Source organism: Diadema antillarum, unplaced genomic scaffold, assembly GCF_040938485.1.
Source record: "Diadema antillarum isolate AM-2024a unplaced genomic scaffold, OU_Dant_1.0 seq00000040_RagTag, whole genome shotgun sequence".
Lineage (NCBI taxonomy): Eukaryota > Metazoa > Echinodermata > Echinoidea > Diadematoida > Diadematidae > Diadema > Diadema antillarum.
Genome location: NW_027271152.1, coordinates 160,001 through 424,193, shown reverse-complemented (window position 1 = coordinate 424,193; position 264,193 = coordinate 160,001). Strand labels below are relative to the sequence as shown.

General features: G+C 38.4%; 6 protein-coding genes and 1 pseudogene across 6 annotated transcripts; 3 read left to right on the top strand and 4 right to left on the bottom strand.

Moving 5' to 3' along the window:
• Positions 1-20,454: 20,454 nt before the first annotated feature.
• LOC139725414 (uncharacterized) lies at positions 20,455-26,442 on the bottom strand. The gene is made up of 3 exons (XM_071636489.1): positions 25,655-26,442; positions 25,081-25,288; positions 20,455-24,576 (listed from the first exon to the last, which is right to left on the bottom strand). The coding sequence occupies exons 1-3, from the start codon at positions 26,440-26,442 to the stop codon at positions 21,382-21,384; spliced, it is 4,191 nt and encodes a 1,396-aa protein (XP_071492590.1). The 3' UTR covers positions 20,455-21,381.
• Positions 26,443-59,253: 32,811 nt separating this feature from the next.
• LOC139725407 (uncharacterized) lies at positions 59,254-63,711 on the bottom strand (annotated as a pseudogene).
• A 9,787-nt stretch (positions 63,712-73,498) lies between these two features.
• LOC139725409 (NADH-cytochrome b5 reductase 3-like) lies at positions 73,499-96,469 on the bottom strand. The gene is made up of 9 exons (XM_071636485.1): positions 96,413-96,469; positions 85,289-85,438; positions 84,501-84,573; positions 82,308-82,414; positions 80,692-80,821; positions 78,322-78,405; positions 76,933-77,018; positions 75,386-75,485; positions 73,499-74,026 (listed from the first exon to the last, which is right to left on the bottom strand). Exons 1-9 carry the CDS (start codon positions 96,431-96,433, stop codon positions 73,854-73,856), a joined length of 924 nt encoding a protein of 307 aa, XP_071492586.1. The 5' UTR covers positions 96,434-96,469; the 3' UTR covers positions 73,499-73,853.
• Positions 96,470-97,651: 1,182 nt separating this feature from the next.
• LOC139725413 (uncharacterized) lies at positions 97,652-114,467 on the top strand. Its single transcript, XM_071636488.1, has 8 exons — positions 97,652-97,684; positions 105,089-105,266; positions 106,338-106,437; positions 107,719-107,864; positions 109,872-109,982; positions 111,749-111,859; positions 112,599-112,881; positions 114,002-114,467. The coding sequence occupies exons 1-8, from the start codon at positions 97,652-97,654 to the stop codon at positions 114,465-114,467; spliced, it is 1,428 nt and encodes a 475-aa protein (XP_071492589.1).
• Positions 114,468-124,302: 9,835 nt separating this feature from the next.
• LOC139725408 (uncharacterized) lies at positions 124,303-138,759 on the top strand. Its single transcript, XM_071636484.1, has 6 exons — positions 124,303-124,360; positions 129,329-129,765; positions 131,941-132,093; positions 133,712-133,942; positions 134,693-134,767; positions 138,527-138,759. The coding sequence occupies exons 1-6, from the start codon at positions 124,350-124,352 to the stop codon at positions 138,703-138,705; spliced, it is 1,086 nt and encodes a 361-aa protein (XP_071492585.1). The 5' UTR covers positions 124,303-124,349; the 3' UTR covers positions 138,706-138,759.
• Positions 138,760-146,678: 7,919 nt separating this feature from the next.
• Positions 146,679-161,918, bottom strand: LOC139725411 (uncharacterized). The gene is made up of 6 exons (XM_071636487.1): positions 161,787-161,918; positions 154,316-154,439; positions 150,508-151,767; positions 149,716-149,887; positions 148,589-148,666; positions 146,679-147,971 (listed from the first exon to the last, which is right to left on the bottom strand). The coding sequence occupies exons 1-6, from the start codon at positions 161,844-161,846 to the stop codon at positions 147,881-147,883; spliced, it is 1,785 nt and encodes a 594-aa protein (XP_071492588.1). The 5' UTR covers positions 161,847-161,918; the 3' UTR covers positions 146,679-147,880.
• A 437-nt stretch (positions 161,919-162,355) lies between these two features.
• On the top strand, positions 162,356-199,948 carry LOC139725415 (protein lin-9 homolog). Its single transcript, XM_071636490.1, has 14 exons — positions 162,356-162,377; positions 164,632-164,747; positions 165,646-165,762; positions 172,172-172,401; positions 172,951-173,076; positions 174,248-174,411; positions 176,340-176,473; positions 176,907-176,989; positions 177,888-178,023; positions 179,112-179,192; positions 180,430-180,555; positions 196,169-196,348; positions 198,004-198,098; positions 199,409-199,948. The coding sequence occupies exons 1-14, from the start codon at positions 162,356-162,358 to the stop codon at positions 199,509-199,511; spliced, it is 1,713 nt and encodes a 570-aa protein (XP_071492591.1). The 3' UTR covers positions 199,512-199,948.
• The last annotated feature ends 64,245 nt before the right edge of the window (positions 199,949-264,193 follow it).

Sequence of the window (264,193 nt, the reverse complement as noted above, 5' to 3'; positions counted from 1 at the left end):
ATCCCCGTGTCGACGGGTTTTTCACGATTTTGTGAAAAAAGACACTCTTCTTTCACAGTGCGATCAAGGCGACAATAATGTTACTGCTTATAATTTGCAAACGCCCACGCTCACTCTACAATGTATTGGGCTTTCACGCACTATATAAGTCTCTATCGTTAGTTTTGTTGACAGCATCTATAGGGCTTAATAGGGTAGTCTCTCGGGGAAATTTACCTCCTGAACGATGCATATCAATCCATATTACTCAGTACTATAGCAAGCGACCAGTCCGCATCATAGAATGAGGCGTACCGTCCTTGTTAAAATGAATCATTAACTTACTAATAATGCACGATGTGCAAAGTTAACGGACATTTTCCTTACACTCACACCAAACACACTCACATTCGTATACACAGACACACAAGCACGCACACACACTGCTGACACACACACACACACACACACACACACATACACACACACACACACACACACACACCTATATATACAGGAAATCCAATGTGGGAAGCAGTGGATTATAAAAGTGTCATTCGTCATAATCTCGGGCATGTTATTGACTGCTGCCATATGAGATTCATAATGGTTTGAATCCCCGGGTGCTGTTCGTTATTTCGAAGGTTCGTTATTCCGAAGATTCGTTATTCCGAAGGTTCGTTAATCCGAAACACACAAATTCCCTATACCTAGAGGTTCGGTAATCCGAAAATGAGAAAGGGTTCGTTAATCCGAACATTTATGGCGTTATTCCGAAGGTTCGTTAATCCGAAAATGAAGTAGAGTTCGCTATTTCGAAGGCTCGTATATCCGAAAATGAAAAAGGGTCCGTACGAACCTTCGGAATAACGAGCTTTGTGTCACTTTCGTATTAACGAACCTTCGGAATAACGAATCTTCGGAATAATGAACTGCAACCGAATCCCCCTCCAACATTCTGTCAGTGACATTAGGAGTTAAAGGGGAACACGCAGTCCAAATACAAGTCAGTCTGGTAAGAGAGAGTAAAATATTACGAGTTCAACGGTATAAATTTGATTGAAATCGGATGAAGAATAAGGAAGTAATGACATTTTGAAGGTTCACTATTTTTGGGGAAACAGTTATTGAACAGTCAATATGAATATGCAAATGGCAGAGTGGGCATGTCTTATTATACCCTCACATATAATCTTATAGTTTGTACATAACATTTTGAAATATCAAATTTTTTATTCAAATGCAATTATGCCCGAGGCTCAAATCCTCATATTATATCCAACTGATCACTTTTCTGAGGTTATTCAAGCAGGAATAACGTCATGTTCCAGACTTCAATGACAGAAGCATTGAATTTTTCTTCATATTTTTTTTTTGTACACGATCAATGAAAAATTGTGAGGATATGACATGGTTAGCTCACTCATTTGCATATCCCTACCCATTCAGTGTACAAGAACTATTTTGGAAAAATTATCAAAGCTTTCAACTGTCATAACTTCCTTTTTTTCATCCGATTTCAGTCAAATATCTACCGTTGAACTTGTAAAATTTTACTCTCTTTTTTTTTTTTTTAAATCAGACTAACTTATATTTGGACTGGATTTCCTCTTAACCCTAACTAGGCTTGGCTATTTAGGTAGATTACAGAGCCGGGGGGCTCCCAGGCCCCCCCCCCCCCCCTCAGATCTCGGCCGTCGACCTCGCGATCGCGACAAAAATTGGCACACACATTGCCTATGACGTAATCTACAGTACCACGTTGTTAATTTTTTCAAAAATTATCATTTATGCTAAATTATGCTAATTTATGCATAATGATGCATGCAATCAGACAATTTGGTATAAATCACTAAATAAAGCTCAAAATGGGCACATTTTTTGTGTAAATACTCTTTTTAGTGTCCTGAGCAAATATAAGAGAAAACAATTGCGGCATCAGAAAAAAATTTCTCAAGTATTTTATTGTTTTTTGAAATTTTTATGTATTTCTTTGTTTTTTTCGACTTCATGTTTTTCATTGTTTTTCGACTTCATGTTTTTCATTGTTTTTTCGATGAAACTTGTCCGTGACATTGTTCCGAACAAGAAAATGTACTACTAATTGATTTTAAGCAATAAAACCCCCAAATAATCATGCTTTTACGAAATTTGGCTGAGAGCACAGTTGCATTGAAATTGTACACAAATTCACGATTTTGAGCAGTTTTTGGTCTGACATGCACGGACATATTTATGCGCAACTTCGAAACCGCGCGCCTGGGCATCGCAAATTTGGTGTCAAAAGATGCGGGAGACTCAAAAGAAAAAAGTCATGAAAAGCGATAGCTTTTTACGTTACGTCGAGGGGGGGGGGGGGGGGGGGGGGGCTCGGAGCCCCCCCCCCCCCCCCCCCCCCGGCCTAGTTAGGGTTAAAGGGAGTTCTCTTGAATTTATTTTTAGACTTCTGCATTTCAATACGGTAATAGAGGAAGACAGAGTGAGAGTGAGATAGAAAAATATAGTGGTTATTGTCAATTCGTAGTAATGTATATAGGCTTTCATGTATGATATCATTTTGATATGTGTCCCGAGTTCCTGCTGAATATCTATGTACATTAATGATCGAAGTTTGATTGGAAACATACAACGTCATTCATTCATCCTTCGCAAGCTACTCGTTTGTTTTACCTATATACATTTACTTCTCTGTGAAATAAAAACAGTAACAGCATCATACTTGGCGTTTACTTTGTTGCTTTGGTGGTGTTTAAAGCGTTTTTCGAGCTCCATATGAAAAACTTTACATCATGATGAATATGCAACATGAGAAAAGTTCATTGCCGGGCAACAGACTAACTGTAACATTTTGTATTTTTACCCCTCTTTCCTTCTTGACAAAAGAACCATCAGATTCAGAAAGTATACCAACTTCTCTGACATTACACCTTATTCCTTTCCGAGTCAGCGACTTGGGAGAGTGTGTACTCAAAGCACACAAACGGTTGAAAAGAAATAATTGACAAGGAAACATTTACGATCAAACCCAGCGAATGTCCTCTGGAAATGAAGAGTTTGTTCGCAAAACTCTTTGACCGCAACTTTTCAAGCGGCAAGTTCATCATGAAATAAAGCAAAATAAAAACCTCTCCACAGATGCTTTACTTCAAGGAATATTCTTGAAGTTCTGATCAATAAAACGACGTGAAATTGGTGTTAAACTTTTGATCTCGATACAAGATATTTACCTCCTGAATGTTCATCTGTTTTCACTAAAGCCTTCATCAGCGGAATGATCTGTCTTCGTCTTGAACACGTGACGGCCTATAAGGGGGTCACAGACTTTCGGAGGTTTGCAACTCCCCACCCCCACCCCGGCTTTATTGAGAGAAGATTGGTAGACGCTATAGCACTGACAGTTAGTGAAATTACCGCAGGAATAGGCCTCAACATTTTGCATTGAGATTAAAAGTGTAACACCAATTGCAGTTGAGTTCCGATGAAGATGAGCTGCTATACATGTACTCTAATAATACATGTTTGTGATGATTTCCTTCGTTTTTCCCCTACTGGTTGGAACACGGTCGCCAACAGCGTGTTCACAAAGTCAACTACAGTGTATGTGAAAATGTTCGAATTTGTGTGAAGATGATTTCACTCCATGGTGTGGTTTTTCAGTGTCCACATGTTGATATTCTGTTATACACTCTAAATGATTGAAAATGTGTTCACAATACTAAAAAAAAAAAAAAAACCGCTAACAATGTGATGAGGTTTCACAGTGTGTTCAAAATCTGTTCACACTGTGTTTCACATTATGTTTCAGATTGAGGGCCACTGGGTGTTCTCCAGCAGAGTTAGCAGCTAATATTGATTGCAAATACTGCTCAAATTAAAACGAATGGATTTTAAGCGTTTTACGTTAAAACCATATGCATTATGCATTCTTTTCTCTCAAACTTATGAAAGAAACAGTATAAAGTGAAAGAAGAATCGACAGCTTTCTATCTTTTCTCACTTTATACCATCAAGAAAAAAGCCGACGGCGAAAGGAAATTGACGACGTATTGAACAAAACAGCCTCCGTTACTTTGAATTTCGTGATCCATTTATACGGGTAAATGATTGATTTCCAGAGACACAAAATGTTAGCCATTTACTCAAAGAAAAAAAATAATTTCACTAAAACGTTTTGCGAATTACTGATGGATCTAAATTAATGGCTGTGTCATTTTTCAGCGTTTGAGCCATTATCCAAGGTTCAGAATTACCTACACAATACTTGACACGTATACTAGTTAAATATTTTCAGAGTTTAGGATAGAATGAATAGATATTAAACATGCAGCTTGAATAAAAAACAAAAGCAAAAACAAAACCTGGAAAACTTTGTTATGGAGGGTATTTTTCTTTTAAGTTAACGTCCATAAGCTTCAAGCATTACAACAAACTACCTAACAAAACGCCATTGCTGTTCACAGTGTGTCTTTTGAGTACGATACCATTTGCTGATGGAGACGGTTCTTTTAGCTATCGCGTCTGAAAGTTATAAGCTCACTACTCAAATTGACAATACAATGTCGTAAAAACTGTTATAAAATGGGTTCAAGAATGTAGCCAATTGGAAGCACTGAAATGAGTCACGTGTGCGTGTATAAATTTCTCACTAACATGCACGGCCTGACGTCACAATGTTTACACTAGCAGTGCGCACTCAATCAGTTGTTACAAGTGCGTCGCGCGTTACTATACGCGCTGTCAATCCTGTAAACAACTTCTAGTTCGGGCTGCCGGCCGGCCGGCCGGCCGGCCTTTCTTGTTTGCATAACATGTGTGGCGTACGTATACTCTTATACGTACAGTACTTATATGTGCGGGATTTCCGAGTGCGAAGTGCGTAAATGTTTGGGACGAACATCTTTGGACATCTTAACTCTTGAGCGAGTGCTTCATGTAGCTGACTGGTATTGACCCACAAAGGTACGTGAAAAATGCTGTTAGTTTTCGACCCATTTTATAAAACAAATGATGCACAGGATTATTTCGTGGCGTTAGTGGAGATGCAGCTCACTCTCGGGTATCTACAATGTAGTGCAACGTGCACTCGGCTTCGCCTCGTGCATGTTTAACAATTGTAAATACCCTCGAGTGCGCTACATCTCCACTAACGCACTCATATCCTGTGCATCATTTGAGTATATGAATATAAGAACGACCCAAGTCCAATTTTTGGCCAAATTTAGTTTGACATGGGAAATTGTAGCTTATGCATGGACTCATCTTGTGTGTAAATGATAAATCCTAATTAGCCCCGGAAGTGCCTGAAATGAATGAGTTAAATCTTATATTAATGTAAGAATGAAGGACTTGGGTCATTCTTACATTCATATAATAGCGCCCTCTCTCATCCTTCTCCCATCTCTATAGCAGAATATCATGTATATGAATCAAAGAACGACCCAAGTCCATATGAATCAAAGAACGACCCAAGTCCACCACACAAAATGGCCTCTCCACAATTAATGTAAATGTTAATTGTCATAATAATATATGTTCTAATTTGTATATACAATGTTGCCTTCCCATCACAGTTAAATAGAATATCATTGGACAAATAAAAAAGATATGAAGTTTTTTTTAGCTTACTCGAAATGATCTTCCATGGACTTGGGTCGTTCTTATATTCATATACTCATTTGTATAATGATTTGAGTGTGTGTGTGCGTGTGTGTGTGCGCGCGTGTGTGTGCGCGTGTGCGTGAGATGCGACACACTAGTACTAATCGCCACATCAGGAGATGAATTAGAGGTGCAAAATCTGTGCTCTTTTTTTTTCTAGTCTGCTTCTATAAAAGCTTTATAACGTTACCTTTGTCGTTTTCTGTCGAATCTTGATCACACCAGCGAGAGCTTTTGAAAGTGCCTAGATCTTTGTTAATCATGTCATGAGAACTCTTCCACTTCCGATCAGGAATATGGTGAACATTGTAGACAGTTTACATGCATCTATCAAGAGCGCTGCTGTTGTTTTTATTCCTTTTTGTTACCTGAAAGTTTGTGTTTTACTTGGTTAGATCGTATGGTTGCACATGCGTGCACCAGGGAATGTAGTCATGTGATTACGGATGCTTAGGGCCTAATACAAATTATAGTGGGCGCCATTGCAATGACAAGATAATTCCTCGTCTTTTCTGGAGTCACTTTGGAATTGCCTCGTTTTCGTAGTGGCACTTACCGTTACTTATAAGCTTCCGTATGCCATATTATACATCGTTATACAGTGTGTACTTGCTGACAATCATGACTATTGGAGAGATTGACAATCCCCCGCCATGCACCATTTATTATACGACTGGCATTTAATCTGTCGGGGTCGTTAAAACTCAAAATTTATCTTAAATAACAAAGGTTACTTGTTTGTTTGATTATCCGTTTGATTGTTTCTTTTATTTTTTCTAATCAAATGCTCGAAAGTGCTTTCATGGAAGTTGGAGAATACTAATAGTAAACAAATCCAAGTGTTTTCAGGTTTTCAACCGGTATCGAGTTTGACACAACTGAGTGCACGTCCGCATCGGATGCAGGACCACAATCATGGCAACATTTGAACCCTCCGTCTAATTAGTTTTGCAATCCTATTTCCATTACACGTTTTGTTTATTAAAGTGAAAACTAAGTTTCGGTAAGTGCTTGAGAACCCGTCTAGCACCATTTCATTTTTTCTTGCAATATATCCAAAGAGTCCACTAAGAAACTTACCTGGTTGACGCGGTTTGCCGGAATGATGAGTCGGTTTGGAGTATTTTGAGAAAAATAATGATAGTAGGAAAACCGACTTTTATTCCAGAAGGCTCCAGACTAACTCGGTCTCGGGAAAAATTCGACCCTACTTCAGACAATTCACACGCAGTTCGTGATCGCCACATTCTACTGGCCACTGCATAATACCAAATGAGGCCTAACTGAATGGACAGGAAAGTGCGTGCTAACGTAATCCTGTACAAAACCAAAATGACAGCGCGCGGTCCTCAGTTACTGAGACGCGCGGTCTTTGGAGTTTTTGTTGTTGTTTATCAAGCGCCTTTGATTGTTTTAGAGGTGCTTGATAGGCGCACACTAATTTTGCATGCGCGCAAAAGAGGTCTTTGATGGGCGCGTTGTAACAACTCGGACCATTACTGCAAGTAGCCAGAACACGAAGCGCTAGTTTATACAGGCCGCTCCCATAGGACAACACTGTGCAATCAGAGGGACAACCACTACAACTCATCCCGCCGTCAAAGCGAAGCCGAGTTATCCCCGAGTCCGAGTTTAGCCTGACCTCGTTCGGGTAAGTCCTGAGATTGAACCTTTTTGGTTAGTATTTCGCATTTTCGTCGTTACCCATCGAATATCTTGTTATAACATCGTTATCCTGCACATTTCCTAAGCATACGTTCACATTTGGGAGCGAAATTTGACAACTTTTGCAGGCGTACCAGAACTTTGTTTGGGCTTTAACCCTGTCTGTGCTAATGAGTTTAATATGCACAAATGTACACACACACACACACACACACACACACCTATATATACAGGAAATCCAATGTGGCTTGCAGTGGATTATAAAAGTGCCATTCGTCATAATCTCGGGCATGTTATTGACTGCTCCCATATGAGATTCATAATGGTTTGAATACCCGGGGGCTGTTCGTTATTCCGAAGGTTCTTAATCCGAAACACACAAATTCCAAATACCTAGAGGTTCGGTAATCCGAAAATGAAAAAGGGTTCGTTAATCCGAACATTTATGGCGTTATTCCGAAGGTTCGTTGATCCGAAAATGAAGTAGAGTTCGATATTCCGAAGACTCGTTTATCCGAAGATGAAATAGGGTCCGTAACTAAACTTCGGAATAACGAGCTTTGTGTTACTTTCAGATCAACGAACTTTCGGAATAACAAACCTTATTTCATTTTCGGATTAATGAACCTTCGGAATAACAAATCTTATCACATTTTCGGGTTAACGAACCTTCGGAATAACGAATCTTCGGAGTAATGAACCTTCGGAAAAACGAACCTTCGGAATAACGAATCTTCGGAATAATGAACTGCAACCGAACCCCCCTAAAACATTCTGTCAGTGACATTAGGAGCTAAAGGGGAAATTCAGTCCAATTTATAGTCTGGTAAGAGAGAGTAAAATATTACGAGTTCAACGGTATAAATTTGATTGAAATCGGATGAAGAATAAGGAAGTAATGACATTTTGAGGGTTCACTATTTTGGGGGAAACAGTTATTGAACAGTCAATATAAATATGCAAATGGCAGAGTGGGCATGTATTATAATACCCTAACAACTTACATTACAGTTTGTACATAAGATTTTGAAATATCAAATTTTTCATTCAAATGCAATTATGCCCGAGGCTCAAATCCTCATATATCTAACTGATCACTTTTCTGAGGTTATTCAAGCAGAAATAACGTCATGTTCCAGACTACAATGACAGAAGCATTGAATTTTCTTCATATTTTTTTTTTTTTTTTTTGTACACGATGAATGAAAAATTGTGAGGATATGACATGTTTGGCTCACTCATTTGCATATTCCTACCCATTCAATGTACAAGAACTATTTTGGAAAAATTATCAAAACTCAACTTTCATAACCTCACTTTTTTCATCCGATTTCAGTCAAATTTCTACCGTTGAACTCGTGAATTTTACTCTTTTTTATCAGACTAACTTATATTTGGACTGAATTTATTTAAAGACTTCTGCATTTTAATACGGTAATAGAGGAAGACAGAGTGAGATTGAGGTAGAAAAATATAGTGGTTATTGTCAATTCGTAGTAATGTATATAGGCTTTCATGTATGATATCATTTTGATATGTGTCCCGAGTTCCTGCTGAATATCTATGTACATTAATGATCGAAGTTTGATTGGAAACATACAACGTCATTCATTCATCCTTCGCAAGCTACTCGTTTGTTTTACCTATATACATGCACTTCTCTGTGAACAGCATCATACTTGGCGTTTACTTTGTTGCTTTGGTGGTGTTTAAAGCGTTTTTCGAGCTCCATATGAAAAACTTTACATCATGATGAATATGCAACATGAGAAAAATTCATTGCCGGGCAACAGACTAATGGTAACATTTTGGATTTTTACCCCTCTTTCCTTCTTGACAAAAGAACCATCAGATTCAGAAAGTACAGGTGTATACCAACTTCTCTGACATTACACCTTATTCCTTTCCGAGCCAGCGACTTGGGAGAGTGTGTACTCAAAGCACACAAACGTTTGAAAAGAAATAATTGACAAAGAAACATTTACAATCAAACCAGCGATTGGTAGACGCTGTAGCAGTGACAGCTAGTGAAATTACCGCAGGAATAGGCCTCAACATTTTGCATTGAGATCAAAAGTGTAACACCAATTTCAGTTGAGTTCCGATGAAGATGAGCTGCTGTACATGTACTCTATTAATACATGTTTGTAAACATTTCCTTCGTTTTTCCTCTATTGGTTCGAACACGGTCGCCAACAGCGTGTTCACAAAGTCAACTACAGTGTATGTGAAAACATTCGAATTTGTGTGAAGATGATTTCACTCCATGGTGTGGTTTTTCAGTGTCCACATGTTGATATTCTGTTTGACACTGTAAATGATTCAAAATCTGTTCACAATACTAAAAATGCTAACAGTGTGATGAGATTTCACAGTGTGTTCAAAATCTGTTCACACTGTGTTTCACATTATGTTTCAGACTGGGGGCCACTGTGTGCTCTCCAGCAGAGTTAGCAGCTAATATTGATTGCAAATACTACTCAAATTAAAACGAATGGATTTTAAACGTTTTACGTTAAAACTATATGCATTATGCGTTATTTTCTCTCAAACTTAATAAAGAAACCGTTTAAAGTGAAACAAGAATTGACAGTTCTCTATCTTTACTCACTTACCATCAAGAAAAAAGCCGACGGCGAAAGGAAATTGACGACATGTTGAACAAAACAGCCTCCGTTACTTTGAATTTCTTGATCCATTTATACGGGTAAATGATTGATTTCCTTAGACACGATTAAATTATGTTAGCCATTTACTCAAAGAAAAAAAAATTATTTCACTAAAACGTTTTGCGAATTACTGTTGGATCTAAATTAATGGGCTGTGTCATTTCTCAGCGTTTGAGCCATTATCCCAGGTCCAAAATTATACCTACACAATACTCGACACGTATTGACCGATTCGGGTTCGTTGAGGGCAGCAGACATTTCATGGCACTGGGCGCAGCCATAGTGGGTGTCTGAGCCGACCCCCCCCCCCCCCCCCTTCCTGCTCTCCCCCACCCCGGGCAACATGTTTATCACGCACTTGTAACAAAGGTTCGCGCACTAAGCAAGCATTCGCGCACTCAGTACGAGACGCCCATTGGTTAAAGCAGTTTTTCATTCTGCGCGCGTGCTAATGTAGGGAGAGGGGTGGGGAGTGGGAAGGAGGGGGGGGGGGGGGGGGGTCGGCTGAGACACCGAGTAATGGCGCTGCCCATGCCAAAAATACACATAGCGCGTCACAGAATCGGTCAATAGTTTAGGATAGAATGAATAGAAATTCAACATGCAGCTTGGATAAAAAACAAAAGCAAAAACAAAGCCTGGAAAACTTTGTTATGGAGGGTGTCTTTCTTTAAAGTTAATGTCCATAAGCTTCAAGCATTACAACAAACTACCAAACAAAACGCCATTGCTGTTCACAGTGTGTCTTTGGAGTACGATACAATTTGCTGGAGGAGACTGTTCTTTTACCTATCCCGTCTGAAAGTTAAAAGCTCACTACTCAAATTGACAATACAATGTAGTAAAAACTGATGATTGTGTGTGTGTGTGTGTGTGTGTGTGTGTGCGTGTGTGTGTGAGATGCGGCATACTAGTACATGTACTACTCGCCACATCAGGAGATGAATTAGAGGTGCAAAATCTGTGTTGTTTTTTTTTCTAGTCTGCTTCTACAAGCTTTATAACATTACTTTTGTCGTTTTCTGTCGAATCTTGATCACACCAGCGAGAGCTTTTGAAAGTGCCTAGATCTTTGTTAATGTATGTCATGAGAACTCTTACACTTCCGATCAGGAATATGGTGAACGTATAGACAGTTTACATGCATCTACCAAAATCGATTGTAATACATATTGTTCATATTTTGTAGATTTATCAATACTTTAATAAAATATACGGATTAACATTTTTACGTTGGTTGTTTCTATCCCTAACTTACATTTTACATGTTTTAGAGCTATTTTGAAGTCCTTGAAATGCTTTTTTTTCTCATTGGCAATTAGTATATATTGCAATCAAAGTATGCGTTATATAGCTCCAACTTTCTCACTTGAATTCTCCGTCAGGGAGCTGTCCGTACATACAATGTACCAATCAAGCGCATTCCGTTCACTTCTACGAATGCAATTTCCTAAAGAGGATTCCAGGCATGTGCAGGTTCAAGCACAAAAAAAAAAGAAAACAAATAATAAATAAAAAGACGAAATTTTGTAAAACAATATCAGCGTCCAGCAACTTAGTGACACAGAGCCACGAGAATCTATACTATCATACGGATAATATTGATTTATCCCGATGTCCGGAATCCTGAAGACTCCTGAAGCGCAGAAAGTTTGTTACAACTATCGAGAGTTATCAGACACCCATGCTGGATTACAATAATAATTCTCTTATTTCAAAGGGATATCAGACGAATGAAAAATAAATCGACAACTTGTATACCGCTTTGAATCATGTTCTCTTTTTCTTTTTTTTTTGTGATGGAAATAATTAAACTATTGATTTGAATTGAATTGAATAGAAAGGGATGGTTAAGTATATTGGTGGAGATGAGGATTGGGCTTTCAAGTTTTTGCGAGATACCAAGAAACCACATTTGAAATATCATTTCAGACCATACCATTCCATGAGGAATTAAAGTTTATTTGGAGAAAATCGGTTTTGGAATAGCTGAGACATCCAAAACAAAGTATATAAAACAAAGCGATAGTAATAAAAGGTGGGTCCCACCTTTTATAACAGTTGCACTGTTTCGGATATGTCTGCCATTTCAAAACCAATTTTCATCAAATAAACGTTGAATTCCTCTTGGAGTTACATGCTTTATGTTTTATATATGACAAGAGGAATTTTCATTATCTCAGCCAAAAATGATAGAAACCTGAAGTTAGGTCTCAGCCAAAACTATACGATACAGTGTACCTTTATTTACATAAAATATGGATATTTTGTCTTGGTCGAAGACTAGCCGTCATAAGATAACATTTAAAAAAATACAATGATAAGCTTCATGAAATGAAGCTACAGCACTTTTTATCTAGAAATGGTCGAATATCCCTTTAATGAAGGAGTTCACATTTCATTTCCGACACACACGAAGCAGAAATGATATGCTCTATAGCACTAATTGGCTTTTAGCATTAATGATGACACAGAGAAGACAATCGTGTTGCAAGCGAAAAGGAAAAGAACAAACTCGAAATTTCCGGAACAATTTGTGTAATAGACCAGAACGAAAGTGGAACGTTAGATGACCCGAATCCATGCGGCCTTTATAGTAACATAGGCACGACTGCCCGAAAGATTATCTTTAATACGATTTCCCCGATAGACGGTCATCACAGCTAACAAGACGAGAACCAGAGAAAAGTGTACATGTACTAGGTGTTTCAAAAAACATGTCCCACTTTTGATCATTAATAGTTCAAAAACTATTCATCCAATAAAACTGTCATTGATATGAGTAATAGCTGGATAGTGTACAATTTGGTTGAAGGTAATTTGGACGTGAAAGCATAAATCAGTTTCATTAAATCTAAGATTGATTTTGAAGTAAGTCAACTGGAGACTATCAGCGTCATCATTAACCCGGCTTACAACACTCTAATTGATTTTCTCTGCTTCCTGTCACCACGTTTATGATAGAACAGAAGGTATTCATTGTAATTTCGCGACTCAACGACAGTATCGACAGGCGTTTGACTTTACACAGATACGGCCAGAGGCTGAATAAAGACTAGTTGTGATAGTGGAATTTCTCATGAATAACTAATGAAGCATTCAAACCCTGGCCATTGTTCAGGACCATTGTCAGGGTGTAAGCACACACTCCCATACACACCCATTGACCCCTGTGCAAAGTGAAATTTTGTACAGAGGGTTGAAAATAGAGCAAAGTCTGGAACCTAACTGTGAAATTAATCACGGATTTCATGAAATTGATTTACGTTTTCATATTTAAACCACCTTTAACCAAATTGTACACTATTCAGCTATCACTCATATCAATGACCGTGTTATCTGATATATATTATTTGAATTATCAAGAATCAAAAGTGGGAAATGTTTTTTGAAACACCTTGTACCTGTCAAATTGCTTTGATGAGGCATTTTCCCCAATCATCACAATTGATTCAGAGGGAAATTTGATAAGCCATTAAAATGTTATCAAATACAACAATTTTGACTGTATTATTAATAAATCATTATATCCGTAGTTGGAGAGTTTAGTACTGTACATGTACAACCGTGTACGTATAGTAACCCCCAATGTCACGATGGTAAAGAAACTATAACAGTAAATTCCGTTTCCTTTTTTTTTCTGAGAGAACTACATGTCATAGCCTCTCGAGTTGATGCAGACATTTTAATGATGGGCTTGTTGTAATTTCCGCTAGATTCTAAGGGATTGAATAAAAATTAAGCAATGTTTCATTTATCCTGGAAAAATAACTCTCTTTCATCTGTTTTTCACATTTTTGCAGGCATATATACCGTTCAACTGTAAACTGACGAACTACACACTGGACATCAAAAGCAGTCTTCCAGTCCAGCGATGGTGCGCTGAATACACTGTATTGACAAATTACAATTTGTAATAACTTTTGAACACATTGTCCAAGACAAATGTATTCTTCGAACTTTTTCTCACACACAATCTACTGATATTGCTGCAATCTCTCAATCCACATAGCTACAGTATTAGTATGGTAGGTGTTCAACACACCGACCGTGTCTATATACTAATTAAACCGACCGCGCTCTATAAATGGCATTGCGCGTACAGAAAGAAAATGTACGCATGGGACAACGCGCAACGGTGTTCGATTCTTCACGGGGCTACGCTACCGAGTAAAATGAGGCGAAAACGAGTAAGTATTCCCTCTAAATTATCGAAATTTAGCAAAATCGAATAAGATCTATCGTGTATAACTACCTTTGCTGACTCGTTGTTAGATGTAGAGTATCCTTCCGTAATAAATTTGACGATTTTGACCGCAAAATTGTCATTGTGACGCTCTCTCAAACTCCGCCGCTTCGTGCACACACGTCCGTACACATTACGCTGCGACCGTATGCGTACGAGATGAAGCAGAAACGAGAAATGAATGTGAAAAAAACAAAAGACAGTTCAATTACCGACTCATCTAATTTAGCGTGTATTTCAATTACGATGAAAAAAAAAAGTTTCCTAATGAAAATCAATTCAATTTCATCAAACAGTCCTTCAAAAGTAATAACGAAGAATTCAAAATATATTCAAATATTATTGGGGAAAAATGACGGCTAGAAAAAAACAGCAGCTTGTCGAAAACGCATTTAAGTGCGCTTTATACGAATTGTCAAAAGAGGGCAGGGTGGTCGGTTTAAATGTAGGCCTATAGGGCAACTGAGTGCAGAAAAAATGACAACCCACGCGTTCGAAGCCGCCATCAGGAGCGCGTACCTCAGATCGCATTTTCAGTGCGCGCTTGTGAATCCGGAGTATTTTCTCCACACGTGAGTAAAATTTCAGGCAAATTGTGAGATTTTTCACGTTTCTATTGATAGAAAAACGTTAGGTGGTCGGTGTGATGAACACCAAACCATACTAAACTTGTCCTTCAAATTTAAATCTCAGAACTCTCAGGGAAGACACACTCAAGTATTTGTAGCTGAGATTTGCAAAGGAGTGTGTTGATTAATGCCCATCGCATTGTACAAGGTGGCGCTGTTGATACATTGTTAAAGATACATAATAAAATTATAAACTTTTGGTACCTCAAAAGTTTCCCTGAATTTCATTGTCTTAGTTTGTGCTTCAGGTTAAAGTACCTATCATATAACTAACACTGTGAGACTTACTCGCCCCAAAGCGCTCTCATGTCTTAGTAATCATGCAATTTAATTAACTGCGACCAGCAGCCCCATATACGCATATAACCAATAGCGTGAGCCAGGAGCCCCAATACGCATAGCGTAATGGGGCTGCGCATTGTAGCATTCAGGATCAAATATCGCGGGTAAATATCAACTTAACCCTAAAAACACTATGCTATTTTGGAGGCTTGAAAGACTGGGGGGGGGGAGGGGGGGGGCTAAAGCCCCCCCCCCCCCCCCCCCTCCTTAAGATCTCGGCCGTGGATCGCGCGATCGCCGCGGAAATTTGCACAATGCATTGATAGAGAAGGGCGTTGAGTGACCCAGTTTGCAGGCTTTGCTGTTATCTCGATCGGCAATTAGCAGGATAATTCTGTACGTGTGGACAAAAAACTCGAGATTCCGAGCGCGATCGCTATATCCCGCTAATATGGTACGTGTGAACGGTTGCCAAAAATCTCGAGATATGGAGCGCGATCGCCATCCCACTATTTTGTACGTGTGAACCCGGCTAATGTCACGGAAAGGAAACACAGTGGCGGATCCAGAGAGTGGGGGTGGGGGGCGGGGGTAGACACACTGGGCATGCGCCCCATTTTCATTAAAAAAGAATAATAATAATAAAATGAAAAAAAAGGGGGAGCGTGCGCACCCCTTCAAATTTGACGGAACTCCTGGATCCGCCCCTGAAACACCAACATCAATCTTGGTTGAGCGCACTTGGGAACTGCCCCCAAGGCCCTGCCCAAGCCCTCTTTTCATCCCGTAGGATCAGGCGAGGAGTTAGTTCCTGAATAACACTCTTATTTCTGTGGGTGAAATTTTGACACGTGGAAGTAATGATACGATCTGGGATCCTAGTAACTTGTTTTCCTCGTTAATTTGACTGATTTGAGTTAAATGTTTTTCCTTTTTTTTCACTCCACTTCACTTCAAATAAACAAGGTGAAAGCAAACGAAAGATCTGAATGCCAAGTGCAGCTGATGCCATTTCTAGAGAAAATTGTGACTCTGCCAAATTTGGATGGGCTGAAATAAGAGTGACGGAAACAACAATGTGATGCAAATACTGGATACAATTTACATTTGTAGTTGTTAACAGATATTTTTTTCCATTTTTCCATTTTTTTTTTACAATGTAATAATCATGCATAATGTACATCCATTCAATTTAAAGCACTACTACCATTTACAACATGAGTACTGCAGTACTTAGCAGACAATATCACAGGCCTACTGAAGGCATACAAGGTTAAGGTTGATCCTGATATGATTGCCATTAGAGGATTAAGGACTTCAAAACCACAATGTGAAGTTGAAGTTGAACTACATTGTGGGTCTATATTCACATGTGTACATGACAATACATAACAAAAGACAAATGCATGAAAACAGAACAAAAGGTATCAGAAACAGGCATGAATAGTAATCAAGTTCGATACAAAGGTTCTAAAAAAAGGCTAAATGAGTAAAGTGTACCGTGAATGGCTAGCTACAAACTATAGTTTGCAAATACAGTGTACATAAAACATGAACATATCATTTTACAACATAAAAGATTATAGTTGAAAATTTGACATGATAATACATCTCCTACTACATACATTGTATGTATATCGGTCTAAAATAATATAAAAAATAAGCAAGGAAAATAAAATCCATAAATTTGTATTTTGTACGTGTACATTAACAATGTATGATATTCAGCCGACGTGAAATTGGCAATAGCACACATATTAGCATGAGTCAACAACTTTTGATTTTTGAGATTTACAGAAAAAGTATGTTGAACTGCACTCCCATAATTATCAGCAGATCATTGCATATTAAAGTAAACACACTGTACACCACAAATGACAAAGAAAACTTTCTTAATTAGTCTTAATTTTCAAGGCAAATTCAAATTGTTTTTGGTAACACTTCGTGTCTTATTTATAAATGGGGTCCAAATGAACAATTATCTATATAGAAGATGAATGAGGCACATTTCTGTTCATAAGATTATCACAATAGGGAACAGACACACAGCTTACGTAATTGAAAAATATTGATATTTACGGACTCATAATAAACTTTTGACATATGTGGCAGTGATGATGTGATCTGGGATTCAAATATGCACATCTCTTGTTTTCCTCGTTATTTTGACTGAATACTTTTTTCTTTTTTTATCCCATCTCAATTCAAGTTATCATCGTGTAAACAAATTTTGGATTTGAATCGCTCCAACTTGAAATGCAGTTGACGCCATTTTTACAGAAAAATTATGACTCTGCCAAATTTGGATTGGGTGACATAAGTGTGATGGAAAGAACGAGGTGATCAATGCAAATGTACAATGTACATTTGTAGATGTACAATCGTGTATGCGAACATATTTTTTTCCATTTTTTTTTTCAATATTGAATAATCATGCATACATCCATTCAAATGTTTATGGCTTTTGAAGCAGTATACTGTACTTCAAAAAGATGAGTAATGCAACACTTGTTCACACAATATCACAGGCCTACTGAAGCTATGAGGTTAAGGATAATTGCCATTATATTAAGATTGAAGGATAGAGAACTTATATTGTAATAACATCATGTGAAGTTGTACAATGTTCATTGTTGAAGTTTATTGTTGAAGATTATCTATCATGTACGTACAGTGTACATCCCGTCATGATATAATTCACAACATAATACAAAAATGCATGAATACAGAATAATACTTTTAGAGGTGAAATGTATCAGGCATGAATGGTACTTAAGTTTATTATATATAGTTCACGTGTGTATATGTTAAAACATAACGTAAGACAAAGGTATGAATAGAGAATAAAAGGTGTCAGAAAATAGCATGAATGGTAATGAAGTCGGATACCAGCTGTCTGATACCAGGGAGGTGACCTCCCTGCTGATACTAAGGTTCTATACAAACAAAAGTAAAATTGTACAGTGAATAGCTCTACAAACTGTCATTCAAAAATAACGAAACATTAACATATTTACACCTATTTACAACATTTGAGTTGAAAACTTGACATGAAAATACATGCACATCTCCTATTTGTATTTATACCGTGTCTGACATAATGCAAAGTAATACGCAAGGACACGCACATTGTATGTACAATGCATTGTATTGATACATTGATATACTGTGTGAATTTAGCTGTGAAATTGGCGATAGCCTATAGGACACATTAAAACGTATTTTGGGGACTGGTATTACACAGCCCCAAAATGCGATTTTAGAGATCCACAGAAAAAGTATGTTTGGGTCCATACACATATAAATAGCTGAGGAACCCCACAAGTACACTGTAATAAGTCATCCAGAAGACATTACTATAGTATCCCATCATGACTATATACTCAAACAATGTCGGAGCCACAACAGAGTGTTGCTTCTGACACCATGGAAGATGAAAGTTAGAGTAAATCTCTCATCAAAATCTCAATGCCTGAAGAGAACTATGAAATCAACATCGGCCTTACATCATGTGCAGAGCTTTCAGCATGGCAAAAATACATGCAGTGTCAGAATGATGACGCAGACAATACAATAGGCATCGGGTACACCGTATCTGAATCATCAACCTACAATGCTTCTTTATAGTTAATCTTTCAATTAACAGTTCTTGTGGTTGTCAGAAAAGTTTAGATCGACCATCTCTAAGTTTCATGGAATTTCAATGAAAATTATGGAAGAAAAGTATACGATTAAACTTCATCGACAAAATTAGCTCATCATGGGTTTGTTTTCCGTCCAGAAGCTATATACTAAATTCCCGGACCTCTGACCATGAAAAAAACTTCTTTACTTTGTTCTTAGTATAGGGGCCCAGTACAGCGTGTCCCAGAAAAAACGAAACCGAGTTTCATTGCAATTCTTTGCGATCATAATCACATATTTGCTTTATGAGTTGTACATGGATTGAAAGATACACTTCTCTTCTTTCATTCTATGCACAACACGTTGTTCATAAAGAAACTCATGCATGACTGAGTTAAAACTACAGACAGTGGTGCTACTAAAATTTCATTTGCACGAGCAAATGGCAACTTTGAAGGAATTTTTCAGACTTTTTCAGCAATCTTTTGCAAAAGATAGAATCATAGCTTTAATATCCATTCTTTTTCCTTTCATATATCCCATGCGTAAAAAATGATCAACGCCTACTCGAGAAAACTTAATTTGAAAATATCCTTACATTTTACCCAGATAGATAGTAAAAAAGGAGCAGTCAGCTTTCCCGACTCCTGCCCGACTTGACAGATAACAATGGCCTTCATGCTTCAATGAATTTCCACAAACATGAAGGGTGTAAAAGGGAATGTTACCGACGATTCGGTTGTGAATAGGGTCCTACATTGGCACGTGATTATGAGCTTGCCTGACCATGGCTACAGAGCAAAGGGTGTTCATCAGCGGAATGTTTGGGAAGGTAGGGTGGGAGTAACGGACCGAAAAAAACCTTCCGAGCCCCCCCCCCCCCCCCCCAAAAAAAGACAACTTTCCGCCATGCAGTTGCACCTTTGAAATGTTAGAAGCGCAAGTTCAGTGATAAATAAAGTGATGTATACCTCTCTTTCTGCTTCTCCACCCCCTTCAAAAACTTTAAAACCCAGTCGGTGATGAAGGACTAAACACGCATGAGGGAAATGTAGGGAGGAATGAAAACAGTTAATACAAGTTTGAGGTATAAAATCATCAAAATGTGTATCATTGTTGTAATGTTGATTTCCCGTAGCCATTGGACTGCATGCAGCCTGAGAATACTCGCGATATTAGTCTTCAATTATTATAAATTTTATTCATATTTGACGCGTACGGTCTCATATGAAAGAAGAAAATATGAATATTTGGGTTATGATTGTAACTTTGTTTTTCGAAAACGTGACGTTATAAGTCTGAAAAATTCACTTAAAATCACCATTTGCGCGAGCAAATGAAAATTTGATAGCACTACTTTTCATTGTTCTCAGTCATGCATGAACAATGAACATTAAGTAGTACATTAAATGAAAGAAGAAGAGTTTATCTTTCCATAGAGAAAATGTATGATTTCGATAGTAAAAAGTTGCATGGAAACCCGGTTTCGTTTTTTCTGGGACATGGTGTATATAGCTCTGTTTACCAAATGCTGCCACTGTTCTGCCTTCAAGTACGATATAGTATGCCCCCCCCCCCCATAAGAAAAAAAAAAATCGCATCAAATGGTATCATCCAATATAAAATTTGTCTTACTGCTTTCTTGAGGGATGAAAATTAAACCATCTAACCTACAGTTGTATATTTTACAGAAAACCTCATATTGGTTAAGTATAGTCAAAGAGAAATGTGGATCCTTGTACAGCATGTCATGGGTCTGATTCTTCCAAGTTCAGCACTTGGATGCTCTTGGAACTGTATAATGTGTGAACACAATGGACAGAACTTGGAGGGAAGGGATTCCTGACATGCTCTACAAATATCTGCATTAACTCTTTGACCACTGAAACAAATCGAATGGGGATTTCTCCAAGATGTGGGTAATTTAGTAGTTTTATATCCTGAATGTATTTGGATTGATTTACTATTTTACAATGAGGAGGGTGCCATTGATGTTAAATAAATGTGTGTATATATATATATATATATATATATATATATTTTTTTTTTGGGGGGGGGGGGGGGCACATACATGGGACAATTCTGAAGGAGGTGACAGATATTTGTAATTTCTGGTTATACAGTCAATCTTGACTTAATCAAATCTATTTGAACTGAATAAATACCATAGACTTTGAGAAAATTTGACTTTATGCAATTATTATGAGGGATTAAAATCAATATTATAATTATAAAGAGAATTTGAGGACTTGAAAAGATCTTTGAATAGCCGATTATTCAACTTACCCGTTTGTATGCGAGGTCGACTGTATAGAAACATGGGATTGTTTCAGTAAACTCAATAAGAATCAGCTGAGCTATAAGGTGGTACAATGTAGATGCTACAAAACGTGAATACCAAAAAAAAAGCAAAAAAAAAAAAAAGACGGCTGGAAGAAAAGGCAACACCCCATCTGAAATTGAGAAGACATTGCGCAATGATCATTCATAACACAATTTGAATTTGTCACCTTATTATTTGCTTTATTAAACAAGAATGGCATAACTGTTACACAACTCTGTGTGCAAGATATAGTGCAGAAGGCAGCACCTAAACCAGATACGAGAAATCTTACCACTAAGCTACAGGTTACTCGGGTTGTAAGAATCTGACATCATTGTTTGCATACTCCTCTAACAGAGGCCCCTCCCATGAACTTTCGAGTTCGTTTTCATCATCGTCAACCTCCTCATATGTTACAAGACACTCCTGTCCTTCTGTTGCTGACGAAATGACTCCCTTACACCAAACTACATCATTGTCTACCTCAAATCTATGCATTATGTGCCTACCGATGATGTCTCCAATCCTAAGCTGAGTTAACTTTAAGTCCCCATTGCGCAGATCCTCTTCAATTTCTGCCCTCGTGTAATCGTACGTAGCCTCTGGTTCCCTGTCGTAGATGAATCTTAGACCTTTCCTACACCTGCTGATTACTGTTGCTCTGTACAATCCCTCATCTCCATTATCTAAAGTAGTTAAATGGTCAACAATTTTCCCAACCAAGTTCTCATACTTGATCTCGTTTGTGACATTACCCTTCGGTTGCTTCTTCTTTCCTGGACTCTGAGTTGTCTTCTGCCTTCGACTCTGAGTTGTCTTCTGAGGCGTCTTCTTTCTCTTCTCCTCCACCATACTCTTGTACTCTTCAATCTTATCATCCGAGGCACAAGCATGCGCATAGTCATCCTCCTCTTCATCCTCAACTCTCTTCCCCCTCTTGTTAGCCTCCTGTATGATTTGAAGTACACTCTCTTTCAGTTCTTTCACACCCTTCTTTCGGCCTTTTTCACTCAAGTTTAACCTGCCATTCACATTCTTCTCTTGGAACAAATGTCTCCTAGCTTCCAGTTGAGCTTGAAGCATTTCCACACACTCCTCCTCACACGCATCACGCATCTTTTCATGTACCTCGTGCTCCGACAACCAGATCCCTCCACACTTCGCCACGGCATCAGCGTACACCTTCTCACTTTTCACGCACTTTGTCACCACATGTTCTTTGGCCTTCTGCATACTTCTTCGCTTCTCGATTCTTTCTTCCCATAGATTCTTCGCTCGCTTCGCGTACTCCTCTTTCTGCGCCCTCACACTTCTTCGTGCATACTTCATCAACTCTTCCCTGTCAGTCACAGAGAGCCCTTTCCTCCATTCGCTTGTCTTATTTTTCACACCCATGATGATGCTCTCGTACACCAACATACTTGCAGAAGGCTTCAAATGAATCAACCTGTCCAACATGCCGAAATCGCGCTCGACACCAACATTTGTTCTCGGCACACTCTGAGTCGCCCTTACTTGCTCTTCTCCCATCTTGGCGTGCTTACCAGAACCCAGATGATCCTGCAACATGTTTTCGGTGACCTGGCAGAAAGTAAGGAAGACAAGTTCAAGGACCTGCTTCGTCATTTGATCGAGTTCTGCATTTGGGGTCACCAAAGACTTAAAGACTGGATCATCTGGGTTGTGTTTCCCTTCGAAGAGCACATCATCACCGCGCATAAACTGACTGGCATCATCAGCCCACCTAATGAAGCATGTGTGCAGGTCGGCATATTGTTGATTCATTTCGGCAATGTGGCTCGACTCGTTGATGACACGCCAAAGAGGAGCTGTCACAAGCTTGTCAATGAGACCAAGCGCTCGCGCAGCCGCCAGGTATTGGCTCACGCGCAGGTCAGCACCGACAGCTTTGAGATGATCTTCCACCTGCTCTTCACAGAACTCCTTCAATTCCGATCGAAGGAAGAAGACGCCACCACTATTGAGGAACAGGATATTAAACCTGTTCCCCTTGAATGGTGCAAGAGGAACATGTTCGATACCCTTTGACTTCAGGAAAGTCCTGAATTCCACAGGCTTTCCGGACCTCGCACATCCTCGATCCTGCACTGAGTTGCAAACGGTCCGCACCAACCGAACAGTCCCACACTCACCTCTCTCAACATGCATCCCACCCAGTGACTCGGCTCCAACTCTGTCATTACCAAAGATCATTTCCTCCCACGCCTTAATGGTCTTGCTTGCATAATCTCCCAATCCAACTAAATAATGCAACCCACAGAAGAAATTGTTCATAGATGAGAACTGTTCCTTTTCAGCATCGTTCATTTCCCCCCATCCATCTACTATCTCAGGTAGAAGGTCTTGTCTGTAGTCTTTGAGGAGTTTGTTGAACTTTTTTTCTGCTACATGACGATCACTCATTGTGTTCTTGATATTTGCAATTATCTTGTTTACGGTTTGAGTTGATCCTGGCATGTCAGTTATTTCATGCAAGAGTCCGAGAAGTGTGTCCAGCGTTGTTTGGGCAGTCCCACCTACACTCTCTCTCATCCCAATCATCATACTTGAGCTGCCCCCATCTGACTCCTTGTAAATATCAAATGCTGCATAATGTTGCCCAAATTTAGTTGTGCCATCGCTTGATAGTGTTGTATTGCCTTCCTCTTGTAAAGCCCTTGCTACTTGTATTTGGGTCATTTTTCGTCCTTCATAGAACATTGATTTTGCAGTAGTCTTCTTTGGGAGTTGAAGTTTCTTCATGTTTATGTCTGTCAGACCCCCTAACACAGTCCTAACGACTCCCTCGCAGTTTTGCGCACTCACTCCATGATTAGTCAACAAATCTTGGTAGACACCCCTCACATTACTGTTATATATTCCCTTCTGTTTGAATGAAACATGTACCTTTTCAGGATCAGGTCCAATGAAACTTTGTGCCTCTTTTAATTCCTCTCTCAATTTCTTGACTTCCGTCCGCAAAGAGACTACTTTAGCAGAATGTTCCTTCCTCTCTTGAGCCATCTTTTCTTTCATTTTTTCCTTGTTTTGTATCTTATATCTCTCACGCCTTTGACCTTGTTTTATTTTTTTCCGCAGTGTACTGATGATAGACGTAAGCTTTGCTCTTCCTTGCTCAAATTGCTTTGCTTCCTCTAACTTTTGCTCACATTTCTTTGCTTCCACAAACTTTGTTTTGATTTCATTCTTTAGCTCTTTCTTCGTACTTATTAATGTAATCCTAGCATCTTGCAACTCCCCTTTACACTTTTCTAATGCCTCCTTGTACTCGCACACACTCTCGGCATCACTGTCACTGGTATCGCCCGATGTTTCTCCCGTGGTGGTACTTGCCGGAATTGTCTTTTCATTTTTTTCAATTGTATTGTCACATTTTCTTAGTTTTTTCGTAAGTTCCTTAAGGTTTTGCTTGAGTACATCGACTTCCTTTTGTCTTATCGTGCTCCTCTGACGATATTTACGCACGTCCCTGTCAGATTTCTTACAATCAGCGATCAATTTGGCAGATAAATTCATTTGGAACTCCAACTTCCTCTCGACACTCTCTAGCAGTGTTTGCAAATTTCGGCACCTGCTAACTTTTGACTTATACTTTGATCTAACATTATCAAGTTCCCGTCTCAACCTTTGAATTGCCTGAGGAGCGCCCTCTAAGTCGTCTGGCAACCTTGGATTTTCAAACCGCACACCCTCTGGCTCCGATATGCTTGCCCCTCCTCCTCCTCCCTCCCTTCTAGTTCTTTTTCTATCTTCCTCTCTTCTCCCATCTTGCGATTGCCCCTCTCCTGTCCCCCTTTTTCTCTTTCCTCTCATTTTTGTTCTTCCTTCATCTCTGGTGTCCCTCCTCTCCTCCTCTCCTTCATTCTCTCCTTCTTCCTCTTCTCTTTCCATCCCTTCCAACTCTTCAGTTTCCCTTCCTTCCTGCTCCCCCTCTCCCTCTTCTCTTTCTTCATCTCTCACTCCCCTTTCACTTCTTCTATGTACTTTCCACTGAAAGGGGGTTTCCAAGAACACCCTCAACATCTCCACACCACTTGCTCTCTTGGTTTTACTCAACCTTCGATCCTCTACAACCAGCCTCCTGACTTTCATCCGAAGTCCTGGCATGTCTGTCTTATCAATCTCCACATCAAACAGCGCTGGAATGAGATCGCACGTCATGGTCACACGATATTTACGCGTTTTCACCCACCTGTACAACTCCAAAACAACACCATTTGTAAGATACACACCACTCAACTTGGTCCATTCCATCGGTGTGTTGTCTAGGATTACCGTCACTGCACGCTGCAGAACATCTATTCGTATTCCCAGCTTATCACACGTAGCCATAGAACACCCCGCCCGCGTTTTGTACATGTGGTGGTGCCTCGTAATAGGACCTTGCTCTGTACGGACCACGGGCTCAGCTTGCGCCGCGGCCACAGGCGCAGGCAAAGCCTCAGATGGTTCTCTCACCGTCACACTCGAAATCACACCCTCCACCGATATGCTTGCCCCTCCTCCTCCCTCCCTTCTAGTTCTTCTTTTTCTATCTTCCTCTCTTCTCCCATCTTGCGATTGCCCCTCTCTTGTCCCCCTTTTTCTCTTTCCTCTCATTTCTGTTCTTCCTTCATCTCTGGTGTCCCTTCTCTCCTCCTCCTGTCCTTCATTCTCTCCTTCTTCCTCTTCTCTTTCCATCACTTCCAACTCTTCAATTTCCCTTCCTTCCTGCTCCCCCTCTCCCTCTTCTCTTTCTTCATCTCTGACTTCCCTTTCACTTCTTCTACCTTTCCACTGAAAAGGGGTTTCCAAGAACACCCTCAACATCTCCACACCACTTGCTCTCTTATTTTTCTTCAACCTTCGATCCTCTTCAACCAGTCTCTCAACCTTCCTCCGAAGTCCTGGCATATCTGTCTCATGAATCTCCACATCAAACAGTGCTAGAATGAGATCACCCGTCATGGTCGCATGATAATAATACCACCGTTTCACCCACGTGCGCAACTCCAAAACAACACCATTTGTAAGATACACACCACTCAACTTGGTCCATACGATCGGTGTCTTGTCTAGGATTGCCGTCACTGCACGCTGCAGAACCTTTCTTCGTATTCCCAGCTTATCACACGTAGCCATAGAACACCCCGCCCGCGTTTTGTACATGTGGTGGTGCCTCGTAATAGGACCATGCTCTGTACGGACCACAGGCTCAGCTTGCGCCGCGGCCACAGGCGCAGGCAAAGCCTCAGATGGTTCTTTCACCGTCACACTCGAAATCACACCCTCCACCATTACCACACTTACCTCAACTTCCGATCTAGATGTGCTGTTCATATCTCCGCTTTTACCTTCTTGCGCCATCCTTCCAGCTTTCACTATGCATTACCTGGCTTCAAAGTGTCTTTAAAAGGAGAACAGTCAGTGTCCTTGAGTGAGTCATTAATAACGACGAGAAAGAAATAGTGAAAAAACAAAAAACAAATGTCTCCATGCAATCAGTTGGCTGCTAACCCGGGCCGAACGCTGAGCGGAGAGCGGACGCCCGACACACGCCACTTAGGGTGCCTGTGGTTTGAATCATAAAACTCGAGTACAGTACGTTTATCGGTGATTCAAATGATGCGCGGTCCCTCAATCCGGCCGTATGCAAACCACAGCTGCAGCTTGTTGATGTACACACTAAAGAGCGGAAACTCTTTGGTACACACACACAACACACACACGCACACACAGCAGAGATTTTTACACCGGTCGAGTGGGTCAAAAGTTAGTTTACAAGACATAACAAAAGCACCTGACCTATACACTGTATAAGCTGCACGAGTGTACGTGCGTGCATAGCAAAGAGTATAGAAGCGCACGCAGGGCAGTCTGATTTCCAGACCATGTGCATAGTCTGATTTCCAGACCATGTGCATAGTCTGATTTCCAGACCATGTGCATAGTCTGATTTCCAGACTATTTGCATAGTCTGGTCCCAAGGCCTGCATGGTTCCAGACCATTACCTAAATACATACAATTAGCCAGTTGTATAGTGACTTGTACTCCTTTCCGCCGCTCCGCGACCAATGCGACGAAGAAGTTGAAACCTTCGCAGAAGGCAGTATGCCAGGACCAACGAACTCGACTGAGCAGGACACTGAACTCTAATTGTATGCAAAAAAAGGGTCTAAAAAGTATCATTTGAATATGAGCTAAAATAGTCCATAGATGGTACCGCGCACTATTTTTGCATAATGACTTTTAAAAAAAAAGTGTGTGTGAGTGTGTGTTAGATACGGGTATTCAAGTAAACTGCACGAAGGTAACAAATTATTGAAACCCTTCCTTCCTACGGGAACAATTTCTAATTTAGCACATTCAGCTAATTACTGCAATGCAAACTGACCTTCCGAGCGTTCTATGTAGACCAGGGTTCCTGCCGAGTCATCATTTATTATGGAAATCTTTGAAGACTTTCCGTCCGTACGAGAGACTTTAAGAAATGGAGTTGAAAGAGTGAAAGTAAGTCCTATGTCGATCAGATCCCAAACTAAATAAATTATGAGCGACTCTGTATATCAATTCTGAGATTTATGTAAAGACTCATAGGCGACTAAGTGTATCATAAACTATAATTCAAGAAATGGAGACAACAGCTGAATCAATTTTTACAAATATCGATTACCGGTTCGTAAAACATCCTATAGGCATGATGGTGATTAGCATAATGTAGATCGAGAAAAGTCCAGAAGATGGTAAATACAATTTTGTACTAGCATTCAGTAGGCCTATAGGTTGTGTTGCATGGAGGTTTGAATTTGGCATATACTAGTAGTTTGCATGTACAAACCTTTATCTTCAAAATAATCCCCTTAATCGATAAAAAGCTACGACTATAATTTTTAAATGTTATTAAGGTTATAAAAATACCACGACCTTTGGAAATGAATGTTTCTAGGTGTACTGAGTTTGTACTTAGCTCTCTAAATTGTATCGTAATGTAGGGTAGCCATTTTGTGTCCATTTTTTTTTTTTTAGTTTGCGAGAGGAGTACACTGTGTAATTAGAAGTCGCATCAGTGGTCGCATCAGTGGACGCACCCATGCTGTGGAAACCTATATCCAGCCTACTGTAGTCTCCTCATCCAGTAGTTCCAACACGAAAACTTTAAAAATTCAAAACTTTTGCATCGATTGTTCAATTTTCCTGAAACTTTCACTGATATGTTCTAATGATGTTGCTGCTTTCAATCAATCAAAATTGGATTCAGTGACAACATGGTAAGCTGTGGATGTGGGTATTTTGTGTGCCATTCTCATGGTACGATGAAGATGCGATTGAATGATTAGCGTAAAAAGATACCACATGCTTTGGTAACTGAATCATCTAGATCATAATATTCTTGATGTTTTGCTGTTAGACTATCTAAAATGGGAAGGGGTGCCTTAAAGGAGACCTCTGGATGATTCTCAGATTTTTACAAATGAACAACTATAAATTACTTAAATACTAAAGACAGAGTTTTAGAATGGAATACGATAATTGGGATGAAGATAAGAATATTTTCAAAATTTAGAACAGACTGGAATGAACCATGATGACATGGCAGCCTCACCATAAGAATGAATGAGTTGGGAGCTCAAGGAAGCAGAACAAAAGGCATGCATAATATCACGGGTATATTCTACACAGGTGAACTCGCAGGCATTGTAATGGAATTACGCTGCTCTATTTCTGAAATATGTGTACCTCCTATACGTCATCAATCTTGTTCAGTGTAATTTAATTTTTAGACCAAATTCGCGGCGCCCGGGTACGCGGTTCTGCGCATTATTTTGTAAGTGCATGTCGGACCCGAAATTGCTCAAAAACGTGATTTCATGTACAAATCCAATGCAAATTCATTAGGAAAGGTTGTGTATAATAATAGGCACAGAACACGCGCGCGCGCACCCTGTGTTATAGCCTATGGAGACACACGAGCAAAACCCTACATACTCTCATTAATGGAGAAATATCAAAGTAAGTAATGTCCGTGAACTTGGGGCTAGCGGTTTTCTAGTCTTAGGACATTTTTCTATAGAATACTAAAATTAGAAAAGAAATTGACTTCTAATAACGTCGGACTGGCTGCTCAAATACAGCTTTGTGGTTTCACTTTACAGAATAACTGCCCCATAGGATTGTACACACTTCCTGAAGTATTCGCCGTGTGATGCAGTGTGCCTTCCTATTTGAAAGGCTGTATCTCCGCAACCGAATGGCATATGAAGCTGGGTCTTCTACCATATTACGCGCCGAAAAATTTTCTATCATATGATGTCAAACTCATTGTTATTGGATGGTATGTCTTGTCGGAATTGGCAAAAAACTGAGAAGGTCCCATCCTCAATCCAATCACAATCACCGACACAGAGGAGATCATTATCATATGAAACATAACGTCACTATTTATTCGTGGCTGCATTTGATGGACGAGTTATGATTTCATATACCGTGAGTTATAACGTAAATTGGATATGTATTTCTCATTTCTAGAAGTAAGCGGTGAACCCTTGTATTAACTGACCACCTACTGTACCAGTTATGACTTTATATGTTGCTGAGAAGATGTAGAAAACAGGAATTTTCTTCTTCGATGATGTTCGATAATCACATCTTTCTCCGCAAGCACATAAATATACGCAGAGTGCACCATTGTGTAATGGGGGTGAACGTGCCCCGGTAACCGCGAGTGGAGCATGAAGCACAGTGCAGCGCAGTGCCGCTAATGGAACTTGCAGTGGTCATCAACATTCCAGCATGATTGTGAATCTACATGCACTACATCAGCTTTCAGTTTCTATTTGTGCATCTTTTAGAGTATACTTAGGTTTTACTATTGATTTACTGTTCAAGTTGCCCCACAGATGAGAAAGCGACTGTTAGCAATATATTATTATGATACGATTGATACCTCAGTGTTTGCTTTAATGTGCGTGTGTGTGTGTGTGTTGGAGTATGTGGCCAGTTAGAAAGCAGATGACGTAAACATTGTTTAACAATTTCATGAAAAAGCATGTAATTCATGCTGTCAATATAGGTTTGACCCATATAGCGCTATGTTTATGACTGCCCTTATGTTTCTGCAGCATTTTACCCATATTCGACAATGGACCAGTCCGTATCATTGCTGTGGGCACTACGTGCGCGGCAGACCTTGTAGGCTCATGAATAATGCAAAGCGTGCGCCTTCGCGTTCTGTGTGTGCAGGCAGCGTGCTCTCTCAGCTGAGAATAACTATAGCAAACTTTTGCCCCAAAACCTTTCCTAATGTGTCTCTGATCAAAATTCATATATGTATCGATCATTGTTTTTACTCTTACTTATCAAAATCAATTAATTTCATGTTCTTTATGATCCAAATAATGTCATCGATGATTTCCATCGGGAAAAAACAATAAAAAGTCAAAAACATCGAAATACATGAGATATTTGAGAAAAACAATAAAATACATAAGAAAAACATTTTGATACCTCCATTTTTTCATTGTTCATTCAATAAGAATCCTACATAGAGTACCTAAACCAAACGTTAGCAGTTTTGGACCTTTGATTACAGATTTACAGCCATTTTTTAAATTCATGCATAAATTAGCATAATTAATTGTTCAAGAAATAAATTTTGATATTTGTGAAATAATTACCTATTCAGTTTTGTAGATTACCTTGCGGGTGACGCGCGTGCCAATTTTCCTTGCGATCGCGCGGTCAACGGCCAAGATCTTGGGGGGGGGGGGGGGCAATGAGGCCCCCCATCCAGTCCTACGAGGCATCAAAATAGCCCAGTCTTTTTAGGGTTTTTCAAAGTATTGTTTTTCTGCTCAAGAACCACGATAAATTCCATAAATCATTTTTATGGAGTTGTTGATTTTTGTACTTCATTATGTGGAATTATGAAAATCGTCTGGAATGCCCCCTAAAATGGTGTCATTTTACTAGCATTTTACTGACAAGCATTATGTAGACTGCTCTTCCAAAATGACAGGTATCAATTATTGTCACTACAGAGATAAGTTAGATTATAATGCACCTTCTCATCCGCCAACAACCTCAAAAACTAAGATTTTGCACTGAAATATCATACAATCACAATTCTGTAAATGGTAGCAGCATGACTCATGAGCAACATAACAATTGGACTGCATGACTTTTGGGCTGTATGACCTGAAGGTGTTGGGCTTGTGGCATGCCAACACCCGAATGTAACTCCTACTTTTGACTTCACTTCAAACAGGTGAATTTACTGAAAGTGTGTATACATGCTGAAAAATAAATAAATAAATAAATAAATAAATGAATAAATAAACCCTTTGGATATTCCCTTCGCTGCCTTGAATAAAGACTAAGCGCACCGCGTTTACAACAGAACACCTGTGGACATACAGAAGGCAGTGCTCTTCTTTGTATAGCGGTTTAGTTTCGATTCAGAAGTATAGGGATATAAAAACGAGACCAAATTGGTTAAAAATTCATTTATTATGACTAAGCTACTCATTTGGAAATGCTATCATAGCTTGATAAGCATATCTATGCCCGACAAACAAACTGACGCCAAAAAGGTTGTGCCACCTCAGATGGTACCAACAACCCATTTTTCGGGTCTTGGCCCATGGACTATAAGCGACGGAGACGAAGTCCGACCCTCACTGACCAATCAGAAACGAGGTAATCAACCGCTGCCAGTGCGTGCGTGTACGTGTACAGTACACAGCGTAATTATGAATATTCATGTGGTTTGGAAAGTCCGGGGCTAAGAAATACGAGTGTAAAAAGGTCAGTTTTCTCCTTAGCCCCGGACAAGAGATAGTACGGGACTAATTGGCGAGTGTAAAAAGCTGAAAAAATTGGTACGGGACTAACGATAGTCCTGGGTAAGAGAAAGTCCGGGGTTAAGAAACACAAGTGTAAAAAGCCCTTAAGATCTATTGCACTCTCTATGCACCTTTTACAAAACAATACTCATACTAGGTGTTTCAAAAAACATTTCCCACTTTCGATTCTTAATAATTCATAAACTATATATCAAATAACACTGTCTTGATATGAGTGATAGCTGAATAGTGTACAATTTGGTTGAAGGTGGTTTAAATATGAAAGCATAAATAAGTTTCATGAAATCCATGATTGATTTTATAGTCTGGTAGGAATGGGGGGTACCCATGCACCCCCCGAACACATTTTTTTAACTTACTTTTTTGTAACCCTTAGGGTGTCTAGTTAATGAATTTTTTTGTTCCCAAGAAAAAATCGTGTCCCATGGGGGTCATTGGCGGCCATCTTGGCAGCCATCTTGGATTTTCAGGGAAAATCATTATCTTCCATAACTTTTGAACTACACAGCATAGAACTATAAATAAAGCATTTCTGCAGGGCAAACATGACACGAAGAATCAATTGCAATGGTTATTTACATGATTAAAGCAAGTCTGAAACAAGAAAAGCCTAAAAACATGCAAATTTCGGTGTCATTTTCACCGAAAACTACCCAAATAGTTTAACTTTTGAATTACACAACATACAGGGACAAATAAAACAGTAATTCAGAGTTAATACGGCATGAGGAATCGTTTGAGAGAGTTATTTACATGATTAAAGCAAGTTACATACAAGAAAAGTCCAAACATGCGAGGAAAACCAGTGTCGTTTACTCTAGAAATATTCCCAAGTAGTCTATATACATATATACATGACAATCTCATACCTCCTAAGAGTAAACTTACCTCTTTTTCTTAACAGTCTGGTAGGAAAGGGGGGGGGGGGGTCCCGTGCACCCTCATTTTTGTATCCCTTAGGGTGTCTATTTTATTTTTTTTTTGTCTCCAAGTGAAAATCGTGTCACATGGGGGTCATTGGCAGCCATCTTGGATTTGCGAGGAAAATCATTAGTTTCTATAACTTTTGAAGTTTCCAACATACAAGGAAAAATAAAACATTTTTTCAGGGTATATGTGACATGAGAAATCGATTAAGATGGTTATTTACATGATTTTAAAATGCTTGATACAAGAAAAGTCCCAAATATGATAAATTCTGTATCGGTTACAATAAAAAGTACCCAAATAGTTCAACTTTTGAACTATACACAACATACAGGGACAAATAAAACATTTCTTCAGACGAAACACAGCATGAGGAATCAATTGAGATTGTCATTTACATAATGAAAGCAAATTTGACACAAGAAATGTCCCAAAACTGAAAAAATAAGTGCTGTTACTCTGGAAATGGCCCAAATATTTCATGCTACATACATGACAAATTGCATACCTCACAAAAGTGACTAACAACTCTGTCTTATAGATCATTGCCGAAATAGGCCTTTTTTGTTTTGTATCAAAAACATTAAATAGAATCTGAAGAGAAAATTAATTTCAAGCATTGTCACCCCTCACTTGGTGAAATAGAATAAGAATGTAAGCACTGTGGTAATTCATATGCAAATACCCTTAAAGGACAAGTCCACCTTCATAAACATAAGGATTGAGAGAATGTAGCAATATTAGTAGAACACATCATTGAAAGTTTGAGGAAAATCAGACAATCCGTTCAAAAGTTATGAATTTTTGAAGTTTTTGTGCAGTACCCGCTGGATGAGAAGACTACTGCAGTGTATGAATAACTTAGATGTCACATGCGTACAACAATATAAGGAAAACATAAAGAGAATTTCACAAAATTCCATCTTTTGAAAAAAGTACACATTCCCCTGACTTGTTACCGACAAATGTTATGGGTAATATTATTCCCCCTGCCTTTAGAAAGAGGCAAGTCAAGTGCTCTTTTATTATGCGAAAAAGTGAAAATATGTTGAATTTTCTTTTACATTTTCTTTATACTGTTGTACGCATATGACTCACAAGCTGTAGTAGTCTCCTCATCCAGCGGTTCCAACACAAAAATTTAAAAAATTCATAACTTCTGCATCGATTGTCCAATTTTCCTCAAACTTTTACTGATGTGTTCTACTAATATTGTTGCATTTTCTCAATCCTTATGTTTATGAAGGTGAACTTGTCCTTTAAAAAGAGGTGACACATGATAATAATGTTGATCACAACACTTAAAAGTGACTAATGGACAAAGATAAAACTTGAACTGAAATTTAACACTCTTTGTGCGCGTTTAATATCGTTTCATTTTATATTTAAAACGAGTTTGAGTTGGGATTTTTTTCAAGGAAACAATCACTGTGTCAAAATGTCGAGCCGATTTAAAAAATTTAGATGCCAAAATGGTTTCATTTATTCTCAAGTTAAAAAGAGCACTTCATTCAAATGTATTGGTTTAAAGTTTATTGTCCGAAAACAAAAAGAGAAAATTTCATTTGACAGCCGGAAATCTAGCCTGTGAATAGGGACTGTATATCAATGTGGACTGCTGCTACTTTAATTTAGAAATATTTGCATGTGAATCGCTTTTGTGGTTACATCCTGTATGCATTAAATTCAAGTTCACATTGCTTGGAATTAAGTTTCCTTTCGAATTCTGTTTAAAGTTGTCTGATATAAGACGCAATATTCAAGCTATTATCAAAAGACATAATGATATTTTGAAAGGGTTAGTCACATACCGATTAGTGATTGGCTGAACACAGTCACGTGATGGAAGTACATTCGTTATGTTGGCCCATGGGCGAACATTCTTGTAATGTTCTCCCATGGGAAAACATTTCCACGTGACAAATGACAGATTTAAGGCCTAGGACCGCAGCGCACTTATAATCTCCCTCAATAGCATTTCAAACCGTTCGGGTGGAACATTGGGTATGTTCCCTCCGCCGCCAGTCATCATCTATATATTTCAACGTTTGTGACATGTGTATATGCTTTTCATGAAGTATGGAATTAACGTATATTTAAAAAATATAAAGTAACACAATATGACTTCACTTTTCTTAAAAAATGTTCTGAATGCTCACCATGTGTAACTGTACAAACCACAGAAGCGGTTATGCGATATATCAGGTTTTCATTTCACACTTCTTTAATTTCTATACCGGTAGTCATCATCAAAACGATCATTGTAATCAATGTCTGGGTCCTCTTCTTCATCCTCCTTCATTTCCTCAGTAATTTTCTGAAGCAAGTCAATGAGGGAAGTCGGAAAGATAGGGCCACTTGACCACACTGGCTCCATCATAACAAAGGCTACCTTCTGCCATCCTTGTCCAGAATCAAAGGAGTCATATACAGAGCACCAGAAGATTGGTTGGTCAGCTCTCTTTAAGATGGCAAGGCGATGGGTCACACATTTAATGTGTGGGATAAGGTTGTCACTGCAAGGTGTATATGAGCATGAAGAAATCCACATTGGAGTTTGTCGTCATTTGTTCGCCCTCTCCCATCATCTGCTTTGGATGATGCTGCTGTAAATAGACTTCTCCACCTCGTATGGTCATACATTAGGCATGTGAATGCTCCAATGTCTTCTGTCACCTCTTATTGGCTCTACAGACCACCTATCTCCAAGGTTTAAGTGGGGGACAAAAAACATTGGCACATTTCAAAGTCATGTTGTAAGATTTCTGCAGTGTTCATTATAATGTAATATTGAACAATTTACCACATTTCAGTAAAATATTGCAGAGATTATAATGTCATACTACTCTCTCCTGAATGCTGTATGGTACATGGGGTGGCTTTGTAGCTTCTTTAGGGGTCCCACTTTGCCCCTACTCTTGAAGGCACTTGTTACATCTTCCCCTGTAAACACATGTCGTCCAAGTATTGTGGTACAGTAGCCCGCTCCCTTTGATTCAGTATGCCAGTTCAACGACATTCACAATCTGGCAATGCTCGACAGTCCATTTATCAAGGAGGATAGTGAGGGTGACGGAGTGAGCATGGTGCAAGAAGATCAAGAAAATGTCCGTGTCTGGTGTCCTTACCACAGCTGCTTTGTACCCAAGCTTAATAGTGGAGTACTCAAGGTAGAGCGCTACCCTGGTGTCCTTCTCCTGGTTAGACGGCAGCTCATGGATAGAGCTTATTGTCTCCTGGGATGAATAATTAGGTGAACAAAAAGAATGTAACAGGAATCACTTAAGCTTCAGAGAATGTGATTTCTGTTACATTCCTTTTGTTTACACAATGATATGTTCCAAGAGACAATGGCGCGATATCCATGAGTGACTGTCTAACCAGGTAAGAAGACGGACACCAGGGTCGTGCTCTACCTCAAGTGCGCTGCTAAACTTAGGTACAAGGTAGCTTTGGTGAGGGATCCAGACACACATTTCCTTGATCCCCTTGGTCCTTGCTTAATCCATTCTACAATGTAGTATCTTTCTTAATAAACGGACTGTCACGTATTGCCAGGTTGTCAATGTCAATTAACTTGCATTTATATAGAATCAACGGGAGCTCATATACTACATACCAAAATATCTCGACTATCGGGGAAGATGTAACAATTAAAGTGCCTTAATGGGTTGGGAAAAGTTGGACCCCTAAAGAATCAACAAAAGCCACCCCATATACCACATAGCATTCAGGTGAGAGTTGTTTGATTTCGTGATTTCAGAAGTATTTTACTGAAATCCAATAAGTTGCTCAGTATTATATCATAATAAACACTACTAAAATATTAGAATATGACTATACAATATGCCAAGTTGAGTGTTTTTTCCTCACAAATCTTGGTGATGGGTGGTCTGTGGAGCCAGAGGTGACAGATGACATTGAAGCATTCACATGCCTAAAATGTATAGCGAGGTCCGGGAGAAGTCTATCATAATGGCGTTCGCAGCATCATGCTGAAACAGATGGTGGGAGAGGGCGAGCAACTGATGACCAAATCCAAGGTGGATTTCTCCTTGCTCCCACCTGGCAGAGGCAACCTTATTTCACACTTTCAATGTGTGAACCATGGGTACCACCTTGCCATCTTCAAGCGATCTGACTAACCAATCTTCTGGTGCGCTACCGCTTTAATCCTGGACAAAGGTGGCATAAGACAGCCTTCGGTATCATGGATCCGGTGTGGTCAAGTGGCCCTATCCTTCCCACTTCCCTCATTGACTTGCTTCAGAAAGTTACTCCGTACACAGAGGAGGATGAAGAGGAGGAGCCAGACATTGATTACAATGATCGTTTTGATGATGACTGTAAATTACCAGAAGTGTAAAACCCAAAGCTAACATATTATCGCTTACCGAATCTGTGGTTTGTATAATTGCATAGGTTGAGAATTAAGAATATGTTAGACAAATTAAAGTCATAGAGAGAGAGTGGATTTCTGACTGCCAAGTGATTTTCATATGTTTATTTTCAGACAGGAAGGCTTTAAACAAATACGTTTGAATGAACCATTTTTAACTTAATCTTAAATAAGTTTAATGATAACAATCTGACACCTAAATTGGTGAAACCGACAGAGCATTTTGGTACAGTGATTTCCTTTATGAAAATACACTTACTCAAACTCTTCAAATACGAAATTATATGAAATAGAAGATGCACTCAAAAAGTGTTCAATTACATTTTAGGTTTGAATTTTGTCGATTAGTCACTTTCACATGTGGTCAAAATTTGTATGTTGACCTCTTTCGATCTGCTTTTTAGGGGTATCTGCATATCAATTGCCATCGTGCTTACATTTTTCATTTGATTTCAACAAGTGAGGCATCAAAATGCTTGGAGTTGCATGTTGCATATTTTTTATAAACAAAACACCATATTTGAGCTATGATCTAAAGACAAAGTGCCAAGTCACTTTTGTGAAGTAGTTTGTCATGTATGTATACGGATTTTGGGTACTCTACGGTGTAAATGACACCAAATTTTTCGTATTTTGGACTTTTTGTATCAAACTTGCTTTAATCATAAAAATAAACATCTCAGTCGATTCCTCATGACACAGTTACCCTGAAGGAAATGTTATATTTATCCCTGTATGTTGTGAAATTCAAAAGTTACAGAATTTACTGATTTCCCTCTCAAATCAAAAATGGCCGCCAATGACCCCCCCCCCCCCGACACGATTATTACTTGGAAACAAAAGAAAAAATCATCATCTAATAGACACCTTGAAGGGATACAAAAATTTAGGGTGCATGAGGATCCCCCATTCCTAGACTTTAGTGGTTAGTCAATCATATGAGGTATATAATTGTCATGTATGTATATGGACTATTTGGGCAGAGCAAACAACACTGTTTTTTTTTATTCGCATGTTTGGATTTTTCATGTATCATAATTGTTTTCATCATGTAAATAACAATGTCAATCGATTCCTCATGCCAAATTTACCCTGGAGAAATTATTTATTTGTCCTTGTATGTTGGAAACTTCAAAAGTTATAGAAATTAATGATTTTCCTCGCAAATCCAAGATGGCTGCCAATGACTCCCCATGTGACACGATTTTCACTTGGAGACAAAAAGAATCAAATAGACACCCTAAGGGATACAAAAAGGAGGGTGCATGGGACCCCCCACCCCCCATTCCTACCAGACTGTTAAGAAAAAGAGGTTAGTTTACTCTTAGGAGATATGAGATTGTCATGTATATATGTATATAGACTACTTGGGAACATTTCTAGAGTAAACGACACTGGTTTTCCTCACATGTTTGGACTTTTCTTGTATGTAACTTGCTTTAATCATGTAAATAACTCTCTCAAACGATTCCTCATGCCATATTAACTCTGAATTACTGTTTTATTTGTCCCTTTATGTTGTATGATTAAAAAGTTAAACTATTTAGGTATTTTTCGGTGAAAATGACACCGAAATTTGCATATTTTTAGGCTTTTCTTGTTTCAGACTTGCTTTAATCACGTAAATAACCATTGCAATCGATTCCTCGTGTCACGTTTACCCCGAAGAAATGCTTTATTTATAATTTTATGCTGTGTAGTTCAAAAGTTATGGAAGATAATGATTTTCCCTGAAAATCCAAGATGGCTGCCAAGATGGCCGCCAATGACCCCCATGGGACACGATTTTTTCTTGGGAACAAAAAAAATTGTTAACTAGACACCCTAAGGATTACAAAAAAGTAAGTTAAAAAAATGTGTTCGGGGGGTGCATGGGGACCTCCCATTCCTACCAGACTATTACAGTTAGGTTCCAGACTTTGCTCTATTTTCAACCCTCTGTACAAAATTTCACGTTGCACAGGGGTCAATGGGTGTGTATGGGAGTGTGTGGTTAACACCCTGACAATGGTCCTGAACAATGGCCAGAATTTGAATGCTTCATTATTCATTCATGAGAAATTCCACAGCTAGTCTTTATTCAGCCTCTGGCAGTATCTGTGCAAAGTCAAACGCCTGTCGATACTGTCGTTGAGTCGCATCAGTGCTCTCCCTACTTTTGAAAAACAAAATTACAATGAATACCTTCTATTCTATCGTAAACGTGGTGACAGGAAGTAAAGAAAATCCATTAGAGTATATATACACTTGTGTATATGGAGCCTTAAATAAATCTGCTCTGAAACAAATCGCCCCAATGATAAATGCTGCTGAACTCTTTACCAAAAATGATCTCTTTTTATCGAAAAAGCGAAAAATTTGTCAGACTATTTAATTAGTAGACAGTTGTATCAAAATGAGGAACTTTAGATCATTTATGCTTATCTATATCCCAAATTTAGTGATATGTGAAGCAAAATTTGAAAATGATTGCCAGCTGGAATGAAATGTGGTGTTTGCAAGCACTTTACCGTGCATGAATTCAGACTTGCAGTGCCCAGGGCAATCCACATGAATTATTGATTAAGCATTCATGTGACAGGGAGCGCCAGACTGACGCCTAGTCAACAGGTGGTTCAGGCATGTCCATTGTTCAGGGCCATTGTCAGCACACACTCACATACACATCATTGGTTCCTGTGCGAAGTTCAATTTTTGTACAGAGGGTTAAAATTTGACCAAAATCTGAAACCTTACTTCAAAATCAATCTTAGATTTAATGAAACTGATTTATGATTTCACGTGCAAATTACCTTCAGCCATATTGTACACTATCCAGCTATTACTCATATCAATGACAGTTTTATCGAATGAATATTTTTTGAAATATTTATGATCAAAAGTGGGAAATGTTTTTTGAAACACCTAGTACAAGGTATACACAATATCTTTTGTATCATTCAATGAAAACACAAAACCAAAGTTCAATACAAAACTTTAAATTATTGCTTGACACATAAAATTTCACAACCGAATTCAGTAGGACCTCAATTATTCGGACAATAGATGATTTTGCAGATGCTCGCCGTGGGGGCAGGTCCTACTTCAACATCCTGGTATGCCCCATGAAAATGCTGCAACAGTCAACATGAAATAACATACATGTATTTAAATCAATCTTCTGAAATACAACCAAGAGTGGCACACTTTGTGCACATCATGTTCAGTATCGGAGTGGTGGCGGGAGGGGGGGGGGGGGGGGGGGGGGGGGGGGTAAGGGGTAGCCGGACGCGTAATCTGGCAGAACTGCGTATCTCCTTTAACACATTACGCCAGAAATCGGGTTTAAAGATTTAAAGTTACACCTTTCTAAACTGGGATACGATGAGTTGCATTTTCCCTCTTTTCTTGGTCATGATTGGTCTAAAGAATTTATTTCCAGCAAAAAAAAAAAAAGACAATTTGATCTTTTCAAGTAGTAATAATTACCAATTTAAAAACCTACGCAGTTCTGCCAGATTAATCGTCGCCAAATTTTTGCGATCGGAATCTGGCAGAACTGCGTATCTCTGATCACGTGTCCGGGTTGACAGAAGTAAATACGAAATTCATTGACAATAGAATATATAAGAAATTAATTTTGATACCATTTTTTTTTTTTGATTTAGTACACTGTTAGGAATGCTACAAGGAATAATGTCACCCCAAATTAGGTTTATTTATTTTCTGAATTGGAACAAAATGTATGATTTTACGTATATGAATTGATGTAAAATATAAAAAATGAAAAATTCAATTTTGTCTTAAATAGTTTGGTAGACTTGGCCACAGGTAATGTATGTGCCAATTTTTAGGGCCATTGCGCGATCGACGGCCGAGATCTTGGGGGACTGAATCGACCCTTCCCCGGTCACAGAACACCCAAAATTGCCCGGCCTGGTGAGGGTTTACATTTAGTGTCCAGCAGCCTGAAATACAAACATTTAAACATTGGTGTGCTTCCTTCTATACATGTTTACTCCATCTACCAGTGAAAGTCAGGAAAGCTATACTATATAGGTATTCTCGGTATAGTTTTATGTGCCAGTACAACAGGAATTTACGTATAAGTCTTGTGCAATTTTGGTCACTCATGTTAATTGAGATGTGCATGTATTTCACTTGAGATATTTCTTTAACCTCACACTCTACATTTTGTGATATAACTCAGAGAGGATCAAAAGTACTTATGCGCCATATATTTGATGAGTATATATTCTTTTAGTGAGTCATAACTTCACAATATTTTTGTGAATGGCTGAATTTGAGATGGTGGAGTACGCTATCATATCATGCACCTATCTGTTGCATTCATGTTGGGATCAGAGCCATGTTTTCGTACAATCTTAAATTCCAGGAATAACACTTAATTTATGAAATGTGCAAAAATACAAAACCTTGATTACAGATATATGGTGTATACAGTATAGCACTCTGTCATGGAAATACGCAATATTTTTCAACAATCCTTTGAATGGCAGAGGGAGACCAACATAGGCAAAGATTTGATTCGTATTATCTTGACCATACCCAGGAGCAAAACAAGGTGAATAGAAGAATACATTCCAGTTTAAAGCTACATGTAGAGCTCACCTTTATAATCACTGCATGAGAAATTGAAAAGACAGAAGCTGTCTGTATAGCTCGCAGACCATGCTGCCTTATCTAGCAAAACAATATACCAACATCCTATTTATAGTAGATCAGTAATTCTACAATAAAAAACAAAACCAAACAAATCACTCTGAAGGTGAAAGGACGACATATTAGGCACTCAAAACTTTGAATTCATGAAAGTGTTCCTAATTATTTTGCTTACGCCTTGAAAAGTACAGAAGCAAGTTTTGACTCTTTAATCTAAAAATTCAACTCCACATTCAACTATTCTCTAAACTTTCAAGACCTGGTAGCGAAGAGAAACATGGGTCGTGTGACTGAATTGATCCCGTTTCCCATCGGGGCACAGTGCACTCTCGTTCTAACGAACACGGTTATAACGAAATACCAGTTACAACGAAGTAAAAATTCTGACCTGGCATTGTACGCTCTTTATTTTCTTATTTTTCGTTTGTTTGGTTATTTAACGAAATTCCGATATACCGAAAAAAAAACCTGCTTGTCTTGAGGACTTTGTTATAACAGGAGTCAACTGTACATAACAAAAAACACGAATAGCGCCCATCAGCAGATTATGTGTGTACATGCCCACACTCGTCAGTAAGAGTGAATATTCCAGTTGAGATTCCCCAGCTGTTTGCCTACACTAGAGAAATCTGTGATCTGTGAAGCTGTACACAATAATCTAAAGAGTTTTCTAATACATCTAAGCGAGTCCAGTCTCCCACTTCATGGCATCCAATGCTACTGAGTCTTCAAAGTTGTATATAGGAAAGAGAATGGAAGATCTCCCCCAAATAAGGATGTTGCCTGTCTAGTACCTCTCTCAAAATGAATATACCAAGGCAAGCTCAACTGTAAGGGAATTCTACGACATTAATGATATCAAACAGACCCCCTCGTGCCCTCCAGTGGATCTTCTACCACCATAGCAGCATGGGGCGGGGCGGGGCAGGGCTGCGAAGGGTGTGGTCAGGCACGCAATGAACAAGGCCTTATTAGTAGGCAAACCTCATCTCCTTGGAGTAAAGGGGGGGGGGGGGTGAAAGATTAGTACCTGCGCAGACAGAACTCTAAGGAGAATTTGCTCCCCTTGTATGCAGTGCATTTCTGTTACAACTAACACAGTTATAAGGCAATTAAATTTCAGATAGAAGGAAATAAAATTCAGGTCCAAAAATTACTGCCTAGCAAGACATGCTAGACATCTTTATATACTAAACAATCTCTATATACAAAAACAATGACTGCAATGACAGACATTTTCTAACAAAGGCTTTTGTCAAAAATAAAAAAGATAGTATAAGGGGACAAAACGCACCTCTCAATGTGCACTCACCTGTAAGCACTATGTGTACAATCGCTCCGGAATCAGACTGCGCGTGCCTCGCACCAGGGAGGTGAGACAAAACCTCACCTCCCTGCTCGCACCAATCGTCTACGTTTTCGCCAGTCATTCGTGCCAAATTCCATACACACAGTGGCGTATCTAGGGGGGGGGGGGGGGGCAAGGGGGGCACGTGCCCCGGGCGTCACTCCTTGGGGGCGCAAAAAACGGGAAAAAAAACGAAGAAGAAGAAGAAAAAAAAAAAAGAAAAGAAGAAGAAGAAGAAAGAAAGAAAAAAGTCGCCCGGAAAGGGGGGGGGGGGGGGGGGGGGGGGGAGGGAGAATGGTGAGGGGGGGGGGGGGGCAGAAAACCAAATCAAACAAGATAAAAACAAAACATGATGATGACGCGGACAAAATGACAATGTTTATTGTGTTCACACAAGAATTCCATGTTCTGGAAGCTGAAATACAAAAATTTTCGGCTCGCTCGCTGCGCTCGCTCGCCAAAATTTATATAAAAAAAGAAGGTAAGAACAAAACGTGATGATAACGTGGACAAAATGACAATGTCTATTGTGTTCATACATGTCATTTTATATTTAGCAGGCAAAATGTTTCACGGAGCAGCGGCTGCAATTTCTTTCGTTCTGAAGCGATAGCCAATTGGATCAAAAGAAGGCGCCAACGGTTTCGAACATAAGGGGGGGGGGGAAATAACAACAGATCAAACAAGATAATAACAAAACGTAATGACGATGTGGAAGTATACAAATTTCGGCTCACTCGCTATAGCGTACTAATCTAGAGTATTTTTAAGTCCTCAGTTTGTTGGTATAAATTGTCATCTATAAGGTCGTCACTATATCTTGATTAGACTTGTAAGATTTAATACGCAAAAAATGACAAGAGTTCCATGTTTTGTCAGCTGAAATACAAAAATTGTCGGCTCGCTCGCTACGCTCGCTCGCCAAAATTTATCAAAAAAAAAGAAAAAAGAGAAAGATAAGAACAAAACGTGACGATGACGCGGACAAAATGACAATGTCCATCGTGTTCACACATGTCATTTTATATTTAGCAGGAAAAATGTTACACGGAGCAGCGGCTGCAATTTCATTCGTTCTGAAGCGATCGCATCAAAAGAGGACGCCAACGGTTTCGAACATACGGGGGGGGGGGGGGCGCAAAAAAAACAAATAAAAAAGATAAGAACAAAACGTAATGATGACGCGGAAATATACAAATTTCGGCTCACTCGCTTGTACTAATTTAGAGTATTTTTTCAAGTCCTCAGTTTGTTGGTATAAATCGTTATCTATAAGCTCGTCACTATAGCTTGATTAGAATTGTAAGATTTGATAAGCAAAAAATGACAAGAATTCCAAGTTTTGTACGCTGAAATACAACATTTTTCAGCTCGCTCGCTGCGCTCGCTCGCCAAAATTTATCACAAAAAATAGAGATAATAACAAAACGTGATGATGACACAGAAATATACAAATTTCGGCTCACTCGCTCGTACTAATTTAGAGTATTTTTTCAAGTCCTCAGTTTGTTGGTATGAATCGTTATCTATAAGCTCGTCACTATAGCTTGATTAGAATTGTAAGATTTGATAAGCAAAAAATGACAAGAATTCCAAGTTTTGTACGCTGAAATACAACATTTTTCGGCTCGCTCGCTGCGCTCGCTCGCCAAAATTTATCAAAAAAAAAATAGAGATAATAACAAAACGTGATGATGACACAGAAATATACAAATTTCGGCTCACTCGCTCGTAGTAATTTAGAGTATTTTTTCAAGTCCTCAGTTTGTTGGTATAAATCGTTATCTATAAGCTCGTCACTATAGCTTGATTAGAATTGTAAGATTTGATAAGCAAAAAATGACAAGAATTCCATGTTTTGTAAGCTGAAATGCAAAAATTTTCGGCTCGCTCGCTGCGCTCGCTCGCCACGATTTATCAAAATTCATTACATTTAAATCACCCTCAAAAGACCCCTTTTAAGTGCTTGAAAAAGCATATCATGTGGACTTTGTTTAAAGCGTATTATATCGGGACCATGTGGAAGAACAGACATATTTTGAAAATATGGCTGAACAGGCAATCCCCCGTTTCTTCTGTACGTATAATGCAATGTATATGCAACTTGTAATGTGTGTATTTTTATATGAAGACGGAAATAAAAACAAACAAACAAACAAATAAAGTCCCTACCGGGATGGGGTTAGGGTTGAACACTTTTTCAGAAATTAGGGGCGCAATTTTCGCGCTTGCCCCGGGCGCCGTTTTCCCTAGATACGCCACTGCATACACACGCAGAGATACCAAGTCTCACGCATTCTGCGTGAGACTCAAGCATTTAGGGTCTGTTTCACGATCTCACGCATGGCACCCATTTTTCTCACGCATCTTGTGAAGTTTGCAATTTGGGCCAAATATAAGGAGCATAGCTCAAAGGATTAAACTGATAGTTCAACACACGCCATGCCATAAGGGAATTCTGTTCATGAATGAATATCCCAGGTTTGTTCGTTCGTTGTTCGTTCGTGGATTTAATAACTTTCATAGTATTTAAGCAATTAATTTCAAAATTGGTAGTTATGATGATCTACAGGTGTAGTTATGTAAGACACTCTTTGTATTCGTATTTGCCAAAGCGTTGCCATGGTAACTGCATGTTTGTTTGTTTTTGTTTGTTTGGGTTTTTTGTGAAACCTTGTGGAGTGAACAACTTCCACAGTTTTGAAGCAATTGAAATTAAATTTGGTAGGCATTGTGGCCTTGAGGTATAGATGTGGAACACATAATTTGCAGGGTGTTTGTCGGACAAAGCATTGCCATGGTAATCATAATTTTATTATAATTTTGTGGATTGAATGATTCCCATATAGTATTTAAGTAATCATTGAAATTGGTATCTATGATGATTTATAGGTGTAGTTATGCAAGACATTTTTGCTTTTTAAATCTAGTGGAGTGAATAACTTCCACAGTTTTGAAGCAACTGAAATCAAAATTGGTAGGTATTATGACCTTGAGGCATAATATATGTGAAAAACAATTGATTAGAAGTGAAAGATTTGTTGAAAGTTGAATTTTTGATAAAAAGTATAATGATTATAAAATTTATTTAAATGAATGAATTGAATGAGATATATATGTAATAATATGTATTAAGAATATAATGGTTATTATTTTATTTTTCTGCAACAAGTAATGCAAAACATTTTGTGTTTCATCTTATTTGTAATCTGTGACGCATATGTTCAATGAACAATTGTTATCCGTTTGTATATCTCATGTGTGTAACGCTGGTGGAAGGCGCATTTCCACTTTCGCATTGTGGACAATAAAGCAATCAATTCAATTCAATTCAATTCAATTCAACAATTAAAAGAAATCAGTAACATCTCCAGTAATATTCATGCGGGTTAGCCTTTAATCAATGTTCCATGCTGATACATTGTGTGGATTAATCCCAAACCAGACTTCTAGATGTATGTAGAGTTCTTCAGGATAATCATGTTTGACCACCTTTCCACAGGCTGAATATACACATACAAAAAACAAAACAAACAAAAACCAAAAGGAAACGAAAAACAATTTTTTAATATTGTTCATAATAATTATCATGTACAATATGAAATATTGTTTCATTGGCTTGAGTATAACCCTTTTCTCGTGCACGCTCTATATTGACTTATATAATCTTGTGTTTTATGTTCCCTCTTTGTTACCGTGTTTGAAACTTTGTGTTTTTTACTCAAAATGTATTTTGTATGTGATGCAGGGCCCCTTGGTAGAGCAGTTCCGAGTGAGCTGAAATGGCCACCCTATACTAAAAGGAAACTGAATAAAAATTTAATAAATATATAAATAAATAAATAGATAAATAAATGAATGAATAAATAAATACATAAATACATACATTGAGGAACCGGCAGTCCAAAATAGTACACAAAAAGGTGTAACCGCATGATCACATTCGGAGCACTTACTTGGCAGAGGCTTGCGTCTTTTACACTTACATTATTGATTTATTTTTAATGCAAAAAATAGATCGGTGGTACCGAACTGCCATATGGGCTATAATAGGAAAGATGATTCCCAGGGGAATACACAGGCAAAGGGAATGTATGGAAGTGATTGCATCCACTAAGGGTCGCGTGGCAATAAATCCTTTTGTTTTTGTTGTTGTTAGTTTCCAGTCTCTTGTTTAGGGCCTATACTACTCAAAAAGTTCTGAACAGCTTCATGTCAGAGAACAATCTGTATCCCTATCTTTATTGTTGGCTTACCACCGCAATAATCCAATAACAGCTTACATGATCGTCTTATGTATTCTTCCAATTTTGGTGAATAAATGAAGTGATATTTAATGCCCCACGTGGGTTCTTTTCATTCCTCCCCTTTTTCTTATATAGTTCACCGAGTCCCCCTGCATGTCAAAAAAGGAGACTTTATTGTTGTCCGTTTGTTGCATTTGAGGCGCGTCATTCAGATATGAATATTTGCGCCTTCACACATTTCGGTAATATAACTATTTTACATAATCAATTTCTTAAAAAAAACACACACACAACTTAATACTTCACAATTATCTTTTTAATGTTTTTATTGAGCAATAGATAACATTATGTACAAAAATGGGTATGAACACACTTGAAGCAACAGAACAAAGCACTGAAAAATAAGATATAAAAAAGTAATAAAAGAGAGAAAAAAGATAAGAAAAAAAATGCAGTCACAGTTAAAGGACAAGTCCACCTTCATATACATAAGGATTGAGAAAATGAAGCAATACTAGTGGAACACATCAATGAAAGTTTGAGGAAAATTGGACAATCCGTTCAAAAGTTACGAATATTTTATGTATCTGCGCAGTCACTGCTGGAAGAGAAGACTACTACAGTGTATGTCACATGCGTACAACTATATAAAGAAAATGAAAAGAGAATTTCACAAAACTTTACTTTTTAAATCAAGTGCACATTTCTTCGACTTGCTACTGACGTATATTAATGGTAATATTATTCCCCCTGCCTTCTGAAAGTGAGAAGTCGAGTGTTCTTCTGTCATGCGAGAAAAATGGAAATATGTTGAATTTTCTTTATGGCTTTCTATATATCGTTGTACTCATGTGACATCACAAGCTATCTAGTACATTAGTCTTTTCATCCAGCCGTGAATGAGCAGAAACTTCAAAAATTCATAACTTTTTAACGGATTGTCCGATTTTGCTCAAACTCTCACTGATGTGTTCTACCAATTTTGCTGCATTTACTCAACCCACATGTCTATGAAGGTGAACTTGTCCTTTAAATAAAGATTATGCTGACCCGCGGGTATCCACTATGATGTAAACTACCAGTATTCGGGCCTCCATCTTTATGCGCGCAATGTGTCTGCTGTCAGTAGCATGGTTAGGGCAGACAAGTATATACTAGTAGTTGTTCATGTTGTTATTCTTATTTTAATACGTGTAACATTTGAAGGCGTGTGTTCTGGCTGTTATCTAGTCTCGCTTCCAGACTCTCTGCTCGACTCTGACAGATTCTCTGCTCGGGTGACTATTTTGCTACTACTCAGAATATTGACGCCCTCACTGCCTCACCTTCAGAAACTGGAACAGGTTTAGGTGTATATAGGGCTCACACGGGTAAATACTTCCCCATAGTGACGTGTGTTAAAATTCAAATTTCAAAAAATTCTGCGAAATAAGCTTGGAGAAATGAGGTGTTTCATCTTCACTAACCTGGATAAGTGAGATATACCCTTTCATCCATTACATTTTCAAGGCAGGTTCTTTGGCTCAAACGTTCTTTGGCTCAAACTCTGTCCAAGCCAGACTTGAGTTCTTTTCACTCACTCAAAAAATCATCTATTTTCCGTACACGTACCCATCCAATGAATTGTCCCTTCAAATTCCATGAGAAAAGCTTTCATCTTCAAACCTAAATGCAGTTTTTTGAGGAAGTCATACTCCAATATCTGCAGTTATTCATGCCAAATTGCATAAATTATTTTTGATTAATTATTTTCTTCATTTATTTTGGTATGTTTGGTACGAATTTGTGAAGGGGTCTGGGACATTCCATTTTATTTACAGGTGTGTGCCCTTTAGCAAAGACGGCGATTTCGACGCCGCGGAAGGCGCGTTATCTTGTAAAAGGAATCCAATTGGCAAAGGGTCTATAAGAAACCAGACTATTATGTTATCAAGCCTTTGCACCTTTATCGAAAGCTTCCACCAGGGAGGTGGAAGAAAGAAATCAGTGGAAGAAAGATGGAGTGTGCTCTTTTGAGTTTCCTTTGAAGTCATGCGTGGCCCCGACAGCGTTTTTTTTTTCCCTCCCGTAATCCCATTACTCACGCTCGGCGCACTGCAAGTCGTAAATCTTGTGGCGGAAACTCACGACGCGAAATGCATTGTGGTCGGGGAATAAAATCAATGGCGTCCTACGGTGTGAGCACGGAACTCTAGAGTGTAAGCAGTGGTGTAAGCAGTGGTGGTGGTGGTTCTGGCGATCGTGATTTTGACGGAGACGAGTTTGTTGAGGAGGAATTGCTTCTTTAGCAAATTCAAAATCACATTGACACAGCAACTTAACTAAATTTGATTTACAATTGAAACTGAAACTCAGAAAGTTAGTTGGGCCTTGGCTTGGAAATTGGAGGCCAAGGCAAGGGCTTCAAAGCCCGATTTTTACGAGCTTGTGTTTATGGAAGGCCTGGAAAGGACATCATGTTGCGTCACTCTAGTGCGCCGGAGGGTGATGGGTGGACCGATAAGGCCAGATTTTGACATATTTATCACAGAATGAGGGTTGGATTTCAAGACGTTAATCGGTGTAAGACCACTTGATTTTTTCTCTGAGGGAAGCTCTCAGAGTGCCATCTCCATCTTTCTTCCACCTCCCTTCCTCCCTGCTTCCACAATACATTCCGCAATTGAGCTACCATGACCTCGAGGTCAAGTCTCAGCAGGGCAGCTTGACCTCACCTCCCAGCCTAGCCTTTTGCAAAGGCAGCTCGCTATTTTCATCACACGCACACACATACCACACAGTGCGTGACCGGTGAGCTGAGAGGGAGCTTACGCCTCCCGGCGTCCGATCACCGTGTGCGCGCGAGTCAAGAAATTGTCAATAAAAAAGTTGTTTTCAGTTGGGAGCTTAGAAGGATCTTTTTTTTTTTTTTTTCACTTGTCAGCTGATTGGGCACCATAATTAATATCAATATCTTTTTCTCTTGCTTGTGAGCTTATCGGGCACCACAAAATTGTAGCAAGAAATGGGAGGACAAGATTATAGTGGGCACCACGATACGAACGGGCACACAATTCTGAGGGCGAGGGCCTAATCCCAGACTCTAAGTCTAACTTCCAGGGGCGGATCCAGGAATTCTGTAAAGGGGGGCGTGACTTATATTTCTGGTGCCACTTCCGGGTTTCATTTCATTTTTTTTTCTTTTTATTTCTTTTGTTTTTAACGAAAAATAAAGAGGGGGCGTGCGCCGGTTGCGCCCCCCTCTGGATCCGCCACTGACTTCTGCTATTTTCTGAACAACTCGAAAGACAAGACCCTGCAGCAATGTTCATTCCCATTAAAGTTTAATCCCCACTTTGTACAGAGCTAATTATATTCGGGGTGTGCATGGGTATTCAATTCAGAACACTGCGGCGCCTGTGCACTTAAAATTTTGCACTCAGGTGAACTTTATCGTTCGCCCCCATTCACTCACCGCCATGCAGCAAGAGGTCTTGGCAAAAGGCTAATCCCAGACTCCCCGTCTGCCAAGAAAGCTATAACTCTTTCCACTCAACAGCTCGAAACAAAAGACCCTTCACAGTCAACGTTCAGACCCATTAAAAGTTAATCCCCACTTTGTCCAGAACTCTTTACATTCGAGGTGGCTATTTAGCTCAAAATAATGCAACCCCCAACCTAAGTACAGCTTACAAACTTTCTTGGCCATACACAAAAGAGCTGCTGTACTGTGTAAATCCCCCATGTTATTACAGGACCTATAAAAGAACTGTTTAATTCCTCTGGGAACACAACTTTATTGCCTACCCTGACAAATGCAAGAAAGGGTATAAAACTAGTAAACTACACCAACAATACATGCACTAAAGCTACTACACGTGCCATATCTTATTCGTGTATACAAAGCTTACCCACTCAGAAACCCAGGTAGACAACTTCAAAAACCTATACTGAGCACTGCCTTCCACAATTTTGTGTTTTAGCACCACCATAATCAAAAAGGAAAAAAAAAGTGCATTCATTAGAATGTAATTGTCCTATATGGAAGGGAAGGCATACAGTAGGCCTATATAAAGGCACAGCTTTTCCATCTCTCCACTCTCTCTTACACTAAAGGGGATGGCTAGTACCTGATCAGTGGGAATCAGTGGGAATTCTGGAGGATGATTGTTCCAAATCCAGTCCTTCTGTGATTCATTTAAGAGTACATTATATAATATTTATTGTTGTGTGAAAATCACTTGCTTCAGAATGGTCTCATATTCATGTAATGTGCAGTTAATTGTTTCCACGTTGGCATGCCTGTACAGTGACGGGGCGATCGTTAATGCAATATATCTAAAAAACAAGGAAAAGTAGAAATTACGCGGTGCGTAATATATGTCCCCGCCGGAAGTAGCATTTTGTAGCAAAATGTGCAATATAGGTAAAAAATCAAGGTCAAAGGTCAAAGAAGTCAAAGGTCAAAATTCTGTGTAAAAGTTTTGAAGCCCTCACCTAGTGCCATCACATAAAGCAAACGGAATCGAAATCGGGTTAGAAATGGCGAAGGAGTAGCATTTTATAGCCAATGTACAATACAGGTCAAAAATCAAGGTCAAAGGTCAAAGAGGGCAAAGGTCAAAATTCTGTGTAAAGTTTTGAAGCCCTCACCTAGTGCCATCACATAAAGCAAACGGAATCGAAATCGGGTTAGAAATGGCGAAGGAGTAGCATTTTGTAGCCAATGTACAATACAGGTCAAAAATCAAGGTCAAAGGTCAAAGAAGGCAAAGGTCAAAATTCTGTTTAGAAGTTTTGAAGCCCTCACCTAGTGCCATCACATAAAGCAAACGGAATCGAAATCGGGTTAGAAATGGCGAAGGAGTAGCATTTTGTAGCAAAATGTACAATATAGGTCAAAAATCAAGGTCAAAGGTCAAAGAAGGCAAACGTCAAAATTCTGTGTAGAAGTTTTGAAGCCCTCACCTAGTGCCATCCCATAAAGCAAACGGAATCGAAATCGGGTTAGAAATGGCGAAGGAGTAGCATTTTGTAGCAAAATGTACAATATAGGTCAAAAATCAAGGTCAAAGGTCAAAGAAGTCAAAGGTCAAAATTCTGTGTAGAAGTTTTGAAGCCCTCACCTAGTGCCATCATATAAAAGCAAACGGAATCGAAATCGGGTTAGAAATGGCGAAGGAGTAGCATTTTGTAGCAAAATGTACAATATAGGTCAAAGGTCAAGGTCAAAGGTCACGACTGAAATTCTGTGTAGAAGTTTCAAAGCTCCCATGTAGTGCTATCATATAAAGCAAACAGAATCAAAATTGGCTCATAAATGACAGAGAAGTAGCAAATTGAAGATTTTGATCACACACGGACGCACACACGGACACACGGACGGACGGACGGACACACGGACGGACGGACGGACAGACGGACACACGGACACACACACGTACGGAGCCCGTTTCATAGTCCCCTGCTCGAACTCGTTCGGCGGGGACAATAATGCACAGTAACGATCTGTAACATTCATTCACGCACAGTGATCGTTAATTTTGTAACGCGGAAAGATTAACGCAGTCCCGTTCGGCGCTTGCCTTACACGGAACTTAAGGCAAAGTTACTTAAAAAAAGGGGAAAACAATGCATTCACCAGAAATGTTAGGAAGGGAAGGCAAGGTATAAGCAGGGAGGTGACACCTCCCTGCACTAATAGAGGCACAAACTGACATCACAGTGACCGGGATGAGCAAGGTCATTGATGAAGTATGGTATAGTTTAAAGGGAAGGTAAGAGCAATGTGGATTGAGTGAAAGCAGCAACATTAGTAGAACACATCAGTGAAAGTTTGAGGAAAATCGGACAATCGATGCAAAAGTTATGAATTTTTAAAGTTTTGGGGTTGGAACCGCTGGATGAGGAGACTACTAGAGGATATGACATGAGTGGACAACAATACAAAGAAAATATACAGGAAATTCAACAAAAATTCGCTTTTCTAGAATTATGAAAGAGCAATGGACCAACCGCTTTCAGAAAGCAGGGGGAATAATTGCTACCCTTAACATATGTCAATATCAAGTTGATGGAATTTGTAATTTTCATGAAAAATGGATTTTTGTAGTATTTTCTTTATATTTTCTTGGTACTGTTGTCCGCTCATACGTCATAACCTCTAGTAGTCTCCTCATCCAGCGGTTCCAACACCAAAACTGTAAAAATTCATAACTTTTGCATCGATTGTCCGATTTCTTCAAACTTTCACTGATGTGTTCTACTAATGTTGCTGCTTTCACTCAATCAACATTGCTCTCGGGGTTTATCTTCCCTTTAAGGCAGAAAGATTCGTCTGTCTAGAGGAGTCTTTTATTTCATAATATTATTTTCATTATTTTTGACGTTATCGCTCTCCTCCGTGAAGCCAGACGCAGTCTCCCTGGAACATATTATCCCCGACGACCAGATACAGACCAATCTTTCGGTCAAGGTATAGCTAAAATGTGACGAATAAGACACATTGTGCTCTACAAATACTACTCACATAATCACATGATTTTTCCTTTTTTTCGGGGGGGGGGGGGAGGAAAATGTTTAAAGACACAGTATGTTTTTGTTGAGTCTTGATTTCAATTGTTTTCAAAACTATAATGTCTGTACAATTATATTATCAAAATGGATGAATAAACATCCAATAGTAGGATCATATAGAATCTTGAAAATATATACATTGTGCAGTATTTGTGGGAAAACTGTCAGAGTTTGTATGTTTGTTTGTTTTTATGAGTGAAAAATATCTCGAGCATTTATAAAAGGATTTCAATGGAACTGGCAGGAGATGTCGATAATGACACGGAAAGGACAGTGGCGGATCCAGAGAGTGGGGAGGGGGGGGGGCAGGCGCACTGGGCATGCGCCCCATCTTTATTTGTTTTAACAAAAAAAAAAATAAGAAGAAGAAAAAAAAAGGGGGCGTGCGCTTCCCTTGAAATTTGACGGAATTCCTGGATCCGCCCCTGAAACACCAACATCAATCTTGGTTGAGCGCACTTGGGAACTGCCCCCAAGGCCCTGCCCAAGCCCTCTTTTCATCCCGTAGGATCAGGCGAGGAGTTAGTTCCTGAATAACACTCTTATTTCTGTGGGTGAAATTTTGACACGTGGAAGTAATGATACGATCTGGGAATCTAGTAACTTGTTTTCCTCGTTAATTTGACTGATTTGCGTTAAATGTAATTCGTTTTTTCTTGTTTTTTTCACTAGACTTCACTTCAAATAAACAAGGTGAAAGCAAACGAAGGATCTGACTTCCAAGTGCAGCTGATCATAGTGATGCCATTTCTAGAGAAAATTACGAATCTGCCATATTTGGATGGGCTGAAATAAGAGTGACGGAAACAACAAGGTGATGCAAATACTGAATGCAATACAATACATATGTAGTTGTTAACAGGTATCTTTTTTTTCATTTTTCAATTTTTTTACAATGTAATAATCACGCATTATGTACATCCATTCAATTTAAAGCAACTACCATTCACAACATGAGCATACTGCAGTACATGGCATACAATATCACAGGCCTACTGAAGGCATACAAGGTTAAGGTTGATCCTGATAATTATGATTGTCATTATTAAGGGTAGAGGATTAAGGACTTCAAAAACAAAACAAGAAGTTGAAGTTGAACTACATTGTATATTCACATGTGTACATGACAATAACAAAAGACAAATGCATGAAAGCAGAATAAAAGGTATTAGAAAATAGCATAAATGGTAATCAAGTCCGATACAAAGGTTCTAAAACAAAAGCAAAACGAGTATAGCTAGCTACAAATCACACCTGTATACAGTGTGAAAATACATAAAACATGAACATATCTATTTACCACATAAAATATTCTAGTTGAAAATTTGACATGATTGATAATACATCCGGGTTTAAAATAATGTAAATGTGATAAGCAAGGAATATAAAATCCATAAATTTGTATTTTGTATACGTGTATGTACATTAATACTGTATGATATTCAGCCGTGAAATTGGCAATAGCACACATATTATAAGCTTGAGTCAACAAATGTGAATTTTTAGATTCACAGAAAAAGTATGTTGAACTGCACTCCCATACTTATATACATTGCAAAAAGTCCGGTGTTAAATAGTGAACACCGAGCTGGTGTTAAATTTTCGGTGCTCATTTATGGTCTTAAATTAACACCTCCGGGTGTTATTTCCAAATTTTAAACTGTTTTTTGAAGAGTTTCTTAGTAACTGCACTTCTTGTTGATTTTTGATTTAAACAAGATGATCAAGAATTTTATATTAAAATACTAGATTTTTGAAAAAATGTGAAAATAAATTTACACCAAAGAAACACCAGCTGCAGTATGGTGTGGTCTCTTATTGAAGCTGGACGGGTGTTAAACCATTGATATTAACACCAACAAATATCAAATCAACACCATGTGGTGTCATTTTTGAATTAACACCAGTACAGTGTCAAACTAACACCAGGTACAGTGTCAAATTAACACCACGAAGTGTCAGGTGAACACTTTTCAACACCATCACAGTGCATTTTTAACACCTGTGGGTGTGGTCCTTTATTGAAGTTTGATCGGTGTTAGATTTAACACCCGTGGTGTTAAATCCAACACCGATGTTTTTACAGTGTACATACCTGTGTTAGCAGCAAATCATTGCATAAAGTATACACTGTATACACCAACAACTGACAAAGAAAACTTTCTTGATTAGTCTTAATTTTCAAGGCAAATTCAAACTGTTTTGGTAACACTTCTTGTCTTATATATACAGTAAATGGGGTACAAATGAACAATTATATAAAAGATAAATGAGGCAGATTACTGTTCATAAGATTGTACAATGAACAGACAAGAAGCTTATGTAATTGAAAAATATTGATATTTACGGACTCATAATAAACTTTTGACATACACCGTATGTGGCAGTGATGATGTGATCTGGGATTCAAGTACACATCTCTTGTTTTCCTCGTTATTTTGACTGATTACTTTTTTCTTTTTTTATCCCATTTCATTTCAAGTTATCATGGTGTAAGCAAATTTTGGATCTGAATCGCTCCAACTTGGAATGCAGTTGACGCCACTTCTAGAGAAAATTATGACTGCCAAATTTGGATCGGCTGACATAAGTGTGATGGAAAGAACAACGTGATGTAAATATACAATGTAGATTTGTACACTTGTAGTTGTTTGCTAGTTAACATTTCCCCCTTTTTTATATTGAATAATCGTGCATATCCATTCAAATGTTTATGGCTTTTGAAGCAGTACTGTACTTAAAAAAACATGAGTACTGTGGAATACGTGATCATACAATATTACAGGCCCACTGAGAGCATATGAGGTTAAGGATGTGATTGTCATTATATCACGATTGAAGGATTAAGAACTTATATTGTAATATATAAATAACATGTGAAGTTGTACAATGTTCATTGTTGAAGTCTAGGATTATCTATAATTCACGTGTGTACATGACATAATATATACACAACATATGACAAATGCATGAATACAGAATAAAAAGTATCAGAAAATAGCATGAATGGTACTTAAGTTTATTACAACATGCAGTTCACGTGTGTACATGATATAAAACATAACATAAGACAAAGTTATGAATACAGAATAAAAGGTGTCAGAAAATAGCATGAATGGTAATGAAGTCGGATACAGCTGTCTGATACAAAGGTTCTACAAAGAAATGTAAAATCGTACAGTGAGTACCTGTACATATTGTCATTTGAAAATAATGAAACATGAACATATTTACACTTATTTACAACATAAAAGATTTGAGTTGAAAACTTGACATGAAAATACATGCACATCTCACATTTGTATTTATACTGTGTCTAACATAATGCAAAGTAATACGCAAGGACACGCACATTGTATGTACAATGCATTGTATTGATACATTGATATACTGTGTGAATTTAGCTGTGAAATTGGCGATAGCCTATAGGACACATTAAAACGTATTTTGGGGACTGGTATTACACAGCCCCAAAATGCGATTTTAGAGATCTACAGAAACAGTATGTTTGGGTCCATACACATATCCCTGAGGAACCCCACAAGTATATACACTGTAATAAGTCATCCAGAAGACATTACACTACAGTATCCCATCATGAGTATTGACATAGATATACTCAAACAATGTCGGAGCCATAACAGAGTTTTGCTTCTGACACCATGGAAGATGAAAGTTAGAGTAATTCTCTCATCAAAATCTCAACAATGCCTGAAGAGAACCATGAAATCAACATTGATCGGCCTTAATGTGCAGAGCTTGAGCATGGCAAAAATACATGCAGTGTCAGATATTGACACAAGACAATATACAGTAGGCATCGGGTACATCGTATCAGAATCCTCAACCTACAATGCTTCTTTATAGTTTAAATTTCAATAACAGTTCTTGTGGTTTGTCGGAAAAGTATAGATTTGACCATTCTCTAAGTTTCATGGAATTTCAATGAAAATTATGGAAGAAAAGTATATGATCTAAAACTTCAATGGACATAATTAGCTCATCATGGTTTGTTTTCACTCCAGAAGCCATGATGAGCGTAACTTTGTCGATGAAAGTTTAATCATCTCTCTAAAAAAAAAAGAGTGAAAATTTTCACTCTTGAGAGGAGTGAATACAAAAAGAGTGAATTTAGAGTGAAATTGGAGTGAATTTCGAGTGAAAATGTTCAATTTCACTCGTTTTAGAGTGACGTCAGGTATCTACTCGCCAAAATCTTCGAGTGATCCCTGAGGTCATTCTAAAATGAGTGAAAATGAACATTTCTTCATCATAATTCACTCCAATTTCACTCAAAATTCACTCTTTCTTTGTATTCACTCCTTTAAGAGTGAAAATTTTTCACTCGATTTTTTTAGAGAGGAGCCATCCTCCTGACACCACACCACACACAAAGCAAAGCCCCACGCCTTAAAAGCCCTTGAGAAAGCTGGTGAAACAGCCGAAAGCTTGGGGAATCAAGGCAAGACTGAACATCACTGCGACGTCTATACTGCGAAGTTTTCCTTCCGTCACATCATGTATACCAATGATGCAGTACCCACCACGTACGAGGCCAAAGCCCGCTTCATATATATATATATATTATTATTATTATTTTTTTTTTTGGGGGGGGGGACATACGGGACAATTCTGAAGGAGGTGACAGATATTTGTAATTTCTGGTTATACAGTCAACCTTGACTTAATCAAATCTATTTGAACTGAATAAAATACCTTAAAGTAGAGTTAGAGAAAGTTTGACTTTATGCAATAGAGGGGTTAAAGTCAAATTATAATTATAAAGAGAATTTGAGGACTTGAAAAGATCTTTGACTAGGCGATTATTCAACTTACGCGTTTGTATGTTGAGGTCGACTGTATAGAAACATGGGATTGTTTCAATAAAATCAATCAGAATCAGCTGAGCTATAAGGTGGTACAGAATGTGAATAATCCAAAAAAAAAAGGCAAAAAAAAAAGCAAAAAAAAAAAAAAGAAGACGGCTGGAAGAAAAAGGCAACACCCCATCTGAAATTGATAAGACATTGCGCAATGAACATTCATAACACAAATTTGGATTTGTCACCTTATTGTTTTATTAAACAAGAATGGCAAAACTGTTACACATTTCTATGTAAAAAGATATAGTGCAGAAGGTAGCACCTAAAACAGATGAGAGCCCACTAAGCTACAGGTTACTCGGGTTGTAAGAATCTGACATCATTGTTTGCATACTCCTCTAACAGAGGCCCCCTCCCATGAACTTTCGAGTTCGTTCTTCATCAATCGTCAACCTCCTCATATGTTACAAGACACTCCTGTCCTTCTGTTGCTGACGAAATGACTCCCTTACACCAAACTACATCATTCTCTACCTCAAATCTATGCATTATGTGCCTACCGATGATGTCTCCAATCACAAGCTGAGTTAACTTTAAGTCCCCATTGCGCAGATCCTCTTCAATTTCTGCTGCCTCGTGTAGTCGTACGTATCCTCTGGTTCCCTGTCGTAGATGAATCTTAGACCTTTCCTACACCTGCTGATTACTGTTGCTCTGTACAATCCCTCATTCTCCATTATCTAAAGTAGTTAAATGGTCAACAAATTTTCCCAACCAAGTTCTCATTACTTGATCTCGTTTTGTGACATTACCTTCGGTTGCTTCTTCTTTCCTGGACTCTGAGTTGTCTTCTTCCTTCGACTCTGAGTTGTCTTCTGAGGCGTCTTTTTTCTCTTCTCCTCCACCATACTCTTGTACTCTCCAATCTTATCATCCGAGGCACAAGCATACGCATAGTCATCCTCCTGTTCATCCTCAACTCTCTTCCCCCTCTTGTTAGCCTCCTGTATGATCTGAAGTACACTCTCTTTCAGTTCTTTCACACCCTTCTTTCGGCCTTTTTCACTCAAGGTTTAACCTGCCATTCACATTCTTCTCTTGAGAACAAAATGTCTCCTAGCTTCCAGTTGAGCTTGAAGCATTTCCACACACTCCTCCTCACGCTCTCACGCACTCATCTTCTCATGTACCTCGTGCTCCGACAACCAGATCCCTCCACACTTCGCCATGGCACTCAGCGTACACCTTCTCACTTTTCACGCATTTTGTCACCACATGTTCTTTGGCCTTCTGCATACTTCTTCGCTTCTCGATTCTTTCTTTCCATAGATGCCTTCGCTCGCTTCGCGTATCTCCTCTTTCTGCGCCGTCACACTTCTTCGTGCATACTCCATCAACTCTTCCCTGTCAGTCACAGAGAGCCCTTTCCTCCACTCGCTTGTCTTATTTTTCACACCCATAATGATGCTCTCGTACACCAACATACTTGCAGAAGGCTTCAAATGAATCAACCTGTCCAACATGCTGAAATCGCGCTCGACACCAACACTTTGTTCTCGGCACACTCTGAGTCGCCCTTACTTGCTCTTCTCCCATCTTGGCGTGCTCACCAGAACCCAGATGATCTTGCAACATGTTTTCGGTGACCTGGCAGAAAGTAAGGAAGACAAGTTCAAGGACCTGCTTCGTCATTTGATCGAGTTCTGCATTTGGGGTCACCAAAGACTTAAAGACTGGATCATCTGGGTTGTGTTTCCCTTCGAAGAGCACATCATCACCGCGCATAAACTGACTGGCATCATCAGCCCACCTAACGAAGCATGTGTGCAGGTTGGCATATTGTTGATTCATTTCGGCAATGTGGCTCGACTCGTTGATGACACGCCAAAGAGGAGCTGTCACAAGCTTGTCAATGAGACCAAGCGCTCGCGCAGCCGCCAGGTATTGGCTCACGCGCAGGTCAGCAGCACCGACAGCTTTGAGATGATCTTCCACCTGCTCTTCACAGAACTCCTTCAATTCCGATCGAAGGAAGAAGACGCCACCACCATTGAGGAACAGGATATTAAACCTGTTCCCCTTGAATGGTGCAAGAGGAACATGTTCGATACCCTTTGACTTCAGGAAAGTCCTGAATTCCACAGGCTTCCGGACCTCGCACATCTCGATCCTGCACTGACTTGCAAACGGTCCGCACCAACCGAACAGTCACCACACTCACCTCTCTCAACATGCATCCCACCCAGTGACTCGGCTCCAACTCTGTCATTACCAAAGATCATTTCCTCCCACGCCTTAATGGTCTTGCTTGCATAATCTGCCAATCCAACTAAATAATGCAACCCACAGAAGAAATTGTTCATAGACGTGAACTGTTCCTTTTCAGCATCGTTCATTTCCCCCCATCCATCTACTATTTCAGGTAGAAGGTCTTGTCTGTAGTCTTTGAGGAGTTTGTTGAACTTTTTTTCTGCCACATGACGATCACTCATTGTGTTCTTGATATTTGCAATTATCTTGTTTACGGTTTGAGTTGATCCTGGCATGTCAGTTATTTCATGCAAGAGTCCGAGGAGTGTGTCCAGCGTTGTTTGGGCAGTCCCACTTACACTCTCTCTCATCCCAATCATCATACTTGAGCTGCCCCCATCTGACTCCTTGTAAATATCAAATGCTGCATAATGGTGCCCAAATTTAGTTGTGCCATCGCTTGATAGTGTTGTATTGCCTTCCTCTTGTAAAGCCCTTGCTACTTGTATTTGGGTCATTTTTCGTCCTTCATAGAACATGCTGGCTGCAGTAGTCTTCTTTGGGAGTTGAACTTTCTTCATGTTTATGTCTGTCAGACCCCCTAACACAGTCCTAACGACTCCCTCGCAGTTTCTCGAACTCACTCCATGATTAGTCAACAAATCTTGGTAGACACCCCTCACATTACTGTTATATATACTCTGCTGTTTGAATGAAACATCTACCTTTTCAGGATCAGGTTCAATGAGACTTTGTGCCTCTTTTAATTCCTCTCTCAATTTCTTGACTTCTGTCCGCAAAGAGACAACTTTTGCAGAATGTTTCTTACTCTCTTGAGCCATCTTTTCTTTCATTTTGTCCTTGTTTTGTATCGTGTATCTCTCACGCCTTTGATAATTTTTTATTTTTTTCCGCAGTGTACTGATCTTCGACTCAAGCTTTGCTCTTGCTTGCTCAAATTTCTTTGCCTCCTCTAACTTTTGCTCACATTTCTTTGCTTCCACTAACTTTGTTTTGATTTCATCCTCTAGCTTTTTCTTCGTACTATCTAATGTCATCCTAGCATCTTGCAAATCCCCTTTACACTTTTCTAATGCCTCCTTGTACTCGCACACACTCTCGGCATCACTGTCACTGGTATCGTCCGATGTTTTTCTCGTGGTGGTACTTGCCAGCAATGTTTGCTCACATTTTCTTAGTTTTTTCTTAAGTTCCTTAAGGTTTTGCTTGAGTACATCGACTTCCTTTTGTCTTATCGTGCTCCTCTGACGATATTTACGCACGTCCCTGTCAGATTTCTTACAATCAGCGATCAATTTGGCAGATAAATTCATTTGGAACTGCAACTTCCTCTCGACACTCTCTTGCTGTGTTTGCAAATTTTGGCACCTGCCAACTTCTGACTTATACTTTGATCTAACATCATCAAGTTCCCGTCTCAACCTTTGAATTGCCAGAAGAGCGCCCTCTAAGTCGTCTGGCAACTGATTTTCAAACCGCACACCCTCTGGCTCCGATATGCTTGCCCCTCCTCCTCCTCCCTCCCTTCTAGTTCTTCTTTTTCTATCTTCCTCTCTTCTCCCATCTTGTGATTGCCCCTCTCTTGTCCCCCTTTTTCTCTTTCCTCTCATTTCTGTTCTTCCTTCATCTCTGGTGTCCCTTCTCTCCTCCTCCTGTCCTTCATTCTCTCCTTCTTCCTCTTCTATTTCCATCCCTTCCAACTCTTCAGTTTCCCTTCCTTCCTGCTCCCCCTCTCCCTCTTCTCTTTCTTCACCTCTCACTTCCCTTTCACTTCTTCTACCTTTCCACTGAAAAGGGGTTTCCAAGAACACCCTCAACATCTCCACACCACTTGCTCTCTTATTTTTTTTCAACCGTCGATCCTCTTCAACCAGTCTCTCAACCTTCCTCCGAAGCCCTGGCATATCTGTCTCATCAATCCCCACATCAAACAGTGCTAGAATGAGATCAGACGTCATGGTCGCATGATAATAATACCACCGTTTCACCCACGTGCGCAACTCCAAAACAACACCATTTGTAAGATATACATCACTCAACTTGGTCCATACGATCGGTGTCTTGTCTAGGATTGCCGTCACTGCACGCTGCAGAACATCCATTCGTATTCCCAGCTTATCACACGTAGCCATAGAACACCCCGCCCACGTTTTGTACATGTGGTAGTACCTCGTCATAGGACCTTGCTCTGTACGGACCACAGGCTCAGTTTGCGCCGCGGCCACAGGCGCAGGCAAAGCCTTAGATGGCTCTTTCACCGTCACACTCGAAATCACACCCTCCACCATTACCACACTTACCTCAACTTCCGATCTAGATGTGCTGTTCATATCTCCGCTTTTACCTTCTTGCGCCATCCTTCCACCTTTCACTATGCATTACCTGGCTTCAAAGTGTCTTTAAAAGGAGAACAGTCAGTGTCCTTGAGTGAATCAATGATAACGACGAGAAAGAAATAGTGAAAAAACAAAAGACAAATGTCTCCATGCAAACAGCTGGCTGCTAACCCGAACGCTGAGCGGAGAGCGGACGGCCGACACACGTCGATCCTCACGCCACTAGGCTTTTGAACCTGTACCTACTACCTGTGGTTCGAATCGTAAAATTGCATGCAACGTACAGTAGATTACGTATTATCGGTGATTCAAATGATGCGCGGTCCCTAAATCCGGCCGTACACGTGACTGCACGCCACAGCTGGTGGTTGATGTACACACGAAAACCCATTGGTACACACACACAGCAGAGATTTTACACGGGTCGGTTGGGTCAAAAGTTAGTTTACAAAACATAACAAAAGCACCTGACCCATTGTACTGCGCTGCACAAGTGCATGTGCGTGCATAGTCTGATTTCCAGACCATGTGCTTAGTCTGATTTGTTGTTGTTGTTCTTGTATTTGAGGCGCGTCATTCAAATATGAATATTTACGCCTTTATCTTTATAATATGATTATTCTACATATAATTGATAAAAAATTACTTTTTGCAATGATTTCTATGCGCGCTAGGCCTATGTGTCTGCTGTTACGGTTGGGGCAAATAAGCAGACCATTACCTAAATACAGTAGCCAGTTGTACTCCTTTCCGCCGCTCCTATCCGCGACGACGAAGTTGAAACCTTTGCCGAAGGCAGTATGCCAGGACCAACGAACTCTGAGCAGGACTATGAACTCTTTAGTTGTTAAGAGTTTTCGATTTTTATAATATGCAAAAAAAAAAAAAAAAAAATGTCTAAAAAGTATCATTTGAATATGATGTAAAAATAGTCCATAGATGGTACAGCGCACCATGAAGACCTGAATATAAGAACGACCCAGGTCCAATTTTTGGCCAATGTTAACGGGATTTTGTAGCTTATGCATGCATGGACTCATCTTTAAATGATAAATACTAATTACCCCCGGAAATGCCTGAAATGAATGAGTTAAATCTTATATGAATAATTATATGTAAGAATGAAGGACTTGGGTCATTTTTCATACATATTATAGCGCCCTCTCTCATCCTTCTCTTATCTCTATAGCAGAATATCATGTAAGAACGACCCAAATCCATGATTCAAAGAACGACCTAAGTCCATATATATGATTCAAAGAACGACCCAAGTCCTTCACACAAAATGGCCTCTCCACAATTAAAGTAAATGTTAATTGTCATAATGATATATGTTCTAATTTGTACATATATACAATGTTGCCTTGTTAAACAGAATATTATTGGGCAAATGAAAACGATATGAATTTTTTTTTTTTTGAAGTTTACTCGAAATGGTCTTCAATGGACTTGGGTCGTTCTTATATTCAGATTCTCATTTTGCATAATGACCTGAAAAAAAAAAATGTGTGTGAGTGTGTGTTAAATACGGGTACTCAAGTAAATTGTACGCTGGTTACTTGGCAATAATCCTTGCATCATCGTACGGGAACTATTTCTAATTTAGCTCATTCAGCTAATTACTGTGCACAATGCAAACTGGCCTTTTGAGTGTTCTATGTAGACCAGGGTTCTCGCTGAGTCATGGAAGTCTTTGAAAGACTTTTCGTCCGTACGAGCTAGAGACTTCAAGAAATGGATTTGAAAGTATGTCGATGAAATCCCGAAGTACATAGATTATGAGTGACTCTGGATATCAATTCTGAGATTTATGTAAAGACTCATATAGGGGAGACTGGGGTAATTGTGGCCCCGGGGTAATTATGGCCCCTCAACATATTAAAATGTATAATTAAACCATCTTCTATCTGTTGAAATAGCTTATAGCTGTGGTATGTGGAAGGTCACTTCTTACCACTATTATGCTCCAACATCCATTCATTTAACAATTAGCATCTTGATAGGATGACCTGTTTTGTCAGTGCATGTCAAAATCACTAAGTAAAAAGTGAACTCTTCACTTTATTAAATTAAGTGTCACATCTTCTATTCGTTTCCAAATTCTTTTTCATAATGTTATTTCATAGTGACGAACCTTGTCCAAAGTGATTATGAAGCAAATCATAAAATCTTTTATCTATTCTTGGAACAAAGGGCCATTGTTTCAGACATGCCCTTCGGGGTAATTGTGGCCCCCCATAGAAAAGCATTGTTTTGCTATGAACATTTATGGATATATGCAAGAAAATCAAAGATCTAGTTTAAAATCACAATTAACATGGTTCATTACTGGGATTTATCAAATGAGCATACTGTGTAATTATATTATCATTGCAGCTTTGATTTGGATATTTTCAGGTAAAGGACTCCATCTCTCAAGGTCATCTTGCCACAAAACCCAAGGCCAAATCTCAACAAATGATAGACTCTGACTTACACTTTTTATATTCAAATAATTACGATATGACAGATGCCATAATGCTTCAAAAGTGAAGAAAATGGGGCTGAAAAGCCTGTTAAGCCTTTGGAACCTTTAGAGTCATTGGTTTTGATAATCAGCCATATGTTGTGGAATTGACTTTCATATTTATTCATTGTTTATGTATCATGTTTAGATCACAATTTTCTGTTGTCCAGCATATCAGGACCAATTGTGAATTAGTTGAAGTTGGATGAACTTGACTATCTACATCAATTTAAATGGATAAATGAGGCCTGCTATGATTAGGAAATCATTCCTTTACATGCTCTCATGTAGTTCATAGTGTATTACTCTCACTCTATGAATTATTTTATTCATTATATCTTTATATAAAGAGGGGCCACAAATACCCCAACCCACGGGGAAAGTATGGCCCCACAAAGTCATTAACTTAATTGTAATTAATATGCAAACGGAAAGTTTCAGGTTTATACTTTCTTTTGGATATTATAGGTATATTCATTGACTGTATATTTGCTTAATTAGAATATTATTGAACTTTCTATTAAATTGTATTAAAAGAAAACATGAAAAAGGGGGCCAAATTACCCCAGTCTCCCCTAGGCTACTTTAGACTATTCAAGAAATGGAGTCAACAGGAATCTATTTTTACAAACACCGGTTCGTAAAACATCATAGGTATAATTAGGTGATTAGCATAATGTAGAGAAAAGTCCAGAAGATGGTAAATAAGTATAGGTTGTGTTGCTTGAAGTTCAAGTGGTTTGCAGGCACAAACCCTCGTTGGTCGTATGAGTCTGCGGTCCCAGCGGGTGAGTACATGTAGTCTTGGCGCAGACTCCTTTAGAACAACAAGGGTTTGTGTCTGCGAACTCGGGGTACAACCATGAGTCTAATGCCATCTCGTCTAAACCCACTTCGTCTACTACCAACTCGTCTACCAACCATTTTGTCTATATGCCAATTAGTCTAATTGTCATTTCGTCTACTAGCCATTTTATCTAATGTCCAATTTGTCTAAGTCACATTTCGTCTAACACCCATTATGTCTATTGACCATTTCGTCTATTAATCATAAGGTCTATGAATAAAATAGTCTACAGCTCATTTTGTCTAATAGCCAATTGGTCTACAACTCATTGTCTAATAGTCAATTAGTCTAATAACCAGTCAGTCTACTCCCAACTGGTCTACTGCCAACTGGTCTACTCCCAATTGGTCTAATCCCAACTAGTCTACACCCAATTGGTCTACTCCCAACTCGTCTACTCCCAATTGGTCTACTCCCAATTGGTCTACACCCAAGTGGTCTACTCCCAACTCGTCTACTCCCAACTAGTCTACACCAACTGGTCTACACCCAACTTGTCTACTGCCAACTCGTCTACTGCCAACTCGTCTACTCCCAACTGGTCTACTACTAGTTATAGTCTTTTATTGTTCATCCAGTTTCTTTTTTCCCAGTGAAATAGGTTTGAACGCTCTTGGTGCCCCCATTTGGTTTAAATTTTTATGTTCTAATTATGACATTTTTTAAGGAAAAAAAGATAATGTCACAGTGTGACAAACTTGCTGTGTTATTTTTGTGGTGGATGTGTAATTTATATCAGAAGCAATCATGCAGCATTTATATGTCCAAACTTCAACACTCCATCCATTCAACTTTGACAGTGATACACAATCATAAGTATGGTAAAAATGAAAAGGAACACATTAGAAGTACATTATCAGTATTCTTTGAGATTCTGTCTGCCACGTACTGATGTATGTAAACGGTTAAATGCAACACAGTACTAGTATACGCGAGCATCCGGTGTCAATCCATCCAACTACTAGTACACGCCCACATCGCGCGGATCGTTAGTACCTTCACTAGTGTACCAAACGAAATGAAAATCAAATTACACTCGTACTGGATAATTCCTCATTCGGGATCCGCCAAGATCGCTGCATGCATGCCCACGGAGGTACGGGTGGACTGGAGTGGTCGGTCGAAATGTAATTCTGTTTCGTATGACTGACAATTCGTTTGTGATGGAGTATTGTAACTGAGCTAGTTTATCATTATTTAGTTATTTTACGGCCAAAATGTAGACTGGATAGTCATGTCTCACCATTGATTAGTATGTCTTTATATTCAGCATGTACGGAATAATTAACAACTAGAATAGTCTAATATTGATTTTTGTGCTAATCAAGGGCAGGGTTTAATATGAATAGTTCATGACAGTGAGACGGACTGGACACTATACAAAGTGGTATATTCATTATTAGCATGACCAGATGGAAATGATCAGTTTGGGTAAATTGTTGAGAGTAAAACTATATCAGTTGGGAGTACACCAATTGGGTATCAAGACGAGTATAGACCAATTGGGAGTAGACAAGTTGGGAGTAGACCAATTGGGAGTAGACCAGTTGGGAGTAGACCAGTTGGGAGTAGACCAATTGGGAGTAGACCAGTTGGTAGTAGACCAGTTGGGAGTAGACCAATTGGGAGTAGACGAGTTGGGAGTAGACCAGATGGGTATAGACCATATTGGGTATGGACAAACTAAGGGTTGGACGATATGATAACTAGACAAAGTGAATGTAGACTAAATGACTTGTAGACGAGGTAGGAGTAGACTAACTAGTAGTAGACAAAATAGATATTAGACGACATGGCAAATAGACATTGTGAGTGTAGACGATTTCGCTGTTAGATCAATTGTTTTGTAGACGAAATGCTCCTTAGACGAGTTGGGTATTAGACAGTACGGGTAGTGGGCAAAGTGACTATTAGACAATATGGGTACTGGACAAAACGAGTTGTAGACCAAATGGGTATTAGACGAATCGGTAATAGACGATATGCCAGTAGACCAATTGGAAAATAGACATAGCGGCTGTAGACGAGGTCACTATAAACCCAACCATGTAGGGCCTACATGACGTACGTGGCCCCGATAGCAACTCGTGCTGCAGTTGGAACTTAATATTCTCATAGAACAGCCAATCAGGAGGCTGTTCCAGATTCTTGCCATCACCACGGCAACTGCCATTCCAATTAGCTATCATATCAACTTTTATGAAATTGGGTGCAAGAAAAGTAGACAATTTTTGTTTGCTTGTTGTTATTCATTTGTGTTTTAGATGAGAAATAAACCAGTATCGCAGAAAACTGGCTTTCTAGTTTGCCATCTATCAGAAAAAAAAAAAAGAGAAAAGGGAAGTACAAGTATCTTTATAAGAGGTCACTATTATTATTATTATTATTATCTACATCTTCCAGTCGAAGTAGTGATTTTTGTGATTTGCGAGAGTAGGCTATACTGTGTAGGCTAAATTAGAAGTTGCATCAGTGGACGCACCCATGCTGTAGAAACCTATCCTACAGTAGTTTCCTCATCCAGTGGTTCCAACAAGAAAACTTTAAAAATTCAAAACTTTTGCACCGATTGTCCAATTTTCCTAAAACTTTCACTGATATGTGCTAATAATGTTGCTGCTTTCATTAAATCCAAATTTGGTTCAGTGATGACAACATGGTAAGCTGTACGAGGCTGTCGTATCATTATTGTGTGAGTATTCGCATGGTATGATGAAGATGCGACTGAAGTAATGATTAGCGTAAAAAGATGCCACATGCTTTTGGTAACTGAATCATCTAGATCATAACATTCTTGATGTTTTGCTGTCAGACTATTCATCTCATCTGCCAACAACCTCAAAAATTAAGATTTTGCACTGAAATATCATACAGTCACAATTCTGTAAATGGTAGCAGTATGAGTCATGAGAGGCATACCAAGTGGGCTGCATGACTTGTGGCCTGTGTGATCTGAAGGTGTTGGGCTTGTGTCATGCCAGCACCTGGATGTACAGTAACTCCTACTTTTGACTTCATTTTAAAAAGGTAAATTTATGTGTATCAGTATTAAACGTGAATTTCTCCCCAGCTACTTCACATGCTGAAAAATAAATAATTACAATATAAACAAATAAGAAAATAATAATAATATCGTCTGTTGAGAATGAGAAGGGCGTTAAGTGGTCTTGAACAATATGGGTTTTGAGGCAACTGAACGCCCTTATCATTCTCAACCAACGATATTAATAATAATAATAATAACAATAATAATAATAATAATAATAGTAGTAGTCTCGAAGTCTTTGACGCCACAAGACAAAGCTAGGCAGAAAAACAAAGAAACAACAAAGACAACAACTTCCCATGTACCTTACTTTTATTACATGATCCCTCCATCTGAACTGTGATAATGAGTACAGAAATTCATCAACGATGAAAACAATATCAACCTTGAAATTTACTACGTCTACAGTAAACTTACAGCTTACATTAAATTTCATTCAACAAAACTACGGTTTAATGATGTTTGATGCATCAAAATTGTGAGCCCTGCACACGCACACGAAAGTTCTTTTCTACACTACATGCATTGAATGCCAGTGACAATTCGCAAAAATTTCATGCCGTGAATTTATCATGATTTGCATTATCCACATTCACTTTATATACGGTACCCTAGACAATTACAGACACATTTATGTAGAACATATCTATGTAGAAATTTGATTTCTAGAACAAGTTCTTTTTGTGAGGGCAAAGTTTGTAACACTCCCTCATGGATCATTTCTGGAAACTTGAAACCATATAAAAACTCAGTATCACGTGCAGGTGTTGTGATAAATTATTTTTCTAATTGGCTGATCAAAGACACAAATATTAAATAATCTGACTCAATACCTTGAAATCAATGTGGTTTTGTACAGCCTGATTGTAACTTCTTTGCTGTTTCAAATAAAATGATAATGATCAGATAATTATTTTATGCAGTTTTTCATCTCTCCAAAGAGTTGAAATTCACTGACATCCACTGTTTTAACACTATGAATTCTTTCAGAAAGTCACATCATTTGCACACCATTAACATATTTTCCATTTCTTCAGAATGACTGAAATCTTCATATGTGCCTGAATCCAAGACTACAGCATCTTTTTGTACTCTCTACGTGCACCTTTTACAAAACCAACTCATACTCATACTCATCTCTTTCGTATCATTTAGTGAAAACACAAAAACAAGGTTCAATACAAAACTTTAAATTATTGCTTGACACACAAAATTTCACAACCGGATACAGTAGGACCTCAATTATCCGGCCAAATCGATGATTTTGCAGATACCCGCCGTGGGTGGATAATCAATGTCCTACTGTAATGCATTTTACAAACAACATTGAGTCGACAAGAAAAAACATATTTAAATCATTTGTCTAAAATACAGCCAAGACTGGTACACTTTTTGCACATCCTGTTCAGTATAAGTGGTGGGGGTTAGTGGAGTATATTATTACATTCCTCTGTTAATACCGTGTTCCTTTCAATGATAGTACAATGGAGTCACTGAAAGGCCCCAAACTGCCTGTAGTAGGCCAACACTCCCTAAAACGGCTGAAACCACAAATCCTTGTTTAAAATTTAGGGTCCCGCAGCCTGAAATACAAACATTTTAAACATTGGTATGCTTCCTTCTACATGTTTACTCCATCTACCAGAGAAAGTCTGGAAAGCTATACTAGCTATTCTCCAAATTAATAGCTTTATATGACAGTACAACAGAGATTTATATAAGTTTTGTGCAATTTTGGTTACTCATGTTAATTGAGATGTGCATGTATTTCACTTGAGATATTTCCTCAACCTCACACTCTACATTTTGTGATATAACTCAGGGAGGATCAAAAGTACTTATACGCCATATATTTAAAGGGACTGTACAGTACTGGCTGAGGTGGGGATTCATGTCTTGAACATTCGTAAGTGAGCTAATGAGAAACCTCTTATGAAATATGAAAGAGCATGTAATTTTAAGAAGGATTCAACGTTTATTTGATGAAAATTGGTTTTCAAATGGCTGAGATATCCAAAAAAAGTGATAATAATAAAAGGCGACAGGCCACAACTTCATTAAGGTCTCTTTGTTTCATCTTGTTTTTGGATATCTCAGCCATTTCAAAACCGATTTTCATCAAATAAACTTTTGATACCTCATAGAATTGCATGATCTTTGACATCTCATAGAGTGGATTTTTAATATCTCGCAAAACGTTAAATGCTAAATCCTCACCTCGACCAGACCTGTACACACCCTTTAATGAATTTATTCTTTTAGTGAGTCATGACTTCACAACAATTTGCATTCATGCTGGGATCAGAGTTAATGTTTTCGTACAATCTTAAATTCCAGGAATAATACCCAACTTTTATGAAATTTGCAAAAATACAATCCTTCAAGATAAATGGTGCATACAGTATAGCAGTCTGTTGCTTAGATACACAACATTTTTCAACACTCCTATGAAATGCATAGGGAGGCCAATGTAGGAAAACTTTGATTCTTATCATCTTGATGGTACCCAGGAGCAAAACAAGGTGAATAGAAGAATACATTCCAGTTTAAAGCTACATGTAGAGCTCTTCTTTATAATCACTGCATGAGATATTGAAAAGACAGAAGCTTTCTGTAGCTCTGAGACCATGCTGCCTTATCTCGCAAACAATATACCAACATTTCACACATGTAGTAAGTCAGTAGTTCTACAATAAAAAACAAACAAAATGAAACAAATCACTCTGAAGGTGAAAGGACGAGGCACTCAAAACTTTGAATTCATGAAAGTGTTCTCAATCCTTTTTCTTATGGCATGAAAAGTACAGAAGTCTTGACTTTTTAATCTAAAAACTCAACTGCACTGTCAAATTGTCTGTTGAGAATGAGAAGGGTGCTTAGTGGTCATGAACACTATGGGTTTAGTGGCAACTTAACGCCCTTATCATTCTCAGCCGACGAAATATCCTCTAAACTTTTAAGACTTGGTAGCGAAAGGAAACGTGGGTGGTGTGACTGAATTGATCTTCATACGATTTCCCATCAGGGAACATTGGAAAACCATGAATAGAGCTCATCAGCGAATATGTGCATAAAGGACTACACTCATTTGTAATGGTCAACTCCAGTCAAGATTGTTTTTTGGCTGTGTGTTTGCTAACAGGGACATACCACATGTCCCAAAAAAATTACAACAGGACCCTCCGCAATGATAACTTTAAAAATAGTGAAACAATTCAATTAAAATTTCAGGGTATGAGACTATAACTTATTACCCATATCTTGCTGAAAACCCCATCCAATTTCTTCAGTGGTCAAAGAGAAATTAGGATCTATTTGATCAAGTCAGGAATCCCTTCCCTCCAAGCTCTGCCCTTTGTGTTCACACATTAATATGCAGTTCCAAAAGCATCAAAGTGCTAAACTTGGAAGAATCACATCCACAACACGCTTCACAGCGATTCACATTTCTCTGTGACCACTTAACCAAACTGAATGGGGTTTTCTGCAAAATATAGGTAACATGTTATATTTTTAGACCTTGATATAGCATTCAGACAGTTAAATCATATTTGAAGTTATCATGCAAAAAAACCAATAACAATCTTTTTTTTTTTTTTTTGGACATACTGTAGAAAAATCTGTGATAAAGCTAGATGCAATTCATAAAGGGAGTTCTCTATTATATCCGAGCTGGGCAAGTCTCCCACTCCATGGCATCCCAATGGTACCGGGTCTTTAAAGTTGTAGGGAAGAAGAACTCCTTCAGAACAGGATGTTGCCTGTCCAGTACCTCTCTCAAAATGAATATACCAAGGCAAACTCCACTGTAAAGGGAACTCTCCTATAATGATATAAAACAGACCCCTTGCCCTCCAGGGCATCTTCTACCACCATAGGAACATGGGCGGTGCAGGGCGGGGCAGGGTGGGGCAGGGTGTGGTCAGGCACGCAATGAACAAGGCCTTCTTAGTAGGCAAACCTCATCTCCTTGGTGTAGCCCAGCTTCTCCAGGTTGGGCATGCAGGCGTAGTCGATCATCGGAGGCGGGCCACACATGAGGATGAGCGTGTCGTCGCCGGGCGGCGGCATGTGGGCTTTCAGCATCTCCTCGTTGACAAACCCAGAGCTGTACTCCCAGCCTAAGTGTGATTGGACGAGAGTAAGGGGGGGGGGGGGGGGGGGAGATTAGCACCTGCACAGACAGAACTCTAAGAAGAATTTATTATAAAGTGCACTTCTGTTACAACGAACACAGTTATAACGCATTGTCAGATAGAAGGAAGTAAAAATTTATGTCCCAAAATTACATATGTGTACATCTCTTTCGCTATAACAAAATTTTCATAGAACAAAAGAAAGAAAGAAAAAAAGAAACTGCCAATCCGGAGAATGTCGTTGTAACAGGAGTTAAATCATCCATACTCAGGTTGATTTTGTTGATACAGAGTCATATGAAAGAAACAGAAAGAAGAAACTTTCACTAAAATCATACAAATTCTACATTGTATATGTTTTACAATATCAAAGTTTCAAACAAAGAAGAAAACACTTGTCATTTATCCCAAAGAGATGGAGCGATGTTGTCTTTTACCAGACAAGTTTTCTACTGGTTTACACTTTTAACAACCTACAAGAAACTATGCTGGTAATCAACAGCACACATGTCATTTCTTTGACACCTGAACAGTAGTAGGGTTGCATCATCACCGAATGTTTAGGAAGAATCGGAAAGCCAACTCCATTTCTCAAGTCTTATGTATGCAATCTCTTCTATTTACGTAGTTAAGTTCCCAACAACATGAGTTTCCCCGAACAAATTCGGGCATAAATCAATTTACCTCTTACATGGATACTCATGATGCAGGGAATAACTTTTCTACTAGAATTTAATTCACAGTTTTTAGCTAATGAACAACAATTTATATGGGATCCTGTACACTTCTATGGAAGGAAACTGCTACACAAAAGATAGCTTGTGTAGAAGTGGTGTAAAAATGCATAGCAAATTGCAATGCGATACTGTACGAGCTGAAATTGTCATGGTGGTTTTATTTTAGTTTTGCGAATTTCGCGAATCAGCTTTGAACCGTGAAAATAAGAACACGCGATAATAACAACGGGTGAATAACTAAGTTCAGTTAGACCATCGCAACCGCGAAATTAACAAACGCGAAGATGTCCTCCAAGTAGCAATTCACGAAAATATCTGTACGCGAAAATTTAAGCTCGTACAGCACCAGGAAAATCATTCCCTGTAATGCACTCATATCTTCCAATCGAAGACCCTCCTCATCCCCCCCCCCCCCCCCTCACCTTCCTGGGGCCGGTCCAGGGTATACCAGAGGTGGAAGCGGTCTGGCTGATCCTCCTTCACCTTATCATTATTATTATTATTATTCCCTCTGATGCACTCATATCTTCCAAACAAAAAATTAATGTGATCAGAACCAAGCTCCGCCCTCCTCATCCCCCCCCCCCCCCCCCCCCCCATTCCTCACCTTCCTGGGGCCGGTCCAGGGTGTACCAGAGGTGGAAGCGGTCTGGCTGATCCTCCTTTACCTCCTCCAGCTCCTTGCGCAGCAGGATGTCTTGCTCCGTCTGAGCATGAAAAGGACAGAAAGAGACAAATTGGACAGACAAAGAATGAGGACAATATTTCATTACGAAATGACTACATTTTGTTTGTAACGAAATGACATTTCACTGACGAAATGACAATATTTAATTGACGAAATCACATTTCATCGATAAAATGACTGATCCCATAATGAAATAGGCCATGCGACACTTGACGCCCTATAGTTTTGTCATCACGTCTGCTGACAACCAAAAGGGCTTTTTTGCAATTTGGGGGTATTGAGTTATTGGTATGATGTTGTAGAATTTGATCTCCTCTGCATAATTGTGTCTGATTAATAAATTATTTTCATTTTTTGTAAAATGATAAAAATCAAAGCCTAAGGGTGCTATTTATCCTGTATTTGGAGCAACACCTTTAAACTTCCCCATTTTTGATAATATAGACTCTTTCTTTAATTAAAAAAAAAAATTGTTTTTATTTTCACTCTAATCTTAAGGGCTTTTTACACTTGTGTTTCTTAACCCCGGACTTTCTCTGACCCAGGACTATCGTTAGTCCCGTACCAATTTTTTCAGCTTTTTACACTCGCCAATTAGTCCCGTACTATCTCTTGTCTGGGGCTAAGGAGAAAACTGACCTTTTTACACTCGTATTTCTTAGCCCCGGACTTTCCAAACCACATGAATATTCATAATTACGCTGTGTACTGTACACGTACACGCACGCACCGGCAGCACTTGATTACCTCGTTTCTAATTGGTCAGTGAGGGTCGGACTTCGTCTCCGTCGCTTAGCCCAGGATTATTTTTTCGTTCTGTTTACACTCACTTGCTTGGCACCGCAATTGCGGTGCTAACCCCTGCTATTTTGCAGGGCCAGATAGTACCGTACTATCGGTGGGGCTAGCCCACTTTGGCAAAAACGAGTGTAAACAGAAAGTGGGCTAAGGATAGTCCCGTACCAACGGTGGGGCTAAGGCCCCCCCTTAGCCCCACCGTTGGTCCGGGGCTAAGCAAAAATTTACAAGTGTAAAAAGCCCTTTAGAATGTGATAGTGCCCTTCTGGCTCTCAGGTTACCATCTCACTTCCATGAAAGAATGAAGACCAAGCGAATGCAAAGCATTGTTGTCAGTGAAGTTGGAATCTCGCAAATCTATCTATCTATCTATCTGACTGTCTGTCTATCTATTTATCTATCTTTCCATCTATCTATCTATCTATCTATATCTATCGATCTATCTATCTATCTATCTATCTATCTATCTATCTATCTATCTATCTATCTATCTATCTATCTATTTACCTATCAATCTATTAATATTCATATCTCAAGTAAAGTCTCTTTATTCCATCTATCTATCTATTTATCTATCAATCTATTCATATTCATATCTCAAGTAACATCTCTTTATTCCATCCAGAAGATGGACACACCCAAGCTCACCCATGAGTCTGATAACCCACCTGATTAGCAAAGAGGAGCCATAGGTTACTCTCATCGTCGCTGTCTTTGAAGACGTGGCGGATCAGCTGGAGCATGGGTGTAATTCCTGGTCAAAGGTCAGCAGAAAGGTCAAAGGTTAACAGCAAAAAGGTCAAAGGTCTACGGCACAAATTATATCCACACAGGTACTTAGTTTCACTATAAAACGGAAAGGTATTATTTACTGTAGAAAAACTCAGTTTGAATTTTTCCAAAATGTCTTTTTCATTCCAGTAGAATCTTTTACCAGATGTATAAATGATCCCCAAAGTAAGGCCTTTCTGCCTCTGACAAAGATACCGCTAGAAAGCTTAGGCCCCCTTCGACTCTATTTTACTCCACTAGTTCGCTACTAGTGCATTATAGGCAGTTTTTTTTTTTCTGACAGCTATTTATTTCTACTTTATTCTTTTGTTTTTGTTTGTGTATCATACATATTTGTGCTTATTATGTCCATTTATGCATGCCTATCTAAATTTACCTTTCTTTTCCCCTTGGATTCTGTGTCTCTCCCCCCCCCCCCCCCCCCCTTTCCCATATGTGCTTTAATTATTATCATTTTAATTTCTTTCATCAATATCATTATCATTATTAGTATTATTATTCTGTATTCATATTTTGATATGTTTGATTACTTGCATTTGTTTTTAGACTCTCACTTTCATTTAGTTGCCTCCTCTTGGTACACCTTATTAGGGCTCGCTGTTTGCTCAGGCCCCCCCCCCCCCTTCCCTTTGCTGTTGCCATTTCACTAGTTTCCTTTCTTAATCCCTCTGTTGTTCCTTATCTTGTTTGATGTTGCCTCCCTATTCATCATTTTCCTTCGATGGTCCCCCCCTCCAGGTCCTCAGGATCATTACTGACCCTCCTCTGCCTTTTGTCTGTCCACCCTCCTGCTCTAATCCCCTCACTCCCTGTTGGGCTCCTTGCCCATGACATCCTACCCTCTCCTTTTGTTTTCTTTGTTCTGTGTTCCTAGCCTGTCCCTGACTGTTTTTGTTGTGTGAAGTATCATGTGATTGCTTTCCCTGCCTGTTTGCCATTTTGCCTCAGACAAGAAGATTCTGCTAGGATCGAAAGCTCAGACCCCTTTTGACTCCATTCTACTTTATTCTTTCATACATAATTGAGGTGAGTTCCAAAGAAGGCATTTCAAGTTGGTTCATGGCTGCTAAAAAAAGAAAAGAAAAGAAAAGAAATTTGAATAAATAGTGCACAAAACAGTGTGCTGGCATGAAATATAATTCTCACTCATGCATGCATGAATGGCTTTATAGGAAAGATTTTGAATCAGTCGTCACTTGAATGTGATGGCCTCAGTAAATTGAGAAGCGACTCACAGATGATGCGTGTTTCACTGCTTTACATACCTGTTCCTCCGGCAATCATGCCAATATTCTTGGCAGTCTTCTTCACTGGGGGTGACTTCTTATCCGGTCTGATGCTGAATGTGCCTGGATGTGGCGGAAAAGGGAACAAAGAATTAGGAAACTATTCCTTCCTACATGGCCTCAACTCGAAGGCTAACTGTATACGCTATAATTTTCGCGTACATAAATTTTCGCGGATTGCCGCTGTCACACATTTTCGCGAGTGGTTAAATTCGCGATTGGGGGACCAGAGAAAATATGAAGTGGCAAAGAAAGTGTGAATTTTCAACTTACTAGCAAAGGAATGATACTAGTTATACACTGCATGAAAAAAACTTACCAAACTCTGCGAACTAGTAAGTTAGAATTCAACATTTTTGAAGTGCTTAAGTCCATCGCGCTATATTTCTGACGAGTGGTCTCCTTGCGATAATGGATTGGCTCTCTACAGTATTCGTAAGTAGACGTGGACGTGCGTATTCAAAACAAGCTTAGCCAGTATGGTCTGTTCGGTAAGCCGTGACATGGTATACTGTACTAGTACTGAAATGTTCGTATCATCAAGGCAAGGGATTCATTTTGGAAGGTAATATTTTCGCGTGTTGTTAATTTCGCGAAAAGCTCCCGACTCGCGAAATTCGCGAAAATTAAACCCCCGCGAAATATATAGCGTATACAGTAATTACATCTTCCTGTGTTTCCTTATTCCAGAAATTTCAACACTAATTCAATCCATTTCCTGGACCAGTTGCGAACCAACCATGTATTCTAACTACAAGTCCACTCCAAAATTGCTTCAATGCATATGGGTATAATCTATTTCATACATTATACAGGAGAAACTAGGTATAACGAACACTGCTGTAACAAGCTATTGCTTATAACAAGGAAACTTTCGAGGTCCCAAAGTTCCTTCCAAACATACTTCTTTAAGTCAAGAGATATCGGCTATAACAAGGAAAATTGCTTGGTCACAACTTCCTCGTTATATATCGGAGCACTGGAAGAAGCCTCGTCAAGAATGGACATTAAGTATAAGATTGTAAAACTGTTAGGTTTTAGGTATTTACCAAACAGCAATATCAACAGTCATGACAAACATACATATGATTTATGAACTGATGTACACACCCAAAGTCCCTAAACTTAATAAAATCTTCATCTAATTTTTGTTTTTGGTCAAGAAATCAAGAAGCGAAAGTTGTACCCTTTTCATTGAATTAAAGTGGTGTATTGGTTAACCAAATAAAGACCAAGGGATCACCAACCAAATCACCCAGTGTGATTTAATGTGAACAGATCTCTAAACAAAGTATAACTAATGGATCTCTAAAGAAAACTGAGCCCATGACGTATATCAAAAAGTTCTGGCTATCTTTGGTAGCTATCTTTGGTAGCTAGGCCTTACATAGCAGTGATCACAGAGGTACCTCCGGGAAGCCACCCTGGCCATGCGACCTATGTAGCTCGCATCACACTGTTATCATCCCACTGTTTTCTTTCTAAACACAATGTTATCCCTATCAACACTTCTCAAAATAAACATTTCCCTCATTACTCCAATATCGATGTCCTTAAGGAAAACACAGTCTCACAGCAGCTTTTGTTGAACTTCGGGAAATTGGAGTCTTTAAATATTTAAACTAAAAAAAAAAAAGAAATCTGTATCATTACCACTTTTCATTATTAGCATGCATTGGGATCTGCTATACATGGTACAACTATATTGCAGCACTAATAGAAAATACATGTACTCAGATAACATATTGTAACAATTGAGGACAATTTCCATGTTCCAAAATTGTCTTAAAAGTGCATTCTGAATTTGCAGATGTGACTGAAACCGAGTGGCATTATAGTCTAGAGTCGTAGGTGGCTAGGGTGAATGCAATCATTCAAATTTCATACCTGCCAACATTTCAAGATGAAATATCTTACTAGTAGATTGCAAAAATCTTATTTTATATGCAAACTGAAGTTAAAAATCTTACTTTCAGTCAAATCTTCAGAAAATACACATGAAAGGTATATCTAAATATTTTTTTTTTAATCTTTTCTCTGACAGAAAATCTTATTTTGCTATTTTTAATGTAAAAAATCTTACTGAATCTGATAAAATCTTATTAGTTGGCAAGTATGAAATTTGTATGGATCTCTTAATGTTATTCCACTGTTTCAACACCACTGAAAGGTCTTTTTCAAGAAAGATTATTTTGAATTTTGAATCCTTTAAATTTTTTTAGATCACAGAGACCACAAGATTCACCGAAACATCAGACAGCAATCGTTAAGACCCCGCAGATCATTGAGAGATCTGTCAATTTTCGTGGTCTTTCAGAAGTCTAGCCCGGCAGGGAATGGCCCCATTACCTCTGCCATCGTAGACCAGGAGACCGCTAGGACCACGGAAGTCGATGGCGTCCATGATGGGAAGAGCCTCCAAATATTGAGACATCTTGCCTCCCTCCGGAAACTTGGGGTGGACATTCTTGAAGTACACCTTGGATGAAAAAGATGATAATGGTGCTTTATATGTTGTATATTTTGCGAGTAAAGTGTGTGCAAATCTGGACATCCCAAAAGCTTTGCAAGTGTTTAGATTTGCAGTCATGAAGTAAAGCTGCGGACAGAGAAATGTGCATGTGCCAGTCTTATTCATGTTGGCACCTGATTTCCTAAATTTGCGAAAAATAAAGACCTGCAAAATGCATGGTGTATTCAACAGTATCTGAATCAAATCTTCAAATTACATGAACTGTACAACTCTAGTCGATTTTCCTTTTTACTTTGTACTGATTTCTTCATGTAAATATAAAGAGTCACTGAAATCTGCCATTAAACATGCTAAACAAGAGCAAAGATTTTAAAATTCCCTATAAACTTGTCAGACTATCTAGCTTGAGTTCTTCATTTTGAATACTATTGTTTGTTACGCATACAAGTTTCCACTTAGTTTAAAAATTTACTTTTGACTTTATTACTTTAAATAATCAAATCTCATTTAGGGTTCCACAAAGCTGAATGGGAAGGGGGACTGTGGGAAGGGGATACTTGTATGTTACCAAATTTAAATATATGCTATAATAATTTCAAGATCAGGAGAGGATTTTTTTTTTTTTTTTGTATAGCTGTAAAGATTTAATCAATTTTTCTGGGATCTTCTTGCAGAATCTGGGACATGTGGCAGCTCTGGTTTTGGTTTATTACAATCAAAGAAATTATGCTAACTGCATACGTAGGTACTGGTGTGCTTACTTGCAATTCGCCTTGTAAACTGCTCTGTGTGTACACTGAGCAAAGGCCTATTGCCCCTTGGCCTAATATCAGAAGGTCTACCTCCCAGTTCCCACTTCTCCATTTGGTCTACTATCAATTTTGTTGAATGCCCAGAAGGCCTATGGCTAATTATCATTCATCTAATGATCAGATGGTCTAACTGCAGTTTTGTCCCCTATTTCCCCCCCCCCCCCTATTTTGTGTAATAAAATGTGGGCATTAGACAAAATGGGCATAGCCCATCTGGAAGTAGACCAACAGGTACATGTAATGAGGCTAAGTGGCAATCAGACTATGGTGATTAGGTGAACTGTTGTAGATGAAACAGAATATACCAAGTGGGCTGAGATTAAATTGGTACTAGACGAAGTGAGTGCAGACCAAGTGATACATATGTATATCACTGAAGCCAATGAGGAGTCAAGGAGTATTGACTCGCATATAGTTCAAAAGTTCAAGTATGCCCTGTACAACTGTTCTGTGAGTGCTCGGAGAACATGAGAGCAGAGCAAAGTATAGTAATTACAAAAGACAGGCAACTTTAAGTTTTCTTGAGATCACAGACATTTACAGAGTCCGCCCTCTATAGGCAGTGAGTATAAAACAGTTTGATTGCAATCATCAATCTGATGCTGCCCCGTCATCTGATAGCCAATGCTTTATCATCTTGATTTGATGACCGATGACCAGTGCCATGACTTTATTCTTACCTTGATGACGAGATCGACGTAGCCCTTGTCGTCATCACTGCTGACCGGAGTGTAGGGCCTGACCACCAGCTTGCCGTCCACGCGGGTCGTCAGGTAGATGTGTTGACCTATAAGGAGTGGAATAGGAAGGGTTGATAGAGGGACGAGGCAAACATTACGTACCACTGAATATAGACACCATAGATGTTTGCTCCCAAATAGTAGCGAAATGGCGGTAGTAGTAGCACAAACAGTACTAGATGAAACAAGAGACCCGCGGGTCTAGCGCTAACCTGAGTATCGCAAGTTCACCTTTCACGCAGTCACTAATCTAAATTATTCACAGCTCTACCAAAATTTGACCAGGCATTCTCAAGTAGAAGATGAAAATGTACAATAAGGGCCCAATTTTTTTAAGATTCCTTAATTTGGGGGGATTGGGGGCCCCCTGGGGCCCTCTGGGTGGGGCATGGTGCCCATTTTGATAAATTGAGATCCTGACCCCCTAGGGATGCTACCTGCCAAGTTTGACAAAAATCCATCATGAGGTTTTCAGGAAGAAGATGAAAATGTACAATTCAGGCCCCCATTTGGACCCTTCCAACCACCACCCCCCCCCCCCCCCCCCTACCCAAGAGGGGCACCCCTGGATCTCCTATGAACAAACTTGAAACTACAGTCATTAATGTACTCACTCATAGTATTATCTCAGCTCTATATATAACTTCTGATTCTAGAGAAGATTTATAAAGATTCCTTCATTTGGGGGATTTGGGACCCCTGGGGGCCCCCTGGGTGGGGCATGGTGCCCATTTTAACAAATTGAGATCCTAACCCCCTAGGGATGCTACCTGCCAAGTTTGGTGAAAATAGGTCATGGGGTTCTCAAGAAGAAGATAAAAATGTACAATTTAGGCCCCATTAGGACCCCTCCTCACCCCCTCCCTCCCCTGGGTCCCAAGGGGGGCACCCCTGATTCTGCCATGAACAAACTTGAAACTACAGTTATCAATGTACTAACTCATAGTATTAACTTAGCTCTATCACTTCTGGTTCTAGAGAAGAAGATTTTTGCGGATATTCCTTAATTTTGGGGGGTTTGGGCCCCCTGGGGGCCCCCTGGGAGGGGCATGGTGCCCATTTTCACAAATTGATTTCCTAACCCCCTAGGGATGCTACCTGCCAAGTTTGGTGAAAATGGGTCATGGGGTTCTCAAGAAGACGATGAAAATGTACAATTTAGGCCCCATTAGAACCCTTCCCCACCCCCCTCCCCTGGGTCCCAAGGGGGGCACCCCTGATTCTGCCATGAACAAACTTGAAACTACAGTCATCAATGTACTAACTCATAGTATTAACTTAGCTCTATCACTTCTGGTTCTAGAGAAGAAGATTTTTACAGATTCCTTAATTTTGGGGGGTTTGGGCCCCCCTGGGGGCCCCCTGGGTGGGGCATGGTGCCCATTTTAACAAATTGAGTTCCTAACCCCCTAGGGATGCTACCTGCCAAGTTTGATGAAAATCGGTCTTGGGGTTTTCAAGAAGAAGATGAAAATGTAAAAAGTTTACGCACGACGCACGACGGACGACGGACGACGGACGACGGACGACGCACGACGCACGACGCACGACGGACGCCGGACGAAGGGCGATCGCAATAGCTCACTTGAGCCTTTGGCTCAGGTGAGCTAAAAACACTGTACAGCTCGTACGCTCGTAAGTATCATGATTTGACAGAGATGATGCATTTCCCTCTACCAGTAGTTTCAAAGTCAACATCATTAGCATCAAACCATAAATCCCCTTCATTTCCAATGATGTAGGGGGTCAACATTAAGATGAGTGCATTTATCTAAACCCTTATTAGAGGTCAAGACTGAATATAGCTGATGTCTCATTTCCAGTAGTTTTAAAGTTATTATCATTCCCCCACATAAATTCCTGATGAAGTGGGGCATATTACAGATAGGACTGTCCATCTTATTTAAAACGTAATCAAGCGTCAAGACGATTGACAAGTAATGTCTGTTTTTGACCAGTAATTTCTATATTTCAATACTTTGATCATTATCATTGCCAATCCATGAATTCTCTCTTAGGCAGAGGGAACGCTGGAAGGGGGATGGGGACGATGGGGGGAGGGGGTGGGGACTAGAAGAGGGGCAGGGACAATGGAAGGGGGGCGAGATGGAGTGCAAATTTAAGGTTCCTCACCTGTTGGAAGTCCTAGGATGTGGTCTTTGGTTGGCAGAGCAAACCGGAAGCGCCTTGTGTCAGGACTGATTTCCTGGATACACGCAACACACACAGGGAAAGTACAGGACATTACAAAAAGTAAAGATCATGATAAATCTGATGATGATCAATCAATCAAGACTTATTGCCCTGTTTAGTTACTTCAACTTTAGTGGGGTTTTATAGCAGAAGACAAACGCACTGGTTTAATCATCTCTTGGCTGACACCATACACCACTTAATAGAGACTTTTATATTAAATTGACATGTAAAAGCTCTTCTTGTATACTGACAGTAGTGACAGACATGTACTGTAAAAGCTGTCAGTTATATTCGCATACAGATATTTTTGCGAATGAGATAACAGACATTTTTGTGAGATGTTGCTTTCACCATCTGGCACCGAGGCTATCCTACATTGTAAAGTGCACTAAGGCCTGTCCATTCACTCTGTCATTTCACAGAAACCAAGATCACTATAAAACTCTCCACACTTGAGGTATGTTGATGAGAAGCATATCTTGCAGCTGTGGCCATGGTTTCGTCGCACTCAAAAGTGCCAAATGCCGCAAAATGAGCATGTTGATACTATCACGCCAAGTATACTAGTATAAGGGAAGATGATCAAGATCAGGTGGCAACATTTTTGAGTGTTGTTTATTCGCGGCCCAACAGTTATTTGCAAAATTCACAAATATCAAATCCTCTCAAGTATAAAGGGCTTGTATAATTAATGCAGATGAAGAATGCTAAGAAACATGTCTTACCTCCCGGTCAACAAGCTGAAGAGGAATCTTGGTGTCTGCGTCGATGAGGGTTTTGGGTGGCCCCTTTGGCTTCTTCTGGCCAAAGAAGTATCTTCCCACCACGATGGTTAGGATGATAGCACCGATGCCCACCACGACGGGCACACCAAACTGTACACAGAACACACAATAAACACCAAGGTGGTTACATGTACATGTACATGTACACTACACTGCACACTGGACTTTCCAACACTTCAAAGTCAAGGTGAAAATGTGAGCAAAACATCCTACACTGCACACACACAAAGCTGACACAAAACACTGAAAGTTGATTACACTACAAGAATTCATTTGACTTTCAAACACATCAGAAGGTGCATGCACTTCAGAATCAAAATGATATAAATTCCACAGTAATATGTTGGCACTATTTTCATCGGAGAAATACTACAGAAATAGACACGGCAGTAATTCACTTGGTACACTGTACAATTGTCATCCACGAAATATTGTGATATTTCTGAAAAGCACTGAGTATGCGCATGTATCTGAATTCTAAAAAGACACAAAGTGTGTCTGTCTAGTCGAGAATTGTACTGCTGTACGATCAGTGCTTTACTTTACAATGTACTTTGTGACATGATTCACATGTATGAAACAAGCATTCAGATGATAACACTCCACATGACAGCTGGCTTTTCCCAAATGTCAAAATCAACAAACAGTAAAAAACAATGAAACAAACAAACAAACAAACAAACAAAAAACAAACAAACAGGTGATTCAAGGATGTTTGGGTGTTAAAATCCAAGCAGGCAAATAAAGATTAAATAGCAAAACGCTGTCAGGATGGCCGTTTTGGTACCAATGACCTTTTTCTGCTCATGCGCAAAGCAGAATGTACGAACTGGCTTATTGTAGATCCATGCCTCACACACATAAAAAAAAATATGTATGTTCTTGAATGGCAAGATACATACACTGTACACGTAATTCACACAAAACAATCTATTACAGGCAGTTTGAAGAATAAACATTTTTTTTTTTCCTGAGTCATTTTAAATTGTACTGTATTTCCTTTTATAAAATTGAAGCACCCTCTGAAAAGTAATTTGTGTACATTATGTATTAAGTAACAAAATTTAGAAAACAAAAGGTTACACAATTGTATAAGAATATGACGTGTACAACTGTAGGGTATCTACCCTGTTTGGTGCATGGCAAACAACCAGCACTTTTTCTTCTGTGTTTTCATGCACCCAAAAACCTTACACCTATGGACGTACACGTATACTAAAGTCATCTATAATGTCACAGTAATGCATACGTCGCCAGAAACTGTCACTGGATCTTTTCAAGCCCTGTTTGGACTCATGACACCAATAATAACACCTCTTCCCACGACGGGGTCTGAACACTGATTGCTTGGAGGAATCAGTTTCCATGTTAACACCTACAATTGTTCACCTTTACATGTAGAAGCCATAAAATCTTAGAATTATCAAACATGCTGTATATCTCAGAGATACATCAAAAGCTGCAGCTTTTGAATCATCTCTACGAGTATTTTTTCTTTTTTGGAACATGTATGGCATATCATGTAATAGAGAAGCAAACAAAGTGATGGTTAGCATGAAAAGATGCCTGATGATCTACATATACAGAGAGTACAATGTAGTAAAAATCTGTAGGTGATCTTTTTAGAGTCTTCATTTATGCTATTTAAGAGCAATATGGTTACAGGGGATGGATGTATTGAATAGTGTGATTAAACTCGCGTTCAACTGGCAAACGTTTAGACTGCTCTGCCCACTATATGTAAGGACACAAAGACCGGCTTACATTGTATGTCACAATTTCACCTTCCAACACCCTCAAAATCTTAGATTTTGCACTGATAGTATACAGTCCCAATGATGTAAATGATGGCAAAATATATATCACATCGCGGCTATGATAGTAAAATGCAGTTATATGATGGGGAAAAGATGACAAATTTGCACACTCTGTGTAGGGCCCAGTACAAGTGTATGTTCTCCTACTGAGTAACACAGCAACCAATAGATGAGGTTCCGTGACGTAAAAAAAAAAAACAACCAAAAAAATGTGTTGCCTGGGGGCAAAAACAAATTGTGTGTGTATGATAATAGCAGAGGTCATAGTTCTACCTGCCTGTCTGACTGGCCCGATTAAATTGCACAGGATGTAGGGGCATAGGATTTGACGCTACAATGTAGTTGCAGATTTTGCCCTTTGCCAAGTTGAGCCAGGGCTTGATGACGTCATCGGAACCATGTCTATGATAGACCAAGGGTCTCTACTGTCTCAAGATCCTAACTGACATCCATGCAAATGTATTGGTAATGTGCACACACGTGGGCAAGCACTGCAAAACTAGCATTTGATTTGTGCAAGAAATAAATCTGACTGAATGCTGGTTGAATGCTGTCTTGTGGGACATAAGTGCTACAATGTACACGGCTGCAAAATCTGCTGAAACAAAAGATATCCCCCCCCCCCCCCCCCGGCATTTTTACATGCCATCACTTTGATATGAATATATCCTTGGCACTGGTTTGCCTCCACTGACCAACAGCCAAGGACATCCCAAAGCTTACCAGTACTACAAATCATTTCTGTGACATTATCTTTTCATACCTGGGCAAGGATGCTACATAATGTTGTGTACACACACAACTCTAGTATGATGGGGGGTTGTGTTTCCGGACACTTAACGTCTTAAGTTCGCGCGTGAAAACTTACCTATGCACCCTTCTTTACCTCAAGACTTACTCCTCATATACTAGACAACATACTGTACTCTGAAAACGGCGTGAGAATTCCTGGGTGCGTCATTTTCATTTCACAGACGCACTTACAATATGCGTCCGGTCCCAAAACCTGTCCGGTCCCACAACGCTTGGTCATACTAGCCTTTCCCTTTCAGTCCAGAAGGTCGGAATTCTTTTGTATTTTTTTATCTGTACAAATTATGCTGCCTTGATACAAATTGTACAACAACAATTGACACAATAATAACAATAAACCTTGGTGTCTAAATTCTCGTAACAGGGACAGCCCTCTTCAAAAACGCTTTCCAGTTGTTCAAAAAAGGTTATTCAAGTGTTATTTGGCATTTAAGTGATCAAATGTCAGAAACAGTTCAACGCTTGAGATCAAAGATCCTCTATGTTTGGTAAAAAGAAAGAAAAATACTTGTAGAACTGTATTAATCATCACAGCACTTTTCAATCAACTTCAATCAAACAAAATTCTCTTGTCAAAGCTAGGAGACAACATTTCAAGCTATAAGGAGTACAACCACTGGTACTATTTCTTCCCCTTCAGAAAATAACAATATTCCACTTTTAATCGCCAATGAGATTTGACAAATATCAAACCCTTTTCCTGTAAAAAGTCCTCTGCAAGAGTACCAGTGCCCTGAAGACACAACAGGATGAATTTGAAGAATTTCCTTTTCAGGTTCTTCCATTTATACCGACTCCATTTTATTGGAGAGCTCTGTAAATTTCAAAATGCTGGCTAAATCAGTGTATTAATAGGCATTTTGAGATTAAATGTGGAACCCGAACACTTTTTTAGCAAAGATTTAGCCAAAAAATTGGAAGACTTTCAAAGAGGGCATGAGTTTCAAAATGTTTTCACAAACATGCTACAGGATGTACATTTGAGTACCGGTAGTTCTTTTCAGGTTCTTCAACATAATGACTAGTTTATTGGAGCATGTACATGTACACTAAATCTGTGATAGCGCAGGTTAAATCCGCATGATTACAATTTGAGCTAAAATATGGAAATTGTGCCACATATAATTATGTGACAGATCTTTAGTCATAAATTTGGAAGGCTTTCAATATCAAAGAGGAACATCACTAATGAGTATTAAACAAATCAGAGTTTAGTGTGTTACAGTGTGTTACCTTCTATGTATTTACAGTGCAAGGAGCATGGGATGATCATTGTGCGGAGTGGGGATGAGGCGGGGCGGGAACCAGCGATTTGGACCAATAGGACGGCAGCATCATTAGACAAGGAGCCAAGGGGGCGGGGTTGAAAGGGAGGGGAATACAAAGAAAGAAAATGACAGAAGAAGTGAAGAACTGAAGTGAATTATTTTGAATTATTTTTTTTTTTTATGGTTGCCTCAGTTTCTATTAAAAAAAATAACAAAACAAAACAAAACATAACTTTCTACCAGAATGCTTGTGTAATACGTAGACTCTGTACAACATTCACTTCATTATCAAGGGGAAGTTTTCTCAAATACACAATATTAATATGTAGGGACCTACACACTGTACATAATGTACAATGTACACATACATGTGGATTGAGTGGATGCAACAATATCAGAATACAGTATCTGTAGAACATGACAGTGAAAGTTTGAGGAAAATAAAACAATCTGTTCAAAAGTTATGAATCTGTAAAGCTTTGGTGGTGCCAAAGCTGAATTAGAACAATGGAAGAGTTCTTGACGTCACTGCAGAACAATATAAAGACTAGAGAAGCACTCTGAGAGCTCAGACCTCCTCCAAGCATGCAGCCCATTTCCATCCGCACTGATCTTGTTCTTCAACAGAGATCAGTGATTTCCAAACATAAATTGTACGTACTGTACTGTGTGCTGAAAGCTGCCCGATTTCCCAATACTAGTATAGAAGCCTTTGTTACGTCATAAACCCTCAGCTGCACAGCGCGCCTCGCCCTAGCAGAAACTAGAGCACGCACCTTAGTGCGCGCATGCAAACCTCAAATACGCGCAGCCTGAACTCCCAAGTTCATTGACCCTACCTGCCAAAATATCAAAAATCGTTCATAAATTCCCCCAAAATTATCAGATCACTACATGTACCAAAAGTTAATCGTATCTTACTTGTGTCATTCTAAACCTTTCTTGCAAGTTTCATCCCAATCTGTTAACTACTTTTTGAGTTATTTTGCACACGAACAAATGAACTAACGAACAAACCAACGGTAATGAAAACATAACCTCCATCTTGGCGGAGGTAAAAATGTTATAAAGCAGCCTTCCACAAATTTTCAGGTTTTATGGAAAATAGACACTCTTGTGATTTGTTACAGACATAGGGGTAAATGATAAGGGTAAAATTATTCTCCCTGCTTTCTGAAAGAGGTACAATAAAGAGGTACAATTGAAGGTCAGCTGCTCTTTTGCCATGCTAGAAAAATGAAATGCTGCAGTAAAGTCCTTCATATTTTCTTGATAATGTTGTTTTGCAGCAACAACACAAACTGTTGCAGTATTCTCATCCAGTGATGGTACAAAATAGCACAGAAACAAAACAAAAAAAAAAAAAAAATCATAACTTTTGGACAGATGGTCAGAACTTCCTCAAAAATTCACTAACCTGTTAGGACTACTATAATATTGCTGCATTCACTCAATCAAATTGTATTTGGTTTGGGGAAACTTTTCCTTTCAGCATGCACGCACATGTACCTTCTAAAGACCATGGCAACAATAGGCAACAATAACAACTCATATTCAGAATGACATTTGTAATTGTTGATGAAATATTTAACATATGAATTAGCACACAAAACCTTCTGCAAATGTAGTCAAATATTTAAATGAATGAATGCAAACATAACTTTACATTGACAAAAAGCATAATGCACCAATGCATAATGCACTTTTTTTTTCTTGGAGATGGTAGACACAGCCAATTTTCATGTAGACAAGCACATAACATGAACTGAATTGCACAGTTCTACTTTTTTTCTCTCTCTAGTTAATGCAATTTACTATGAAAACAGGGGTGCCAAGTTAAAAAAAAAAGTTATGAGTGAGATTTTCATGACTCGGCATCTCGGCGCGCGAATGTGCGCGCTGAGCGAGGGTGTGGGAGGGGTTTTCCTCCCTGAAGCCTCCCACGGTTAGGGAGCCTTTTTAATTTCTAGCGGTTAGACCTCTTAATGATGCGATCAGGTGCATAATACTTAAGTGATTATTTCTTACTTATTTTGAAAGACAAAAAGGAAATATACCTTCAGTTGCAACTATCACTTTTATTTTTTGAGCTATGCTCATTATTACAGGCCCAAGTTGCAGACTTCGCCCGATGCATGAGAAAAATGGGTGCCATGCGTGAGATCGTGAGATGGCCCCTAATTGTAAATGCTTGAGTCTCACGCAGAATGCGTGAGACTTGGTAGCTCTGTGAAAAGAATCTATCATGCATACTGGTGTCTTACAAAAAAAAAGGAAAAAAAAAGAAAAAAGAGATCTAAAGAGAGATCAAAATAGTTCTCTGTTTGACAGACCTGAAAAATCATAGAATCAGTATCTGAAAACCTGCCAGGTGCTATAACAACACGAAGAAAGACAAGTCCAAAACAACATACCACAAGTAAGGCAAGAACAGACTGTCTGAAGGTCACCTTGTTTGGCAGCTGACCCAGTATAATCAATCCATTTCCTGAAAAGGCTTTTAAATATCTAGGACAATCAACTACAATACATGCATGTGTGTTTGTGTGTTCCAACTGGTCATCTCCTAGGAACATCGCCATGCACTATTCACACTACAGACAGGTGGTTTGGGCCAGAACTTAAAGGACAAGTTCACCTCATAAACATAAGGATTGAGAAAATGCAGCAATATTTAGTAGAACACATTTCAGTGAAAGTTTGAGGAAAATTGGACAATCGATGCAAAAGTTATGAATCTTTTAACTTTTTGTGTTGGAACTGCTGGACGAGGAGACTACCACAGCTTGTGATGTCATATGAGTACAACAGTATGAAGAAAATGTAAGTAAAATTCAACATATTTTAAATTTTTTCGCATAATAAAAGAGCATTTGACTTGCCTCTTGCTAAAGGTAGGGGGAATAATATTACCCATGACATATGTCGGTAACGAGTCAAGGGAATGTGTACTTTTTTCAAAAGATGAAATTTTGTGAAATTTTCTTTATATTTTCCTTATATTGTTGTACGCATGTGACATCGTGCACTGCAGTAGTCTTCTCATCCAGCGGTTACTGCACAAAAACTTCAAACATTCATAACTTTTGAACGGATTGTCCGATTTTCCTCAAACTTTCAATGATGTGTTCTACTAATATTGCTACATTTTCTTAATCCTTATGTTTATGAAGGTGAACTTGTCCTTTAATCTTATTGGCATAGATCTACAACTGTTGTGTACAGGTACAATGCTACTTGTATGCTTGTATGCATGTATGGAATTGAATTTAACTGAATTGAATGGAAGAATAATTGAATATTTCATCAGCTGTTGTATTTTGCAAACTTGTGAAGCCAATCTTGCCAGTCCTGTCTCCTTTCAGTGCACTGCACATTTTACAACCGTTCCAGTGAGAGCACCCAGTGGGCAATCCTAGAGTTTCAGGGCAGACAGAGACTCCAACCCAAAGCACCTTCTGATCTGGAGATTCTCCTGCCTGAACTCCCTAGCAAACGGGAGACTCCAAGTTGATGTGTGTGAAGCGCGAAGTTCCTAGGGTTCTAGATGCTCTCTGGTGCTATCTAAGGATTATTTTTTCAACATACAATAGCAATAAGTAAGAAATCCTTTCCATCGGGAGACACAGAGCCAGGGCGGGAGAAATTAAATCTCAAGCGGGAGAATGGGAGATTTTGCAAAAATTGGTTTTCGGCTGGAGATCTCCCCTCGAAAACGGGAGAGTTGGAGTCTCTGGGCAGATGGAAGTTTTATGAGTGACCCCCAAACTATACACTTTGATCATTCAAATGACGTACCAGGTAGTGGTAACATTGACAATCAGTATTTTTGCATGTTTCAGCTTCTCAGCGCCATCATTACAGCTCATTTTAGCAGTCAAAAAGGAATTCACAGCCATAATGCTGGGTGCACCCGAAAATATTATAGAGACTCGCTCTTCGATCGATCGCTAAAAGGGACTATACAATACTATTTGAGGTGGGGATTAATGTTTCGTACAATGTACATTCCTAAGTGAGATAATGAGAAACCTCTTATGACATATGAAAGAGCATGAATTTTAAGAAGGATTCCATGTTTATTTGATGAAAATTGGTTTTCAAACAGCTGAGATATCCAAAAAAGTGACAATAATACAAGGCCACAGGCCATGCCTTTTATTAGGATCTCTTTGTTTCACCTTGTTTTTGGATATATCTCAGGCATTTCAAACCCGATTTTCATCAAAATAGACTTTAGATACCCCTTGCATGTTCTCTTACATCTCATAGAGCTGTTTCTGAATATCTCCCAAAACTTTAAAAGCTAAATCCTCACCTCAACCAGAACTGTACACACCCTTTGAATAATAGCTAGTACAATCACAAAAAGCATTACAATTTGTACCATATAGCATCATCGTCATGCATGTATTCGCCTGGTAATATCACCCAGTGGTATACATGCACTCCCTACTGAATTTAGCGAGCTATTGCTAGCATCACCAGGGTATGGTGGCTTTGAATGGCCAAGAACCACTAACAGGACAGCATTAATTCAATAATTGTATTGGCGGCTGTTTTGCTCTTGGCTGGTCGACATGGTCATGACTCATGGTGAAACTGGAAATATATTATCTATGCAAATTATGCTAGTACCCTAGACCCTACTATCTAGTCGCCCCTGTAGTAAATTACTAGGAGTAGTAGGGGAAACCTGTGGATACTGTGAATTACCACCGAGACCCAAGGCTGAAGTGAAAATGTGAAAAATTGGGCTCCTTATTGGTCCCCTCCCCTGGCCCCTGACACTTGGCCTTGGGGTCACCCTGGGCCCCGAGCAGTAGTCTACTCTGACTGGCGGTTACGGTTAGGCACTTTCCAATTCAGAACCTGGCCTGGATGTAGACATCAAGGTAATTAACCATGACATCGTAAAAGTAGCTTGCTACTACTAGGCTAGCTACGCTCAGCTCTGACTGTCTCAGTCTGACCACTCTGTGCCGACGTTTTGAACAGTGTGCACTGAAAATCAAAGCAGGCGATAAAAACATGGGTAATCATGTAGAAATGCACACCATGCACACCTACCATTTCCTTCCTAAATTTGTCAATGAAAACTTCTTGTGGCTATCAGAAATGTCAAGATGGACCATATCTGACGGTTTCAAGAAATTTCATAGTCAATTACAGAAGAAAAGTAGCGAATTTTGACTCAAAAGTACGCCGATCGATGGCTCTGTCGTCAGCGTAGCATGATGGATGATCGATTATGTAGAAAAGCGATATAACGATGATAATCGATCGTTGTAGTCTGTGATACAGCCGCTAGTTTGGTGTTTAACCAAAATAATTACGTCGGCTCGACAGTAAAATGTGGAAGATAGAAAGTGATCTTGATGCGTCTGTTTGTTATTGTTTTAGTTCATTTTTTCCTGCGTGTGACTATAAATCTGTCAACATTTTTTGCTGACTAAATGATGGACGGATAATATGTGTACAAAGTAGTAAAAGATATATGAAAACATGGGAATTAAAATATCCATCATGAATATTGCAATAATATGTGTACAAAGTAGTAAAAGATATATGAAAACATGGGAATTAAAATATCCATCATGAATATTGCACAATAAAATGGATTTTTAATACATAACAAAACCAAATACTGGGGTTACAGTTTTTGCGATGTATACATAATTAAAAAAATGAAATGGAAAAATAAATACTATCATTAAAACATTTACTTTCTACTATAAGTCGAACTATCAATCAAAGGCATACGTATTATTACCATTTCAATTTTAATATTCTGTTTCTTTTTAGGTAAAATGAGCACTTTATGAGAAGTCCACAATATCAATACATGATTGTATAAAATACGCTTTTTGTAATACTATTCTCATTAATTTATTGAATTAGGCCTATAAATTATGTAGATTACTAGAAACAAATCTCCTTTAGAATTCAACTTCCTTCTCATTCTTTTCTCTCTCTTTCTCTCTCCCTCCTAATATAGCCTAACCTTTTTCTTTCACTTTTCCTTCAACCTCATTCTATTCCCTTCGTCACTATTGAAATTGAATGATTATTATCAACTTTTGTCATGATAAAATCAATACTTGCCACAATTTTTAAAGAAAGGATCGATGTCTTAATCCTGGTATGAATAATCATATAATTTGAATAGTGATAATCATGATAGTGGCAATGAAAACAAAGAACTATCACAAAAGCTCACTTGAGCCTTCGACTCAGGTGAGCTAACAATAAGGGAAAAAAATACGAAAAAAGAAAGTAGGGGCTACACGTATTGCACGAGTCAAGTTCGATATTGTAGTAAGTGGCTAATTAGAGACTACCAGAATCGATTATTATAATCGTTCTCTGCGAATTGGCGGTGCACTACTTTCTTACTTCCCGAGACCGACGTGCTTTTCAACTCCGATTTCTCATTTTTCTTACCTTTTCGGCTTTCTAATTCCACAAAACTTTCTGATATGGTTAAATTTAGCATCTCCAATAGCTGTACAAAATTTGATTGACAACGGCGAAGCGAACGGTAGGTGTGCATTTCTACATGATTACCAAAACGGGGACATTGCATAGGCCTATAAACCACCGAGTGGACTTCAACATGGTAGTGGTACGAGTAAGCATACTAGCTTGTTAGAGTCTAGTAGTAGTAACGTAATAAAAGGCGCCCATGTCCATACAATCAAAAAATTCCTGAGCCCGATTTACGAGCTGCTGTAAAATAAACTTGAAACTACAGTCACCAATATTAATAATGTACTGTATGACACTACTACCACTGCACAGGGGCTCCTATGGATTGTACCTACGCCCTACCCTCTTTTTGAGCAGGACATTACAAATGAAACCATGGGCCATATTATGGCAATATGGGCCATCGCATCAGCATAGCAGCATCTAGCATGCAGCATGGTTTTGTTACCCCGCGATGCGGGGATATTAAATGCAGCCGAGACTGAGAGGTCAGGTCTCTCACAGCAAGCAGTGAGATCGAACGAGCGACCTTGCACTGCACTGTTGACTGCAAAGTTATATGAGTAATTTATATCCCTCATCATGAGCTCTTTACCCACGTTGTATCTGTGACAGAAATTAACCAAACTGCAATTAACAATGAGGCGATTAGGTTTACGACAACGAAAGAAAATTACCATTGCTTCTTCCACGCCCATTTTTGGAGTTCGACACAGAGCACCACACAGCTGACTCTCAACAGCTAGCAAATAGCATGTGTACTTTCGCATGCGCATGCACGTTGTGTATGTATGTGTAACGTGCGTGAGAACACGACGACGACCCTGGCCTGCCTCGCCCCAAGAGTACCCTAGACACTGCCGCTAAACTGTACATGCTGCGCTGGCCGCATTGTGTCATTGCGATCAGTATGCGTACGTTAAGACGGCAACACAGCACCATCACCCTGTTGGTACTGCGCGCGTACAGGGTACAGGTATGCAGTGGATATAACACGTAAGTGCACGCCTGAGAAGCACCAAGATAAGTGCTTCGGAATCGTGTACCGCTCACAGAGCTGCCAGTTTGTTCACATACCACCAGCGATTTACGACCATTGAAGTGACGAATTTATACGCAAATTTTTCATTCCTGTACCACCTACCCGAAAATGAACACACCGATCTGGGAGGAACGTATATTTAGGGTAATTATGACATGTATTTTGTGTATGCTATTCCCCATTTTCATATACTAAGCCGTTTTTTCGGCCTTTTTTTTCTCTGTCTGTACCAAAGAGTTTCCGCAGTGACTGCTAGAGGGCGGAGTCATCATACGCCCTGTACTATTGTTATGTGAGCGCAATGAGCACTGGATGGCAACGGAGCGGTAGGCTCACCCCTCGTGCTAACACGCTAGCAAACAAACAACCGAGGAGCAGCCAAAATCAAGTGCGTACTCGCGTAAAAGTTTAGAAGTTCGCGTAATAAAGCGCTGTAGAAATGTAGTAGGTAGGTACCATTTTGCTTAGTACGCAAAGTCCGCCATTACTAAGTGGAACAATGGCGGCTCCCATGAAATCACTGACTCCATTGTAGAGTTCGCCCTCTAGTGATGGGGAGGAGAAAATCTCTTTGGTCTGTACGAGCTGAAATTTTCGCGGTGGTTGTATTTTCGCGAATTTCGCGAATCGCCTTTTTTTTTTTGAACCGCGAAAATACAACACGCGAAAATAACAACGCGTGAATAAATAAGACCCTCGCTACCGCGAAATTAACAACACGCGAAAATGTCCGCCAAGTAGCAATTCGCGAAAGTATCTGTACGCGAAAATTTCAGCGATCCGACACAGCTAGCTAGCTCAGTGCTTAGTGACGTTTTATTCATTGCTAAGGACATTTAGGTGATCGTTCTCCAACATTCACAATCAAATCACAATGGATGACTTCAAGTTGAATGCCAAGAAAATCGTAAGATGCTTGCTTTACTTTCTGTAAAACATTGAGATTTTATGTTCTGGAGAAGAATTTCTGCATACTAGTACTAGACTAGATGCCCGAATGAACCGACGTACGCGATGCCGATGGACTGGACGTGGACCGGGGAAAGAAATTGAGCTCAGTCCCAGGCTTTCAAAATTTTGTCAGCCATTGTTTTGAGTGCCTGTGCCATGCTGTTGTGTGTGTGTGTGTGTGTGTGTGTGTGTGTGTTGTGTGTGTGTGTGTGTGTGTGTGCGCGCGCACACGTGTGTGTGGGTGTGTGTGTGGGTGTGTTTATGTAGCCTGTACGTATGTAGGCCTATGTAGAAATCTAGATTAGCCGATAGAGCCTAGGTGAGTAGGATAAACACGATAAGAACGTTAAACATCCAGCGCGTAGGCCCTAACTTGTTAGGCTGCTACCACTCAATATGACAAGTCATCCGGCCTGCCTGTTCAAACTTTCAAACCTTCTTCACTTGTCTTCAGTAACTTGAGTAAGCTTCACTATGACTCATAGTCATGTCATGAGTATGGCCTCGCCTTCACGCCACACGGTACGTATTTGTCCGTATGGGGTCGCTGGTGATCCGAGTATCCTCTCGGATCACCTATTGTATCTGTACTGAATCTTTCTTCTTTGTAATATTTCTTTCTCCTCAAATGTTGTGCAGCGGTTAACTCAAAAAGTCATTCACCTATCTCTTTTAAACTTACACCATATATGTATCACGTCATAAGGACGACAGATCTAATGTATCATTGTGATCAGACAACCATGACGTCACTATGACGTCATTATCTGAAATCACGTTCACATTCGTATCTCATTAATGGAATGGAATTTCTCAATAAAATTTACATATCATATAGTTCAAGTCAAGTTCTATCGATATATCTCATAAAATATGATCACGATCCTGGTAAACGAGCGCGTACGCGCGCGTTGAAATTTTAACATGCTCCAATCGAGCTCAAAATTGTTTTGCACACGTTTCAGGTCATTTGGAGTATTTCATAAAAAATCGACAGACGCGTACGCGCGCGCGCGCATATACGCACGCAAAGCTCATAAATATGCGACAAAAATATCCCGTTTTTTCACACGGATCGGATGTCTGAAATGTCAAGGAATATTTCTACCAAGTTTCAAGTCAATCCGACTCAATATGACGTCATACGGGCCCGTCAAAGTTGAAATTCCGCGCGCGCGTCAATGGCGATATACAGTGCAACTATGTCAAAAAACCGCCAATTTTAAATCCGATTTTACTCGTCAGGATGGACGGTGACCCCCCATTTTCTTTACATGTTTTGAAAGCTGATGAGTTGTACATGTCATTTCATGGGGTGGCAATGCTGGCAAAATGATTAAAAGATATCAAATTTCTTAATAAAGTAAAAAAAGTAAATTTTCAAAATGACGTCATCAAATTTCAAGTTTAGTCAAGCGTATCTTATATAAATCCTTTATCAATTTTCACCCAGATTTCAGTATGTTGTAGTTTATTTAATGTTCTTTCAAACATTAAATTGCAAAACTTTGATTGGATATCAGCATCACCTCGTAAAAATGGATTGAAAGTAATCTTGTCAAATTTGACCAGTTTACGTGTTATCTCTATGGGAGTGCAGTTTTTCTGGAAATGAAAATTGACACGACTATCTTTCTCGAGCACTAGCTCACTTACCCTTCGGTGAATTTCTCCCAGATTTTAATATGTTCTAGCTGAGACTTTACGCTACCGTTAGTGTGCCCTTCATTTTTTCATACGATGTCGGGATCACGTCAAAAATTTGGGTTGAAATTCAAGCTTAATATTTTCGATGTATTGAGATATTTCTTTCTTTCTGCAACTTTCTTTGCAATAACTCAAGAAAAACAGGCCCTATCACCCCCATCTTTGGCACATGTTTAGTTCATGTCACGTACATTATTTCATAAAATAACAAAGTCTACTTGAGCAGACACCATCTTCGGTATGTAAATTAGGGTCAAAGGTCATAAATGTTTCATCCTGTATCTTGGTGAATACCTGTTCTATCTTTCCCATATTTTGCACACGCAAAGACCATATTACAAGGATCATTTCACAAAATAACCACTTTTTGCTCAGATGCCATCTTGTCTGTGCAAAGTGGGGGCAAAGGTCATATGTATGTACATCTTTCTGTATCTTCGCTATGACGTGTTATCTCTATGGGAGAGAATTTTTCTAGATGTGAAAATTGACGTGATTGTCTTTATCGAGCCCTAGCTCACTTAACCTTCAGTGAATTTCTCCCAGATTTTAATATGTCGTAGCTGAGACTTTGGGCTATCGAACGTGTGCCCTCCACTTTTTCATATGACGTCGGCATCACGTCAAAAAACTTGGTGAAATGAAAGCTTATCTTCGATGTATTTTCATATAAATTTCTTTCTTTCTGCAACTTTCTTTGCAATAACTCAAGAAAAAAACAGGCCCTATCACCCCCATCTTTGGCACATGTTTAGTTCATGTCACGTACATTATTTCATAAAATAACAACTACTTGATCTGACAACATCTTGGGTATGTAGATTAGGGTCAAAGGTCATAAATTTTTCATCTAGTATCTTGGTGAATACCTGTCCTATCTTTCCCATATTTTGCACACGTATAGACGATGTCGCAAGAATCATTTCACAAAATAACCACTTTTTCCTCAGATGCCATCTTGGGAGTGTAAAGGTGGGTCAAAGGTCATATGTATTTGTTGCTGTATCTTCGTTATCTAGTGTACACAGAATTTGGTACCAAAGATGGCAGACTTCCTTTTCTAAAGAGAATCCAAACATCACACGGCCAATGTCTCTAAACACAGATGAAACCTGTAATGATGGTCATCAGGATTCGAATCATTGATTAAAAAAAAATCGGATCACCTTAATTTGTCAGTAATGACAAATTACAATCTCTAGTTTATTTCATATTTTTGTCCCCGCCGAACGAGTTCGAGCAGGGGACTATGAAACGGGCTCCGTACGTGTGTGTGTCCGTGTGTCCGTCCGTCCGTCCGTCCGTCCGTGTGTCCGTCCGTGTGTGCGTCCGTGTGTGATCAAAATCTTCAATTTGCTACTTCTCTGTCATTTATGAGCCAATTTTGATTCTGTTTGCTTTATAAGATAGCGCTACATGGGAGCTTTGAAACTGCTACACAGAATTTCAGTCGTGACCTTTGACCTTGACCTTTGACCTGTATTGTACATTTTGCTACAAAATGCTACTCCTTCGCCATTTCTAACCCGATTTCGATTCTGTTTGCTCTATGTGATGGCACTAGGTGAGGGCTTCAAAACTTCTACACAGAATTTTGACCTTTGACTTCTTTGACCTTTGACCTTGATTTTTTGACCTATATTGTACATTTTGCTACAAAATGCTACTCCTTCGCCATTTCTAACCCGATTTTGATTCCGTTTGCTTTATGTGATGGCACTAGGTGAGGGCTTCAAAACTTCTACACAGAATTTTGACCTTTGACTTCTTTGACCTTTGACCTTGATTTTTGACCTATATTGTACATTTTGCTACAAAATGCTACTCCTTCGCCAGTTTTAACCCGATTTCGATTCCGTTTGCTTTATATGATGGCACTAGTTGAGGGCTTCAAAACTTCTACACAGAATTTTGACCTTTGACTTCTTTGACCTTTGACCTTGATTTTTGACCCATATTGTGCATTTTGCTACAAAATGCTACTCCTTCGCCATTTCTAACCCGATTTCGATTCCGTTTGCTTTATGTGATAGCACTAGGTGAGGGCTTCAAAACTTCTACACAGAATTTTGACCTTTGTCTTTTTTGACCTTTGACCTTGATTTTTGACCTATATTGTACATTGGCTACAAAATGCTACTCCTTCGCCATTTCTAACCCAATTTCGATTCCATTTGCTTTATGTGATGGCACTAGGTGAGGGCTTCAAAACTTCTACACAGAATTTTGACCTTTGACTTCTTTGACCTTTGACCTTGATTTTTTACCTTTATTGCACATTTTGTTACAAAATGCTACTTCCGGCGGGGACATATATTACGCACCGCGTAATTTCTACTTTTCCTTGTTAATTTAGATCTACCCATCCATGATCAGTGATGATGATGTACATTATTTGTACCAAATTGAATGGCCCAAATCGGCCAGGCCATGAGTAAAGCCTTTACTAAAGGTTGAATCATGGTAAAGTTTTTGTTGCAATAAGATTGTGTTGTTGAGTACAGATGTAGTTTGAATTTTTGTTTTTGTTTTTTTTTCATGGGTAGTAGTGTACAGATGTATTCCTTATGGTGAGGTAAAAACTTCCGCTTCGTACGGTAAATGGATGGTACAGCTTTGGTTGAGATGTGGTTTCAGGTTTGAAATTTTACTGATGAAATAGAACCTCTAATGAAAAACTTCTAATACAAAATCAATATGAGAGCCTACTAAAGATATCAGATGAATTCAAAGTTTATGTGATGAGAATTGGTTTTGAAATGGCTGAGATATAATTTAGAGCAAGCAATCAAAATAAAAGGTGGGACCTACCTTGTTTTATTAGGATTACTTTGTTAGATTTTCGATATCTCGGCCATTTAAAAACCAACAAGTTAACTTTGAATTTGCCTTGCAGTTTACTTATAATTATGCTCTGTTACCTACATAAACAGTCATTAATTCTCATAAAGTGGTTTTTAAGTATCTTGCAGAAAGTTTAAAGCTGAATTCTCACCTCAGCAAATACTATATACTGTCCCTTTTAGATCTACTTGCCAGTACTTACGTTACCTAAAGTTGCTTTTCCAGAACGATGGTGCACATGTATGTCGGAGCCTGTCAATCAGTCAAGATTATACTGCTCTTGATCCTTAAAGGACAAGTCCTGAAGGACAAGTCCACCTTCATACATGCGGATTGAGTGAATGCAATGTCAATATTAGTAGAACACATCAGTGAAAGTTTGGGGAAAATTGGACAATCCGTTTAAAAGTTATGAATTTTTAAAGTATCTGCGTAGTCACTGCTGGATGAGAAGACTACTATACATGTAGTGTATGATGTCATGATTATGTGTACAACCATATAAACAAAATAAAAAGAGATTTCACAAAAATTTACTTTTTGAATTAAGTGGACATTTCTTTGACTTGTTACTGACATTAAGGGTAATATTATTCCCCCTGCCTTCTGAAAGAGAGAAGTCAAGTGTTCTTTTGTTATGCGAGAAAAGTGAGAATATGTTGAATTTTCTTTATTCTCTTATATCATTGTACTCGTGTGACATCACAAGCTATCCTAGTCTTCTCATCCAGCCTTGAGTGAGCAGAAACTTCAAAAATTCATAACTCTTGAACAGATTGTCCGATTTTCCTCAAACTCTCAATGATGTGCTCTAATTGCACTGCATTCACTCAACCCACATGTCTAACTTGTCCCTTATACACTGACAATAACATAATATTCTCTCAATAAAACTTTTTTTTTATGCCTCCGCCACGAAGTGGTGCCGGAGGCAGTATGTTTTCGGGTTTTCCGTCCGTCCGTCCGTCCGTCCGTCCGTCCGTATGTCTGTATGTCCATCCGTCCGTACGTCCGTACGTCCGTCCGTCCGTCCGTCCACTTTCGTTTACGCGATAACTTGAGTGATATTTACTGGTATTTTGCCAAACTTGGTCCAAGTATGAAGTATGATGGGCAATTATTTGATTAGATTTTGGGTGAAATCGGCTGAAGGTCAAAGGTCAAAGGTCAAAGGTCAAGGTCAAATCATGAAATTGTATCCGTTTACGCGATAACTCAAGACTGGATAGAGCAAATTTCACCAAACTTTGTTGGAGGATGATGTATAATGGGACAATTACTTGATTAGTTTTTCAGTAAAATCGGACAGAGGTCAAAGGTCAAAGATCAAGGTCAAATCCTAAAATTTATCTGTTTACGTGATAACTCAAAACTGGATGAAGCAGCTTTCACCAAACTTGGTCCAAGGATGATGTATAATGGGACAATTAGTTGAGTCAATTTTAGTGACATTGGCAAGAGGTCAATGGTCAAAAGGTCAAGGTCAAATGCTACAAATGTTGCAATTTTCCCCATATCTATGCAATGCCCAAAGGTATTTTCTTGAAACTTGGTGTGGACATGTACTACTGCGTAAAGATTCTCCAGAGAGAGTTTCATGTCATAAGGTCAAAGGTCAAAAGGTCAAAGGTTAGGTGAAAATGTTGCAATATTGCTTTTCTCGCAAATGGTTCAATGTATCTTCGTGGAACTTGGTACATATGCATGTACTGACTGGCAGGGATTATCTAGGGAATTTAGGGGTCATGGGTCAAAGGTCACGGTCAACTCCTCAAAATTTTACTATTTCCCTCGTATACTAGTCTATGCAATGCTTGCATTATTAATTTCAAAACTTAATACATGCATTACCTAATGGAGATTCTCTGGGAAATTTCCAGCCAGAAGGTCAAAAGTCAAAGGTTAAGGGTCAAAGGCCAGGTTTCAATGCCCCCCCCCCCCCCCCCAAAAAAAAAAAAAAAAAAAAAAATCCATTTTGTACCGTCATTACACTCTTTCTTCATACCTTGGAAATCACTCAGATGCATAAACTTATAAAAATGTCTGTCAGAATTCAAGTAAAAATTCTCAATTCCCCAAATATGTGTACCTGCACTCTTAGAAAATTAAAGCAAACCCAGTTCAAGACATTTCTGACAAACCTGTCATTTCAATATTTTGCCAGTTATGTGAAACTGTCATTGGATCACACATTGTGAAGACATTGTACTATACGCCTATTGGGAGAATCTAATGCATTATGGCGGAGGCATCAGTCGCCATAGCGACATTTCTAGTTTCTTTCTTTTTTGCTTTAAAAACCCATAAAGGCTGATGAAACTCGTCAGGCCAATGCACAACCCCTTTTGCCTTCCCTCCTACTTGTAGGCCTGAACTGTATAAAATTCTATCACCAACTCAATACTACTAGACTAGTAAAATTTAGTACTAGTTAGATCATCTACAGTACATTGTGGTTAGGCCTACAATTTTAGTAAATAGTGGCCTACATTTCATCTATATAAGACCAAGGGTGTTTAAAAGACATTTAACAACAAACAAATATTGTGATTTATGAATGGCATTCACTGCATTGTGATATGAAATCCATCCACTCCACAAGCACGATATAATATTTTTTTCTTTTTTTCTTTTTTTTTAATAGATAGAGCAAGACAGGAATCTTGACTAATTTGTGATTTCAGATATTAGTCATAAAGGTAGTAAATGATTTACAAAATGAAGAAATAATATATTATTGTAATATGCCTTGGACTGTTGGACAAATGCTGTTATTGCTGTTTTTATCTTCATTTTTTTCTTGACTCAGATTGCTGCCCAAAAGGCCAAAGACCGACGAGCGCAGTCTCCCGAGACTGAGTCAAACTGGGACAGTTCAGAGCCAGAGGATGACGACACAGTCACCCAGATTAGCTCTGGAGAGGAGTTTAGTGTCAGGTCAACGCACTCGCAGAAATCTGCCAAGTCATCCAAGACAATCAAACAAGGTGGCCCATGCTGAGATGAAAAATAGATTTTTGTTATTGAAGCCGCTGTTGGAATGATTTATTTGTCAAATTAAATGATGAGAGTTATGAATGATGACGAAAATTAAATCTCAACTAGCAGAGTATTATTATGAACGTATGATGAAATCACATGTAAATGAAGATTTCTTGATAACTGCCATGTGAATGTGGAATGTGAATGTCATGTGAATGTTTACCTTCATTCTAAAGGTAAACATGCCTCTTACATTGACTTTGTTATTGGCTCTACAATTTTCAGTATCGTCAATATGATATACACTTGTATGATTGCTCGTAAAAACAGCTTTGAAATCAAATTTTATTTATTCATTTCCATTCATAGGGTGGATAGCCCTTTCAGCTCAAGACTGATTTCCAAAGGGGTCCACATACATGTAAAAATACAACGTATACAAAACAATGAACAAATACAAACGTATGATAACTCTATACATAACAGCAAACTGGGAAAAAAACAAGAAGTATAAGATTTTGTACAGTGGTCAAATGAAAACAAAAAAATTAACAAATAAATGAGACAAAATAAATGTAAAAATAAAGTCTGAAACATTAAATAAAGAAATGAATCATACAATAGTTTACCAATTGTTAATCAAATATGGTTCTAACAATCTAACGGATTTAAGAAATACAAAATTCTCACGTCCCTATTAAGATAAACCTAAGTTTAATCAGGAGGTTCCAAGTTGTGTGTGATGCAGTCTGCTGTGTACATTATTTGTCTAGAATTTGAATAAATTCTTTCAAAATTCTAATCAATTTTCACATTGGGTTAGAAAGAAGAGAATATTATTCTGTGTGTGCTAATCACTGCTATCTTGTCTTTTTGTCAACAGACAATAGTATATTTGAAATCCAAGGGTAATGACATAATGGATGTCTATGAATAATAACTCTCAATTACAGATTGTACCTCATGAGGGCTTGTTGTAGATCTGATATCTGCTTTTTGAAATAATTTTCACTGACAAAGTACAAAACTTACTTGACCTGATTCTTTTTTGTTTGTTCTTACTCTAACAGTCAAAGCTGAAAATCTCAAGAACAAAACGCCATCTAAGCCAGAAACAGGAAGCTCAAATAGAAAGACATCTAAAACCATCGTTGAAAGTGCATCTGCAGCTAAGAGGTGAGTTTGTATGTATTACATTGCTATGTATTGAATAAAAAACAGAAAGCAGAATTTCCAGCCAAAGTAGGTTCATGATTACAATGTGGAAAAATGTGACATATTAAGAATATGAAAATGTGACCAACAATAGTAACTTGTCTCTATCTACTGTCTTTTTAACACCATAAGTTTGCATGGGCCCTACAATTAGCCCCGGACTGCCTAAATCTGTATCTAAGTTTGTAGATAAGTATAGGGCCTTCTCAAAGTGGAAGTATGTGTTCAAAGAGCTACACTGTATACAGGAAAAACAGCAAGACTGAAGTCAAATGATGATAACAGGAGCCATGGAACGAAACATATCGTCGGCATCATCAAATACAGATGGGATCCATGTAATAGTGCTAATGTTTGTAGAACTTACAGAGAAGGTCAAAGAAGTTAAAAAAAAAATTGAAGTAAGGAAGAGATGAAAATGCTTCAAAATTGATGATGAGTGGTTGAGATTATGGATTCAAATTTTGACTTTGTGCAAGATCCCAATATAAGGTGGGTCCCTCATTTTTATTAGAACCTCTTTATTTTTTGATATCTCAGCCATGTCAAAACCAATTTTAATTAGATAAACCTTGAATTCCCTTAATATTGCATTTTCTTTTCATATTTCATAAGATGTTTATCATTATCACATAAGGAAACCTGAAGCTCCATCTCAATGAAAACTATACCATCCCTTTGATCCCAGAGTTTTTAATGATATGAAAAATGATACTGCTGTGAAATCACACATATGTGTAGACTAGTGCTTTGAAGTGGAATACTTTCAGATGCAAACATTCCGTCTTCTTCTACAGGGTCTGTCGATGTAATTCTTTGTTTTTGGAATCTTACATCTAATTAGAACTCCTATCACTTAAATGCTAAGTGCTAGCAATAGTGATGATGATAACATTCACATATTCCAGTACCAGCCCCATTATTTTCAAGAACTCTTTTTCATAATCTGGCATTTGAAAAACATGCACTTCATTTTCATGCTTCTCTTGTAGGAATAATCACCATTGTCATTGTCATCATCTTTTGTAGCATCATCATCATCATCATCACAATTAACTTTGTGAGCATGAACAATGTCATTCATATTTTTTCACATTATCCTTGTCATCATTATTCATTAGCATCAATCATCATTGTTTGCGTAGACAACCAAGTTAAATTTGTGTTGATAGTGGATGTTGTCTTCTTTTCTTCTCCTTTTATCATCACATGATCACCGCCATCCACCTGTGACTCTCTTAGTGCTGCAAGGTCAGGGGTCAATGTCTTTGTGGACCGTGGCATGTACGACTCTGAAGACGACTCTCAGAGATCGACGACCAGGAAAGCAAAGAAGAGGAAAGATGCTGATGGGAATCCACCGTATGACTTCCGGAATGCAATCAATGGTGAATACACCAAAAATCAGTGATATGCAATTCGAAATGTAGCTGTCACTTGCTTGGAACTTTTTGAAGTTGTTTTGATGACAACACCCCCCTCTTACTGTATTATTACAGCTCATCTCCAATTTCGATTACAGTGTAAGAAGGTGGGAAATGGTCATATTTGCATAAAAAAAAGCATCATTTAAAGAACCAGAATTGCTGGCAAATGAAATGGGAGTCAGCTTTTACCCTTTGAGGATGGGCTTATTTTGCCATAACATGCATTTCCCATCTAGACATCTGCCAGAGTATGCTGGGGACTAGTCTTCAGTGGGCTAATTGGAGAAAAAGATGGCATACATGTGTATTAAACTGAAATTACCAGTTTGTTTCAATTCAAATTTGCATCATAGGCAGCAATGCTGGTATTTACAGATGCCTTTGCGACTAACTGAACAATTATAGAGTGCCTTATTATTGTTAAACTGGAATACATGTTGCAGTCTTCTGAACTGTATTCAAGTTACTCACAACATCCCTCTAATGATAAGATGACATCATATAAATCAAATGTTTTTCTTTATACAGGTTTAACATGTTTAAAATCAAACATATTTAGATTATGATGCACTATTTTAATGATATGTGTCTGATTTGTCAATTCATTACCTATAAAAGATATTGATTGATTGATAAAATCTGAAAAAGAAAAGAAAAGAAAAGGTATTACAGAACAGAAAGAGTTTGCTCCTTGAGAAAATGTCAGTCATTGTGCATTTGTGATGAAAGGAAATGTTTTGAGGTGTCTTAGAAATAGAGCAGCAAGACCTTTTTGTACTTCTGTAAACAGTTAATCTTTGGATATTATGTTTGCAGGTTGTAGGACGATTTGTCCAGGGCCCTGTTTTATCAAGTGAGAATCATGAATTATCCTGAAATCAGTGTTATAACTCAGACCCACAACAGATTATAACTATTGATGAACAATACGTCTCCATTATCATTTATGAAGAAACTCACAGACTTATAGTTGATAGTAAAGTTCTGAATGATTTATGGAGTTATGATTGATGTGGGGAAGTTATACTTGATTTCTGGGACTTATAATCAATCATAATTTGTTAGTAGAATTTGACCATGCTTTTATCCACTCATCAATAATAGTTCTTTGCATCACAGTAACTGGGAAATACCCACATAATGTCATAGAGATGAAACGAATGGATTTATATTCGTGTCGTCTACGACGGTCCAAAGTCAAACAGAGAAATTTCCCACTACAGTTGGTGAATCAAAAGAACATTTAGTCAAATTCAAGCTTCTTTTTCAAGGATGAGTCATGATTTCCAAAGATAGATTGTTCTGGTTATCATATCATTGTCACATTTTGTTGTTGTTCAAAGATTCTGTAGAAAGAGTGCACAATATTTCACCTTGGTGTCACATTTACATTTTATAGAATGGGTAGCGAGAATCCTGCGATCTGATTGGTCGAGAGCTATGCGTTCATTTTTACTGGCCGCACGCTGAGTCACAGTGGTAAACATGTTATCGCGCACTCAGCAAGAGTACGCGTACTTGTAACAAAGGTTCGCGCACTAAAGCAAGCGTTCGCGCACCCAGCTTGGCCATGCATCCAGTAAAACTGATGCATGGCTGGCCATGCATCCAGTAAAAACGGTAAGTACGGGTATGCATGCCCGTTTACGGCAAGCCAAAAGGAAATGCATCCAGTAATTTTGTCATCGGGTAACACGATAGAAAAATGGGTTTTTGACAAGAAAATTACCCATTCTATAAATCAGATGACGCACATGTCTTTTCGTGCGTCAGTCAGAATATAGTGTGCATGCGGTAACTATGGAATTTAGCCTAAACCCACTCGGCTTTGCCTTGTGGGTTAAGCATTCCATAGTTACCTTATGCACACAATTCCGACTGACGCACTCAGACCTGTGCGTCATTTGTATACTATACCTTGCAAAGCCCTAATGTTGTGGTTGTTGTTTTTCATCTTATTTGCAACAGATGATGACCCCCCAAGTGAAAGGTCAAACCATCGGCCAGGACGCAGCCGAAAGGGTCAGTCCTATGACCCAGCTCCGCCAAAACCCAAACCACAAGCTCCTCCGCAGATAGGTAATTGTAAACAATGACTGTGAATTCACTGGTTCTTGCTGTGAAGAAAAACAAATGTGCTGACACAAGTGAAGTTCATCATTCTCAATTATCATCTGTATAGGACGTTTCAGCGGCGCATTGAAAACGCGTATTGTAGTGCGCTCAATTTTACCTTTCAATATCAGAGCATATCGAACGAAACACATAGGCCAACGTATTAATTCTCCACGGGCTACCGTTGTTGCTTGCTGTTCAAGATCACACCATATTCTGTCTTGTCTGTTGCACGAGCGCTTGCTGAGTGCGCAAAAGCTTGCTAATAGTGTGCGTCATTTTGTTACAAAACATGTACATCACAAGCGCGCAAATAATCTTGCTAGTTGCTTCATACACAGTTTTAGGGGCTTCCCCCTCTCGGCGCTGGAATGTGACTGCCGAGTCAACTTCAAAAACGAGCAGAAGCCCGGTATTTTTGTGCAGTTTGTGCTTGATGTACTTCATTGTACATGATAATAATTATATTGGATGGCATTAATTCATGGAATACCAGGGAATATTGCACTCGTTAGGGCCACTGTATTATATTGGATGGCTATGAATGGGATACCAGGGAATATTGGACAAGTTAGGGCCAATGTATTGCACGAATCGAAGATGAGTGCAATATTGACCCTAATGAGTGCAATATTCCCTGGTATTCCATGAATCAAGGCCATCCAATATAATTATTATCATCTATACAATCAAGTAGAGCAAGCATAAACTGCTCAAAAATTATCCCGCGTCTACTCGTCTTTGAAGTTGACTCGGCAGTCGCATCCCAGCGCTGAAGAGGGGAAGCCCCTAAAATTGCGTATGAAACAAGCAACAGCAAGATGTTTGCGCGCTTTTGAATTGTAACGAAATGACGCGCACTAGTAGCAAGCGTTTGTGCATTCAGTATTCAGCGCTCGCGCAATAGACGAGACAGAATTGAATATGGTGTGATCTTGAACGGCAAGTAACAACGATAGCCTATGGAGAATTAATACGTTGGCCTATGCGTTTCGTTCAATATGCTCTGATATTGAACGGTAAAAATTGAGCGGACAACAGTACACGTTTTTAATGCGCCGCTAAAACGTCCTATGCAGATGATAATCCCTGGTATTCCATTCACAGCCATCCAATACAATATAGATATTCTTCAATCCCTGCTTCTGATGTACTATTTTTTTTTTGTTTTTCTGTCTTTCTGTTTCTATTTGATTGTGTTACCCAGGTGGTGTGACCTACAATGTATATTATATAATTTGAGGACAATGAACGTTACATCGTCTGAATTGAGAATTAGATTATGTATGTCTGTGATGACTGTACAGACATTAAACATTTTTGGCTATGAGGTCAAATGTCTCAGGGTAAAGTAACTGATTTAGATTACTTATAATTCAAGAGAAATTCAAAGAAAAAAAAAGTGTAATCATTTTTTTTTTTCTGCATTGCAACCTTTTAAAATCAAACTTAGCATTGGAGACGATGAAGTATTTGCCAAATTGAATGTTTAGACATCATCGATTGTAATATGCAGAGATATGGGAAAGTCTGATTGGACCGTGAAACAAAATACTGCACTTAATCAAAGGTTTGTTTGTTTGTTTTTTTTTTGTTTTTTTTTTTGCTTTATATGATGTCACATTTTTTGAAATTTTTTATGAAGTGTAATATCCATGTAAACAACATAAGTACAGTATTCTCCAAGAAACTGTTTCCCCTTTCCACACGTACTTGACTTGCATTCATAGACACAGGATCATGGGACGACTCAGACGAGAATGAGAAAGCTCTGGCCGAAATGTTGAGAGAGAGAGATGGGGTATTGCAAAGCAACAACAACAAGGCATCAGAAGATACAGGTGAACACATTTACATATATCACTGGCTAGTATACAATAGAATCATGTACGAGAAGGTTTAATTAGACTTCTTTTGAGTTTGTTTGCTTTTTTTTTTTGGGGGGGGGGGGGTTGTTATAGTAATTGGCCTTGATATTTCTCCATATCTCATCAGGGAATGTGAACTTTTCTGAGAAGGGAAAAAAAAAAGTTGTGAAGGTTCATGATGTAAAGAATGGATATCTTCTGTCTCCTGATCTTCAAAAAGTGTAAAACACCCTTCTGGCATTGGTAAGTGTTAAGGTGATGATAATTATTATTAGTAGTAGTATCATTGTTACCATTATCAATTACATCAATGTCCTTAGTATCATTATTACGATAATTAAAGGGGATAACAATTGTGATACATAAGTTGATGTAGATGACCGTCACTATGTGTGGCTATACTGCTGTAGTGTGGCCAGTAAAAGCAAGGGACAAATCACAGACATCTGAGTTACATGTGTATGTGATGTGTATATCTATTCTAATTTTAAGTTGTCATGTTCTTCTTGATATAAAACTTTGAGCAGAAACACTCATCCTACTGAGAGATATCTGTAAGTGAACATTTTTTTACATTGCACTGATGTCAAGATGAGAAATAGATGCATTTTTTTTTTTCATGTGTGACAAAGAATGAATTCTTTTTTCATTTGCTTCCTTTCGCCGGAAATGATCTAAACCTATCTGGTATGATGATGTGTGTTTTCACTAGAAACGAAGCCCAGTGAAGACAGCCATGTCGCAGAAGAAAAGAAGAAGAAGAAAGGTTGGTCCGTCAGTCTGAAGAGCAAAACCAAAGAGACAAAGGAGAAGAAGAAGAAGGAAAAGAAGGAGGAGAAGGAGATTGCAAAAGTGGAAGAAACCAAGCAAGAGATGCCTGTTGCCATGGTAACTCCTCCACACCCTGCACTCAGGCACACAGAGGTTGAGATGGAGGAATTTCCAGTAGAGGAAATTAAAAGCGTTGTATCTGTGGAGACCGATAATAAAGCAAGGTATGAGTAACTGCCATGAATATTATTAATACTTTTTGAATTTTGTAAGATATGGATTCTTCTCTACTGCTCTGTTACCTGGAAATGCAATTTTTATTGACATAATATAATGTGGTGTGATGTTATTAAGCACTGTGATTATAAGTATGGACCTACTACTCAAATGGACTATGAACAGAGGTCTTTCTTTGATCCAATGATCACCACCGCCACCTGATTATGTGCATCTTAATGAGTACATTCAGACGTTTGGACAATGATGATTGTGTAATCGTGCATCATCACTGACAAAAGAACCGTTTCCAACATTTCGGTCCTATTTGGCTGAGGTGCCTTTTCAGACTCCTCTGCCTTTGAATAAACACCAATGATGGGGAGCAGCAAATGTCGAACAAGGACAAATTTTGGGTCACAAAGTTGGTAATTGCTGAAGCACACACTTGCCGCAACGCATGTAATGTCCGGCCCGAATGGCGAGACAAGTATTTTGTCTGCTGTTACTGTTCATGTTTACTCTGAAACAATGTGCAACAAAGGGGGAAAAATAGATTACAAATCACGATCAAACTGCAAATTGTTTGGTTTTTCTTGTAAAGTACTTGTATTTTGCAAATGAAATTTCTTTAGCGATGATTTTGTAATATACACTACTACTGCATATGCATTTTTCTTGATTTAAGAGAGTTATTATCTTTTGCGCATGTAGTTTTTAGATTTCTCAAAGTGCTCTCTTGTTTTTATCCAGGCTGGCTGTCAGTGGACAACACTGGATCAAAGCAGGAAAGCATGTTCAAAATGTTTTTGTGGCGCTTTTGACAGAAACAGGTGCGCGAATTAAATAACGAGCGATGAATGTCCATGTGTAGTAGGTCCATGTTATAACAAAGCACTCACACTCACAAGTACAATAACAAGTGTTAACTCCAGTGGTATATTTAAAACAAAAGAATGATACTTGTTTAAGAGTTCCATACTTGCACTTTTAACGCAGATCACAAACTGGTGTCACAAAATGCATGAAATTGGAAAATATGTGTTTACAAAAGTTTTGTAGATGTAGTTCTCTGCAATGTGATGCAGACTGTTTACTAAGTTGAGTATTTGCTTGGCATTTTTGCAGATATGTTTATATCTATCACCATGGTAACACATCATACTCCGACACAAGGCAAGTTCAGGAGGAAGTGTACATGACGGCCGTTGCAGACAAATCGGAACGAGCCGTCAGGAGGTGTGCACAGGAGATCTTTGCTACGCTGCGCATCCTCGTCGACTTAATCCTCATATTCCTCCTGGAGGGGCTGCGATTTTTCCTGTATAATGTCATCGGTGCCCTCTTGGTTGGACTGACGCTCGGCTTCGGGAACTATTTCCTCAGGCCATTTGCCGCGGCGCTCTTCAACGGCCTGTGTCAGCCAATCGCAATGTTTTTCTTCAACGTGGGCGTGGCCACAAGGACAGCCACTCAGCCATTCATCGAGGTTCTCCATAAGATGTTGTCAGTGGTTGCTATGGTGATTCGGGCATTTAGGCTGGTGGAGATCAACAGGACCACGGACCACCGGCCTCACATTCAGGAAGTCTGAAAGGAACTCGCATTCCTCATAGTATTACGGGTTATTCTTTTATAGCACTTGGGTAATCTCAAGTACACCTTGTATATTGATATTATATGCCAGTACAAATATAAAAACTATTGCATAGTATGGGCATTGAATAAAAGCACAGGAAGAAACTTGTTATACTGAGCTGCTAGGACAACTGAAATGTTCTGGTTATATTGAGTGTCTTATTACATTTATATGTCAGGGATAAAAACAAAAGAATACAAAAGGAATGGGACCTGTAAAATTACTTTGTTATTTCAGATATCTTGCTACAGTCAAACCTGTGTATAGCGGCCACTGTCTATGTTGGTCACCTACCGTATGCAACCACTAGACACAATTCGCCCACAAGAGAAAAGCCACATTGATGACTCTGTCTATAACAACCACCTGTCTACAATGGCCACATTTTTCGTCTCCCTTGGGGTGGCTGCAATAGACAGGTTTGACTGTATATCCGACCCTGTTATCATGAGGTTCCACTGTACTAGAAAGAGAGAAATCCAAAGGAACACCAGTATCTAATCGAACAAATTACTAGTAGTTGCAGAGAAATTTCTACCTTTACTTCAAGTTGTTACAAACGTACTTTCTTTTGGGCAATAAAACAGGCCAATAAAGATTAATCACAATCACTGTTGGACCCAATGGTGCTGTAATTACACTTGCTTGTAGACAAAAACAAAAACAAAAACAAGCGAGTTTAAAGTACAGTCACTCCACTGGGTAATTGTGATTTTTTTTTAATCTATTTATATTTTTGTACAATGCACATTACTCTTCTTGTGGAAGATGAAGAGCTTTACATGTACTTGTATCAACCATGCTGCCAGAGCTTTCAGTGGTGCTCTTTGATTGTATAAATAATAGTTTTATTTGGGCAAGTGACTCAAATTCATGCTCTTTGTGTTAAGAGAAAATGAACAAAGATTTTGTCGCATTGTCTGTGAATGTAAAGTAGGTAAATTTGATCATGAACATTATCAGTAAATCTAGTCAAGTGGACTAGATTTTTCACTCTTCTTTTGGATAGATTTACTGATAATAATTCATGATTTTGTAGCATTCTGAGTTCAGATTCAAATTTCTTTCAGATTTGAAATATTTCAAGCTTGTGTGTGCTATGTTTGTGTGACATTGACTGTATTTGGTAGTGCCATAGGTAACTGTTGGCTCCAGTCAAGATTAATTCTGCTGTGTGTGTGCTGCTTATTAAGGTGCACACAAGTTGTTTCAGGGATTTCTGCATACATATACATGCAGAGACTGTAACTTTCCTGTTTTCGACGGGAGATCTCCCGCCAAAAGCCCATTTTTGCAAAATCTCCCGTTCTCCCGCTTGAGATTTGATTTCTCCCGCCCTGGCTCTGTGTCTCCCGGTGGAAAGGATTTCTTACTTATTGCTATCGTATGTTGAAAAAATAAGCCTTAGATACTGTAGCACCAGAGAGCATCTAGAACTCTAGGAACTTTGCGCTTCGCACACATCAACTTGGAGTCTCCCGTTTGCTAGGGGTTTCGGGCGGGAGAATCTCCAGATCAGAAGGTGCTCTGGGTTGGAGTCTCTATACATGTATCTGAGTCCAGGACAGCCTTACTACTTCACAGTCTCCCAACGCTATTGGATCTTTAATTCAAAAGCCTGAAAAGATAGCATAATTTGTCGCTGGGGCGACAAGACCTCATATCTACAAAATGTTAAATGTTCGGGAGAGCCAAAAAACATGGCGTCCAAAGCACTGCAGCGAATGGGAGAGCCCTTCATTTGACATGCTGTGGTTGCTTCATTTTTTGGGTAAGACATCTGGGATTTGGACAGGACAGCACTTAACTTATTATTTGACCATTAATTTTTAAAAAAAGTCATTTTCACCAAATTTGCAGATACAAGGTCTTGTCACCCCAGCTGTGAATTGTTTTTGGAAATGCTATTTTGATGAGATCAGATGGTATATCAATTATAATTTATAAGTTCATAATTCTGGTGCCACTTCTGGGTTTCGTTTGCTGACAAGCAGAAAAAAAAAAGGACTTTCAGCACAACTTTCTAAGCCCTCTCATACAACGCAAAAGTTTAATCACAAATGCATATATTTCTTTTTATACCCCCACCGCACATAGTGTGAAGGGAGTATATAGGAATCACCGTGATGTTGGTCGGGCGGTCGGGTGGGCGGGCGGTCGGTCAGTTGGTCTGTTGCAAAATCTTGCGTCGCGAACTCCTCCTACAGTTTTGAAGCAATTTAAATGAAACTTAGCGTAAATGATGATATTGAGGTATAGATGTGCAAGACATGTTTTTTTGTGTTTGTTGGACAATGCGTTGCCATGGTAACCATAATTTTACCAAAACCTTGTGGATTGAATAACTTCTATTGTATTTAAGCAATAAATTAAAAAAATGGTATCTATGATGATCTATAGGTGTAGTTATGCAAGACACTCTTTGTGTTTGTACTTGACAAAGTGTTGCCATGGTAACCGCATGTTTTCTTTGAAATCTTGTGGAGTGAACAACGTCCACAGTTTTGAAGCGATTGAAATCAAGTTTGGTGGGCATTATGGCCTTGAGGCATAGATGTGGAACACATAATTTTTGTGTTTGTCGGACAAAGCATTGCCATGGTACCCATAATTTTACAAAAACCTTGTGGATTGAATAACTTCCACATCATTCAAGCAATTGAGGTCAATTTAGTATGTATGATGATCGGGAGGTGTAGTTATGCAAGATACCAATGTGTTGATATAAGAAAAATGTGTTGCCATGGTAGCCACTCTTTTTTGTATCAAATTGAACCATTTGATATATGAAGGTGAAATTTGTTGTGTATGATGCTCTTTAAGTGTAGTTTTACAAAATGTACTTTGTATTTGTATCGGACAATGCGTTGCCGTGGTAACCTTATTTTTTTTTTTAATCCTGTGGAGTGAACTTCTTCCACATTTTTCAAGCAATTGAAACCAAATTTGGTAGGCATTATGGCCCTGAGGTATAGATGTGGAACACATAATTTTTTGTGTTTGTCACACAAACCGTTGCCATGGTAACCACAATTTAACCAAAACCTTGCGGATCGAATAACTTTTCCATCATTCAAGCAATTAAAGTCAAATTTAGTATGTATCATGATCCAGAAGTGTAGTTTTGCAAGACACCAATGTGTTAGTTTAAGGAAAATGTGTTGCCATGGTAACCACTCGTTTTTTTATCAAAATAAACCATTCAAGCTATGAAGGTCAAATTTGGTGTGTATGATGGTCTTTAAGTGTAGTGATGCTGGGGGAAAGCATGTTTCCATTTGCTGTAAGTTTTATACTCAGTGTCAACTCTGTAATTGTACAGTAAACTAAAATTATTCTGTTTCCAATTCGACAAGTGCACAAACTTGGTATTAACGTAATTGCCCTCATGACATCACATACTATAAAGCAACACTAGGGGCGGGGGTATTAATCATTTTCAGTGATAATTCTAGTTTTTTCTGGTGCCACTTCCAGAGTAAAAAAACTTTGGGGCCCCAAGAGGTTGGACCCTATATGTTCCTATGTATTATAAAACAACCAAAACAAAATAAAGTGTGAGTGGGGGGGGGGGGGGAGTAGAAACCCCCCCCCCCCCCCCTCGGTTCACGTACCTGCCCTGTCTGTGTTATACTATTGATAGGCTAGCTCTGTCCGTCAATAAAATTCAGCAACAAGGTTTAGGTCCAAAGGAGTCTTTTCTTGAACTGAATTTCAAATACTGTAAAAGTGGAAATTTTCACGGTGTTCAAATTTTCGTGCAACCAGAAACTAGCGCGAAAATAAAAGCACGCAAATATTTTTGTTGCCATACGTTCATGTACCGTACATGATGTCTTGATTCCGCAGAATTAAAAACACGCGAAACTCTTCTGACCTGGCCAAGCGCGAAAAATTAGTCGCGTGAAAATATCCACTTTTACAGTACTCAGTAGCAAGAAACTGAAAAGCATTCAGTGCAGAGTGCTTGTATTACCATGCAAAAATGCATAGCACACAGAAACTGTATGGTTACATGACTTTTTAAATGTAAGCTCCTGCATGCCAGTTTCTCGCACTGTTACAGTGTAATCTTGATACTTTTTTTTTTTTAGTTTCATCCAATTGTCAGGGTTTGCAACCAATATGAACCGTCACTGGCCTGTTACATAGATGTAGTGCATTAGATGATGTATGTAACTTGGGAGATAATTCTTATCTACTTAACGTGAATCCAATGCTAATAATATCTCTCCTGAAATTATCTGTGCTCTGAGCAATACTATTTCTCACAGATGTGTTCCTTATTATGCAGTTTCTCGTTTTTAATAGAGATGTGATGTGATAAACTTTTCTATGCACCAAAATTGTAGTTTCCTAGAAAGTTTCTCCCCCCCCCAAAAAAAAAAAAAAAAAAATTTAATAGTACGTTAGCAGAATAAACAGCATTCTCATATAATTATTACCTTGTATAAATGCAAATGCAGTTTATGTTACCCCAAAAGTTGGGGGGGGGGGGGGGGGTTGCAGAGTTTGCTTCCTGATGAGGAAATGTTTCTTGTCATGTTGTTGCTGTGGTACTTTTAAAGATTTCTGACTTTAATCTGTGAAGACGAGTCCCGAGTATACTCGGGCAGGTGTCTATGGGAAATGTGTGTCGTAGCAACATCAGCCTGTGCTCAACGAGTTAAACATTGTCCTACAAGTCTGAATTAATCAAAAATTGTATATTAATGAAGAGTTTTAATGGTAAGATGAATATGTTATCCATATTTATGAACAATATAATAAAATAATTAAGATATAAGTGATAGTATTGATAATATCTTCAAAAGTATTTCTTGTTATATAAAGAGTGCATTATCATAATTATTGTAAAGATTTAATTTTGTCTATTTGGTAATGAACTTTGATAACTGTGTGTCTGTGTTTGCATTCAAATTCTTCATACATTGCATCACAGGACTAATGCAGTGAAGAAAGTGTCTTAAATGCCATTTTTATATCCTTTGGCAGAATAAGCAATTTAGAAATGAATTCTGAATAAGTGGTTATTTTTGAGAGGGTTTAATTTTTGCGAATTTCGCGAATCACTGTTGGATCGTGAATTTAACAACACGCGAAAATGGCGTCATGCACTAGGGTAACAATGCATGTAAGATGCGTTGGTGTCAATTCGCAAAAACGTCTCACGAAAATGTGAGTGACCCTCTAATTCGCGAAAATATCTGTATGCGAAAATAGCAGCTTATAGGCCTACAGTGTTACTGTGGTTTTGAATGACTGCCTTGGTTGGTTTTAAAACCATAAATGTCTCTTACAGTCGGTGAAGTATTTAGAGGAATTCATCAAAACTCCTGTTGAATTTATGCCTCTTGGAAGTAATGAAGAACTTGAACCACAAAATTCTTCAAATTTAGGAGACACTTTTCTTTCATGAACAACACCTTCACTGCATATGTTTATGAATGATACATGCATGTGCTTTATATTATTCATTGAAGTTGTTTGTAGGCTACAAATACTTTTGTTACTGTAAAAGAGTTATTCAATATTTATCAATATCCTATCCCATACTACCAAAATGCTGTTCTAGTGTTTGTTTTGGCTGGAAACCAAATATACCTGCTGCCAAAATGTTAGTGACTTATATACAAAAGAATTCCTCCATTCAGTATTTTATGTGCTTATGTATTTTCAATATATTATCTTACATATATGTACAGTTTTACCATATTTTATGAGTTGAGGCTGTTTTCATTCTGAAATGCCAAACAAACCTCAACAAGATTCTATACATGTACTGTGTTGTATTCACCACCTTGAAATCCACTGTGTATAGCAAATGTTTCAGTCGTGTGAATTGTATTTGTATACTTTTTGCAGGAAGAGACTATTATGTACATGTACTAGATAAATTCGTGTACAGGACATAATTTTATCAAAGAATATGTCTGGCCATGGCCTTCTTTGTCTTCTTATTCCAATCCTTTCTTTCTCTCCATGTTTGTCCGTATATATGTCTGTCAGTCTGTGTGTAACGTAAGTTTATGTCTCTCTCTCATTTCTCTCTCCCTCAAACTCTCTGTCTGTCTGTCTGTCTGTCTCCCTTCCTCTCATATATATACACATATACATTATATATATTTTTTATAAATATTCAGTTTCACAGATCCTATGTATAGGAAGTCATAACCTGCATCAAGTTTTTATGGGGGAGAGGGGGGTAAAGAAACGTGGTAACACCATATAGAAACACCTGGGCCCTGTTATATCAAAAGATATAATCAATTTTAAATTTCCTTAACACAGTGCCTACCATAGACTTATGATAGAAATCAACTTTATAATCAATTTTAAAGGGATCGTATAGTTTTGGTTAAGACCTAATTTCAGGTTTCTAACATTTTTTGGTGAGATAATGAGAAACCTCTTATGAAATATGAAAGAGCATGTAATTCCATGAGGAATTCAACGTTTATTTGATGAAAATTGGTTTTGAAATGGCTGAGATATCCAAAACAGAGTGATTCTAATAAGTGTGGGACCCACACTTTATTACGATCGCTTTGTTTTACTTTGTTTTTGGATGTTTCAGTCATTCCAAACCCGATTTTCATCAAATAAACTTTGAATTCCTCTTAAAATGGTGTGCTCTGTGCTATTTCATAAGTATTTTCTTGGTATCTCGCAAAAAGTTAAAAGCCCAATTCTCATATCCACCAATACTGTACTATCCCTTTAACTCTTCATAAAACAAGGCCCTAGACAGTTATTTTGTTTTGTTTGTTTGTTTGTTTTGCATGTTTAGTTTTGTCAGCACTGCGGCCATATATGTTGTCAACGTGAAAAGGGGTGCATTAATTTTACTGGTGTATGTAACCTCACTATTTTGTTGGGGGCGTTGTGGTATAGTAAATACACTTGTATATTATATCCAGGACACATAAACCACAACGCCCCCTGAGCAGCCTTATCAATTATTAGTGTTATTAAGAATGTTGCCTTTGAAAATCAGGCCCTGATTTTGATTCCTACTCAGTTATTGTTCATGTCCTTGGACAAGATGTTTTTACCTATGCAATGTTCCCCCACCCAGGTGTATAAATGGGTACCTGGCAACGCTGGGGTAATAATAATGGCATGGCCCTGAGGTAGGGCAGTGTGGCAACACTGAAGAGGCTGCCCTGGTTACAGTCGGCTCCATGACATTTTGCTCTTGCATCAATTGTTTTCATGAAATATACAAATGTAATTATGTACGCTATAAAGCCGAACGTAAATTTTAACATAACCCCAACCTAAATCGTATACCTCACATCAAACTAAACCTAAAACCCTACCACATTTCTAAGCTTTACCCTGTACTACAATCGAAATACATATCATAGTTCATCATGACAATGTTTCATGAATATGCCCGAGTAGTTTTCTTCAATGCAAACAGTGGTCTATATAGGCGCGTGATGATGTTTCTTTTGCTTGTTTCTACCCGCTTACTGCAGTATCTAGTGTTATATAGTAAGAGACAAGCTAGATTTCAACCCATCCCTTTGTTTGTGGCAAAGGGATCAGATACAATCTAGCTTGTTGCTCTGCAAATACCTTACCCAGATCCGCTGAAAGGTCACATATATGATTCTAAACGGGTTTTGACCCCCATTCTTAGAATAATAGATTAAGAAGAAGAAAAAGAAGAAAGAACAAGACACAATCAAGAACAAAACAGGAAACCATTTCCTGTACTTGATTGACCTAAACGATGACCCGGGCCAATCCAATCCCTTCCCTACATATCCTTCCTTCTCTTTTCCGATCCAACACAGTAGGGATGGAATAACGGTTCCATGACATTTGCTCCTGCCGCAATTGCTTCTATAAAATCTCTGCACGATAAACCCACAAACATAACCCTAACCTTAGCCTTCATCCTCACATCAAAGTAGATTTATACAACCCTATCACAACCCTAGTCCTTGGGGAAAATAAGACCATAAGAGCAATATTGTCACAAGAGCAAAATTTAATGTCGTGTCACCACACAAATCAGTTAATTGTATCTCACTTTAACATTTTTTGTTTTGGTAATTTATCTATATGTTTGCATTCTCCAATGTAGAATTAGAATACAAGTACAATTCCACATTTCGCTGAGCCACATTCTTCGTTAACTTTATCTACGCTATATAATACTATTGTTCCTATAATCTGAATATATTATAATCGGCATCGTAATGTTGAAATGTGCAGTTCATGTCGGCTACAATTAAAGCATTCCTGTGAAGAAAATGGAGGAGGAGAAGAAGAAGAAGAAGAAGAAGAAGAAGAAGAAGAAGAAGAAGAAGAAGAAGAAGAAACCTACGCAGAACTGGAATACCTACCAGAAAGACATCTTGTCAGCTCATTCGAACGGAAATGAGGGTTATTATTGTGACATAAATCAGGCATAATCTGACCTTTCTGTTCTCCTGCTTCCCTCTCTCCGCCCCTCTCTTTCTTTGTAAATCAATGCCTCTGGAGCTTTGTCATTGAAACTACATGTATTTTAAAGTGTCACCTTTTATATTTTTATATCTCGATGGATGCAAGCTTATTTTCTTATAAGGAAGTACAAATATAGTTTGCTTCTGCATCCGTGGGTGTTTCATAAAGCTGTTCGTAAACTTACGAACAACTTACGAGCGACTGGTGATCAGTTCTTGTGCTGAATTATGGAAATTCTGATAAGTATAGCACATCAGAACTTATCACCAGTCGCTCGTAGGTTGTTCGTAACTTTACGAACAGCTTTATGAAACACCCCCTGCTATATTATAGTACACCGTATTGATGATAAAGAAGAAAAACACATGTTCTGTGATTACAATAACTGGTCAATTTTTAACAACGATGTGTGATACATGTATCGGACATTTTTAGGACTGGATGTGACACACGTTTATGTATTGTTCATGTCACATGGTGCGGAGATGAGATGTCTATTCATGAGTGGAATCGCAATAAAAAAGAAAAGAAAAAAGTTTGAAACATTCCTTGTTCACATTGATTGGTTTTTTTCTAATCGTTGATTATTTGACAGGGTCGACCCACGATACCGACACCCACGAGTCATACAGCTCCAAACGAGTTCGACACTAGGAAAATACGGTCCATGAGTTCGACACTAGATAAAAACAGACCAAGATCTATACAAAACTGTATTACAACACGCGGCTTAATAATATGTCGGTTTCCGAGGCATTGTCTGCTTATCAACGAACGCACGGGCTGTATGACTCGTGGGCTCTATAACTCGTGGGCTGTATGACTCTTGGGCAAGACTGTCGGTCTCGTGAAGTAAGTGCACCCAATTTGACTTGGGTCTGTCTCATTTCTCTCGGTCCACAATGTTCTTGATTCATGTGCACACCGATTCTTCGTCTACTTTCGAAATGTTCTTTCGCATCTTGGTCTCTAGTACAAATACATCATCAGCGTGATCATAGTACAAATAACTCCATGGCCTCAGAAATTGAATTGTCACTGCAGACGAAACATTAAAGGTATACATTTTTGTTAACAATAGTATGAGCAAGAGCGTCCCAGGGTTTTGTGCTGGCAGCATTTTGATGAAAAAAAAAATAGAAGGAATACTAAAACAAACACAAAAACCTTGACTGCAGCCAACTGAAAAGGAAGTGGGTTTGGGATTACCTTCCCCTGATGTGGTCATTTCCTTCTCTTCTGTTCAATAGTCTGGGAGGGTGTCTGACAAAATATTTAAAACTTACCTTCCCTCGGCTTCTCAACACTGTACTGACAAGACTGTGGAGACAGACGTCTCCGTTTGACTTCCCGTCTCTGTGGAAACTGCTGCAGATGTCCAACAGGTAGGGATACTCGCATTCAGTCTTTTGTGTATACATGATACATATATTTTAAAAGGCTATTATTATTGTCAACAGGGCTCGACATTGACGGTGGCCCGGGCCACTAAAATTTGGTGTGACCCAATCGCAATCTGGCAACTGAGATTCAAAATTGGATAGAGATTTTTTTCTCTTTTACTTCGGGAAACCGAAATTTCAGATTTAAAGATTTTAGTGGCCCGACTGAGCTACCAGACAAACAAGTTGGTGTCGAACCCAGGTCTGCTATATTATAAAATATAGGGCCTATACGTATTTAAGTTTATGCGAAGCTATCCCCAAATCTCATCAGAGATTGTCCCGGGGAGATTATGCGTATGGTTCTCTTTTCTATGCGGCTATAAGGAATTGATACTCCTATAATGTCCTAGGATTATGCTGTTCATTATACTTAAGCATTGACTATTTTGATTAATGGGCATCTTTAACCATGATTATTTCTGATAACTTAAGGTTCATTTGCTTTGTTTTGCCTTATCATTTTGATTTGTGTTGAATTAATAAAGTCACAAAATCAGTGTAATGCTTTCTTATCACTTCTATCAAAACTATAACTGCCACGAAAACAGAAATCCCTGTAAATTAAAAAAGACCATTGGAGATACTCTGATATGACATGACACATTTATTTATCATGACTCTAAAGATATGGATTTCAAATTGCATCTTTTTCTTTCACAACACATTAAACTCTATGCTTTGGGTTGATAGGCCTACTTTATTCTCTCCAGATTGCTGCTTTAGTGTTTGATTCGTCCTGTTTTTGAAGATGCGCTATTAACGCGGTTACGGAACTAGTGTATTTGGTACCACATCTGAATATTGTTTCCGTTGAACACTTAATTATCCTCAGCAAGGACACATTGGCACTGATTTCATTAAAAAAAAAAAAACATTTCCAGCAAATACATGTTCACAGATGAATTCTTCAAGTTCAGTTTGTGCCGTTTGCAATGGAATTAATGCAAATCGATTCGCCAATTCTAATGTGACAAAAAGTTCCAAACTGGGCAAAATATGAATGTATAGCTTTCGGGAAAAAAAAAACTCCTCTGAAGTCGGACAAAAAAAAAAAGAACATACGAAATGGTATGAAATTAGTCAACCCCCAACCTCCCCCCCCCCGAAAAAAAAAATGCTTGAAAATGGCAATAGCTTTCTCTATCTGTAACAAATTATGGGTATATGCTACCTAGCCCTCACCCGAATCAGCGATGATTATTTGGGGGCATCCCACAAGACCGATTCTCACGAGTAATACAGCCCACGAGTCCTATAATATACAGCCCATGAGTTCGACATTGAGTACATAAAAGCCCATGTGACCGACACTTCATGAAAACAGCCAACGAGTTCGACAGATACAATACATACGGGGGTTTCCCTAACAAAAAAGTCCTGTGGTACTCCCTGTGGTACTTGTCGGTACCACACAATGTACTACACACTTGTAATGTTACCACAGGAACTGTGTGGTACTGTACCACAGGCTTGTAGGGTACTCCCTGTAGTACTCGTCAGTACCACACAATGTACCACATAAATAAATGTTACCACAGGAACTGTGTGGTACTGTTTTACAGGCTCATGTGATACTCCCTGTGGTACTGGTTGGTACCACACAATGTACCACACAAATATATGTTAACACAGGAACTGTGTGGTACTGTGTCACAGGCTCGTGTGGTACTCTGGGATGTACCACAGGGCAGTACCACAGGACATTACCACAGGAAAGTACCACAGGACAGTACCACAAGACAGTATACACACAAATTGTCCTGTGGTATTTTGGGACGTATACCACACGACAGTACCACAGGACAGTACCGCATGAATTGTCCTGTGGTATTTTGGGACGTGCCACAGGAGAGTACAACAGGAAAGTACCACAGGATAGTACCACAGGACAGTACCACACGACTTGTTCTGTGGTATTCTAGGACGAACCACAGGACAGTACCACAGGAAAGTACCACAGGAATTGTCCTGTGGTATTTTGGGACACACCACAGGACAGTACCACAGGATAGTACCACAGGACAGTACCTCACGACTTGTCCTGTGGTATTTTGGGACGTACCACAGGACAGTACCACAGGGCGGTACCACAGGACAGTACCACAGGAATTGTCCTGTGGTATTTTGGGACATACCACAAGACAGTACCACAGGATAGTACCACAGGACAGTACCTCACGACTTGTCCTGTGGTATTTTGAGACGTACCACGGGACAGTACCACATGACTTGTCCTGTGGTATTTTGGGACGTACCACAGGGCAGTACCACAGGACAGTACCACAGGATAGTACCACAGGACAGTACCACACGACTTGTCCTGTGGTATTTTGGGATGTACCACAGGACAGTACCACAGGGCAGTACCACAGGAAAATACCACAGGATAGTACCACAGGACAGTAGGCCTACCACACGACTTGTCCTGTGGTATTTTGGGACATACCACAGGACAGTACCACAGGAATTGTCCTGTGGTATTTTGGGACGTACCACAGGGCAGTACCACAGAAAAGTACCACAGGACAGTACCACACGACTTGTCCTGTGGTATTTTGGGACGTACCACAGGGCAGTACCACAGGAAAGTACCACAGGATAGTACCACAGGATAGTACCACACGACTTGTCCTGTGGTATTTTGGGACATACCACAGGACAGTACCACAGGATAGTACCACAGGACAGTACCACAGGAATTGTCCTGTGGTATTTTGGGACGTACCACAGGACAGTACCACAGGGTATTACCACAGGACAGTACCTCACGACTTGTCCTGTGGTATTTTGGGACGTACCACAGGACAGTACCACTGGATAGTACCACAGGACAGTACCACACGACTTGTTCTATGGTATTTTGGGACGTACCACAGGGCAGTACCACAGGATAGTACCACAGGACAGTACCACACGACTTGTCCTGTGGTATTTTGGGACATACCACAGGACAGTACCACAGGAATTGTCCTGTGGTATTTTGGGACGTACCACAGGACAGTACCACAGGGCAGTACCACAGGACAGTACCACAGGATAGTACCACAGGACAGTACCACAGGATAGTACCACAGGACAGTACCACACTACTTGTCCTGTGGTATTTTGGGACGTACCACAGGACAGTACCACAGGACAGTACCACAGGAAAGAACCACAGGATAGTACCACAGGACAGTACCACATGACTTGTCCTGTGGTATTTTGGGACGTACCACAGGACAGTACCACAAGAATTGTCCTGTGGAATTTTGGGACGTACCACAGGACAGTACGACAGGAATTCCTGTGGTAATTTTCGATGTATACCACAGGAGAGTACCACAGGAACTGTCCAAAATCCCACAGGAAAATCATAATATGGTGCTATTCCACACAGAAGTACCACACAGCAAATTAAATTCGTAAGTACCACAGGAAAATGCTACAGGATATTCTTTTTTTTTAAACATTTTATACCAGAGGACTATCACATCAGGAGAATATCAAACAGCAGTACCACACAGGAGTACCACACAGGAAAATTGTAAGGCAGAAACTACTGAAATTTATTATAAAAATACAAACAGAAAAGCACATATTAATATTCCTCAATTAATTGATAGATGAGTTATGCTGTGAATTATAGCAATTGATTTGCCATTACTTATCCTGTCCTATACTCCTACAGTATTACCTATTTAGTGAAAGTGCTGATGTAAAGTATGAGAAATTTCATAAGAACTTCTGTGGTACGGTACTCCTGTGGTACTCCTGTGGTACTCCTGTGGTACTCCTGTGGTACAAATTTTTACATAGCTCATGAATATTCATAAAAAGCACTCTAGATTCTAGAAAATACATATATGACTTAAAAAGTCAAAGTATTAATGATGGAACTTACTTTGAACTTTATGAAAGATTGTCTAATTATGTTATGTTATTCCCAATATCACAGATATTGTTATGAAAGTGTAATTTCATATCTTGATAATAAAGTATAATCGAGTTAGTAACCATGCCTTAATGCTTTACGGATAGACGGCCATATATATATGTACTGATACGGACGATGGCTACCTAGGAATAGAATATGACTATATAGATCTATTATAGGACTAGATTGGCACTTGGCCATTAGACTCTCGTTTGAGGTTATATGTTAGGAGTAGGACAGGTTATTAAGTAGGGCCATGTTTGTCCTGAAATCCATCACTCACCCATCAGGAATATTCCTTGATATGTGACTAAAATTCTCCCAGATTTTTTTTTTGATCTATCCTGTGTGGTACTCTCCTGTGGTACCATGGAAATGCTGTGTGGTACTGCCCTGTGGTAATGCTGTGTGGTAATGATCGACCTGTGGTACTGTCCCAAAATACCACAGGAGAGTTCCTGTGGTACTGTTCTGTGGTACTAGTCCTGTGGTACTGCCCTGTGGTACGTCCCAAAATACCACAGGATTTCCTGTGGTACTACCCTGTGGTACGTCCCAAAATACCACAGGAATTCCTGTGGTACTGTCCTGTGGTACTGTTCTGTGGTACCGGTCCTGTGGTACTTTCCTGTGGTACTGCCCTGTGGTACGTCCCAAAATACCACAGGAATTCCTGTGGTACTGTCCTGTGGTATGTCCCAAAATACCACAGGACAATTCCTGTGGTACTGTCCTGTGGTACTTTCCTGTGGTACTGTCCTGTGGTACTGTCCTGTGGTAATTACCACAGGAGTACCACAGGACTTTTTCGTAAGGGTTAATGTGTCGGTCTCGTGGGTCTTGTTTGCTTAGTGTCGAACTCATGGGCTGTATGACTCGGGGGCTGTATAACTCGTAGACTGTATGACTCGTGAGTGTCAGCTGCAGTCTCGTGACGTGCACCCAATTATTCTTTATGGTTGTGATTTACGCTCGAACACCTTTAATCGCAGCTATACCAGCATGTCGAGGATTCTGATCCCGTTCGTGATCGCACTGGTCCTGGCTGCGGTCTTCCACCATGCAGCGTCCGATCAGGACATCCCATCTCTAGTGGGCAAGGAAGTCGGGGGTGACCCGGTGGTCGATCCTCCAGTCAACACCACGTCGGGCCAGAGCGTTACCCCGCCAGAAAGACCCGCGGAGGAAACTCCATCAGACGTGTACGATCGCTATTACTATGGCGATACGCAGGGGAGGTGTAAGCCGATCGTCGTTCACGTGGCTGGTTCTCCGGGAAGCCCCGGACATCCGGGGCCCGGCGGACCCACGGGTCCACCGGGAATGCCCGGGAATCACGGCAACAACGGGAATAATGGTTTGCCGGGTTCTCCTGGTGTTCGCGGGGCTACTGGTCAGAAGGGAGAACAAGGATTCCCGGGTGTTCCAGGTACGTGGAAAGGAGACATCGATCCTTTTACCTATAGTTTTGTCAAAACTTATCTAACAACTTTAATCGATACTGAAAAGCGCGTTTTCAGTGTCGTATAGTGGTTATAAGGTTTCATACTATTTGTACGAATACACAAAAACTAAGCAAGAACAGAAGAAGCTAGAATTATCAAATTTCATCCACGAAAAACATCATTTTAACCATGAAGTTGAATAATTCTATCACAAATCAACCCAAACAACTTAATTGTTTTACAATGGATACATTATACTACATTATGTAGGAGTCTATGTATATGTATCTAACAGCATCAAATATAAAACTGAAACCAAGCTAATGCTGCTGTTACAATCACCAACATAATTATTTAGACACCCGAAGTTTCGAGCGATTCGCTCAAGAACACTTGAGAAATAGCGAATCGCTCGAAAGTTTGTGTGCCGAAACTGTTGGTGATTACAGCATGAACTTGGATTCAGTTTTTTTTTTATGTTATTATTACACCAACACATTGATAACTTCCTCAGCATAACAAAATACATTTTGTGTACCCCCTCCCCCTGCAGCTCCCTGTCTTTCACACAAACGCACACACAGAGACACACAAAAATGTACACGACATTCAACTGATCGAAGTGTAACATTTCAGGAGACCTGGTGATATCATGAGGCATTGTCATTTCTGCATGTTCTAACACGACTGTGAAAATGATAAAACGACATGCTTACTTTCCTAACCCGAACTATTGTCTCCTTTGAACATTTCCACTTACTGTCAAAACATTCCTTGCTCACTCTGACCACATTTGGAAACAGTCTAACCATAATATTTGGAAATAAGATGATTCATAACGAGAGAGAGAGAGAGAGAGAGAGAGAGAAAAAAAAAAAGAATGAGTCACTTCCGCCTTTTCTGTACAGTGTCAGACACTACTGTTGATATAGCAAGGTCAACAACTTAAAAAGAAGACGTCGAAATTTCGCTGGAGCGAAAAAAAGAAAAAGAAAGAAAGAAAAAAAAAAAAGAAAACTTCAGCTGTGAGGTTCAAAGTTTGAACACATCAGTTGAACAATGACAATAATTTCCTCGTTCTCTAATGTTGTGATGCCCAGCGACAGGGCACACGAGACACAAAAATGAATTGGTAATTACCGATAAAAAAAAAAGAATCTGCTTCTTCTTCAGATCCAGGAGTATTACAGCCGAGTGGTATGACATTCTAATACTCCAGTATTTAGGGACAATAATGATATCGTCTTCTCTATCTAATAAGGTGGCCTCGTCAGTCAGTCCCTGCTCGTAATATTGGCCGAGCATTATATACTTGGTGCTGCCAGATTCCGTATTCATACCCCTGATGGATCGAGAGGGACATGGCGGGAAAACAAACAAACAAACAAGCAAACAAACAAACAAACAAACAAACAAACAAACAAACAAACAAAAACATCCCAAAGGACGTATATACGCACTTAACGGGATTCGAACTCGGGACCTCCGATTGAAAGTCGAGCGTACATTACTACCACTTCGCCGCTGGTTGGCCCCAGGTATCAAACTGACCCTGTCATTCCCACTAGTAATTATTGTTAATCAGGGGCCTATATCATAAACAAATGATAAAGATTGAGCATAAGGTGAAATCAATGATAATTGCAAATTGCGTTTCATATAACAACTTTGAAATTGATTGCAAGCAACCCTCAGTTAACTGAAAGCTACGCTTGATTTTAATTGAAATCAAACATAAGTGTCTTTCTGAAAGAGAACTTGCGCTCAATATTCAACTTACGCTCAATCCAACGAGCTACGCTCAATAAATCGTGCGTAAGATCAATCGCAACTTTTACAGGCCCCAGATTTTGTATATATCATCCGTATTGGTCGGGACTGTTAATAGTCAATGAAAAGATACACAGGGTACCACCCGGGGTCCAGGCTTGGTGGCATTGGGCAGGGCTGATACGGAGGGCTAAAATACTTTATCTTATAGTTAAATAAAAGACAATAACATCAAACAGTTCTGTCCAATGTGCAAGATCGTTATGAACAAATATGGATGCGCGCATGTACATGATTATTTGAAGAAAAAATAAAGTGCATAATGTTAGCATGTGGATTGTGAACCTTCTCATCTGCCTTTGCTGTAAATTCGTACGTTTTGATTCCAGGAGCCCAGGGTATTCCGGGGATGCAAGGCCCAATTGGTCTGAGGGGCCCGAATGGCTTCGACGGGGCCTCGGGTCCCCCTGGGCCAACAGGGAAGCATGGGCTGCCGGGCATCGCTGGCCCACCAGGAGACCAAGGATATCCGGGGAGGGATGGTAGGTTGCTGTTGTTGTTGTTTTAGTTTTAGTGGCGTGCCAAAAAAAAGAAAGTAAACGCTTTTTCAAGTTTAGATTTCTCATAAAATGTTTGGCTGAAAGCTAATGTATTATATACCATACTGAAGGTAATTTGATTGGCTATCAACCTGGTAGGTCAGCATAAGGAAAATTTACGCATGAGTGGACACCATTGTTTTTCTCTTCCAAGACACAAAATTGCTAAACTGAAGAAGTTGTCATTAATGCGTATGTGCTCTTCCATAGAACAATATGAACAAACAACAAATTTCACTACACAAAAAGAAACATGAGTTAAGTTGAAAAACTAAACCTTTGATCTCTATGACATCTTTAAAGCCCAAAAATCAATGAAGGCTGTAAAATTATGGAGAAATATAAAGTATCTTATGTCAAATCAAAATTCAAATGAAATAAGAGAAGAAGTGATAATTAACAAAAATGGTACAAATTTGAGGGTTTTTTTTCAAATTAGGAAATTGTAAATAATGTTTGGTTCTTGAAATTGTCACATGGATTCTTAAATCACAAGAGTATAAAAGAAATAGGTAAAGAAATTCTCCTCATTATTATATTCATCTTCATGCTTATTATTCCCTATGTCATTTGAAGATTGACTTGACAGAAAATTCTTATTTTCCCCCTTTAGTTTTGCACTTTGTTTTTCTTAGAGGTCATAAAGAGATAAAGAGAACAAAAACTTATTTTTTTTTTGTTTCATTCATATCTCTCATTACTGGTCTTTTGTTGTCAATGTTATCGTGAAGGGCACTTGCAAATGAAAGAGAACATGTCAGTTTTTGCAATTTTTAATTTTTTGTGCCTTGCGAGGACAAAAACGAAAGTGCTCACTCATGCGTAGAGTTTTCTTTTTTATTAACCTATTAGCTTAATAGCCAATTAAATTTCCTTCAATATGGTATATAATACATTGATTTTCATAAAAATCTTCTATGAAATATATGACCTCGAAAAAGTGTTTCCTTTCTTTTTTTTTTTGCTGAGTGTATTTACGCCAGATTAGTAGTTAGTATGCACCGTAGCTTTTTGTCAAGGCCCTCTCGCTGTATTACGGCTATTCGCTCACTTTCATACAGCCTTGGCAGAAGGCAAGGGTGCCCCCGGGGCTTCCTAGCTAACATTCCAAACGTTAGAGTCGCATCGATGAAGCTTCCGTTTTGTGGAATCAGTTTTGATGAATCGTATGTGAAATAAATTGAAGCGAAATACATGGCGATGCCTTTAATTGTTATGTTCATAGAACTGAAATGACCATTGAGCCATGCCGAATCACATTCAATGCATTGAACTTCCTGTCAACTTCCCAATGCTTCATAATTTTCTATGTCGATGTTTATATTTTGTATCCGTTGCAGACATGTTCAGTTACTTTATACACACTTCGCGACATGAATTTGAAGGTAATGTATTTGTGTTACATGTTGTGTATTTCTCTGTTTGTTTGTATGGTTTTTGTGAAGAATTGAACAAATAAATCCAATCAAAATCAAACTGAATTGAACTGCACTGAAGTTGAACTGAATCGATTTGAATTGAATTGCTCTGAACTGAATGATTTGAAATCATCTGGTCTCAGGGCTTAAAGGTCAGAAGGGTGACGTAGGCATGCCAGGAGATCGAGGAGCCGAAGGTGTGTGTAACTGCGACCAACAGCGATTCAGCACCAGGACTTCGGCCTTTTCCGTCGCCCGAACGTCCGGCCTGACCGCTACGGCGGGTCCGATTACCATCACATTCCAGCACGTGATAACGAACGTCGGCGACGACTTCGACACGAACACGGGGAAATTCAACTGCTCCATTCCTGGTACGTGAAACTCGGGAATACAATGTCATAATCCATAACTACAATCATTCTATTTCGTCTATCACTACTCGGGATTTATAATTCCTGGTATAACAACGCAACTATAATACTTCACACGAGTTTGACAAGCCTTGAGCTTCAACAATTCTAGAGTATTATGTCGTGGTTGCGGGGCGTAATCATTAAATACATAGATATTGACTTAAAAAGCTATTACCGGTTAATAAATAACCTAAGAATAACTTAAAATGTTGATGCCCGCCTTTTTAGACTTCTGATAGCACACATGAAACTTGTTCTCAATATTTAACTGAAAATAACAGTTTAGAAAATTGACAAATACATTAATTCTGTTATTTTGAGAAAGACGATTATTTTACACCCTTCATCGCACGAATAAATCAAAGGAAAAACAAACTAAGCCACTGAAGCTAGTGATCAATCAAAGAGGTTATTCCAACGCAATTATTGACTTGAAGCGAAGGATATACATTTTCATCATGATATCATCTGCTTTCATGATTGCAACTTTCGCTATATACAGTTTCAGTAAACGCGCGACTTTTTATCGTCCAATTGATTTCTTCTTTGATGAGTGATGTTTATTGACTTTTTCTGCGTGTACTCTAAAATATGTCTTGGATAGACACCCGACAGAGTATAGAATAATTATTGTACACAACAGGCCACAATCCGATAATACACATCGTCTCAAAGTTTCAGAATACTCTTCGTTATTTCTCCGTATAGGTACTTACTTCTTCACCGTCAACATCTACAAGTCATCGACAACAAACTTTCCCCTTGTGCAAATCATGTTGAATAGTAAGTCAGAATTCTTTTTCGAATTGGATTTCTTCATTCCTCTTTTTTCCTTGAGCTCTTTCTCTCAACTTTCGCGTTTGACTTTATCTCCACCCGACACATTTTCTCAATCGTGTTATCACTATTTTCCTTTCTTGTCTTAGGGACCATTAGTTTCTGCTTTTAGCGAAATGTGTCATTTTTGTTTAAGCACCTCAAAAGAAATCATTGGAGCTCAGTTGTCACTCCTCGTTAAGTTAGAAAATACGAGAAAGGTTGTAAGTTGAAATCAAATGAACAATGCGATTTAAGAAAGTGTCAATAAATCTCGAGAAAATCATAAAGTCTTATACAAAAAAATTGAAGTTAAATTTCGACATAGCATTATTTTTATTATAGGTTTTCCCGGCCAATTTCGCACTTTTTTTCAGTCCAATTCCTAATTTGTGCATTCAATTTAGCAGAATTTAGCCTAGATGGCATGTTCGGTATCTCAATTTTATAATCTTTTCATTCAAATTCATTTTGGAGCATTCAAATTACATTTAACATCATTCGAATCAGTATTTTTTCAGTTCAAATTCGTAAGACAAGCACCAATTCGCAAATCGTTCATTCAATTTAGCATGATATAGTCACGTGATCACGTATACGCTGCGCTCGTTCATTCAAATTCATTCTTGGGCATCCAATTTCGCATTTACTGCAGTCAATTTAGCAGACACGTTAATGCATTTATTTCTTTTTTTTTTTTCCATTTTCATTCATCATAGGTAGTGTTTGGGAGCATCTTAACATTTCATTTTTCGTATTCATTCTTTATTCTGATATCACCTTTGCAACAGTACTTTCAAAATATGTGTGTGCGTTTAAAATGTTGGATAGCATTATTTCATTCACAGATAATTAATCTTGTTTTGTTTTGACAGTAATTGGGAGAAGGAGGTTTCTTACATCTTGATTATTTCTTTCATCTGCATGTTTCATTATTTTCATCTGGTGGGTGCTATATTGCGTTAATCATCATTAAGAATAAAGTTCTTGGATCAGCTCTAGCCATCAATTTGTCAAGGTTGTTACCCTCAAATGCTTCTATGATTCTTTCTCTGTCTTCTTGAGAGATACGCCTGTATCTAACTCGTACTGCCATGACATAAGAAAGTGAAGTGAATCTATGGTAGTTTTTGGTACTGGTGCATGTATACTTCTGATAACATGTATAAAAGAAGAGGGGCGTTACAGAACAACAAACTTGAATTATTTAGGGTCAAAGATACCTTTGCTGTACACCACTTAACAGTGTGTGGATGAAACAAAAATTAACCTTTAAATACGTATAGGCCAAAACCACGGTTCTCACCTTTTCAAAATAGAATTAACATTACGCCAATTTGAATGAACATGTTTGGAATTTGACTGCCCATACGCGAAATTGAATGACTGAAATACCACTTTCCGCCAGTGCTGGCGAATTTGAATGACTGAAGAGCACGTGCCAATTTGAATGCCCGTTTTACGAATTCGAAAGGCACATGGGCGAATTTCATTGATCGAAATGCTTATTGAACAATTTGTAATTTTGAATGACAGAATGTGCGGTGACGAGGATTTTCGCTAAATTGAATGAACCTTTTATCAAATACACTGACAAAAGTGCGAAATTGGCCGGGAAAACCTATGTTTCACTTGCAAAATCATGATGTCATTTTCTAACGAGTTAGGCCTAGTACTTCACCAGTCACCAATTAAAGGGATGGTACAGTTTTGGTGAAGATGAGAATTGGGCTTTTGATTTTTTTTTTTTTGAGATACCAAGTAAACACTTATGATATAGTACAGAACATACCATCTTAAGAGGAATTCAAAGTTTATTTGACGAAAATTGGGTTTGGAATGACTGAAACATCCAAAAACAAAGAAAAATAAAGCAATCTTAATAAAGTGTGGGTCCCACACTTTATTACAATCGCTCTTTTTTGATATCCCAGCCATTTCAAAACCAATTTTCATCAAATAAATGTTGAATTCCTCATAGAATTACATGCTCTTCCATATTTAGCTCACCTGAGCCAAAGGCTCAAGTGAGCTATTGCGATCGCCCTTCGTCCGGCGTCCGTCGTGCGTCGTGCGTCGTGCGTCGTCCGTCGTCCGTCGTCCGTCGTCCGTCGTCCGTCGTCCGTCGTGCGTCGTGCGTAAACTTTTTACATTTTCATCTTCTTCTTGAAAACCCCATGACCGATTTTCATCAAACTTGGCAGGTAGCATCCCTAGGGGGTTAGGAACTCAATTTGTTAAAATGGGCACCATGCCCCACCCAGGGGGCCCCCAGGGGGGCCCAAACCCCCCAAAATTAAGGAATCTGTAAAAATCTTCTTCTCTAGAACCAGAAGTGATAGAGCGAAGTTAATACTATGAGTTAGTACATTGATGACTGTAGTTTCAAGTTTGTTCATGGCGGAATCAGGGGTGCCCCCCTTGGGACCCAGGGGAAGGGGGTGGGGAAGGGTTCTAATGGGGCCTAAATTGTACATTTTCATCTTCTTCTTGAGAACTCCATGACCCATTTTCACCAAACTTGGCAGGTAGCATCCCTAGGGGGTTAGGAACTCCATTTATTAAAATGGGCACCATGACCCACCCAGGGGGCCCCCAGGGGGCCCAAACCCCCCAAAATTAAGGAATCCGCAAAAACCTTCTTCTCTAGAACCAGAAGTGATAGAGCAAGGTTAATACTATGAGTTAGCACATTGATGACTGTAGTTTCAAGTTTGTTCATGGCAGAATCAGGGGTGCCCCCCTTGGGACCCAGGGGGGGGGGGGGGTGGGGGTGAGGAGGGGTCCTAATGGGGCCTAAATTGTACATTTTTATCTTCTTCTTGAGAACCCCATGACCCATTTTCACCAAACTTGGCAGGTAGCATTCCTAGGGGGTTAGGATCTCAATTTGTTAAAATGGGCACCATGCCCCGCCCAGGGGGCCCCCAGGGGGCCCAAACCCCCCAAATGAAGGAATCTTTAAAAATCTTCTCTAGAATCAGAAGTTATAGAGCTGAGATAATACTATGAGTGAGTACATTAATGACTGTAGTTTCAAGTTTGTTCATAGGAGATCCAGGGGTGCCCCTCTTGGGGGTAGGGGGAGGGGGGTGGTTGGAAGGGTCCAAATGGGGGCCTGAATTGTACATTTTCATCTTCTTCCTGAAAACCTCATGATGGATTTTTGTCAAACTTGGCAGGTAGCATCCCTAGGTGGTCAGGATCTCAATTTATCAAACTGGGCACCATGCCCCACCCAGAGGGCCCCAGGGGGCCCCAATTCCCCCAAATTAAGGAATCTTGAAAAAATTGGGCCCTTATTGTACATTTTCATCTTCCACTTGAGAATGCCTCGTCAAATTTTGGTAGAGCTGTGAATAATTTAGATTAGTGACTGCATGAAAGGTGAACTTGCGATACTCAGGTGAGCGCTAGACCCGCGGGTCTCTTGTTTATAAGAGGTTTCTCATTATCTCACCAAAAAATGTTAGAAACCTGAAATTAGGTCTCAACCATAATTGTACGATCCCTTTAACCTTCACTTACGTAATCTCTATCTCAATGAAACTATTGTGGTGATAGTAATTGTTGCGAAATGAGTGCCACCACTTCTGTCCCTAAATTTTGCAAAAACAGTTACAATCCTGGCAAAGAGAACAATAATATAAATCATAACGTAAATTCTGATAAAAATAAGTGTAAGACATAATGAGTGGAGAGATTACAATCGTTCACTATCCACAGACGAACACGTCGCCACCGTGATCGATTACGGCAGCACGGACGCCGACGACTCGGCCTCGAACAGCGTCGTCCTCAGCCTCAACATCGGTGACATGGTCTGGCTCCAGCTGTACGATGGTCGCGAGCTGTACAGCAGTCATCATCGTTTCACCACCTTCTCTGGGTTCCGAATCGGCTAGCAGCCGATTGACTCGTCTGCCAACTCATATGGAAAGCAAGATTATAATGTCATATACCACAAACGCGCCTGCTCGTCACTCGGCAATAAGGATTATAGTCCGTTATTCATTTTGCAAGAGATGTTATAATCATGTCCGATAGATGAAACAGATTTCCCACATTTCTGCAATTCTTAGTGTGACTTCTAAGTGAAAATGCTGATATCATCCACACGTAATATTCCAGTCCCAAATTATTTTTCCTTTTCTTTTCGAGGAGTCTCTGGTGTAACGTGTATAAATATTTCGCCTGCGTCAGTCAAAGGGGATATCAGTGGTGACGTCTCAACTGAAGGTAGAACTTAACTTTGCTATTGTGGTATTGTGGATGAGGCGTAGGGGTCGGACTGACAAACTTTAGCTTTGGTACATATATATTTAATAATCTTGTGTATATTTTTCTAAGATTTATAATATCTGTTTTATGTTAAGTGCTGTCTGGGGCAAATTATTTGTATAGGGCCCCATTTTTCTCTCTCTTCTTTCTTTCTATAAAACAACAACAAAACTTTAGCTTGAGAATTCAAATCCTGCCCTATGCGCTCATCCATAAATGAGATGGTAACTCCACGAAGTTCTTCTTGATCCAAGTACATCAATTTATATCTTGCAATGAACCTGATGCCTGTTTCATAAAGACTTATGATTGATCTTGCATTCGATTTATTTTGCCTAACTCAGCAAATCGAGTGTAAGATTAACCATGATTGTAAGTCTGTTTCATAAAGATACTTACGTTTGATTTGAGGTGGAGATTATAGCAGACCGAGCGTAACGTTTTTTAATTCACATCAATCGTTAGATCAGTTTTACGATCAATCTTTATGAAACAGGCCTAGTAATAATACTATTGAGACGCCAAAGGTAAAACGACCTTATCAGATCAACATTCTTCCCGACGCTCCGAGTAACTGCTTACTCGACTCAAAACAGTTCGAATATTAAAGGACGTTCGTTAAAAATAGGGGAAAATAAATCGAACTCAGAGTAATGTGTTATGTGGTTACGGTTACAACCATAATACCAAGATAGGTTCGTGAAGTACAGGGTTTAAGACGTGCATGATGTAAACTTGCTGGGGCCCTTCTGCTTCTGCCAAACGAGTTAGCATAACGTAGAGGGCAGTGTCGTGACCTTATTTTAGTGAGAATGGGTCAGCTGAGACAGGTGTGTTATTCATCCTCTGGGTGCTGTGAGTGCTGATTGGCATCAGGGATTGGCATGCGCAGAAAACTACATTGCAACATACACATTGTCTAAAATCCCTGGCACAGAAAAGGTTAATCAAAAGGCCATACCCTTTGCCCTTTAAAGCATTAAATTGAAGTGTGATTGCATTCATGACGTGTGGTCGGATAAGACCCTTTATTCATCACATGTAACATTTCCTCAAATATGTATTAAATTCACATTTATACTGTCTTCCTGATCCAAAGTAAACATGACAATTTTGTTTTGTATCGATTTGTGTACTTGTCACATTTGTTGGTTGTTTCTTTAGATGAGTTCTTGAGACCTTTCCATACAATTCCATTTTCTACCCAGCAATGAACGCAGTCATACAGTCAAAATTAATTCACATTATACATAAATTATATATATATATATATATATATATATATATATATATATATACATGAAGAGTTTGTTCGCAAAAACCGATAAGTCCGTTTTTGAAGATTTTGAAGTACGGTCTCTGTCATAGAGTACAAAATAATACCTTTTAAATGATATATTGGTCACTACATATAAATGTACATTTTTGAAGTTATGGTCAAAAGAAGCAAACATCTTCTTATAATTCTCTTTATTTTTCTTGACTTTTAATTGCAAATATCTCCATTTGGCAAATATGGACTTATCGGGTTTTGCGAACAAACTCTTTATATATATATATTGTCATGAATATGCATTTGTATGAGGTGGGTGTGGCCTGTTCGGCCCGTGAAAAAAAAAAAAAAAAAAGGAAGATGGCTCAATTTCGAGCGAGGCTGGGACCATGCCGTCCGAGGAATTTAGAGGGAGGAATAAAGTTTTCATGAGTTTAAGTTTTGGAGTGATGGTGATTTGATTCCGTGTCACGAACTTCCCTCATTCCGTAATACACTGTAATAATAATATAATCATTATATATATATACATTGCATATTCATGCATATATTCATACAGTATACACACATACATACATACATACTCACACGTATAAAATATATTTGAAGAGTTTGAATACAAAGCAGATATATGCCATATCAAAAGTTTTTAAAGATCATCAAAGATTTAAAAATATATATTATCAATGATACTGCAACCATTTCAAAAAAAGAAAGATTTTTCAAGACATCATTAAAATTACCACATATGATTTTTTTTTCTAAATTCATTTACCAGCGGCTTCAATCTCTGATATTTCAAGTCAACAAAAATGGATATAATTGTTTATGTATTCAAACTCTTCGTTATTATACACAGACTTTAAATTTTCACAGAGTACCTAGGACCAAGTAGCAATCATTGTCATTTTGCTCCTCCCCCAAGTACACCACACCAACATAACTGAAACACCAACAAATCTTTGGAGTGTGTAATTTGATGTCTATATATTTATTTTGATATCCAGCATGGTAATTGCACAAAAGGAAAAAAAAAGTAAAGCTAAGTTCAAGAACTATTTGAATGCCACTTTAAGCTAGAATGAATGCTTCTGCATACTTGAGTCATGAGTTATCATACCAAAGTAAAATTACTGTAAGCCAAAGCATATGATCACACAATGATGTAAATGTAGGACATCCCTCTAGAGTAGTGACATCGTAGCCATCCATTGCCATGGAAACTAGCTGATTCGAAAAAACCGCCACTGCCCGAATACCTGTGAGCACAACGGTTGCTGGCAATGTTCATACCTGGTTCCATTCTCATTTCAACTTTAATGCAATGAGCAAAGATCTTGTTTGGGACCAGCACTGACCTATAACTACAAAAGACTATGACATCATCATTTTGGTATTTAATACTTGCTTCATTACACACATTTGTGCATCTTATATTTCATTGAAAGTACAACAAAGCTCAGACAGTAACTAAGTGATAAAATCATACACACTTTTTGTCCTTTTTGTCATGATTGTCATTATAAATCACAAATAGAATTTATCCTTTACACATCAGGGCTGCTGTACTACAGCCAATTAAAAGAAAATCACACAAACATGCATTCTCTAATTGATTGCAATTAAATAAATTGGATATTATTAAATATTATGGCAAAGAAACAATTGAAGCTCACAATGAAACAGCTAAAATCCATCTTGGTCCAAATGCAATCATAGTGTTTTCTGAGATTACAGAGGATTCTCTTGCCTTTACCTCTTACCATAATAGGAAGATTATTGTAAGCTAAACTTTGAATAAAACAAAAATATGGCACTTCAAAATATGACAATTGGCCACAGAAGTGATGTTCAATAAAATTGACAAATGCTCCAATTCATCAGCCTATGTCTTGTTTTGTACAACATATACCTTCCATTTAGCATCATCATCGGATTAAAAATCTTAACAGTTTGAGCGAATTCTTGGACATATTGAATTGTTGAGTGCTCAAATTGGTTATCCATCTCAAAATATCACCTTCAATCTATTTCAGTTTGAACTACAGATGAAGTGTATTTTAGTGCGAAAAAATACAACATTCCCTTCAAAAACCAGCAACACACATACATATTAGACAGTGTACCATAATCAGAATAATACTAATGCTTTGATTAGCAAAATTCAACTTTTGACCCTTGACAATGAGGACATATAGGCATTTGTCAATCCATACCTATCAGTCTTTAACTCAACCAGGAATGGAAAGGGATGAAGAGAGAATCTATACTACCTTTGGCAAGTTGGAACAGGTTCAGCTTTACTGCACTGGAATTGTCTTGGGCATTTCCCTGTATGTATAACAAAAAGCTTTTCATACATTGTGGCAGTAAATTGAATGATACCAAAGTCTTGGGAAAAAACTAAAACAAAACAACAATAGCACTTTAAAACTTGAAACTGAGGAAAGGCAAGACAGACAAAACTAAAGATTAAACAAACACAGACATTTTGTTATCATACTGTTTGCCCCATTCAACAGAGACATATATCTTTGAACTTCAAAATTGTACTTATCAACATAAAACTGCCAAGTCCTACAAAACGGAAAAAGAAAATTATATTCAATCAAATATCAATCTATCTAATTACATACATCTATCCACAAATAACTTTATACCTATTTTCTGATATAAAACCAATAAACTTCAAACTGACACACAAGCAAATCAGGGACAAAGCTTGACCAAAAGATCGGTCTGTATCTTGTCGTTGGGGATATGTTCCACGGAAACTACGCCTGGCTTAACACAATCTCCTCGAGGGCAGCCATACAAGCCTCCGGACAGACAGATTTTTATGTCTGGGAGAAAGCATGCATCTACACTGTACATGTAGATAGACTACATATCATACTTTTATCACAATTGGGCAGTCATATTTATTAGCAGGGGCATTAATGGTTATGTTGAGTTCAAGCACTCAAAAGTGAACTGAATTGGTCCAATCTAATGTGTATGGTACCATACCAGTGGTGGATCCAGAGGGGGACGTACTAGGCACATATCCCCTCTTCATTTTTTGTTAAAACAAAAGGAATTAAAAGAAAAAATGGGGAGGGGGGCAGGTGCGCCCCCCTTTCATTTTGTAAAGGATCCTCCCCTTCACGGAATTCCTGGATCCGCCCCTGCATACCATATTAGATTGGGAGTGTTTGAACGCTCTGTGCAGATAACGTACGTCTTTAGTTATTTTTGGACTCAAGTCAGAGGGGTCACACGTTTTGTAGCAACAGAGTCGTACAGCTGGCATGTTTACCTTACATGCAGGTGTCCCTGGCTATCAAAAGAGAAAATCAAATCTTACTATATACAGTGTATTATGACATAGTGTCTGCTTTGCTCATGTCTCATGACATCCTCTGGTAGGCTTATGGTATTGGTAGTGGTCCTTTTTAGGCTCAGTAAGGTGGGACACTTTAGGAGCACTTGAGCATTCCACTGGCGTGGGTATGGGACGGTACGGTACATTTTAGAAGAGCGCTCGAACGCAGCCTATCTAGTAATGCTTACATGTCTGAACAAAAATACCCACAGCTTTGACATGGAATCAAAGTATAGTGGTGACAAGAGGTGGTATCAATAATACGTCTCAAGAATCAAAACCTGCAAAAAGTATACAGCAAAATAGTGAAGCATAAGTGACAGGTTTCTGTAGAATTCATAAATATAAACTTTATAATATGTTAAGTTAAATTAAGTATTTCCTACATGTATACAAATATTCTTTCCATTCAATCCAGGTTAATTTTCCACAATACTTTTTTTTTTTAATAATAAAAAATGAATAATTGACTCTGATTAGCCTTAAAATAAAATGCATTCCAGTTAGCTCTTGTCATCTCTAATATGGGAATAAAGTGTAATATGAATCTATACATTCATGAGAAAATCAAAAATCATTGATCCATTCTTTTCTTCCTTCTATGCAAGACATATGAGAACTTCACACAAGCACATACATATACACTATGTCTTAATCCAGATTTTGGTGTATTTCTAACACCAAGGCCCCATTTCATAAGAGATGATACGTTAGCAAATCTTGCTTTAATGGCAACTTTCCGAAGCAACAACCAATCAGGGAGCTGGATTCCTGAGGTTACCATGACAACTGCCATTCTATCAAGAATTGCTATCATACACTCTTTTTTTTAATGAAATGGGGCCCAGAACAACATGCATCCATATTCAACATAGCTTTGAATTGACCATAACGATCCCTACACATTAAAAATGACATAGGAATCCACAACTTGCCAGAGTGACCACCTATTACAAGTAGCCATCTGGTCTAGAGGGTCACTTCACACCCCAGACCTCTGTTCAAAATCATCAAGAGCGCCACTGTTTGTCCAGCAATGGTCAATCAAGTTTGACCTACAACAGCGGCAGACTCCAGCCAGTGTATTTACTGTAGCAACATGTCTTTCTGCATGACACAATGAATTTCACATGGTGACCCAGACACAGCTAAACCATATATTCACTAAGGAAAGGAAAAATTAAAATGGGTATACATTTCTATATACCTCATAAGTGAGATTTGTATCACTGATTGGTCAAAAGTATATCACGTGACAAGGTGTAGTCCCGTCTATCTTGCCTTAGGGTTTTCATGTAAGTGATAGAAATGCAAAACCCTCGTGATAGAAAGGCAAAACCCTCGTGATAGAAAGGCAAAACCCTCGTGATAGAATTCGTAAACCCTCCGCGACTTTTGTACACATAATTAAGTACACAAGACTTCGCGCGCGGTGTCCGCAAAACCCCTCCACCCAAAGACGTTCACTACGCGCATCGTATAAACACATGCAAAATCATCACACAGCAGGCATGTTTCAACTTGGCATGGTGATCGAGCGCGTACTCTGTGATTTGAAGTGAGCTGGATCAAAGATCGTACACTTTGCAATCAGGATATCTTAGGATCCCGAAGCAGAGACAAATCTCAGCATGTTGGAAATATCAAATTAAAACACGAGTGACGGGAAACTGGATGTATACTGTAATCTACTGCCACGATTTTATGCAGGAGCTCGCCTAGCCTGACCAGACCGCTGTAGCGCTTCGCGACAGCGGCTGCGTGTAGTTAGAGCTCGCCGAAGGCCGTGTGAGTGAGTACAATGTACCGTACGTACTGGGTAGTCTACGAAATGCACGAAAACCATGCAAGCAAGCGCAGGCTGTGGCCTGATTTTAGGGCTAACGTTTAGGTCTAATTTACAACTACTTCATATTTGTCTAGCCCTAAATCTTGGTTAAGTCTTAAACGATGAGGTATATAAAACAAATATCAACTGCTCTGTATTCGGATGGTTGAGGAAATTATCACTCCCTCGGTGCTTTTCATACCGACCCTTCCATCACCCCTCGACTAACGCCTCGGGGTGATAGAAGGGTCGGTATGAAAAGCACCTCGGGAATGATAATTTCCACCATCATCCTCATGAGCAGTCAATATTTGTATACTATCTACTGAAATGACATTCACGCAAAATATTTGTGAATCTGTTCATTTTCTTTTCTGATGTGTATGATAGAAATGCAATTTAATCTAGTTGATCAGTCAACAACAACAAACAAAAGTTTGCCTTTTCTCGCTGGATATTCTAACGTTCAAACTTTGCACTCTTCAAGAGGCAATCTATTTCATATTTCCTTAAGATATTGCAATTGCTGCAGGCCCCTTTGGGCTACACTCTTCTAAACTGGGTCATTTGGGCCCTGTTCTATGAGCCCCTAAGGGGGCACCACCACCATTTGTACAAATTAGTTCTCGTAACTGATGATCCCTGCCACGTTTCGTTGAAATTCGGCCACCGGTTTTCACGAAGATGATGAGAATCTTAAAAATCAAGAAACTGTGCTAATTTTGCACATTTGGGCCCTCCCAAAAAAGGGCCCCCCTCGGGACAATACCATCATTTGTACAAAGATGAAGATGAAGATGAAAAGTGAACAAGATGACGAATGATGCATAATGGGTACCTGTCAACCCTGAGACTTGATAAATCTGAACAAAGAAATATTATTAAAAAATCTGAACTTTCATAAATTTCATATACTTTACTATACAGTATTACAGTTGATGTAAATTCTTCTCATTCATCCAGTCGAAGTACAAGATCAAAGATTAGTTGAATCAAGAAACTGGAAATAAACTCATCGGGAGCTTCATTCGCCCAAAAAGCCAATTGATAATTGGCGAAACGTCGCAACAGTGAGTTTATTTCCAGTTTCTTGATTCAACTAATCTTTGATCCAGTATTACAGTTATTTCCAAAAAAAAAAAAAAAAAAATCAGAACACACTGAAATTAATATGTTTTCTTTCAGTGAAAAATCTGAATATTCAGATTAAAACTGAACAGTTGGCAGGTATGATATTGGATGCTGGATGGTGAGCAATTATAATAACTGACTCAGGTGAGCTACAAACAAGCCAATGCAGTTTGAAAAAATAGAATTATGCACTAAAAGGGAAATTTCATCTAAATTGGTTTCATCAAAAAGAAAAGTCAAACAGAGCAGAGACAGTTTCATAAGAAACTTAAAAAAAAAAAAACAAACACATATAGTGATTGAACATTTAGGCCTGTTAGTACATTAACATACAAATGTTTATGGCTGCACTTGCCTTTCACATTATTTCAGGTCTCCATCATAAAGGAAAGAGTAAAAACTTCATATCAATAAACTTCAAAAGCTCATATCATCAGCAGTTCATTTACAATGTGTGTACCATCAACATACCCAAAACCTTACACATTTTTATCAACAACTACAGGTGACTCGGGATACCCCTAACTCAGAGAAAACAAATAAGTAAACTCTTTTTTTTGTTGTTGTACAACAACACTTGTGCAGATTTCACCCAATTCGATATGTGCCAACTGACACATGGTAAATGTATTTGATGTCGGCAATGATACAGTATAATAAAAGGTTTACTTCATTCCCTTGAATGTTTTCTCCGTAACACAGTGTGACAACTCTAGGCAATAGTCTATCTTTGACATCAACGAAAAACAAAATAATGGAATGGCAAGCTACTGTATTTCAAAATAACACAGAAATTAATTATCGCACCCTTCCACAGAACAAAATGATGAATACCATTTTGCTTTGATACTTTGCAGAGGTGTGGTATACTTTGAAAGGTGTACATTTGTATAGTGCAGTATTAAAGGCATAACATTCATACATACTTGTACATGGCTAAAAGTAAAGAAAAAAAGAGAGGCATGAAAACAAAACCAGCTGTCCCCCATGGAAAAAAAAAACAAAAAAACAAAACAAAAACAAAGATGATATACCACAGTGTACGATAAATAACCAATGTTATGCAATACCCTATAAATACAATATAGATTTAGGATTGTTGCTGTGTGTACAGAATCTACACCCACAACAATCCTGAGTATGTAGTAGCACCTGTCAATGAGTCCATCAATCAATCAATTAATCAATACTAGGCAGCCGGTATCACCTCTTCTTCTTCTTCATGCTCTTCCGCTTCAGTTCTTCCTTCTCTCTGCGTATGTCTTCCAAGTCCTCCAGCATGCCGAGACGAGTGCTGCATGGAGACAAGGAATCAAGGAGGAAAGTGTGACATTACTCAAGTTTGGTTGAAAAATCAGCATCCTTTGTCGACGAATATTTTTTTTGAAGTTCTAATGAAAAATATCTCATATTCAGGTCTAGGGCAATTATCCCCTGGTCAATAACCCCAGACCCTTCCCCTGAGACTAACCCTTATCCTAATCCTGAACCTAATCCTAACCCTAAACCTAACCCTAATCTTTCCTCTAACCTCATCCCTAACCATAATGTAGCCGGGGGTGGGTGGGTGGGAGGGAGGGGAGGACACTGTAAAATGAGGAATGTTCGCCGGCATTTTAATTTCACAAATTTCGGGAGAGGCAACATTTGCAAAATTAAAATGCACGTGAAAGTTCTCGCCTACACAATATTGCATTGGATGCCAGTAGCAAGTCGTGAAAATAATTTAAACAAAATTCCTCTATCCAAAAATCCCAAGTGATAATGATAACCTGACTTTACAGGAACATTCAGTGTCTTTCGCTAAGTCAAGTTTTTAATAAAAATACTGGAGCTGATTTTTTGGTCATTTCAACTTAAATATTGAACAAGCATCTTCTCTAAGACAGACGTCAGATATTCTCGTCTTACCTTCTTGCCTCTTCCTTCTGTACATCCCTGTAACTTGCATCCATATTGCGAAGAGCGTATTCACTCTCATAGCCGTATCTGTTCAAAACACAAACATAACAAGAAGATGCATAAAATAGGTATGAAAATCATTCCGATAAAACCAAAATTCTGTAACATTAGGCTCTAACAGAATAGCATGAGTGCTATCTTGTGTCTTGAGACAAATAAAGATAATGACGGTGAAAAAACAAAGAAGACAATCACTTAGATGGCAATAGGAGTACAGTGCAGCTGATGATGATCAAAACCATCATCAACACCATCATCATCACCAACATCATTATCACCATCACCATCATCATCATCATCATCATTATCACCATCATCATCATCACCATAACCATCATCATCACACTAGAATCATGAGCATGGTGTTCTTGGTAAGTGTTCTGAAAATCTTCGCCAGAAAGTAGTATCCAAGCAACAGTGAGAATTACTATCACCTTCCCACCCCATTATTCACTTATACCCATTTCCAATTGTCACCTCCCTCATAACCCCACTTCATACTTACCCACCCCCTCACTTCCCCATCCCCACTTCCCGCCCGTTTCCTGGGGCAGATCCAGGAATTCCGTAAAGGGGGGGGGGGGGGGGGGGGGGGGGCAAACAGTAATTCTGGTGCTACTTCTGGGTTTCATCTCATTTTTTCTTATTTCTTTTGTTTTAACAACAAATAACGAGGGGGTGCGCACCCCCGTGCGCCCCCCTATGGATCCGCCACTGGTTTCTCACCACCCCATCCCTACGACCCACATCTCCACTCCCACTTTTCACATCCCTGTCCTCATTTCTGACTCCCCATCCTCATCTTTTCTCACATCACTTTCCCTTCTCACTCCCCATACCACTTCCTTACCCCATCCCTCCTTCTACCTTCTCTGTCCCCACATTCCACCCCTTCTTCTACCTTCTCTGTCTCCACTTCCCACCCCTCTTTCTACCTTCCCTGTTCCCACTCCTGCTTCTCTCCTCCCCATCCCCACTCATTTCCCCATCCCAACTTATTACTTCCTCTCCTCCACTTCTCACTCTCCACACCCCCTCCCCATCCCTCCACCCTTCCCCATTTCTCGATGACTTACTTAGACTTGTCGTATCCAAAGATCTCCTTGATGTAGCTGGAGACATTGCTGCACTCCATCTCATCCATTGGGCTGTCGTCGATGAATCCGTCGCCGTCGTCGTAGTCGCTCTCCTCGCTGTCGCTGCTGAGAAGGCGTCCTCGCTTGAGCTTCATGTTCGGAGGTCTGGGTGCTGTGAGAATGAAAGGGTACACCTTCGTCAGAAACATGATCACTAAATTAAGCGTTTGATTGCAGAGTGCAAATTAAGTGTCATTTTTAAACATTTCAAAGTAAATCAAAGATCAATAGAGCAACGAAAAACATTTCTGATGAAAGCTCACTTGTTGCTTAACCCATTGAGGATGAGTCCCGGGTATACTCGGGCAAGTGTCTATGGGAAATTTGTGTTGTAGCAAAATTAAACCATCCTCAACAGGTTCAAATAAGGAATATTCTTTAAGAAAAGATAAAGATGATGTGCCAATCTATCCGGGCAATCCAATGTATTCATGCTTCCGTGTCTTACATCTCCTATAGACCACAAGATCATTGGCGCACAGCAGATTTGTGTAGAGGATTACTACAGAGTGTATCTCAGGCCTGAAAAAAATATAAAAACATACTTCTTATGACAAATAGAATGAGCCACTTTTCAAGTCACCATTTATTATAAGTTATCAAAATGATTCTTATTAATAAAGCTGCAAAATATGTGCCTATTGTTAAATTTTCTATTTGAAATTACCAAAGACTGATGATAATTTTACGTTGTAATCAAAATGGCTGAGTCCACAAGAAGTCTCTTCATACCTGGTCTTTTTCTCACAATATGTGCGCTCTGCGGGGGACCCATTTGTGAAGACCTGGCTCTCTCTTTGTCATGATCCTGTGGTCTTGGTCTAGGCCTCTCACTTGGTCCACTAACTGGTCTAGCAGCTGGTCTATTCATTGGTCTATTCTGGGACTTGTCCATGGGTTTACTCTGGGATCTATCACCTGGTCTTATCACTGGTCTGTCCCCGGATCTAGCTGGCTGTTTGACACTGGGTTTGTCTGGTCTATGTGTTGGCTGGCCCTGTGTTCTACCACTACTGGATGCAACCATTCTCCCATTCTCGGGGAAGAAACCACCACTCTTCAGTTTTCCATCACTCCCATGTGCACTGGTGCGTGGCATACTGCCCTTCTTCATCTCTGCACGCTGATCGGAGACTTTCCCTGCACTGCGATTTGGCATTCTGCTTTTTTCACCCTGCTTCATAGAGGACTTATCTTTGGTTACCTGGGGAGAGGGGCTTTTACCTTTGCTACTTCTTTGCACTGAATGTCCCTCTTGCACTTTCCGTCTGTCATCGGGCCTCACATTCCTGTAATCTTTGGGGTGGGGTGAGGAAACAGGTTTGTTGTGCCCTCTTTCTTGAGTGTGCGACTTGGGAACAGAATGTTTTGCAACTTGAGTTCTATCTTTGATATCGTTTCTGATATTGGGCCTCCCATGTCTGTTATCTTTTAACCTCGCATGGTTTTTGCTAGCGTGAATTCTGTCATTGTGCATTCTATCTTTCGACTTCCGGTGATCGTCATAATCATCATCCTCATCATAGTCATCCTCATCAGACTCCTCTTCGTCTTCCTCCTTCTCTGCTGCAGACTTCCTGTCATCCATCTTTGGCACGATGCCCTTCTTCTGTTGCTCTGCAAACTTTAGGAGTTCCTCGTAGCTCATGGGTTTCTTGGGGGCAGGCGCCGCTTTCTTACCGGGCTTCGGCTTGGCTGGCTTCCGCTCCTCCTCCCTTCTCTCTTTATTCCTGACCTTCTCTGCCTGCTTCTCCACTTTATGCATGAAGGCTTTGTGGACCTTCTCATGGTCTCTGTCCTTGTATCGTCCCCTTCCGTCTTTTGATTCTGACGACTCCTTTGGTTCTGTCTTCTCCTTCGGGCGTTGTTCAGCAGCTTTTGATCTCTGGGCGGGAGACTTGGCCGACTTGGAGGTTGATCTAATCTTCTTTTGCCTCTCAGCCTCCTCCAGTCTCTTCAAGGCTTCTTTCCTCTTACGCTCTTCTTCTACCTCTGAAAGACAGAAAAGAAAACAAGAAGAAGAAGAAAAAAAAAGATCAGTTGATATTTACTGTAGAAGTAGACAAATTTGCAGGGCTACAATATAGACTGCACCATCACCAACTGTCACAGCACTTCCCATTCCAGTTAAGCATGGAAAGAACTGCATCGTGGAGTATCTCATCAAGGTTCAGGGTTAAATTTGATTCTGTGTATTTTATGCAACATGAAGGTAGTGCAAAAATTAAAGTGCACAAATTTTCTGTTTGGTATACAGATAGATATATATTTCATGTGTTCATAAATGTATTTGAAGGAAGGTATATTGAAGGGCTATAACTGCTGTGTTGTTTGTACAAGTATTGTAGTTTGCTTTATAGAATGGAATTTATAGGTTTCTCCATTTTCACTAATACTGTCGTAGTATGAGTAGATTTAATCGTGTAATGCCGACTAATTCCCTTCTACCGATGCATGTGAGTTGTTTGAAGTGCCTGTTGATATTTAAGTATAGCCAATTATGCATCACGACCGAGCAGTGACAGAAATTTTGAGAATTTTGTTTCTCCTCAACATCCTTCATGATGTGCATATTATAACGGCATTTGTTTAAAATTCAATATACATGTAACCAGCAAGCCTTCAACTTGTCTTTTTGACAGAAAATATTTGCTCCCTATTTGAATTTTATCCTACTACAAATTTACAGTTGATATGTGACTTATAGATCAATATAGATTTAACTAGAAATGTCGCTACGGCAACTGGTGTATTCATGCCTCCGCCATACAATGTAATGCATGGTTCTCCTAATAGGTCTATAGTACAATGTGTGATGACAGTTACACACAATTGGCAAAATACTAAAATGACAGGTTTGCCACAAATGTGCTGAATGTTCACTTTCCTAGAACTAGGTTCAATTGGATGAATGATTAAAACGTCAGAGTGCAGGTACAATTTGGGGGAACTGATGATTTTTACTTGACTTTTGACCCTTTTATAAGTTTATGCGTTTAGTAATTTTTAAGGTATTGAGAAAAAGTATAATTTCAGTATCAAATGGTAAAATAGTATTATCTAAACCTGGCCTTTGACCTCTGACCGCACAGTTCCAAAGAGAATCACTGTTAGGTAGAACATGCATTTAATATAAGTTTCGTGATAATACCTTGAGTTACTTTTGACATATGGAGGAAGAAGTGCAATTTAGCACTTTCACTTGACCTTTGACCTTTTGGCAAGAAACTTCCCAAAGAATATGTATTGGGTTATACATGCATACATCAAGTTAAAAAAATCCTTCAGGCATTGCATAAATATAAGGAAAGTAGTGATATTTTGAGGAGTTGACCTTGACCTTTGACCCCCTGACCTTTGACCCATGGCCCCCAACTTCCCCAGATAATCACTGCCCATCGGTAATGCATATACTAAGTTCCATGAAGAAATCTTGAACCATTTGCGAGATATGGAGAAAAACATGAAATTTCAACCTTTTTTTCACAAAATTACCTGTGACCTTTGACCTTTGACCCCGTGACCCTAAAATCCAAACAAAGTATCATCCCCCCAGGATATACCCTCATACCAAGTTTGATGCAAAATCACCTCACGGTTCTTGAGATATCGACAAAAACAAAACGGGATGAACGTACGGACGGACGACCCGAAAACATAATGCCTCCGGCCACTTCATTGGCGGAGGCATAAAAATGCAAATTACTTGTATGAACATGGTATCACATTTGAATACTTATGAACAAATACAAATTATTCATATTATTTAGTACAGTGCAGCAAAACAGCATAAAGGAGCCCTTGTCATGCAGTAGAAAAACTGTACAATTTATGAATATAAATACAATGTAATTTCGGCCCTTAACAAATGATTTCATGATCTTTATCATTAGAGATCATACATAAAATAAATGCACACTGTACAGAACTGCCAACTTAAACTACTCAGACGCCAGACCTAGCCAAAATCTCTCCCAGGTACCACTCCCCAGCTACCCCTCCCCCACTCACCCCCTATCCCAGCCACTCCCTCCTCTAGCCACTCCTCCCACATCCCCTTCCCCAGCCATTCCCTCTCTCACTCACCCCTCTCCTAGACAACCTTCCCCCACTCAATCCCTTCCCCACTCACCCCCCCTCCCCCAGCTACAGTATCGCTTGAAAGAAAGTGGACACCCAATTGTTCCCCTCCCCAAATCACCCTCTCTCCCACCCCCTCCCAAAACCCATCCCAGCCACCCCCATTCTTCCCCTACCCCAGCCATCCCCTTCCTGACTCATCCTCCACCCAAGCCAACCCATCCCCCACTCATCACCCCCTACTCTCTCCCCCAATCACTCTCTCTCCCACCCCCCCCCCCCCCAAAAAAAAAAAAAAACATCTCAGGTGCTTTGACCCACCCCATATCCCAGCCACCCCCAATCCTCTGTACCCTAGCCAACCCCTCCCCACTCCTCCCCTACTCCCTCCCCCAATCACCCTCTCTCCCCCCCCCCCTCCCTCCCCCCACCCATCTCAAGAGCCCTGATCCACACCCACCTCGTTGCTGCTTCTCCCTCTCCTTCTGTTCCACTCTAGCACGGATGGCATTGGGGTCCACTTGGGGGCGGGGCTCCTTCTTGGCAGGGGGAACCTTGGTAGTGTATCGCTTCGTCACAGTCAGCTGTCAAGTAGAAATCAGATAATACAGACATACAAGCCTGTTGTTGGCATCCATCTGTCTCATGAGACAATGGTATATGGTCAGTTTCACGGTAAAGGGTGTAACTTTCAATTTTTAGCCTTTTGGCCCACCCTGAACACATAGATTTACAGATCTCAAAGATTTTTTCCCATGTGAGTCACCTTACGAGTAGCCACCTTGGGTAGCATAATCAGGTCCAGGTATTGATGCGTTTTGTTTTGACAGTCACATATGTACCCTAAAAATGACTATTTTGTTGCATTGAAATTTATATAACATTTTTGAAATGTTAATAATTTTCTACAGCAACTGCAGAGATCTAATTTTTTATGTTAAAAGCATAGTTGTATGGTCAATTGAAATGACCAAATTAGTTTGGTTTGCATCTGGCCCTTTATTTTAGAATGCTATGACTTCAAATTTGAGGTTTCGGAGGCTTCATTTTCCGTTAACAATTGTTTACAAACTTTGATGGACAGTAATGATCAGTGGGTGTGTTTTGGTTACTTTCTTTTATGCTGAAAATAGTAAGGTACATCTAAACTTTAGACTTACATCAAAGTTTACTTGATTCTAGGGCTATTTGAAATTTTGTGATAATTTGATTCCATCAAGTGAAATTTCCGTTAGCAGTTTTGAAGCCTCCGAAACAAAGTGTTTAGTCAAATAATATGAATATAGATAAGAGAAGAGACCCAACCTATATGTCAAAATGTAGGATATGGGGCCCTAACCTAATAGACCAAAAATAGTTAAGATCCGCCAAACTCTCTGGAAATAGGAGACAATACAAATTTTCCGTTAACACGTGAAGCCTCCGAGACGCATTGAAGCCTCCGAAACAGCAAAAACATCTAATTTGACATTTCTGATAAATTCTTTGAGTGTCTGCCCCAAATTATGCCATGAAATCATCAACAGACATGGACAGACAACAAAAATGATAAAAACATTATGATACTGCAATAATTTTTTGAGCCAATACACTTTATAGAGAAAAAGTGGTTTCGGAGGCTTCAAACGGATGTTAACACTGCTTTTTTGTGATTTTCTCTGGACAAAATCAAATTAGATTTATTGTTCACCCACCCAATGATTGCTTATGACATATCTAAAGATATTTAATCACATCCAGTTTTCTGGCTGCTTTGTTTACTCACCAATATAGATTTACTATACGATTTACCTATTTTTCTTAAACAGTGCAGACGTGTCACACATAACTCACCTTTTCATTCAGCAATAAAATATGAGCAGATGAGGATGTTGCCCTACAAATATGTTTAAACAGTGTATATCAACCAAAAAAGACACAATTTATCCATCACTTTCTACATAACATACATGATTTTCATAAAAACATAAGGCATACCAAATTAATTTTCCAGATGTTTCGGAGGCTTCATTTTATGTTAACAGCATGTAAATGGAATGTTTTGATTACAATTGTGTAATTCTAAGTCTATCAAATAACTGTTTGGACTGAATGAGACGTAATGACTCCTCAAGCAAGGTGTAGATAGTTGTTTAAATGTAGGAAAAGCATTTATTTTGTAGGTTTCCTTTTGAACCAATGGAACAGGCTAGATATTGTGAGAATGAAAGTGACTTCCAGCTTGCGTGCATGCCCACATCATGCAACAGTAGTGCAACAAAGCAAGTAGTTGTGGATACATCAATGTTCTTAAGTTGGATAACTCATTTTTACTCTTGAGAGAAGTTGAAGTGTTGTGACCATATTTGTATCACTCTTTTGACTGGTTACACTTTGATGATGAAGACCAAACAATTACTTGATTATTTAGTGTTAAATACACTTTTTTTTAAAGAACTGAACACTATTCCTGTCCTGAAGATTCAAGGACTTTAATAGATGGTTATTAAAGAGGGAAGCATACACTTAACTAAGAAATATATTACTTTTGAATTTAAGGTTCTATCTTTTATGCATGATCAAGAGCAAATGGTGGAAAATATTTTTTGGATTTTTACACTTTCGACTCACTATCATCTGAGTGTAATAGTTTCGAAACACAATCTTTTACATGTCCATTTATAACCCATTGACAAATCAATTCCATTGTTACTCACATGGCATTTGTTTTTGCCATACTAAAAGCTTGACTTTTTAGCTTTCCATTTCTTAACAAGTTCTTTGGCTTTCATTTCCAATACTTATTTGGAGGAAAGTAATTAATCAATAAATTTGTGAGTGGATTTGAAAATAGCTAACGTCTTGCAGATTATCATTTCTGTGGTGTGACTTGGATCACAGGGTACTGTTTTGGAATTTTGACATTTGATTCCTTCATTCAGACAGGTTTTCATGTCAGTCTGTATGTCAGATCTAATGCATGCTAGGTGCAACACAATCTTGATACTATACCCTATTTTCCATACTTTATCATGCTGGCATGGACCACTTGACTATTTTTGATTAAACAAACTGTAACTTGTGTTACGAAACATCTCTTTGCATACACATGTGAGACTCTATGACATGTTTGCGGATGTAGTTCTCAGTGCAGTAAATGGACAGTAATGGTTGGGATAGGATTGTTTATAAATGACATATAGACCTGTACTTATAAATAGCCTGTTGTCATGGGGTACATGTACATGTAGTTTACATGGGTTGGTGACTGGAGAAGTTATGTTCATGAAGAACAATATTGAAATGACTGAAATCTTTATAATCTGTTTAGTGCTGGCTTTTCTGGAAAAAGTTACAAGCCCCTAACTATTTTGAAATTCAAAGGGTTAAAACTGTAGTCTGTGGGTTTATATACTATTTAAAACAAACTTGTGGGTTTCTAACAAACTTAGATATTTAAACACATTTGCTGCTTTTTAATTTTTTGCTAAAAAGGTTGTCATTTTTAGAAACAGTAAAAGTTCTGTTAGCACTTTCTCAATGTGTACCTTCAAAAACAGGCCTCCTAGCTGTCACAGGAGTTACACAAATTGGAATTTTATAAAATAACTATAAAAAAAGAAGCCTTTGAAGAATTAGTAAATTAAAAATTAAATTATACGAAACAGGGGTGACTTGTATACCACATCAAAAGAAAGTAAAATTCTAACTATCATATATTATAGGGAACTATACATTTGGTCAACATTTTTTTTTTAATTCAAATTCATACACAGTCATGGGTAGGGTACATGTATGTACATTTATCTTTTCAACAGGCGATTCAAAAAGATGAATGGGATCTTGACCATTTCAATTTCTATTTAGCTCCATGATAATATCACCAATATATTGATTATTCCAACTCCATTTTGATGATGACAGTTTGATGATGACCCTTACATGGAATGGCTGATCGGTGTTTAAGATTGCTGTTCTATGACCATGATCACTGCATTTGATAGCTATAGTAGGGGATATCAGGCATGGTCTATGTGCAAAAGAATGTTTATAAGCCTTTTTTCCCCTTTCTATATTTTACAATGCTATGTTGTAATCTAACCGTCATGCCATCACATAGTCTATTTTCTATCCCTTTCTCATCAACAGTTGAAATTGATTTCACATAAAAACAATTATGATGGGTGGTTTATGTCAATATACATCCCACAAACTGCACTTATAAAGCAAGCAAGCATAATCTTTGCATTAAGTCTAGCTACAGTTCTAACTCATTGAAAGTAATTCTTACTGCATTATGATGAAAAGTTTGACAAATGCATACAGCTGTACGTGTGTAGCCTAATCATGTTCTGCATTGCCAACGTCATGCATATGCAAATACAGTTATGTATACAACTGAGCATAAAGATTTAGAATATTTTTCTTTGTCTCTTAATATATATGTTGGAAAGCCTTTTTTCTGCATACAAATAAATACTATTTCACATGTTACAACATTGTTAGTTGTGTATTTGGAAACAATCAGCTGCATTAATGTACTTCACATCACCTTAAAATGGACCATTTTTGCATGTTAACAGTTATGATGAAGCCTCCGAAACATGCATTGCTGCTAACTTTAAGCCGCAAAAAAAAAAAAAAAAAAATGTTCCTAATCAGTGTACTTTTATTGCTACTGTTGCAGTTCCCTTTAGAATCATATTGCCTCATGTAATGTCATAAATTTGAACTTAGCATTGCTCAAAGTGTACACAGTTTGTTATTCACTTTTGTGGAAGCCAATTTCCTTATAATAATAAGTATGAAGGGTAAACATTATGCACTGCCATAAAATGTACATCTGTATACTGTTATTCACATTTTATTGATGCCCTGTCGTTATTCTAGCATGTAGTGATAGTTGCTTACTGTAGTTTTATTATTTTAAGTGAATACAAGACTAGAACTTTGTGTTAGCAGTTTTGAAGCCTCCGAAACACACTAGTTTGTTAACTGAAGCCTCCGAAACTCACAAGTCTGAAAATTTCAACTTTGTCAAAAATAATCGAATTTCTTTGGGATTTTGGTTGATAAATGTTTGTTACCAACAGATAATTTAGGGCTATGTTTAGAGTGGCTCTTGCTTCTAGAACATTCTTTTAACTTAAAAATAGTTTGTCAGGTACCATTTTTACCTTGGAATTTGAAGTTTACATCCAAATAATTGCAAGAGCGAATATCTGATGGGGGAAAAGTGTTTTGATATTTCAAATACATGTTCACAGCAAATGAAAAGTTGCATTACATCCACCATTTATCTTCATTTGGTTGCTGTGGGTGACCAAAACATTCTTGTTGTTTTTACCTAAATTTATCTAAAATTCCATAATAGTCACTTCATTTTTCATATTTAGCCAAAGAATTAAGCTCTGGAATGACAAAATATTGAAAATATAGACATTCCTATATAAAATAAAGGCAAAGATAAAAATGGAAACACAACTTTAATTTTTGACCCTTGCCACATCAAAGTTACACCCTTTACTGTGAAACTGACCATATACCTTGCATATGACACTCAATTTATTTCTTGCTGGAGCATTTCCTACTATGGCTGAAAAGGCCAATTCTTGAATGGCAGTCTCTGCTACACTTGCTGCAAATAAAAGAGGTTGGATGTGGGGATGTTATGGGCATAGCTGCTGACCTCTGTTTGCGAGCTTTCCTGGATTCCAGTGTCTTTGCATTTCTCTGTGTTTCCCCATGTATGATACCATCACGTACGACAAGTCTCCAACTTGTACGATCTGCAGCAATGGTTTCCCAACTCTCCACTTTCAAACCATTTGCTTTCATGTCACGCTTAATGTACAAGCCTAATGACTGTTAATTATTATTACACAGAACACATGGCAAAACAGCTTGTGGGTTTTATGATTTTTGTGGCAAGAGTGTGTTAGGGCTAGCACACTCTTGGCACAAAGATGATAGGCTCCGACAAACAAGGGACTGATCACTCCTTAGAAGCCTGGCTGCAGGATGAACGTGGCAGGTCTCATTCAACATGTATTCTGCATTAAAAAAAACCCAAACAAACAAACAAACAAACAAACAAAAAACAAAACAAAAAAATTGAGCAACAGGAAAAAAAAAACCACACAGCTGCACAGTAATCAATATGAAAGTAGAATGCATACTGTTGCAGTCCTGGATAACTAAAAACAGAACTGTTTGTCAAAAGAATGTTTGTAAAACATGATGAAGAACTGATGCAAGGTGAAATCGTGGACAAGAATAATGAACAACTACATGTACCACTGGTGATAATACTCTGTGACTCAGTCACAGTCACACACTTGGCAGTCCTGTATCATTATTCATTATAACTCATCTACCTGCGTGTGGTCCATGTACTCGTGAGTCCTAGGACTAGGACTAGTGTTAGTCTTTATTGTGCCATCAAAGACAAAGTATGAGAATGCCAATGGATCGACTGGACCGCGGTCTACATGGCGTAAAAAAAAAACCAAGAACAACAACCCTCCAAAAAAACAACAACAACAAAACAACAAAACCCACTAGTAACAGTAACAACACATACAGTGTGTACATGTAGGGAGTTACATTTGTAGACTCTAAATCTACAAAAAACTTTGCTGATCCAGGGGTTGTGAGGACATGCATTGTTAGTGTTATGACCTGAAACGCAGCCCTGTCTGTCTGACTCCCACTGTCCCAGCGTTGTTTTGTATCATTATCTGACATGAATCACACTTTCTTCGTCAATTCCGCCGTCCGCTAAACTTTGGGCGCTTTTTCTGGAATCCCGCGACGAGACGTCACATCACATCACGCATCCCCATTAGCACATACAGACAGCGCACAAGCTGTGAGATTTTCAGAGCGACCTTGCGCACGCACCGAAGGATACTGCATCCCCCAGTGCGTGCGCAAGTTCGCTCTGAAAATCTCTCAGCTTGCGCACTGTCTGGATGTGCTGGATGCGCGATATGATGTGACATCGCACCGCGGGATGATTCCAGGAAAGCGCCAAAACTGGCAAAAATTAGCGGACGGCGCGGAATTGACGAAGGAAGTGAACTCATCATACCTACAAAGTGATTAGTTTGCTTACAAACTGGAGTACCCACCTACTCTATCAGTGTGGAATAGTAATTTGGAATATATGTACAAGATCAGGTTAGTACTGATTTCATTTTTCTCGTTACGAATTTGTGTGAAAAGATGTCAGACTTCAGCTTCACGAGGCTGATTCGCACGCGGAGATGTGCGAGCCGCAGAAAAAAGCACCGAAAATATTTAGACAGATCAGGCCGCTAGGTGCGGCAGTCTGGCATTGTGCGACAACGTTGGCGCCCATGTTTTGATGGGCGCTCTGCATCGGTTGATTAAAACACGATTTTTGAAGAAAAATACAGACAGGATTTTTTCTTCTTTTCATCATGGATAGTGGACATGTGTGTGTAACAAAAAATCACTGTGCAACGTTGCGACAATTTATACATCAGGTGTGAGATGAAAAAGAAGTGAATAGGGGTCCTCATGAGGACTTCCCCCCGGGGTCCTCATGAGGCGGGGCAGTCCTCTTACGGGGGAGCAGTCCTCAGTCATGAGCGGGTTTCCCGGACTGGCTAGGCTAGCCGCTTGGGGTAGCCCGACCAGACGCTATTGTTAGTAATAGTACGCTGTGTGAATCTGTCGCTACTTACACACAGCGACTGGGCTGTGTAACTGTTATAGATCTAGTTAGGCTTGGGGTGGCGAAAGGTGGTAGGCTACTGCCTGGTGGTGCATGGTGGGTGGTGGTAGTGGTAGACACCCTCGATCATACAATTCAAAATTCACAAACGTGGAAATCAACATATGGGACTGTTATGTTACTCGTGTCAGCATCAAATTTAAATCATCCTGTACACCTTTTCACTTAGTATCGTATTCTTTCAACGAACCTTCTTTTCTGCCACTTTCTGGTTCTTGGCAGCAAGTTGAAGAATATTCTGGAAGTCCATTTTCCGTGCCTCCTTTTGTAGACTTGGTCACTTGAGAACGTAACAGAAGATCATTCTGCCCACTCTCAGAACATTCCGGATCTAAAAATAATTACAAAATGCCATTGAGCGTCACATACACACTACGCACGCACACATAACACATACATGTACGCACGATGCTAAAGTGTGTGTACCAATTTTGTGTGTCGTGGAAGAATCGTCCGTCTTCGGGAAATTCCGGATTTGTTGTCTTTCCCACTCACCACAGCATGAAAAACAAATATTATTCCGTAGATTTATTCCAATTCATCGCACTAAAGATACAATCGATGTTTTCCTTAAATTCCATGCAAGTGGTAAAGGTATGTCTTTAGAGGAAATTTAGCTCTGTACTCCAGTTGTGTATGTCGCTTGTTCACGTTTCTTCTCGTGTTATCAAGTACATGTACAAATGTCGTCACACACACAGTCGTAAACTTTTCATATCCCACAATGCAGCTCGTTTCTTCAAAAAGAGGCGCGTCAAGATGGCGGACACTGCACTTGAAAGTACGTATGAAACTTCGGCAACTTTGTACAAGCTCGTGATTAAGATATATCTATTCAAAAGCCACTTTTGTTAAGTGTTTAGAATAAATTAATACAACTCTTCCTAATAAAAATATTGTTATCACAATTTTTGCCTTGATTATGCCAAATGTCAGTACAAAGTGACACGCATTTTTCCGACATTCCCCCGGTTGGTTAGTTTTCTGTTAGTCCCGTATGTGAGAAAATAAGTTGTGTGCAGCCAGTTTTCGTGTATGCCGAGTCTTTACACACACACGCAGCGTACCGTAGGTCTGAGGAGTAGGACAGGCACGTACGCCGTGCTGTTCTGCAGCTACGCTAGGCATCAACAGCAAGTGCCCTAAACTTGGTTTTATCATGTAGAGACATCTATTTTACTTTGTAAAGATCCTCATTTCTCTGTGGATCTTTACAAAGTAGTGGCATTATCTTGATCACATTCGATTCGTGACATTGTCATTGTCGATGTTGATGTAGACATCTAATGTCTGATGGTAGGTCAATCGTTCTGTCGAGTGTCACTTGAAATGAAGGTTTTGTTACAAAACAGGACAAGTCAAGTGGATCATGTGATTATGAGCTCTAAGTTAAAACATGAGCAACATGACTGATGGTCTGAGTGGAAACATATGGGACGAGGCTGTTACTTTTGTGTGGCCATGCAATGAAAAAGCAACTTCATCATTCATGCAAAGATGAAAGATTGCCCAGAAATTACAAAAAATTATAACGTTAGACATCGAATGACTTGCTGGATACCAAACAAAACCATCTTTGTTTGGCTTTGCTGAATCATCTGGTGTCTGTCCAGAGTACAGTATGTGTGTGTGTGTGTGTTTGTGTATGACTGTGTCAAGTAGTGTGTTTTATTTATTTATTTTTTTGTCAGTCATTCAATTCAGTGATCAAAAAGGGGTGCCTGAAAATACAATTATTGCAAAGTGTTTATTTTATGGTCTTTATGAACTTCTTCTCTTCTACTTGTAATAGTACTTACATTGTTAGTAGTACCAAGTATCCAGAAAAAAAGTAGCAAAATTAGAAAGATCATTTTATGACATGTCCTGCCTCGTAAAAAGAGATGTTCAGTTGTCACACACGCGCAGACATTTTTTTTTTATACCTCTGCCACCAAAGGGGTTCTACAATGTTTTGATCAGTATTGGTTTGTTTGTCTGTTTGCAAAATAAATCAAAAAGTTGTAATCGGATTTGAATGAAACTTAAAGGAAACGTTGATAATGACATAAAGAACAGATGATTAAAGTTTGGTAATGATCACAAAATTTGGGGGATATTTGAAGGATTCTTGATCTTTTGGCGTGTATGATGTTAGGTCAGTAAACTTTGGAGTCCAAGCTGCTCGTACTTTAGTGGGGATGTGCATATGTGCACGAAAGCTGCTCGAACGAGGCACTATGGGGCTTGAAGCTGGCGATGTATTTATCAAATGACCTCTAGATTGGGAAATTGCATGCATTTATGGGTGGAAATAAGCTCCTGGCTTGGCAGAGGTCTGTACTCTGTGAGTGCTTTTCTAGTTTTTCGTCTGTCTCTCTGTCCTCAGATTCAGACTCCAACCCAAGGCATCTGTAAATAATGCAAGTTCATTAGAGATTCACTTTTGTGAACTTCACTTGCAACTGAGGACTTTGATCCCACAGACATGCGCACAATATTGTGAACGTGAAGCGTAACATCCCTTGTGGCTATCTGGTGCTGATCATACAATATACAACCACCGTGTACCTTTATTATTGAACATATGACAAAGCTAAAGTTGGGCGGGATATACAATGTAGTTACCGGTACATTTGGATTGAGAGAAAATACTGCCAGTATACCTTTACACCATTGTAAGTGGGAAGCACACGGCTATAGTGGGAGAAATTCAAAATCAAGTGGGAGAGTGGGAGATTTTGCATAAAAGGCCTCTTTTTGAGAGATTTCCTGCAAAAAAGCTGTCAGAGAGTTTTATGTCTCTGCTTCCTGTCTCTTTCTCTTGGCGTATTGTAAGATGTAAGAAAGGGAAAGTTTGTTTATTGTTTTCAATGCTGCAGTTGTTTTAAAACATCCATATCTTAGTGTTTCACTGACATTTTTCTTTGTTTATCTCTTTATCTCTTTATCTCTCTTTGTTTTTATCTGCCTCCATCTCTTTCTATCTCTCTGTCTCTCTCACTATTTTCATCTCTCTCTTCTTATCTCTCTCTACTTGGTTTCCATGGTTACAGGTTCTGCAGAGGCGCTGATGAGCCTGAGGAGTGCGGGGAAGAAGATCCAGGGAACCCCGTCCCCCAGCAAGGCGTCTCCGTCCCGCACCACCCCCTCTGTTCCTCGCAGGGGTCATGTGAGTACACACTGGCACACCAGGACCGTGTCTCTAATTGGGACAATTTGATTCAGACAGTGCGCTCCTGTTTTGATGAACACGAGAATAACAAAATTCAGGTCACAGCGATGTAAAAATTCAAGCTCCAACATCATCCTCTCTATGTTTTTTGTTGTTTATTGTTTTGCTTAACGAAATTTTGATGTAGCGAAAGAAAACTGCCAATCCCAAAGATTTTGTTGTGACGGAAGTCGACTGTACAGTATGCATCTCATTCCAGTATTCTCAAGTGGTATTTTCTATCGTCTAGGATGAAACAATTCAGCATGTCTGCTTGCTGGCTTACCATTGAGTTCTAAGAATAATATCAGGCAAATCATGACATATGAATGGCTAAAGTATTTTAAATTTATAGGACCTCTCCCAAGTTTTCATATTAGGAAATTAGAAGAAATGTTTATTGTTAAAACCATGCAAGGTCGTACATCTGTCTGTTCCTCAATGTTTAAGCGTGTAACTGTAACAAAGGGGGTAATATGATGATGATGAATATAAACATGAAGTTGATGTATAGATTTAACAAATGTCAGAGTGTTTAGATACCATACATGTACATACATATAGTGCCACGATAATGCTTTAGAACTTTCTCTCTTCAAATGAACATACAATTTAAAACATGATTTTTCTTTTTTTCTATTTTTAGGCAGTCCCACTTATTGTTTGCAGAATAGTCAATCCCACATATAACTCAAAGTTGAAGTTATTGTACAGCCAACACAGAATGGAATTGCAGCTGAAGATATTCCAGGGGGTATATTCCAAACCAGTATGATTAAACTCAAAGGTAAATCATAGCTTTCCGTGGAGGAATTGATTTAAAAAAATATTTCTTTTACACATTATCTTGAGACAGCCGACACGTATCAGAAAGAAAAACAGAAGAATATTCAACGATGATGAGGATACATCAATGTCTCCCATTCGATCATCACCCAGTAAAAAGGCCAAGATGTCACCATCATCAAGAACTGTAAGTTCATATTTTTCTGCAAGGGGAAGTTTCCTCCAGTAAGATTGAGCGAACACGTTAAAGGGGATGGCTAGTAACTGATCAGTGGGAATCAGTGGGAATGCTGGAGGATGATTGTTCCAATCCTTATGGGATTCATTTAAGAGTACAATATAAATAAGTATCTATTGTTTTGTGAAAATGATTTGCTTCAGAATGGTCTCATATTCAAGTAATGTGCAGTTTAATGTTTCCAGGTTAGCGTGCCTGGTCAGTGACGGGGCATTAATCTGCACATTACTTGAATATGAGACCGTTCTGAAGCAAATAATTTTCACACAACAGTAGATATAATGTACTCTTGAATGAATCCCACAAGGATTGCAACAATCATCCCTCAGCATTCCCACTGATTCCCACTGATCGGTTACTAGCCATCCCCTCTAACAAAAAGTACACATTCATTTGACTTGTTACTAACTTATGCCAGGAGTATTATAATTCCCCCTGCTTTGTGAAAGGGGTAAGTCAGTTGCTCTTTCCTTATAAATACTACATATATGTAAAGTAAAATGTACAACATGATCAAATTTCAAAATCTTAGCCCTGAAGTTTATTCTCATGCCTGAATGTGTGAAAAATCGTTGTTGAAGAAGTTTTAACATGGAGACATATATGATTTGGTGCCTTCCATTAGCTAAGTTATCTCATATTGAGTATGAGATAGTTCTAAAAAGTATCCTTGTTTGTTTGTTTGTTTGTTTGTTTGGTTGGTTGGCTTGAAGGGGTGGGGGTTGATAAATGACCACTACAAAAAGAAATATGATGTATAATCTCTGTATTTTTCTAAGAAATGAGGCTCACAGCTCTGAGCTACATGTATGCAGTCAGTGAGTGATTTGTCCGTGAAGTCGTCATGGTAATGAGCAACATCATTGTATTGATTATGATTCTTTTCAATATCCCAATAACCTAATACAGTTATTCCATCAAAACAACTATGCTGGCTTGACATGTCACACAGAGAACTGTTTTGCAAGTTATCATGGCTATTTCCCCCATTTGTCTCATTTCTTTGATTTCCTTTATACTGTACACAGAGATGCCAGCTGTTGCTTCTTTTTGCAGTACTTTATTTGTTTTGCTTTGTTTTTTGCCAAAAATACTGCAGGTTTCATGAAAAATACCATTTTCCCCAAATTTTATTACTGTGCATGTCTATTGCAGGAAAAGTAAAAATTCTTTTCCAACAGAAAAGTGTCATTCCAACCCTCGGAGTACTGGCACATATATGGCCTTTTTTACGATCAGTGGTGTAACTTTTGTACTCAGAGGGTCAAAATTTCAAACAAGATATTTTTTCATTATTCTGTTTGATTCCTGTTGGAAAGTATTCAAATTTTTGAAAAAATAACGTTTCAGACCTTAAAGCTGAAGAGTTATTGGTGTAATTTAAGGAAAACCCTGGCACCTGAAGTAAATTTAAGCAAAATTTTGTTTTCATGAATTGCACCATAATGACAAAACTCTGTAGTCAAACTTCACCATGCAAAGTTTATATGGTTAACAACAATATATAGTTTGTGAATCAAAACTATTTGGGGGTTGAATATAAAGTGATTTAAAAAAAAAATACATGAGATTTATAAATTTTTGGTAAAAATACCAATTGACATGCAATTTTTAAGATTTTAACTATTTATTGGAGGGCAAGCCAGGTCAAACTCTATACTATAACAAGTCTTTAAGAAGGGCTACCTTCCTATGTAGGTTAAGTGAAATTCCAATCATTTCTTTAAATCTTGGATTTTTCACACATGGATGTTTCGGAGGTGACAGTTAACATAATAGAATGTTTCGGAGGTGACATTAATATTAACGCTCAGTTTTTTTGAGAATAAGTGACAATAACACAAAACTTCTTCTTTTTATCAATGCTTTTAATAATTATAACTCGAGAACAAGAAATTAACTCCTGTTTCAAGCAGATAAACCACACAGAACAAGTGTTTTTTTACACTTCATTAATTAGCATGGGTACCGGTAGTTTGCCTTCCATTTGGACGAAGGTTTTAAGCTAAATATTGTAATCTGAAGAAACATGGCATTCCATTTTCTACCTTAAATTGAGATGAGGGTGTGAGATCATTTTAGTAATGTTTCTTTGCTCTCAGAACGTTTTATTCCACAACACCAGGGAAGAATCACTTCGTTTCGGAGGTGACATTCAATGTTAACATTGTGTTGAAATATTCATTTACAGTAAGAATATGACGGACATAAGCTAGATATTGTAACCTGAAGAAACATGGCTTTCCATTTTCTACCTTAGATTGAAATGAGGGTGTAAGATCATTTTAGTAATGTTTCTTTGCTCTCAGAACATTTTATTCCACAACACCAGGGAAGAATAACTTTGTTTCAGAGGTGACATTCAATGTTAACATTGTGTTCAAGTATTCATATAGTGTATGCCCCCCCCCCCCCCCCCCCCCCCCAAATTTACAATTAGACTTTGGCATTGATAGCACCCAACATGATTAAATCAGCTAAAATCTACTTTGGGGTCTTAAATTATAACATCTAATAGCTCTATTTTGCAGAAAGCCCCAGTCAATTTGGTTAAGTGGTCTCAAAGAAATGTGGATTGTTATAAAGGATGTCAGGAGTCTGATTCTTCCAAGTTTAGCACTTGGATGCTCTTGGAACTGCATATTAATGTGTAAACACAATATACAGAACTTGGAGGGAAGGGATTCCTGACATGCTCTACAAAAATTCTCATTTCTCTTTGACCTCTGAAGCAAATTGAATGGGGTTTTCTGCAATGTGTGGGCAATGAGTTATATTTTCAATCCCTCAAATTGTATTTTAGATTGATTCACTATCTTTAAAGTTATCGTTGTGGAGGGTACCATTGTAATTTTTTGGTGGGGACATAGGTTATGAATGCCAACAGCAAAAATTCTTATTTGACTTGTATTATGTTTTTGTTTGCACATAGTATTATAAATAGATTAATTCAAGGATGTTCATGAATTCTTCATCATTCTTGATAGCCACCATACAAATGTTATAATACTGGTGAAAGGTGTTTTGTTCATCTGGGATAAATTTTCTATAATACCAGATGCATTTAAACTATTGACATTACTAAAATGTATTTTATGTATCTTTCTGAATTTCTTGAAAATTACCAGCAAATCATATATATTAGTCACTTTTGAGAGTAAAAAGTATAAGATAAGAAAAAATCATTTTATTGTTTTGGAGGTGACACAACACAGAGACAACCCAACTTCTCAGGTGTTAACTAATATATTGTGAACATTCATGTCTTTCCTCATGGCTTTAATTTTCAAATATAAGCTCTTTCTTTCAGTTCTTACTTGTTATTTTGTTTAGTTATTCTCTTTCATGATAGTGGATACCAGCTCATATTTTGTTTTAGATTGTAATTCATACTAATCTTTAGCAAGTTTTTACAGTTTGGTTAAGACAACAGTTTGTGTTTCCCAGCTGAAGAGAGCAGCATAATGCTTTTGTGTGAACTTATGGGGATTTTTTTTTTTTTTTTTGTTAAGTTATTTTACCCATCAACTTCTCAGAAGGTCCCGGACACAAACTGGTCTCAAATAACCCTATAAGGGACCGAAAAAGGACAAGTTCACCTCAATAGACACGAGGGTTGAGTAAATACAGCAATATTAAAAACACATCAGTGAGAGTTTGAGGAAAATAAGGCAATCTGTTCCAGAGTTATGAATTTTTGAAGTTTCTGCTCAGTCAAAGCTGAATGAGAAGACTTCTATAGCTTGTGATGTCACACGTGTATAAGGATATAGAGAAAGTATCAAGAAAATTCAACATATTTTCACTTTCTTGCATACATGTAACAAAAGAACACTTGACTTCCCTCTTTTGGAAGGCATTGTGAATAATATTGCCCTAACATACATCAGCAGCAAGTTGAAGAAATGTGCACTTTTTTTCAAAAAGTAAAGTTTTGTGAAATTCATTTATATTTTCTTTATATCGTTGTATGCATGTGACATCATACACTGTCGTAGTCGTCTCATCCAGCAGTGATTGCATAGATACTTAAAAAAACCATTACTTTTGAATGGATTGTCCAATTTCCCAAACTTTCAATGATGTGTTCTACTAATGTTGTTGCATTCACTCAATCCACATGTATATGAAGGTGGACTTGTCCTTTAAGAAACCATTTTCTTTTCCTTGAAATTCCAGTACTTAAAGCCAAATTCTAAGATAAAACATAATAACAAAACAAGGTAAACACGTCATCAAAATTATATTGAGATAGAACTACAAATCTTTTTTTTTTTTTTGGATCTTTCCCTTTCCATTCCTGGGGACTTGTTCCTCTGTTCACTTTAGTTGTCAGATAACTTCAATAATCTTAAAAAATACAATGTCATAAACAGTTGGTTCAACTTGGAAAATGTGATAATTATTGTCATATTTAAAAAAAAAAAAATCACATAATTTTGTTTATGATTACCACGTTGTACATGGAAAAACAACAACTAAGAATTCAAGAACAAGTTGTGCACCAGCTATAGGCATGTGGCCTTTTTGTGGAGTTTGATTATTTTATGATTTTTTAAAGATTGTGGACTAGGGCATGCATGAACTGCCACATGTATCACTTTGGTATCAAGGGAATTCTGGTGAGCTAGGTATATCTGCAAAAGTCACTTCTATTGTGATGATTTTGTAGATATTAAATGTATTTGAAAATGTTAATAGATAGTGAAAAGGAATTGAAGTCTTGCCTTTCACTATCACATAACAATATGGTGTTAACAAACAATGTCACCTCCGAAACACAAGAAAAAGCAACCATACATGGAAAGCTGTGATTGGTAAATCTTCACAACTAAATTGCTTAAATTGGAAATCAAGCTTCTAAGATGAAAGCATCTATATGTTTACTTAACTAAAGCAGGAGAATTGATCTTGATTACAATATTATATATACAACAGATGGGTGTATTTTGTGCACTCTCTTTGTTAAAAAAGTGAAAAAATGTAAATTTGCCCTAAAACTTACAGTATAGTAATAAAAATAAGAGTGAGAGTGTGTTAGTTGATTTCTCCACTTTGAGACATATGTTACTAAAATAAATGAAACCATTGGTGTACATGATATGGTTTCTCTTCAATAGAAATGAGCAAAAACTCTTGTTAACAGTGTTTTGTCACCTCCGAAACAGTAATTCTTAGTTTTTATTAGATCTTTTATTAATCTCTAGAAAATTCTCACTTCCTGTTGCCATATTACTATTTTCATCCAAAAGAGATTCCTGTCAATTGGACAGAATCAAACAAAATTGCTTTGTCTTCGAGAAATTATCAAATATAATACACTTGTTGTTTCGGAGGTGACGATTGTTTCGGAGGTGACAAGTGTTAACGGAAAATTGTAAATTGCTCCGAAATGAAAACAACAGGCTATATTTCTACTACCTTCCTTCAGAGATAATGTGAGGGGATATGTTACATTTTTGTAAATGTAATGTATAACTGATGTCAAGAATAAAAAAATCAAATACATAAATCTGTTGTCTCGGAGGTGACAGAAAAGTTAACGGAAAAGTTGCATAAATTTATAAACACTCACCAAAAAATAATAAGCTATTTGAATCAAATAATCTTTGGATTGAAGTTAAGTCAGATTGATTACTATTCTGTTTTGATGGAAATTAGCAAAGTTGAATTTTATAATTGTGAGCAAGAGCTAACTCAAAAGAGGGGTTAATTGTTAACGGAAAATGTCACCTCCGAAACATAAAGTTTGGACAATTTCAGTCTTTAAAGAAGACAAAGCAGAACCTGGTAAACATAATAGCTCTTAATGTTGGATACCTGTCTATCACCACAACAACAAAAATAATGAAAAGGAATAAACAATTTAATATGCTAGGTCTGACAAAAAAACCATGTCAGAGTGCGTACACCAAAAGTGTTGGATTTCAAGCATGTAAGTGCATGCCACATCTGAAAGAAAAAGAGAGGAAAGTTCATTAAGGTACCCAAGGTAGACATTGTGGGTGGTAAGTTTATGAGAAAAAATAATGCATATCTGTCAGTGTATAAGAAAGTTATACACCAATTAGTGCCAAAACCGTGTTTTACACCACTGATTGTAAAAATGGCCATATATGTTCTTTACAAGGTTGGCATTCCTGAAAATCTGTCCCCATGGTAACTATTTGTCCATTTTCCGCAGCCAACGAACCAAATTTTTTTACTATACATGTCTATTGCATGAAAGGAAAAAATACTTTTCCACCAAATATATGGCTTTCCAGCACTCAGAATACTGCAATGCTCTTTACAAGGTTGACATTCCTGTGTTTACTTTAAATCTGTCCCCATGGTAACCATTTTTGTCCATTCTCAGCCAACCAAGTTGAATATCTCCACATCCACCCTGGTGTCCTCCCCCCGGGCTAGTGGCTCCAAATCCACATCCTCCCACGCCTCACCCCACTCTTCCAAGTCGGGCTCCTCGTGGCCGACGCCCGTCAAGAAGTCGTCTCAGAAGCTCGGAGTCCGGCTCAAGAACCTCCTCAAACTACCCAAAGCCTACAAGTGGTGCACGTATGAGTGGTTTTACTCCAACATTGACAAGTACGTTTTCTGTAACTTTCTCTAAGAATTCATATTTCTACAATGTATAAGGAACACTTGACGTATTAGAATTCTGTCAAGAGTAGACATTGGAGAATAATTCAAGATTGCCTTGTAAGAAGTTCGCCTTTAATCAAATATCAGTCTAAAGCATCAGATTTACTTGTTAACCGTATAAGAACTGAGCTGCCATCTAATATGCATTGATAATATTTGGTATGTGTTTTTCTTCAACAAAATTTTGAAAAATATGTGTGTGTGTGTTTTTCTAAAGAAATTTGATTTAGGATGCATTGCTTGGGCAATTTGTCCATTTTCAAACCAGAATATGTTTTTTGCCTTGCAAACATGTTTTTTTTTTTTTTTTTTTTTTTTTTTTACTGTGTGTCAGTATGTATATTTATCTGCAAAGGTTGGGTTCTTTAAATATTACAAGTGGATTTGACTTGTTTACAATGTGGATCTTCTGTCCCTTATATGTGAGTCTATTTACTTGAAGCTTGCATGTATTCTGAAATGTAATCTTATGGCCATACTGTATTTCTGCAGAGCGTTATTTGAAGGCGAGAACGACTTCAACATATGTCTGCGGGAGTCGTTTCCCCAGCTCAAGCAGCGTCGCCTGACGAGGGTGGAATGGTGCATCATCCGGAGGCTGATGGGAAAACCCCGCAGGTTTGTTTTCCATGTGACATACTCTAAGACCAGAAATTTTGTGCTTGAAACTTTTGAGAATTTTGTGAGGAGCCAAGATGCATTAAAGTACAATGCTTGCAAAAGTTTGTGTCTCCACAATGCATTGAATGAAAGTGGCAATTCATGATAGTTTCATGCCATGAAAAAGGCTGTCGTTTCCAATTCATGAAAGTTTCATCCTGCACACGTTTCTGGTTTTACAGCAGATTTTGCCTCATTGTGCCTAGAATTTTGTAGAGTCAACTTTGATGCATGTACTTTTAAATTTCAGAGAGAATTCACACTGTAAGGGACCAGAGTTTTAAATATCTACATCCCAGTCTTTGGTCTAGGCACATGGACTTCACCCAGTGAAGACTAGTGCAAGTAGCTGCCTTCTCATAACTGGGAAATGCTAATTCTCACTGACCAGCTAAAATTATGCTTGTGTCCCTCCTGTTACGTGTGTACTTGGTATAGAACTACCAATGTCACTTTAAAAATGTGTAGTGTGACTCTGCAGAATGCTCCATGAAAAAAGATTGATATATCTGACTGTCCTGACAAGCAAATATAAAGACTAATTAGAGTTGCAAATTATTTTTGCCAATATGGATTTACGTTGTACACAACAGAGCTGCCAAGTCTCCCTGATTCTGCAGGAGTCTCCATGAAAATGTCAAAATCTCTTCATGTCTGAATTAGAGAATGTCAAAATCTCCCTGATTTTGGAATTATTTTTGCCCATTGAAATGCGTGTAACACACAGATATCTCCCTGACTGCTGTGTGTAATCTCCCTGATTTGGATGCGGGAATGTTGGCAGACCTGACACAAGTATTTTCTAGTTTGGTGTATTGCGCCTTCATTAATCTGTGAAATTAGCGTCCTGTTTAGCTACATTTATGTGGCAGATGAGCATGCTTCTTAGCAGTAGGCTCAAATCATTTTGATTAATGGTTCTTGTGTCAAGTTACTTCAGGTGCAACAGAGTGACACATTGCCTTTATCTGCTTTAAGCTGTTTTTGTTGCAAATGATTGACAAAATGCCCTTCATCTACAACTCGTACACTTTATAAGCAGTGCTTATTCATGCCAATGAACGGCAAATTTGTCAATCAATTTCCAGACTCAAAAAGCTCTTGTTTTGCCTCTTCTCTCCCGGGCCAGGTGTTCACCAGCGTTCTTTGAGGAGGAGCGGGCTGCGCTGGAGGACCGTCGGCAGAAGGTTCGGATGCTGCAGCACCGGAAGGGTCAAGAGCTGGACGAGAGTGAGGTCAAGGACCTGCCGGACGAGATTCCCATCCCGCTCTGTATTGGGACAAAGGTCACAGGTAAAACTTCCTCCCCCACACCTCCTCCTCAGTCACCAAAGAGCTATGATATATGATAACAATATGTGACCCTGCGTCACAAAACCAACAAAAAGTCGCCAGACAGGAATTTTTAGTTCAGGGCAGATTCTGTAAGAGCAGACTTTAAACTTTAAAATGATGTATAACTCCATTCAAATGGACTCTCCTAACCTACAATCTGTATCCTAATATTGGAGAGAAAGCACGCACTGTAAAGTATGAACTGAGAAAAGAGGCTCTGAAGTACGGAGTCTATTCAAGTGCTTTAATCTTTACCAAACTATGCTAGTTGTGTGATGAATGGAACAAAAAACAGGATGTTAACCACTGGAGCAACAACAATGAAGGGATTATCAGATTAACCCTAACTAGGCCGGGGGGGGGGGGGGGGGGGGGGCTACGAGGCCCCCCCCCCCTTGACGTTTCGTGCGATGTATCGCTAACTCGAAAAGCTATCGCCGCGACGTTTCATGACTTTTTTCTTTCGAGTCTCCCGCATCTTTTGACACCAAATTTGCGATGCCCGGGCGCGCGGTTCCGAAGTTGCGCATAAATATGTACGTGCATGTCAGACCAAAAATTGCTCAAAAACGTGAATTCGTGTACAATTTCAATGCATACTGTGCTTACAAGCAAATGTCATAAAAGTATGATTATTTGGGGGTTTTATTGATTAAAATCAATTAATAACATATTTTCCTGTTCAGAACAATGTCGCGGACAAGTTTCATCGAAAAAACAATGAAAAACATAAAGTCAAAAAATAAAGAAATACATACGAAATTTAAAAAAACAATAGAATACTTAAGAAATTTTTTCTGATGGCACAATTTTTTTCACTTATATTTGCTCAGGACACTAAAAAGAATATTTACACAAAAAATGTGCTCATTTTGAGTTTTATTTAGTGATTTATACCAAATTGTTTAATTTCATGCATCATTATGCATAAATTAGCATAACTTAACATAAATGATATTTTTTTTCAATTTAACTTCGTATTACTTTAGATTACATCATAGGCAATGTGTGTGCCAATTTTCGTCGCGATCGCGTGGTCGATGGCCGAGATCTGAAGGGGGGGCCTGGGAGGCCCCCCCCCCCCCCCCCGGCTCTATGATCTACCTAAATAGCCCAGCCTAGTTAGGGTTAAGCTGAAATTGAGCATACTTTATTAACACATTCTGTTGATACCAGTAGCACCATTCTTTCCAAAGTTATTAGAGTAGAAAGTGAAGAATATGGACAGCATGTTTAAGAAATGAAACAGGGACTCTAAAGACACACCTAATCATACTGTTCTACCAAAAAAGTGTTCAAGAAAAACTGCTAAAAGCACAATTTTCTGTTTGTTTCATGGTCCCAAACTTAGTATACTGTAGCAGAAGACTTGCTCTTTCAGCAAATATGAAGAACTCAAGATTGACTGGGTTGACCCATTTCACCTATTTTCAGTCCTCGCACAAAATCAGTGAATGCGACTTTTTGTTGGTTTTGTGATGCACGATCACATATAATAACATACGAGCAACCGAGGAGCGGTCAAATCCAAGAGGGCGTACTCTCGTATAAGCTCAAAAGTTCAAATACCCACTGAAAAAATGTCAGCCCACCATTACTGAGTGGGTAACTAAGCACAGAATGTTAAGGGGGAGGCGGGCCTCCGAGGGCTCCCCTCCCTCCGCCCTAGAATGGAGTTAATCTGTTTTACTTTATCAGCTATATAGCCATAGAACCTATTGACACCTGCTCGAGTATACTCGGGGCTAATCTTCAGCGGGTAAATGGCTTATGTTTTGAAGAATGTTATGAATGAAGAATTTGTTGGAGCTCTGATGTGCTGCATTTTTCATTTAAATTCAGAAAATATGAATGTTGATGGATGTATTTCATGGATTTATCAACAGCCCGAGTTCGAAGCCCCACTGACGGTCTGTTTACTGGTCAGATTGATGCTTTGGACCCTGTGGACGCATCCTATCGAGTGACCTTTGACCGGCAGCAGTTTGGCACAAAATCTGTCCCGGACACGGAAGTACTTGTGAGTATTCAGTTTAATTATGAAATGATTGGTCAAGAGAGCTATGTACTTATTTTTTTTTTCAGTGCTTGATGCAAATTCAACTTCAGTATTTAGAAAGAATGGGAGGTTTTGTATGATGGGATATTTTTCATGCTTTACCAATTTCAGTATTACAGCATCACTTGTTTATAGCTTTGCAGATAAGATATTGTTGTATATATTCTGATATATCCAGCAAACATTTGCCTGTTCTTACTTTCATGCTTGTCCGTTGGAGCACAAAATATGCAAAAATGTCTGTATTTGTAATATGTGATACATACAGAGTCAAAAATATATATTTTATAGAGACTTTGCGTTAACCATAATGAAGAAAAAACAAATATTTAAGATGCTGAGCAGTGTTATTACAATTCTCACTAATTTTTTTATTGTAATGATTTTCATACAGAGCACTGAAGTACAAGAGACAGTGCCACTATCGTCCTTCTTGCAGAAACACAGACCCAGACCCACATTCTTCACCCCTCGCAGGTGAGTTACTGCTTTTTGCCACCAAAATGAAAATGGTATTGTTACATCATTTAATCAGTGTTGCATTCGATGTCAGTATGTAAACATATGTAGCAATGACAGTATTGCTTCCTGTTGTATATTTACACATTCAATGTCTTGATTCGCAAAACAACTTTTCAAGAACATATTGCTCTAACATTTTGTTTCAAATTTTGAGAAATTGAATAGAAAAAAATGCAAGAGAAATCACATAAAAATAAAGTATTTTGTAATGTGTTAATGTACATTCTACACATGGAGTGACCTTTTGATAACAGCAAAAAAAGAAAAAAAAAAGATATAGATCACAACAGAATATGTATGAAGCAGATTTCCAAATGGACAATAGACACATTAGTTCAATAAAGTGGGATTCAGATCAATTCAGTTAATTGTAATTACAGGGACTGTACAGTACTGGTTGAAGTGAGGATTCAGGTTTATAACATTTGTTGGTGAGATAATGAGAAACCTCTTATGAATTATGAAAGAACATGTAATTTCAAGGAAGATTCTATGTTTATTTGGTGAAAATTAGCCTTGAAATGGCTGAGACATCCAAAGAGTGATCTTAATAAAATTGACAGGCCACGACTTTTATTAGGATCTCCTTGCTTTACCTTTTTTTTAGATATCTCAGTCATTTCAAAACCGATTGTCATCAAACTTTTGATTCCCCTTAGAATTGTATGCTCTTTAATATTTCATAGAGTGGTTTCTAAATATCTCGCAAGCCGTTACAAGCTGAATCCTCACCTCACCCAGTACTGTACAGTCCCTTTAAACTCATTTCATATCAATGAAAACAAGTCAGGGCAGACTCATCCACTATTTCAATCCTGAAGTCAGCAACCTGTGCCCCCTTCTCTCCTAACAGAACCGGTCCTGGCGGGATGCTGTCACCTGGCCTGGAGCACGACCCCATGTTGGGACTCTCCCCACTCAGGGGCAAACTTCAGGGTGGGGAGGAACAGACCCTGGGGGGATTCCCCGTCTCCTTCCTTATCCATGTGGTAAGTATCAATTATTTGTCATACTTCTTTCCTTTCCCCGGACCAAAAATTCTCCTCTTCCCCTTCCACCCTCCTTCTCCTCCCCATCTCCTCCCTTCTTCCTTCGTCCTCCTCCTCTTCTTCCCCCTCCTCTTTCTTCCTCCTCTTTCTCCTCTCCCCTCCTCCCCTCTGCCCCTTTCTTTCCCTCCCCCTTCTCCTCCTTCTCCTCCCCCACCTCCTCCTCCTCCCCTCCTCTTCCTCCTCCCCTCCTCCCCTTCTCCTTCATCTCCTCTCCCTCCTCCTCCCTTCCCTCCTTCCCCTTCCCTTCTCCTTCTTCTTCCTATCCTATGTATCTCCATCTTTACATTCCCATTCTCCTCTTCCTCCTCCCCTCCACTCCCTTTCTCTCTCATCTCCTCTTCCCTCCTGCCCTTCCCCTTCCCCTTTCCCCTTCTCCTTCTTCCTATCCCTTCTCTTCCTCCTCCTTTCAATTCCCCTTCTCCTCCTTCTCCTTCCCCTCCTCTTCCTCCTCTCCCCTCTCCCTTCTCCTTCATCTCCTCTCCCTCCTCCTCCCTTTCCCCTTCCCCTCCTCCCCCTTCCCTTCATCTTCCTTCTCTTCCTATCCCTTCTCTTCCTCCTCCTCCTCCTTTTCCCCTCCTTTAATACCCTTCTCCTTTTGCTCCTATCCCTCCTTTTCCTCGTGCCCTTCCCCTGCCTCACTTTTCTCCTCCCATTCCTCCTTCGCATCTTCCCCCTCTTCCTCCCCTCCTCCTCCTCCTTCCCTTCGTCCCCCTTCTCCCCCTCCATCTCTTACCCCGATCAGTGATACTACTTGAAGAGTAGAGCTTGTTTTCTCGACACCAGAATATCCTGCAAAGTACAGCGTTGTGTGAGTGGTAGAACAAGTAGTGTCAGTGTCAGTGTCAATATCATTGTCAGTTAAGGATCATGGCAAGGATGAGGGTGACTGTTAGTGTTACAATGAGTGTTTGTGTAAATCTCAGAACAGATGTCACTTTATGTGGAAGCATCAACTATAGATTGCAAGACTTCATAGCAAGTATGTCATTCATAATTTTTTTTTGCTTTTTGCTTTTCCTTTGTTGCAGACAAAGTTGTCTAAAATCCTCGGCTACAAGAAAGACTTGATTCAACAACTGAAGGAGATGAACACAGAAGCAGAAAGAATGGTAAGCAAACCAGCAATCAGTTGACCTTGATGTATTTTATTCTAAATATTGAAGCATCCCTCTTTTCTATACATTCATCAAAAGATTCGCTACATCTAATGTGAGGTTATAATTATACGACATTGATTGTCATTTTATTGGTACTTTCCCCTAAACTTGCATCAATGGGAAGAGTTGGCCATGATCAAAGCTGGCAATTCTCCCTGATTTGCCAGGAGGTATCCTGCACTGAATTCTTTACATGTCCTGGAAAGAGAATATGAAATCCTCCCTGATAAGGAATTTATTACCTCCGCCAAGGGGGGAGGTTATGTTTTCGTTATCGTTGGTTTGTTTGTTAATTAGTTGGTTGGTTCGTTCATTCGTTTGTTTGTCCGTGTGCAAAATAACTAAAAAAGTAGTGAACGGATTGTGATGAAACTTGCAGGAAAGGTTTAGAATGACACAAGTAACAAACGATTAACTTTTGGTAGTGATCTGAGAATTTTTAGGGAATTTATGAAGGATTTTTGATATTTTGGCTGTTAGGGTCAATGAAAGAGGGAGTTCCGGCTGCGCGTATTTGAGGTTTGCTTGCACGCACTAAAGTGCATGCTCTAGTTTCTGCTAGGGTGAGGCGCGCTGTGCAGCTGAGGGTTTATGACGTAACAAAGGCTTCTATATTGGGAAATCAGGCGGCTTTCAGCACACAATGCAGTACGTATGGGTGGAAATCACTGATCTCAAACAAGATCAGTGCGGTTGGAAATGAGCTGCATGCTTGGCGGAGGTCTGCGCTCTCAGAGTGCTTTTCTAGTTTCTTCCTGTTGTGATGCATGTAAGTCGCAGGTAATATCGACTTCGCATATCTAAAAGTCAAGTTGCACAAGTTGAAAAATTGGCTAAGTCAGAGAAAAGTACCAACCAAGATGGATATAACTATGTGTGTAATAATTCCATTGTGTAATTTGATATTCGTGGAAGTTGGAAGGATTTATTTTCTGTGATCCCGGATGCGATGTAGGTGAGGTTTATTTTATCACCTATATTATCTTTTTGAATCTACATGATTTTGATGTCTTTGTGTTGACAACCCTGTAATTGTGTCATCGCGATTCCATGTAAATATGCACTTGTTACTATGTGCAACCTGATCAGAAACATGATGTACAGTTCATTGCTGAATTAAAAGTTGAGTTTTGGTATGCAAATAAGTATGTCTATTATATCTGCGATTGATGCTTACTTTGTGCTGTAGAAATCGATAGGACAGCCGTTCACAGAAGATTTCCAGCAGAGATACGCCGTCATCGTCTTACAGGTCGACCGCCTCAACAAGGATTTGAACAAATATCTGCAGGGAGTCCAGAAATACTGTCAAGAGGTAATGTATGGATGGAAAAAATTATTTTACTCTTTGTGTGCCGTGGCTTAAACTCTTTATGAGGCACATTGGGTGATTTCACGATCGGTGCTAGTGCTAGTGCTATCTCAGCACTAGCACTGGCGATAAAACTGAATTTGAAATCACGTGGGTGTTGAGAGTTATCCTCAAAATTATGACGTATTTCCGGTAGTTGGTGCTGGGCTAGGTGTTGAATTTCGTCTGCTGAACCGAGCTCAGCCGTCTGTGTTAGCGATTTACGTGTTTTTCCCTATTGACTAACACTAGCCCTAGGGATTATCATTTTCGTCATTTCAAGTTCGGTGCTGGTGTTAGCGTAGCTTTGCGAGACCCATATTTACGTCCGTAAGTAGATGCTCGTTTTACATGCAAAGTCTATGCTAATTCAGTGGTCGCCCACGTAAATGTAAACAAACACTCTAGACATGGCTAATGGAGCAAAATTATGATAGTTGTATTTTGAGGAATGGATGAAATTAGCGACATTTTAATCCGTCTTTCTCATTACGTGTCTTAAACTAAGCAGTTTTGGCTACATCATTTAATATTTGACTGTAATCACGCGCCATCATTTTTTTGTCACCCTATTCCCGCGGACTTAACGGTGGTGCAATTCCAACACCTTACGTGTTGGTGATCAATAATTTTGATCGGTATCGCCTCGTTAATCTGACCGTCGGTGTTGGAGCTCAATTTAACGCTGTTATTTGAGGGCTAGCACTAGCACGGAATTTGAAATCACCCATTGTGCAAATGATGCACAGGTCTGAGTGCTTTAGATGGAATTGTGTGCATAAGATGACCATTGAATCGTTTTACTCACATTGCAAAACTGAAGGATTTAGACAAGATTCCACAGTTGCCACATGCACACTATATCTCATCATTCATGGAAAGACATGTGCATCATCTGGTAGTAGAACAATGGACAAATTTTAGACAGAAATCTATCTATAATCATATGTCCGATAGCACCAACTGATGCATGTCAAATTTAATGGATGAATTTCATTTTTGCTTGCCACAGGTGCATGGCTAGTTGTGCCTTGCATCCAGGAATTCCAGCCATGCATGCGATATGTACTGGAATCCAGTATGCACGCTTTGCTGGCCAATAAGCATCTCTGGCCAATAAGCAACTCTATACTGAATGTGCAAATGCTGTAAGTGCATAGTAACACGTTTGCAAAGGCTATTGTCAATGAGCAGGCTTTTAAGTGGCCCTACTTTTCCTACTTTTTCCTACTTTTTTACTGCTGTCCCTACTTTTCCTACTTTTTTGCTCAAAATCCTACTTTTTCCTACTTTTTTGGTGAAAAACCCCGCAAAAAAAAAAAAAAGAATGTGCAAGGCTACTTGAATAGCTGATATTCAGAAATGCTGAGTAGACTCTAGTTGCAGATTCTTACTGGTGGGGAGAGCCTCTTCAGCATGAAAGAGGGATAACACACACCAATCAACCACAAGACTGCTGCCAGCCTCAGCTTTTGCTCCTGTGCAGATGTGATTGATCCCACTGATATTGCAGCCTAGGACTTGGAGCAGTGCTCAACCAGCTCTCATCATTGCTCAAAATTACCAGGCTCTCCAAAGGAGCAAAAGTGAGGCTGAGGCAGCAGGGTTGTGAGTACAAATTAAGATTTACATGTAGCATCAAGAGTTCTGGTGAGTATCAACGAAAACTACTCCAAAAAGCCTGCACGTGTCCTGATTTATTCCTACTTTTTTTTCTTTAATGCCCTGGTTTTTCACTCTCATGTCCTACTTTTTCCTACTTTTTTAGAGATTTTGTTCCTACTGTATTCCTACTTTTTTACATTATCCCGCTTGAAAGCCTGTAATGAGGCAATGTGTGGCCAGTACACAATAAAAAAGAACACATGCACACACACACACACACACACAGAGCTTTTAACCAATGAGATTGAAGAACTTTCTCTCTCCTTTCAGTAATATTCTGAGACCACTGCCCTTGAATATTTTTGGAAAACGCTCTATTTTTTAAAGCCATGTAACTGTTTATAGAAGTTTTAATGCTAGAAAGGCCAAAATGCAAAGTTGTAGAGAAAATTGCAAGTAGCTTTTCTGTGATGTAAATGCTATTAGGTGTCAGGGATATAATGGCCCACCACACTTTCAGTGTAATATATATGTGGCCTAAAATGTGACGTATTTGTCGGTCTGTTCATAATTGTGCATTTGAGCATAATGCACGAACATGGCAAACCGTGAGCGGAGGCAGATGTTCAAATATGGCACACAAAGAGGTAGACATGCTAGAAATTAAATTTGTCAAATGACGGGATAACATATTAAATTCATTACCAGACAATACATACACAAAGTAAACGTATACTTTAATACACACACTGCTCCCATTGTGAGAGATTGTGCTTAGGTGTACTAATATATCGCAAACATAGCCATACTTCCACATACAAATGTCTCAAAATACTCACTGCATGGACAAATTCTGCAACTACATATAATACTATATTTTAAAATATATGTTGATGTTATATCAACATTTATTTTACAATTTCAGATTTATTTATACAATTTTGCAATTGGTTGAATTTATGATTGAGAATGACAATGGAAGAATTAGAATAAAAAATCTTTTTTAAGAAGCGAAGTCACTGATTTGCTCAGCCAAGAGACGTTACTCTGCAAGATGGGGAGGAATTGTTAAAGGGGGTTTCTCACTGAGCGGTGAATGTTTGCGAACGTAGCATATTCTAGGGAATTTTAGGTTTCACCAGGGTTTATAAACAATTTTTCTCGTCGCAAAGAAATTTTGAACATGTTCAAAATTGCTTTACGATGAGAAGAACTGTTTGCAACAATGAAAACTGTTTGTGAATGTAATTGCTATTGCTTGCAAATTGAATTGCAACCGTTAATGAACCTTAAAATTCCCTAGAATTCGCTACGCTCATAAACATTCGCAGCTCAGTGAGATACCCTCTTATGGACTTCACTAATTTTGAAAACATCACTGGTCTCACTACAGATTGTAGGTGGCAAGCATAAAACCTCTGCAAAATATTTCAGCGTACAGTAGCCAGGGCTCCACACTAACTTTTATTTTCGGTGGCCCAAAGGAAAACATCCGACCTTTTTTGGTGGCCCGATCAGGCCACCAAATACTTCATTTCTGAAATTTTGGTGGCATTTTGGTTGCATTTTTGGTGGCCCCGGGCCACCGGGCCACCGTTAGTGTCGAGCCCTGGTAGCTATAGGAGGTGACATACGGCACTGTTTACTTGTGAGACATTTAATGAATATCAATCTTTCTGTGCCAGGGACTTTAATATAAAAGAGAGTTTGTACAATGCTATGTTGTTTCTGTGCTAAATGGCACTCAAAGCATACAAAAGGGTTAACAGCTGCTTAGGGAGGAGAAATATATATCACAGATGTCAAGTGGAATATCGCGTCATGAACAGCTTTTAGCTTGAAGAGAGTGAATCGATGCATTCATGAAATTAATAAATTATAATAATTATGCAAATAATGCAGAAGAGAAAGTACATTTATAATGAAGATGCAGCACACTCCAGGGTATTTTGGTGCAATGTACACAACATTGTGAATACTCAATACCCGATATTGGAATGTGTCTTATCTAACATCACGACCTTAAACATGTGCATTATTTGTTTTATAAAATGGGTCTGTGCACTATGGCATCAGCTTGTAAAACTTTGCATTTTGATGCAATGGGGCTGCTCTGTGATAGGCCGTGCAGACAACTGTGAATCAAGGTGATTTTGCAGGTTCTTATCGTAAGCACGGCCTTTTGCCTGGAGCAGTCAGTAATCTGCCGTAGGATAATAGGCAAAGCAGTTTTGGATTTTTCCTGCACATTTTTTTGCACTCCCCTGCATTAGTGAAAAAACATAAATTGAGCACACATGATTCACTTTAGCACTTCTAATTGGCTACATGTTTTAAAACCCATATTACAATCAACACATAAACAAAGTATGTTCAGAGGTAAGATATTGATGTGCTTACGAGATGAGTGCGTACAGGTGTGGTCAAAGGAAATATACCAGTAGGCTAACAAACCTTACACATGATGGGAATGTGCTGCTGTACAGGTAAGATTTAACATACATTTGTACTATCTATCATCATGTTTGTTTGTTTGCGTGTGAATGTGGGTGTGTGTACATGTACACATATTTGATTTTTTTTTTCTGTGAAATGCTTCAGAAATGATTTTGTTTTACTTGACTGCTGATGAAGCCTTGAATGTTTTTTAATATATGAAAGCAAGTACCCACGGTGACTGATGGCGTTAAGTCTCCTAGGCAATGAGGATAAAGTAGCTAGAAGACTTGAACCTGGAACCTCATAATTAACAGTTCAGTCTTATCCACTGAGCCACAAGGACTCCTTGTGTTTGCATTTTCCAGTGAAAAAGGTCAAGTTGATGATTTTTACCAGCCATCACAGGGGTCGCACTTAACTTTTTTTTTAACTAGCCAGGCGGACTACTTAGAATCAATTTTGACACTGAAGCAATATTTTGGCTAGCCAGACGGACTAGTAACTTCAGAATTTTATGATTTTTAGCTAGTCCGATGTGATTTCGGGTGGCCAATGGCCAGCGGACCATCGCCAATTTCGAACCATGCATCACTTCAAGGGACATTCCAGACGATTTTCATAATTTCACATCATGTAGTACATAAATCGACAACTCCATGTACAGATTTGTGGAATTTATTGTTGTTCTTTAGCAGAGAAACAATACTTTGAAGAACCTTAAACAAATTACGCTGAACAAGGGTGATGACATAGGAAGTTCACATAATTATTTCAGAAATGTAGCAGTGTAATTCCATTACAATACCGCTTGCTTGCCAGTTCACCTGTGCATAATCTATGCATGCCTTCTTCTTTTGTTCTGTTTCCTTGAGCGCCAACTCATGCATTCTTATGGTGACTCTGCCATGTCATCATCCTTGTTCATTGCAATTCTAAATTTTGAAAATATTCTTATTCTTCATCCAAATTATCACAAATTCTGAAAGTCTATCCTCAGTATAACTAATTTATAGTTGTTCAAATGAAAAAATCTGAGAATCATCCGGTGGTCTCCTTTAAATACTGATTGTATGTAGTGTTGTAATAACCAGAAATTATGATATGGAGGCAAACAATATCAAAACATTGCAATAGATTAGAGTAGTAATAAGAAGAAAAGTTATACAAAATTGACACTGTAACAAGGACAATATACTTTTTGCAGCAAACAAGACCCAAATATAAATGTGGATTGAGTGAAAGCAGCAACATTACTGTAAAAGCTGTTAGTTGAACCTCTCGTATCCGGACAAGTCGGGACCGGGGCTCATTCGGATAAGGGATTTGGCGGGATACGGGAGACTCAATGCTTTATACATGTACATAAAGTACTGATGTAGCCCATTGTAGTACCACATGTAGTAATGTGTATACTGCAACCTTTTCATTGTTACATTTGGGGATGTTTGGGGATGTTAAAATGTCTGAAGGTAAGCAATTTGGAAGGAAATTTGATGTAATGTATGTTAATCATGTTGGAAGTAATATGTAATTCCTGTGTGTTTGGAGTTCTCAAGGAGTTGGGAATCCCCCTTTCCTCCCGTAATTATTACAACAACAAAAAATCACGGCGAGATTGTGTCCGTATAATAGAGAGATCCGGGTAAAGGGAGGCCGGATAAGAGAGGTTCAACTGTATTGGCAAATGAGGTGGTTAAAGACATTGTTTGTTTGGACACCAAGGCTATCCTAAGTGCACTAATGCCTGTTTGCTCTTGATGAAAGTTTGTGTGAATTCTTCAAATGTTTGGTCCAGTAGTGATTTGTGAAATTTACAGAAATTAAACCACACAAAGATTAACAGCTTTGAGAGTAGTAGAACACATCAGTGAAAGTTTGAGGAAAATTAGACAATTGAGTCAAAAGTTTTAATGCCATCATGATCATTTGTGGATAGGGAGACAACTACCCTTCATGTCATTATATGGACAACAATTTGGAAAAAAAGTATAAAGAAAATTCAACATATTCTCACATTATTAGCATAATGAAACAATACTTGACTTAAATACTTCTTTCAGAAAGCAGGAGGAATGATAACACTCTAAACTTATTACAGTAACAAGTCAGTGGAATGTGTACTTTCATGAAAAATTAAAATTTGTTGAATTCCCATCATATACAGTGTACAACTGTATATATTATTTTTTTTTTACATTTATTTTCTATGATGACATCAAGAACTGTATTAGTCTCCTTTATCTTGCTATGACGGCCCTGAAATTCTAAAAATTTATAACCTTTGAATCTATTAACAGATTTTCCTCAAATTTTCGCTGATTTGTTTTACTTATTGCTGCTTTGACTCAGTCCACATTTATGTATAGTTGGATTTTGGTTTCCTCAAATCTGAAATAAACATGTCACTCACACTTATCATATGCATTGAAAGATCTAGAAATGCGTCTCCTGCTTTAGACCATTTTTACAAAATCTCCTGCTCTACTGGTATGCTTCGTGTAGCTTTGTATGTCTCCCGCTCAAGATGCATTCTCTCTGGCGTAACATTTAGTTTTTTCTTCATATAACTTTAGTTTTGTCATATATGTTAAAAAATGAGGCTATTAGGTAGCAAAAGAGAGCATCGTAAACCATACAGCTGGATCACGGAAGCAAGGACAATGGATTACTAGACCCCTGTGGTCAGAGTCTCCAGATCTCGACAAGAAATCCTCCAGTTTAAGAGATTCTTGGGGTTGGAGTCTCTTTTAGAACCAGCAAGCAGCACCGAACTGCACTCAGTCTGTCTAAGGACAGAGATATGTGTTGGATCTAAAGGTCTGCAAAATAAAGAACATTGAACGACGGTGAAGAATCAAGGGGGAAATGTGTGAAAAAAAAATAAGGAAGGCATGGCTCTTTAGAAATCTATATTTCAAGATACTGTGGGTTGTGGTGATGATGTTGAAAGTAAAGTAGAGGCGAGTGAGATTCATCCATGGAATTCGTGCCCCTCCAGTTTTAGCATAGCCAGAAAAGCCCGGCCTGATGAGGGTTAAACTACTATGAGGTTTTTTCATTTCAATAGCTACTGTGAAACCACAAATGTTTGCATTCATGAGCAAAACTTACAAATTTTGCGAGAAGCCAAGACTTGTGAAAGTATGAAAGTATGAGTGTATTGATTGCCAAAGGTAATTCATGAAAGTTTCATTTCATGATTGTTTCTGATTTTACAGTATCATCCAACTATGTGTAGTCATATTATTCTGTATCATGTACTGTGTGAGTGCTTGGACACCACTGACTACATCTAAGAATTGACAATGTCCAGGGGCATTTCTTGAATGATGCACTCTCTGTTCTATTGCTGTACTCCACATTCACTGAATTGACTACTTGCGAGAATGTCAGGAGGTCGTGTTCACACAACATGCACACACACACACATACACACACACACACACACACACACACACACACACACAAATATACTCTCTGTAAAGTAGTGTATACAGTATTTCATATCAAATTTCTTTTCTTTGTAGGGAAAGTAAATCATTGACCTCTAGCATATTTGCTTCTTCTCTCTGTTTTATAAAATGGCTGAGTGGCCTGGAACACAATATCAGATTGTTTTGTTGTTTAGTTTGTTTGTTGCCTTATCTTTTAATTTAAATTTGTGTGCTTAGTAGTAGTCATTTTTTAACATTTATAAAATACACTTTTATTACTTCAAAGAGGATAAAGAAATAACTCCATAAATTGTTCATGCTGTGCACCAAGTTATTTTAATTCACAATTCCTTTTTTTTTCACAGACTGAAATATAAATAGTTATATAATCTGTTTACATGACAGATACCAATTTATTTTAATTTCTTCTTAAATTATTTGTCTATTAAATGTGCTCCAGCTTGCAACATATTACCTAGTTTGAAATGCATGGGGTTTGGAGTTGTGAGTGTAGTTTGTGTGTAGAAAACTGGTAGTTCCTCAAGGCTTCGACCACCCTCGTTTGGTGCAAGAACGTAAACAATGAATAAGAGTTCGTTCATTTTAATAGAAAGGTGCTAGGTAACTTTTTATTTTTATTTTTTTTTACCACTTGACTGGTCAGGCAAGCAGACTTTTAGATGGTTGCAGAGCACTCGCCCAAACATGAATTTTAATTGCCCGAAAAAAAGTTCACAAAATACAAGAAAATTATGTAAATCACTTATAAGTCAAGGACTGAATAGAATACAATCATATGAAAAAACAACACACTTTGATTTGCCTGCTTAAATACAATGGAGGAACAGATTTGGTTCAGTCAGCTAGCTATTGGTGTTACATTGCATTGGGGCTTTTTCACATTCAAGTGTTGGAAAGTTGGTGATGTGAAATTAGAGTGTGTTGCATCACTATTCAAACAGTCATTGTCTTTGGGCTTCTGTATGGTTGACTTTGTGGATTTGAAGGGGGGGGGGGGATGGAAAAAAAAAGTGGCTCCAAAACTTTGTACTTGCCCAATTCCAGCAAGCAGTTTTTTCTTGTTCCAAAATGCTTGCCTGACTTTGTTTTTCACTAGCCTTGGGCAATTTGGCAAGTGTTTTTGTAGCACCTAGCACTTGCGCAGTTTGAGACAGTTTATTCCAGACCTTGGAGCGGATCCTATTCATTAAACGGGTGCTGTTCGTTATTCTGAAACCTTATTTCATTTTTGAATTAACAAACCTTCGGAATAAAGATTCTTTTGGAATAACAGACCTTTAGAATAACAGACCTTCAGAATAATGAACTGTAACCTCATCTGTAAAACACTCTGTCTTTATTCAGGCATGAGCAGACCAATGGATGGTCATGTCCACGTGTGATGGTTTTATGCTTTCCCAAGTAATCATTGCTGCTATGTGATCGAAATTGAAATCTTGTTCTGAGTTCAAGCTCCCTTGTTTAGATGGGAAGTAAAACAAAAAAACAGTAAAAGTTTAATTTAGGTCAGATAAAACATATTGAGAATAATGTGTTTTTTTAGAAACCAGTGAGACAATTTATATAGAGGTTCCATTCTTATTTAATCTATAACATTCTAACTCAATCTAATTTGCATACTGCATGTGCTCAACAATGTGACTGTTCTTCGATAATGCAAAAATGTTTAAAGATGCCATAATTGTGAGCATTTGTGTTTGATGTCGTTTATACTCTCACTGTTTTGCTATGTACAAGAATATGACAGTCAAAGTGAAATAGAGTGAACTTGCATTTGAGTAAATGATGATAAAGATGAACTTCTTTGCAAAATGATAAAATATGGGCACTTGACAAGCACAAGTACGATACTGTAAAAGTGGAAATTTTCGCGGTGTTCAAATTTTCGCACATTTGGCGCAACCAGAAACTAGCGCAAAAATAAAAGCAAGCAAATATTTTTGCTTGCCATAGAAGTATGTGCCTGTGCGTGATGTCTTGATTCCGCGGAATTAAAAACACGCGAAACTCTTCCGACCCGGCTAAACGCGAAATATTAGTCACACGAAAATATCCACTTTTACAGTAATACATCAACGGCGGTCTGTACTTTACTGGAAGAAAAAGAATGTATGTTGGTGAGGAGATCAACTGGACTGTTGTGAAAAAAAATATAGCACACAAATATTTTGGGAAATGATATTTTTTCTTTTGATGAAAAACACCATCTACAAAACTGATAATGGGGAAAGTAAGAATGAAATATATATCCGAGGCCTATTTTTGTATGTTCTTATGTTTGCGTTTGTGTGTATGTGTATTTTATGTAGGCACTTTAGGTTTTTATTTCCATGTTGTGTTTATTATTGGGGGGGGGGGGGGGAGGAAGATAGGAAAAGCAACATGAGGGATTGAGTGCATCATAGAGTCCCACGAACCAGACTATGGTATGCGCATTGTGCTGATAATGGAAACTTTTAAATAGTAATTATTTTCTAAAACACATTCTCCAAATATGATGCCGTTCATAGAGTAGGCTCTAATTTCTTTGTTTCAGCTTTTTATTTTTGATTACCTGCAGGTACCAAGTATAAAGTATTCTATTAGTTGTTTTGACAAAGGAACATAGTCGTTGGTTTTATTTTTTCCTCCTTGAAAGTTGAATGTTTAATACTTCCTCACTCTTTGAATTGTGTGCTGTTTTATGTGCAAGCTCTGTGGGATTATATCGTTCAGGATGCATGCAGTGAATTAGAATACTAGCCATTATTCGCCGTACATGTACATACACAGTACGAGGTAAGTAAGTAATACGGAAAGAATATAATTGAAAGTGAGTAATGATCGAATGTATTTTTTTCCCCAACACGTACATGCTTTGGTCGGTATAAGTGCTTTTTGAATAACGCGCTTACAGTCGACGATAAGACATCGTTCAAGTCCCGCCCCCTGTTCCGTCAGATCGATGAAAATTGGCTTTGTGTTTTGCTAGCTGGCGTTTGTGTTTGCCGTATGTAGTGGTGGGCCGTCGTGCGAGAGTCCACCGCATCGTCTGCGACTCGTACGTAATATGATGACCGTTTCGTGTTTTGAGCTTCAATTTGGCGGGAGATAATGACCATGTCTGTGGATATATTATGGAAGCTGAGTTCCAGTTTCATTCCGAGGTAGCGAATGTTTCAGCTGAGTGCGAAAACGGAGGCAAATCGTGGCAGTCGACGAGCATATCGCGCGACGATTGTCGTGGATATGCCATGGGCCAAGCAGTGAAGAAGCGTTCGCGGAAATCCTCTCGTAAGGACTACCGGCCCGTGAAAATCTCGCGAGCTGAACTCGAGATCGACGAAAATGGCTTCGAATCCGATCAAAGTGACGACTATTCCATTAATGTGGTAATTATCTGATGAAAACGCTCAATTCCGTACGGAAATTTCATATCAGTTGTTCCGTAATTCTCTTTGTATCACAGATTAGCTTGTGCAAATCAACACAAAGCCCGCATGTCGTTGCTGTTCGAGTCGGTCAAGCGTAGTCCCATGTGTTATATTTCATGTTTGTGTGTGTGAACCGAACTCTGATAGTTGAAAGAAATAATGTTATTGTTGGATAATTTTCTATTTGAAAATATATTTGAAATGTATTTTCACACCAGTTGAATAATTGACCCCGTCTAATGGGATTTCCTGTTCTTTACTGCACTAACGACACATTTTTTTTTTTTTTTTTTCTGCCGCTGTCGGACATTAACTGTGCACAGTGCAGTTTATCTTGTGCCGAACAATGCACTGTACTAACGCCTTCGAAATAAACCGGAAACCTGGACGGCGATTTTACGAGCTAAATACCAAATTTCAATATAGGCTTTTCCCTCGATTTACATCGTTCGCTTCCAATGTGTCGAGAAGGATTGTCGTCGACTGCGAAGGATCAGAAGATTCCTTCGAATTTTTTGCGTCGGGTTTTGGATCGAATGTTTTATGCAAATGGCCCTTTAAATTCAAAACGTGGCACCACTGCAAAGGCGCGGTCGACTTCCGCGCGATCCTTTGTGTCGGGAATTATGCCGAGAAATGCTAATTAGGCGCTAGCATCATTCTCGGCCGGCCCTGAAGTAGCCCAATCATAATTTTCCATGTCAAAATTGTAGCTGTTGTTGGTCATGTGATTTTGGATTGGACCAATCAGAATCAAACAAGCTCGCTGCTCGTTCGCGTATTGTCAAATCAGAATCGGATGCATAATTAGTTTCCCTTTGCTACCTGCGCTGCCCTCAACCCCTTCAGCCAATCAGGAAACAGATTCACAATTTGTGCATTTGGGTGATAGCCAATCAAAATTGGTCATGCTCTCCAAATGTGATTGACTCATGAAATAATAATCTCTTCATTCGTGCGTGGACAGCCAACTTTGCATATTTTTTTTTTTCCTTTATGTAGTGGAATGTAGTTTCTTTCGTTCGTTTGGAAAATAGCCAAGAAACCTGTTCTTGCGTCATAATGGATTATGATATGAAATTGGATGAATCACTTAGTAACAGGCATGTTGTAGATGATTTTTTTTCTTTCAAATTTGCACAATTCAAGGTCTGTTTGGGGAAATGAGCGCATATCTTTCAAATTATTATTTTTTTCTCCTGCTTTTTGGCGTGCCTGTCAGGTTATGTGTAATATCTCTGCTGCACAGTGTGTCTGTAAATGCATTGTACTGTTAGCCTAATATTGACAGCTTTGTTGTCATTGTTTTCTTTTTTTTTCATAAAGGCTGATACAGTTGCACCTATTGTTGTAACTTGACTTAACGTACATTATCAGTAACTATATATTTTTTTATTTACTATTTTTTCAATAGTCTACACATTTTCAATTTACTCTTACTGCCCTTCTTCCCCCCCCCAAAAAAAAAAAAAAAACAACAACACCAAAACACACACAAAAAAACAACAAATAAACAAACCAAAAAAAGACCAGTGGAAAAAAAATGGTAAAACAAATAATAGAAATCATTACACACCATAGTTGACTTTTTTCTTTTAATTTTTTATAAACTTGTTAATGATAATGATGGTACATTTTTTTTTTTTGGCATAGTTTCTGTAGAAATATACCCTATAATAAAATAAAGAAGACACAAACTGATTTAACATTCAGCACATTTGAACTAGAAATATGGCATTATGGTGGGAATAATATGAATAAAATTGTAAAAGGAAGTATACTGGAAAACATACTAGACTGTGACTAAGTATAATGCATTTATTTATTATCTGATCGAATATTTTAGGATTGCCTCAACAGCTGTCATGTTCAGGCAATCACTAAATGTAATGGGCTCTGTAGTTTGTAGCTTTGAAATAATGGACTGACTGACTTTTTTTTTTTTGGGGGGGGGGGGGGAGAGACTAGTGGGTAATGTGGCTAAACTCTTTTAAAGCAAGTGGATGAATAAAATCATAGCAGCCTCCATACCAGCAAGGTGCTACATTACTTCTTTTACCACTTGCCCAGTTGGGCAAGCAGATTTTCAAATAGCTGTAGAAAACCTGCCTGAATTTTAATCTAACTTGCCGGAAGAAAGATTCCAAAAATATTTTACAAATTTATAAATCCTAGATAGAAAATTTGCTTGAATGTCAAGGGCTTGATTGAATGCATTCATTAGAATAAGCAGCACACTTTATGCAAGTGATACACATGCTTAAACACACGGGAGTAACAAACTTGGTGTGATTGAATGTTAGTGTTGTATTGCATTAAGGCATCTTTATGTAAGTGTTGGGAAATTGCTGAGGGAAAATAACTGATTTCAAATGTGTTGCATCACTGCGCAGTCATTATCTTTGGGCCTCTGTATGGTTAACTTCGTGAGTTTGAAGGCGGGACAAGTGAAAAACAGAGTGACTTCAAATCTTTGATTGCTTAGGGCAGGTATTTTTGCTCATTGTTACAAATATTTGCTCGGCTTGGAATTCACTTTCCCCAGGCAATCGGGCAAACACTTTTTGCAGCACAATTCTGGCAGGATTAAAGCTGGATATGCAATGCTGTAAGAAAAACCAAAATTCCAAATTTGCATGAATCCACCCGATTTCTCTCAAAAGGCGTTTTCACATCAGCCCGATGTTTCGAAATAGCGTGCTATTTTTCTGACTTGGGAAATTAAAAAATATCTCAAGCTTGGATTTTTATCGGGCTGATGTGAAAACGCCTAAAGAGACTTTCTTTACTTTGTAGACAAAATCTTGTTCTTCACACTTTAAGTGCGCAGCATTCCTGGTCAATCCACAACACTAAGCAGTGGGAACATATTCTGAGGATTGCATGCACACATGCTCGACAAGTATTTTAAGGATTTGTAAACATTGCTTGATAGCCTGGTAAATATCAAATCAAGCCAAGCGGAAAAAGATTCCTTTGAATCATATTCAGGTGGTTGACGTGGGTTAATGTATTTGAATTCATATCCAGCCATAGATTTGTATGGGTCGAAAGTAGCCATGAACATGTAAGTTTAGGTGACTGTAGTTTTTTATGTAGCATCCTGGCCTAAATCCAAGGTACAGTACAGCCAAAGTGTGACGCCAAACCATAAATCATGTCACAAACGTTGAGAGTACAGATACAAGTGCTGCATAATTGTTTAAATGACAGTAGTGCTACATGCATTTTCGAAGCTTGCTTTTGAAAAGTGTCCTAAAGACAACGTGCCTCGGGAATATTGTCCATTATTTTTGTCTTTGATTGCTCAGCAAGAGCTTCAGCATCGTCTTTAGTTACAAATTTAGTACCACATGGTGCTTGTGTAGAAGTATTCACATGCCGGTCTTAGTATTTGTTTATATATCTTCTTATTTGTCCTATTCTGTTTCAATGTTTTAAATAATTTCTTTCCCCTTTTGTTGTCTTCCTGAGATTTCTCTTTGCCTCTCTTATGATGGTAACTCATTTGAAAAAAGATGAACTGCAAATTTTTTTTCTCTTTTTTTTAATTTAAAGTTTGAAGAGGTGTGATGTATACTGTCTAATTCAAATACTGGTTGTATCACTTGGCAATAAAAGCAACTGCGATTGTTCAGTTGAGCTCCAACAATGGCAAACAGCTTCAGTGGAATTTCACATGTGATTGGATGAATGCTGTGCTGCCTTATCATTGCCACGCCTGGTGATAAAAGGGTACATTTAATTGTATTTTAATAGAGACTGCTTCAGAAGTGTATGTTATGGATGGTTGAATAGACATTACTTTTTGAAATTGTTGTCAAGACTGACATTTCATTCATTGGCCACCCTGGGCAAACAAATCTGCTATTGTTCCAATCATTTGTACTCCCTAAGATCTTGACATTAACGTTTAAAACTGTGTGGGAGTGGGACAATGTTTACCACCTTTAGTTGCAAAAAAAGGAATAACGTGTCTGGAACGGGGTTGACAATTTTGGTTAGAAGCGTCTTTGAGCTTCACTGTCAAATGTGTTGAGAGATGTACACAAGTGTGAAAAAAACTAAAATATCATAGGAGAAAGGAAGAGTTTCAAAGATTCTGTCCATATTTTCAAAGAAGTACCTGTATCCATTGGGTTGTTGTTTTAGTGTCTGTCATTTTTTGTTCACGAGGCATCTGCAATCCATAGTTGATGCCTGTAAGTTTAAAGTTGTTTCCCTTATAAACATTTAACAATTTCTTCAAATCAGTCACTATCTCGGATGTCTTATCTAGAATATCAGTAGCCTTGTTATTCTTTTTCCATATTGCAGTCATTGCTGTAAAACCAAACATTCTTGGCTTGAAAATTTTGAAAATTTGAGCCAAGGGCAACTTTTTCGAGCAATGAAAATTTTACTGATATGCCACTGGCTTTCAAGACAAAAACTTCCACATGCATTAATATGTTTATCTTGGCTCCTCGCAAAATACAAAAGTTTCATGCAAGCAAGAATTTATAATTTTACAGAACTAGATGTGTTCAAGCCAGTTCTTGTCCCATTTTATGTTGTATTTAAAGTCAACCCAGCTCGGTACATTGAGCAGGCTTTGCATCAAGTTGTTTAGTAAGGACTAGTCTTCATTCCAGGCTGTCTCTGGTCTTGTTCTCCCCTGTCCAGATTGCCCCTGAACAGGGCCTGCCTCCACTTACCCAGCCCTCGGAGGAGAGGATGCGATGCGAGCAGGAGGCCAGTCAGATGGTGCACGATGCCAACCTTGTTCTGGGAGACCGGTCCATCAAGAGCCCAAGACTGAACGACCTCATCGCTAGCCTTACCTCACTCATGCTGCAAATCAAGGTATGGTTTTTTAACCCGATGAAGACTAGTCCCAAGTATACTTGGGCAGGTGTCTATGGGCAACGTGTGTTTGAGCAAAATCAGCTCATCCTCCATGGGTTAAAGGGGAATTGGACACCAGTCTTTGAGGGAAATTCTCAACCAGTGTAAACTTAGTCTGAAAAGAAAGAGTACCATTTTGCAAGCATAATACTGTAAAAGTGGAAATTTTAGGGGTGTTGAAATTTTTTGCGCATTACGAGCAACCCAAAACTAGCGCAAAAATAAAAGCACGAAATTGTTTTTGCTCGCCATATGTTCCAGAAGTTGATGTCTTCATTCCGTGGAATTAAAAACCCAAAACCTTCTTACCCTGCTGAGCGCAGAAAATTAGGCGCGCAAAATATCCACTTATACGGTACTCCAATTCCACTGTCAGAGAGTTTTTTTTATTGGTCACTCGTCGAGAGCAAAGTTTTTGCTTCTGGCCATTCATCAAATGATAGCCAAAACAGTCTGATGAATCGGACTCACTTGTGTTAACTAACCTGTTAGGCAGTGTCAGACTTGACGGGCATGTTTTGATGAAAGTTACTGTAAAACGAGGAATGTTCGCGTGCATTTTAATTTCGCGAGCGCCAAGATTCGTGAAATGAAAATGCACGCAAAAGTTCTTGTCTACACTACATGCATTGAATGCTGGTGGCAGTTCGCGAAAATTTCATGCCGCAAAAAAGGCCATCAGCACCAATTCGTGAAAAATTCATGCCGCGAATATATCATGTTTTACAGTATAAAGTTTTGAAGTTTTTCTAATTAAAAAAAAAATAATGCTTGAAGCATCAATATGAATACTAGTACATGAATACTGAGTAAAAGGATATCTCATCACCCTCACAATATCTCTTTGATTGTGTTGATGAACACCGAGTGCACGATGACCTACACATCCCAGTGATGCAATTTTCTTTTTACTCTTCCAAACCCTGACAGATATTCTTTCTCTTACTAATGTTGAGGTCTCTTAGATAGTACAAAATTTATTATCCTGCAAGAGTCATATTTTTCATAACTGCAACCATGCATTCAGTGCATTCTAGCAAATTTATTTCAAGAAAGATATTTTTAAATAATAAAACTGATGACGTTGGTGTTTGTGAAATCTTTAATATTATATCTGGAGGTCCTGTTATCATTTGAGTTCGGTTTTGGCTGAATTATAATAGCTTGATACAGTGCACTCCTGTTATCTCAAACACAGGTTAACAAAATTCTGGTCACAACGAAGTGAAAATTCAGCCCACAACATTATCCACTCTTTGTATTTTTATTGTTTATTTGTTTCGGTTATGAAAAAAAAAAATCGATGTAACGAAAGATAACCGCTGGTTTCGAGGACTTCGTTATAATGGGAGTCCACTGTATTTATGCAACTATCAGACTTTTTTTTTTTAAATGCTCCAACTTCATGAACGTCTGTAGGCTTTTCAAAAGATTCAAATATAGAGGGGGAGGAAAAGAAAGACAAACAGACATTTCAAAGCCAGCAAACCAACCAGAAACCATCACACATGTTTGTCTTCTCTCCGCCATGAACTTTGCTTGTTTTGGTCCATTGCTCAAGGAGAACGGCATTTAAAGGTTTTCCCTCTTTGTCGTCTTCTTTTGTCTTGCAGTCTCTGGCCAAAGGTGACATGAATTCCGTCGGCTACAGCTCCCTGAACGAATCCATCGCTGATCTGAAGAGGAAGATTCATCCTTCAAACCTCAAGTGAGTGGTTGCTGTTCAGTCATTCATGCTCAGCATGATATGCAGTTTATTTTTTCTGATGATAGTAAAGTGTATTCATTTGTTATGTTTATAACAAAAGGACATTTAATTTGTGCAGCAACTGTTAAAATACAAGCATAACAAAATTCCTGTCATAACATTATTCAAACTCAGTAGTGTTCTTGATTAAAAATGTGAGTTTTGTTTTTAAACTGGTCCTAAACTCATTAAATTCAAGTACCGGTAGCTGCTTGGCTTACGAACAGAGGAGGATTATTTTACACTTCAGGAATAAAATCGGGTTGGTACGTATAACCAGCAGTGTTAGTAAAAGGGCCTGAGACATTGTCAAACTTTTTTTGGTTGTTCGATTTATTCAAACAAAAACAAACAAAATAGAAATTGAACTTTGCAGATTGACTGGCATTACGATGTGTAAATTTATGCATTATCAGAATGCTATCATATGATCCTTGAGAATTGAGCCGTTTACTCCCAAGGGATATATTAACAAATATCATGCTAATAAAGTGCTTGTGGAGTAGTTTAATTCTGGCACTGTTGTTAATGGGGGGGGGGGGGGGGGAATGAGTGTGGCAAATATGGTCACTAAAATGCATTTCATTATTCATTTCCAACCCTAGTTTCATCAAAGGTTCATAGTTATTCAGTATCAGAGACTTTCCCGGCATACATACATGTACAGTGCACTCCCGTTACAACGAACACGGTTATAACGAAATTTCGTTATAACGAAGTAAATCTTCTGGTCCCAAAATTATCACCATTAAAGTCTATGGTACAAAATTCGCTTATAACGAACAGGGTTATAGCGAAATTTCCGAGCGCCACAGACAAAGAAAAACAAAAGAAATGTGCTCCGTTATAACAAAATGCGAATTGCTTTCGAAAATACGTAGCAGAACAAGGATAGCGTCTCTGCATGAGTGAACGCTTCTCACCACTGTGTGTTCGCTCCTTGTGTCACGCACAGTTTCTGAGGGGAACTTGCGTGTATTATTGTAATACAGTTATCCCATCACATTTCACATAGCTTTCCAGTGTATGAGTATTCAGCAAACAGAATATGATATATATACGTGGTTTCCTTGTTTTCGTTATATATTGTATTTGTTCGGTTATAACGAAATTTCATTATAACGAAAGAAAACTGCCGGCCCCGAGCATTTCGTTATAACGGGAGTGCACTGTACAACTTCAATCCCTCGGCTCAAATTTTCCAGACTGGGTAGATTGTGAAACAGTACCTTTAATAAAATATTATCTGCTGGATCCTCTTCTTACTACAGGTGCTTTCAGAACAACGTGGAGGTACACATCGCCCACATACAGAGTGGTATGAGCCAGATGGGTAACCTACATGCTTTCTCAGAGCGCCACGTACCGTACTGAACGCTGTATTGAAGGTACACAGACTGCCTGGGATTGGAGCAGAGATGGGATTATTCACCAATCTGGTTATTGGATGCTGCACTCCATCTGTAATGTAAATGATGGCTTAATAAATCACGGCTGTCCGGCAAAGTACCTACATGGTACAAACTGGGAAGGCAAGGGAATTAGGTGGTTTGTCTCCTTTGAGGCACAACTAGCCTCAATGAACCCTTTGCATGCTCTGATTGCCAATTGACTGAGAAAACCCCATAGCCCAGGAAACACCATTCAAAGCCCGTGGCACAGAAAGGGTTTAAGGTGGTGTGCCCTCGTCAGCAACATGACGGCCAGGAATGGTAGTCTTCAGAGCAGACCCTGAGGAATTCACAGTGATGGAGGAGAGTTGCTGTTACATCATAAAGACCAGGGGGGTGTTTCATAAAGCTGTTCTTAAAGTTACGCACGACTTAAGAATGACTGGTAATCAGTTCTTGTGCTGAATTATTGAAATTTCTGATAAGTATAGTACGCATCAGAACTGATTATTAGTCGTTCGTATGTTGTTCGTAACTTTAAGAACAGCTTTTTGATTTGATCTTCTCCTCTTTTTTCTTTTGTCGAAGTGAGAATACAAAACTGTTGGTTCGATTACACACACCTTCTTAGTAAGATTATTTGTTGACAGGAAGGAAGGGTGATACGATTATTAAATGTCCTGAACATGAGTTATGTGTAGAGTTACACAACAAATGTTCAAAGGTGATCGGTACAAATATTTTGTACTATAGAGGGCGTCCTTTTCTGCTTAGAGAGGATTGACAACTGCCAAAAACCCAACTGAAACAAAAACAATGAAAACCTATAAAAAAAATATAGATGAAATTTAAAAATAAAAAATATAAAACTAGATAAATTTTTTCTTGACACTTTGAAAATGCAGATATTCATATTCATTCACTTTCATTTGGTTTACTTTGCATTTTGATAGAGGCCATAACAATAGCTTGAACAATCATTTTGTTGTTGTTGTTGTTGTTATGTCGGGTATCTTGTAATATTAGGGATTGGTAAAAAAGAAAAGAATGAATGGGACCTTTAGAATTCCGTGTTACATCAGGGCTGTCTGCTGTATCCGACCTCCTCATAACGAGGTGCACCTGTGTTACTCAAACTGATGATCTCACATAGTAATGTTTCGCACAGTCAACCTTGCTGAAGTCGACCTTCCACAAATCTAATAATTGAAGTCGAAGGTCTCTTTAAGTCCTGTTCTGTTTAATTCTTTTGATTTTAATCCCTCATGAGTCGGATTTTCTTTAAGTTGAAGCTATTTGTACAATCCAGACAGATTTGACTTGCGTAGGGTTGACTATTTATGGGCCCCTCAGGGATGGCCTTTAGGGTCAGACAAAAGTGGGCTGTCAAAAATAAATATATGAAAATTCATTGTTACATGATTTGTCATTCAGCCAGTCAGAATTCTGCTATAGATTTTTATTCACCCTTGCTACCCCTGCATTTGAATGTAAGCTGGTATGCAAGAGGTTTCAGCAATGTTTATTTTGCAAGTTGACTGTAATTTATGCTTTGTCATAGTTTTATGTATGCCCTCAGCATATTATAGTCATTTGGATTTATTTACACAAGAATAATGTTATGTTGTTAGGTTTCAGACTAGATAAGTGTGACTTCTGACCCCCATTTTATAAAATGGCAACTTCTTGTCACAACATCCAATTGAGAGCATAATTTTTTTGTCATTACCACGACACTTACCTTTCCTGCGGAGTAAGAGCTAGCTGTTATTATTATATGGAAACAACTTTATATGAAATAGGGAACAGGTATCTTACCAACTTCCTTGAGTCCTCCAATGTTATATCTAGACAGGTAGATTGGCCCTGCTCTGGAGGGAACAAAGTTGACGCAACTATCAAGAAAGAGAGAGAGAGAGGGAAAAAGCAAAAAAGAGAGTCTATATATAGATATACATATACATAATATTTATTATACTTATTCAGGAAGATATGTTACATAGAGTAATGACTGTACAATTTCTATTGTTGGATTTGATTCAGTTATAAATGATGTATTAGATACTTTTTTTTTTTTTTAAGTTCATCTTCTGCCATATTATTGAAAGAAGGAAATACATCATATTTACAAGATTACTAGCAAGATTGTGAATTAGTAAAGGTGCAGAAAAAAATGACGAAAGGAGCAAACTTAATACTCAGTAGAAGCTGGCCAATGCCTTTGGGAATAAACCACAGTGTGATGCCATTCTGTGCTATTCCATTCCAACCTGCTGCAATTTGCTATGTGTGGGGCTAATGGTAAATCTGTGATGTCCTGAGTCATACACACCTTAACCCACTGAAGACAAGTCATGAGTGTACTCGGACAAACAGTGTCTATGGGAAATGTGTGTTATACCAAAATTAGCTTGTCCCCAATATCAGTTTACTGTAACTTTAGACACGGAAAGAATTTAAGCCTGTCATATTGTTTGGAAAGCTCATTTCACTGATAGTTACCCATAGGTCAGTAGATGCTTTGGCTAGCAAAACTGACAGGTTAATGCCCCCCCCCCCCCCCCCCCCCCCCAAAAAAAAAAAAAAAAAAAAAAAAAAGAACAAAAATAAATTTTATATTCTTTGGTTTTATCAAGCACTGATGAAGAATATGAGATTATCTCATGTTATAATACCTTGTGTTAGGAAAAAATAGGTTAGGATGTTGGGAATAATTTGTATTAGTCTAATTGGTGAACTGATTCAGGAAAAAGGATCCACTTGCACAAAATTTATGAACTTGTCAATCTTTATTTGTATTGTAGTTACGGACTTATGCTACAAAGATATATTCAGAACTTCTAAATAGAAGTCACCTGCAGTGATTTAAATATGCTACCATGGATGTCTTTAAAGGAGATGGCTGGTAACTGATCAGTGGGAATCAATTGGAATGCTGGGGATGATTGTTCCAATCCTTGTGGGATTCATTTAAGAGTACATTACAGTATATATCTATTGTTGTGTGAAAATTACTTGCTTCAGAATGCTCTCATATTCAAGTAATGTGCAGTTTAATGTTAACAATCGCCCCGTCACTGTACAGGCATGCTAACCTGGAAACATTAAACTGCACATTCCAAGTACTTGAATATTAGACCATTTTGAAGCAAATAATTTTCACACAACAATAGATATATAATGTACTCTTATATGAATCCCACAAGGATTGTAACAATCATCCTCCAGCATTTCCACTGATTCCCACTGATCAGTTACTAGCCATCCTCTTTAATCCCATTTTGTGTATTGTATTTGTAGTAACAATTGCTCAGATATACACAAAAGACCCAGGAGTTTAGACTTTTAGAAAGAGCCAGGAAATAAAGGACCAGAACCAAGTCAGGACAGTTAGTAGAACATGAAGTTTCATTTTCAAGTAGGCTTTTAGTCCTTTCATTCCGACAATTAATTAATTTTGAAAGGGATACACTGTACTTGGATTTGAAGTTCTCAGTCCGCTAGTCATTTGCTAGTCCGTTTGGAGTTTATGTAAAATTGCTGTCGCAGGTTGACACTCTGTACCTGGATGATATCTGTCTAATGAAATATTTTTGTATGTTTCTCCCCATTTTTCCCCATTTTTGAGTCACTCTTGTTGATCTATATTATACCTCAGTTTATAGCTTGTGAAAGTTGTCTGAAATTTGTACAGCCTTTTGTGAATGGTTGATACGATTATTTTATTATTAGCAGCCTCTGAGGGATTATTATTCAATCTTTACAGTTACACACATACTGCTAATCCAGCGAATTACATATGGCTGTAAAAAGAAAATGATGCTGCATACATTGTATCACCTTATTTCTGCAGGTGTTCAAAAAATTTGAGAAGTGAAGAAACTTCATTAACTGTAATTTACTAACTGCCTACAATGTCCTAATTCTTTACTAGAACACAGTTACAATCCGCATGTGGATTTACTTAACAGTGTGCATGTTGCAGTTGTCACCATGCTGTACCCTCAACAAGAATTTCATTGTTTCAGTTTTGTGCAGAAAACCAATGGAGGCAAACTTTGATGCAATAGGGTGAATATTGCATGACAGGTCAATATTAGTTTGTGTCTGCTGGGGGATATTTAGTATGTCACACCTTCTGTTAAGTAATATAGATATTTAGTGCAAAATGTCTTGGGGTGCAGATATTGAGGGATCAAACACTGAATGTGGGATTGTGCCATTTTGTGCTATCTGTCAAGCTTATTTTGATTATGAATTGCTAATTGCATACATATCTTTGGTAACTTTTCTTCATCTATTTTGTTGTTGTTGAAATGAATGTCATGCTTTTATTGCTTTGAATGGTCATGAGTGACATATTATGTTGAATGTTTGTATATTTGATGTAAACTTGTACATAGTGTAAGATGATTCATGGAGTTTCTTACAAAAATAAATCCACTATTTCTGAAAAATTCCAGAAACACGCATTCCTCATGGATTATTTGCAATGTTGGGTGGCTACATTTAGTAAGTCACATCTAACATGAAAAACCCAAGTGTGATTTGATTGATATATGGGGTTGTTTCATAAATCTGTTCTTAAAGTTACAAATGGCTTAAGAACGACTGGCGATCAGTTCTGATGTGCTATACTTATCAGAATGTCCATAATTCAGCACATGAACTGATCACCAGTCGTTCTTAAGTCATTCCCAACACTAAGAACAGCTTTATGAAGCACCCCCAAGGTTGCTTGTTTTCTGCAGTGACAAAGTGAGTGGAAGCGACATGATGCAGGTTGAAGTTTTAGCTGTACATGTATTACGCTGTAGTTGTAAAAGTGATCATGAAGGTTTGTTCAAACATTGATGTCAACTGTACACCAAATTTCAGGAGGCAAAAAAACCTTTCCATGTCAGAAACAATGAGTTTCTTGTCGTGTATAAAAGTAGCGGGTATATGTACTTGGAAATTAGTTGATTGTACGCGGGAGAGAGAGAGAGAGAGAGAGAGAGAGAGAGAGAGAGAGAGAGAGTTGATAAACATAATGAAATATATTCTGTTAAAACGATGATAGATGGCTGTCATCAAAATCAAATACGAAGTACATAATATTATATACTAGAAAGTTACTGAGCGATGGAAGCCTTTTGATATGTCAATAAAAAAAACTTTTACCCTCCCCCTCCCCAAATTAAAAAAACAAACAAACAAACAGACAAACCCAACAACTGATATCAAGAGCAACGATATTATGCAGAGGCCCTCCACCCCCCCCCCCCCCCACCACCACACACACACGTTCGTTTCGGGGGGGGGGGGACCTCTTGGAAAAATGAGAAACGAGAGAAAGGAATCATAGGAATCATGTAGGCCCTACAAATCTGACACTTCGGGGGAGCAGTTAAAATCTAAAGCAGTGAGCAGCAGCCTGCAGGGATTTGGTTAACATGTACTGTAGTCGTTAGCGAATGCTTACGTCGACAGCCGCAGCCTATAATATTATTAACAATCAGGCTAACTCACGTCTGTGCCTACGTCGAGGATTCAGTACCCCGACTCTAGAGGGCGCTGCATCGTGGGCATGTTGAGTGGGGTGCCGCAAGGGGTCTGGACATGTTGGCCATCAACATTGCGGGGCATTGCACGGTCTTGTTTACCAGCCTTTACTTAAGTGGTTTGGAGGGGAAAACGCAAAATAAAGAGAAAAAAATAAATAAAAAGAAGAATACAAGGTAGGGCCTTTAGGTTAATATCATTATTATTTCGTGTGTGGTGAAATATGACGTGTTTTACCTCAAGTCAACGTTGAATATAATCCCTACAAATACGTGTTCATTGATTGGTAGAGAGCGTTGGAAGTGACCTACTTCAACCATGAAAATCCTTATCCCGTCGGAGTTCTTCACTTCGGAAACAGCAACAAAAAAATCAAAAACGAAATTATAGAAAGAAAGAAAATAAAATCATTATACAATAGTCATGTATAGATATATCCCGCTGGCGATGATTGTTAATGGTACTAATCGCTTCTAATTTTGTACCGAAATCTACTATTACAGGCGAACACAATCATTAGTTTATTAGTGACTACAATGGCACTTTTCTATTTGCACAGTCACCTATTCAGAGGGTTAATGTGATAGAAACAAAATGTTCTTTCCTGATCAAAAATTGTCCAAATTCTTCACCCACTGTGCACCAGATCGTTGAAATTCAACTGTATAGATCCAGAAGCTTCATCGTGTGGGATTGATTGGTTGATTTAATTTTATTTCCACTTTGTGTTCATGAAAGCATGAAACAAACATAACTGAGTTACAATAATGATTAAAATTATTACTGTGCAATGATATTTTGTCTATTTTTATGTACAAAAATAACAGAAACAATAATACTAATAAGATCACTTCCAACAAATGGATGTAGTCCAAAGAACCCGACGTGGGAGATCCTAAATCAAAGACATATTATATAGCTTGTACTTAGGCCCCGAAAGAGAGAAAGAGAGAGAGAGAGAGAGAGAGAAAAGAAAAACACATCACATCATAATGGGACACATATAATTATAAACAAAATGTACTGAAGAGGTATAAAGAACCACAACGATACCTAAAACCGAAGTTCCGCATCATGAGAGGCATGCAGAGGGAGAGACTGGATTAGAAGAGATGATACGAAAGAGAGGGAAAAGATGAGATAAGCTGAGATGACGGGAGGGGGGAGGGAGATATGGAGAGAGTAGTTGCCTTTGTAGGTGGAAGATGCAGCTGTTGTTTTAAGTGCAACGCTAAAGTCTGATGCATGAGGCGAGTATTGTCTTTTTGCAAAGCGATGACGCGTGATGATGCAGCCTCTGCGAGATTACGAAGAGTGGACGTTTTGCGCCGCGGCAGCGAATCCTTTGTTCGTAGTCTCGCCGCATCATTTTGAATAGCAAAAACGATAGTTTCACCGCATCAGGCGTCTTGCGTACAGCAAAGACAACTTCTGCATCCTCCGCCTAGATTAAGGCTAAGAGAGGAAATGATATAGGAGGACATTGTGGCTTATACAAAATCCCAATACCATCCTCTCGCTCAGTTTACGTACATAAAGACATGCAGATATTGGAAGACACACATTGCTGATTAAGCGGTGACAGATTTTTTTCCTGTCTCATTCATGTTTCGTAATTTTTGTGACAGGAAAAAAATAACAACAAAAACAAACTTCCACCAGGAGCGTGCACCAGGTTAATGAATTTCACTGTGTTACTTTAAATGAATTAATGATGTGTTGTTATTTTCTGTAGTTCATTCTGAAATGTGCGTTTTATATATGTGTATCTATGTACATTGAATGCCACTTGAATCACAGAAATTTTCCATTTTATAGACAATAAATTAATGAAATGAAATGAAACGAAATAAGAATGCAAATTACGCTCCCTTGTGTGGCAGGGGAGGGGGGGGGGGGGTCCTGGCTTGAGTGTTCACCTTTCCCCTGAATTGCAATCACACAATCTGCCGAACGATCCCGATGTGGAGAGGCCCCTCCCACTCTTGACCTTCGCTCTGTCCACTTCCAGAGACTTCTACAAGTAAAAAGACGACCACGCGGGTCAAGGTTAATGACAGATACACGTTTCAGACACTCACAGTGTCCTATTCATTTTTCTTTCATTTTGTGACTGAAAAATTTCCAAAAACTTCCATCGAAAATGTGCGCCAGATCGCTTAACTTGTAAGTATGCTATGCAAATGCCAGCTCTTGTTAAGGCGGAGGAGCGGCTTCTTCGTTTGCGTGTCCCCGCCTCCTCCCCCATTCCCCTCTTGAACGCCATCACTCTTGCAACCAGAATATTCCTGCGTATACCAGTATGATTCTTATCTTCCGGCGCTTTCCGCGACGGTATAATTACTAGTACACGTGTACATTTAATTCGCTCTCAGTGTTCACGCTCCTCCCCCCCCCCCCCCCCCACCGTGCTACAACATTAATGCAGCATACGTTGTAATATGTATCACCATGGAGATTGGGTGTATGCATTGAGGAGCATGTCATTATGTTAATAATTATTCAACGGGAGAGAGGCGGCAGCGATTGACGAGTCTATATCTACAACAGATGCCGTTCACAAAAGCTGTACTGAAAGCAGCGGCGCAGTAGCGCATTTGCCGAATGCATGTTAGTCAGAAGTGGATGATACGCCGTTTTAGGATACAGGTGAGTCATTCATACTTTCAATAGAGCATTTTCTATATATCATGTTGTGCTATTCAATGATGATATTCATATGTAACATACTTTTCCTATTCTCATTGCAACGTATGAATTAATATAATTAATTCGATTTCTATTTTCCACTGTGGAACACCCTCCTCAGCCAAAGGCTGGTTTTCATAGGGGTCCACACATACAAGTTAAGAATACAAACATTGCACATACAATATTAAAAGCATACATACCATTCAGGGCCGGCGTAGTGTTTTCAAAAGTGTGAGGGCCCACTTCCGGGTTTCATGAGCTAACAAGCAAAAAAAAATCAAGAAAAAAAGAAAAAGAAAAAGGCCCATCTCTTCTCCCCGTCCACTTCCGGGTGTCTTCAGCTGACAGGCGAAAAAAAAAGGTCTTCACAGAAAAAACATAACCTTACCGCCGTCATACTTCAAGATCCCTATCTATTTCTATTTTAGTGCCACTTACGTACTTCCAGGTTTAAAAAAAAGTGTAGGGGCCCAAGGTGATGACACCTTATGTATTCCTTTGTATGGTGCACAAAAAGTGTGGGGGCCCGAGCCTCCACGGCCCCCACGGCCCCCACGGCCCCCACGGCTGGGCTGGTCATGCCATTGATTATTCAATGAGCATGGGAAAAGGTATACGAACCGTGATAAGCTTGTTTTAGACACAAAAGAAGAAACTGAATAACAGCAAGTCCTCAAATTACGACATGAAAAAAAGGCATGTTAGGATGAATCTCAAATACGGAAGAGAATCGGTATTTAATACTACTGATATATTTTGACTGTGGATTAATGAGTGAAAAAATGAGTAGTATACTCTATCCGTTTAGGCATCATACAGTCAACATTATGCTATATAATCATATTCATGTGCATATCGTACACAGCATATTAACAAACTGACAAGGCCTTATTATGTTGTCCAAACTTTGATTGGAACCCAGGGCAGGTATAAGCAGCACTCGGGCCAGAATTTCATGGTGATGAATGGCTATGACATCACACATTGATACTCTATGAATAGCACGTCATATTGGTAATCTATTATAAAGATGTATACATACGAGGTACATGGATACACAAGATAATTACGTTACATGAAGAGTTCGGTTTCAAAAGGTACTATATCCATAATTTCAAGTTTTGTGAAAATCTTGATTTTTTTTTTTGTTATCATATTTAGCAACCTCAGATTGGAATTATAATTTTCCATGTTATACTGCAATATACAACACTAAAACCACTCTCTAAGCAAATCAAGGTTCATACACTTATTTCATGATTTTTTGATAATGTTTATATTTTCGTGGATGTATATAGTACCTTTTAAAACCGAAATTTCACATGCCGGAGATAGATTCCATTAATGTCATGAGATGTTTCTCGGATTTATTTGTTTCAAGCAATGGTGTTGATGGGGATGTGATGTGAGGTCAAGGGGGCTTATGTTATTGACAATGCCCTGCCCTATTAAGCAGCCAGACACAAACCAATGTGCACAGCTAACGTCCACTTCTCCCTTGCTGACCAATATTTTGAATGAATGATTGTCATTGGACATAAGCATTCAAACAAATTTCGCATGCTTCAATGCTCTGTATATCCATCGAGCATGGGGGGGGGGGGGGGGGGGGGATCCATTATGCATAAAATGTTATGGTAGGGGAGGGGTCACAGAGATACAGCACAAAATTACCCAACCAGGCACAGGGACAGTTAATACATATACCTTTTATACCCATTATGTATCCCTAGCCCATTTTCTTTCCGACAGGCTTTGCTTCTCGTTTCCTTTCTACACAACCCCTTTTATTTTCTGTTTCCTTCATTTCTTTTATGTTTCTTTTATTCTCACTAGGTGTTTTCTCTGTTCTATTTTCTCCTTTTTTGTTCTCTCATAGGCTTTATCTCGTTATTTCTTTCGCTTTTCCTTCTCTGTATTTTCTGGGTCATTATTTCTCTCTGTGAGTTCTGAATTTATGTGTGTCAAATACTCTGTATTCATTCTTGTTGTAATTCTTTTTTTTAACTGAACTTCAAAGGAAAAAAAGTGGAAAAGCAGCATCTGAACGGGATGTATTTTCTCAATAATGTGATTAAATTTTTTAGATGAATTTCATTCTGGTAAGATAAAATCTGTTGATCTAAAAGCTGATAAAATCACGACGGTCGATGAGTATATAGGAGTATACTAAGCACACATTTGGTATTACCTTTGTGACATTGTCAAAGTAAAATATGTAAATCGAAGAATAAATATGAATCTAGTGTCCCACAACTTTCCTGCCCTGCAGTATACTTTACATTATGCACGTATAGAATAGGACAGCAAATCCATAGGTCCTAATCTATGAGGCCTACTGCAGATACCGTTCACCTTAACGGCAGATGCCGTTCACCCGCTGAAAGCAGCGGCTTGCCAAATTTATATTAGTCAGGAGTGGATGAAACGCCATTTCAGAACGGTACAGATAAGTCATTAGTACATATACCTTCATTTTGACATTTGTGGTCGATTTTGAAATAAGTTGGCTCTATATCCCCCACCCCCTCCGTGCCACAAAATCAATGCATTATCACATTGTAATAATGTACAGTGTGTTACCGTGGAGACTGGCTCTATGCATTAAAAAACACGTTCTGTCATTATGTTAATACTTCAGCAGGAGAGAGGTGGGAGCGACCTGTGTGTCTACGTCTACTGCAGATCCCGTTCACTAGCGCAGTATAGGCTGTACTGAAAGCAGCGGCTTGCCAAATTAATTAGTCAGGAGTGGATGATGTTTTGAACGATACAGGTAGTTAATAGTATACCATCAATATAAAGTTTTCTATTATCATGTTGCGCTATTCAATGATGAATTCATAAGTGACATAAATACTAGTAGGCCTACCGGGATATAATCTTATAGCAACGTATAGAGGCGTATATCTTACAGACCCTATCAAAGTGATAATGCCATATTACGTTGTCAAATCTTTTGTTGGAACCAAGGGCAGGCACAAGGTGCACTCGGGCCAGAATTCCATGGTGATGAATGGCTATGACATCACACAATGATACTCTATAAATAGTATACAAATATACTTGGCCTTGAGAGGTTCTTGTTAAAACTATGGGCAGAGGTGACTCCAAACTAGTACTATTCACTGAGGGGCGCAGCCCCGAAGTGAATAGTACTAGTTTGGAGTCACCGAGGCCCATAGTTTTAACAAGAAACTCGAAACTAGGCAAAGTATATTTGTTTTATATTTTGGATCAAAAATTTGAATAAAAAGTGAAAATCATTATAGGCTTAGCCTAACCCCGGGACGCTCCGTGTACACAGTTACACTGCAACACTGCGTGTTGGGGTTGGTCGCAGTTAGGCTTAGCCGCACTGCGGCGGCAGCGCAGCGCCTGCAATAAGCAACAGTGCGAGAGACCGGAAATTGAAAAACGTAGCAGCCGTGGCACCGCCAGAGTTGACCGTCGCATGTATGCAAGCGCTCGTATGGCCGCTGCAAACCTGAACACTAGAATTCGGGACCGGACGTGGACGGACCACGTACACTTGATTGTAAAGAAGGGTGATTGTGACATCATTTTGCAAATAGTATATACTATTTACAAAATGTCGTCATAAAAGTGACGTCATTTTGCAAATAGTACTTCATGGAGTGTCAAACACACCAACACTCTAAAATAGTTCAAAATACCTATAATCTTGTGAAGCTCTTTTAACCAATCAATGGAAGACAAATTTTTGATCCAAAATATAATGCGTAATATTGGTAATCTCATACGAGGTACATGGACACACAAGATACTAAGGTTATATGAATAATAGTGTACGACTTATTACCAGCACCCCCTCCTTAAGATGGTATATATTATAGCGACAGTTTTATTCAAAGCAGATTCGAAAATATGCAGTGGAATATAACGAAGGGGCTTTGTTATTCTGAACTCACAGGGATACCCAGAGTGTTGGCATCATGGCGCAGAAGGCGTATAGCAGTAAGCCTAGTTTGAATGTCATATTACGTTATATCATTTTTATATAATATCATATAATGTATTGTTTGTATCAAATTTATGTGTTTGCATGTGTGTTCAATTACTCCCTGATGTGCTTCCTTAAAGGGGATGGCTAGTAACTGATCAGTGGGAATCAGTGGGAATGCTAGGGGATGATTGTTCCAATCCTTGTGGGATCATTTAAGAGTATATTATATATCTATTGTTGTGTGAAAATGATTTGCTTCAGAATGGTCTCATATTCAAGTAATATGCACTTCAATATTTCCAGGTTAGCATGCCTGTACAGTGTCGGGGCAATCGTTGACGGTAATATGCAGTTCAAGTTCAAGTTCAAGTTCAAGTTCGAATTTATTCGTTTTTCCACAATAAAATCATACAGACATAAATCTCACTTTCTTGAGTGACAGATACAATGTATGTAAATTCGTACAAAGAAACCAACAATAATGAGAAAAACTAATAGTATCAATACATTGCAATTGTTGCAGAAGTAACGAAAATGAAAGAATTGTCAATATGCACTGTGTGAAAAAACGGAGGGACCCACTAAAAAGACAATGCTTGTAGAGTGTGGGCCCCTCTTGTATTAAAAACTCGATGCAAAATTTGACTAAATATAGCAACAAAGCAGCACGAAAAGTTTGGCATAAAAAGTTTAGCAGCCCACTAAGAGACAGACGGACAAACAGTTACACACAAAACAATAACAAACGAAATAATGAGCATGAGACCAGACTGGGACAGCAACAAGACTACTTATAGGGAAGAAAACTGACTCGACGACACGACAGGAAACAAGACTACAGCGCGACGAAGAGGTAACAAAATAGACAGGAGTAAGCAACAGAGACAACGATCATCGGAGGTTAGAGGAAGAAAGAGAAGAAGAAGAAAAGAAGAATATACAACAAACCCTTCAACTGCAAGGTATAAGTTAAAGAAGATCTTATCATAATCAAAGCTAAGGCAAAGGTAACAATAATGAAAAAAAAACGGCAATAAAGATTTTGCGGACGGGAAACAAAATAAGCCTATGAACTAATCTGATTCAGGGGGTCGTCATTATAGGATTGCAAAAGAAAAAACTTCAATCTCCTTTTAAAGGAGTAGATAGAGGGAGCAGATTTTATATCGTGGTTCAGGGTTCAGTTCGATGTTTCCAGGTTAGTATGCCTGTACAGTGTCGGGGCGATCGTTAACGGGCCGTTAACGATCGCCCCAGCACTGTACAGACATGCTAACCTGGAAACATTGAATTGCACATTACTTGAATATGAGACCATTTTGAAGCAAATCATTTTCACACAACAATAGATATATAATATACTCTTAAATGATCCCACAAGGATTGGAACAATCATCCCCTAGCATTCCCACTGATTCCCACTGATCAGTTACTAGCCATTCCCTTTCTAAGTAAAAGTTGGCTGGAGAGGCCCAAGGGTCTTTTTGATTTTGATTGCTTTTTTCCCCAACCCAGCAACTCACGAGGGAAAGCCTGAAATTTTGTATTCTTGTATTTTGCTTGTTTGGTTTGTTTATCTGTTTTAACTTGTGATGTCTTGGAAATGCCGAAAAAATAATAATAGTAATAATGATAATAATAATGATGATAATAGTAATTATATTGATGATAATGATAATGATAATAATGATGATAATAATAATAATAATAATAATAATAATAATAATTAGAAGAAGAAGAAGAAGCAGAAGAAGAATAAAAAAAATAATATCATGTCATGCATTGATCATTCCATAGACTGTTTCAGATGATATGCTTCCCAGGAAAAGAGAAAAAAAAATCTTAGGTAGCAGAAATACGGTGGAATAGTGAAAGAGATTCATGCAGCAAAGCACTAAGACGAAACAGAGAAATAGGTAGACGCATTGAATCAGCAAAAGCCTGTCTGATTTACCCTCGTATAAGACAGATATCGTCATGCATAAAATCAATCACTTTAAACTCCCACTTGCTTTCACTAATTATTTCAAATGTCACAATGACCATTCACTCTAAGAGAACTAAAAACATCCAACAATAACTGAATAATAATGTTTGCTATCTTGTTTCCCAGCATTTATATAACATTATAGTCTTATATTTGCAACCATTTACTGTGATGGAATACCTGAAAATCGGAAGAAGCTGCCTCTATACACAGTTTCGAGTAAAATTTTTGTATCTTCTTCCTTTTTCTTTGTCGTAGCTTATTTGTCAAATTCCATTTTATTATTATGTCCTTAATAATATGTGTTTCAATTGGCAATGCTATATTTCAAACTGTTAACACCTGTATACGTAGCTTGGTTTGATACCTCGTTCATCGTTTTGGGGTTCTTCGACTTGTTTTTGTGCTTACTTTGGTACTCTGTGTTTTATTTTTTCGTGTGCCTTTGATATTAATGGCAACTTTATATATGATGGGTTCGTACCTGTTTCAGCATGTTTCATTCTCTCTGTATTCCTTTCATTATACTGTCGATATCCTTTATCGTTTTATATTGTAATGCATGTTATGCATGAATTGCAGTATCATGTGTATGATGTGATAATGTACACTTAATAAACAGATATCTTTATACATTTGTATTGACGATGATGTCAAATTATTCAGAAATAAAGCGAAACAATAACAACCCGCAAATACCTCAAGCTCCATTTTAATTTCCTTTAAAATGAATGCACTGATGAGACTTTACATTTGTATTAATTATAAAGTCTCATAAGGGCATGGTTGCCTTTCCGCGAGTGTAAATGACCTATAAGAATTGCTTTTTGGTTTGAGATGAATTTGAATGCTTTTTATTGATGGATTAGATAGTGCAATTAAGTGGTTGTGTTTAGAAGCGTATTAAAACTGACTAAAATGCTGCTAGCGTGAAATGCGTGAAATTGAATGCTCGGAATATGAACTTGAATGACAAAATCATGAGTCTGACCAGAGAACACCTCTATTAGGACAGAATTCATAGCACCAATCAGACAGTGATGTCAAATTTATTTCTTTCGTATTTCATAACAGTGTACATGAATGGTCAGTATGAGCTTTCCAAAATCAAGCAAATCAAGCTTATGGTGATTAAGACACCTAAAGATTTATTAATGCAACTTCGAAGTTATAGTTATACTATACGTTGGCCATCGTTGTCTCCGTATAGTGTGTGTACGTTGAGACAACGTCAGAAATATAACGTTGGCACAACGTCCTTTTAAAAAAGCGTTTAAACAGTGTTTATTGAAAACTACACCTTTCTTACTCGTTTTGACCTTGCCCCAAAGTTAGATAAACGTTCTAGTAATCAGTGGTAATCACTTTTCAACCTTGTTACGATGTTATGCCAACGTTAGATAAACGTTATAACAACTTTTCAACCATGTTAAATGATATTATCCCAGCGTTAGACCAATGTTTTAACAAAATATTGTCCTCCCTGTTATCAAGTTTTAAAAAGTAATTACGAATATTTCTTCTTTTGTTATGTTTGTTTTTATAAATTCAGTGAGCTGTCACAAACTGCTACATTTGCCAAACACAACGAAGCAGCTTACCGAAAGGATATACAATGTCTCCCGTCAACAAGGTCCGCCTGATTCTTTTGACGTTGATGGTTTTGAGTTGCCATCCATCAGCTGTCATCCACGTTTACCACTTCTGTTTGGAAACAGACTATGAAATCATTTTCCGCTTCGCATTTCGAAATGATTCAGAGTATGATTATGAAATGTACTCTGGGCATCTTGACTGCTTATTCTATAGAAATGGAGAAACGACTGAGGAACATTGTTTGAAACCTGGACAGTTGGATCGTTTCACAGTGAAAGCTAAGAAAACCGAGGGCGAGTTGATTGTGACCTTAACTGTCAGAGATGTGCACAAAGAAGACGAAGGACTCTACATACTTCTTATCTCAGAAGCCAGAGACGGCAAAAGAAATAATGACGTCATAGAGGCTTATACCGACGTCATCGCTCCACCTGGGCCCGCTGAGTGTGAGAATGTGACATCATTATATTTCCAAGACTGGATCGAGGTACGCTGTTCTGCGCCTCTGGGAATGAATTCAGATCCACAGGGGTCTATCGCCTGCTTCCAAAATGGCAAAAAGGCGCCATTTCTCAGTCAACCTCAACCTTCGGTCGATCACATTGAAGCTGTGTACTGGATGGACGTTGAGTCTCCGATCAACTGCTGTTCATTTGCTCCGCAGTGTGAGAAACCGCCTGAAACATGTCTCGACTTCACATATTCCATAGAGATATCTACTGATCATGAGAATGACCCTCAGACGAGGGAAGAGACAACTTTGCAGCAGTCTACAACCAGTCCGCAAACAATGACATACACAGAAGGCCTTTCGAATAATGGAAAACATTTAAATGTAACTATTTCGGCATTGATATGCGGTACTGTCTCCTTTATAATCTTTTTTATTTTCTTGGTTTGAATTTTCGTGAAGAGATTCACCTGTGTCTCTGAGGGTCAGGAAAAATTCTGTGTCATAGAACAGAGAGGTGCAGAATTTAAGTTAGGAAGAAAAGTCAACACACGCGTAAATTTAAGTGACATTGATAAATCAACAGAGTTCGTCAATGGTCAAAAGATGATCAGTACGGTATAAAAATCTTCATTATTTTCCCATTAATAGCAGCGAGAGCGTATCTGCTGAACACATGTGTAAGGTACATTATGAATATTACAATATGATTGTTCATAATATTTTTTTTTCCGTAGCAGGTACACTAACATATTCTTTTCTTGTAATGTTCTCTGTCTGAATATGCTATATGTACAGTGTCATGCATAATATGCTGTTCTTTAAATAATTTCTCTTTGTAACATAGCTTGTATGCAACGCAGCTGGTGGATTACACATTTCCAAAGTCTTGTTTGGGCACAATAACATCATGTCAATTCAATTCAGATAATTTAAAACATCAAACATTTTCAAGTGACAGCTATTTTTAAGAAATACTGTACAATGGTTAACGATATCGCCCGAAACATCACGTTGAGTTTCAGCAAATCATTGCAGTGCTAACGTGAAAGCTCAACTGTATTCCTATTTCTTCAAAGATAATATTAATGATCTGATTACATGAAAGTTTATGATCTTCATACGTCATGGCAGCACTACAGCATCGGGAACCTTTTCCCCCCGTTTTTACTGTCATGCAATTCGCAACTACAATTATACTGTAATCTCGCACACACATGTACACGTAATGCACTACGCAATCACGTCTCGGTGTCTCGCCTGGTGGGCTGTATTGCACTCAATCTTAACCGGGCATTGTGTTTTAAAGTCCACATAATTCATAACAGGAATCTTCAATATTCAGCATCTAGTCAAAGACAATGAAAGCCAAGATTGAAAGTAAAAACAAACAAAAAAAAAACCAACAACAACAACAACAGCAACAAAAAAAACGGTCGCATATTCCACACATGCACGAAAGGTGTACAGGCACAGCAGCATCACGCCACAAGACGTGACACCCGGAATCGAAAAGTTTTCTAGCAGCGGGTCGACGTAGGGAGGTGACATTCAACCATAAGGGGCCTTTTAGGGACAATGTCTGTTCACTAAGCAGGTTAAAAGTTCATATCAAATTTATCCGTTTCTTTTCCATGTGCAGAGATACCGGTGTAGGTGCCTAATGTATGCTCTTATGAATATCTGAAGGGAATGTGAGAAAGATTTTTTTTTTCTATTTCAGTTTTAGCTTGTAGGGCTATAAGACCATGCGTTTTCAGAGACCATGTGAGTGTGTATTTTTAAAGGGCATGATGAATTTGTAACGTATGTATAATCATGTTGCCATCAGGTGTCTTGAAAATGATTGACAAAAATTATTTTAAACCGCATCTCTCTTCAATCGTCTTCCAGCGTAACCTTCCAAGCACCACGTCTGCAAGGTTGGCACTATTCACCATTAATCTCATAGTGGCACAACAGTATACTCGACATTCTATGTGAGCAAACAAATCATATATCATCCTGGAAAATGTTGGATAGAATGCAGCGAGTAGGTTTATAATTGTATTTACATGTTTGTGACTCTATGTTGAGATTTCGTACAAAGTGCATCTTTATCACTGTTAATTTTCCAGACCATGAGACAGCAGCAGTATGTAGGGCCTACACGTAAGTGTCTTCCACCTTGTGACAATAATCATAGTAATGTGAGATTGTTGAGGGTAAGCTGTGCAGGAAAGCATGTAATAAAACCTTGAGTTCTCTCATAGTGAGACTGGTGATCTCTTGCAATGATGGCTTTCAGTTCATCATATCTGATACGTAATTTGGTGTGTAGCTGGTTGTACTGTACCTATTTTCATAAAGCAGCGTTACATGAATTAAACTCTCTATAGCGATTTGTCAACGATGGTTACAGAACGTGTATTTATACTTCTTAAGACGTATTTGAAACCTAACATGTTTTTGTACAACGTAAGTGTGTATTGACATTGCATAATATGTGTATAATGACTTTTAGTGCAAAATAATGATTTGGTTTGCTGGTTCAACCATTCAATTATATCTGCATTCAAGCTTCCATCAATGAGAGATTTATACAGAATGATTATATGACATGTAGTTATTCTCTTTACCTACAGCTCTGTGAAATCTAAACTCTTGTGTACTTTACGTATAAGTGTGACTTACGTTGCATGATGATGTGACGCCTTTCAATGCAATAATCTGAATTGCTGGGTGTACTTTTCCATTTGTATGATCATATACATAAAATTTTCCAAACTTAACTTCCCCGGTGATTTATCAAGAATAATTAAATGATTTTTTTCACGTAAAGAATATGTTTAACATTCATCTTTAGTTTCATCTCATATTTTTTTTCTGCCATAACGCTTGATTAGTTTTATGCAAATCCTTTTGGTTTTTAGTTTGACTGTATAATTATATTTCAGGCTCTGTGTCTCGTTAAATACAAAGTCTTTAATGTATTTGTTGTTGAAGAGTTTTGTTGTTATAAGCTCAATGTTTATAAAATAGCGATATGTTTTTGGTAAATATTATACTGATTGTGCTTTCACTTTAAAAACGAATGGTAGCTTTATGGTATAGAAATATGAATGGTGACAGTTAATGAGTACTTGAATATTGTGGGGAATAGGATGAGGGGTTTAAAGATGAGAAGTGGCAAATAATTTCTGATACTAAGGAGAGGGAAAAAAGAAGAAGAAGAGAAAGAAGTTGAATTTGAAGGGAGTTTTTAAGTATATGCGAGTACGTGTGTGAATATGAATACAGTGGTAGTTGAAAAAATTAGATAATGTATATTGCAACTAAAATTGAAATATCTGTTTGCAATTGATAAGTGAAATTTAACGTGAAAATAATTTCATTTATGATGTTGGAAATCACTTTTTTTTAAATTCAAGATGAATATTTTTGATACATTTTTACTACATGTGTCTTTGACTGTTTTGTTCACATGGATTCATGTAAATATTTGTAGGATATTCGTCGTGTTTGTAATATGGATGCCATGGATGTCTGAAATTCCTTTGCAAGTAGACCTCTTCGAAACCTAAAATGTTTTGAACTTAACGTAAGTGTGTACTGGCATCACATAGTATATAACATGTCCGGGGCTACGTTTTTAAAAGTGTGTGTATGGGGGGGGGGGGGCACTTTATTCTTTTGTTGCAACGTCCGGGTTTCATCAGCAAAAAAAAAAAAAAAAGAAGGCCTTTGATTACTAGATCAAATAAAACAAAATAAAATAAAAAAATGAACTACAAAAAGGTCTTCAGGCGCAAAAAGAAAGACATTACCGTGCTTATATACACTACAAGGTTAGATTTTTTTTATTTTTCTAGTGCCTCTTCCGAGGTTAAAGATAAAAAACAATATTGGGGTTGGGGCCAAATTGGTGACATCCTATACATTCCTATATGTGGTGCAAAAAAAAAAGTGTTGGGGCGAGCACCTCCACACCTCCCCCCACCCCCACCCCCCCCCCCCCCCCCCCCCCCCAGTTCCGCCGGCCTTGTATAATGATGGCTTCCAGTGCAATAATTTATTATAATTTGATTGCTGTTGAGCTTCTTTGATTTGTGTTTGCATTCAACGTACCAAAAATAAACTCTTGTTTGATTTATCGAGAATGATGTATGTGGCTATTCTCATTATACCATGCATTGTAGATTTATCTGAAAACAAAAATATTTAGTGCTTTAAGTATGTACTGTATCTCATTGCATGATACATGTTGTATAATCAAAGCAGAACTCTATACATCGCATACGCACACACCCACATAGACACATACACACACATTTACGATAGGAGCACAGTTATGTAATATTGTAGCAAGGTTTCTTTTCCATTAATAGAATCTATTTACTTAACTTAATATATAACAAATACAAACATCATTGTTCGATTTATTGGTACATTCAAACATGCATGTTAAATAATGATAAAAACATATCAGTATATGTACGTGAATGATGATTTAGAGCTATTACACAGGATAGCGGAATTAACGGTGATCTCACTCAATTATGGTAGAACGTATACATGAATTGGAATGCAAAAGGATTGAGAGACTCTTAAAGTACAAGATGTTACTCAGTACAATAAAATTTGGTCGAAAAAAAGATAGACTACAGAATATACCACACATGCATCATACTTCAGCATGAAAAGGTTCTCTTATTACCACTATTATTTTGTGTCGACATTCACATAAAAAGTATTGAAAATGATATCATAAGCATGATGTATACTTGTAGACTTACAATTTGGGATGTTATTTATTGGATGAGACGAGGATTCAGCTTTGAACCTCCTATGAAACACTCTATGTCATGTTAAGTGGCATACAATTTCAACAGCAATTCAAAGTTAAGATGTTTTGAACAGGCTGAGATATCCAAAAACAAAGTATTCCTAACATAAAGTGGGTCCCACCTTTTATTAGCGTCACATTGTTTAGGATATCTTAACAACCTGACAACGAATTTTCATATAATTCCTCTTGGAAAGATAATAATTATGTTCTTTTATATTTCATAAAATATTTCTCATTATCTCAAAAAGTCATCTAAAAATGTTGAAAACCTGAGGTAAAATGTACCTCAAACCCTAATTTGTGGTATGGATAAGAATGCATTGTCATAATCTGATTTAATACCTTCATTGCGTAAGTATATCCTTATCCCCAAATTATGTATACATTACTGTACGTATAAATATACAATAGAGAGAGAGAGAGAGAGAGAGAGAGAGAGAGAGAGAAGGGGTTCAAACCCTGTACAGCACCAGTGTAGCTCGTTCACCATTTATATTCGATGCGAGAAGAAGAGCATCCGTGGACGTAGCTAGTGATCAACGTAAAGTATGTGTTTATTATACCGAGCTCTCGGTCTTGTTAAGACATATATATATATATATATATATATATATATATATATATGAAGACCTCAATATAAGAACGACCCAAGTCCAATTTTGGGCCAAATTCAATTAATTGACATGGGAAATTGTAGCTTATGCATGGACTCATCTTGTGTATAAATGATAAATCCTAATTACCCCCGGAAGTGCCAGAAATGAACGAGTTAAATATTATATTAATGTAAGAATAAAGGACTTGGGTCATTCTTACATTCATATTATAGCGCCCTCTCTCATCCTTCTCTCATCTCAATAGCAGAATATCATGTATATGAATCAAAGAACGACCCAAGTCCATTACACAAAATGGCCTCTCCACAATTAATGTAAATGTTAATTGTCATAATAATCTGTTCTAATTTGTATATACAATGTTGCCTTTCCGTCACAGTTAAATAGAATATTATTGGACAAATAAAAAAGATATGAAGTTTTTTAAAGTTTACTCGAAATGGTCTTCCATGGCATTGGGTCGTTCTTATATTCAGATACCCATATATATATATTATATATATACACACAATATATACATATATATTATATATATATATATATATATATATATATATATATATATATAAGTATACATGTGTGTGTATATGAGTGTGTGTGTGTGTGAAATCATTTCACTTCATTTAAAGCCCTTGTCATACTTTTTCCGGATAAGGGAAGCGCATGAGATATTTAGGTAGATTTTAGGCATCCGTTGATATTCCTTAAAATATCCTCGCGCCCATTTTTTGTATTCAGGTGGGCCTTTCCGGCAAAGTGTGACAGGGGCATAATCATTTTCATTTTGAACAGAAATCCTTACACACACAACACATCATTCTAATGAAAAAGAATCGTCTGATATCTATAAAAAATATGTTGAAATTGAGCTTAAGGTAAAAACTAGGGCTTGTAACATGTATTCCCTCATATCAATGATTATTGATAAGAATGACTGAACAAGAAAAATGTTGTCCACAAAGATCCGTTTAACAACAAAATAAAACATCCACGGACATCGACATCGACAACGAAACTCTAACAAAGCCTTATAAATGGGTTAGTCAAATACAGGTTAATGATTGGCTGAACACAGTCACGTGATGGAGGAACATTGGTTTGTTTGATAGATACCTTATTTTCTGCAAATCAATATATACATAAATTGAATAATCGTGAACATGGGAAACATACAAAGTATATTTGAAACAGAGTCTTTTGACTTGCATAAACAACGATATAAAGGGAAATTAATGATATTACAGTATGCATGTCTATGCAGCTGGGATTACAATAACAATATTGTATTTAAGAAATGATAATGCAGAGGGCCGCCATTGTAAGCATTGCTTGAAAAGATGGCCGGCCCGAGGAAAAGGTAGGTAGGTAAATTGGTAAACAATACAAATTCTGCTGCGAAGATAGCAGGGGAAAATAAACTCTGATGTGTGATGGTGCTGAATGCGCGTGCGAGTGCTTGAGAGTGCACAGGGGCAGATAGGCTGGGATTTGGAATGATAAAATTGGTTTGCTGGAAGAGGGAATGACTTACGATGTTGCTACTATCGGGAGACCAACATAAGTCATATAAATCATTCGTGCTTAATTCGTATTTGAAGTATACTGTGATAAAATATGCTTCTTTATATTGGTTACGTTCGCCCATGGGAGAACATTCTTGTAAATGTTCTCCCATGGGAAAACATTTTCACATAACAAATGACAGAAGAACTAAAATGTCTTGCGCACAGTTAATTGGGCTCTGATCGGGCGATCGAGTGCGTTGGACTGGTGGTTGACGTTGAAGTATTTGACTAACCAATATAACAGATGATGACATGCACCAAACGGTCCAACCTCAGGGTTTGAAATGCTATTTCATGAGGCTATAAATCCCTCGACTTCGTCTCGGGACTTATAACCTCCCTCAATAGCATTTGAAACCCTTCGAGTGGAACATTTGGTATGTTCCCCCCCCCCCCGCCTGTCATCATCTATATCAGTATATAATAGGCACCTACGTGGTAGCCATGGAAGTGGGGGCAGAAAAGAGTAATTTGTTGGATCTAAAACGGAACATTATGGATTTTAAAGAAATTGTTGGTGAAAAGAATCCAAAACCCATATAAAAAAATCAAACTTAGAAGAATACACACAGTGGATAGCGTCAGAATTCGGTTAAATGAATCGTGTATGAATAGATATCAAAATTTTCGCATCTTTTTTTTTTTCGACAATAGCTCGTGGTTTTGTTTTGATAAAAAGGATGTCACCATTTAGTGATCATATGAAAAAATAAATTGTGGGCCATGGGAGCAAAAGACAAGGGTAAACGGTCAAGTAAAATGTTAAAATTACCCTACACTTCCTCTCTTAAACATATTTATCCAATCGCTATCTAAATGAAACCCATTTCAAAGAAAACACTCAACACATTTGTGACCAGTGGTTCCATGACTTGGTTCCCGCATATTATTGCTCCCATGAAATATCTTAACGCTAATCCGAACGTTAATTACTAAGAAACATAAAACTATAATCCTCATATCAAACTCATCGTAGAACTATATCCCAAAACCTAGATAGGTCATTTGAGAAAATATGACCGGTGCAACTGTCGCAGGAACATGAAATCGTAACAAACAAGTAATTTCTTCTTTTTTTTTAACAGTTAAGTGAAACTGTGGTGTCACATTGTCTCACGTACCTAAGATCTATTTGGGAGAATCTGAGTGATGTTTTTAATTCAGTTCTGTTAGATTTTTTTCGACGGGATTTGCATCTGCAAACCTGTTTACAAGGTGAATGAGATGGAAATACACTCCTTTTCTATATTATAATTTTCCAAATATGCCACCAAAAGTGTGCACCAGATCCTTGAGTTTAAATTCTACACAACAAAAGCTTCCTGTCACACCCTCCCTTCGTGAACAATAAATAATTAGTGGACGTACCCTCTTTCGAGGGTGCTGAATCCAAACCTTGAAGATTGAACTCTTGCATTCTTTAGGGTTTTGAGATAGGGTACCTATTCAAGATTGCCGCCAAAAACGGCCGCCAAAATAGTCGCCAAAAACTAGGCCCCCTATTCTGTTCTCTATATGGCGAAAAATTTCATAAGAATCGTTTTCACCCGATTTCGAAGGTGCTGAATCCGAATCTGCTTGATGTAACTCTTGCATTCTTTAGGCTTTTGAGATTTTCAAAATGACCGCCAAAATAGTTGTCAGAAATCTAAATTCCATTATGAATGTTCTTTCTTTATGGTAAAATTTTAAAATGAATTGCCAGCCTTCGCTCGTTTCACGGGTGCTGAAGGTCTTTTAAAGTTTTTAAATGTCTATAAATATCCTGAATAAACGGAAACTCGTTTATATATTCCCATATAACGTTAAATATTGTGCTCGAAAATGAAGCGGGGATTGAACCCATGGTGGAAAGTAATAATGCTAATTTTTAGATACAATTCAGTTGAGTGAATTTGTCAAATTAATTAGAAAATAAATGACATCCAAAATGACTGTCACAATGGTACTATAATAATGCATATTCCGATATGTCTCATATGTAATTTTACGCATGTTACCAAGATTGATAGTGACATCATCCTGAAACTTATGAACACATAGATATGACTGAAAACTTAATTTTGCGAAAAAGAGCTTAAAAATGCTTTACAAAGGCTGTACAATATAAAACGAAGGATATTAAATTACTCCATTTTGGCTGTTAATAGCTTACATTGTATATAGCCTGCTGGTATTTTGTGTAGAAACTTGTCTTGTATTTTAATCAATCTGGCCTCGTATTCTTATGAATGTCGAAGTAAGAGGACAAAACCCTTAGTTTGATTACACATACCTTCTGAGCAAGATTATTTGTTGATGGGAAGGAAGGGGGATAAGATTGTTAAATGTCCTCAACATAGTTACACAAATTAATGTTCAAAGATTGGGATGAATATTTCGTACTATAGAGGGCTTTTCTGCTTTGTAGAAGAGGATTACCAACTGCCAAAAAATAACCAACTGTATATAACAAAAACAAGAAAAACCTAAAAGAAATAAATCATCAAGCAAATTTTGAAGCCTAAGCGTAGAATTCAGTGCATTGTCATTTTTTTAATGACACTTTGAAAAAATGTTCATTCACTTTTCAATTGGGTTACTTCACATTTTGATAGAGGCCATAACAATAGCTTGAAAAAATAATTTTGTTGTTATATCGAGTATGTATTTTGTTGTTATATCGAGTATATAAAAATGTAGGTGTTATGTATAAGTTAAAACAGTTTTTTCCTAAACATGTTCTGCATTCATTGTATTTTACTCTATTTTTGCCTTATATAGGTTATGGAATCCTGGCATGGGGAAACTGCTGTACAACTAGACTTAATTCTTTATTATTGATACAGAAAAGAGCTATACGGATAATTAACTTCGCCACATTTTTCGAACACACTAATGTCTTATTCTTTTCCAGTAGATCACTTAAGATCCAGGATTTATATCATTTTAATATCGGGTCATTTATGTATCAATTAAACTCAGGTGGTCTCCCTGATGTGTTTTCTTCGATGTTTGTCAAAAATACTGAAGTTCATTCTTACCCTACTAGACAAAAAGATTCTTTTCATCTTTCTCCTGTACGAACCGTATCTGCTTTAAAAACAATAACCACTACAGGACCTAAATTTTGGAATGAGTTGGATAGAGAAATAATCCAATCTCAGTCTCTTTATTCATTTAAACATAAACTGAAACTAGTTTTTCTGAATTCATATCTATAGCTATTCTTCAATCCTCCTCGATATTCTCTGTTCATACTTCACATTACTGACATTATCGATTATGTAACATGTGCCTCGCTCGTGATTTCTGTATTATCTCCTGAACTTCCTTTGTACACATTTGGTATCTCTGCTATTGTACACTGCATCTGACTTGTACCTCGCTCGGGTGATCACGCAACACTCAAGAAGTCTGTGCCGCGGACATTGTTTTCATTGTTTTCTTTTCTCTTTTTCTTTTTACTTTTTGGCGTTTTATTTCTCCAATTCAGAAATTGTCATTCCTTTAATTACATACCCAAGTAAGAAATAATCTCACATCCGCATCTGGGAATCTACACCCTACAAGCAATGCTTCTATGTAGATTCCTCATATTTCACATGTTTTATTGTCTTACAAGCTGTACGTGACAATTTATCCAGGCTTTTGTATTGTGATGTTTATGTTTTATGTATTTGTTGAAATGTGGAATATGGAACAATAAAAAACAAACAAAAAAACAAACAAGTATCTGGTCATATGTATAAATGTACTTTTTTTTCTCTATGTTTTGTTCAATGTTGTACCCGTGCTCCCCATCTTAATCTTTAACTCGATTTTAACTGGGACCTACGCTCAACAAGCTCGCTTTTAAGTAGGTTCCTTCATATTTCTTTAGCATCCATTCACAGATTCAAAACGTCATAGATCGACCACTATATGTTTTATATATTTGCAATATTTTATGTATGTCTCCAGCTTGATATCATGTACTTCATTTGATTTTGTTATATTTGATGTATTATTTCATCGAGAAATATGAAAATAAATCGAAATCGAAATCGAAATCGAAATATTAGGGATAGGAGCAAAAGAATAGAAAAGGGAATGGGATCTTCAGAATTTACCTTGTTAAATCAGCTGTATGCGACCCCATTATAACAATGTGCAACTGTATTACTTAAACTGAAGATCTCGCATAGTAATGTTTAGCACAGCAGACTTTGCTGAAGTCGACCTTGCGTAAATCAAATAATTGAAGTCGAAGGTCTTTTTAAGTCCTCTTCTGCTTTATTCTTTTGATCTTAATCCCTCATGAGTCGAATTTTCTTTAAGTTGAAGGTATTTGTACAATCCAGACAGATTTGACTTGCGTAAGGTTGACAATTTATGTACCCTTCAGGGATAGCTTGTAGTGTCAGATGAAAATGGGCTCATCAAAAGTAAATATGTGAAAATTCATTGTGACATGATTTATCATTCAGCCAGTCAGAATTCTGCTTTAGATCTTTATTTGCAATTGCTACACTTGCATTTGAGTATAACCTGGTATGCAAGAGGTCTCAGCAATGTTTATTTTGGGAGTTGACCATGATAATTCTGCTCTGTCCCAGTTTCATATATTTACAGCATATTGTAGTCATTTGGGTTTATTTGTACAAGATTGTGCTGTTAGGTTTCTGACTAGATACATTGTAAGTGTGACTTCTGCCCCCGTTTTATAAAATAGCAACTTCTCGTCACAGCAACCAATCTAGAGCAGAATTTTTGTCATTACCATGACACTTACCTTTGCTGCAGAGTAAGAGCTAGCTATTTAAATAAATAATAACTTTTCATGAAATAGGTAACACTAACAGGTATCTTTACCAACTCTCTTGAGTCCTCCCATGTTATGGCTAAACTGGTAGATTGGCCCTGCTTTGGTAGGAATAAAGTTGACACAACTGTCAAGAAAACGAAAGAGAGGGAAAATGAGAGAAAGAGAAACTACATATAGACATATATATATACATAATATTTATTATACTTATTCAGGAAGATACGAAGAGTTTGTTCGCAAAAACCGATAAGTCCATATTTGCCAAATGGAGATATTTGCGATTAAATGTCAAAAAAGAATAAAGAGAATGATAAGAAAATTTTTGCTTCTTTTGACCATAACTTCAAAAATGTACCTTTATATGTAGTGACCAATATATCATTTAAAAGTTATTATTTTGTACTTTATGACAGAGACCGTACTTCAAAATCTTAAAAAAGTGGACTTATCGGTTTTTGCGAACAAACTCTTCATACGTTACATAGAGTAATGACTGTACAATTTCTATTATTGGATTTGATTCAGTTATATGATGTATTAGGTACCGTTTTTAAAGTTCATCTTCTGCCATATTATCGAAAGAAGGAAATACATCACATTTGCAAGATTGCAAGCAAGATTGTGAATTAGTAAAGGTGCAGAAAAAAATGACAAAAGGAGCAAAATTAATACTCAGTAGAAGCTGGCCATTGCCTTCAGGAATAGACCACAGTGTGATGCCCTTCTGTGTTATTCAATTCCAACCTGCTGCAATTTGCTATGTGTGGGGCTAATGGTAAATCTGTGATGATCTGAGTCATGCACTCATTAACTCCTTGAAGACTAGTCCTGAGTATACTTGGGCAAATTGTGTCTACGGGAAATATGTGTTAAGCAAAATTGGCTCGTCCCCATTAGGTTAAATCACATTCCTTCAGTTCAGTTTAACTTTAGGTATGACAAATAAAAAAAAAATAGAATAAAGCCTGTCATATTGTTTGAAAAGCTCATCTTGCTGATATCCATAGGTTAGTAGATGTTTTGGCGAGCAAAACTGACAGGTAAATGTCAAAAAGAATAAAAATGAATTTTATATTCTTTGGTTATATCAAGCACTGACTAAGAATATGAGATACTGTCAAGTATGTTATAATACCTTGTGTTTGGAAAAATTAGGCGGAAAAAATAGGCTAGGATGTTGAGAGTCATTTTTTTAAGTCTGATTGGTGAACTGATGCAGGAGCAAGGATCCACTTGCATAGAATTGGTAAATTGATCAGTCTTTACTAGTACAAGTTGTATTGTTAGTATGGACTCACTTGTATGCCACACAGATATATTTAGAAGTCACCTGCAGGGATTTAAATATGCTACCATCGATGTCTTTAATCTCCTATTATGTATTATATTCTTAATAACAATTGCTCAGATATACACAAAAGACCCAGGAGTTTAGACTTTTAGAAAGAGCCAGGAAATAAAAGGACCAGAACCAAGTCAGGACAGTTAGTAGAACATGAAGTTCCATTTTCAAGTAGGCTTTTAGTCCTTTCATTCCGACAATTAATTAATTTTGAAAGGGATACACTGTACTTGCATTTGAAGTTCTCAGTCTGCTAGTCATATGCTAGTTAATTTGTTTTCAGTTTATGTAAAATTGCTGTAGCAGGGTGACACTCTGTACCTGGATGATATCCGTCTAATGAGATATTTTTGTATGTTTCTCCCCATTTCCCCCCATTTTTGAGTCACTCTTGTTGATCGATATTATACCTCAGTTTGAAGCTTGTGAAAGTTGTCTGAAATTTACACACATATCAGGTACATTTGCACACATACATGTACTGCTAATCAAGCGAAATACATATGGCTGTAAAAAAAAAAGAAAATGGCGCTGCATGCATTGTATCACCTTATTTCTGCAGGTGATAAAAAGTTTAGAAGTGAAGAAACTTCATGATCTGCAATTACCAACTGTTTGCAATGTCCTAATACTTTACTAGCACACAGAGTTACAGTCTGCATGTGAATATACTCAACAGTGTGCAAGATGCAGTTGTCACCATGCTGTACCCTCAACAAGAATTTCATTGTTTCAGTTTTGTGCAGAAAACCAATGGAGGCAAACTTTGATGCAATAGGGTGAATATTGCATGACAGGTCAATATTGCATGACAGGTCAATATTAGTTTGTGTCTGTTGGGGGATATTTAGTATGTCACCTTATAAGGAAAAGTTGACATCAGACCATAAAAACAACTTCCGAATCGAATTCCTTGACCCATAAAGCCGCTAAAGCTGACTTTTCAAATCATTGTAACACTTTAAAGGTTTTTTGTTATGGACTGGCCTTTAAACGTAGGTGGCAGCCATATTGGATTTTGCAAATATGCCGTCCCGGAGGGCGCCCTTCACAAGAAATACGCCTTTTTTCAGCCGTCGACAACTGCAATTCTACTACTAAGGCTGGCATTCCTGGAATATTGACCATGGGCAAGCCATTTTTTCAATAAATTTAACTGTTATGAATACAATGGCTTGACCCCTAAATGACCTTAAGGGGACCTTATAAGGAAAAATTGACTTCAGACCATACAAACAACTTCAGATTCGAATTCCTTGACCCAGAAAACCTCATAACCTGACTTTTTAAATGATTGTAACACTTTTATGTTTTCAAATGCAAGTGACCTTTAAACCTATATGGCGGCCATATTGGATTTTGCCAATATGGCCGCCCCAGACGGCGCCCTTCTTGGCGCCCTTCTTGGCGCCCTTCAAAAATCGAAATAGTATGGTTTGGGCTACATGTGTGCCAAATTTTGGTGCTTTTGGAAAATTTTTAACCAAAAATCCCTTGCGCCCCCCACTATATCAACATAATTGCATCGGGGCGTTGCATTTGTCTACCGTCTTTTACTTTAGTGGGTTGGAGGGGAAAACGCAAAATGAATGAATGAATAAATAAATAGATAAATGAATAAATAAATAAATGAATAAATAAATAAATACATAAATAGATAAATAAATAAATAAATAAAAATACCGAATAGTAATAGGTAAGGCCTAATATCATTATTCATGTGTGGTAAAATACATATTTTTCCTAAATTCAACGTTGAATATAACCCCTAAAAATAGTTTTGTGTCCATCGATTAGTAGAGAGCGTTGGAAATGACTTACTTCAATCATGCAAAAAATCCTTATCCCATCGGAGTTCAACTATTTCACTTCAAAAACTAAAACAACAAAAACAACAAAATGATAGCAAGAAAGAAAATGATATCATTATACAGGTACACAATAGTCATGTATACGTAATATCCCGCTGGTGAAGTTTGTTAAATGACAAATTATGCACTGAAATATTACAAGCGGACACATTAGTGTATTAAAGACTTCAATAACACTATTTTATCTGCACACCTATTCTGAAGGTTAATGTGATAGAAACAATGTTCTTTGAGCAAATATTTTTAAAGTACTTCTCCCAAAGCCTACATAAGATTGTTGAATTAATGTAACTCTACAGATCCAGAAGCTTCAATGTGTGGGATTGATTGGTTGATTTGAATCTATTTGCACTATGTATTCACTAAAGTATGGAAAAACAAAATTTTGTAAATTCTTATGTAAAAAAAAAATCGAAAAATGACAATAATAACATCAATTAAAACAAAATATGGTAGTAGTCATAACAACAAAAATGGGAGAGCGTAGATCACTCGCATAGCTTGTATTACTCGAGGGGTCGTCTCATTACTTGTACCTTTTTACTTATGCCCCGAAAGCGAAAAAAATAGTCAAATCATATCATACAACAATCAAATTAATAGAATTATGCTGGGGTGGTGTAAAGAAACAGTGAAGAACCACAACAATAACTAAAATCGATGCTCCGCATTATAAGAGGGATAAGGAGAGACAGGCAAGAAGAAATTATACGAAAGTGAGAGAATAGATGAGCTTAGCTGAGGTGAGAGGAAAAGAAGAGATGGAGAGAGCAGTTAATATTGTATCCTAAAATCCAGGATGCAGCTATTGTATTTGCTGCAACGCTAGTAATGTCTGGTGCATTGTGGCAAGACTATTATTAGCGATGCGTCTGATGCGGAACAGCCGACCGACGCAGTAGGCTTCGCGCGGCAGCGAATCCACTGTTTGCAGTCTTGCCGAATCAGACGTATCCCTTTTCAATAGCAAAAATGCAGTATCATTGACACCGCATCAGACGTCTTGCGTAACAGCAAAGACAATAGCTGCATCCTCCGCCCAGATTAAGGCTAAGAGAGAAGATGATCGGATGGTATATAGGAGGGCATATAATGGCCAACAAAACCCCCATACAGCCCCTTGCTCAGTCCACCTACATAAACACATAAAATAGGAAGACGCACATTGCGGATCAAGCGGTGATAGATACCAATTTTTCAGCCATTTCCTGTCTCATTCATGTTTCGTAATATTTATGTTGTCCCCCGCCTCCTCCTCCCCCTGAATTGCAATTACACAATGTGCCGAACGTTTCCGATGTGAGAATACCCCTCCTACGCCCGACCTTCGCTCTGTCCACTTCCAGAGACTTCTACAAGTACAAAGACGACCACACGGGTCAAGAAATGACAGATGCACGTTTCAGCCGCTCAGTGTCCTATTCATTTTCTTTCATTTTGCGATTGAATAATTTCCAAAAACTTCCGTAGAAAATGTACATCAGATCGTTCAATTTCACTTGTAAGTATGCAAATGCCACCTCGTGTTCTCGTTTGCGTGTCCCCTCCTCCCCCCCCCCCCATTCCCCTCTTATTGAGTATATTGATTACCATCATTCTTGCAATCAGAATAGTCCTGCGTATCCCCATAATATTATGCACATCTATTGTTTCTTCGGCCGCTTTCCGCGACGGCATAATTACTAGTACATTAATTAGCTCTCGGTGTTCACGCTCCTCCACCCAGCACTCTCTCCCCCGCCGTGCCATGCATCATACATTGTAATAATGTATTACCATGGAGACTGAGTGATGCATGGAGGAACACATTCTGTCGTTAGAGTCTGAGGTTGGAGCAATCGATGTGTCTACATCTACTGCAGACGCCGTTCACTCTAACGCTGTAGGCTATAACTGAAAGCAGCAGTGCAGTAGCGCATTTGCCGAATGCTTATTAGCCAGGAGTGGATGATACGCCATTTTTAGAACAATGCAGGTAAGCAATTAGTTACTGTACATGTACCTTTTGTAAAGCATAATCATGTTCCGCTATACAATAATGATTTTCTTACGTAACATAGATACTGGCACGACCGGGATACAATCCAACAGCAACGTATAGAGGTATATATTTTACAGAGTATGAAAGTGATAATGTCATAACATTTATAAAAAACCTTGGTTGAAATCCATGGTGGGTATATTAAGCACCCTTACCAGTTCCCAAGGCGATGACTTGCTTTGAATGACATCATACTATATAAATAGCGCCTAATGATGGTAATCTCTTTAACGAGTAACATACGCGGTACATGGAAACAGTAAAGAAACTAATGTTGATATTGTGTGTAGTTCCATGTAAAACTAATTACCAGGCCCTACTTAGGATAATATTAGTAGTCTTGTTTAACAACAGTTTTTATGAAAGGTGGATTCTTGAAATATTCAGTGGAACATAAAGAAGGGGGCTTTATTGTGAATTGATAGGGAGTTCCACAGTGTTGTTACAGTGGGACGCTAGGCGTATAATACGCCTAGATTGAATATAGTATGATGCATTGATCACAACATTAATCAATCAAGGGACTACCATTTATAATATGCTTCCTATGAAAAGAAAGAAATGTTCCGATGCAGCGGTAACGCCTCGATGGAATAGTGAAAAAAAAAGTCTCATGCAGCGAAGCACAATACAAGACCCATGAGAGGGAAACAAATAGACGCCTTGAATCAGCAAGAGCCTGTCGGATTTACTTTTGTATTAGACAGATATCGTCATGCATAAAGTCGATCACTGTGCACTTTCACTTGCTTTCAATAACTAATCTAATGTCACAATGACATTAACTCTAAGAAAACTAAGAACACTAGGTACATCAATTCAATATGTTTTCCACGGGTCTAGGAACACTACCCCCTGGAAAACCACCCTCCAGATAACTACCACCCGGATAATTACCCCCCAGGAAAATTCCCCCCTAGGGCAACTACCCCCGGACAACTACCATCCAAGGGCAATTACCCTCCAGGGTAATTATCCCCTAGGACAACTACCCCCCGGACAACTACCCTCCTAGGGCAATCACCCCCCAGGGCAATATCCCCTTAGGAAAACTACCCCCTGGATAACTACCCCTCGGATAACTACCCCTGGATAACTACCCCCTCGGATAACTACCCCCTGGATAACTACCCCCCGGAGAACTACCCCCTGGGTAACTACCCCCCCCCCCCCCGGAGAACTACCCTCTGGATAACTACCCCCCGGAGTACTACCCCCTGGGTAACTACCCCCCGGAGAACCACCCCCTGGGTAACTACCCCCCGGATAACTACCCCCTGGATAATTACCCCCCGGATAATTACCCCCCGGATAACTACCCCCGGATGATTACCACCAGGATAATTATCCCCAGGTTAACTACCTCCTCCTCCGATAACTAGACCCCACATAACTTCCACCCGATAACTACCCACTCCGATAACTTCCCATGGATGATTACCCCGGATAAGTAGGCCTACAACTCCCCCTCCCCTATATAACTATCAAAAGGAAAATTACCCCCAGGACAGTGCACCACGTCAATTACCCCAACGTCAATTACTACCTCCCGGGTCATTGTTCCCCCCCCCCCAACTCTTACTTTTAATAAAAAGAACATTATTACTACAGGAAACTAAGTTCTTTGTATCATTTGCCAGGAATCATGGAGATGCCATACTGATACTTCATCTTATGAAAACAACATCTTAAGGATTTACGATTTGTATCGTTTGCATTTAGGAAGATTTATGTACAAGCTTAATCTCTCCCTTTTGTATTTTGACTCTATGTTCTTAAAAAACGAAATTGTCCCTGCATATCCTACCCGGCAATCCAGTAAATGTCAATGTCTTTAACCAAAACTATTTTCGCTAAATCTGTATTTTCTTTTCCTGTTCCGAAATTTCGGATTTCTCTTTATAGTAGTATAAAAGAAGTTTTAAGTTTGAATGCCTTTACCATTGAACTAAAGACATTTTGAAGAAATGTTACACTTCACTTTTTGCAATATTTTTTTTTTAACCACAATCGTCTATCGTTTACCACAACTCCATGTAACATTTCTTTATTTTGAGGAGCTTATATCTCATGCCTCACGTGCCCTGGTTTTGACCCATCATCTTCCTCTTCCCTCTCGCTTTTCTCTGTCCATGTACCGTGAAGGTAGTCTATTCCTGTCATTCATTACTCACCTTTCCTCTTTCTCTCATTACAAGGGATTTATCTCGTGTGTGTTCATGTGCAGTGCACTCCCGTTAGGACGAAATGCCCAGGTCCGGCAGTTGTTTTTTTTTTTCGTTTTAATGAAATTTCGTTATAACCGAACAAATGTGACCCTGCACCTCAAAACAAACAAAAAGTCGCCAGACATGAATTTTTAGTTAAGACCATATTCTGAAAGAGCAGACTTTAAGCTTTAAAATGATGTATAACTCAAATCAAATGGACTCACCTAACCTATCTAAATATTGGAAAGAAAGCACAAACTCAGGAAAAGTGTGAACTGAGAAAAGAGGCTCTGAAGTACAGTGTCTATTCAAGTGCTTAATCTTTACCAAACCGTGCTGGCTGTGCGATGAATGGGACAAAAAACAGGAAGTAAACCACCAGAGTAACAACAATGAAGGGATTATCAGATTAAACTGAAATTAGGCCTGCCTCATTAACACATTCTGTCCATGATTAATGCCAACTTTCAAAGCAGTATCACTATTCTTTCAAAAGTTATTAGAGTTGAAAGTGAAGAGTGTGGACAAGGTTTTTCAGAAATGAAAAAGGGATTCTAAAGACACACCTAATCACAGTATATTCTACCAAAAAAGTTCGAGATAAACTGCTAAAAAACACACTTTCCTGCCCATTTTATGATACCAAATCTTAGCATAATGTAAAAGAAGACCCGCTCTTTCAGAAAATATGCAAAAGTCAAGTTCGGCTAGGTTGACCCATTTCACTTATTTTCAGTCCTCACGCAAAATCAGTGTGTGCGACTTTATGTTCGTTTTGAGGTGCATGGTCACAAATATAATATGCAATGTTTAACGAAAAGAAGGAAACCACGCATAAAAATAAATTTCTGTTTGTTGAATCCTCATCATACGCTGGAAAGCTATGTGAAATGGGAGAGTACCTTTTTAATTTCGTTTAAATATTACATTTTAAAAAGAGCATAAAGTTGTTTGTGTTGTTACACTTGTCATGTGTAGAAAATGACGGTGTAGGATTTGGTTACAGTTCGCTATTCCAAAGGTTCTTTTCTTACTTAAGTACGTTACTCCGAAGGCTCCTTATTCCGAAGTTTCACCATTCCCGGGATTCCGATGGTTTGTTTATCTGAAGGATCGCATTTCCGAAGAATCATTATTCCGAAAGTTCATAATTTAGATTAGAATAATATATTGTTCATTTTCCGAAGGTTCGTTGATCTGAAAATGAAATGAGGTTCGTCATTCTGAAGGTTAATTATAAATCAAAAAAAAATGAGAAAGGTTCACTATACAGAAAGTCCGTTGTTCCGAAGGCTTTTTCATCCAAAAATGAAATAAGATTCGTTATTCCGAAGAAAGTTTGTTAATGAAAATAAAAAATGAGAAAGGTTAGTTATTTCGAAGATTTATTTATCTTAAGACGATTATAAGGATTGCAATTCTTAAGTTTTGTTAGTGTACTCACCTTTTTCCAACATGGATTAACGATTCTTTTTGTAATGTTCCGATTAACGAACGTTTTGAATTCCTATCATTTTCGGACTAACGAGCCGTATAAGAATAAGAATAAGAACCATATTTTATTATCGGATTAACGAACCTTTGGAATAACGCCAAAATGTGCTTAATATTTCATTTCCGAACTATTACGGACGTTTAGTTGTATCAGAATCTGTGTGTTTTGTATTAAAGGACTTCGGAACAATGAAACAAACCTTATCTGAATTCAGATTATTGTATTACAATAACGCAAGTTCCCCTAGGAAATTGTGCGTGATACACGGAGTGAACATACAATGATGTGAAGCGTTCGCTCATGCATGCAGAGACGCTATAAAAATGCTTGTTCCGCTACGCATTTTCGAATGTGATCCGCATTTCGTTGTAACGGAGCACATTTCTTTTGTTTTTCTTTGTCAGTGGCGCTCAGAAAAGACTTCGTGGTAACGAAAATTTTGTTATAACCGTCTTCGTTATAAGCGAATTTTGTACCATAGACTTTAATGGCGATAATTTTGGGACCAGAAGTTTTGCTTCGTTATAACGAAATTTCGTTATAACCGTGTTCGTTGTAACGGGAGTACACTGTATCTTTATTTGTGTACTTCGTCTCTGTCTTAATTTGCTTTCTTTGCATTGTTTCATCAATTATGTAACTGTTTTACTATTATACCGTTAACGCTCATTTCAGAATTGCCCTACTGCATCATTGGGCGTTAACTACTAGTATATCAAGGATGCGGGAAGAGATTGTCACATCCTTGGTATGATCACCGCAGAGCATTACCTCCCTTGACAATTACTCCTTATTAAAATTAGCTCCAAACAATCACTCCTCTTGCAATAACTCCCCCCCCCCCCCAGAAAATTACGTCTCTCACTGTCATTTTCGAACAACGTTTGCTATTTGAATTGAAAAAAAAATAACAACATTTTTTTCATATCGTCTGGTTTTGGTCGAGATCTAACTTCAGGTTTTTAACATCTTTTGGGTGAGATAATTAGAAACCCCTTACGAAATATTAAAGAGCATGTTATTTCAAGAATGATTCAAGTTTTTGTGAAAAAAAAAATAGTCTTAAAATGGCCGGGATAAAACAGAGCAGCCCTAATGTAAAAAGGATTCTGTCAACTACAACTCTCTAGATCTATTCAAAGAGAGGGTGCAGGACATAAGACTTCGTTAACAACTAGGGGTGTTTTGTAAAAAAAAAAAAGAAAAAAAGAAAAAAGAAATACCGTTAAACTCGTAATATTTTACTCTTTCTAATCAGACTAGCTTATATTTGAACTGGATTTCCCCTTAAAGTGTCGACAACATTTGATTTGAAAACTAGCACAATTCTACTTGTATGTAAAATAAGCTGTAATTTTACTCAAATGACATATTAGGGCACCGTTTGATAAAAGTTGCCAGTTATGACATGTTGTTAGTCTCTAATAATTTCAATAAAACCATGGGTTCTGCTTGATTGATAAGCTCGAGTCACTGACTTGTTACCATGGACCTGCTTCGATCGACGTACAACGATTGGTAATTGTGTGGAACTGACAGCTTGTCAGGACTGGTAACTTTCATAAAACCGTGCCCGGATCCTATCAGAAACTATGGCTTTATATTGAAGGGTCCCTCGCTAATGTTTAGGGAATATGAATTGCAGTGAAATCAACTCTCCTTTTCTTATGTTTATCGTCTAATGTGTTATAATGGTAGAAAATGACACGCCAAAAGAGGAAATGATGATATTGTAAGAGAAAGGTGCATTAATGTAGGGCCTCCATGAGCTTAGTCTTCTGATATGGTGTTATGAACTTATGGAAAAATTACAACGGGTGTATGGTAACTTGGGGGGAGGGGAGGGAGGGTTGTCCAGTGGGTAAGTATCAGGAGGGGCGGGGGGAGGGTTCGGGGTATGGTTATGGGGGAGTATCTCGGGGTGGTAATTCGGGTGGTAGTTATCCTGGGGATAGTTATCCGGGGGGTAGTTATCCTGGGGTAGTTATCCGGGGGGTAGTTACCCAGGGGTAGTTATCCGTGGGGTAGTTATCCAGGGGGTAGTTATCCGGGGGTAGTTAAATGGGGGGTAGTTATCCGGGGGGTAGTTATCCAGGGGGTAGTTATCCGGGTGGTAGTTATCTGGGGGGTAGTTATCCGGGGGGGGGGGGGGGTAGTCATCCAGGGGGTAATTACCCAGGGGGTAGTTATCCGGGGGGTAGATGTCTTAGGGGTAATTGCCCTGGGGGCAGTTGCCCTAGGAGGGTAGATGACCGGGTGGTAGTTGTCCTAGGGGGTAATGGCCCTGGAGGGTGATTGCTCTAGGAGGGTAGTTGTCCGGGTGGTAGTTGCCCTAGGGGGGAATAGACCTGGGGGGTGATTATCCGGTTGGTAGTTATCCGGAGGGTAGTTGCCCAGGGGGTAAGTGCCCGGATACGGTTTTCCACCTTGTAATATTTTCCACCTTGTTTCCTAGCAGTTCGACCGGAAACACAGTTTATAAAGTTTCAAAGGTCTAATATTTGTAACTGGTAGAATACCTGAAAATCTGAAGAAGCTACCTGTATGCAGTTTAGAGTAAAATTTGATATCTTCACCCTTTTTCTTTATCTTAATTTATCTGTCAAATTCATATTGAATTATTTTCTTATTGCGTCCTTCACATGTGCTTCAACTGGCAAGCTATATCTTCAACTTTAAACACGTGAATTTGTAGCTTCGTTTGATACCTATAGTAGAGCGGTTAAGCTCTCAAAATCACAAGAATTGTGCAAAATTTGACTAAAGCATGACATTTTCACCTGTGTTAGTACATGCCATAAGATTTATTTAAAGATCGGGAGGTAAGTCTGATTTGACCTCTGATGACCTCCAGAGGTCAATGAACTTTAGATATCAGAATATTGATGTTTGGAGACATTTGTGAATGATAGATGTGGTTATGTTGCACTAAACATTTATATTACAGAGAAATCATTTTCTGATTCAACAGAGCATTGACATGTTTTTACCTTTGACTTCTGATGACCTCCAGAGGTCAATGAACTTTAAATACCAGAATATCGATGTTTTGAGACATTTGTGAATTATATATGTGGTTATGATGCACTAAACATGCATCTATACTTCAGGGAATCCATTTTCTGACTCCACAGAGCATGGACAGGTTTGAACCTTTGACCTCTGATGACCTTTAGAGGTCAGTGACCTCAAAATATCGTAATATTGATCTGTGATGTCATTGGTTAATGGTAAACATTGTTAAGATGTACAAAACAAGCTTATATCTTTCTTACAATGAAATTGTCTTCATATTCTAAAGAGCAGACAGGTTTCTTCCTTTGACCTCTGATGACCTTGAGAGGTCAATGACCTCAGAATATCAGAATATTGAACGTTAGGGCTTTTTACACTTGTAAATTTTTGCTTAGCCCCGGACCAACGGTACGGGACTATCCTTAGCCCACTTTCTGTTTACACTCATTTTTGCCAAAGTGGGCTAGCCCCACCGATAGTACGGTACTATCTGGCCCTGCAAAATAGCAGGGGTTAGCACCGCAATTGCGGTGCCAAGCAAGTGAGTGTAAAACAGAACGAAAAAATAATCCTGGGCTAAGCGACGGAGACGAAGTCCGACCCTCACTGACCAATCAGAAACGAGGTAATCAAGTGCTGCCGGTGCGTGCGTGTACGTGTACAGTACACAGCGTAATTATGAATATTCATGTGGTTTGGAAAGTCCGGGGCTAAGAAATACGAGTGTAAAAAGGTCAGTTTTCTCCTTAGCCCCGGACAAGAGATAGTACGGGACTAATTGGCGAGTGTAAAAAGCTGAAACAAATTGGTACGGGACTAACGATAGTCCTGGGTCAGAGAAAGTCCGGGGTTAAGAAACACAAGTGTAAAAAGCCCTTATGACATCATTGGTTGGTGATAAACATGGTAAAGATGTACAAAACAAGCGTATTTGTTTTACACTGACATTGTCTTCATATTCCAAGGCACACCGACGAGTTTCAGGATATCAGAATAGTTTGGCATCATTGATTAATGGTAAACATGATGATGTTCTAGAGAGCATTCGTAGGCCCTGTTTATTAACGAGCCATTACCTTTCACCTATGAAAATCGCACAAGGGCAAAGACCTCAAATGAAATCTGAGGGTATTGATATTGATATTGCGATAGTTAATAATTAATTGTTTATAATGTAGGGCTTACAAACCATGCGTTTCTATGACCAAAAAAAAAAAATGACTGCTCATTCCGCATAACTTTTCAGGTAATTATCTACATCGGGTGTGTGCACAGAGCAGGGGTGTCGATCTGTTTTCAGGTGGGGGGGGGGGGGGTACTTGAAAAATATGTGTAAACATAAGTCCATGGCGCAAAGGAGTGGAGCGGAGGGAGAGGGTATGGGTCGGGGATTGGATTTTTGCAGTTTTAGACCTGAAATCAGTGATTTTGTGCAGCTCTTGTTTGACGTGTGTGTCGTCACTTATATGTCACTTAATGGGGTGTTGGCGCATCTCACCCCCCCCCCCCCCCCCCCCCGACCAAAATTTTCAATTTTCGAATCTGATGTATACGTTTTGTGGAACATTTGGAAAATCATGGATCGCCAAATTGTACCAAGTCTATATGGGTGGGGACCCAGCAAGAGCAGCGTTGGAGAAGGTAGGGTATTCCACTCCCATTCGAAAGAGCTCTTGTCTTTTGAGAAATGAGATTCAACGATCTGGCACACATGCACTTTTGAAGAAATATCTCGAAATTTGTATCAGAGAGGTGTCGTAAGTCAGCCATCGATGGAGGGAGACGATTCGAGGGAAGGGTGTGGGTGGAGGTATCCCCCTCCCACATTATGGAGCTTTTGCATTGTTTTGTTTTCAATTTAATGATCTTGTGCAACTCTGGGTTGAACTACCCTTTTGAAAAAAAAAAATGTCCATCCCAAAATGTGTAGCCATAATCAATGCATGGAGGGGAGGTTGATATAGCGAGAGGAGGGTATGAAAGGGGCTGTCCCCAACCCTTCCCATGCGAGGGAACCTTTGAAATATAGAAATTAAAAAAAAATCTTGTGTACACATTTATGATGGAATATATAGGAAATTTTCAGTAAAAGTAGTGTACTGAATCAAAGGGTAGAAACCGGGGCATAGTTTTCTGTCTAAAAAGCAAAAACAAAAACAAAACAAAACAAACCGAAGTCCACATCTCAGAGTTTTTTTGGGGTGGGGGTCAACTATCCCTGCCACCACCCCACCCCTCCTCCAAACTGATGTCCCGGTATGTGCATGTGTTTTATTACACCTGTTGAAAAGAAGAGAGAATAAGAAAAAATATTGTTCAGTGGTCGCTATCCCAGTCAAGTATTAAATTTGTTTATCAATAATTTGGTTTCCTTCACCTGTTTACCTTAAGATGATGTAGACCTGGTATTTGCCTTGCACATTATTACATTTATTTCTTTTTTAGTATTCTCGTTTATATTTTGATGGGAAAGTTGTTCACTTTGACATGATTTTATTTGTACATGTCGAAAAAATAATACAAGACTGAAAATGAAATTGACACATTACTTAATGACTGACATGATGCACATAATATGTATTTCTATAGCAATAAAAGTGAGCAACTCAAAGGGCGTGTACTCCTTTTACATGAACATTAGCGATTATCCTCTGAACTCTGGATGATATTGAAAGATATGCATCGAAATGTAAGAATATTGATGTCTGGTCTCATTGGGTTGTAATGGCCAGCTGTTTATGAAATAATATACCGGAAAAAATGCATTTTATGTGTGTGTGTGTGTGTGTGTGTGTGTGTCCAAAATTGTGTGTAGAGCATTCCACACACTGTTCAATTTTGACTTCCATCTAGGACAATGAGAGGTTATTTTTTCTTTTCTCAACTACACTGTAATATCAAAGTCTATTGAAAAAAAAAAAAAACATGGTGGTGGCTGGGTCTAACACATTATCATTCTTATGTGGAGGAGATCCATGCCCGATGGTCAAAACAAACATAAAAAAACCCAGATATCTCAGACCTAATTGTTATAACAATGCATAATATCATCATAGACCCAACCCAACCCTCTACGCCCAGATAATGTAAACCACCCCAAGGACTTGGAGCTTTAGAATATCCTTTGCCAACAGAAACATCCCAACCTTTGTAGTGCCGACTAAGATCTACCATGGAACTGATTGATATTAGCTCTGCATCATTGACAGCAGATCTATTTTCCTCTTCTTTTTCTTCTTCTTCTTTTTCTTCACTATACTGATTAAAAAAACAAAAAGAAACGAAAAAAAAACGTCTTTGGGAGAAAGCCTACTTTGTGTTCTTGCAAATGACATTTCTGGTCATTGGCCCTTTTTGAGGAATGCAGCAATGGAGCAACAACTTCCTGCGGAGTGGATATTGTCGAGTTCTTCATGCAGAACATCATCGCTGAATTTGCCTGTACTGTACTGTTTTACAGGGATTGCCATTGTATTTTTTTCTTCTTTTTTAAAAAGTTTTTTTAAAGCTTGTTTTGCATGTGATGGTCATTGCAGCTGAAGAGTGCATATCTTCTCTGGATCATTCCAAACGATGTTTGCTTGGGTGAATGGATCCCAGATGATTCATGCATATTCCAGGACAGTCCTGAGCAGTGTGGAGTAGCAATTTAAGCACCTGAACTTTATGATATCTTCGTCTGGAAAGAGTCTTTGGTTGAAGTATAGCCTTTTTAACCCTATTCTAACTGGGGAAGGGGGTGCCCCCCCCCCCCTCGACATTTCGCGCCACGATTCCGCAACGCGCAAAGATTTTGCCGCGTCATTTCATGACTTTTTTTTATTAAAGTCTCTCGCTTATTTTGAGACCAAATTCGCGACGTCCAGGTACACCGTTCTGAAATTATGCACTGTTTTGCATATGCATGTCAACCCGAAAACAGCTCAAATTCATGATTTCGTGTGCAAATCCAATGCAAATTGTGGTGTTTTTTTTTTGTTTAATTGATATGAATTAGATTATTTAAACTTTTGAACATTAAGATTAATCAATTCCAATGTAGATAAGCTTGAAATAGTGCCTGCAACAAATTTTGGCCAAAAAACAATGGAAAACAATAGGTCAAAAAACAATAAAATACATAAGAAATTAACAAAACAATGAAAAACAAAAGAAACTGATTTTGATTGCGCTATCTTTTTACAAGAAAAATGTTTGATGTGTCTTGAGGAACTCTGACACAAAAATTTAGCAATCCTTCATTCTTTTTGATGGAGTTATAGGTGAAAATATGATTTCATGCGTAAATTTGCATAATTAATTTATTAAAAAATATGAAATAACCATTTTCTACTGTATGACTATGTAATCTTTTAGTTGACATTCGGCTCTATGTTCAGGCAAAATTTTGCGGCGATCGCGCGATCGGCGGCCGAGATCTGAAGGGGGGTCAGATTGATCCCCCCCCCCAAGTAAAAACTTGGTCTCAAATAGCCCAGTTAGAATATGGTTAAACTGCTGTGGCGATGTGATTCCAGATGAGCCCCCTATATTTTGCACAATCCGCTTTCTCCATTGTTTGCCATAAATATTAATCTATTCCCTGGTTAGGTCTCCGATGGCAATAGCTAGTTGCAAAACACAGGATTGCTTCATGTGGAATGCATGTCTTGGGCCTCACAGTATGTCGAAGTTTTCAAAATAATCCAATGTCAAGGCGTGATTTGTACATGATTAAGCATTTACGAAACCAATGAAGCCAAACATCAATGTAGGTAAGCCAACACAAATTCTGATATTCTAAAAGGTCAGTGACCTCTCGTTGTCCTGAGAGGTCAAAGTTGGATATAATACACAGGGTAATGACCAATGTTCCAAGGAATGACAAGATTTTTTATTATAGCATAAATGTTAACAGCATAATACATGATTGTACATCGCAGTGGCTGATCCAGAGGGGGCGCAAGAGGCGCACGCCCCTTTCATTTATCGTTAAAAACAAAAGAAATAAAAAAGGGGAAAATGAAGTGAAACCCGGAAGTGGCACCAGAAATATTAGGTGCGCCCCCCCCCCCTTTACAGAATTCCTGGATCCGCCCCTGCATCGGGTATAAGTTCACCTTGACTATACATGAAATATCAATATATTGATATTTTGAGGTCATTGAAATGTCACAGTCCTCAGGGGTCAAAGGTTGAGACAAGTGAGTAATTCTCTTGCTCTGTGGAATAGGAAAACAATTCAATGGTAATATAAATGAATATGACATCTTAATCATGTTTATCATCAACCAATTGCACCAAATATCAATGTTCTGATATTTCAAGGTCATTGACCTCATCATAGGTCATCTGAGGTCATCAGAGGTCAAAGATAGAAACCTGGCTACAAAGACTCTGTCGAACATTGAGGCAATTCCACTTACAAAACTGAGTTGTTTAGTACATAATTACCATGTAGCAGTAACAAGTGACGCTTTAAAATTTCAATTTTCTGACATTTTGAGGTCATTGACCTCTGGAGGTCATCAGAGGTCAAAGGTAGAAACCTGTCAAGGCAGTAACAAAAATTAATTTTGATACACCATTACGGTGTTAATCATTAACCAATGACGCAAAAATATCAATTTTCTAACATTTTGAGGTCATTGACCTCTCGAGGCCTTCAGAGGTCAACGGTAGAAACCTGTCAAGGTTCTGTTGAACATGAAGACAATTTCACCGTGCCAAAAATTAAGTTTTAGTACATTATTACTGTGTATATCATTAACGAATGATGCAAAATATCAATTTTCTTACATTTTAAGGTCATTGACCTCTGGAGGTCATCAGATTTCAATTCAGACTTACCTCCCGATCTTAAAATTAATCTTTTAGCATGTACTACCAATGGTGAAAGTTTCATGCTTTAGTCAAATTTTGCACAATTCTTCGGCTTATCCGCTCTACTACTAGTTTTGTGCTTGTTTTGTTACGCTTTCTCTATGTTCCTCTGATATTATTGGCAACTTTATAACTGTTGGCTTTGTAACTGTTTGAACATGTTTTATTCTCTCTGTGTCCCTTTCATCCAGTCGATTGGTATTGTAATGCATAGATTGCAATTATACTATGTGTATGATTTTATATTTGAACACTTAATACATGTACTAATGAACAGATATCCTCATGACTTTGTATTGACGATGGAGTCAAATTATTAGAAATAAAGCGAAACAACAACAACCAGCAAATACCTCAAGCTCCTTTTGTATTCCTTTTTAAAATGAATGCACTGGTAGGCTATATATTTGAAATATATGCATTGATGAGCATGAATCCTCGGAATATGAACGTGAATGACAAAATAATTATTTTGACCGGATAAAACCTCTATCAGGGCAGATAACAAAGTGTCACTCAAACAGCATGAACAGTGACATCAAATTTGTTTCTCGAGTATCTCATAACAAGAGTTCAGATGAATGGTCAGTATGAGTCTTTCAAATGAAGCAAATCAAGCTTATGGCGATTTAGACACCTATTGATTTATTAATGCAACTTCTCAGTTATACAGTTATAATACGTGAAGGTTGGCCCAATGTTGTCTCAATATAATGCGTGCACGTTAACCCAACGTCAGAAATATGACGTTGACACACCGTCCTTTTAGCCATCGGCCTTACGTTGGATCAATGGTGAAAGACTGACGTTGGGCAGACTTTTAAACAATGTTTACAACCAACTATACTTTTCTCGTGTTGACGTTGCCCGAACATGAAAGCAACGTTTTACAGGCCTCTTTTACGCCTTGTTATGACGTTATCCCAACGTGAAATAAACGTTTAACAACCACTTTCCAACTTGTTAACCTACATCAGAATAATGTTTTAACCACTTTGTTATCAAATTTAAAAAGTAATCATGTTTTTTATGTTTGTTTATTTGTTTAATTTCAGTGACCTGTCACAGACGGCTAAAATTGCCAGACACAACAAAACAGCTTACCGAAAGCCTGGAAAGGATACACAATGTCTCCCGTCAACAAGGTCGGCCTACTCCTTTTGACGCTGATGGTTTTAAGTGACCATCCATCAGCTGCTATCCAGGTTTACAACTTTTGTATTGAAACAGACAATGAAATCATTTTTCACTTTTCATTTCAAAACGATTCAGAGTGTGATTACGAAATGTACTCTGGGCATCTTGTCTGCTCATTCTATAGAAATGGAGAAACGACTGAGGAACATTGTTTGAAACCTGGACAGTTGGATCGGTTCACAGTGCAAGCCAAGAAAACCGAGGATGAGTTGACGGTGATCCTAACTGGCAGAGATGTGCAGAAAGAAGACGAAGGACCCTACATACTGCTTGTTACAGAAGCCAGAGACGGTAAAAGGCATAATGACGTTATAGATGCGTACATCAACGTCATCGCTCCACCTGGACATGCCCAGTGTGAGAATGTGATGTCATCATATTCCCAAGACTGGATCGAGGTACACTGCTCTGCTCCGCTAGGAATGAATTCAGATCCTCAAGGATCTATCGCCTGTGTCCAAAATGGCAAAAAGGCGCCATTTCTTAGCCTACCTGAGCACTCGGCGGATCACATTGAAGCTGTGTACTGGATGGACGTAGAGTCTTCTATCAACTGCTGTTCATTTACACCACAGTGTGAGAAACCTCCTGAAACATGTTTCGACTACATATATTTGCGAGCGACTGCATCAATGTCTTCTAAAGAGAATGACCCTCAGACGGGAGTAGAAACAACTATAGAGCACTCTGCAACCAGTCCGCAGACAATGATATTCACTAAAAGCAATGGAAACGAAGGAGAACATTCTCATGCAGCTGTTTTGGCACCAGTATGCTCTGTAGCCCTTGCGATCTTTGTTGTCACGATATTTGTATGTGTGCAGAGATCCTCCATTGCTTGTAAGGGTCAACTCTACAACATAGTACGGAGAGAACTAAAATAAGAGAAGTATAAACTTAGGGGAGAAATCAACAGGTTTGTCAGTACTCCTATTGATTTGCATAATATAAAAAGTTGTTCAAGTTAAAGCTCAAGTTGTCTTATTTTATTGCCAACAAAATTAATTTGGAATACAATAAAATTTCGGTATTTTAGCATTATCTACAAAGGTCTCATAAAGGTATGAAATTTCGCTTGAAGCTATCCACTATCAAAAGTATTTGACAACTGAGTTCTGTAATTCATTTCTATGAACCTGTTATAGCATGGATAGATTTCTGGAATTTCTCAGTGCCATCGAAGCATTTCAGACAATTTGTATGTCCAAAAATGCACAAACTATGATATTAATACATGCTCGTAAAAACGCACGTGCACTTTGTGTTCGACTGTGGACCAAGAAATAGGCATGTCATCCCGTGAAACACTTTTCAGGCAAATATTTCTTCGTATTTGTACACATTGTATTGAATGTTTATTTTTTAATAACATGTTTAAAATGATTTTTTTTCCCCAGGTTGACTTTTAGTTTGTAGGATTACAAGACCATTATATTATTGCGTTTTGCGTACCATTTGATTTTGAATTTGCACAAAAAGATTAGTGACTGGTAAAGAAACATATTGCCATGATCTGTCTTACATGAAAATGAAACCCAACTGTATGATATGGTTCGAGTGACTGCAGCAATACGCTACACAACAACTACACTGAATTGACGGTCAGCGCATGCGCACACATCACATGCGCACAAATTTCAAATCCATGAACGGATAAGATGTCTGTGTGCGCATGCGCTGGCCGTCGATTCAGTGTAGCTCTCCCATAGAGATGTATACTAATAATATACGGTGTTCTTAGTATACATCTCTATGAGCTCTCCCAAGGTCCTCTCGATCGAGTCACATTCAGTCATCAATTCGAACAGAAAGGGACTATTGGCAGAACCAAACGTTGCCCGAAGCCTGTTTTCAATACTTCAACTTAACTGGTAAGTCTTCAAACTGAAGAAATTTTTGGATTTTAAGTTGATATTTACTCGCGATACTAGTCTGTCATGATCCTGAATGCTACAATGCGCAGCCCCATTTAGTTATGAGTATGGGGCTGCTGGTCGCAGTTATCATGCTACATGCAGTAATGGTTTCGTACAATACGTGTACTGGGGTCTAGGGCAATTACCCCCTGGGCAATTACCCCGGACCCTTCCCCTGGCCCTAATCCTAATCCTAATCCTGAACCTAATCCTAACCCTCACCCAAACTCCTAACCCTAAACCTAACCCTAACCCTAATCTTTACTCTAAACTTACCACTAACCAGTATTTAGCCGGGGGGTAATTGCCCTCTGGGGGTAATTGCCCGGATACGCGTGTACTGTATATTGATTCTCTCACGGTACCGAGGTACAGCGACGGCTCTGGTACGAAACCATTTTTGCATGATTACTAAGACATGAGAGCACTTTGGGGCGAGTAAGTCTCACAGTGTTAGTTATATGAAAGGTACTTTAACCTGAAACACAAAGTAAGACAAGGAAATTCAGGGAAACTTTTGAGGTACCAAAACTTTATATTATCTTTAACGTAACTTCATCTACATTATATCAAATAACTACAAACAATTGAATTAATGTTGAATGGCTGCTTACAGTTGATATAGCGCCCCTATTTTTTTTTTCTCGTTATACCATGTTAAATAGAGTTTATAGTTAATATGCACTGTAGTATATCAATGTATATCACAACGATAAAGAACATGTACCAGCAAAATTGTTTAAGTCAACGTTACTGGGACCTAACAGTTTCATCGAAATTTTACTTTAGAAAATAACAAGTGGCATGAAAGAGAGAGCCTTTTGTTTACCCCAGTGTTACGTAATGTTTCAACGTTTGCAAGGTTCACCGTGTATGGAACAAAGGTGTTTGTCAACAATCTATGCATTTTTATTGCTTTGAATTAACAAACACAATTTTTATTGTTTGGAAGTTTTGTGTTGGCTCTTAGATATAATTTCTCTGACAGCAGGCATAAAACTTTCCATAATCCAAGTGCCTTAGTATTTTCAGAGATCATGAGACTCGTAAAAGAGTTCATTGTTAAGGCCTATACAGATTATGTTTGATATGTCACTTACGAACGCCTGAACAGTGAAATGCATATTTTTAAGTCAAATGTAACGAGATTTGTATTGTTTAAACGAATCTTAAAGTACTTTCTATTTCATTTTGTATTAGTGGCATGAATAATTATGAATCACATCCAATATTTCATCAAAATTGAAGAAGACAGTGAGTTATATTGCAAATAATAGCATAGAAAAATAAAATTTAGATCTGTATCTAATAAAAAAAGCTCTCTCAAACAGGTAGAATGGGTGAATCTTAAAGATGTCATGGTCTTTGACGGAGAGAAAGTGGGCGAGAGGAAAAACTGTTTGACTGTATATGATTAATGTTAGATCAGTATTATGACAAGTTGCAAACTTCAGTCATAAATGAAGAAATCGGGTTACTTTGCTGTCGGGCGAAAACTCGGTGGTCTATAGTGGAGATGACGCCTGTTCGGAGATCAGGAGGTCGTAAGTTCGAACCCTGATTGAGTATGTATGTCCATGATTTTTTATCATGGCTACTACTAAAACACTAATCAATTCAGTGCTTACTTACGTCGATGAAGGGCAATTTGTCGATCAGTTGCAATAAAAAGCATATATCACTAGCCCATGAAATAAATTTTAAATTGACTCGAGGGGGGGGGGGGGCAATACATTTGGTGTCAATTTTTTTGGTCTTTAGGGTGTGGTTGCTGCGCTTCTTGAGGGATTCCACTACAATTATTCTATGGCTTTAATATGTTTGTATATATATTAGTGAGTTGTTATATTACATGTCTTAACTTGCCTTTTCAGGGGTCTTATTATACAAGCTTGTTTTTCTAAGACCCCTCCACTTTACATCTATAATGCATCCACATGCATTGTCAATTTATATTGAAATATTCTGCAAATTGTTTTAATCGCATATATTCAAGAATGTATTCCTCGTTCTATATTACTGTTCTTATGTAATTTTTGTATTGTGGAAACTTTGAATAAACTTGAACTTGAACTTGAACTTGAAAAAAAAACCATCTCGACCGAAGACTTTCATGAATTTGAATAAGAGAATAAGTGCTGATACGGAGCATTTTGAGCAAGTCAATGTTAACATTTTGACAACAATCGACAACAATAAAACACATTCCTAACATTATTGGTAATAATTTGTCATTGATGACAAATTTTATGAAACAGGGCACTGTACGATTTTGTTCATGAATACATTTTTTTTTTTCAATAATGAAACATGACCTAAATGAACATGATTATGGCAGTGTGGGGGCTCCTCGCTTTCTCAATGTACGCTTTAAAAAAAACAAAAACCCGAAAGTGAACACTTTTTCGAGTTCACGTTTTTCCGTAGAAGATTTTGATGAAAATCATAGAATTATAAATACCCCTTTAAAGATTATTCAATTGGCTATCAACCTGGCAGGTCAATATATTAAAAGGGAAACTGCACACATGAGTGAACACATTCTTTTTGTCCTCCAAGGCACAAAAGTGAACATTGACACGTTGTCTTTCATTTGGAAATACCCTTCAAGATAACAATGGTAACAAAAACCAGTTTAAACAATTAAAAAACGTGAATGAAATAACCCCAAAAAAATTCGTTTTCTTTATTTCTTTATAACCTCAAACAAAATCAAAGTGGGAAACTAAAGGGGAAAATAAGATTTTTTTTTTTTTTGGGTCAGCTAAAACATCAAATGACAGAGAGGGTAAGGGCACAAAGATGATTTAATGAAGAAAATATCTTTATATCACTCTCTTAAGTGTTTCATGAGACAAATCAAAGAAACACATATTACAGTTTTCCTGACTTGATAAATCAATTCAAATTCCTGCGATTTTTCTTATATCTTTTTCCTTTCATTTGAATTTGGATTTGACAGAAGATTTTTTATTTTCCTCCATTATAGCCTTTATTGATCTTTTGGGTTTCAAAGAGATCCTACACTTATTTTTGCAACTCAGTTAAAGTTATTTGTTGTCCTGAATTGGTACTTTGTTTTTATTGTTACATAAAAGCGCACTTACGCATTAATTGCGATCTTTACTTCTGTGCCTTTGAGAAGAAAAACAAAGGTATTCACTTATGCATACAAGCTTCCTTTTTTATTGACATACCAGGTTGATAGCAAGTGGATTTACATTTCATATGTTACATAATACATTCACTTTTAGCCAGAAATCCTATGAGAAATGTAAACTTTAAAAAGTGTTTTCTTTCTTCTTCTTTTTTTGCAAAGTGTATACACGAGTTGGACAATGCTTGTGAGATCAGAGTGAAGTTATATCACGCGAGTGCTTAATATGCGTACTTTTTGGATTTATTCAACTCCTGTTTATATATATGATTATGTTTGTAGACATAAACAGGGATTCTTATTCTCTGTCTAATTATTTGATCTGCCTTTAAAAAAAAGCCTTTTCGAGAATCAAACTTGTTTTTTTCAAGTGGAAAGAGCAAAACAGATGAAAAAGGATTTAAGCATTTATCGAGTTCTGTGCTACTGCTGCCAGCTCTCATGAAATTGGCAAAGACAAGACCTTTAGAAAAATTTGACTGATCAAAATGTACTTTGAGTTTTTTATTGTAACAAAGCAATCATGAAAATAAGATATCGGCATCTCTCCTTTCTTCAAACAAATGACTTTTTGGACACATACCCTCTAGCAGGGCTAGTTCAGTGCTGTTGATATGAAGGAGCCCTGCGCCATTGTGCGGGTAAAAAGTGCTCGGGGACACAGTTCATGATATTATATTTGTCTGTGTGTTTGTGGGAGTGTTTGCGTGCACGTGTGTGACTGTGTATGTGTGTATGTTTGTCTGCGTCTGAGTGTGTGCGTTTTTGTATAAAAGAAAGAGACAGTTTGTGTGAAAGAAAGAGACTTTCAACGCGTATGCGAGTGACCTGCTGGCGCGTTTACGTTTTTCAACCTAGCATGGTTATTCTTAGAGAAATTGCAATAAACCTGCTTGTTTCAGTGTATATCAAATAATTGTGACTTCGCACTGAGCGAATGAGGCGCGTGTCGTGCACACTGATTTCTGGAGATCAGTGTTCGTGCATGCATCCGTCGACGCCAATGATACATCCAGTGCAGGCGGGCAAAATACTATTGGCAAAATTACCCGTGATGGGTTTAAAACGCGCACCCCTTCACATGGAATCGCTGCCGCGGCCGCTGTCATGACATGCACCGGGCCACAACATTACATTGTTTGTAGGGCCAATCACCATGGAGTTATACACAGCCATGCGAGGCATACATTATGTTAAGCAGGCAGTTCATCTGTCACGCGACCGCACTTGGCGAAGGGTCTACTAAGTACATGATGTCATCTACTGTAGATGGTGATGTAGAAGATGTCGTAGATAGAGGGCAGCAGAGGATGATCCGCCATTTCTGGAAGATATACGATATCGTGAAAGTCCTAGTAGAAAACCACATTTCATATTTCACTTTAAATAAGCACCTTTACTAAGGCGCCTTGGCAGATTACATTGTGCAGGAAAACAGCGGCGCCGCCGTTCAGCGGTCCTTTGAGCGGCGCTTTGAAAAGCCCGATAATACGCCGGGGTACTCAAGCGTATTCCCGCAGTGGCCCGCTCTCCAGCTTTTCCTTTCAAAACGCCGCTAGGGTTTTGCAAACCCTTTTATGAATAACAAACTCCTTGTTGTGACGAACAACTTTTTTAGAACAACGCCCTCTCGTGGCAGCGTCTAATAGTGTCTTTGAACAGTATGCTGGAGCACAGAACTCTACACACTGTGTGATAGTAGTGAAGTTTAGAGTTCTGAACCCTGTAGGTAGCACAAAACAGAAAATGATAAAACGCTGTCACCTCATAGGTTCGTCTCACCTCTGCAATTTGCATACTGAATGCAGGTTCAAATGGCCCATATCAGGAAGATGAAACATGCATGTGATTTAACAATATGCTTTCAATGTTTGTACAGTGTATCTTATCTTCTAAATAATAACGATGTATATTTTCGATCTTTATTTCCACAAACATGGAATATATTTCAATCAGGGCTTTTTATAATGGTTTTACAGTCGAAATTTTAATCAATTTGTCGTAACATGTGTGTATGTGTGTGTGTGCGTGCGCACGCGCGCACGCGTGTGTTTGTGTGTTGGTTTGTTACTTTATTTTTATTTTTATTCCTTTTGCTGTTATCAGTGATTTATGTATTACAACACATGCAACCAGTAGTGACAGTAATGACGCATAGAAGTCAGGGAGTTTGGGCCAGCACGGGTAAGAGTGTTTTGGTTGTTGTTGTTGTTGTTGTTGTTGTGTGGTTTGTTTGTTTGTTTGTTTGTTTTTTTTGCTATTAGGCACATTCATGGTGTACAATAACACGTCAATTAATGAAACTGAAGTTTCCAAACTACACGAATGTCTATTTTCCATGTTTATTAAATCTGTTTAAAATGTATTAAATACAGATTTTGATTTGTTTCAAAATAATTATAATTTTGTTACTGGACCCCATCGATATAAGCCCTGCTTTACACGTGTCCATGACCTTTCATTGCTATACTTTTTTCGATATAATTGCGTGCATATTTTTGTTTGCATGTCTAAACGGACGTTTCTTTTTTGATGAACGGATGCATACAATTGAATTGAATGTGCATTGCAAATGCATGCAGGCCTGTGGATATGTTGTGTGTGTATTGCGTTCACTTGTCTGTCATTTTTTTGCTATTAAAGACAAATCAGTTGAACGTCCTTCTATAATTGTTCTCCAGCATAGCGATACTGAGGAGGCTCGGCAGTTGATGTGCATACTGCTATCTTGATGACATCCAGCTGTTTTGTGTGTGTGTGTGTATTTACTCGCGGTTTGTCTCTCATTAGGTATGCCGGCATTGTTGCCCTGTGTATAGTTTTGTATGATCTTAGATTCCACGATTTATTTTTTTCCTCCATGATCGCGCTATGACTTTTTATAATCAGTATCTCTCGAAATCCTCCCAATCTGTCTAACTCCTTTTTTTTTCACCATCGTAATTCTATTATCCTAAACTCTCAAGACTCCAAACTACAAGTATCATATCGCGGAAATTATTTCAATCAATATTTCCTTTGAACAATAAAAACGTCAATCTTGTGCTGTTAAAACACCCAGTGTCAGAAGATAATTTCAAATCCATACCAGCTGTCGAACTATCATTCGACTTTGAATATCAACACGGCAGTTTAATATTAAACATCCATAGATCCTCGTCACGCACGTGTGTATGGATACACACTATAGAATGGCGTTACCAGTCGTTTTCTTTTTATCGTTTTTATGGTAAAGCGGTTGTATTTTGTGTACGTAATGTATGTACGAAACTATTACAAGAGGATAAAAATATACTGCGGATGTAGAAAATGAACAACAACATCAAACATACCTGCACTGGACGTGACGGATGCAGGCACTAATTTCGCCTTGCAAACATTTAGACATTTAAACCAGCATGTCTCAGCGAAGTCATAATAACGGTATACAGTTTGTACATTTTATGCTGCATGCTTAGCATCTACCGACATTTGAATCCGACTCTCTCGGTCAGCTAACGAACAGATGTATATAGCGTGACTTTTATAGAATGTTAAAATGTACATGTCAAGTATCTGTCAATTCATGAATCTATGTGCTTATTTATTTATTTGTTTGTTTATCTATTTGTTCATCTATTTATTTATCTATTTATCTATTCATTTAGTTATTCATTCAAACGCTAATCCAGGAAGAAAGAAAATATTAGCAGTTGCTTTCATCGAAGTCCTATGTGAACATGATATTTCGGGCAGTCAGAGGCTGCAGCCAATAGATAGTGATAGAGAAGGCTGCAACTAAACGATTGGGAAAGCGTGATCTAAAGAGAGCAAAGGGCTGCTGCAAAATGATCAAAAGGGCTGCGAGATTATGACTGAAAAGGCCGCAGCCAAACCCACCAAAGGGCCGCGGGAAGAGCGTAATAGGATATAGAATGTAATGCCAACCAAATGCCTATAGAATTCGGCATATACAAAATAGGTGGTACAGGTACAATAGATTTCAGACACCCCGACCTGTCCATAGTGAGATCTCCGATCCCATTGTTATGTCCGGAGAAGATGGACACTTCCGCGATGGGCACCGTGAGTCGATCATTGCTCATTGTCTTTCCAAAAACAAACTTTTGTTGTGATAGCAACGGAGGCTGAAACTGCGTGATTGATGGTCAGCTCCGTGTTGCATTTCCAGCAATATGCAGATTAGTTCACAACCTCTATAGAGAAGTAAGTTCAATAAATGAGTTAAAGTTTCATACCCTGATATTGTATTTGGATCGATTCCCTGTTTTTTATCGTTGCGGAAGGTGACGTTGTATTTTTTGTTTGGGGGAGGGGCTTCGGTTTGTAATCTATTTTTGATACTGCCGCCATCCAAACGACTGAAAGAATTAACGCTGGATGAGCTTTAATAGGTTGCCTTTAAATAGTATCATACTGTACTTGTTATTAACATAACATAACATAACATAACATAACATGTTTTTCATTATAACTGTGTGTGTGTGTGTGTTTGGGGCACATGGGGCAATATCCCTGAAAACCTCACACAAAATAATGAAACCAAAAAGATTTATCAATTTGCAGTTACCCAAGCGCGCGGGCACACACACAAACACACACACACACACACACACACACACACACACACACATACACGTCTAAAGTAATAAAGTATCTTGTTGTAAAGTATCTAGAGTGCAAAAGTCTAACCGGATACTTTATCAGTCGACACAATCGCAATTCCTTCAGTCTTCAATAGATTACCACGCCCTCTACACAAGAGTGTCTTTAACTATTATTAAACTAATACAACACTAACATTCTTCCGGTGAAAACGCAGAGTCATCTCACTGATGACTTCATCCCCCTTCCAAGCCGGCCACACATCCCACAAAAGGCCGAAGCAATTCATTGCTCTCCTCTACACCCTCTCCAGCTCGTCCAGAACAAAGGCAAAAACGCAATTATTTTCGTATCCCAATAGCCGATTCTAATTTGTTGTCCTAGATCTCGAGAGATTTGTAGCTTTCTTTATAACTGTCCTGAATAACTCAACGAAATAGAAATGTGACCACCTCAAACTGGTAGAAAAGCAGACAAGTAATGTTAATTCTTATACTCTAAACACAAAATGACGTTCTGTAAATTCATGTTGCTGCCTTCAATCCAGTCATAAATATCCAACTTCATCCATTCTGCAGCTGTTGTTTTGGTGACCTGCTAAATTGCATTAAATTTTTGTTTCTTATATGGTCCCATGGAATGTCAATCCGTCAGTTCATTCCAGCCGTTCCTCCAAAATTTGTACTCCAGCTATTACAGACACCATGGTTACCTATGACTGCAGTGACTGCAGAAAAGCAGACCATTTTTAAAGCTTGAGAAAAAGCGAACAATTCGTTCAAAAGTTATCCATTTTCAACAGAAAATAATGGTTTACATAAAGATAAATGTGCTGATCAAGAATATTGTTTTGACTCAATTGGGGAAAGATGTCACGAACACGAAAAGGCAGAGGATTGAGGGAACGTCACTATTTGTTACTCTGCTAACAAAACGAAAAAGAGCATATGCACTCACACACACACGCACACACGCACAAACAAACACACACACGCAAACAAACAAACATAAGCAAACAAGAAATAGAATCGCCTCTTCCTGGAAAGAGGTCGACACAACGTAGGTCAGTTACAAAGGAATGGATGAATGAATATTTTGAAGAAAAACATTGGAATCTTGTAAATTACACTTTTATCATAATTCCCTTCCCCAGGCCAAATACAACCTCGTCTGCCCTTGTCAGATTGTGTGATTATTTGGGGTGTATTTAAGTGACCAGATAATCGTTAAGACGTGTTTATTGCTTGTGATTCTTTGATATATCGTTACACTCTCGAAGTATAATTTGTTTCATGTTTACTTGCATTCGTTAAAGTTTCTGTATTGTCCTGACATTCCTTCATTTCATTTTTTTTTTATCCTGTGAATACTTAGGATAAATTTTGCTACAAATCCACATTGACTTGTACATTGTACTTTCTTTGTGACATATTTCTCAACGGTTAAAAAGTGATGACGCATTAGAAAATACTGCCCATGGTATAATGCATATTATTTTTCATTTGTTTTGAACTCAACTGAAAACCAACCATTATATTGACATCCAGCTTTCGTAATTTCTCTTGTTTGGCGAAGTTGTGTAGTTCATTATGGGCACGTCGTTGATCTCAGAGAAACATGTCCACAATACAGACAATTTTTTCCTTGAAGCCCTTTCTCCTGGCTTTGAAAATGGCGTACCCTTCAAGTTCATTATCTGCTACTGATTTCAAACTATGCTATTAAACTTTGCGAAGATACGTGCCGCCTATTCAACAGGGAGTTTTCGCAAGCGCGACGCGGCCGGGATTTGAGCACACCATGTGCAAATTTGCATCTGCGCATGATCAAATCCGAGAAACGTCCCGTGGGGAACACTGGTGCGCGAGATTCAGCCAAAATAGCGTTCGGTCCCGACGCTGGGCATGAGTGAGCCAGTCAGCCAGCCAGCCAATCAGCGATCTTGTCCCCACGCCTCGTCCTGTACAGGAAAGCGAAACTGCTATGGTGACGGGAGTCCGAGTACGGGTACTTTCACAGTTGATTGCTTCCGCGTACTCTCGGTCTGTCCTTCGTGTAGCGAAAACTTGATCAACGCCTTTCAAATCAGCAACAACACGTAATCTTCCATCAATACCTTTTGTCTCGATACGGAACAATACGCCATGGCAAGCAATTGGGTACAAAAGTGTCAATGTATTGAAAGCACCAAGATTACCACTCACGCAACCTTTTGGTAGACCTCGTCATTACATCATTACAGTGACGAGAGGGAGAGAAAAAAAAAATCGATTTTGGTAGAACTGAATATATCACATCTCGTCATTTAGATCCATGGTGGTGGAAATTAGCGTAACAATTAAGGTGATAAAATGCTACTTTCAATCTGTTTTCAATATAAAACAGCAGAGAAGGCGTTCACGCATGATGGCGTGAACAAAACGGCTTAGGAACAGCATGTCACACTGCACGGCTTCTAATACAATCTTTTCATACTAATTTTAATAGCTGTACGTCGTGCCAATCATGACTTCGTGAAAATGAATTATGGCTATTACAAATGAAGACAGTATGTAATCATACGGTGCTTCAGCAATTCAGGAGAAGTAACAATTAAGCTGAAAGATTGTAATACCTTTATATGTAATACATAATACCACTCGAATGCCTACTTCAATTTGTACCATCATTTACAAGTGCTACCTCTACATGCATGTTTTAGTACTTATCGTCTTTCAGTGTACAGAACAAGGCAGATTTTTCTTTTGTTTTCAATTACAGGCAGGATTTTGTCTCTGTGTGTGTTCTCGTCAGTGTATGTTTGTTTGTTTGTTTGTTTGGACGAGGTTAGAGTGGACATCATCAGCTTATTCGACCCCTGTTGAGTCTCGCATAAACTATAGTTAGCTATTCTTTCTCAATTAAAATTCATGCGCATTGGTGGGAACTATAATTGTATGCATGTAATTCTTACTTTCAAAGAAAATCAATGGAAAGGAACCGCGTAAACGATATTCCTCATAGCTGCGATTCACCTTTCTCTGTGTCATTTACACCTACAAATTGCAATACATGTTCTCATCCCTTCTTCACGACTACTTTGTACTTTAAGTTTCCTGGTGTATCCTGTCGCTGCTACGCAGATGACACACATATGTATTTGTCGTTCACACCTGACGCACATGCTCAGCAGCAAAGCGTCACTCACATGGAAATATGTGTCAATTATGTACGTGAATGGATGCTGCTAAACAAACTCATGCTAAATGACAGTAAGACTGAACTGTCATTGATTGGCACATCAAAGCAAATATCCAAACTTTCTTTTGATGGGATATGGGTTAGAAGTTCTGTCATAAAGTCATCTTCCATTGTTAGGAATCTTGGAGTGTGTTTTGACACGCATCTGAACAGGGAAGCACACATCACAAATGTGTGTAAATCATCATACCATATGATTTATAACCTTAGACGTATCAGGAAATATTTTGATGAGAACAGTATGAAAATGATTGTCCAAGCATGTATTGTTAGTAAAATGGATTATTGTAATGGGTTATTATAATGGACTCCCTGATTCTCAAGTTGGGAGCCTGCAGCGAGTCCAAAACTCCTGTGCAAGGCTTATCTGTGACAAACCTAGGTTTTCAAGGATTACTCCTCTTCTGAAAGATTTACACTGGATTCCGATTCGTAAACGAATATTGTTTAAGATCTTGTTGATTGTGTATAAGCCACTTATCGGTCAAGCCCCCAGTTACATATCTGAATTATTAGTGTTTAAATCTCATCGACATACTCATGATTTGCGCAGTTCTAAGGACACTCTCCTTTTACAGATTCCAACATGTAAAACAAAAGTAACATTGGGAGACAGAGCATTTGCCTGTGCAGCTCCCAAACTCTGGAATGATCTACCATTAGAAGTCCGGAAATCCCCAACAGTAGCAGTCTTTAAATCACGACTCAAAACACATCTTTTCATTTAACTGCTCGTTATTATCAAGCACATCAGAAGCTTTTGCAGCGCAGAAGAATATATGTCTATAGGTTTTGCGCTTTCTAAATTGATATATTATTATTATTTTTATTATTATTATCATCATTATTATGCAACACATACTGCTTTGGCCTATACTGTTACAACAACTACTACCACTATCTATCACTACTTTTTTTTTATTACTATCTTTTCCATACCGTAATTGCTATGTATGAAATAACAAATAACAAACGTCTCGTGAATGAGTAAACAAAGTAAGACCGATTGATAAATTGATATATTATAGTTATATAGAAAGTAGAGACATAGCTAGACAGCTTGATATATATACATGATGACCACAGTTTTTAGAGATGAGATCGCTGAAAGGGATTAATGTTGATCATCGAAGTGGATCTTAAGAGCCTTTGATACCAACAAAGTGATATGAGTATTCGTAATCAGAATTTAATGAATATACATTGAACTCAGATGCAGAATACATACAGTGCACCCTTGTATACCATTTCTCACTCTCTCTCACTATTAAGACTCTGTTATCTTTTTTATGTGATGTGCTGTTTGTTTTAGTATGTGCTGTTTTTTAGTTGCGTGTTGCATGTTTACATACTATGTACTATATGTATATACACATACATATGGAATCAATATATGTTTTTGCGTGGGGGTGCGTCTATATATACATAACATGTGTGAGAGCGTTCTATGTGCATTCTATTTGCACTTGTTACATATAGGACTATTATTCTTTCTTGATCATATGATGGCTCTGAAAAGAGCCGTTTGGGTTCGATAGAGAAGGGCGAATTCACGCCCTTGAAATCCTCCTCTTTCGACGGATTTTACGACATTTGCCGTTCACCGCGTCTCGCAAAATGCGGATTTCGCGAGGACTGTCATATCTGGGATATGACTTTGCCACTTGGCTGCTGATAGCCTTGAAACGCTGGTCATCGATGAGGGCAGAAAGCGGTGGGTCAACAGTGCGATCACCGTTGAAGCTGAAACCGGCCAACTCATCGCCTTCGTAGACCAAGCTCATTGTCTTCAACAGAAGAGATTGACCGCACTTTACTCTTGCAAGCACAATGCAGGAATCTCTTTCTGTTGACCACAATGCCGTGCTCATCATCACCGATCCTCACGCTCGTGTTGTTGCCCTGCAATTCTTCTACGACGTTTCTCTGCGCCGTTCGGGACTTTGCGATGACTACAGCGTGAAGTTCTTTGAGGAGTCGTTGCTGTGAGTCCACTTGTTGACGGAGTGCTTTGATTTCAGCAGCCAGGGAAGACACCGTCGCTCGATGACCATCTTCTTCGTCTTCAACTTGATTTCGGCTTCGATCTTCTGTAAAACTGTCAGCATCACTGGAAAGGTCTTCTTCTGCACAGAATCCAGAGTCATGCCGTTCCCGACCTTGAACGAGTCCCGACTGCTCGTCATCCGATGATGCTTCAGAATCGCTGAGATGCAGATGAAAACTATCGCTGTCGCTTGAAGTGTTGCTATCCATGATGATATGTTAAACTACAGAGGAGAAGAAACTTTTTCGGGTATTTATTGAGCTTTAATACTTCTAAATAGAGGTTGTGAACTAATCTGCATGTTGCTGGAAATGCACCACGGAGCTGACCAATCACGCAGTGCTTCAGCCTCCGTTGCTATCACAACAAAGGTTTGTTTTGAGAAAGACAATGGCTAATGATCGATTCACGGTGCCCATCGCGGAAGTGTCCATCTACTCCGGACATAACAATGGGATCGGAGATCTCACTATGGACAGGTCGGGGTGTCTGAAATCTATTGTACCTGTACCACCTATTTTGCATATGCCGAATTCTATAGGCATTTGGTTGGCATTACATTCTATACCCCATTGCGCTCTTCCCGTGGCCTTTTGGTGGGTTTGGCTGCGGCCTTTTCAGTCATAATCTCGCAGCCCTTTTGATCATTTTGCAGCAGCCCTTTCCACTCTTTGATCGAGCTTTCCCAATCGTTTGGCTCTAGCCTTCTCGATCACTATCTATTGGCTGCAGTCTCGGACTGTCCAAAATTCATACAGAACTTCGATGAAAACAGCTGCTAATATATTCGTTCTTCCTGGATTTAAAGAAAACACAGATTGAAATCATTTCCGCGACATTACACATGTAGTTTGGAAACCTGGGAGTTTATCACATCGAAGCATGACGGTGAATAAAAAACTTAGACAGTGGGAAAGATTTCGAGAGATACTAATTATAAAAAATCATAGAGCGATCATGGAGGAGAAAAAAATAATCACGGAATCTTAGATCATACAAAACTATACACGGGGCTACAATGCATACCTAATGAGAGACAAACCGCCAGTAAACACACACACACACACACACACACACACATGATATATGTATACATATATATATATATATATATATATATATATATATATATATATATATATATTATATATTTAACAAAAACAGCTTGATGTCATTGAGATAGCAGTATGCATATCAATATCAATACATATGGACGTTCAACTAATTACTTTTTAATAGTATAAATGACAAACAAGTCAGCTCTTACACAAACACACACACACACACACACACAAACAAACACACACATGCCACATATCCACAGACCTGTCCCTCAAGAAGAAAGATGTTTTGGAAAGTTTGTATTCTTCTCCCATCATTCTTTCCGCGACCATTTTGGTGTTTGTGTTCTTCACATGCAATGCATGCGTGTTTATTCTGTCTTTTTTCTTTTTAATATATCAGAAACGTCATATCTTCCGGCATTTCGTAGGCCTGTGATTATCAAATATACCTGCGAAGAATTTGATCTTCGGGACTACCTAGAGTTTATACCTGTCATTCGGAGGTTTAATTTCTATGTATCCTCTATATAATTGTTTATAGTAATTGATCCCATACTGATACATCAAACGAGATTATAAAAAAATACGAGCAACAAAGGGAGTCAGTGGCGAAATACAAGCGGATGCGTGTGATGATTTTACAAGTCCAGTGCTCTTGCACGAAATCGAGACGTGTTTTTGTTTTAATACATGAGGAGTACGTGATGTAGTACTACCCCCTCCCCGTAGGGTTATGTTCGTATAATACGGGATTGTTTTATAGGGGATAAAAAGGTTTAAAGACAGGAAGGGGGACGTAGGGAGAGACAGACAGAAATGCACAGACAGACAGAAAGAGAAATGTAGTATCTGTTTTATCGTAAATACAATGTGGATCAAAACGACATTTACCGTTGAAATGGAGATAATTTCTTTAAAACTTTTTTTTTTCAAAGTCTAATGATATCACAGATCGAGAAAGATATGAATGATCGCCGTATCAATGAATTAAATTTTCTTAAAGGAGAAAGTTTTGTTCTGTCGAAAAAAAGAAACAAAAATGAATTTTGTACGCGTAATCGAAGAAAAAAAAGTATGTTATTGTGCTATTCTTTTCGTCTAAAAGCAATGAAAGAATTTCAAGATCAAATATTGATTTGGAATGACAATTTCATGTTTAGATAATGTTTCATGCTTGTTATTTTACATACCGTTATCGTCATGTGTCATTCTTAACTCTCTTTGCTATAAAAGCGGATTGGAAAGACTGCTGCCCGTATAGAGGTGAACCACTAAAAAAAAATAAATGATAAAACAGGTAATGATAATGTTACTGCAAGTGTAAAGTAGATATTAAAAACCTATAGCTACACCTCTACCGACAGCAACGTCATGCACTTTTCCCTGTGTGTCTAACGTGAATGTTGAAAAGCAGACCAGTTTATGGAGCTTGAGAAAAAGCGAACAATTCATTGAAAAGTTATCCATTTTTAATAGAAAATGATGGTTGTTAAAAATCAACATCCTGATGAAGACCATTGTTTTGACTATTAAAATTGGGGAAAGATGTCACGAACACGAAAATGCAGAGG

What these genes read in the sequence shown, in the direction of transcription:
- LOC139725414 (XM_071636489.1), bottom strand. Translation starts at nt 26,442, where the DNA reads ATGGCGCAAGAAGGTAAAAGCGGAGATATGAACAGCACATCTAGATCG. An exon ending in GGGACAAGAGAGGGGCAATC is followed by an intron (nt 25,289 to 25,654) that starts GCAAGATGGGAG and finishes GGAGTTGTACAG; the next exon opens with GTGGGTGAAAACGCGTAAAT. An exon ending in AAACCCCCTTTCAGTGGAAA is followed by an intron (nt 24,577 to 25,080) that starts GTACATAGAAGA and finishes GCTGATTGTAAG; the next exon opens with AAATCTGACAGGGACGTGCG.
- LOC139725409 (XM_071636485.1), bottom strand. Translation starts at nt 96,433, where the DNA reads ATGGGCGTGGAAGAAGCAATG. An exon ending in TTCAGCTTGTTGACCGGGAG is followed by an intron (nt 84,574 to 85,288) that starts GTAAGACATGTT and finishes GCGTGTATCCAG; the next exon opens with GAAATCAGTCCTGACACAAG. An exon ending in CATCCTAGGACTTCCAACAG is followed by an intron (nt 82,415 to 84,500) that starts GTGAGGAACCTT and finishes CACTCCTTATAG; the next exon opens with GTCAACACATCTACCTGACG.
- LOC139725413 (XM_071636488.1), top strand. Translation starts at nt 97,652, where the DNA reads ATGGATGACTTCAAGTTGAATGCCAAGAAAATC. An exon ending in ATCCAAGACAATCAAACAAG is followed by an intron (nt 105,267 to 106,337) that starts GTGGCCCATGCT and finishes TAACAGTCAAAG; the next exon opens with CTGAAAATCTCAAGAACAAA. An exon ending in ACAAGCTCCTCCGCAGATAG is followed by an intron (nt 109,983 to 111,748) that starts GTAATTGTAAAC and finishes TTGCATTCATAG; the next exon opens with ACACAGGATCATGGGACGAC.
- LOC139725408 (XM_071636484.1), top strand. An exon ending in AGGATTCCCGGGTGTTCCAG is followed by an intron (nt 129,766 to 131,940) that starts GTACGTGGAAAG and finishes TTTTGATTCCAG; the next exon opens with GAGCCCAGGGTATTCCGGGG. An exon ending in TGTGCAAATCATGTTGAATA is followed by an intron (nt 134,768 to 138,526) that starts GTAAGTCAGAAT and finishes CACTATCCACAG; the next exon opens with ACGAACACGTCGCCACCGTG.
- LOC139725411 (XM_071636487.1), bottom strand. Translation starts at nt 161,846, where the DNA reads ATGGACTTCCAGAATATTCTTCAACTTGCTGCCAAGAACCAGAAAGTG. An exon ending in AGAAAGTGGCAGAAAAGAAG is followed by an intron (nt 154,440 to 161,786) that starts GTTCGTTGAAAG and finishes TCTACTTGACAG; the next exon opens with CTGACTGTGACGAAGCGATA. An exon ending in GAGGGAGAAGCAGCAACGAG is followed by an intron (nt 151,768 to 154,315) that starts GTGGGTGTGGAT and finishes TCTGTCTTTCAG; the next exon opens with AGGTAGAAGAAGAGCGTAAG.
- LOC139725415 (XM_071636490.1), top strand. Translation starts at nt 162,356, where the DNA reads ATGGCGGACACTGCACTTGAAA. An exon ending in TCCCGGACACGGAAGTACTT is followed by an intron (nt 176,474 to 176,906) that starts GTGAGTATTCAG and finishes ATTTTCATACAG; the next exon opens with AGCACTGAAGTACAAGAGAC. An exon ending in TCCAGAAATACTGTCAAGAG is followed by an intron (nt 180,556 to 196,168) that starts GTAATGTATGGA and finishes TCCCCTGTCCAG; the next exon opens with ATTGCCCCTGAACAGGGCCT.